The sequence below is a fragment of the Haliotis rufescens genome, unplaced genomic scaffold (assembly GCF_023055435.1).
Source record: "Haliotis rufescens isolate VD_foot unplaced genomic scaffold, xgHalRufe1.0.p SCAF_2, whole genome shotgun sequence".
In the NCBI taxonomy this organism is placed as follows: Eukaryota; Metazoa; Mollusca; class Gastropoda; order Lepetellida; family Haliotidae; genus Haliotis; species Haliotis rufescens.
The window spans coordinates 10,121,545-10,398,092 of NW_025963890.1; the positions used below are offsets into that span (position 1 = coordinate 10,121,545).

The 276,548-nt window shown below is 41.1% G+C and overlaps 11 protein-coding genes and 1 long non-coding RNA gene across 17 annotated transcripts; 10 read left to right on the top strand and 2 right to left on the bottom strand.

Moving 5' to 3' along the window:
• Positions 1 to 7,443: 7,443 nt before the first annotated feature.
• LOC124136233 lies at positions 7,444 to 13,554 on the top strand. Its single transcript, XM_046502103.2, has 2 exons — positions 7,444 to 7,597; positions 11,689 to 13,554. Exon 2 carries the CDS (start codon positions 11,694 to 11,696, stop codon positions 12,726 to 12,728), a length of 1,035 nt encoding a protein of 344 aa, XP_046358059.2. The 5' UTR covers positions 7,444 to 7,597; positions 11,689 to 11,693; the 3' UTR covers positions 12,729 to 13,554.
• A 7,762-nt stretch (positions 13,555 to 21,316) lies between these two features.
• Positions 21,317 to 38,589, top strand: LOC124136156. 3 transcript variants are annotated; one of them, XM_046501976.2, is made up of 2 exons: positions 21,317 to 21,566; positions 36,903 to 38,589. In XM_046501976.2, the coding sequence occupies exons 1-2, from the start codon at positions 21,556 to 21,558 to the stop codon at positions 38,062 to 38,064; spliced, it is 1,173 nt and encodes a 390-aa protein (XP_046357932.1). In that variant the 5' UTR covers positions 21,317 to 21,555; the 3' UTR covers positions 38,065 to 38,589. The 3 variants fall into 3 exon arrangements, with proteins under 3 accessions (XP_046357932.1, XP_046357934.1, XP_046357933.1); XM_046501978.2 differs by lacking the exon at positions 21,317 to 21,566 and adding an exon at positions 26,103 to 26,164; XM_046501977.2 differs by lacking the exon at positions 21,317 to 21,566 and adding an exon at positions 29,010 to 29,149.
• A 5,587-nt stretch (positions 38,590 to 44,176) lies between these two features.
• Positions 44,177 to 55,974, top strand: LOC124136154 (thioredoxin-like). Of its 2 annotated transcripts, XM_046501974.2 has the most exons (7): positions 44,177 to 44,267; positions 49,701 to 49,803; positions 50,852 to 50,890; positions 53,473 to 53,577; positions 54,048 to 54,107; positions 54,315 to 54,380; positions 55,645 to 55,974. In XM_046501974.2, the coding sequence occupies exons 3-7, from the start codon at positions 50,870 to 50,872 to the stop codon at positions 55,705 to 55,707; spliced, it is 315 nt and encodes a 104-aa protein (XP_046357930.1). In that variant the 5' UTR covers positions 44,177 to 44,267; positions 49,701 to 49,803; positions 50,852 to 50,869; the 3' UTR covers positions 55,708 to 55,974. The 2 variants fall into 2 exon arrangements, with proteins under 2 accessions (XP_046357930.1, XP_046357931.1); XM_046501975.2 differs by lacking the exon at positions 49,701 to 49,803 and having other exon boundaries at positions 44,193 to 44,267.
• Positions 55,975 to 58,907: 2,933 nt separating this feature from the next.
• On the bottom strand, positions 58,908 to 81,061 carry LOC124136248 (thioredoxin-like). Its single transcript, XM_046502119.2, has 5 exons — positions 80,807 to 81,061; positions 63,857 to 63,958; positions 62,503 to 62,565; positions 60,811 to 60,876; positions 58,908 to 59,605 (listed from the first exon to the last, which is right to left on the bottom strand). The coding sequence occupies exons 1-5, from the start codon at positions 80,825 to 80,827 to the stop codon at positions 59,543 to 59,545; spliced, it is 315 nt and encodes a 104-aa protein (XP_046358075.1). The 5' UTR covers positions 80,828 to 81,061; the 3' UTR covers positions 58,908 to 59,542.
• Positions 81,062 to 88,346: 7,285 nt separating this feature from the next.
• LOC124136247 lies at positions 88,347 to 95,848 on the top strand. The gene is made up of 4 exons (XM_046502118.2): positions 88,347 to 88,632; positions 90,631 to 90,825; positions 91,396 to 91,449; positions 95,240 to 95,848. The coding sequence occupies exons 1-4, from the start codon at positions 88,608 to 88,610 to the stop codon at positions 95,488 to 95,490; spliced, it is 525 nt and encodes a 174-aa protein (XP_046358074.1). The 5' UTR covers positions 88,347 to 88,607; the 3' UTR covers positions 95,491 to 95,848.
• A 7,552-nt stretch (positions 95,849 to 103,400) lies between these two features.
• LOC124136231 (mucolipin-3-like) lies at positions 103,401 to 129,479 on the bottom strand. Of its 2 annotated transcripts, none has more exons than XM_048399625.1 (14): positions 129,152 to 129,479; positions 122,026 to 122,306; positions 120,372 to 120,563; positions 119,133 to 119,286; positions 118,347 to 118,455; positions 116,557 to 116,653; positions 115,509 to 115,605; positions 113,234 to 113,346; positions 111,301 to 111,450; positions 109,345 to 109,458; positions 107,875 to 107,997; positions 107,034 to 107,240; positions 105,641 to 105,777; positions 103,401 to 104,366 (listed from the first exon to the last, which is right to left on the bottom strand). In XM_048399625.1, exons 1-14 carry the CDS (start codon positions 129,363 to 129,365, stop codon positions 104,312 to 104,314), a joined length of 2,043 nt encoding a protein of 680 aa, XP_048255582.1. In that variant the 5' UTR covers positions 129,366 to 129,479; the 3' UTR covers positions 103,401 to 104,311. The 2 variants fall into 2 exon arrangements, with proteins under 2 accessions (XP_048255582.1, XP_048255583.1); XM_048399626.1 differs by lacking the exon at positions 129,152 to 129,479 and adding an exon at positions 126,062 to 126,243.
• A 753-nt stretch (positions 129,480 to 130,232) lies between these two features.
• LOC124136153 (proteasome adapter and scaffold protein ECM29-like) lies at positions 130,233 to 192,560 on the top strand. 2 transcript variants are annotated; one of them, XM_046501972.2, is made up of 51 exons: positions 130,233 to 130,347; positions 132,006 to 132,136; positions 132,936 to 133,052; positions 134,937 to 135,055; positions 136,542 to 136,691; positions 138,483 to 138,761; positions 139,494 to 139,535; positions 139,923 to 140,001; positions 141,281 to 141,397; positions 141,784 to 141,869; positions 142,647 to 142,725; positions 144,328 to 144,360; positions 147,625 to 147,741; positions 148,420 to 148,542; positions 154,631 to 154,734; positions 155,520 to 155,652; positions 157,704 to 157,775; positions 158,534 to 158,726; positions 160,064 to 160,155; positions 160,550 to 160,684; positions 161,408 to 161,549; positions 162,233 to 162,420; positions 163,876 to 163,977; positions 164,491 to 164,604; positions 165,014 to 165,106; positions 171,723 to 171,837; positions 173,390 to 173,504; positions 173,795 to 173,863; positions 174,061 to 174,178; positions 174,739 to 174,909; positions 175,145 to 175,224; positions 175,844 to 175,949; positions 176,361 to 176,408; positions 176,752 to 176,873; positions 177,797 to 177,956; positions 178,548 to 178,607; positions 178,769 to 178,858; positions 179,368 to 179,434; positions 179,852 to 179,943; positions 180,426 to 180,492; positions 180,604 to 180,735; positions 181,217 to 181,285; positions 181,846 to 182,057; positions 182,695 to 182,738; positions 183,594 to 183,642; positions 183,960 to 184,103; positions 184,837 to 184,960; positions 185,758 to 185,863; positions 186,658 to 186,752; positions 187,395 to 187,466; positions 188,524 to 192,560. In XM_046501972.2, exons 1-51 carry the CDS (start codon positions 130,314 to 130,316, stop codon positions 188,664 to 188,666), a joined length of 5,544 nt encoding a protein of 1,847 aa, XP_046357928.2. In that variant the 5' UTR covers positions 130,233 to 130,313; the 3' UTR covers positions 188,667 to 192,560. The 2 variants fall into 2 exon arrangements, with proteins under 2 accessions (XP_046357928.2, XP_046357929.2); XM_046501973.2 differs by lacking the exon at positions 144,328 to 144,360 and having other exon boundaries at positions 130,241 to 130,347.
• A 3,832-nt stretch (positions 192,561 to 196,392) lies between these two features.
• On the top strand, positions 196,393 to 211,126 carry LOC124136152. The gene is made up of 3 exons (XR_006861305.2): positions 196,393 to 196,416; positions 210,440 to 210,579; positions 210,987 to 211,126. It is a non-coding gene; the product is annotated as an uncharacterized LOC124136152 (long non-coding RNA).
• On the top strand, positions 202,663 to 205,407 carry LOC124136151. The gene has a single exon (XM_046501971.2). It carries the CDS (start codon positions 202,882 to 202,884, stop codon positions 204,979 to 204,981), a length of 2,100 nt encoding a protein of 699 aa, XP_046357927.2. The 5' UTR covers positions 202,663 to 202,881; the 3' UTR covers positions 204,982 to 205,407.
• A 126-nt stretch (positions 211,127 to 211,252) lies between the features above and the next one.
• Positions 211,253 to 216,440, top strand: LOC125381870 (putative L-type amino acid transporter 1-like protein MLAS). Its single transcript, XM_048399203.1, has 5 exons — positions 211,253 to 211,268; positions 211,808 to 211,998; positions 213,125 to 213,227; positions 215,282 to 215,410; positions 216,106 to 216,440. Exons 1-5 carry the CDS (start codon positions 211,253 to 211,255, stop codon positions 216,438 to 216,440), a joined length of 774 nt encoding a protein of 257 aa, XP_048255160.1.
• A 3,010-nt stretch (positions 216,441 to 219,450) lies between these two features.
• On the top strand, positions 219,451 to 227,133 carry LOC124136246 (Y+L amino acid transporter 2-like). The gene is made up of 8 exons (XM_046502117.2): positions 219,451 to 219,562; positions 219,765 to 219,864; positions 220,513 to 220,557; positions 221,707 to 221,830; positions 222,179 to 222,282; positions 222,692 to 222,788; positions 225,406 to 225,555; positions 226,893 to 227,133. Exons 1-8 carry the CDS (start codon positions 219,457 to 219,459, stop codon positions 227,076 to 227,078), a joined length of 912 nt encoding a protein of 303 aa, XP_046358073.2. The 5' UTR covers positions 219,451 to 219,456; the 3' UTR covers positions 227,079 to 227,133.
• Positions 227,134 to 252,365: 25,232 nt separating this feature from the next.
• LOC124136150 lies at positions 252,366 to 269,512 on the top strand. Its single transcript, XM_046501969.2, has 4 exons — positions 252,366 to 253,984; positions 257,327 to 257,494; positions 263,890 to 264,033; positions 266,490 to 269,512. Exons 1-4 carry the CDS (start codon positions 252,676 to 252,678, stop codon positions 267,170 to 267,172), a joined length of 2,304 nt encoding a protein of 767 aa, XP_046357925.2. The 5' UTR covers positions 252,366 to 252,675; the 3' UTR covers positions 267,173 to 269,512.
• Positions 269,513 to 276,548: the final 7,036 nt, after the last annotated feature.

The following is a 276,548-nucleotide window of genomic DNA, read 5'->3' on the forward strand; positions in this document are numbered from 1 at the left end:
ATCTCGAGAATAGCGATGTGTCATGATGGTGAGTGGCAAGAGCCTAATTCGAGAATATCGATGTGTCATGATGGTGAGTGGCAAGAGCCTAATTCGAGAATAGCGATGTGTCATGATGGTGAGTGGCAAGAGCGTATCTCGAGAATATCGATGTGTCATGATGGTGTGTGTCAAGAGCATATCTCGAGAATATCGGTGTGTCATGATGGTGAGTGGCAAGAGCGTATCTCGAGAATATCGGTGTGTCATGATGGTGAGTGGCAAGAGCGTATCTCGAGAATATCGGTGTGTCATGATGGTGAGCGGCAATAGCGTATCTCGAGAATAGCGATGTGTCATGATGGTGAGTGGCAAGAGCGTATCTCGAGAATAGCGATGTGTCATGATGGTGAATGGCAAGAGCGTATCTCGAGAATAGCGATGTGTCATGATGGTGAGTGGCAAGAGCGTATCTCGAGAATATCGATGTGTCATGATGGTGAGTGGTAAGAGCGTATCTCGAGAATAGCGATGTGTCATGATGGTGAATGGCAAGAGCGTATCTCGGGAATATCGTTGTGTCATGATGGTGAGTGGCAAGAGCGTATCTCGAGAATATCGTTGTGTCATGATGGTGAGTGGCAAGAGCGTATCTCGAGAATAGCGATGTGTCATGATGGTGAATGGCAAGAGCGTATCTCGAGAATAGCGATGTGTCATGATGGTGAGTGGCAAGAGCGTATCTCGAGAATAGCGATGTGTCATGATGGTGAGTGGTAAGAGCGTATCTCGAGAACAGCGATGTGTCATGATGGTGAGTGGCAAGAGCGTATCTCGGGAATATCGTTGTGTCATGATGGTGAGTGGCAAGAGCGTATCTCGAGAATAGTGATGTGTCATGATGGTGAATGGCAAGAGCGTATCTCGAGAATATCGTTGTGTCATGATGGTGAGTGGCAAGAGCGTATCTCGAGAATAGCGATGTGTCATGATGGTGAGTGGCAAGAGCGTATCTCGGGAATAGCGATGTGTCATGATGGTGAGTGGTAAGAGCGTATCTCGAGAATAGCGATGTGTCATGATGGTGAATGGCAAGAGCGTATCTCGGGAATATCGTTGTGTCATGATGGTGAGTGGCAAGAGCGTATTTCGAAAATAGCGATGTGTCATGATGGTGAGTGGCAAGAGCGTATCTCGAGAATAGCGATGTGTCATAATGGTGAGTGGCAAGAGCGTATCTCGAGAATAGCGATGTGTCATGATGGTGAGTGGCAAGAGCGTATCTCGAGAATAGCGATGTGTCATGATGGTGAATGGCAAGAGCGTATCTCGGGAATATCGTTGTGTCATGATGGTGAGTGGCAAGAGCGTATCTCGAGAATAGCAATGTGTCATGATGGTGAGTGGCAAGAGCGTATCTCGGGAATATCGTTGTGTCATGATGGTGAATGGCAAGAGCGTATCTCGAGAATATCGTTGTGTCATGATGGTGAGTGGCAAGAGCGTATCTCGAGAATAGCGATGTGTCATGATGGTGAGTGGCAAGAGCGTATCTCGAGAATAGCGTTGTGTCATGATGGTGAGTGGTAAGATGATGACAAGACCGTAGGTCGAGAATATCATGACGTCATGACGAATGGGAAGACAGTAGGTCCAAGGCAAATTAGTGTCATAATGGATGGCTAGACCGTAGCCCGAGAATAACATCGTGAATGGTATGGGCGGTGGTACTAGCGATGTCCCCGTGCGACAGACGTGTTTGTGAAGAGTGAACGTATGGAAGTAAGAGGCGTGTTCAGTTTTCAAAAACAAACATTGTCTTTGACATCACCTTGACCCTGCTTTATATTCTGTTTCAAGAAGAAAACTGAAATGTCTGATATTCTCATTTTGTAAATGTTGTTGTACACCAGCCTAAATCCTTTTAGCAATAACAGGACGGTCTACAAATAATAAAGTCTGGATCAGGCAAACCAGTGATTGACAGCATGAACAACTCGACCCTAATACTAATGGCAAGTATGCTTGTACCAAGTCTGCCCACCAATCCCCTGACACATCTTTCCTGTGTACCAAAATAAATAACGGCAGTCTTTTCTCAGATTTCGATATGATAACAATAAAGTCAAGACTGCGAAAAATGAGGTGATCGTCCATCAAAGCATTATCTGGCCTTTGCCTCATCGCATTATCTGCCCTTTGCCTCATCGCATTATCTGGCCTTTGCCTCATCGCATTATCTGGCCTTTGCCTCATCGCATTATCTGGCCTTTTCCTCATCGCATTATCTGGCCTTTGCCTCATCGCATTATCTGGCCTTTGCCTCATCGCATTATCTGGCCTTTGCCTCATCGCATTATCTGCCCTTTGCCTCATCGCATTATCTGCCCTTTGCACACACCGTCATTCAAATAATTCCGTAAGACATAAACTACTGAATTCCATATTTGCTTGTCTGAAATGCCATTTACAACAGGAAACAATGATCCAAATACATATTTATTTGTTTGGACCCTGTCTTCTTGTGTACATAAACACTACCTTTAATGCCTAAGTATGTCCAATGTATTTCATTACGTTTTGAATAAGTGTGAATAATCCTGCTATTTGCACCACTTCAAACCACATGGAAACAGTTAAGGCATGTGTCCATTAATTTAAGATATGAATAAAACTGATCACATAAAATATATTTATTCTTTGATATAAAGAATACATGGACTAATTAATTTTATGGGCATCCATTCCCAACATTTGGCATAGAAAGACATAGATGCATATGCCAATATAGTTTTTCATAAGTGATGTCGCCTATGAACATTATTTCATGCAGTGTATTTTGTTCTGTTTTCTGCTGCAATACTGAATTTTTAAGGTCGTGTCCATGAGATGCTACCACATTTAAAGACTGCAAAAATGTGATCACGTGTAAAATATATGCTAAACATACTTCACTTTAAACGTGCTTATGATTTGAAAAAGTCCCCAAATTATCAAAGTCTTTGCATTGTTTGTTTACTTTGTAAAAGTTCTAAATCAGATTTTATTTTAAAAAATAGAACCGTGTAGAAGTATTCTTTAAGTGCTAAGCGCCAGCAGAGCTCATTTTTTGTATCTTAAAATAGTTTCAATTAAAAATCAAATAAAATAAAATTAACTGAAAGGTATAGTTTCTTTTGCCCCTCACTCTATAGTTCCTGACACTTGAAAGATTATTCCACAAAAACAAAATCCTAAATACATGAAGAACCTATGTAACATTTATAAGTTCTGATAACCTTGATGCTACAGTAAACCAGAGACCATAGTAAACCTAAGAAGACACCACTGTGCAACACGAGCTTCAGTGTGAGGCAGGACCGGAAGTAGAAACTCTCAGATGTGAAGCTGCTGAAAGCGTTCATCCATCCAACTTCCCCACAAGACCGACGTTGCTCAACCTCACCTGATATGTGACCTGTGCGCTTTGCACATGACGACGTTCCACCATCTGCCATCCACGTGTCATTCCGTCAAAGTTCTAGGCCTTGTTAAACAACTTCTATATTATAAATGTGTTGTGTGCGCCCAGGGTAAACACGAGCAGCCTGGATAAACAACTTTATTTAATTTACCCCTTGTTGATAGAACAATATATATGTCAAGTGCTTGGGAAATACAACCCGAACCCCTTATCACAATGCTGCAATTTGGTCCTGCTAATGATTCGGCTGTGAGGTGAGGTGAAATTGGGTTTAACGTCGCGTCCAAGATTATTGCACTTATATAGCGACGTGCATGCACGTGTATGTGTGTGTGTGGCTGCTTGTACTAGTCCGGACTGATGCCGATTTATAGTGCTAGCTCACTGAGATACCATGCCGCAGTTTAACATGAATACCCCACTCAGACACAGTATACTGACTCCGAGCCGACCAGTCCTTGTTTTAGCCCCTTAATGCCGAGCGCCAGACAGGGTAACAACAAGTACAATTTCTTTAACGTCTTTTTGTATGACGCGGCCCGGGATCGAACCCTGGACCTTCCGCTCTCCGGGCGGACGCTCTACCACAAGACCACGGAGGATTCGGCTGTGAAGTTGATTACTGTATAAATCATTACTGTTTGAAGCATACGTCGTGACCACGTGTTGTTAACGTGAGTGACCATGTGGTTGGTTTGTCACGCGTAGGGCCCAGGTTTAATTCCCCATTTAGTAAAACACTCCAGAGTGATCTCCGTCTGGGTCCTAGTCACTCTTGAGTGATCTAAGTCTTGGCTGAAGTCACTCTACAGTGACCTCTGCCTAGGCCCAAGTCACTCTACAGTGATCTCAGCCTGAGCCAAGTCACTCTACAGTGATCCCAGCTTGAGCCAAGTCACTCTACAGTGACATCTGTCTTGGCCCAAGACACTCTACAGTGATCTAAGCCTGAGCCAAGTCACTCTACAATGATCGCAGCCTGAGCCAAATCACTCTACAGTGATCCCAGCTTAAGCCAAGTCACTCTACAGTGACCCCAACCTGAGCCAAGTCACTCTACAGTGACCTGTCTAGGCCCAAGTCACTCTACAGTGATCTCAGCCTGAGCCATGTCACTCTACAGTGATCCCAGCTTGAGCCAAGTCACTCTTCAGTGACCTCTGCCTAGGCCCAATACACTCTACAGTGATCTCAGCCTGAGCCAAGTCACTCTACAATGATCTCAGCCTGAGCCAAGCCACTCTACAGTGATCCCAGCTTGAGCCAAGTCACTCTACAGTGACCCCAGCCTGAGCCAAGTCACTCTACAGTGACCTGTCTAGGCCCAAGTCACTCTACAGTGATCTCAGCCTGAGCCATGTCACTCTACAGTGATCTCAGCCTTATCCAAGTCACTCTACAGTGATCCAAGCTTTAGCCAAGTCACTCTACAGTGATCTCAGCCTGAGCCATATCACTCTACAGTGATCCCAGCTTGAGCCAAGTCACTCTACAGTGACCTCTGCCTAGGCCCAAGTCACTCTACAGTGACCTCTGCCTAGGCCCAAGTCACTCTACAGTGATCTCAGCCTGAGCCAAGTCACTTTACAGTGATGTCAGCCTGCGCCAAGTCACTCTACAGTGATCCCAGCTTGAGCCAAGTCACTCTACAGTGACCTCTGCCTAGGCCCAAGTCACTCTACAGTGATCCCAGCCTGAGCCAAGTCACTCTAGAGTGATCACAACCTGATCCAAGTCACTCTACAGTGATCCCAGCTTGAGCCAAGTCACTCTACAGTGATCACAGCCTGATCCAAGTCACTCTACAGTGATCTCAGCCTGATCCAAGGCACTCTACAGTGATCTCAGCCTGATCCAAGTCACTCTACAGTGATCCCAGCTTGAGCCAAATCACTCTACAGTGATCTCAGCCTGAGCCAAGCCACTCTACAGTGATCCCAGCTTGAGCCAAGTCACTCTACAGTGATCTCAGCCTGATCCAAGGCACTCTACAGTGATCTCAGCCTGATCCAAGTCACTCTACAGTGATCCCAGCTTGAGCCAAATCACTCTACAGTGATCCCAGCTTGAGCCAAGCCACTCTACAGTGATCTCAGTCTGAGCCAAATCACTCTACAGTGATCTCAGTCTGAGCCAAATCACTCTACAGTGATCTCAGCCTGAGTCTCTCTACAGTTGGAAGCAAACAAGTAGGAAAATAATTCTAAGAATAATCACCTCTAAGTTATATTCCAATAGTCTAGGCAGTTCACAACAAGGTTGTGAGACGAGGTGAAGATTACTGCACTTATAAAGCGACGTGCATGCACGTGTGTGTGCGTGTGGCTGCTTGCACTGGTCCGGACTAATGCCGATTTTATAGTGCTAGTCCACTGAGATACCATACACCAGTTTAACATGAAAACCCCAATCAGACACAGTATACACACTCCGAGCTGACCAGTCCTTGTTATGGCGCCATAATGCCGAGCGCCAGACAGGGTAACACTATGTACTATCTTTTAATGTTTTTTGATATGACGCGGCCGGGGAACTGGAGATACAGGAGTTAAGGGTCCTTCAGATATGCTTCCATTGTCAGCTGCCATTATGACAGAAATACTATCTGTCATACAGCAACTAAACATTTCTGAAAATAACACTTTTTAAACGTCGCCGGGATACGAACCTGTAACCTCCCTGTGTATAGTCCATCACTCTACCAACTGTGCTACTGAGACTGTTGCTAGATTTCCTGGTCACCACTAGGTTAGTACGGTTTATTTGTAAATTGTTATGTTAATATTGTACCAACTTCGTTGTAAATCCTGTGGTATATTCGTTATGCAAGTGCCCGTGAATTTGATTTGCGCATGTAATATCAATGTAGATCATAGATCTTATCCATATTTGACTTAATGCCCAATGATATGCATTTTGTATTAAACATGTTTACCTTCTACACATTGTTATTTTGCAGTGTAATTTATTGTTAAACAATAATTGTTACAGTGTTACGTTGTTTCTGTTGAGATTCAGTAGAAGTTCATTGCATTATATTTGGACAATAATTAGTTGTCAGGAATGTGGTACTATTTAATGTAAGCAATGGTGAGGAAGTTATATTTAGATGCTCGAATTATCTGTAAATTTCCGGAATAGCATGGATGGGTGTCAAGCCTTATAGAAACATTTGGAATAGTCTGTGATGTTCTAGTGACATTGGACCGGTGAAGCACTGTGTGAAATGTGCTAGAAGCTAGTTAGACTATAGAAATGGAGCGGGCGCGTGCCTGTCATCTCACATTTCATCTCACCTTTTATCTCACATTTCATCTCATCAAGACCAGCTTTCATGTGAAGATCACTTTTCACCCTGGTGTCCAGCCTAGGCCTGTCTCGGAAGCTTGACCATAGGTGAATATCATTATCACTGATCGTTTTGATATCACCACTATCATCATAATTTGTTGTTTGATATTGCCATTGACACTCTATTGCATACTGCCATTGTAATTACTATGCAGTGATTTGTATTGATTTGTAAACCTAGTTAATTGTGTGATACAATTGTTGATTGTGTACCATTTGTTGGTTGTTGGTTTTACGTACGATCAACATATTGTTTTAATTGGGGAATCAATAATGTTAAATATGTTTAGATTATGGGGATGTTGTTTTTAGGCCGGGAGACGACAGCTCAATTTATGTGTTTAGACCCAAAATGGGTTTAGATAGAAAACACCAAATGTCTGTTCCTTGTTGATCTAAACATGTCTTGTATGTGTTTGCATTCTAAACACATTTTGTTACACTTTAATGCAGCATGATCTCCAGTTACCGAGGTTTACAGTAAACTACGGTTATAACGAACTCAAAGGGTAATAACCGTAGTTCGTTATAAGCATATATACAGCATATATGCAACAAATGGCCGGTGCTAAAAAATAAGTTCGTTATATCGGTCGGTTCGTTATAAGCGTGTTCGTTATAAATGTAGTTTACTGTATATTCACTGCATAATCACCGGACGGATTTTCACAAGGTGCGGAACTTCACAGAGCAAAAGCAACCAGCTGGCGCTATTTACAATCTTGTATTATTATCATGAGTATTGACATAACTACACTTTTAATAGCAGCACATGGATAAACAAGACCGACACAGCGTTCATAGGTAAGCACTGTACGTTAAGTGGGTTTTTGTGTAAATAGTAAATATTTACATTTTTTCTTGTGTTGAACCCTTGTGTGAGAAGGTGCTACTATAGACACAAAATGAAGACAGTTGAAAGCGACACCTGAGAACCTGCCACATACTCAAGGTTTAGCCACGTTGTGTATTTATTGATTGATTATCGTTCAGCCAGCTCTCGTGATCTCTTGCTGCAGTTGATCCTGAGATGTATCCAACGAAGATTAACTCTGTCTATACACATATTTATCTATCTATTAATTATTCTGTATTTCAATTCTTCTATGCAATGATGTCTAATTGCATCTATGTATAAATGTATCTATCTATATCCATCCATCCATTCATCCTTTTTTCTATTTATCTATATATATTCTGTATATCCCTATTTTGAAACATTACATATTTCATAAAATTAGTGAAATAGTTAATTAATTATAAGACATCCCTGCCTGACTGCCATCGAATTATACCAGGACGGCGGAGTGTAGAAAATCCTGGTACAAATCCGAAAATTGCTAGAATCGTCGTGAAACAATGTCGGCTAACACTCACCAACAATGTTGTCAATATTTTAAAATGTTTCTTTGTTAAGTGGTTGTTTAACTCAGAAATATTAATTCCATCTATATGACAGCGGTATGCAAATATTCGAGTCTAGACCAGACAATCCGATGATTATACGCAACTGGGATACGATGACATGCATCAACCAAGTCAGCAAGCCTGACCATTCGATCCGTTAGTCGCATGTTACAACAATTTGGAAATGTGACTCGTTATTAAACCATATATGATTGTAGTGCCGTTTTTCCCATCTCCTACTTTGCATAAATTTACAGCACACTTTGTGGGGGAACATATGCCGCTGTTTGTGTCGATCAAACCATGCTGTATTCAAACATATCGATTTGGAGCACAAACACACATTCATGGATCAATTGTTCGAGTAAGCCCCGCCCAGCGCCTCAACGACTGCTGCCAGCCTGACACTGAGCAGGCGACGGGAGACGAAACGTCATTAAATCTCATGAAGCAATTCGATCTATGAATACAGTTTTAGTTTCATTGACATGAACACGTACATGTGTAAATACAACATGAGGCGAGGAAAATTGCGTTAAAGATGTGTCAATCACATATCGACATGCATACACGTGAATGTGTGGCTGCTTGTACAAGTCCGAAATTATGCCGGTTTTATAATCCACTGAGATGTTTAAGATGGATAACCAACTCTGACACATTATACGTTCGCTGAGAAGTGCCAGTCCTTGTTTTGTCCCCTTAATACTGAGCGCCGGGCAGGGTAACAACAAGTAACATCTTTTGGTATTTCGCGGCCAAATTACATGTTTACTCTGTGACTGTTTTCGTTTACAATCAACGTCTCGAGAACATTTACTGAACGAAAGCCTCCTAAAGATTCTCGATTAATCGGTGTTTTGCTTCTTCATACTATAATGATAACAACCTTCCTTATCCCAATGTTTAACCTTCCCTATCCCCATGTTTAACCCTATCCCCGTGTTTAACCTTCCTTATCCCCATGTTGCCATCTGGTTACCATCTGGTTCGATCCCGTCGTGGGCGTTTAACCACCTACACCTACTAGATTTTCTATGGGGGAAAGGTCTGGAGAAACAGCCGGCCATGGCAGTACATCTATGTTATGCTGTCTCAATAAATCTGTTACAACACGTGCAACATGCTGACTGGCAATATCCTACTGTAATGTGACGTTACGTCCCTGCATTTTCACAAATGGTAGAACATGATCTCGAGCGTACGCCATTCAAATTTGCCATGAGTTGTGATACCCATACCATGACACTGCCACCCTCAAAGTGAAGGAATTTGAATAAAGCAAACGCCGCACTTCTTCTTCTAAACGCCTGTTGACCCTTGCACGGACATCAAAGATGTCCAGGTGAAAGCTTTAAATAAGTATATAGTATATAGTATACTGCACCAACTGAATATGGTTGTCTTTTGACGTGACGTCACACTTGTATGACCGGCCCGTGGCATGTAATGAGTGTTGCTCTGCTGTAGATAACGTCTCCAAAGAGATGATATTGAGTTTCAATGAACTTTAAAATGTCCATCTTCCCGAGGCCACGGCTTTAACTGACTATAAAAGAAACCGGACTTCCATTGTCAGTTTCCGCCCTTGCCTCGGGAAGATGTAAAATGTATGGCAACTTCGTTTGGGCGATTTCCGTTTGCTTAGCCACGGTGCGTAGGCGTTGAATTTCAGAGCGTGAGCGTTATTTAAGGTTAAACAAAAGTGTTTTTATGAGCCCCCAATATTAAACGATCACTGTGTGCTGTTCACATTAGAAATCCACATGACACTATTGTTCATGCTCCTAACAAACACGCAAACATCGAATTTGTGCGTCAACGTTAACCTGCACGAGCAAAATATGAATCACGACCTTAAAGTCGAAGAGATTTCTTATGAATATGGAATGGGTTTTGTCTCTTTTATTTTCATGAATATGTATTGACAGATGCATTACTTAGTTTCGGAATATGTTTATTTCTATTGAACTTTATATGAAGCACAGGTACTTATTTTCGTTTGAGTACATTCTTCTTTAAAAACATCTCAAGAAAATATACTTATATATCTTATTATTGCTATCTTATTGATTTTACCCTGTCATTCTACAATGTTGTCTCCAATTCTAATCTCCTATTGTTCATAGTTTCCCATTCTACTCAGTTTATATTCTCCAATTCTAAAGACAGACATTTTAGAGTCAGAAATAAGTTATCTTATTCCAAAATATAAATCCGCAATAATAATAATTTCAGCTGAGACAATCTGGACTTGCCAAATCATTCTAGACTTGAGTTTCTTGACACTTTTTAAAATCTATTCTCAAGGATCCTGGAGACAGACTACCCATTCTACTATCTTATTGTTTATACTCTGCCATTCTACTATCTTAGTGTTTATACTCTGCCATTCTACTATCTTAGTGTTTATACTCTGCCATTCTACTATCTTAGTGTTTATACTCTGCCATTCTACTATCTTAGTGTTTATACTCTGCCATTCTACTATCTTAGTGTTTATACTCTGCCATTCTACTATCTTAGTGTTTATACTCTGCCATTCTACTATCTTAGTGTTTATACTCTGCCATTCTACTATCTTAGTGTTTATACTCTGCCATTCTACTATCTTATTGCTTGTACTCACCCGTTCTATTATCTTATTGTTTATACCATCTCATTCTACTATCTTGTTATCTACACGCTCTCATTCTATGTTATTGTTTATACTCTGCCTTTCTATCTTATTGGTTTTACTGTCCCATTCTACTATATTATTGTTTATACTCAACCATTCTAGTATCTAATTGTCTATACTCACCCATTCTACTATCCTATTGTTTATACTCTGCCGTTCTACTATCATACTGCAAGTACTATACCATTCTACAGTGAAAACACTTTCCTACAGTGAAAACACCGTGAAGATCCGGGTTAGTATTGGTCTTCTGCAACCCATGCTTGTCTTCAGAGGTGACTAACGGGATCGCTGACTTGGTTTATGCATGGCTTCGTATTGGAATTGCGTAGATCGATGCTCTTTCTGTCAATCACTGGATTATCTGACCCGGACTCCATTAACATCACACCGCCGTCAAATAGCTTGAATATTGCTGAGTACGCGCGTTAAACAACCAACCAGCCAACCAACCAAACAAACAAATCCTACTTTAGGTACTCCACAATTCTTATCGTATGTACGCTAATAGTATACCATGATATTGCAAATATTATATCATGATAATGCCTGCCCTCTACTAATATACATATGTTCTTTTCTAGCACATTGCAAAGGTTTTACCCTAATATTGTGTATACTCACACATCATACCACTAGTATACCACCAGATACTCTACATATCTGATGAAGCCCATTTCTGGTGTCCCCCGCCGTGATATTGCTGGAATATTGCTAAAAGCGGCGTAAAACCATACTCACTCACTCACTCACTTACTACATCTATGACACTCCGATAGTTGAGTTAATGATGTCTTTTGAATTGCAGATACGATGAGATTGACTCCGAAGCGATTCCTGACTGTGTTCTGCTGCGGCACGTTCCTCTACATCCTGCGATACATCGTCACTGTGTATCATATGACGTCATCGGGGACCAGTTCAAGAGGGCAGTCAGTGTCACCATTCTGCATTGAAGCCAACATCTGTAAAAACAAAAGACAAATAACAGATATTTACTACTACAAACGAACGAATTTTGATGAACTTGTTGAAAGGCCTGTCAGTCTAAACGCCACAGTGGACCATGCTGTTCCCGTTGTACCGAGAATAGTACATTTCTGTCTTTTCACCAATGGTAACGTTACGTTTCGTTTCCATTACATGATAGCAGTCCTTGCCGCGTCTCGTATCGCGAAGCCAGAGAAGATTTACTTCTGGCATGACAGCCTCCCGGTTGGTGAATACTGGGAAGAGACGAGACAGAAGGTGAAGAATCTGTACCTGGTCCACAGAGACAGGCCCACCAAGATCAGAGGAAATGACGTCAGAGTCATAGAACACGTCGCTGACATTGTGAGACTCGAAGCACTGCTGGAATATGGAGGGATGTATTTCGACACAGATTCTATAGTCGTCAACCCAATTGACCCTCTCTTAGTCCATGACGTCACAATGGGCCATGCGGTACCATGGGTTTTAGCCAATGGAATAATGTTTTCTAAACCATGGTCGGACTTCTTCCGAATATGGCACAAAGAGTATGCAGTATTTGATGATAGCGTCTGGGCGGAACACTCTGTTATGAAGCCGTATAAATTATCACAGCAATACCCAAACTTGATTCACATTGAACCAACATCTCTCTGTCGTCCGAATTATTTAGAACTTGACTACCTGTTTGGTCATTTGAGATGGGAGTGGGAGAAAAACAACTTCGTGGTGCATCTGTACATGAGGTTTGGTCCAAGGGGGAGGAAAGAACGAAACCGTGAGAATATAAAGACGTGGAACACAACGGTGGGGAGTATTATGAGGTACATATACTATGGGGATGCTGAGTTAATTACAGTCTCTGGAAAGACCTGATGCCTTTTTGCGGATTTCATTGATCTTTGATGGTCACAACGATCACTGTTTTGAGATGTTATGAGGTACCGTTGATATTAGTGAACATTGCCATCTGTGTTATCATGGAAAGGTTAATACTGTCTCGATTGGATGCAAGATGGCTGCGTATTCACTCACTCACACTCACACTCACACTCACACTCACACTCACACCCACACTCACTCATGTGTCAAGCTCATTTTAAGGTGTTCCTCATAGTGATATTGTTGGAATACTGGCACTAATACAACAGAAATATCTGAAAACCCTACCTCTTCAACTTGATCATTGTTAAGTAGCTATTGACCCCTGCTTTGCTAAAATATAAACTTGACGTTATTTTGTAAACTAACATGGGATTACGAAAATAAAGCACATTGGTCAGTTGAAGTAAGTAAGGGTCAAAAGGTGTTTGGACATGAATATAAATGGGTTACTACACATGTTTTATATTGACGTACTTACAACTTGAATAGGAAAACAGCCTCGGTGTGCAGGTAAAAGGCCGCTTCACTCGATTTGTATCCCCCCATTTATGAAATTCCAACTGTTTCCATACTTTGAGGCTCTCCCAAGTGTTTTAAGTCTTTGGGGTTGGCAATATAAATGTGCTTCTATATGGCTATATATGGTTATATACGGTTATATATGAAACAATTAATGTGTGTCAAAATATCTATGAGTAATTTATTTTTAACGTCACTATTGTTGATATATACGCCCAACAGTGGACTTGTTAATTGTTAATTCATCAAGTAAATGTTCCTATATTATTAGTTGCCTTGTTATATCAACCATTTTTATATACTGGATGTTTTATATATATATATATGTAACTTTGAGAAAGCTTCGAACATCTTCATCACAAATGAGATGCAGTTCACGACTGACCTATGGGGGCAGATTTAGGGGCAATTTAGTTTCAGTGGACGAAGAATATCACTTTTTATCAGTGTGTACGAGACATAACAACTTGAGTAAAACACCTAAAATCGTACCATTTTGTTCACCCAGATATGATTTCTTACTTGGATGAAATCAGTACATACAAATATCGTTCGTTACTTATCAATGTATATTTATCATGCTATGTCAATTAGAAAGTGTGGCATCTCCGGAAATACATTGTAATATATACTGAAGAAAAAAAAGTTATAATGAATTTTTGTTGATAGTTTTATGAAATTGTGTATTCCCAAAAAGGTCAAGACAGGTAACGTTTTGTGTTTAGTATATATCCTATGGGTCTGTGCCTTTTCCGCATTGAAAATATAGACCATGTTATGTTGGTAATAACTTTCAGAAGGCGGTAGTTTGTATATGAAGCGTGATTGGTTGGTTGGTTTGTTGTTTAACGCCGCGCTAAGCAGTATTCAAGCTACATGACGGCGGTCTGTAAGTAATCGAGTATGGACCAGACAATCCAGTGATTGATATAATGAGCATCGATCCACGCAATTAGGATACGATGACATGCATCAACCAAGTCAGCGAGCCTTGACCACCCGATCCCGTTAGTCGCCTTTTACGACAAGCATAGTCACCTTTTACGGTAAGCATGGGTTGCTGAAGATCTATTCTACCCCGGAATCTTCACGGGCTTTGAAGCGTGAAGGTATTTAATAATATCTGTTGTCCACAGTGAGAATGTTCCATGTCATGCATATTTGCTGAGGGGAATTGAGGAATTTCCCGCAACATAATTACAATCAAGATAGAATAAGAAGCATGGACATGGTTATATCTGCAGGCGTGTTTAATTACTGCAGGAACACGTCACGCACGTTTATCAGTATATGTTACATCAGCTGCCATACAGCCATTCCAGACAAGCGCCAGTAGACTTTTCTGCTTACAAATGTGTCAAGTCAATGTCGGGGCGTCCTTTATTTTGATATTGCTGGAATACTTCTACTGCAGACTGTGAAGGCCCTACCTCCTCCAGTAATGAGCATTAGGTGGCTACTAATGTTTGCGTTCATACATATGAACCTTTACACCTGTACGTATAATCATTTCAAACATCAAACTAGAAAGTGTTTTTACTCGTAAAAACATATGTCTCCCCCCACTCCCCTAACCCCCATTCATTCGTTTACTTCACGTTAAACCCCATCTGTTCATTCCCACAAAAATAATTCACAATATTTTGATTCTAGAATTGCTTTGAATTCAATAATATTGAAAAGATCAACTTCTTAAATTTCATTATAAGCAAAAGACACAGAAATATTGAAGGGGTGTTGAGTTTAGTTCTAGAACAAAGCCCATCTCAATACAGAGTCTGAGTTAAACTTGTCTCCATAAACAAGAAAAAATAAAATGTGAAAAACTTCTAAATAGCAAGAAGCTCCACTTCAGGACTTGGTTAATATGTTACAACTTCATGAAATAATATTGAACAGTTTTTGAGTTATGGTCCGGAAACCAAGCTTACCCCCATTCAGAGTCTATGTTCAAGTTATCTCCATGGAAAGGATAAAAAATAAAAATGTCAAAAATCTCTAAATAGCAAAAGGCACCACTTCAGTGCTGGGTTAATGTGTATACAAAGTTTCGCGAAAACATATTAAACGGTTTCCGAGTTATGGTCCGGAAACCAAGCTTACCCCCATTCAGAGTCTATGTTCAAGTTATCTCCATGGAAACGAGAAAAAATAAAAATGTCAAAAATCTCTAAATAGCAAAAGGCACCACTTCAGTGCTGGGTTAATGTGTATACAAAGTTTCGCGAAAACATATTAAACGGTTTCCGAGTTATGGTCCGGAAACCAAGCTTACCCCCATTCAGAGTCTATGTTCAAGTTATCTCCATGGAAACGAGAAAAAATAAAAATGTCAAAAATCTCTAAATAGCAAAAGGCACCACTTCAGTGCTGGGTTAATGTGTATACAAAGTTTCGCGAAAAAATATTAAACGGTTTCCGAGTTATGGTCCGGAAACCAAGCTTACCCCCATTCAGAGTCTATGTTCAAGTTATCTCCATGGAAACGAGAAAAAATAAAAATGTCAAAAATCTCTAAATAGCAAAAGGCACCACTTCAGTGCTGGGTTAATGTGTATACAAAGTTTCGCGAAAAAATATTAAACGGTTTCCGAGTTATGGTCCGGAAACCAAGCTTACCCCCATTCAGAGTCTATGTTCAAGTTATCTCCATGGAAACGAGAAAAAATAAAAATGTCAAAAATCTCTAAATAGCAAAAGGCACCACTTCAGTGCTGGGTTAATGTGTATACAAAGTTTCGCGAAAAAATATTAAACGGTTTCTGAGTTATGGTCCGGAAACGGTGGGAACGCCGACGCCGACGCCAACGCCGACGCCGACGGGAACCGTGCCAAAAACAATATGTCTCCCTCCATTCTGGGGGAGACATAATAAATGCGCCATGATACTGACTACCATGTTTGTTCCAACGTTTATGCGTCCATATACGTGCTGTTTGGCCGTCTACTATATCTACAGCAACGATGTGTGACGGTCAATGTCACTATATAAATATAAAATCTACCGCCACGATGTGTGACGGTCAAGGTTACTATATCTACAGTCTACCGCCACAATGTGTGACGGTCAAGGTCACTATATGTACAGTCTACAGCCACGATGTGTGACGGTCAGGGTCACTACATATATAGTCTACAGCCACGATGTGTGACGGTCAAGGTTACTATATCTACAGTGTACCGCCACGATGTGTGACGGTCAAGGTCACTATATATATATAAAGTCTACAGCCATGATGTGTGACGGTCAGGGTCACTATATATATAGTCTACCGCCACGATGTGTGACGGTCAAGGTCACTATATCTACAGTGTACCGCCATGATGTGTGACGGTCAAGGGCACTATATATATAGTCCACAGCCACGATGTGTGACGGTCAAGGTCACTATATCTACAGTCTACCGCCACGATGTGTGACGGTCAAGGGCACTATATATATAGTCTACCGCCACGATGTGTGACGGTCAAGGTCACTATATCTACAGTGTACCGCCACGATGTGTGACGGTCAAGGGCACTATATATATAGTCCACAGCCACGATGTGTGACGGTCAAGGTCACTATATCTACAGTCTACCGCCACGATGTGTGACGGTCAAGGGCACTATATATATGGTCTACAGCCACGATGTGTGACGGTCAAGGTCACTATATCTACAGTGTACCGCCACGATGTGTGACGGTCAAGGGCACTATATATATAGTCTACAGCCACGATGTGTGACGGTCAAGGTCACTATATCTACAGTGTACCGCCACGATGTGTGACGGTCAAGGGCACTATATATATAGTCCACAGCCATGATGTGTGACGGTCAAGGTCACTATATATATATAAAATCTACCGCCACGATGTGTGACGGTCAAGGTTACTATATCTACAGTCTACCGCCTCTATGTGTGACGGTCAAGGTCACTATATATATATAAAGTCTACAGCCACGATGTGTGACGGTCAGGGTTACTATATCTACAGTCTACCGCCACTATGTGTGACGGTCAAGGTCACTATATATATAGTCCACAGCCACGATGTGTGACGGTCAAGGTCACTATATGTATAGTCTACAGCCACGATGTGTGACGGTCAAGGTCACTATAAATAGTCTACCGCCACGATGTGTGACGTTCAAGGTCACTTTATATACAGTCTACCGCCAAGATGTGTGACGGTCAAGGGCACTATATATAGTCTACAGCCACGATGTGTGACGGTCAAGGTCACTATATATATAGTCCACAGCCACGATGTGTGACGGTCAAGGTCACTATATGTATAGTCTACAGCCACGATGTGTGACGGTCAAGGTCACTATATACAAAGTCTACTGCCACGATGTGTGACGGTCAATCAGCGTATATGTAAGATGTAATAACAGTGTGACAGAAGACGCGGTCCATGTTTTATTGAATTGTCCTGAGTATGATGACCTCCTGTTAAATTTTTTGCAAAATGTCTGTTATGTTATACAAATTATACAGTTAGAGCAGCTATGCGTTTTAATGTCCAGTGAAAATCTTCAAAACATCTAGCCAAAACCTGCTTTATATTTTACAACGACAGAGAAACATGTTTTATCACTGACAAATAGTGTAATAGTAACTCCATTTAGTTTGTATGTTACAATTTACTACAGTCTCCCATAATGCCATTAGGAATGGCCTAAGTATCTTAATCCAAAAGGATTTTAATGTTAGAATGGTGTGCAGCGGGGTAAGACTTAAAATAAAATATCTGTTTGTCTTCTGCGACCCGTTATCGGCGATAGAATAGACCTTCCGCAAACCCATGCTTGCTGTAAAAGGCGACTATGCTTGTCGTAAGAGGCGACTAACGGGATCGGGTGGCAGACTCGCTGACTTGGTTGATGCATGTCATCGTATCCCAATTGCGTAGATCGATGCTCATGATTTAAATCACTGGATTGTCTGGTCCAGACTCGATTATATACAGACCTCCGTAATATAGCTGGAATATTGCTCAGTGCGGCGTTAAACAACAATCAAACAAGCAAACAATCTCCATTATTATAAGTGTTAAATCTTAGCCATATTTACTGGTCTAGAAACCATCACGTGTCATTCGACAGAAATTGATACTATCATTAACTCGTTACTAAAAATAGCATCCTCGGTAACTGATGTTTTTCTCGGGTCCACGAAATATAAGTATCGAGGACATAAAAAGTCTCTATTTTTACAACATCATGCATATTGAAAAGATAATGAAAATGATCGTGACAACATGGAACGAAGTCTTACACAGAGTAAATAGTGAATAGGTGAGTTGAGTTGGGGTTAACACACACTTTGCCCAGAATTTCTATGACCTTAGGGCGTGTTAACTTGATATGGGGGAAAGCCAAGAGATGCAGGCATCAAACGTTCACCGCTTTGGAGAAACGCTTGCGCATGGGTATGGTGCTAAAAAAACAAGAAATATAATCAGGGCGGACCGGGATTCGAACCAACCATCACACGTGCCCGGCGCAACTATGCACAGTCAATCGCGACGCCTCTTTGGCACCAGTGTACAACCAAATGTTGCTGAAGAAATGCAGGTTGCTAAATGGGATATTTTACAAACGCTTCTTGTGCCTTGTGTGGAACTTCACATTAATTTGCATTTAAGACAACCTTCTGACTGGCCCCATGTTCAATCTCCTAACTGGCCCCATGTTCAACCTCCTGACTGGCCACATGTTCAACCTCCTGACTGGCCCCATGTTCATCCTCCTGACTGGCCCCATGTTCAACATCCTGACTGGCCCCATGTTCAATCTCCTGACTGGCCTGTTCAACCTCCTGACTGACCCCATGTTCAACCTCCTGACTGACCACATGTTCAACCTCCTGACTGGCCCCAAGTTCAACCTCCTGACTGGCCCCATGTTCATCTTCCTGACTGGCCCCATGTTCAACCTCCTGACTGGCCACATGTTTAACCTCCTGACTGGCCCCAAGTTCAACCTCCTGACTGGCCACATGTTCATCTTCCTGACTGGCCCCATGTTCAACCTCCTGACTGGCCACATGTTCAACCTCCTGACTGGCCCCATGTTCGACCTCCTGACTGGCCCCATGTTTGACCTCCTGACTGGCTCCATGTTCAACCTCCTGACTGGCCCCATGTTCAACCTCCTGACTGGCCCCATGTTCGACCTCCTGACTGGCCCCATGTTCGACCTCCTGACTGGCCACATGTTCAACCTCCTGACTGGCCCCATGTTCATCCTCCTGACTGACCCCATGTTCAACCTCCTGACTGGCCACATGTTCGACCTCCTGACTGGCCCCATGTTCGACCTCCTGACTGGCCCCATGTTCAACCTCCTGACTGGCCTGTTCAACCTCCTAACTGACCACAAGTTCAACCTCCTGACTGGCCCCATGTTCAACCTCCTGACTGGCCACATGTTCGACCTCCTGACTCGCCCCATGTTCGACCTCCTGACTGGCCCCATGTTCGACCTCCTGACTGGCCCCATGTTCATCCTCCTGACTGTCCCCATGTTCAACCTCCTGACTGGCCCTATGTTCAATCTCCTGACTGACCCCATGTTCAACCTCGTGACTGGCCCCATGTTCAACCTCCTGACTGACCCCATATTCAACCTCCTGACTGGCCCCATGTTCAACCTCCTGACTGGCCCCATGTTCAACCTCCTGACTGGCCCCATGTTCAACCTCCTGACTGGCCCCATGTTCAACCTCCTGACCTGCCACATGTTCATCTTCCTGACTGGCCCCATGTTCGACCTCCTGACTGGCCCCATGTTCGACCTCCTGACTGGCCCCATGTTCAACCTCCTGACTGGCCCCAAGTTCAACCTCCTGACTGGCCCAATGTTCAATCTCCTGACTGGCCCCATGTTCATCTTCCTGACTGGCCCCATGTTCGACCTCCTGACTGGCCCCATGTTCAACCTCCTGACTGGCCACATGTTCAACCTCCTGACTGGCCCCATGTTCGACCTCCTGACTGGCCCCATGTTCAACCTCCTGACTGGCCACATGTTCAACCTCCTGACTGGCCACATGTTCAACCTCCTGACTGGCCCCATGTTCAACCTTCTGACTGGCCCCATGTTCAACCTCCTGACTGGCCCCATGTTCAACCTCCTGACTGACCCCATGTTCAACCTCCTGACTGGCCCCATGTTCAACCTCCTGACTTGCCCCATGTTCAATCTCCTGACTGGCCTGTTCAACCTCCTGACTGACCCCATGTTCAACCTCCTGACTGGCTTGTTCAACCTCCTGACTGGCTTGTTCAACCTCCTGACTGGCCCCATGTTCAACCTCCTGACTGGCCCCATGTTCAACCTCCTGACTGGCCCCATGTTCAACCTTCTGACTGGCCCCATGTTCAACCTCCTGACTGGCCCCATGTTCAACCTCCTGACTGGCCCCATGTTCAATCTCCTGACTGGCCTGTTCAACCTCCTGACTGACCCCATGTTCAACCTCCTGACTGGCTTGTTCAACCTCCTGACTGGCCCCATGTTCAACCTCCTGACTGGCCCCATGTTCAACCTCCTAACTGGCCCCATGTTCAATCTCCTGACTGGCCACATGTTCAACCTCCTGACTGGCCCCATGTTCAACCTCCTGACTGGCCCCATGTTTAACCTCCTGACTGGCTTGTTCAACCTCCTGACTGGCCCCATGTTTAACCTCCTGACTGGCCTGTTCAACCTCCTGACTGGCCCTATGTTCAACCTCCTGACTGGCCCCATGTTCAACCTCCTGACTGGCCCCATGTTCAACCTCCTGACTGGCCCCATGTTTAACCTCCTGACTGGCCTGTTCAACCTCCTGACTGACCATGTTCCCTCTCCACGGAGGCAGAGTGAAGATCGACTATAGAACAAGGCAGTGGACAAGATGTGGAGCAGTGACGTTGTCAACTATGGAGTCAGTAAGGAGATTGACCACGGATCCGGAACACTTGACGGAACATTAAACCAGTGAGATCATGTACTATGCAGTTTCAGGCTTTATTCAATTCAGAGTTAGTCTTGCAAGGACTTGATAACAAATACACGCCCGTCAATCACAATCACAATGAACAGCCTGAATGGATTCCATCTTCTCACTCCGCCCAGTACTCCTGTGGCATGTGATAGATATACATTTCCAGGACACTAAATGTACTCCAACATAGTCGATATGTAAATGTTTATATGTGTTAAATACTATCGTGTTGGGTGACGACAGGGAACATTACCTAAACGCGAGACAAACGTATTCGTCTGAAGTCACTGTTGCAAGCAGCTGGAGAAGCGCAAGAACATGCGTCCAAAGTACGTACCGACTATTAATGTTTTGGGGGAGTTTTGTTGGGATGGAGGTAGGGCTTGGGTTTGGTGTGTGTGTGTGTTTTGTAGGGGTGGAGGTAGGGGTGAGGTTTGGTGTGTGTGTGTGTTTTGTTGGGCAGGAGGTAGGGGACAGGTTTGGTGTGTGTGTTTTTTTGTGGGGGTGGAGGTAGGGGTGGGGTTTGGGGTGTGTGTGTTTTGTGGGGGTGGAGGCAGGGGTGAGGTTTGGTGTGTGTTTTGTGCGGGTGAGGTTTGGTGTGTGTTTTGTGGGGGTGGAGGCAGGGGTGAGGTTTGGTGTGTGTTTTGTGGGGGTGAAGTTTGGTGTGTGTTTTGTGGGGGTAGAGGTAGGGGTGAGGTTTGGTGTGTGTGTTTTTTTGTGGGGGTTGAGGCAGGGGTGGAGTTTGGGGTGTGTGTGTTTTGTGGGGGTGGAGGCAGGGGTGAGGTTTGGTGTGTGTTTTGTGGGGGTGGAGGTAGGGGTGAGGTTTGGTGTGTGTTTTGTGGGGGTGGAGGTAGGGGTATGGTTTGGGTGTGTGTGTGTTTTGACGGGGTGGAGGTAGGGGTGGGGTTTGGGGTGTGTGTGTTTTGTGGGGGCGGAGGTAGGGGACAGGTTTGGTGTGTGTGTGTTTTGTGGGGGTGGAGGTAGGGGTTGGGTTTGGGGTGTGTGTGTTTTGTGGGGGTTAAGGTAGGGGTGAGGTTTGGTGTGTGTGTGTGTTTTGTGGGGGTTAAGGTAGGGGTGAGGTTTAGTGTGTGTCTGGTTTGTGGGGGCGGAGGTAGGGGTGAGGTTTAGTGTGTATTTTGTGGGGGTGGAGGTGGGAGTATGATTTGGGGTGTGTGTGTAGGTTGCTGAAGACCTATTCTATCCCGGACCTTCAAGGGTCACAGGTTCATTGTGCAGCATGTACGTGAGCACCATATAGGAAATAGTGTATTTTTGTGTCAAAATACTTTCATGAAACATGTTTGGCACCCTGTCTTGATTCTGTGTATTTGTCGCTCTCGTGGTGACATTAAGTGGTTGATAAAAATTCGGTTTTCGTGTGTGATGTTGACAATTTATGCGGTGAGTGAGAGAGTTAGAAACATAATCCCTAGAAACCGGGATTCGAACCCACAACCAAAGGTTTCTGGCGTCCCCAAGGGACGCAACTCTGCACAGCGATTCGCCGCGCCTTAGACGACTGGGCCACCCGTGCCCCCTGACATTTGTATGCACTGAATTTTCATGAAACGTTTTGGACTGTGGAGATATTATTTCAATTCAGATTTGTTATGACTCCCCTAAAGAGCGACAAAAGACAGCAAAGCTTAACTTACATGCATCGTTTGTAATAGCGACAATCTTTACATGAATTTTTCAAAACTCTTATCTAAAAGACCAGATCGGCTTTACTCCAAACCGGGAGATTTTACATTTAGCATAAGATGTAAAAACAACACAAGCCCCAAAATAATACACACTGGACATATTTATTGATTTCAGTAAAGCATTTAATATAATATAAAAAACCAAAGCCTTTATAGACGTATACTAAATTTTATTCACTCATTCCTAACAGACAGAAATATAACAGTAACGTCAAACACCATCCTATCGCACACCTATATATGACACCCCACAAAAAAGTACACTGTCGCCGTCACTTTTTTAACTTCATGATCGACAAATCCAGTAGAAAGTGAAATTCAACATTCGTCGTCAAACTGTGGATTCAAAATTAACATTGGCTTACGATTAAAAAAACCCATCTATGCCAAATTCAACACCCAAACTTCACTTCAACAATAAAAAAAATACATTTTTAAAAAGAAGCAAAATATCTATGGGTAACTTTTGACCAACACCTAAACATGGACACACCACATTCTAACCTATTCAATTTCTGTCAAAACGACATAAACCCAATGAGAGTCATCAACGGCACTAACTGGGTGCTGGCAAACAATACTTCGAAACATATATAAACACCTCATACAAGCCAAATTGGAAAACGCTGCTCCCGTTCTTGACAAACTATCAGTCATAAAGACCAATAAATTAAATTCTATTCAATACAATAACCTAAACATAGCCCTGGGTACAAAAAGGTATTATTACTTTCAGGTTCCACAAATAACAAAAAAAATATCAAATCATAATTAAAGCAACACTTAAAATGATTTAAAAAATCCAAACTAAAAAATCAACCACATCACTAAACTGCATCAAACAAAACTGACCACGCCACACACACGTAAGCACAGATGCATCCCAAAACAATACATCCGTCATAGGTATCCATGTACATGTATCCCGAAGTTTTACCTAAATCAATTACCACTGATTATCATCACGAAACTTACACCCATTCTAACACAGCAGAACTCTTGGCTTCAGTCTGTCCTACATAAGGCCAAAATTTCAAACCAATAGAAGTTTCTAATTATTTCTATACACTTGGTTCATGCATGTCATCGTATCCCACTTGCGTAGATCGATGCTTATGATGTCAATCACTGGATTGTCTGGTCCAGACACGATTAGTTACAGTCCGCCGTCCTATAGTTTGAATATTGCTGAGTGCGGCGTTAAAAACAAACAAACGAACATTATGCTCGATATAACAAATTGAAAAAAAAGCATTTAAAAAACCCTGGCCTTATCTCATTGATAACATTATCCATTTAAATTCTACACTAAACTCCTTCAATAAATCTGTCACAATTTTATGGACACCTAGAAACCCACGTACCAGGCAATGAAAAAGCGGTCCTGGCAACCAAATGTCTCCTTATGGACCCATTTTGACAAAATATCTTCAAGAATACACAGTGGCATCACTTATCTGAATTCAGTTAGAATTCATTGCAACACTACCTTAAACACATTCGTATACACTGTCTCCAATATAAATTACAAAATATTCTTTTTCAGTCTCTACCTATCCACTATAATAAAACATCTTCCACTCTTATTCAGCCATTTCAATCCTTCAGCAGTCTTGTCGGCAATATATAGAGATTACTACACGAGTGTCTATCAGATACCTTCATTTATCATATAACGGGTAGGTTTCTCGGCAGGATAAAGCCAACGGATAAAAACGATATCCGTTGGGGTCATATGCGGATAGAGATACAAATATCAAAGGTCAAGTAGGGACTACTTTCACTGTTTATAAACAAACATGGCGTCGCCCTCGTCATTCGGGGATCGAGTCAGAATTAACCATCGGGAATCTGGATAAACTACAGGGATAATTGCTATCATTATCAAAAGAACAGTCTAATATACTGAAAATCAGTGTCTAGCTGTGACGTAGATAAGGCATTTTATAAGTTTGGGCAACTTTGGAGATATAAATTTCGAAACAAATTTGCGAGGGCACGAGGCCTAGCCAAGCGGGATCAGTAGCCATATCTGTGCTTGTAGACCTCTGCGGCTTGAAACCTTCACCACAAATTAAAAAAGTTGGATTTGGCCGAAATATATGTGAATTGTTACCTTGTTGCGTTTTGTCGCTGTGTGTACATCTGACTACACTTCTTAACGTTATGACAGGACAGACCGACTGTCAACAAGGTCTGACCGTGGCCGTGACGTCTCAGAGACTAGGGTTAGAGTAGCTTCCCTTTGACAAAGGGCAGTTACTCTAGCGAACAGACCGATGGATTGCCGCAAAAGGCAATTAAAAACAATTGTTGTTTTGCGTTTATGTTGCTTCGCCACTGTATAAGAAATAGATTTCAGTTGGAACTATATTGGCTACTGTCACTGTCCGACTGACACGTCACTTACCCTCTGACGTAATAAATATTAATGCGCGCATTGCAGGAAAACTCGCAATGTTTCGGTTATGTTTGTGAGAGAGGGAAAGCGATTTTTAAGCACAGAATTAAAGAATGACATTATATGATAAAGAGGTTATCACGCTTGTGTGTTTGGGGATGGTAAATATCCTGTATTAGGAATAAACACTATGTATTTAGCTCGCCAAGGCTCGCTAAATACAATGTTTATTCCTAATGCAGGATATTTACCATCCCCAAACACACTCGCGTGATAACCTCTATTGATCTTACAACGAGTTGTTTCAAAACGTTTCTAAAGAGCGAAAGCGAGTTAGATACGCTTTGTAACAACGAGTTGTAAGATCAATGGTATCTGACAGGCACGAGTGCAGTAATCTGTTTCTTACACACCCTAAAATCACACCTTTTTAGCATCAAACCGATGCATTTTGTCTATTCTCATGATCGCAGTGGCGCATTAATATATAACACCATTGTCATAAGTGACGTCGTTCCATGTACTGCTTACTACTCATAAATAATGTGACCCTACACAAAAAGGTTTCCGCCATGTCTGTGGATTATCAAGGCGACGATGATAATGCAAACAAGACAAAAACAAAGAACACGCTGGATGCCGAATTAAAAGTTTACACCTCAAAGAAATTACCAAATATGTACAACAATGTTTACTTCCGTATGACATCACTACCGGTGACCGACTTTTGCAAAATGGCGTGTACACTGACAACAGTACGCGGGATTTCCAGAGGAGGATTTTCGTTGATTGAGGGATCGTATATACATTAATGTGTCACGTAAGTAATCAGAAACATTCTGACAATCTGCGTACTGTTATTTGTTTACCATTTTTTTCCAATGTAACAAAGAGAATTAGTCAGAAATGCAGATAACTACCGTCGTCGTTGTGCGTGATTTAGCGTCAGTCATGGCGTCACACTTGTACGGTTTCTATTGAATTTACCACATCATTGTAATGTTTATATTTGGAATTCCATTATTAGTGCAACGATACTCTTCCCATTAATATTCTCAAACGCGTGATCGAGTCAATGCATGCAACAATTAGACGAAAGTACCCCTAAACATGCAACGCAGTGTAAAATCTGAATATTTTGCTTTGTTTACATTTCAGCAAGTACAGTTTTCCGAACACAGTGTTAGTTTCCACACCTAATTTATTTCGCATGATTTCATCTAGATAATGATTTCATTGGTGACAAATTTGTCATTTGTTTCTGAAATGTATGAGGAATTCAGGGATGCATGTATAGCAGCTGAGTTTGAAATATACCTGATCGAATAGGCGTCTCATAACCGGCATTTTGTAAACACAATCCAATATGGCGGGACGTACACTTCGGCGTTCGTGAATGCGTATTTTCCAAAACATTCTAAACGATTCTAGGCTTATCAGCGACGTTTCAGTATTATCATTAGTGATTTGATACCCGTGATCACTAATATGCTATTTTTCTACTTTAATTATTTGAGTAAATATCCAATATTTAGATTTCTAAACACAAAGTAAATAACGCCCTGAATTGTGATTTGGCTAGATTTACAATGTACCTAATTTTCAGAAGTCACTTTCACTAATTTTACTTTGCCTAAAATGACAGCTAATGATGAACAGAAGAGTGAATTCAAAACTGCGAAGTGTATTAGTTTGCGTGATGTATTTTGAATTTTATTTGACTTCGAAGTGAGGGTTGAAGAGGAGGGACATTATTGTGTCGCTGTGGCATCCAGGGGATTTACACTCTAAAAAATGATAGGGTTGACATACCAGCAGCTAATGTAACTGATAATAATAACAAACAAACTTGCAGACCTGGACGAGTTTGTTTATTATTATTATTATTATTACTATTATCAATTATTACACGGTCCTGTGGTTCAACAAGGCGTAGGTGAACATTCGACTGAATCACGAGCAACTTATCAATGACTTACACTCAGGAAAGTAGTCCGTCATCATCTTACCTCAGGTCATCACCATGGAGTAGCCAATCACGGGCCTGGAATTCGATCTCACACATATGTTTGATACCAGTTATCTCAAATGGGTTTCTCACCCACAGGTGTGTAAGAAAAAAACATTCATTAAAAGCAGTAACCTGCTACCCAGAGTTTAGAAGCATCCCAAACAAAACAATCTTCCATAATCGACCTACAGGTAACACAATTTTTTTTGCAATTTGGATAGGGTTCGAAATTCTTCTTGTCTTCTACGACGTCCGCGCGCTAAATTACCGTTCATCCAAACTCACTAAATTATTCAACTTTCTTATCCAGCCACACCGCCAAGGCAAAGGTCGCTTCAACCCAAGCTCTCACCACCACAACACTCATTGCCATTATCATCGGCTTAACCCCTCCGGTCCAGGCCTTACCCTTTCCTGTCCAGGCCACAGGGCCACGGATAATACTATACTGACTGTACTGATTACATGAAAACATTTTTTTAATGTAATCAGTACAGTCAGTATAGTATGGCTATCCGTGGCCCTGTGGTCCAGGCCAAAGTTTCTTTTAACCATAGGACGTAGGTTTTAATCCCCTTTACTTTGTAGGCCCTTTCTAGTCTTAAATATCAGCTCAACCGATACATCTTATATCTCCATATGCTATACGTTAACAACCAATCATTGCAACTTATACCTGTGACACCCTCTATGTATTTAGATAGGGCCAGCTGTATTAGAGATACCGCATTAGACCTGACTGGTGCTGCTATAGTGTGTATATTCGCCTGTAGGATGTACTCACACACGCACGCACAAGTCGGTATATAAGTATATAAATAATACCCTGGAACTCGACATTGAAATCAATTTCACGTAAGCAATTAGTAGATATAGCTACTGTGTTAAAACGTTAGGTAGTCTATTGTAGATTAGATACCTCTTATTTTATTTTATTTTAATCTGGAACCGAGCGCTTTATTCAGAGTAAGGTAAAGTTGGCCATCCCTTCATACTGCAGAATGTTCGCTTTCTTGGTGAATTGCTACACACCAAAATCCTTTTTACTTTCTTAATATGATTCTATTTACATAATATTTGCACATGTATTTATGATATTTGATGATAGCTTGCTTTCGTGGAGAGTGTCAAGGCATCCAATTTTCTATGTCCGCGGTCAAGGCTCGCATTGTGCTTTACCATAACGTAGGTGCGAGCATGTTTTCGTGCATGCATATCTGAATGTGTGGTGTAAAATACGCACCATAATACAATTAATTTTGAGTTCTTTGCGCACAAATACGCAATATAACAATTCAGTAACCTAAAGTATGACAACACTGTGCTTAATTACCCAATGTAGCTTTTTCAGCTTGCGTACACGTTAACATGTATTTCTTCACACACATTTTCTTAACGACAATTTACAATACATCCGTGTCAGTGTAGCAGTAAGGAAAAGACTTTAAATTCACGACTGTCCATTTTCCTGCATTCTTCCTGTTACAAAGACAGCGGGCGGGTCTTTTGTTTTAGTCACATCGAACTCCCTGAAACATCTGGCTCGTTCATTCAGGAGCCCGTCAGTCACCACCTGCGTCAGATGAATCACACCCCACAATAGCAAAACAAATAGTAGCACATCACTTTCATGTTATTCCGACTACAAGTCCCGAACATGGGACAACAGCGTGGCGGTTTGAAAAGACAGTCGTAGTGTACGGTGTGGGTATGTCATCTTAAACTTGGGACTCACTTTCCCCCTCGCCCGTGTTGATGTCAAGTTATATATGAGCGTTGGCTCCGAAACAACAGGTAAATATCGTTATTGAAAAGTTGTGAAGCATTAATCTGTTATTTCCTACGCTCAATATCGAATCTGTATTTCACTTTTAAATCTCAATAATAATAATAATATTAATAATAATATAAATAAATAAATAAAAATAATAATTATCATCATCATCATAATAATAATAATAATAATGATAATAATAATAATCATTATCATCATCATCTTCCTTTAATCGCTTATATTTACCAGTTATAATGGGTGGGTTTGATTAACGTGGAGGTTCTTCATGGTAGAATTGTATTGTGCATTTTTGCACACATTTATGGTTTCCATTATGTTGTCGGGTATTCAAGGAAAATAGTCGTAGTTCCGTTTGGACTTTAATTGAATAATAACCTGCCACAAAGCTATCCGACCGCCCCTCATACACGAGAGACATGTAATCCGGAATAGTGTGTTGAGAGTAGGATATTCTTTATACACCCAACAGTCTTTTTGTCTGAGGGAATCCAGAAAAATGTGGTTTCCTGATTCCAAGTGGAGACATCAGCTGAGCTGACCAGTTGTTTGAATGACGTCACATCACATAGTTTGTGACGTCATAAACAATGGATGAATTCATCTTCAATTATTTGCAAAAATGAGTATATCATGAATATTTAACGAGCATGTGTGTCATACTGATTTTACGAAAGGAGTGTCAGAATTGTTGTATTTCCCGAGCGAGAGCGAGGATAATACGTGAATTCTAACATGAGTTTCGTAAAATCAGTATGGCACACATGTTATTATAATACTTTCTTTATAACACATTATTTCTTAATCCTTTTGGGCCCTCCTTTTAAGAAAAATGCCCTGATTACGACCACCGTCTTTAAAAAAAAAAAAAATAGTCGAATGACGTAAAGTCTAACGTCTTTTCTAGTGTGATGAAATTGCGAAATAGGTCAAACTGACTGTTTGATTCGGATTGTTTAAAAGGTGTGATTTTGTATATTGTATATAGCTCGTGTTGCATCGCATTACCAGTAAAATCGACAACACCATAAACTGTCTTGTATTGATACAGCTGTCACAGGTGTGCTTGTCAAACATAACTCTCCCGATATCGGAAGAAAAGTAAAATTTGACAGCACATTAGGGTGACATTCATATAACAATGCAGCAAAACGTGGGATTTGACACGAGTCGCCTTTACCTTGTCAAAATAACTGATTGAAGCCAGATTGCATGGGAGTTTATGTTGAATAAGTGTTCCCACAAAACCGTCGCACTGAAACGTGGACCCGGTGTCTATTTCAGTGTTATTTTTAATAAAAGGTTCGAACCTGTTACGGATTATCAATGACTCGGAAACTTTTGTCTTCTCTTCAAAACCTAGATTCCCCAAATAACGGTCCATTTTCAGTTTTGTTTGGTTGTTGTTTAACGCCGTACTCAGCAATATTCCAGCTATATGACGGCGGTCTGTAAATAATCGAGTCTGGACCAGACAGTGGGGATACGATGACATGCATCAACCAATTCAGCGAGCCTGACCACCCGATCCCATCAGTCGCCTCTTACGACACGCATAGTCGCCTTTTACGGCAAGCATGGGTTGCTGAAGACCTATTCTACCCCGGATCTTCACCATTTTCAGTATTATAGCCAATTTTCGTTTGCTTCAAACGCATGAGCACCGGCTTTCATCTACGTAGATGATACTTACATTTAGAGTGTGGCTTGTGTCATTCTCCAGGAACTTCGACACATTGAACTGAAGATTTACTTCATGCACTGCTTAGACAGTACCTCGATAAAGACATGTCAAGGTATAAAGTCAGTATAAATGGTAAATAATCCTGAGGTTATACCGTGTATATAACTGACCCGGAACTAGTGTCCATTGCTCGATAAAATATTGTTATCTGAGTCGATAATTTGATAATAGATGATACTTTCTTCTACGTAGGTTATTATATTATTCACGTAGATGAAAGTATCTTCTATGAAACCTGAGCAGTATTATCATCTAAAGCATGCTCTACGTAGATGTAAGTATCCTCTACGTAGATGTAAGTATCCTCTACGTAGATGTAAGTATCCTCTACGTAGATGAAAGCATCCTCTACGTAGATGTAAGTATCCTCTACGTAGATGAAAGCATCCTCTACGTAGATGAAAGCATCCTCTACGTAGATGTAAGTATCCTCTACGTTGATGAAAGCATCCTCTACGTAGATGAAAGCATCCTCTACGTAGATGTAAGTATCCTCTACGTAGATGTAAGTATCCTCTACGTAGATGTAAGTATTCTCTACGTCCATTGGGAGAGGGTTATTATGCCAAAATGTATATGTGACGGGATATTTAAAATTAAATTGTTGTTGAACCCCCTATACGACCTTTTAATGGAAATATCATAGTAATATGATCAGATATACTTCCGCTCCAGTCTTACCTACGTAGACCAGACCACACTAGATGCATGAGACCAATTATGGTGACGGGCCAATTGCAATCTATGGAAATATGAACATGCCGTCGAAGCATATGCCACAACAGAAGAGGATCCTATTGCATGTCTTTCAGAGTGGGATAGGTCAGAGCGTGATGTTGTTATTGATAGAAAGCACAAACTGCAACAGAGGAAACAGAATTGGAATAAACCCATTGTGTCCCAACCAGCTGTTATCCAAAGTCTGACTGCCCTAAGGAAAAGTTTTGTCGTGACATAACCATTACACGTAAGCATCATTACATTAATTGTTTGATCAAAGAACTTGGTGTAAGTGACATATCCAATAATGCCATATGCAAGGGTCAATATGTTGACCGAGGAACCATGGATCAGTACTTTCAACTTTTGACTTGACTCTAAAACCTGGAGACGTTGTCCATTCCTCTCTTGTACTAGATTCCAGCTCCATAAAATTCCGCACAAAGAGATATATTGCTGGGTTCAACAAACGTACCATCAAATGCCTGCCTAAAAGATTAACCGTAACACTTAATACAATCAATGAAGGGATTTCTTAATATTCACAGAAAGTATTTGCGACAGGTGCAATTAATGCTATGTGGATTTTCAAAAACTCAAAGGATATGCTTGACATTTTGCAATCTCAGAAAAGAACCAAGTTCATTTCTGTCAAATAATTGATTTTTCAACTTTGTATACCAACATCCCACATGACAAGCTTAAGGGAAAACGTCACTCTTTGATCCACGGTACCATAGATACAGTTACAAGACGTTAAAAGATGGTACTTGTTGTTACCCTGTCTGGCGCTCGGCATTGAGGGGCTAAAACAAGGATTGGTCGGCTCGGAGTCAGTATACTGTGTCTGAGCGGGGAATTCAAACTGCGGCACGGTACCTCAGTGGGTTAGCACTATAAATCGGCATTAATCCAGACTAGTACAAGCAGCCACACACACACGTGCATGCATGTCGCTATATGAGTGCAATACTCTTCCAAGGACTCGACGTTAAAGCCCATTTCACTTCAACTCACCTCAGAGGTTAAGGACAATTTATCAATAATGAAAGCAAATGTGAAGTTTGCTGGGAAAACGATATGTGAAGTGCTAGACTTCCTCATTGATAGCATCTATTTATAATTCGCCTTTTCGCGATAGTGTTTGATAGTGATTCATAGACACATGCTCGTGGTATAATCAGAAGCGTGAAGTCGACTCTGCTGTTGGCAGAGATTTCTAATGAATATGGGGGCACGGGTGGCCCAGTCGTCTAAGGCGCCGCGATTCGAAATGCAGAGTTGCGTCCCTTGGGCACGCCAGAAACCTATGATTGTTGGTTCGAATCCTGGTTCGCCCCGTTTATGTTTGTAGCATCATATTTATAATTCAGAGGTAAGACATTTAGGTAAGAAATGGGAACCCCCAGAGGCCCCTTCTTGCGGATATGTGTCTTTGTACATATGAATCGGAATTTCTGCTCGGTTTGGCAAAGTCAAAACAAGGTAATTTGGCCTTATGGTCTGATGTTGTTCAATGACCATAAATTGACAATTCCCTTCCACTGATTTACCAACCTAGAAATAAAGTAGACCTGTGGGACCGCCTCATGATCATCTGTGTCATATTTGGGCCTATCCTTGGGACTGTGTGACAAGAGGGATGACTTCAACCTTCCAATAGTCAACTTTCCCGTTGTGTCGGGCAGATTCCAGCATCTCCAGACTTTGGTGTTTACTTTTAATACTTTTGAACTATAATCGATCATGCTTTTTCTACCACGATTTCACAGAGCGTCTGTTGCTCAGAAGTTGTTTGATCAAGGTTGCCATATTCGAGTTTCAAGGGACTTTTTGGTGAACGTGAGGGAGACGTTTCCTGGTTTGGCGCATCGGTGACGGAAGTGGTGTCCGATGCGTTTCTCTGTTTTGGCTTGTGCTATATGTTCCCGTGTTTTTTTCGGGTTGGCTATTGACTTGCCTTTGCATGTGTTTGTGACGAGTGCCGCCGGTGGGGCAGGGTGCTCTCGCCTTTTCGCGATAGTGTTTGATAGTGATTCATAGACACATGCTCGTGGTATAATCAGAAGCGTGAAGTCGACTCCGCTGTTGGCAGAGATTTCTAATGAATATGGGGGCACGTGTGGCCCAGTCGTCTAAGGCGCCGCGATTCGAAATGCAGAGTTGCGTCCCTTGGGCACGCCAGAATCCTATGATTGTTGGTTCGAATCCTGGTTCGCCCCGATTATGTTTGTAGGTTTGTCAGCATCATCCCCGTGCTCGTGGGTTTCACCGAAGTGGTAAACGGTTGAGACCGGCATCACTTCGGGCTTTCCTCCCACATTAAGCTGACACGCCGCGATATAACTGGAATACTGTTAAAAGCGGCGTTAAACCCAACTTACTCACTCATATGAAAATGGTTTTATTTTATTTTTGGCGTAATGTATTCAAAGAAATAAAACATGACGCTTGTCGTGTTTTTGTATTTGATGATGTTCCGCGTTAAGCCTTAGCATGCCAGGAACCAAACTTGAGCTTCACACATTGCGTTAAGCGTTAACCACTAAGTTGTCCGACCGCCACCACTTATCGATTACTTATGTCTAATCCATGATTTCGTGACGACTGATCATTGACGTTTTCTTTCCTGTATACACAAACAAATAAATTATAATTTACCTTCCTCACAAGCAACGTTTTTACAGTATTAACAGATGTTAATCAATATGCTGCGGCAGACGTTTAATTATGTTCCTTATTGTACTGAATTTCAACACGCGTGTGTCGAGGACATGCCTATTTAAAAAAAAACACTTTTAAAATGTGCTACCGTATGCTATTTCACCATTTGACGTGGGCGACTCTAAGCCACTATTTGACGTGTGTTGACTCACTAGTTGTTAGACGAATGCCATTTCACTATTTGACGCATGCGACCCCTATCTGACGTGCTCTAACCCCTGATATGACGTGTGCGGACTCCCTGTTTGACATATACTATTTCACTATTTGACGTGTGCGGACTCCCTGTTTGACATATACTATTTCACTATTTGACGCGTGCGGACTCCCTGTTTGACATATACTATTTCACTATTTGACGTGTGCGGACTCCCTGTTTGACATATATTATTTCACTATTTGACGTGTGCGGACTCCCTGTTTGACATATACTATTTCACTATTTGACGTGTGCAGACTCCCTGTTTGACATATACTATTTCACTGTTTGACGTGTGCAGACTCCCTGTTTGACATATACTATTTCACTGTTTGACGTGTGTGGACTCCCTGTTTGACATATACTATTTCACTATTTGACGTGTGCGGACTCCCTGTTTGACATATATTATTTCACTATTTGACGTGTGCGGACTCCCTGTTTGACATATACTATTTCACTATTTGACGTGTGCAGACTCCCTGTTTGACATATACTATTTCACTGTTTGACGTGTGCGGACTCCCTGTTTGACATATACTATTTCACTATTTGACGTGTGCGGACTCCCTGTTTGACATATATTATTTCACTATTTGACGTGTGCAGACTCCCTGTTTGACATATATTATTTCACTATTTGACGTGTGCGGACTCCCTGTTTGACATATATTATTTCACTGTTTGACGTGTGCGGACTCCCTGTTTGACATATACTATTTCACTATTTGACGTGTGCAGACTCCCTGTTTGACATATACTATTTCACTATTTGACGTGTGCAGACTCCCTGTTTGACATATACTATTTCACTGTTTGACGTGTGCGGACTCCCTGTTTGACATATACTATTTCACTATTTGACGTGTGCAGACTCCCTGTTTGACATATACTATTTCACTGTTTGACGTGTGCGGACTCCCTGTTTGACATATACTATTTCACTATTTGACGTGTGCGGACTCCCTGTTTGACATATACTATTTCACTATTTGACGTGTGCGGACTCCCTGTTTGACATATACTATTTCACTGTTTGACGTGTGCGGACTCCCTGTTTGACATATACTATTTCACTATTTGACGTGTGCGGACTTCCTGTTTGACATATATTGTTTCACTGTTTGACGTGTGCGGACTCCCTGTTTGACATATACTATTTCACTATTTGACGTGTGCAGACTCCCTGTTTGACATATACTATTTCACTGTTTTACGTGTGCGGACTCCCTGTTTGACATATACTATTTCACTATTTGACGTGTGCGGACTCCCTGTTTGACATATATTATTTCACTATTTGACGTGTGCGGACTCCCTGTTTGACATATACTATTTCACTATTTGACGTGTGCGGACTCTCTGTTTGACATATACTATTTCAGTATTTGACGTGTGCAATCACTATAGGACGTGCTAACTTCCTGTGTCATGTCTGCTTACTCTGTATGTGTCAAATGACCCAACTCCCGATGAGATCTGTGCTAATTCCCTAATTAACGTGCGTTAATTCCTGACTTTAGCTAACCTGAGGATCGATTCCAACTGTCAATATGGCCGCTACAGTAGCCATATTGAAAACAACAACAATTTATTGTTTTTCCCCGTCACCTCTTTTCTAAATGTAATGTAAGTTGATATATAAGTAGTAAGTAGTTCTGCTCAACGTCAATGTTACGTTTATTACGATATATTTAAATTTGACCATGATTTGACCAGTGCACGTTTACCAGGCTCTTAAATCATATCATGATATATTTCATCACACTGTAATCTATTCAGAAACCGCTAGACCAGTGAATCTGACACTTCAAATGGATGTGTTAACGACAGTCGTACTTAAAAATCTACTTATTTATGGGATTTTCTCATCCAATTTAATGCAAAAAATGTGTTCCGTTTTTTCACGATATTTCATTTTGGACCTTTGTGGTGACGTTGCTCTTACATTCTTATAAAAAACCGTTTTGGCTCTGTACACAAAAAATCTTCTCTAAAATTAGCATGTACGTTTGTTCTATTGATGGCTTACTATTTTATATAGAATTATCTGTGGACAATAGTGTTTGTAACTGACTTAAGTATTCATTCAGAAAACATGTTATTGTGAATGCTGACAGCACGTTTTGTCATGCCGCGGTAACTGTTGACATTTTTTAATTGTTGACTACATATCCAGGTGAGCTACAGTGCCGTGACACTATATTTCTTTTTTATATATATAACAGCTCACTTTGCTAGTTTTTTTAATGTAAACTTGCAAGAATGTAATGTCCTGTATGAATTGAAACACTGTTAAATACATACATATATCTGCACCTTAGAAGATCCATTTCGTCATGATTGCCAAAATAATTGTTCCTTTCAGAATGTTAAGGCTCCTGAGGAATCACCCTTTCCTAGCTTTGGCGACCCTCCTGGGCGGGCTCTGCTGTTACCTCGTCCTGGTCGAAGACGTATTCCTTCTGGAACGCCCTCTCTATAAACTGAACACAACTTTCATTAGCGATATCCACAGTACACCAGTTTTTGAAAGTGGTTATATTGCAAAAACAGGTGGTCTTGTCAATAGATTGAAACAAAGCATTACAAATTATATCCTTCCAGAAACACCTACTGCTCCGGATTGTCTGGAAACCAATATATGCAAAGATCCAGCAAATAAAACAGATATATACTTTTACAAACGCACAGATTTCGATGAACTTGTGGAAAAGCCTTTTGATGTTAACGCCTCAATAAGCCATGCAGTGCCAGTCGTGCCAAGAATAGTCCACTTCTGTCTGTTTTCAAATGGTACTACCTTTTTTCGTTTCCATTACATGATAGCAATCCTTGCCGCGTCTCGTATCGCGAAGCCAGAGAAGATTTACTTCTGGCATGACAACCTCCCGGTTGGTGAATACTGGGAAGAGACGAGACAGAAGGTGAAGAATCTGTACCTGGTCCACAGAGACAGGCCCACCAAGATCAGAGGAAATGACGTCAGAGTCATAGAACACGTCGCTGACATTGTGAGACTCGAAGCACTGTTGGAATATGGAGGGATGTATTTCGACACAGATTCTATAGTCGTCAACCCAATTGACCCTCTCTTAGTCCATGACGTCACAATGGGCCATGCTGTACCACGTGTTTTGGCAAATGGAATAATGTTCTCTAAACCATGGTCAGACTTCCAAAAGGTATGGCACCACGAGTACAAGACATTCAAAGACAAAGAATGGGGCTCCCACTCTGTGATCAAACCGTATCAGCTGTCCCAAAAATACCCAAACTTGATTCACATTGAACCAGCATCACTCTGTAGGCCAAACTGGAGGGAACTAGCGTACCTCTTTGGTAGCAAGAAATGGAACTGGCAGCAAAATAACTTTGTGGTTCATCTGTACATGAGATTTGGTCCAAAGGGGAAACGAGAAAGGAACCGAGAAAATATAAAGATGTGGAACACAACGGCGGGGAGTATTATGAGGTACATATACTATGGGGATGCTGAGTTAATAAACGATGAGGACAAAAAGAGTTGAAACAAACAGATGTCCTGAATTGGTTTGATCCTGACTGATGCTGATGTTGATATAGATGGTGTCAATCTAATATTATCTGTCTGTCTGTCTGTCTGTCTACAGTAAACTACGGTTATAACGAACACGCTTATAACGAACTGACGGATATAACGAACTTACTTTTTTTGTCCCGACTATTTCCTGTAGTTATGTTGTATATTTTCTTATAACGAACTACGGTTATCACGAACTAAATTAGCAGTCCCTTTAAGTTCGTTATAACCGTAGTTTACTGTATATATAAACAGTTATTTGCATCATATGTCGCATATAGTACAATGCTGTATTTATTCCCGTCATTATTATCATACTCCATAAAAGGCATTCACCGCATTGCTAAATATTATGGAAACTCACAGAGACAGTGCTGTGTTAATCTGCACGTCCATAGATGTCACTGGGTATGGCGTGTTGTTGATGATCGCCATTGTTTAGTTGTCGGTCGTTTATTAGTATAATATAACGTATAAAAGAATAACAAACGAACTTTGTTTTGCGTCTCAATGAGATACAATATTGATTTTATTTTTGATTGTTTTGTATATATATTCAGATGGGTGAATGTGCTTTCAAATTGTGGTTAAATCGTTCGCTCGTCACGCCGAAGACCCGAATTCGATTTTCGACATAGGTACAAATTGTGAAGCCCATTTCTGGTGTCCCCCGCCGTGATATTGCTGGAATATTGCTAAAAGCGGCGTAAAGCCATACTCACTCACTCACTCACTCACTTAAATTGCAACATATGGCACAATGACAGTGGTGAGTAATATATCGAAAAGTTACAAGTTATGTTTAGATTTCTTGCATACCTATGATCGTGGGTTCGAATTCCAGATTCAGCAACATATCTGTACTCTTGGGTTTCACGTAAACGTGTAAGACCCGCAACACTTGGCTCTCCTCCCACAGAAACCTGACACGCCGCCATGTTACAGCAATGCTGTTTAAACTCAACTCATTCACTCACTCACAGGCTGTATCTACCCCACGAACTGAGTGGGTTTGATGTCTTTGTCACGTCAAAGGATTACTACTTTTGAAAAGAGGCAAACCACATGCGCCGTAGTGTTACACTGTCACTACACACGATGATGACCTCACCCTTTTGTCAATACTGGTTGGTAACATCCTTGATGTCTTCTCGTCACCGCAGCACCAATGATCTGATGACAACCCATTACAGCATTCGTCACCACTCGCCCCTTTCCGTTACCTGCAAGAAGACTTGTCCCGCCTATCGATGAATGTTATGTGCGAAAATACAACAAACCTATCAGAATGCGCGTATGATTTCAAGTTCTTCGTCAAAGAATCGCTCAGAAATAATTTTTGATTTTACATATGGCTTGCATCTAAAAATATACCCAAGACACAGTTAAATGTGTTCAATCATACTGTATAATTCCGCATGACCAGATGTGCTTTAAATTGCATCTGAAATATATATAATATATGGGGAAATATATGTGAACCGTACGCAACGAGTTGACAATAGTTTTAGGTATGCCCGTTTGCGCTAAGATGGAACCCGGGCGCAAAAATGGCCACGAGAGGGGCACGAGTCGCTATTCGGCTTGTCCCGGAATAACACGAGTTGGTCACGAATGCCATTACAGGTCAGCTCTCTCGACCTTTACGGCACTACTTTCAAAATGGCGATTTCCATTTCAAACTATAGCTTGACAATATTTTGACAAGGTTCTCGATTTAAAGTTTGAAAACTGAACAAAAGAAACTTCTGGAATGTCCTGTGGCTGAGGACAGTTTCCCGTTTCAAATGTTCATCCCATTTAAGCGATAGATAGACGATGTCTAGGATTCGGAATCAGTCGTACAACCCGTAACTGTCCGTCTGAATACCCCATGTTAACCTTTACGTGACCTGTAATGGTATGTCCTATGATCTTTGTGTGGCGGTAGCGAGCACTAAGCTCTGATTAGAATCAGAGAGCAAGTGTGTTAGGTTTAACGCCGTGATGCAGGTCTCAAACGTTTACCACTTTGTGAAACCTACGAGCACGGGTATGGTGCTGACAAACCTAGAAACATAATCGGGGCGAACCGGGATCCGAAGCCACAATCATAGGTTTCTGGCGTGTCCAAGGGACGCAACTCTGCATTTCGAATGGCGGCGCCTTAGACGACTGTGCCACCATCTTCCCGAGGCAAGAGAGTTAACTGACTATAAAAGTCCAGTTTCCACCCTTGCCGAACAAGGCTGGAGTTATGGACTAACGAGTCTATGCATAGTCCAATCAAAATCGCGCAACGAAATCGAAATCCGGTCAGTAAACTGTCGTGTAGATTTCGGTCAATTGCAGTATTTGCAAAGCATGTACACCGCCAACTCGTCAACAAATATTTTCCAAATCTTTTCAGGTTTTTAATCAAGGTAATTTAATGCAATTCGCGATGTAAGACCCGTTTTATCACACAATAGAACTTGATAATCGATCAGATCGTCTTGACGGGGCGCCGGCATTTTGTTTGATACAAATGCAAGTGATACGATAGGTGGAATCTGATTGGTCCATAGGAGAGGCTCACAAGGGACATGACTCGTAGTAACCACTACTACGATCAAGCCCAGGAATTACAGCCCAGTTCGGCAAGGGTGAAAACTGGACATTCAAAGTCAGTTAACTCCCTTGCTTCGGGAAGATGTGCGCATAGCAGCGACTTCGTCGACTGGCAACACGTGCCCCCCTAATTGTAACAAGATCGTCTCATCGTACGATTCCAACTATAATTTGACAAACATGATTTCATGTATTTATAAATCGATATCACTAAAGTGATGATACCAGACCCGTGAAGATCCGGGGTAGAATAGGTCTTCAGCACCATATATCATGATGCATCGTCACATAATCGCTTCACAATATTTCGCCACATGATTACATCGCAATACGTCGTCACATGATCGCATCACGATATGTCGTCACATGATCACATCACAAGAGACTCGTGAAGTAGTAGAATAGGTCTTCAGCAACCCATGCTTGTCGTAAAAGGCGACTATGCTTGTCGTAAGAGGCGACTAACGGGATCGGGTGGTCAGGCTCGCTGACTTGGTTAATGCACGTCATCGTATCCGTATTGCGTGGATCGATGCTCATGATATCAGTCACTGGATTGTCTAGTCCAGACTCGATTATTTACAGACCGCCATCATATAGCTGGAATATTACTCAATGCGGCGTTAAACAACAAACAAACAAAGTGACGATAGCAGGTGTTTGCGGACCGCCTCCGTGGTCTAGTGGTAGAGCGTCCGCACGGAGTTTCGATCCCCGGCCGCGTTATACCAAAATACGTTAAAAGATGGTACTTGTTGTTACCCTGTCTGGCGCTCGGCATTAAGGGGCTGAAACAAGGACTGGTCAGCTCTGTGTCTGACTGGGGTATCAAAACTGGGGTATTTTAAACTGCGGCATGGTATCTCAGTGGGCTAGCACTATAAATCGGCATCATTCAGGACTAGTACAAGCACACACACACACCCAGACACACACACACACACACACACACACACACACACACACACACACACACTCTCGTGCATGCACGTCGCTATATAAGTACCATAATCTTGGACGCGACGTTAAACCCCATTTCACCTCACCTCACCTCACCAGGTTTTCGCGATAAGGTAAGCGTATCCTGCCCCACCGGTTGCAACCGTCACAAAAATATGCAAAGGCAAGTAAATTAATCACCTGATAATCCATATGGGAACCTCGGGAACATATGGTGCAAGTCATGGTATGAAGTCGGTGTGCGGATACAATAACATGATTTATTACTTGCCCGTGAAGAGATCACCCGTTTAATAAACATACAGCTGTATTACACATTGTGTAATACCAAAACGCGTGCTTATGTACTCTCCGAACACGTTTCTAGAACAAATATTGAAAGCTCTCAACATCCCTTGGCTTATTAAACGACATTGCGTGTGGAGATGATAGATCACTGAGAGGAGCTTATGCACACTCGATGACCCCAGCAACCTTGTTGCTAGGCTGACGTCATATGGCATTGTTTCGCCAAAGGATCTTGCAACAAAATTCCACAAATTACGTCATCGGGTATTGTGACGTCATTGTAAACTTTGAGGTGCAAGGCCCCGTTCCACAAGGCGATCGTACTGTAGCACGACAGTCGTTGGTCTAAGTTAAAGTATGTGAGTTGCGATAACCTTAACGCTACTATAATTTTGTGGAACGGACGACTGAATTCTAAAGGTGGGCCGTTGTATGGTATTACATTCATACGTTTCAACTTTTGACGTGTTTGAAGTATTATTGTGTTAAACTCAATTAGATTATGCCCTTGATCGTGTAGGTGTCAGCCTATTCACACTCAACAGTATAATTCTAAAAACGTTATAAATGGCAAGTAATAAATAAAATACTAAACTCGCTCCCGTGTAAAACCAATTTGATGAAACTCGTGAATAGTTGTGGTATCTGACTCGCTTTCGCTCGTCAGATACCACAACTATTCACTCGTTTCATAAAATTGGTATTACACGGGAGCTCGTTTAGTATTCTATATTTATTAGTTGTAGGTGCTAGAATTCTTAACTATCAGGGATCTTAATTAAAACACCGCTTACTGTAATTAAACCTCCAGATGAATCTTAATTACACAAGAATTGAGATGGGGATTGATTAAACGATTCACGTGATTTAACTCACGAGATTCTATAACCATATACATAAACATGACAACGAAATGAAGACGACCTCTCAACAACTATGGAAGAAAAACAACTACAAACAAGTCTACCTGTGAAGATCCGACTTACAGTTAGCCTTCAGCAACCTTAGTTGACGGGATCGGGTGGTCAGGCTCGCTGACTTGGTTGATGCATGTCATCATATCCCAATTGCGTAGATCGATGCTCATGATGTCGATCACTGGATTGTCTGGTCCAGAATCGATTATTTACAGACCGCCGGCATATAGCTGGAATATTGATGAGTGCGGCGTTAAACAACAAACAAACCAAATTAATATGTCAACATATCCATTGACGCACTGAACAACGTGCGGGTGGGTTTCACCAAAGTAAACTGCAGAGCTAAAGAAAGTATACACCCATGTTTTATGGTTACAAAAAATTAAACAAACAAGAAATGGCTATGTATATGATATCATGGTTGTGTTTTGGACCTCAAGTCTGCTGTGTTTCGGCGACTGCTTTCAGCCAAGTAACCGTTTGATAACGTTTGTATTTCTTTTGGTCAAATCCAATGTTTAAGTTAATACTTTCTTTTGCCATGCAGTTTATTAAAGGGCAGTCGTACAGACAAAATCAATTTCTTTCTAATTTGAAACAAAAAGCTTTTTTAAAATTAGTTCATATCAATGTTGAAAATATACACTATTTTTTTTCACAATCAAAGTAGGAAGCTCACAATAAGTGTGTAAATGTTATGCCGTTATAAGGCCTTCGCTCTCCGATCTAATCAGGCCAAACTTATCCCCCTTAGATTATGACGTAATTGGTGCCATTTTAACTGGGTGCCTGTCTAGTCACAACGCAAAAGATATCAAGTACCAGTTTATGGTGAGACAACATGGCATCCGATACAGTGCCTGATTCCGAAGAGGTTTTCCTTGCACCATTAAGAAATCGTAAAACCACACGTTTTTGAACCAACACGAGGCAGTTTTGCGGTATGGAAACGATGAACATGAAGTGGAAACAAGAGAAGACCTGCAAAGGCTGTTTGGGTGAACTTGCCCTTTAAGGTTTGAAACCATCATTACTTCAGGCTGCCCTCTCACAATAAGCTGTAATACTGATCAAAGTGGAGTTTAACACCAGATCACAGCAAGTGATTCATACTACCTGAAGAGAACTATCTTCAGTTTCAATTTCATGGAGATTACAATCCGGGACTGACACAATGAGTGAGTGTAGTATTTAGGCCATTTTGGAAACACTCCAGTAACATTATAGCGAGGTACAGCAAGATTCGGCTTCACATATTGCACAAGTAGCTAGTTGCCTCTAACTAGGTCTATGCACTTGTAGTGTCTTGGTATTCGGTGTTATCTCGCTGATAACAGTATTGTCACGCGAATAGCAGTCATCGAGACGACCAGGATGACGGATTCGGACTGACGATCTGGTCTCACACGTCAAGGTAAAACCATTCATAATTACAAACATACGCAATTACAGTGAAAGCATTTACTAACGTTGTGCTATTTACTCATTGCGGCCAAGGATGAACGATTCATGGAAGCTGTAGTTTTTTAAAGAGATGATCAGTCGACTGGATCGTCCATTTGATTGCGCGGTGCGTGTAGTGCTGTGATGGGCTCCCACGTACTCTATCACCTCTCCAGCCCTGTTCCAGAAGCTGATATTATTTCCTAATGTACGATACTATAGTAGGTGCTAGGCTACATAAAAAACTTGTTTCGCATTATCAGCTTACCCACAATATCGGCTAGATTCTTCATTTTAACTTGTTTTTGTGCATGCTAAATTCGTTCCCGTGTCTCCATTTGTAGGTTTATTTTCCATTCCGAAGGTACACTGCGTGTAACCCGTTTTGTCTACGATGTTGTTTTGTGGTTGTTGTTTTTTGGGGGGGGGGTGGGGGTGGGGTGGGGATGGGGGGTGGGGGATGGGGTTGGGTGGGGAGCTTTCTTATTGTTTTCATACTTTTTTTTGGTGAAATTAGGATGGAATGGTTGAGATATCGAAATGAAAATTACAGCTTGACTTACCCACCTCAAACACACGAAACAATGTTCATGAAACCTCATCAGTACGAGGGCAGTGGTGACCTAGACGTGTAAGGTGCTGTAATTATGTGACAGGATCCGCTAATATCGTAGGTTCGAACCCAGACCTGGATTGGTTTATCATTATGTCGTATACCTAGGCACAGTAGATTGCATGGACATGTATCGATGTAAACTGAGGATATGAACTAGATTAGTGGGTGGTTCCCCTAAAACTTGAAACAGATTGCGATTTGTGATACGAAACTTGTTACCTCATTACCCTGGTGTCGGTGCTCACACTATCTACCACTGGGTCTAATCCGGACTCGGCATCTGGACATGAATGACGATGAAGTCAAATTCATGATTCGTTTTCACCTCACATGTGACAATCATATTTATATGCCAATACATTAATTGTACATGATTCCTTGACATTTGAGCGGCATTTTTTGCATTGATTATTCATTAAATCGATTTTTAGGCCACACCAACTAACGAAGTCTAGGGCTGTGACGAGCCCAAATTTACTACCCGGGTACCCACCACCCTATTACCCAACCCTACCCGGATACCCGTTGTAGATATTTAGAGATAGGTACAAACTATCCGATTTTGGAAAAGTTTGACCTTAGCCCTGGCAAAGTGTATTTAGATACATGTGTAAAACGATCTGGTCATGCATACACTGAAGTTTACTGCATGAAGTTTTATCTTTATTCAAACATATAACAGTCAGAAGGAATGGGTGCATTGTCAGAAAGAAATGGGAACATTAGCGACTTATAGTGTAACCATAGAGTTTTAGATAATTGTTGTCATTAAACAATATATCACGTGACTAACCACGGGTCCGGGTAGTCCTGTGGGTATCCGGGTCCTACTCAGGACCCACCCGACCCGAGTACCCTAATTACCCGTCCCAGCCTTATAACGAACTGTCCTGATCGGTTGATAATAGAATGGTTGAGGTTTGTGTTGTACTATTGCACTAAACGATGTTACTGATTTCGTACTGTTGTCTATAGTGTTGTGTGTGTTTGACTATAAATGATTAAATAAGCAGTCTGTGAATTTATTATTTTTGACGCATATATTTATAAAAATTGAATTCACTATGTCTTTGCGTTTTTGAGATATTAACGTAAAAATCCCTGGGCACACTTTCGTAAATCCGCTACTTACACAGAATACACACCATGTTTTTACTCCTCCTTAAACGCAGGGGCTGTCGGGTAGCCTAGTGGTTTAAGCGTTCGCTCGTCACGCCGAAGACCCGGGTTCGGTAACATACTGCAGTAACATGACGTACTCTAGTGAAGTAACCTACCGCAGTGACATGACGTACTGTGATGAAGTAACCTACTGCAGTAACATGACGTACTCTAGTGAAGTAACCTACTGCAGTAATATGACGTACTGTGATGAAGTAACCTACTGCAGTAATATGACGTACTGTGATGAAGTAACCTACTGCAGTAATATAACGTACTGTGATGAAGTAACATACTGCAGTAATATAACGTACTGTGATGAAGTAACATACTGCAGTAATATAACGTACTGTGATGAAGTAACATACTGCAGTAATATGACGTACTCTAGTGAAGTAACATACTGCAGTAATATAACGTACTGTGATGAAGTAACATACTGCAGTAACATGACGTACTCTAGTGAAGTAACATACTGCAGTAATATAACGTACTGTGATGAAGTAACATACTGCAGTAATATAACGTACTGTGATGAAGTAACCTACTGCAGTAATATAACGTACTGTGATGAAGTAACATACTGCAGTAATATAACGTACTGTGATGAAGTAACATACTGCAGTAATATGACGTACTCTAGTGAAGTAACATACTGCAGTAATATAACGTACTGTGATGAAGTAACATACTGCAGTAATATAACGTACTGTGATGAAGTAACCTACTGCAGTAATATAACGTACTGTGATGAAGTAACCTACTGCAGTAATATGACGTACTGTGATGAAGTAACATACTGCAGTAATATGACGTACTCTAGTGAAGTAACATACTGCAGTAATATAACGTACTGTGATGAAGTAACCTACTGCAGTAACATGCCGTACTCTAGTGAAGTAACCTACTGCAGTAATATGACGTACTGTGATGAAGTAACATACTGCAGTAATATGACGTACTGTGATGAAGTAACCTACTGCAGTAATATAACGTACTGTGATGAAGTAACATACTGCAGTAATATAACGTACTGTGATGAAGTAACATACTGCAGTAATATGACGTACTCTAGTGAAGTAACATACTGCAGTAATATAACGTACTGTGATGAAGTAACATACTGCAGTAATATAACGTACTGTGATGAAGTAACCTACTGCAGTAATATAACGTACTGTGATGAAGTAACCTACTGCAGTAACATGACGTACTGTGATGAAGTAACATACTGCAGTAATATAACGTACTGTGATGAAGTAACCTACTGCAGTAACATGACGTACTCTAGTGAAGTAACATACTGCAGTAATATAACGTACTGTGATGAAGTAACCTACTGCAGTAACATGACGTGCTCTAGTGAAGTAACATACTGCAGTAATATAACGTACTGTGATGAAGTAACCTACTGCAGTAACATGACGTACTCTAGTGAAGTAACATACTGCAGTAATATGACGTACTGTGATGAAGTAACATACTGCAGTAATATGACGTACTGTGATGAAGTAACCTACTGCAGTAATATAACGTACTGTGATGAAGTAACATACTGCAGTAATATAACGTACTGTGATGAAGTAACATACTGCAGTAATATGACGTACTCTAGTGAAGTAACATACTGCAGTAATATAACGTACTGTGATGAAGTAACATACTGCAGTAATATAACGTACTGTGATGAAGTAACCTACTGCAGTAATATAACGTACTGTGATGAAGTAACATACTGCAGTAATATAACGTACTGTGATGAAGTAACATACTGCAGTAATATGACGTACTGTGATGAAGTAACATACTGCAGTAATATGACGTACTGTGATGAAGTAACCTACTGCAGTAATATAACGTACTGTGATGAAGTAACATACTGCAGTAATATAACGTACTCTAGTGAAGTAACATACTGCAGTTATATGACGTACTCTAGTGAAGTAACATACTGCAGTAATATAACGTACTGTGATGAAGTAACCTACTGCAGTAACATGACGTACTCTAGTGAAGTAACATACTGCAGTAATATAACGTACTGTGATGAAGTAACATACTGCATTAATATAACGTACTGTGATGAAGTAACCTACTGCAGTAACATGACGTACTGTGATGAAGTAACATACTGCAGTAATATAACGTACTGTGATGAAGTAACCTACTGCAGTAACATGACGTACTCTAGTGAAGTAACATACTGCAGTAATATAACGTACTGTGATGAAGTAACCTACTGCAGTAACATGACGTGCTCTAGTGAAGTAACATACTGCAGTAATATAACGTACTGTGATGAAGTAACCTACTGCAGTAACATGACGTACTCTAGTGAAGTAACATACTGCAGTAATATAACGTACTGTGATGAAGTAACCTACTGCAGTAACATGACGTACTCTAGTGAAGTAACATACTGCAGTAATATAACGTACTGTGATGAAGTAACCTACTGCAGTAACATGACGTACTCTAGTGAAGTAACATACTGCAGTAATATAACGTACTGTGATGAAGTAACATACTGCAGTAATATAACGTACTGTGATGAAGTAACCTACTGCAGTAACATGACGTACTCTAGTGAAGTAACATACTGCAGTAATATAACGTACTGTGATGAAGTAACCTACCGCAGTGACATGACGTACTGTGATGAAGTAACCTACTGCAGTAACATGACGTACTCTAGTGAAGTAACATACTGCAGTAATATAACGTACTGTGATGAAGTAACCTACCGCAGTGACATGACGTACTGTGATGAAGTAACATACTGCAGTAACATGACGTACTCTAGTGAAGTAACCTACCGCAGTGACATGACGTACTGTGATGAAGTAACCTACTGCAGTAACATGACGTACTCTAGTGAAGTAACATACTGCAGTAATATAACGTACTGTGATGAAGTAACCTACCGCAGTGACATGACGTACTGTGATGAAGTAACATACTGCAGTAACATGACGTACTCTAGTGAAGTAACCTACCGCAGTGACATGACGTACTGTGATGAAGTAACCTACCGCAGTGACATGACGTGCTGTGATGAAGTAACCTACCGCAGTGACATGACGTACTGTGATGAAGTAACATACTGCAGTAACATGACGTACTCTAGTGAAGTAACCTACCGCAGTGACATGACGTACTGTGATGAAGTAACATACTGCGGTAACATGACGTACTCTAGTGAAGTATCATACTGCAGTAATATAACGTACTGTGATGAAGTAACCTACCGCAGTGACATGACGTACTGTGATGAAGTAACATACTGCAGTAACATGACGTACTCTGATGAAGTAACATACTGCAGTGACATGGATGGGTTAAATGTCAACAGTATTTGGGTCGTACATAGCCTTATTGTTACAGTAATGTGGGAAGAATGTGTTCACTACCCAACACATTCATGTTGGAACAAATACAGAAAATTAATACAATCTGATAAGAACATGGTTAGCCTAGTATTCAACCGTAGCTTTAGAGTAAATCCGGTTTAAGTAATTGTCACTAATTATTCTGTGCAATTTGGATGTGTATTTAATTCGGTTATTTATCCCGTTATGTAAGCGTTAATACTTCTTAATCCTCGCTACTTGGCAACGCACACAACAGTAACCAGTGTATTGAAGCACAGCTGCCCTATACCTCGAGCTGCATCTGAACAGTGCCAACTACAACTCGAGTGCTGTCTTCACCACTGTTACTGACCCCTAAGGTAAGCCAACATATTCACTGTAGGGCAAGACTAAATAACGTTGATATCTTAATATTTATACTTCTCTAGTTGTGATATTTTTTAACTTTCCATGATACCGATTTTCGTATTATGTCAAGTGTGTCTTTAAATATATCTGACATATGTAAGTATCCCTTTCACAAGTTGAGTAGTATATATATATACTTTTCACTATAAAAAAGCGGAGGTCTATATAATTAACATTTGAATATGCATTTACATAATCGTCAAACGGTTTTTTCCTGACCGCCTCCGTGGTCAAGTTGATAGAGCTTTGCCCGTGAGAGCGGAAGGTCGGGGTTCGATCCCCGGCCCCGTCATAACACATGACGTTAAAAGGTGTGACCCTGACTGGGGGTCGGCATTTAGGCATAATACAACGACTGGTCGGCTCGGAGTCAATAACTGTGTTGAGTGGGGTATCCATTGTTATCTTGGTCTTGATAGTTGTAATCTCCACACACTGACTGCATCATAAGACGATGTAGTGGATCGATGCTCATGATGTCAATCAGTGGACTGTCTGGTCCAGACTCGATTATTTACAGATCGCCGTCATATAGCTGGAATATTACCAACTGTGGCGTTAAACAACAAACAAAAAACAAACAAACTGAGGCCATATGAAATACTGCAATGAAAAATAACGCCGTCTATTACCCACTGATTATATCTCCATTTTATTATGGTAAATACCCTTGATAAATTTGCCATCATGCCTTGGTTTAATCCAATGCGAATGACGTTACCCGATACATATGATGTCCAATCAATTATGCTGTCCTGTTATGATCGAAACAAGCGGTTGGATCACCAGAACACGACTCGACTTTTCTCGACGTCACAAAACAACCGGCACTTCATTAAGCAATGGGACTTTCCTGCCGTGTCTTAGTGCTATGTTGGTATTGAAAAAATGAGAGGGTGACGTCACGTCCGGAACGATGCTACATAGCGAATGGGCACAGGGTATATAACATAGAAATTAAAATATAATATAGTCTCATCAGTTGCGTATTTGTTTCAGTTGTCTTAAACCCAAAAGATGAAAGTCATCAAGACGAAGGTAAGAGTAAATGTTTTTCTATCGGCCAGAATGAGTGCATTGTTTTACCTCCCAGGATAGACGTATGTTATACACGGTCGCAGCAAGATACTGTCTCCTTTTGGGCGATTATTACACATAGTGTCTTTGAACCTTAACTATTCGCTTATATTAGGCACATGAAGAAGTTGACTAGTGTTGTTGTGCAGGAATGATATACATGTACATCAGCCCACCAGTACATCAGTGTTTGTGTAGTTTGTAATATACAGTATATCAGTACATCGGTGATTGTGTTGTTTGTAATATACAGTATATCAGTGTCTGTGTAGATTGCAATATACAGTATATCAGTACATCAGTGTCTGTGTAGTTTGTAATATACAGTATATCAGTACATCAGTGTTTGTGTTGTGTGTAATATACAGTATATCAGTACATCAGTGTTTGTGTAGTTTGTAATATAAAGTATATCAGTACATCAGTGTTTGTGTAGTTTGTAATATACAGTACATCAGTACAACAGTGTTTGTGTAGTTTGTAATATTCAGTACATCAGTGTTTGTGTAGTGTGTAATATACAGTATATCAGTACATCAGTGTTTGTGTAGTGTGTAATATACAGTACATCAGTGTTTGTGTAGTGTGTAATATACAGTACAACAGTGTTTGTGTAGTGTGTAATATACAGTATATCAGTACATCAGTGTTTGTGTAGTTTGTAATATACAGTATATCAGTACATCAGTGTTTGTGTAGTGTGTAATATACAGTACATCAGTGTTTGTGTAGTGTGTAATATACAGTATATCAGTACATCAGTGTTTGTGTAGTGTGTAATATACAGTACATCAGTGTTTGTGTAGTGTGTAATATACAGTACAACAGTGTTTGTGTAGTGTGTAATATACAGTATATCAGTACATAAGTGTTTGTGTAGTGTGTAATATACAGTACATCAGTGTTTGTGTAGTGTGTAATATACAGTACAACAGTGTTTGTGTAGTGTGTAATATACAGTACATCAGTGTTTGTGTAGTTTGTAATATGTAGTACATCAGTGTTTGTGTATTGTGTAATATACAGTACATCAGTACATCAGTATTTGTGTAGTTTGTAATACTCAGTACATCAGTGTTTGTGTAGTGTGTAATATACGGTATATCAGTACATCAATGTTTGTGTAGTGTGTAGTATACAGTATATCAGTACATCAGTGTTTGTGTAGTGTGTGATATACGGTACATTAGTACATCAGTGTTTGTGTAGTGTGTAATATACAGAACATCAGTGTTTGTGTAGTGTGTAATATACAGTATATCAGTACATCAGTGTTTGTGTAGTTTTTAATATACAGTATATCAGTGTTTGTGTAGTTTGTAATATTCAGTACATCAGTGTTTGTGTAGTGTGTAATCTACAGTATATCAGTACATCATTGTTTGTGTTGTGTGTTATCTACAGTAGATCAGTACATCAGTGTTTGTGTCGTTGTAATATTCAGTACATCGGTGTTTGTGTAGTGTGTAATATACAGTATATAAGTACATTAGTGTTTGTGTAGTGTGTAATATACAGTACATCAGTACAACAGTGTTTGTGTAGTTTGTAATATTCAGTACATCAGTCTTGTGTAGTGTGTAATATACAGTACATCAGTGTTTGTGTAGTGTGTAATATACAGTATATCAGTACATCGGTGGTTGTGTAGTGTGTAATATACAGTATATCAGTACATCAGTGTTTGTGTAGTTTGTAATATTTCGTACATCAGTGTTTGTGTAGTTTGAAATATTCAGTACATCAGTTTTTGTGTAGTTTGTAATATACAGTATATCAGTACATCGGTGTTTGTGTAGTGTGTAATATACAGTACATCAGTACATCAGTGTTTGTGTAGTTTGTAATATACAGTACATCAGTGTTTGTTTAGGTTGTTAATATTCAGTACATCAGTGTTTGTGTAGTTTGTAATATACGGTATATCAGTACATCAGTGTTTGTGTAGTGTGTAATATACAGTACATCATTACATCAGGGTTTGTGTAGTGTGTAATATACAGTACACCAGTACATCAGTGTTTGTGTAGTTTGTAATCTACATTATATAAGTACATCAGTGTTTGTGTAGTTTGTAATATTCAGTACATCAGTTTTTGTGTAGTGTGTAATATACAGTATATCAGTACATCAGTGTTTGTGTAGTGTGTAATATACAGTAGATCAGTACATCAGTGTTTGTGTAGTTTGTAATATTCAGTACATCAGTGTTTGTGCTGTGTGTAATATACATTATAACAGGACATCAGTGTTTGTGTATTGTGTAATATACAGTATATCAGTATATCAGCGTTTGTGTAAGTGTAGTGTTGTGTCATGTCTTGCAGTGCAGTTAAGTGTAGACAAGTGTAGTGTAGTGTTGTGCATAGCATAGCATAGCATAGCATAGCATAGCATAGCATAGCACAGCATAGCATATTGTAGTGCAGTTAAATGCCTTTAAGCATGGTGTAGTGTAGTGTAGTGTAGTGTAGTGTAGTGTAGTGTAGTGTAGCGTAGCGTAGTGTAGCGTAGTGTAGTGTAGTTATATATTGTTGTGGCAGGCTGAGTTTGACAGTGTTCTGGCCGGAAGCCCCGGACAGCTAGTGGCGGTCGATTTCTTCGCCACCTGGTGTCCCCCGTGTACCGGAATTGCGCCGTTCTTTGAGGTAAGTGTGTCCTAGAGGTCTCAAATATCTTTCAAGGCAGGCGATAAGTTGTTGCTGCCAATACCACAGGTGTAATGTGAAAGCAAAGCTTCAACCACTGTAGCTCTGGGGTGTCAGCGAGGGAAAGTCGCCTCGGAGTCAGTATACTGAGAGGGGTGTTCATATTAAACTGCCAAATTGTATCTCAGTAGGCTAGAAATATAAACAGTATTAGTACGAACTAGTAAAAGCAGTTGTAATTGACAGCATGGATTAATTTTCGCTACTTCTGCTAATTACATTAAAACAAAGGACTTGTTGGTTATGAAGGCCAAAACCGAATGTTCGATAATGGCGGGTGATGTTGTTCAACCAACATACCCACACATAATACACAGGTGACAGTGTAACCTGTTGCCAGTGTTACTGGAAATTGTGGGTATGAATGTATGGGTACATCGACAAACATATAGGAGATGTTTTCATTGCAGGCCTTGTCCGTGAAATACCCGCTGGTCGTCTTCCTCAAGATCGACGTAGACGAAAATGAGGTACGAGTTAGCTCCATTCGTTGGACAATATTTACCTTGTACGAATCTCGTTTTATGTATTTGTGTCAAATTTCTGCCGATGCAAAATTGGAAAAATCTAAAACTAAACGATGTCTCTTTGATGATGACTTGTTTGGAAAAATAGTTTCTGTTTTTGTTGAGTTACCATGGATACATGCTTTAAACCTTCCTATTTTAATTCCCCAGGAGACAGCAGCCGCCTGTGAGGTTGAGGCGATGCCGACCTTCAAGTTCTACAAGGACGGGAAACAGGTACAGTGTACAGATGTAGGATAGAGAGACGTCAGCGTACAACTGTAGGGTAGGGAGGTATCAGTGTTCAGCTGTAGGGCAGGGAGACGTCAGTGTACAGCTGTAGGGTAGGGAGGTGTCAGTGTACAGCTGTAGGGTAGGGAGGTGTCAGCGTACAGCTAGGGAGGGAGGTGTCAGTTTACAACTGTAGGGTAGGGAGGTGTCAGTGTAAGCTGTAGGGTAGGGGTGTGTCAGTGTAAGCTGAAGGGTAGGGGTGTGTCAGTGTACAGCTAGGGAGGGAGTTGTCAGTGTAAGCTGTAGGGTAGGGAGGTGTCAGTGTAAGCTGTAGGGTAGGGAGACGTCAGTGTACAGCTGTAGGGTAGGGAGGTGTCAGTGTAAGCTGTAGGGTAGGGAGGTGTCAGTGTAAGCTGTAGGGTAGGGAGACGTCAGTGTACAGCTAGGGACGGAGGTGTCAGTTTACAACTGTAGGGTAGGGAGGTGTCAGTGTAAGGTGTAGGGTAGGGAGACGTCAGCGTACAGCTAGGGAGGGAGGTGTCAGTTTACAACTGTAGGGTAGGGAGGTGTCAGTGTAAGCTGTAGGGTAGGGAGACGTCAGTGTACAGCTGTAGGGTAGGGAGGTGTCAGTGTAAGCTGTAGGGTAGGGAGACGTCAGTGTACAACTGTAGGGTAGGGAGGTGTCAGTGTAAGCTGTAGGGTAGGGAGACGTCAGTGTACAGCTGTAGGGTTGGGAGGTGTCAGTGTTCAGTTGTGGGGTAGGGAGACGTCAGTATATAGCTGTAGAATAGGGAGGTGTCAGTGTACAGCTGGAGAATAGGGGGGTGTCAGTATATAGCTGTAGAGTAGGGAGGTGTCAGTGTACAGCTGTAGGGTAGGTAGACGTTAGTTTACAGCTGTAGGGTAGGGAGGTGTCAGTGTACAGCTGTAGGGTAGGGAGGTGTCAATGTACAGCTATAGGGTAGGTAGACGTTAGTTTACGGCTGTAGGGTAGGAAGGTGTCAGTGTACAGCTGTAGCGTAGGGAGGTGTCAGTGTACAGCTGTAGCGTAGGGAGGTGTCAGTGTACAGCTGTAGGATAGAGAGACGTCAGTGTACAGCTGTAGGGTAGGGGCGTTTGTACTTCTCATACCAAGTGGTAGATTTCACCATTTTGACACAAAATATGAGGAATTGCGTAAAACAAAGACATCTATTTTTAAAGTGTATCCCATGACTACAGAACTAGAACAAATGTCCTATTAATCATGTACTCTATGTATGTTGTTCAGGTGGATGAGCTAGTCGGTGCCAGTCAGGCAGACCTGGAAGCAAAAGTCGAGAAAAATCAGTGATGACGTGGTGTGCAAGAATGAATGTCCTGGCATGAGAAACGTGGCGATGACGCTACATGTGTTGATGTTCTTACATGATGACTGTATGCTTGCTGATGACGTCATGGCTTCTTGATTGTAAACCTGGCAGACCGTCAGTAGTTTAGATTGGATGAATTGATGATTGTAAATCTGGCTGACTGTACATGGCATGGTCTGATTATTGTAAAGCTTACTGGCTGTACATGGTATGATCTGATTATTGTAAATAAAAACGACAAAAACATTTTCATAAGAGTCCATTGTACGATTCCGACTATATCATCAGCATGTGTTTATGAATCTCTTTAAAATAGTGATGATACCAGGGGTTCGCGAAAAGGTGAGCGTATCATGTCCCACCGGTGGCACCCGTCACCAAACACATGCAAAGGCGTGTCCGAGTTTACCTGAAAATGACACACGGGAATTGCTCTGGACGTTCATTTGAGTTACTGATGCGTACATCATAATGTTTTTGTATGTATTTTGGGCCGAGGTCTTATACCGAATAAAAAGGTCTGTCTGTTCGTCAAAATTGGGAAATGTACGTCATCCAAATGTTTACCATAAAAGACCGCCTCCGTGGTCTAGTGGTAGAGCGGAAGGTCCGGGGTACGATCCCCGGATGCGTCATACCAGAAGACGTTAAAAGATGGTAGTTGTTGTTGTTACCCTGCCTGGCACTCGGCATTAAGGGGTTCAAACAAGGACTGGTCGTCTCGGAGTCAGTATACTGTGTCTGAGTAGGGTATTCATGTTGAACTGTGGCATGGTATCTCAGTGGGCTACCACTATAAGTCGGCATCATCCCGGACTAGTACAAGCAGCCACACACATCCACACAGATATAAGTGCAATAATCTTGGATGCGACGTTAAACCCCATTTCCCCACACCTCACCTCTGCCATAAAACGTTTAACAATTATCAAACAATCTTTGAGCAAGAAACGGAAGTAATACCCAGAGATGCGATAGCGGCAAAGTTTTCTGACAACCGTCACTCCAAGGCAATAACAACCAGATTGCTTTCCCCATACTTACAGTATATACAGTGTACGTACTGGGTAGGGTTAATATTGACCTCTTGAGCCATGGGGACACTGGCAAAACAGGGGATACACACTCGACACCTGGGGGGGGGGGGGGGGGGGGGTATATCAGGCCAATGGAACCAAACTGTCAACTTATAAGGAGCCCGCGCAGAGAGGTATCAGAAACCAGGGCCCCGTTCCACAAAGCGATTTTAGTGCTTAGTGATTTTAAGACTGCCGTAATGTTAAAGTATGGGGCTTACGATCGTCTTAGCGCTACGATCGCTTTGTCGTTATTTGAGGTGAGGTGAAAGGGGGTTTAACGTCGCGTCCAAGATTATTGCACTTATATAGCGACGTGCATGCACGTGTGTGTGTGTGTGGCTGCTTGTACTAGACCGGACTGATGCCGATTTATAGTGCTAGCTCACTGAGATCCCATGCCGCAGTTTAACATGAATACCCCACTCAGACACAGTATACTGACTCCGAGCCAACCAGTCCTTGTTTTAGTCCCTTAATGCCGGGCGCCAGACAGGGTAACAACAAGTACCATCTTTTAACGTCTTTTTGGTATGACGCGGTCGGGGATCGAACTCTGGACCTTTCGCTCTCCGGGCGGACGCTCTACCACTAGACCACGGAGGCGGTCCCTTATTAGAGATAACTATTGACGGAGATATCCAAATTGCCACAGGACAAGTATTAAAAACAAAGACATTAAAATATTACAATGCCCACCCACTAGACCAAAGCCCGCTTGAACAAAGCGATATTAGCGCTAAGATGATCGTAACTCCCATACTTAAACGTGGCTTACGATAATCTTAGCGCTGAGACGGCTTTGTGCAAGTGGGCCAAGGTGCATGGGGTTGAGGACAAAGAATCGACCGTGAGAAATCGGCGGACGAGGCTGACTAAATGGTGTGACAAGGAAAAGATCTTTGCCTCGTTCTATAAAGCGATCGTAACGTTACGACTATCGTAAGTATTGGGGTATTATACGATCGCTTTGTAGAACGGGCCCTGGACAGTTTGACCTAGGCCTGCTCCTGATCTCACCAGCTGTGTGCCCGCAGATGAACGTGTGTGGTTTATAGAACATCGCTAAGATCATCCAACTCCAAGTGTGATAGGTGTCTCAGTTTCTTCTTTGTACAGGGTGCCGTTGTACAAAACGACCTTAGCACTACGACTGTCTATGTTAAGGGAGTTACGATGGCCTTAGCGCTAAGATCGCTCTGTACAACGGCACCCAGAACTGCATTTTTTTACCGACAAGCGCCTTAAAGAAAAGGTAGATAGGACGAGTGAGTGAGTTGTGTTTTACGCCGCTTTGAACAGTATACCAGTTATATCACGACGTGTAAGCTTAATTTTGGAGGAAAGACCGAAGTGATGCATGCCTCAGCCGTGTCATGGCGCTGCCAAACCTAGAAACATAATCGGCACGACCCGGGATTCGAACCCACAATCATGGGTTCCCGTTGTGCCCAAGGGACGCAACTCTGCACAGCGAATTGCGGCGCCTTAGACGACTGGGCCACCCGTGTCCCATATAGGATGAAGAGGTAATGGGGATGCCATAAACTACTCGGCAAAATGAGTGGATGTTTCAGTCATTGATTGTACATTCACTGGCGCCGTTGAATCGAATAAGGTGGTACGACCCAATCGAATCAATACCACATCAGCGCCCTCTGTGGTGTTTGCATTTATGATAAACTAAAAATGATAAAGAAGTGTTTCTTTGGATATACTTTATTCTCAGAACATCTACAATGTTTAACACGGACGTCTATACTATAGATTCAGTAAACCTAAACACAGCAAGAAAACCATATATAATCTACGTCCACAAAAGGTTTCGGTGTAACCCTGACTCGGTAATAGGACAAGTGTTTGGTAGTCTTTTAGACATTTCTCAGTGAGAGGGATCAAGCTCCTTCCCAGCGCGTGACACCTTCGTTACACTCTCGGTAACATCGCTGCCACCAGCGTGGGCGCGGCCATTACAAGAATCTTGAATTTTGCCCTCTAACCCCAAATGTAGTAACGTTTATACTTTTGTTTGTGTCTTTGGGAATGCCATCATATTTCATTTTGAAAAACTTTACGACTGACCATGTTTTCAAGATGAATTTACTTTGTTTTTTGTATAATCAGATTGGTTCGACATTGCAGACTAACGGAAAATCAACCAACGTCTCCCTTACATTCTTACTATATCATATACATGACAGTTTTAATGAAATAGAAATTCAAATTGACAAGCAAAGAACAGTAATTTAGCAGCGGTAAGTGTATTCGGCGTCACGACAGTCGTCACTTGTTTGTAAACATAACGGTCATTCGGCTGCGAGTTCAACTCTAAGCATGGTTGGGCCCACCTATCACAGTGGGGAGTTTTGACTGGTGGCAGCGATAGTATAGAGAGCTCCGCGAACGGGCTATCGCTGTGAGGAGCCTGGAGAGGGATATGCATACTATACGCGCCGAAAGTAAATATAAACATGTGAACTACAATGTGCGTATACTACATATTACCTGTTCTCAACGTAATGCACATATGGACGTTTTTATCTCATTAACCGTATCGAACGTAATACAAGGATAGACGTAATTATATGCTTGGAACGTGGCAGTGCACGCTTTGCATAAATCTTCGTAGTGACGTGTTTATGTATGAAACGTTATAATTTAAGTATTGAGCGTTGATGTCAACATGGTTGTCCCAATGTCCGCCTTTAGATAAGACATTGTCACTGTTTACTCGGATAAACTAGCACAGTTCTCTGATGGTTTCTTCCAGTTGTTCTTTGTTGGCTCCTTGCAATGTTTTCACCTGGAGATAATAAAAAACACGGGTTTTTAAAAAAAATATATAAAAAATTATTGTTTTTTTTATTATTAATAACACGGGCTTGACTTTAGAATTTTAGTGTAATATCTCGAGTTTGTTTGTTGTTTAACTCCGCACTCAGCAATATTCCAGCTCTATGACGGCGGTCTGTCAATAATCGAATCAGGCAATCCAGTGATTGATATAATGAGCATCGAACCACGAAGATGGGATACAATGATATGCATCAACCAAGTTAGCGAACCTGACCACCCGATCCCGTTAGTCGCCTCTTACGACAAGCATGGGTTGTTGAAGATCTTGTCTAACCTGGTTCTTCACAGGTCGTAATATCTCGAGTGAGTGAGTTTGGTTTAATACCACTTGGAAAGCTATAGTAGTTATACCAAGGTGCCCCGTACAGAAATAAAAGCTTGAATGTGACTCAACTCATAGTAAAGGCAACGCAACGGAAATACAACCAGGAGCCAGTGTATATGACGATGCAGTTGTTACGTCATTGAACACAATCTAGTGTAATAATTTTAACAGTATTCAGTTACATCACGGAGTGTCAACTTAATGTGGGAGGAAATTCCGAGGCAATGTAGGATTAGGGGTCAGAGACTTCTGATTACGGTATGGCGCTGACAAACCAAGAGTCATAACCGGGGCGAATCAGGGATTCGAACCCAGAATCAAACGATAAGGAGCGCAACTCTGCATAACAAATCACGGCGCCTTGGACGACTGGGGCCCTTGCCACAATTCGCAATGATTGGAATTATTGGTAAGAATTCAACTAAAAGGTATCTCGACACAAGCGCCTTTGAAATATATATCTGTTCACAATTGTATCAAACACGCGTCCTTGCAATCCTAGATACCCTTTATATCCAAACATCTATGTGCACATATATTACAGCCCAAGGGTACACTGCAAGAGTCTTTGTCGTGAAATATCATTCAGTCTCTTATGGGGCGGTGGGCCAGCTTAGCGGTTAAAGCGTTCGCTCGTCCCGCCAAAGTCGCCAGTTCGATTCCCCTCGTGGGTACGTACAAAGTATGGAGCTGATTGTTGGTGTGATGTAGCTTGAACATTGCTAAAAGGACGGGAAACCATTTTAATTTGCTGTATGGATACGATCATCAACATGCAGTAGTTCTACATTACCAAGGGGATACCGTGAAAGCATATAGAACCTCACCATGTCGCCGCCCTTGTACAAGATGAAGGTGGGCATGCAGCTGATCTCACACTCCTCCGCCAGATCCTACAACACCAAGGTGACAGTCCGCATCAACCTACAGATGTGTGTGACAGTCCGCATCAACACACAGCTGTATATGACAGTGCGCATCAACAAAGAGCTGTGTGTGTGTGACAGTCCGCATCAACATACAGCTGTGTGTGACAGTCCGCATCAACATACAGCTGTGTGTGACAGTCCGCATCAACATACAGCTCTGTGTGTGTGTGTGACAGTCCGCATCAACACAGAGCTGTGTGTGTGTGTGTGACAGTCCGCATCAACACAGAGCTGTATGTGACAGTGCGCATCAACAAAGAACTGTGTGTGTGTGACAGTCCGCATCAACATACAGCTCTGAGTGACAGTCCGCATCAACATACAGCTGTGTGTGACAGTCCGCATCAACATACAGCTCTGTGTGACAGTCCGCATCAACATACAGCTGTGTGTGACAGTCCGCATCAACATAGAGATATGTGTGTGTGTGTGTGTGTGTGTGTGACAATCCGCACCAACATACAGCTGTGTGTGACAGTCCGCATCAACATAGAGCTGTATGTGACAGTCCGCATTAACACAGAGCTGTATGTGACAGTCCGCATCAACACAGAGCTGTGTGTGACAGTCCGCATCAACATATAGCTGTGTGTGTTTACGTGTATTTATTCGCGCGCGCGCGTGTGTGTTTTTTGGTCGACATAAACACATAGCAGCATATCGCGTAGAGACACAACCAATTTCGGTGAATTTTGTGGATACTCTGAATACAAAATACAAATTAACTTCATTATTTCGGCTAAGAAATAGCACAACAATTTCAGGTTTTGTGGAACATTTTTTTCTGAATACTTGAATTTTACCTTCGCCGACAATGACTTGCCTCTGCATGTGTTTGTGACGAGTGCCTCCAGGATACGCTCATCTTTTCGCGAGCTCTTGGTATCATCACTATTTAACAGTGATTCATAAACACATGCTTACGATATAGTCGCAATTGTACCATCGACATTGCTTTTAGGTGTATTATGAATATGGAAAGGGTTTTGTCGCTTTTAATATTATTATTCAAGCATTTTCCTAATTGAAAACATTACATATTATAAACAGAGATAACTCGTATCACCTAAGACACATGTCCGAGATCCGCTGGGACTTCAGATAACTTTCTTGTGAACTGAGCTCTATATCTTAACTTCTGAGACAATGAGAGTAATCTATGCATTTTATTCGTGAATGCTAGGCTTTAACAGGATGTGTTGTGGTCCATGTGAAATGATGGATATAACAAAGTTGGATATGGAGACACATCGACTTACAGGAAGCAAGTGTTTTAACTGTCAGTTTTGACTTTTGTGAAGACAAAATAACAGTGACGCTAAAGATAGAGAGATAATGTAAGTGTCGGTTTGGAATTAAACAGCGCTTGAAATGTGAACTCGATGACTATCTTTAACCATCCAATTATATCCTGTGAAGACAAAATAACAGTGACGCTAAAGATAGAGAGATAATGTAAGTGTCGGTTTGGAATTAAACAGCGCTTGAAATGTGAACTCGATGACTAACTTTAACCAGCCAATTATATCCTGCAGCGGTGTCAAGAAAAAGATTAAAAGTGAAATTCAGATAAAACTTTTTGAAACTTACCCCTGCTTCATCGACGTCGACCTTGGCGAAGATGACTTTATCCCCTAGTTCCTCCTCGAGACGCTGTGGAGGAGAACAGAAGAAGATCACAAAACCAAACATTGCCATCACTTTATTCGGGGGTAGGGGTAGGGGTGGTGTGTGTGTGTGTGTGTGTGTGTGTGTGTGTGTGTGTGTGTGTGTGTGTGTGTGTGTGTGTGTGTGTGTGTGTGTGTGTGTGTGTGTGTGTGTGTGTGTGTGAAATTAATATGTAGCATATTACAGGGAGTATGGTGGACATGGTGGAAAGCAAATCTAAGTACATGTACCACCTTCAAGTCCAGGCAGCGGACATTTTTACACAAAATCATCATTGGTTCCAGAAGACACGGAGTGTAAAGCACATTCTGATCTACTTGTCCTGCACTCCGACTTTTACTTATCTTCTTGTCCAAGCCCTTTCATGCTGCTTGAAATACCACCAGCCTATCTACCGGGAGAAGGACAGGTCTCGTCTGAACCACATCACATTCCCACGAATAATAACAACGCCTTTCTCAGATTGCCTGTAACTATCAGGTCTACACATTATACATTGTACAATCTAAGCGTGATGTGGCCATGTAATGTTGATTAAATCTCCATCAGTACCCACTGTATATCAGAGGGGTACACAAAGTACGTGATTTAGACTACCAGTTGTCGGACTTTCATTTTTGTGGAAGCCTCCGTGGCTGAGTGGGTTAGATCGCTGACTTTGTGTGCTGGCGATTAGGTGCCTCACTCTGGCAGTGTGGGTTCGAATCCCGGACGGGACTCAACTTAGAAAAGTATGAGAATCTGTACTTTACAAAGAAAGTGTTATATATATCAAAGGTTGGAAAATTCATGATGAAAGACCCAGACTCCTTCTTATTAAATCGAAGCAGCTAGCTCCCGCCTTCTTCATCACGTTTCTAGTTGCTAACGGGTAAGGCGTTAAACTTTGGGTTGACAACGAACAAAACCCTGATTTGTCATAACGCTTATTTTCTACCATCTCACCAAACATATTTATTGGTTCAAACACCGAAAGGGGGCAAGGGTGACCAATCGCTACAATTCGCTGTACAGAGTTGCGTCCCTTGACCATCTCAGAAACTCCTTTACCTTTGCTTTGAATCCAGCTTCGCCCGATTATGTTTCTAAGTTTGTCAGCACCATACCCGTGCTCGTGGGTTTCATCAAAGTGGTAAACGTCTTAGACCTACATCACTTCGAGCTCTTCTCCCACAATAAGCTGACACGCCGTGATATAACTGGAATACTGTTCCAAACGGCGTAAAACCCAGCTCACTCACTCGCTCACCCAAACAACGAATTTAGCTTGACGTACGTTGAAGAAAGGCAGGATCATTCGGCACGGTCCACACCAGGTGGCGCCAAACTCCACCACAACCAGTTTGTTAGTAGTCTTCACCAGCTGGTCAAACTCCTCCTGGAACAAAGCATTTAACATGTACTAGTACCTATTACATTTGTGGTAAGTAATCAAGACGTGAACGCCTTGTCGCGACTTTACTGTGCTTAACCTCAGGGGTACCAGACAGGGATGTCCTCTAAGTCCTTATATTTTTTTAATCTGTGCAGAGTTAATAAAGACAAAGTTTCGAAAAGATCAAAACATTAATGGCCTAATATTTGGAGAAAAAGAAAAAAAAGTAATATATTATGCAGATGATTCGGCTCCCATTCTGAGAGATAATAAATCGGTCAAGAAAACCCTGGAATTTTATTTAAATCAAAGTGCCTACAGCGGCTTAGCTTAAAACTGAATTTAGATAAATCAGTCGTAATGTCACTTAGAAAGACCTTTAGAAAATGTTAAAAGACGTTTTAAAATCTGGAAAGTAGAAATTTAACAATATATGGACGTTGTCTTTTAAGCAAATCTGAAGGAATTTCTATGTTAGTCCATCAAGCAAGTTGTGTTTCCTTTTCACCAAAAATAATCAAAATAATCAATAGAGAACTTTATTTGGAACAGCAAGTCAGAAAAAGTATCAAGAAATCGGTTAATCCAAAAACAAGAAGAAGGTGGCATTAACGCTCTAGATTTTGGTACCTTTAACGCAGCGTTAAAACTAGTTTGGCTCGCCAAGTATTTCTCTAAGAAGATCTGGACAGTTCCTATTGCACATTATTTTAAAAGCATTGGTTCGCTTGAATTCTTACTTAACTGTAAGTGTCCAAATTAAAATTAAAAATCCGATTATTCTATAAAGAAAATTTATCCTTGTGGAAGACCTTTCTTGCAAAAAGAGAAGATGACATCTATAATGAAATAATTTGGAATAACAAAAATATCTTAATCAATCGAAAAAGTATATTTGATGCGGAATGGAAGGACGCGAGCATTATTTATATAAGGCAATTACTTAAAACGAATGGGGATTTCTTTCAACGCGAAACAATTGCTAGGAAATATGGAACTGACATAACACCAAGAAAATATAGTAGGTATATCAATGCTATTAGGAAGACAATAGGGCAGAACATGTTTAGTTTCCAAAACGCGGGTCCTATAGAAATAGAACCACATCCTGAAGTTAAAGGAATCAGACCTGCTGACACGCAAAAGTAAATTTTGGTATAATACAATCTATAATGTGTTCCAAGTTGCTAATGAAGATGTTTTTAAATGGAAAAATTTAAAGGACATGAGAATTGGAAACAAGTATAAGCAACTGCAATTCAAAATTCTACACTCCATCATTCCTTGTAATCAGTATTTAAATAGAATTAACATTAAAGAAAGTAATGTTTGTGAACATTGTGGTAGTATAGATACTGTTAGACATTACATTGACATGCTTTACTGTTCAAATGTATTAAGTGGTCGAAGGTTAATGTACATAATCAGATTTTTTTTTTTTTTTTTTCTTTTATTGTTTTTAGAAAGACACACCTGTTACATAAATGGGCTTCCGCCCAGGGTAGCAGAAAGCCCATGATATAAAGCACAACTTATCAGTACATCTTACTTTGTTGTTGTTTTTTTACAGAAAATAACATACTTCTCACTCACACATTCACTCTTGTTTATGTATCATATTGCAGTTTAGGAAAGTACATGGTCTCAAACATTAAAATCTTAAGTACAAAACTAAAATTAAATTGAAAGCTGCTCCTCATTTTCGAAAAGTTGATGATACAGCATCCAAGCACCATAGAATTTCTGTTGATTACCTGTCTTGAAAGCAATATCTTTTTCAATGTTCATAATCAGATTTATGATAATTACAGAGATATTGTATTGTATGGTATAGAAGGAGGCACAGAGGAGTGTACTTTGATGAATTATTTACTACTGCTAGCAAGGTATATTGTGTACAGATGTAAAGTAACTGAAACCGACTGCCTTTTTAGAATATTTAAAAGAGAACTAGAAATACAATACAAAGTACTACAGTATAACAATGTTAATCTTGCAGAAAAAAATGAATGTGTACTGAATAATTAGATGAGTATCATTGCTTTAAGCAACTCAAACCCAAACTTAAACCCTGGTATGCCAGTCCACGTGGCAATGTACAGGGCCATGGAAAAATCGTGGACAATTAACATGAATAAATGATGTTAAAAAACCAAGAAAAAAGAAAATCAAAAAACAAAAAACAAAAAACTTTACTGTGCTTAATATTGAGAAATACAACGAAATGTGTGATTATTAAGGGGTGGCTCTTAAGAGCACTTTCACGCGGGCAAATGTATTGCAACTGTTACATTTGCGAACCCACCGAAACAATTGCACCAATGTTCCAATACTATATAATGAGTCCCATGTCGCATAACCTAGTGATACAAGTCAGTAACAATATCAGTCTATGTCACGTGATGCCTGCATTCAATAAGAACAGCAGGAGACATACGTTTCCGCAAGCTTACCAAGCTACATTTGGTAATTACGCAGTTTTGTAATACTATTGGGGTTCTGATTTTTCATGCGTAATTAATTGGATTATGGTGCTTTAGTTTGTGTGTTTTACGGCATTGCCTAAAAGTCGGGCCGGGCCGGGCCAAGACGGGCCAAAGTGTTATTGGCTAATTACGTCATTATCGGCGACCATAGTTACATATAATTGATGCAACATACACACATGACATTATTGAACAATCGCCAAACAAAAACGTGCACCATAATTAAGTACTTCGGAGTAAATCACTTGAAAACCAGAAAGTGGAGCTGTGTGTAAGCGTCTCTGATCTAGGTAACATGTGAAAGAGCAATCGTTAAACGGAATAAGATTTGAAACGTATCAAATACTTCTAGCTATCGCGATACAAATTTCCATCTGTCGGCATATCGTTTATATTTATAGGATAGTACTATATCTAAGTAATTACCACTTTAGAATGTCACTGTTCGTCGTATTTAAAGCAGACACTTTGGTTAAAGTAGACCTCTTCTCCCCATACTCTCAACAGTCACACAAATGTTCGGTCCGACTTGGCCCGAGCTGTCAAAATCAACACAAACCTCACATATGTATCATGAAATGGATTCATATCTATAGACTAGTATTATATTTACCTATATACCACTTTATAGTGTCTCAGATCGCCATACTTAAAGAAAACAAGGTGCTCAAAGTGAAGCCCTTTTCCCTCTACATTCTCAACATAGTCTCTATCAGATATGTTTTTCTTGTGTTGGGTCCGACTTGGTCCGGGCTGACAAAACAACCTTAAACACACAGATGTATCTTCAAATGTATTTACATATATAGACTAGTGCCATATCTACCTGTATACCACTTTATAATGTCACAGTACATCGTATTTAAAGAAAACCAGGTGCTCAAAATGAAGCCCTTTTCCCTCTACATTCTCAACATAGTCTCTATCAAAAGTGTTTTGCTTGTGTTGGGTCCGACTTGGCCCGGGCAGTCAAGATCAACTTTAAACACACAGATCTTTCTTCAACTGTGTTTACATCTATAGACTAGTGCTATATCTACCTATATACCACTTTATAATGTCACAGTACATCGTATTTAAAGAAAACCAGGTGCTCAAAATGAAGCCCTTTTCCCTCTACATTCTCAACATAGTCTCTATCAAAAGTGTTTTGCTTGTGTTGGGTCCGACTTGGCCCGGGCAGTCAAAATCAACTTTAAACACACAGATCTATCTTCAACTGTGTTTACATCTATAAACTAGTGCTATATCTACCTATATACCACTTTATAATGTCACAGTACATCGTATTTAAAGAAAACCAGGTGCTCAAAGTGAAGCCCTTTTCCCTCTACATTCTCAACATAGTCTCTATCAAAAGTGTTTGGCTTGTGTTGGGTCCGACTTGGCCCGGGCAGTCAAAATCAACTTTAAACACACAGATCTATCTTCAACTGTGTTTACATCTATAAACTAGTGCTATATCTACCTATATACCACTTTATAATGTCACAGTACATCGTATTTAAAGAAAACCAGGTGCTCAAAGTGAAGCCCTTTTCCCTCTACATTCTCAGCATAGTCTCTATCAAAAGTGTTTGGCTTGTGTTGGGTCCGACTTGGCCCGGGCAGTCAAAATCAACTTTAAACACACAGATCTATCTTCAACTGTGTTTACATCTATAAACTAGTGCTATATCTACCTATTTACCACTTTATAATGTCACGGTACATCCTATTTAAAGAAAACCAGGTGCTTAAAGTGATGCCCTTTTCCCTCTACATTCTCAACATAGTCTCTATCAGAAATGTTTTGCTTGTGTTGGGTCCGACTTGGCCCGGGCTGACAAAATCAACTCTAAACACATATATGTATCTTCAAGTGTATTTACATCATTAGACTAGTGCTATATCTACCTATATACCACTTTATAATGTCACAGTATATCGTATTTAAAGAAAACTGGTCCGTTCAAGTCAAGCACTTTTTATAAAGTGATATATAAGTAGATATAATACTAATCTACATTTGGTGATACATCTGTGTGTTTAAAGTTGATTTTGACAGCCCGGGCCAAGTCTGACCGAGCACAGACCAATCACATATTATAAAGCACGTTGAGAATGTAGATACCACTAAAGTGGTATATAGGTAGATATAATACTAGTCTTTAGATGTAACAAATGTTTAGTAACTTAAGAAGTGCTAGGACAGTTATTAACACGTGTCGTGTCAGCCCTATGACATTCAGGAATATCCACTTCCAGAAAACATCCTGTGTTGGTTTAACATGAATTAGTAAAGGTTAATTAGGGATGCCCAACACGTTAATTAATGAAAGAAGAGTAGTCAAAACACTGTCATTTCCTGCCCAGGACATCACACCCCTACACGCTAAGGTCGGTGAGAAACCTTCTCATCAAAGGAAACACACTGTCAAGACACTGACTTTTCTACGAGGACTCAGGGTATGTAGTCATAATTATCAGTCTATTACATTGTTGAAGATGCATTTTGACTCAAACTCAATTAAATGAGCAAAACTATACGTTTGTGGACATTTGAGATCTGCCTAGATAAGCACGTTTCGTTTTATTGTTCTGCAATCCATTTTTAGTATTACCCCCGGGCTGGCCCGACTTTTCTTGGCCCGACTTTTAGGCAATCCCGTGTTTTACGCATATATGCAGCTTATCTTGAACTGTGTTTGACCTTTAGGGATAACTGACCAGGGGAAGAGATGGGACAAGTGCATTAACCTGTATGCGGAAATATATACTAAAACGCAAAAGAAACGTCACCCCAAGTAACATTGCATGAAAAGTTGTCAATTAAATATCGGGGTAATTTTTTTCAAAGTTTCTAAAATTTAACATTACCTTGTCCGGAAAAATGAAATTTGATGATAAAAAAACAAAGCATACAATACAATAAAACCGATCGCCCAAACGCATCACGGCAACGGCCATGGTAACCCGATGCACATGAGCTCCGTGCAAATTGAAATGCACATGGGTTCCCCCATTTCTTGCCCTATAAAAATCCACCCAGATCGGATAACATAGATGATTAATTCGTTATTGAATTGCTACCGCATGCCAAGATTGACAAGAAATCAGCGACACCAAGACCTTGGACGATTGCAAGCTGGACAAACCGCCCGACAAGTAGCCAATGCTTTTCAAGTCCACGTAAGGACCATATACAGGCTCCAGCAACGGAACCAGACCACCAACACTACATATGACCGACCACGTAGCGGTAGACCAAGGGTCACCACCCGACGTCAGGATCGTCAGATTGTGCAACAGCATCTTCAAGTTACTGCTGCAGAAACTGCTCGACAGACTATGGGGACACCGGACACCGTGCCTCGACGATTGACGAGCAGACACCTCCACTGTCACAGGCCACACCGAGGACCCATTCTGACACCACGTCATCGCCGGGACCGTCTTCAGTGGGCAACACAGCACCAGCATTGGCGCCACCAGCAGTGGAGAAGAGTCCTCTTCTCAGACAAGAGCCGTTACTGTATCTCAACAGCAGATAACAAAGAGAGAAAGAGTCTGGCGACGCCGTGGGGAACGTTATTCAAATGCTTGTGTTGTTGAGAGAGACTCTTGGGGTGGTCCGAGCATCATGGTGTGGGGTGGAATTGGTCGTGCACAGAGGGTCGGCCCTGTGGTCTTCCAGAAAATCGGTCCAGGGAGAGGCAGTGGTGTCACAGCAGCCCGGTACATTGATCAAGTCTTGAGACCACACGCCATACCTCATTTGGCACGTCGCCGCAACCACAAGTTTCAGCATGATAGCGCCCGAGAGCAACAAGAGACTTCCTCCAGCAGAATAACATCAGAACCATGCAGTGGCCTGCCCTCAGTCCCCATTTAAATCCCACTGAGAACCTGTGGGATGAAATTCAAAGACGGCTGTATGACGTCCGTCCAAGGCCGACAACTGCAGCTGAACTGCATCAGACGTTCCTCAGAGTGTGGGTTCAAGTGCCTATGCCCTTCATCAACCACCTCATCCATTCCATGTATCGACGTTGCACAGCAGTCATCAATGCACAAGGCGGACACACGAGATACTGACTTGTGATGTCATTTTCTCAGAGACTAGTGTTGTGTTTCACTTTAAGAACATTTGACACTTTAATTTCAACCTTGATGATCAGTTTTGCCAAGTTTCATCTTTTTAATACGTCTCAAAGTATGTTTACAGTGTTTTGACAAATAAGGTTTCTCATATATCTATGCATGGTGACGTTTCTTTTGCGGTTCAGTATATTTAAAGATCTCTGCAATATTTCAGTTCTGTGTATGTTGAGCTCAAACCTTACCCGCTCGTTCAGCCGCATCACTAGAATCAACGATCGAAACCATCAGGGTGAGATCACACGCTGCTGCAGTCGGCCATACGTAAACATGAAATACGTATCTATTTTCTATGTCGTCTAAGGGGCGGCCGGGTAGCCTACTGGTTAAAGCGTTCTCTCGTCACGACCCGAGGTAGAATGTGTCCCAAGCACCCCAGCACCGGGTGGTTAGACTCAGTGAATTGTCTGACGGCGTGTTAAAAACGAGTAACACACACACACACACACACACACACACACACACACACACACACACACACACACACACACACACACACACACACACACACACACACACACACACACACACACACACACACACACACACACACACACACACACATTTTTTATAAACTTATAACGTGCACCTTCACGAGCACTGATCCATGTATTAAGTGAGTGAGTGAGAGAGTTGGGTTTAACGCCGCTTTTAACAGTATACCAGTTATATCACGGCATGTCAGCTTAATGTGGGAGGAAAGCCCGAAGTGATGCAGGTTTCAGACGTTTACCACTTCGGTGAAACCTACGAGCACGGGTATGGTGCTGACAAACCTAGAAACATAATCGGGACGAACCGTGATTCGAACCCACAATCATAGGTTTCTGGCGTGCCCAAGGGACGCAACTCTGCACAGCGAATCGCGGCGCCTTAGACGACTGGGCCACCCGTGCCCCCTCAACCCATGTATTAAGATAAAGGAGAACTTTCGACAACAGATTGACAGAAAAAAGGAACATATGCAGATGTTTCCACTGGTGTGTTCACGATGAATGCAACATGTTGCGTCTGTGTGAAGGTGTTTGCTCAGAAGACTCAGAAGGCTCGTATTGTGACAATGTATAAGGAGGCAGGCAGCTGGTCTCATGTGGGATGTCCCATTGTACTGACTTCTCTGTCAGTTGTCCGTCATCACGTTCCAGCGTTCAGCTGACAAGTGGGCCGAGAAACAGTCACACGTTTGAATGATTAAACATAAAGGACGTCACTGTTCGCAGGTCTACGAATGGAAAAAAAACCCCTTAATGCAGGAAGTTTATTTAAAAAAATATTTAGGCTCATAGTTTTAATTTAAAAAATATCTGTTGCTTTCCGCATGCAGCTGAACAAATGTCTAGTCTCCATACACCCCCCCCCCCCCACCCCCCACCCCCACCCCCCCCCCCCCCCCTCTCCAAATGAACGTCTACTTCAGCTATGAAATTACTTAGCTAAATTCAAACTGGGTGTGAATGACCCACCATGTAATATATGTGTGTGTATATGTCTGTGAGCGTGTGTGTGTGTGAAAGTGAGCCTGTAAGTGTGTTTGTGTGTGTGTGTGTGTGTGTGTGTGTCTCTGTGTGTGTGTGTCTGTGAGTGCTTGTTCGTATTTGTGAGAGCGTGTTTGTGTGTAAGTGTGAATGTGTGTATGAATGTGTGTATATATGTGTGTATGAATGTGTATGTATGATGTGTACATGTGAGAGAGAGAGAGAGAGAGAGAGAGAGAGAGAGAGAGAGAGAGAGAGAGAGAGACTTTTGTGGCCGGTCCCTAAGGTATCGATTTCTCCAACAGCAGTTTATTGATGTATATGAAAGGATGTGGTGTGTGCTAAGTAGTTTGTGATACATGTCAATAAGTACGACACGTGCCCGCTGACTCCACTGCCTTGTAAAGTCAATATTGGAATCACTGCCACAGCTTGCGTTGTCTATTGATTCTCTGAGGTTTGTTTCAGTCTATTTACAGTGTCTCAAGTGGTAAACCCGTAAAGTACTGTCGGAAAAGCTAGAAAACTGCTTTACCTGTTGAAAAAGGGTATAATTTTTCATAGACTGTTATTGATAACTACCGATCGCCCTACCTGTGGTTTGAAGTATTTCAGTCACAAGGAGTCCTATCGAGTTAACAGAAGACAAATTCGAACGAAAACAGGAAGTTCACATTTATTTTAAGTCAATGATGAAACAGACTATGGAAATATGCGCACGTGACTCCGTTATAATGATAATAATGTAGTCTTCATAAAAAATATAATCCACACACAAAAATCATTTTGAGAAAACTCTAGATGGGCATCGTCTAAAATGACAAAATGACGCTGCGGTTTTTGTTAACATTGGTGCATGTTTCATTACACTTGTATAGCCATAACCATGGTACACGATCGGGAGTCTGTACTGGGAAATGTATACAAGTTCTGTACACTTTAGAGAGATAGTGGGAAACCATTTATTAATTTAGATAGGGTGAATTACCGAACTGTCCAAGCAATAGGGTTTTCAATTCATGCCATCAAGTCTGCGGTATGATAAGAAAACAAAACAGGTATAGGGGTGGTTTCAAAACCAAAAATGAGACATAAAAAAGGATATTAGACAGCTTTGATACAGGGTGATTAGGCGTACAGTGTACAAGCTTTATGAGCAGAAGGTAACCCTGACTTGTGGTAGAATTTGTGAGGAATTAAAGATACAATTAATGTTCCCCGGACTGCACTAGCTATTGCTCGCCAAGAGATGGGATTTCGATACACTGCGCGTAGCAATGACCGAGCACTTTTCAGGGGAAAATATTCCATCCTGTCTATGAGATCACATTATCTCCGAACCATTCATAACTATCACAGTCAGGGCGTCCAGATAATTTACCTTGATGAATCATTCCACTGACTACATGCGGCTATCAGCAGATGGACAAAAAGCAACCATGGTACCATCAGATGAAGGTGATCGTGTCATTGCTGTGCACGCTGCAACCCATGGTATGGGGCTTATTGGTGGATGTGTAGTGCTAGTTTTCGAGGCGAAAAGGAAAACTGATTTCCATAAGGAAATTATAGGAGGTGGTGTGTTCATAGACTGGTTGGGACTTCAGCAATTGCCCATTTTAAACAACGCAAGTGTTATTGTCATGGATAACGCCAGTTAAAATAATTTCCGGGAATCAGATACCGTCGCCCAAACCGTGAGTAGTCTGAAGGCGAGCATACAGGAATATATGACATTGTCGACTTCAGACCATATGAATCGAAAGTTCAACTCATGGAGAAAATTCGGCTGAATGAGAAACCAGTAACGTACAAGACATATGTGCTGGCGGTACAACAGGGTTACGTTGTCTTACGTACGCCAGACATTGTGAGCGCAACCCTGTTGTGCCCATCTTGGCCAAGTGTAACGGGTTCGTTGCAAGACATAACACAACATTCAAAAGAATAGATTCATATACATCATCAGCGGAGATAAATGCTACCTCAAGAAATGATCTGTAGAACAACAAATACTTCTGGATTCCAAAACCGCAACCTTCCAATACTCCTGTTTCATAACTCTTACCTAGTCCTTCATGTTGCCAAGCAAACATAATGCAGTACATATCCTAAATTGCTACCCCATCAACCCATGTCAATTAAGTACAACAACAGCAATATTTAAGACCACCCCCAACTCGGTGACATTTGGACCTGGGAGAATGCACGGGACGGTGTGAGGTCATCACCTCGGGACAGGTGTTAGGTAATTACCTCAGGTTAAAGGCCATTTCATACATGCATGACAACACACGAATATATTCCAAGTTTATCATCATTTTACCTGTAAAAGTACATTCTAAGGGTTATCACAATGTCAGTTAGGACAGGTTAGATAAGTTCAATTCGCGTTATTTTGATATATGCTCTTTTTATAGTCCTATGACTCGTATTTATTACATGAAGCCAGAAAAGCATTTCCGACAGTACTCTTTTTTTAGGCCCCTATCAACCACCCCCTCCCCCACCCCGATCACTTCCGGCTTTCCTCACTCAAGCTGACACGCCGGAATATAACCGCATGATCTTCAAAGCCGCAAAAAACTAACTTATAAAATCATAGAATATAAAATCTTCAGCAACTAATGTATGCTGTAAAACTCGACTATGCCTGTCGTAAGAGGCGACTAACGGGATCGGGTGGTCAGACTCGCTGACTTGGTTGATGCATGTTATCGTTTCTCATTTGTGTGGGGGGCGGTCGGGTAGCCTAGTGGTTAAAGCGTTCGCTCGTCACGCCGAAGACCCGGGTTCGATTCCCGACATGGGTACAATGTGTGAAGCCCCTTTTTTCTGGTGTCCCCCGCCGTGATATTGCTGTAATATTGCTAAAAGCGGCGTAAAACCTCACTCACTCACTCATTTGTGATGAACGATGCTCATGATGTTAGTCACTGGATTGTCTGGTCCAGACTTGATTATGTATAGACCGCCGTCAAAAAGATGGAATATTGCTGAGTGTGGCGTTTAACAACAAACAAACAAAACATTTATACACTCACTCACTCACCCTAACCCATTCATTCACTCACTCACCCAAACCAACTCAATTGCTCACTTCGACAATGCCAACGCCGTCAAGATGCGGGTAGAATTGTTCATGCTTGTCGTAAGAGGTGAGTAACGGGATCAGATGGTCAGACTCGCTGACTTGCTTTGACGCACGTTATCGTATCCCAATTGTGTGGATCGATGCTCATGATGTCAGTCACTGGATTGTCTTATCGAATATTTCGTGAGCAAATCCATTACCTTTGACAGAGAGACAGTATGTTTGTTACCCTTATTTATTAATTATCATTTCAAATCTTCCATTTCAAGAGGCCGTAACAGTTGTTGGCTGTGATAGGAAATGACCGTTAAGCATCATATACCCTTACTTGGAAACTGACGAGCACAAATTATGTTACCAATCAACATTGATTGTTCCTAAAAACAGAACAGGAAGATACGTGTATGGTCAAAAGACATGACTTACCAACATCATTACAAGTTACACCATGAGAATCAAGTTGGCCCAAAATCCTTCAGTTGTGAGGATGAAGGGTTTGTTTTGGGAGGGATATGCAAGGATGGGGGCTGTTGTAAGGGCTTGCTTTAGCTTTTCGAGTGCATGTTGGCAATTGATGGACCATTCGAAAGACGCATCTTTTTCAGAAGGTGGTATAGAGGCGAGGTGATGGCAGAAAGGTTTGCTACAAATTTGTGATAATACGATACCAAATCTACGATATGACACATGTCATGAACATTTTTAAAGGATTGGATCTGTGTGACTGAACCCATTTTTGAAGTATATCGACATGGATGCCATCTTTGATGAAGATAGGTGATTTGTTTTGTCGTAAATTTTCATTTGCTTGGTTTTAGAGTGAGTCCTGCTTCTTTGATCTTTTGGAATACTGCCTTGAGGTGACGCAAATGTTCCCAAAACATTTTAGAAAATATTATGCCATCTACATACATATATTAATATTTAACGCCAATTCATTTCTTAATTGCCTCTGAAATGATTTGCAGAAATGCCATAGGCGCATGTTTGAGGCAAAAGGGAGGCGATTTCATCCAAAAACACCATCGGGTGTAATTTAGGCCGACTTGTGCATTGCATCTGGATGGAGCGGTATTTGCCAAAAGCCACTAGCGCAATCAAGCACACTAAAAATATTGGCGAATGTGGTAGAGGGAAAAATATAGGTTTGGTAACTGCGTTGAGGCGTCGTTTATCTATGGCAAAGCGGTAAGAGCTATCACGTGTTTTAAACATGGAAAATGCCATTTAGAAGAACTTGGCTGAATGATATTGGCTTCACACATTTCTTGCACCTATCTGGAACATTCTTTTCTAAAGGGTGCGTTTTGCCTATAAAAAGGGAGTCTAATGGGTCTTGTGTCATCTGTTTCTATTTCGTGATGATGTAATTAAGTGTGTCCTAATTCTGAACAATCTGAGATAAAAACTCATCTTTGTGATTGGAGAAATGCATTTACTGTGTACTTGGACTTTCAATATTTTTAAAATGCTTTTGGAGACAAAAGCTCCACGACGTTCAGGGGTGCTGTTATGGTGCATGGCTAGTTGTGGCGTCGGCCAAGGCCAACGACACCAACGACGTCGATGATGAAGTATTGCCTGCTTCCCGTCCATCCATTGTGCCTATGACGGATCATCAGCCTGGTGACTGTCTTTCGGCAACAGCCAAAACGCCTTGCAACGTGGTCATGTTTTGCTTCTTGATGTATCATACCAATGGCTTGTTCTTTCAGTACCATTAACCTCAGCATGTTATTTGTCACTGACCAACGGTTTGGGTGTGAATGAACAGTACATCATTCCTTTTATATCCACATCTTTGTAGACTGACATGCTGCAAGTGCAGCTAAAGTTTCACTTCAAACTCATGTTCCACTGATCTTGGTAATGTAGCACATATATTACTTAGCAAACTGTTTTAGTTGTGTTTGGGCCATTGATTCTCAACCATTTTGTAACACTATTCGGGGTTTGGACCCAACGTGTCCACCTTTCAGTTTGGTAACGTTTCTTTTTTTCGTCAGTTGACATCAAAGGTTATGCTACTTATGTCCATCATCCACATCATCTTAGTAATTGAAAAGTACATTCCTCAAGTAGATGTGAATACAAAGGTGTCAAGTTGACTCGGTTTTACTACACATGGTAATGGTCTTTCATTTATTATTTTATAAAATGCTTTATACCACTGCTATTTTCATTGTTCTGTTTCAACCGCCTCCGTGGTCTAGTGGTAGAGCGTCCGCCCGGAGAGCGGAAGGTCCGGGGTTTGATACCTGTCCGCGTCATACCAAAAGACGTTAAAAGATGGTACTTGTTGTTACCCTGTCTGGCGCTCGGCATTAAGGGGCTAAAACAAGGACTGGTCGGCTCGGTGTCAGTATACTGTGTCTGAGTAGGGTATTCATGTTAAACTGCGGCATGGTATCTCAGTGAGCTAGCACTATAAATCGGCATCAGTCCGGTCTAGTACAAGCAGCCACACACACACACACGTGCATGCACGTCGCTATATAAGTGCAATAATCTTGGGCGCGACGTTAAACCCAATTTCACCTCACCTCAAATAACGACATAACTGACCAGCGTAGCGCTTCGATGTGCTGTAAGCACCCTGGGCCCAGTTCCACAAAGCGATCGTAGCGCTAAGACGATCCCCCCCCCCCCCCCCCTAAATATGAAATGGCCCGCCCCTTATATTTGCTTATTCCGTTCAGAATTCCAATCTGAATGATATGATCCCTTTCAATCATATTAGCTGTAGTCGTTGTAAAATAGCTCGCGGTAGATGAAGCTGTATTAATACACCGTGGCTGTATATTCTACTCAACAGAAGTTAAAGAGCACCCCATTCTTTCATATTACTATAGTTAATCTGCCAAGGCATGACAGATTCACTATAGTAGTGTTAAAAATCCGGTGTTCATTCATTTCTGAGTTGTATACACAAATACAAATATTCTATAATAAAACCCCTTTCCATCCTCTTCGCGAGGCAAGAGCGTTTACTAGCCTGTTTATCAAAGTCCTATTTCGACCCCTGCCACATTAAGTCCACTTTCCTGTGCTAAATATGATTGGACTATCGCACATATCGATAGTCCAATCAGAGAACGTTTCACATAATCAACATCCTCGACCGGTACACTTTCGTATGATTTACTGCTGCCTGTCTTTGTTGACACGAATATGTTCTTTTCATCCTTTAAACCACCAACGATTGACTATGTTTTTTGTGTCAGGGACGAACTCGCGAATGCCTTCGGTATGTGATCGACTAGGTCGTCGACTATGGTAGTCGCCATCTTTGAGAAGTTATACGAGATAAGATAAGCGATCTGATTGGATATCGCGTTTCATTACAAGGGGCACAACTTGTGATCAACGCGCGGCCAAGAAGAGTGGCCTTGGTGTGGTAAGGGTAGAAACTAGGCTTTTGTGGACACGCTTGACTCGGGAAAATGCCTCCCCATTAGCTTATGAACTCTCCACTAAATGTCCATGTACGATTCTACTATATGACGAGCGTGTGTTGATGAATGACTATCAAACAGTGATTATACCAGGTGTTCTCGAAGAGGTGAACTTATCCTGCCCCACCCGTAGCACTCGTCATCCGTCACTCTTGTCAGAAGACCCGAAATATAGGAATTTAAATACCAGATATAGTATGGATTGTTATAATTGAAATAAATGCGTTGAAGACTATTGCAGTAACTCAGCGACGTGCATGTGCGTGTGTATGAGTGCGTTTGTGCGTGCGTGCTTGCCTGTGCTTGTACCAGTCCGGACTAATGCGGATTTGATAGTGCTAGCCCACGGGTATACCATGTCGCAGTTAAACATGACAACGCCACACCGTCACAGAAACTTGTTTTAGACGCCAGGCAGGGTAACAACAAGTACGATAATTGTAACGTCTTATGGTATGACGCGATTGGGGATTGAACCCGAACCTTCCGCTCACCGGGCAGACGCTCTGTCCCCTAGACCACAGACTCAGTCTAAAATTTGATAAAAAAATATACTTCAAATTTAAAATAACTTGAATGAATGTTTTACTTTACTAATCATACCCGTGGGATTCTTGGTAATATCATAGGACCCCAGCATCCTATGCATGTCATCGAATCCCTATTGCGTAGATCAATGCTCATGAAATCAATTATTGGATTCTTTGGTCCAGACTCCCGTCATATGACTGGAATATTGCCTAGGGCGGCGTCAAACAAGAAAACAACCTACAAAAACAGTAGCTTTGTTTTGGTTGCCTGCTAAATATTGACGGAGTGATTACCCGTTATCATCACTATTTGATAACGATTCATGAAACGCAAGCTATTGATTGGGTCGGAATCGTACAATGGATTTTGGTAGAGATTTCTTATTGTGATGGAAACGGTTAATTTACTGTGTTTCATCTTGTGATTTTGGTACCGGAAAATATGGCAACAATTTATGTTTAATCAAAACTTATAACATGGTATATATTTTCTTAAAAGAGAGAACTGCACAATGAATTGAGTTTTAGTTTTATAATTTCCAGCTGAGACAGTAACGCACTGAATGAACTATGCACGAAGGTATCATCGATCTCCTTGTAAATACCAGCTGATATGTTTTCAAACCACAAATAATTATGCTGACAAGTTCACTTCGGCAGCTTTTTTAAACGGTTTTGTAATTCTTGGATGACATGGAAATGAAACAGACATTAATAAATAATTTGCTAAGAGACTACTGTATCTGCAAGGTTTAAGCGCTACTACCACGCAGGGTCCGTGTTTGTGGAGTCTTCCAATATCTTCCCAGTATCTACGCTGCACCTGGAAGTCTGATTTCTGTTATTACCATGGCAACAAGAACGGCATAATTGGACGCGTCCTCTACATACATAGACTTATCGAGTAGTACAGTTAGCAGTGCCATTAGATCTCGCCAGGTAAACAGCCATGTGCGGATCGTTAACAATACCAGCATCGCGAACTTCTTTGTGGTGTTGCTGCGCTTAATGGAATTGATAACCATCATAGTATTAGTATTAAGTCTAATGGTTATTTCCACGTAAATCAAAGTAAGTGCAAAATAAATCGATATTCGGAGGTTTTTTTCAAAAAAGCATTTGTTTGTTATCTTGGAGACCCATTGTTATATTCTAAATTAGGAGCTTAAAAAATCCAAATCCACCCCTGATATATTTACGAGAATTTGTAATGAATATACTTCAATGACTTCAACGACGGGGATTATAGGTATAGATATGGCTTAGTATTCAACACGTTTACAATCTATGGTGATACTTGATACGTCCAGGTGCCCCGCCTGACAGGGCTATATACCATTATGCACATATTCTTGTATCAAAGTTAATGTTTTCACTGTTTGCAAGTGGTCAGAAAAGTGTAATAGTACAAATGTATATGTATGTTATAATCATGTTGAATTATAGAAAATATCTTTTTTGAAAATTATACATGCAAGATTGTTTATTCCGACGAAATATTTATGTCGATCTCATATTCATCTGTCCTTTTTGTATATCGGCATCTGACTATACCCGCCATAAGGGCCTCCGTCTTCTACTGACGTCATACGTGCGATACACTCACATATATGTATAGCAGTTTAATAAAGAGATAAAAAATAGTGGTAAACTGCAAAAAGCATTTCCTACCTTTTGCTCAATCTCCTTCATGTTGATTGTCGTCTGCTTTCTGGCGTCTCCTGTCAATGTCGTCTGCTTGTGTGGTCTCCAGACAATGTCGTCTGCCGTGTCTTACTCGACCCAAGGTACGAACCTCGGGTGATATGGACAGGGTACTGAGTTATTCATGTTGAAACGTTCATTTTTCAATGATTGATATAGACTACCAGCACGTTTTGCATCAAGATGCGTGGACGTCTGCTATGATCTATTCATGAACATCCGAAAATTAGACATATAAAGCTATAAATCCATTTTTCATGATATTAAAATCAAATAATAATGCATGAGAACTGACAAAGGGAGGTAACTGCATTCTGAGACAGAATTGGAAGGTTCCATCTTATAATCGATGTTAATCGTCAAGGAAGTCTAATTATATCAAAGACAGATGGGTTGGTTGGGCAGAGCTATTCATGTTTCTTGGGTAGGCTGATCGAGGGTTCGACTGGCATTCTGAAAGAAGTATATCAGCTGAATGGACGTATCTATTCTAAATTAAATCTAGAACACTAATTGACACGTCACAAATGAGGGTTCGATGCATCTTTGACATGTATAAAATACGGAATGTGCATTTGACTATTTGCTGCTTGACGGGTAAAGTTATTATATTTGCAGATATTTGGGGATATATGAAAAATGATTTTTCAATCAGATCTTTTGAATACATTGCCAAGAATGCCCTTTTCCACTTGAAGTGTTTTTCGTATGATTTTCGTGTCATTTCACAACATGGCGACCTGAGAACATGTCACAATATGTCGTCACATGATGGCATCACAATATGTCGTCACATGATAACACCACGTGTATCGTCACATGATCGCATTACAATACGTCGTCACATGATCGTATTCCACTATGTCGCAACATGGTCATGCCAATCGGAGCAATAATGCAACAAAGTAGTCCGTTAGTGGGTGTGACTTTATCTCATTCGGTTTATGGAAACCTAAACGCAAAAGAACTCTTCAAATTTAAGGTCATGAAGCCATACTTCTGCTCACAATCACGTTCGGTTAAAATAGTGTGACGGGAAAGTTCCTTCTCCCCCTTACGTTCGGGCTTTCATAGAAAATGTTGAATCCTGCGATCAAATCAAGCAGACTGACGATATTTGACAGTAGTATCAATACGGATTTGTCTGAGCCATAACATGACATCGTTGAAAAAAACATATCCAGTTTTCTTGTTGTTTTACGCCGCAGTCACGATAGCCTGTAAAACCAGTGGTCAATATGATGAACCGCCCCGTGCCGACGCGGTTAGATGACAGGCAATCAACCTAGTCACCGAGCCTGAAGATTCTATCCAATTGTGTCGCCTTATATGACCATTAATAGAGTGAAGGGGGCCTATTTTAATCCGTTACCCCATGTACATATCTCGAGTTAACAAATTGAGTTTACAAGACTGCATTTGAGAATCAACGTTCTCGAAACATACTGATATTATGGATTTATTTCAAACACAACAAGATCCGTCAAACAAATTACAGTAAACTACGGTTATAAAGAACTCAAAGGGACCACAAATTGTAGTTCGTTATAACCGTAGTTCGTTATAGGCATATATACAGCATATATACAGCAAATGCCCGCCCCCCCAACCCCCCCTCAAAAAAACCAAAAAAAACAAAAACAACAACAACAAAAAAACAAAAAAAAACAGTTCGTTATATCCACCAGTTCGTTATAAGCGTGTTCGTTATAAACGTAGTTTACTGTACTTATGTGTACAGCTTTATCACATTTACTCACATTTAATTGCACATGCAAGCATGTATTTCTGATTAACATTGTAATAGTTAATGGACTATGAACGCCCTATGCAGAATGAGAAATCACAATTAACGAGCAACACAATTCATTAAAACATAGGCCAGTTAAGGCAGCTCCTATTCATCGATGTCCGAATCTGACCTGTTTGAACTTCCGGTCGGGGATGGGGAGAGAGAGTAGGACAGGGAAGGGGAGGAGGCTGAGGGTAGAGATGGGAGATTGACAGATCCGTCACTGAGGGAACTCCAATCAGAATCATTAGCCGTCTTCCCGGACGAGGTGCTGCACGAATAACAGGACCGGATGACACAGGACGATCCCGGATGGATTGTCGATGGAGATGCTGATGCAGCGCTGACGACGAGTGACACTGAGGACGATGCGGAGGACGTGGCTCCCCTTCTTGAACCGGAAGTGGTAGAGGAGGCAGGGCGAGGAGAATCGGATCCAGATCGTGGAGGGTCATGGTCGGTTCTTGTGTTCAACATAATTGATGGCAACTCTGGTTCGGGTGTCTTCATAACTCTGATCTTGTCCAGTTCACGTTTAATCAGACCAGCCTTGCTCTTCAGCTTTTTGAACTGGTGTTCAAGGTTCTGAAACTTGAACATCAGTTTCTGCTGGTGTATCACCAGCTGTCTTGTCGACCTTGCAGGAAGATGAATGTCGGCGGTGTCTCTAGGAAGACGCGCGGGTTTCTTCCTAGTATCTCCATGGTGACGGACGTTGGAGCCTTGTGACCGGTTTGAAAGTAAAGCATCTTCCGTCACATCACTCATTTCATCAACATCGTGCACTGTTGGAAGACAAAAGTCCCGGAAAACTTTCTTTTTCCGAAAAAAGTTGCCAGGCTTTCGCATTGGAGGCCTCGTTGGACTATCCAAAGGCTGATATATCCTGAAACGTTTGCCTAAATGTGGAAACGCCATAATAAACTATGGGCTGTGTCCTCTGAACTTCTGTTTTCTGTCTTCAATTAAAGCATGTACACAGAAGATAAGAACATGTCACACCTTGAACTGGCCAATACATGAGAAACTCGGCATACCTATCTCGCACTCAGTGTACCCCGCGTAGCATGTGAAACGTACTGTGGCCAGGTTGGGAGGTTAAAGGTTCACACTTCCCCTGGTTCACAGACCATTATTAATGTAATCGCTTCTTACAGTCAGGAGCAAAAATAGCTGCTATAATAATAAAAATGTATTTAGGTAAATTTGTATGTAGAATAAAGAAGTTGTTATACATAATGCTGTTTGTCATAAGTACGAATAATACGTCATAGAAATATTGAGTATTTAGTTTGTACAGGTGGTGACAATAGCGAATGATATTTGTTTTCAGTTATTATTCAAATAAATGGGACTTAATGTTGTCCAACCCTGTGTGTACATGACCCGTACAAGTAATCCAAACAGTACTTTTGGATTATGCCATACGTGCAGTTCAGAGATTATCGGATTAGCTGCGGGACTGGCCAAACATTAATTGGAAGATTAACACATCAAGGGACTTTATCATCTGAAGTGTAATTCTCTTAGTAAGCCTAATATGTAAGTAGGTTTATGGTGAACAACGCGCTTCTCTCCCATCACAACCGGACTAACCTGAGAGTTGCCGTGTTACTTCGCTGATCGAGGTTAATCCCATTCATAACGGGGCGGTCGGGTAGCCTAGTGGATAAAGCGTTCGCTCGTCACGCCGAAGACCCGGGTTCGAATCCCGACATGGGTACAATGTGTGAAGCCCATTTCTGGTGTCCCCCGCCGTGATATTGCTGTAATATTGCTAAAAGCGGCGTAAAACCTCACTCACTCACTCACTCATTCACTCATTCATAACGTTATGGTTTCAAACTTACAGCCGATCACAACTGTTCCAAAGCGACATGGCTATTAACACCTTTACGCATGTAGCTCTAGCATGAAAAATATCAAGTTGTACCTGTAGCATTTTAAATGTTAACATTTGTAGCTCTGGTGTGATACATGTTAACAGTTGTAGCTCCTGTGTGATACGTGTTAACAGTTGTAGCTCTGGTGTGATACGTGTTAACAGTTGTAGCTCTTGTGTTACACTTGTTAACAGTTGTAGTTCTGGTATGATTAATATTAACAGCTGTAGCTCTGGTATGATTACTGTTAACAGTTGTAGCTCTGGTGTGATAAATGTTAACAGTGTGGATTGACCAGGGTTGACCAGTGTTAATACAGGAAACTTCGGGCAGAATCCGATATTCAATGCAACCTCAGATATAATGGCAAGGACACAACAGCAAGTGTTGTAACACACATGGTGCTATAACTATGAGAAGTTAGAAGTTTTTTTATTGCTTGCCAAAGCTGCCATTGCACCTTTTCTATTTAATGCATTTAAAATGACAAGAAACTTAAAAATAACGCGTAGAACATCAAACGCATGCAAAATCATCATCAAGTTGCATTATCAATTCTACAGTATTCATATGAACAATCGAAAGTTAAATTTCCCTGACGCATCTCAGAATAAACATACACCATCAATACCTAGTTAATTATATTTCACTAAAATTGAATCAATAAATGAAACTAATTCTCTTTTACCGATGACGTCACTTGGAGACTGCTAACTAGAGAGCCCCACCCCAGGGGTTCAGTGGGTATGGGCGACTTGGATCACCCAAGGTTAACTTAGGTTATACCGTTGTCAACATGGGTTCGCCTAGGTTTTCAAATCGAACGGAAGCACTGTTACTAGACACGGTGATGACCATAACCCATATTTCGATTGATAGGTGACTTTTTTCATCCCACGTGCTTGTCTGCAGCTCAGACCCGTGAACATCCGGGTTAGAAATGGTCTTCAGCAACCGATGCTTGCCTAACGGGATCGGGAGGCCAGGCTCACTGACTAGGTTGGTGTATGTCATCGTATCCCTATTGCGTAGATCGATGCTTATGATGTCAATCCCCGGATTAACTGGTCAAGATTCGATGTTTTACAGACCGCCGTCATATAGCTGAGTGCGGCGTTATACAACAATCAGTCAGTCAGCATCTCATGATGACGTCACCAACTGTCATGATTGATCGGTAACGTACGTAAACAACAATTTGCCTTCTCATCACGTCCCATCTTGTCGGCATTTCAACACACCATCATTGTAAATGTCAACAGAACAATTTCTTTGAGATATTTGCAAGTATTTCTCTTTATCTCTCCTTAAACATAATTATAGAGGCACATGATTGGGATGCTGAGCTGCCCGCACACAGATTTATAACAAAATCGATAACATCTCTTTTATACCAGTCATCTTTCATTTAAAAAAAGACCCGTTGGAATCGGTCCCTATAGCAACCTATGGTTATACAAGGTGACCAAATGGATCAGTTGTCAGGCTCGGTAACATGGTTGACTGCGTCATCGGACCCTGACGGCGCATTTCATATGCATTAAGTAGACAGGTACAATGGCATCTTTGTCAAGTAATGAAAAACATCTCATGTTTGTGTGTTATAGCACTTGCTGTTGTGTTTCTCCGTGTCCTTGCCATTATATCTGCGGTTGCATTGTACAAATGTATGCGTTTTATTACGAATATTGCCCTACGTTATCCTTGATTAACACTGGTCAACTCTGTTCAATCCACGCTGGTCAACACTGGTCAAATCCAGTCAAGCTCGGTCATAAACATACACGCAACTCTTTACAAACGATGCAGTCCTCGAAAACAAATGCTTGTTTTCAAAAGACGTTATCCTTTCAACTGACAAAGACAGCAAACCAACCTAGTTTGTAAATATTAGTTAGAGACAGCCTGCTCTAACCACAGCAAGAGATGTGACCTGTCCCTTACGTCAGCAAATCGTTTTCACCGAACCCAGAGACGGAGATACGACACTTCACAGGTCATCCTGACATACAAGTATCTGAACGAGGAGGGTATACAGTACAATACTTACCGAGCGTATTTTTCAGACTGAACAAAATGAACGTCTTTTTACATTTTGAAATAAAATGTGCGTATTATACATGTTGACGTCATGGCGTAATATACGTACAGATCGCAATGCACGCACGGGCGTATTTCACTTATTAAACGTATAGAACGTGATAGACGTATTGTATGTTTTGAACGCCGTAGTGCACGCTTTGACTGTAAAGAGCTGAAGGTGACCCTGCTCTTATTTGAAACCCGCTTCTTTCAAGACTTCAACTTTAGACACGGATCTTACAAGAGGAAATATGGTTGTCTTCGCGAAATCGCGTGCAATCAACTGTCTTCATTAACTGATGAACGTGTACAGGCACCTATTCAATCCTTAATTATAAGTGACGAAAATATAACGCACTCTCCTTAATCCGTAATTTTAATATCCCCTACATGTGGACTAAGTGGTAATCCTTGCTCTGTATCAAACCAGCAGGATGTTTCGTGAAGACAAGAAGCCACACGAATTGGATTTGTTTATGGTACAATAAAACACTACAGGGTGGTTTATTCTCCTGCAGTGTTTTACTGTACGATAAACAAACGAACACGAGTCGTTTATTTCTTATATGAGATATCAACATTATGTACAGCCTCTTTAAGGATGTTGATAAAATATAGATAAAAGGATGTTGATAAAAGCTTTCAAAGATATTTACCCGTATTTAAATAAATGATGACTCCCTCAATAGAATCCAACCTCGTAAATGTCGGACAAATCTATTTTGCGAAAAGGTGGGATGAGTTTGGTACTTCCCGTATATTCTCAGAATCCTCACGTCGATTATCTGTACCTTTTACTCCCAATACCGATTGTCATATCTCTCCCGCTTTTGGATGCGATCGTTCGGCCACTGCGTTTATCTGCGTAGTCCAGCTACATCGATGGGGAAGAACTTACTGGACACTTCCCTCTAAAAAATAACGTCGTCCAATAAATGACGTCATCTCCAGAAATGACGTCACGATAGAACGATAGAAAATGTTTTATCGTGAAACAAACGACGCATTCTTCATTGTCCTATTGATTTGTATGTATGTATGTATGTATGTATGTATGTATGTATGTATGAAACCGGGAAATCGAACCCGGGCCTTCTGCGCGACGAGAACCACTAGGCTACCCTACCGCCTTCCATTCCAAAGAGACAATAGTTCACCGATGATGAAACTCACACACTCAAAGCAGTTTGAAGCATTTATTAGTTCAACACTACATTACCAGTATAACATACCAGGGATCCTTTAAGTAGATTGATGGAACCAAATGTACAACAATGTTAATCTCTAACAAATTAAAGAACGTTTTTATCAGACATACAGACAGCAAGGCTTTACTTGGGACATTCCTGTCAAATATTGAATTCAGTGTACAAAACAACGAAAATGTGTTCATGCTTTGTTTAAAGAAATTAGCATTAAATCGGTCTTTTAACTACTAAGTTTATTTAATTGGGTTGTGAGTATGTCTGATCCAGGTAGCGTCACGTCCTGGGTGTCGTCTTCAGTGACATGCGTACGGGACAATGCGACACGTAACACCAGTAGGGTTTGCTTTGCCCGATACTAATTGGACGACTAAACCCGCAGAATAGGCAAACCTTGCAGTGTGCTCTTCAAACAACGATGCATGCTCCCTACAGGATTTCTCTGTCAACAAGCAGCAATTACAGTGGTAGAAAACAAACACTGAAATCTACATCAGATGTACCCAAGAAAGGGATGGTATCATTCACCTGGCGATCAAACACGGGGCTTTCTCTTACCTACAATACAGACACTATTCCGATGATGCTGGGATGGCTAGATGTTGATGTCTCGTCTACCTGACAACCCTAAGGTTAACAAGACGGACAGACACTTCCAGTGGACTAGGGTCACCCTGCATCCGTACACTGTCACCGTGGGATACAGAGTTGTCTGCCCCTGTCTAGAGCCGGCGTGCGACCCCGCCTTCAGCAGGCTGTATGTAAACCTTGAGTTTCGAGAAGCCCAGTGACGCGAACAAGCCATCATGAATGCACTCCTGTTAGCTGTCGGTATGTTATAACTTTTATTTCAAATGTTAAACAGTTAGTGAGGATTAGACTCAACGTCCAACATTTGCCAGAACGCAGGTATCTGTTTTTAGGTATCATGTTTCCCTTAAACACGCCGTTTCTATAACTCTGCTGGGAGATTTTTCTTTAACGGTTTCTAAGGGTAAAACTCTTTCTTGATAGAATGCAAGGGTATGAACAAAAATATCCATTGTACACTATTATACACTAGAAAGTGTTGCTGTATAGATATAAAAGGTGTGAATTTACATGCTTCACTTGCTAGCTCCAGACTAATGATCATAATTAAAATACAATTAATGTAAATATTTTTAATGTTTTGAAATTAAATTCATCATATTTGTTAGATATTAACGACTTATTATATAATCAATATTAATATTAATCAAACCGAAAACAGTGGCATAGCCCTTACAATTGTCACACTTTTTAAAGAATTAATATGATACTTCTCATCTGAGATTACAATACTCTTTCAGATCTTTAAAGGTCACAAATAATAACGTTCTCTTTTAAAAAAAAAAAATATTCCCATCGATTCCGGGTTCGTGTCGAATTGGTTACAAATCTCTTAGGTTCCTTGTCTCAATATATTTAATTGTTCTAATTTGAACGGCTGGTATGTGAGACGTATATTGTGACACATCTCCAGGTGAGTGAGACTTACCTGTTAACATTCCGGGCAGGTAGCGCGTTAAGGTAGATTCAGGTGAAAAAAAAATAGACTCTCGTTGTGCTTTGATCTCGCAAGCACATCTCGCTCTGGGAGTGACCGGTGTGTGCGTGAGTCAACACGCGCTACCATTTAATTACCTCAGTTTGAAGGGGGATTCACGACATCATGAGGACGTTTAGTTGGGCCGTGCGTGGCCCCGAACAGATACCTCTAGCAACTTCTACAGTACACGCTGAGCGTGGGCGCTCCTCAAAACGAGGCACGTAATGTCACGTACAAAAATTCTACGTACTTCCTCATCCGGGGACTACTGTAGGGTTTTGCTAAAAATATTTTTTTCTGTTGCATGGATGATATTTCTAACACGACATTTTTGTGATAAAACAATCATGTAAGGACGCAGGGGTGCTTCCGTTTTCACAGATTAGGGAGTATGGCGTGTCAAGTCAATTGCGGGTGTATACATTTTACTGATGTGGGGTGGTGGGGTAGCCTAGTAGTTAATGCGTTCGCTCGTCACGACGAAGACCCGGGTTCGAGGGTTTCCACGTACGGAGATACGAAGGGGTTTTAACGCAAGGAAATACGAAGGGGTTTCTACGCATGAAGATACGAAGGGGTTCCTACGTATGGCGATGCTAAGGGGTTGCATCCTTTGATTAGGCGAGGATCCGATGATCGCAAGTTCAAATCACAGGTGGGGCGGTCGGGTAGCCTAGTGGTTAAAGCGTTCGCTCGTCACGCCGAAGACCCGGGTTCGATTCCCGACATGGGTACAATGTGTGAAGCCCATTTGTGGTGTCCCCCGCCGTGATATTGCTGGAATATTGCTAAAAGCGGCGTAAAACCATACTCACTCACTCACTCGAATCACAGGTTCGCACTAATCTCATTCTTGTCCTACAGCACGATATCCATTGTCATTAGTTTTCTAAATGTGGTAAGCGTCTAGGTCCAGCTGTACTTTCATGCTACCCTCCACATCTAACTGCAGCTGACATGCCGTTATATAACTGAAATAGGAGTGAGTGAGTTTGGTTGAATGCCGCTTTTAACAGTATTCCAATTACATCACGGCGTGTCAGCTTAAAGTAGGAGGAAAGCCCGAAGTGATGCAGGTCTCAGACGTTTACCAATTTGGTGAAACCCACTAGCACGGGTAGATGCATAATCGTGGCGAACCGGGATTCGAACCCATAATCATAGGTTTCTGGCGTGGCAAGGGACGCAACTCTGCAAAGGCAATTAGATACAATTATATCAATGGTTTCTAAGGTAACGCGGGTTTTTTTCCATTGTAGCCGTGTGGTGCCTGGTGTCTGTGGAGAGTCAGCGGATTCGACCCCGGTCTCTGTGTGTGGGCAACCAGATCTACCCCAGCAGTGGCTCCTGCAGCAAGACCTACTACCGCTGCGACGGCAACATGACCATCAGCGGCTACTGCCCCGAGGACATGTACATGGGTCCCAACAACACGTGCGAACCCAGGAGTGAATGTAACTAAACCACTCGGAATTTGATAGCTTTAATAATAATTCCAATAGGTTTTCCCAATTCTTAAATTATTCAGATCCTCTGGGCCAAAAAGGGCCCTTATCCCGCTTCGTTCTACTCATTTCAATATCACCTATACAAATTGTTATATTTTCGAAGAAATAACTATAATATTTAGTTGGCTTCAGACTCCCATGTCTGTCACAGTCAACTGTCAAGGATGTAAAACGCAAGATAAGATTCCTGGGTTCTATTTATGGTATGGTATTTTGGCACCTTCCTTTTTCTTTTTTTCTTTCTTTATTTTTTTTCTTCTTTTTTTCTTCTTTTTTACATCTTTTTGAGCACATTCTGACATAGCTTTTTACAAGCGTATGCGACATCATTATAATATAATGTAATCAATGTCTAGCCCCAACCCCCGTAAGCCATAACTGTGCCATAAAAAATCCATATTCTGGTATTTAAAAAACGAGTATAATAGAATTCTTTAATACTGAACATTCCTTTAAGAAATCACTTCCGCTGCCTTGACCGTCACTTTGTGTTGATGAAACGTCCCTACCTTTCAGGCGGATCTCCCACTGTTTCTAGGAGAGGGCGACGGAAGAGACAGTCGGGGTCAGGTATGCCTTGAATGGGGTTGTTTGTTTGTTTGTTTGTTGAATAACGCAGCACTCAGCAATATCCCAGCTTTATGACGGCGGTCTGTAAATAATCGAGTCTGGACCAAACAATCCAGTGATTGACATCATGAGCATCGATCCACAGACTTTTCTAATCATTGTTTCTCTTGGGGGGGGGGGGGGGGGGGGGGGGGGGGGGGGCGTCGTCTAAGGCGCCGCGAATCGCTGTGCAGAGTTGCGTCCCTTTGGCAACAATTGTGGGTTCGAATCCCGGTTCGCCCTGATTATGTTTCTAGGTTTGTCAGCACCATACCCGTGCTCGTGGGTTTCACCGAAGTGGTAAACGTCTGAGACCTGCATCACTTCGGGCTTTCCTCCCACATTAAGCTGACACGCAGTCAGCAATATTCCAGCTGTATGGCGGCGACCTGTAAATAATCGAGTCTGGACCAGACAATCTAGTGATTGATATTATGAGTAATGATCCACGCCGTTGGGGTACGATGACACACAATAAACCAAGTCACCGAGCCTGACCACCCGATCCATTTGGGCCCTCTTACGAACAGCATGGGGGCCAATTCCCACTCGCTAATCACCACCGGGGAAATATAGTTATGTCTTAGGCTCAATGAAAATAGTCCTCTAACGGAACCCTCAAGTCTCTTAATTTCAAATACCTAGAGGTGGGAATGGGTTAAGTATAGGCTGGTAGAGTTGAGAATGGGATGAGTGTAGGCTGGTAGAACTGAGAATGGGATGAGTATAGGCTGGTAGAGTTGAGAATGAGATGAGTATAGGCTGATAGAGCTGAGAATGGGATGAGTATAGGCTGATAGAGCTGAGAATGGGATGAGTATAGGCTGGTAGAGTTGAGAATGGGATGAGTATAGGCTGGTAGAGCTGTGAATGAGATGTGTATAGGCTGGTAGAGCTGTGAATGGGTTGAGTATAGGCTGCTAGAGCTGTGAATGAGATGTGTATAGGCTGGTAGAGCTGTGAATGAGATGTGTATAGGCTGGTAGAGTTGAGAATGGGATGAGTATAGGCTGGTAGAGCTGTGAATGGGTTGAGTATAGGCTGCTAGAGCTGTGAATGAGATGTGTATAGGCTGGTAGAGCTGTGAATGAGATGTGTATAGGCTGGTAGAGTTGAGAATGGGATGAGTATAGGCTGGTAGAGCTGTGAATGGGTTGAGTATAGGCTGCTAGAGCTGTGAATGAGATGTGTATAGGCTGGTAGAGCTGAGAATGGGATGTGTATAGGCTGGTAGAGTTGAGAATGGGATGAGTATAGGCTGCTAGAGCTGAGAATGGGTTGAGTATAGGCTGCTAGAGCTGTGAATGAGATGTGTATAGGCTGGTAGAGCTGTGAATGAGATGTGTATAGGCTGGTAGAACTGAGAATGGGATGAGTATAGGCTGGTAGAGTTAAGAATGGGATGAGTATAGGCTGCTAGAGCTGAGAATGGGTTGAGTATAGGCTGCTAGAGCTGTGAATGGGTTGAGTATAGGCTGCTAGAGCTGAGAATGGGTTGAGTATAGGCTGCTAGAGCTGAGAATGGGTTGAGTATAGGCTGCTAGAGCTGTGAATGAGATGTGTATAGGCTGGTAGAGCTGTGAATGAGATGTGTATAGGCTGGTAGAACTGAGAATGGGATGTGTATAGGCTGGTAGAGTTAAGAATGGGATGAGTATAGGCTGGTAGAGTTAAGAATGGGATGAGTATAGGCTGCTAGAGCTGAGAATGGGTTGAGTATAGGCTGCTAGAGCTGTGAATGGGTTGAGTATAGGCTGCTAGAGCTGAGAATGGGTTGAGTATAGGCTGCTAGAGCTGAGAATGGGTTGAGTATAGGCTGCTAGAGCTGTGAATGAGATGTGTATAGGCTGGTAGAGCTGTGAATGAGATGTGTATAGGCTGGTAGAGTTGAGAATGGGATGAGTATAGGCTGGTAGAGCTGAGAATGGGATGTGTATAGGCTGGTAGAACTGAGAATGGGATGAGTATAGGCTGGTAGAACTGAGAAGGGGATGAGTATAGGCTGGTAGAACTGAGAGGTGGATGAGTATAGGCTGGTAGAGCTGAGAGGTGGATGAGTATAGGCTGGTAGAACTGAGAATGGGATGAGTATAGGCTGGTAGAACTGAGAATGGGTTGAGTATAGGCTGGTAGAACTGAGAATGGGTTGAGTATAGGCTGCTAGAGCTGAGAATGGGTTGAATATAGGCTGGTAGAGTTGAAAATGGGATGAGTATAGGCTGGTAGAGCTGTGAATGAGATGAGTATAAGCTGGTGGAGCTGAGAATGGGTTGAGTATAGGCTGGTAGAGTTGAGAATGGGATGAGTATAGTCTGGTAGAGTTGAGAATGGGATGAGTATAGGCTGGTAGAGTTGAGAATGGGATGAGTGTAGGCTGGTAGAACTGAGAATGGGATGAGTATAGGCTGGTAGAGTTGAGAATGGGATGAGTATAGGCTGGTAGAACTGAGAATGGGATGAGTATAGGCAGATAGAGCTGAGAATGGGATGAGTGTAGGCTGGTAGAGTTGAGAATGGGATGAGTATAGGCTGGTAGAACTGAGAATGGGATGAGTATAGGCTGATAGAGTTAAGAATGGGATGAGTATAGGCTGGTAGAGCTGAGAATGGGATGAGTATAGGCTGGTAGAGCTGTGAATGAGATGTGTATAGGCTGGTAGAGCTGAGAATGGGATGAGTATAGGCTGTCAGAGTTGAGAATTGGATGAGTATAGGCTGGTAGAGTTAAGAATGGGATGAGTATAGGCTGGTAGAGTTAAGAATGGGATGAGTATAGGCTGGTAGAGTTGAGAATGGGATGAGTATAGTCTGGTAGAGTTGAGAATGGGATGAGTATAGGCTGGTAGAGCTGTGAATGAGATGTGTATAGGCTGGTAGAGCTGAGAATGGGATGAGTATAGGCTGTCAGAGTTGAGAATTGGATGAGTATAGGCTGGTAGAGTTAAGAATGGGATGAGTATAGGCTGTCAGAGTTGAGAATTGGATGAGTATAGGCTGGTAGAGTTAAGAATGGGATGAGTATAGGCTGGTAGAGTTGAGAATTGGATGAGTGTAGGCTGGTAGAACTGAGAATGAGATGAGTATAGGCTGGTAGAGCTGAGAATGGGATGAGTATAGGCTGGTAGAGCTGAGAATGGGATGAGTATAGGCTGGTAGAGTTGAGAATGGGATGAGTATAGGCTGTCAGAGTTGAGAATGGGATGAGTATAGGCTGGTAGAGTTGAGAATGGGATGAGTATAGGCTGTCAGAGTTGAGAATGGGATGAGTATAGGCTGTCAGAGTTGAGAATGGGATGAGTATAGGCTGGTAGAGTTGAGAATGGGATGAGTATAGGCTGGTAGAGTTGAGAATGGGATGAGTATTGGCTGGTAGAGCTGAGAATGGGATGAGTATAGGCTGGTAGAGCTGAGAATGGGATGAGTATAGGCTGGTAGAGCTGAGAATGGGATGAGTATAGGCTGTCAGAGTTGAGAATGGGATGAGTATTGGCTGGTAGAGCTGTGAATGAGATGTGTATAGGCTGTCAGAGTTGAGAATTGGATGAGTATAGGCTGGTAGAGTTAAGAATGGGATGAGTATAGGCTGATAGAGCTGATAATGGGTTGAGTATAGGCTGGTAGAACTGAGAATGGGACGAGTATAGGCTGATAGAGCTGATAATGGGTTGAGTATAGGCTGATAGAGTTGAGAATGGGTTGAGTATAGGCTGATAGTGTTGATAGAGCTGATAATGGGCTGACCTGTTCACAGGATCCTCCGGCAGGTGCAATCAGAAGTTCGACTGCCCCTCCAACCTCGTGTTCTACATCTACCCCGACTGGGACGACTGTACCAGGTTCTACACGTGTAGAGAGGGCGTGGTCGAGACTGTCAGCTGCAGCAATTTCAACTTCCAGTACTACAATCCCAACCTCTTCAGCTGTGAGGTCGACCTCAGCCTCGGCCCCTTCACGCCCCAGAACAATGTCTGCATTAACAGAGCTGTCCAGTTCGGGAAGTAGAAGCAACGTTGAAGACGGCGGGTATATCTTCATTGCCAAGTTTCTATAGAAATCGATCTAAAGGATATTCTAATTCCAAAAGAACTATACCTTCAAGAAAAATGATAATCACCAGTTTTGGTTCTGTATATATTGCCATGGAGTCTATCTTATAAAGTCTTCTTGGTGTAACAGCAAACCCTACCATCAACGATAATGGCTCAAGGTGCTGTACGTGTTTATTGTGTTTTTGTTTCGTTCACAAAGACAGTACTTAATTTCTTTAGTGGCATTACAAACTGTCGGCAATGTTTCCTATTTATCTGCAGCTGAGGGAATTGTTTTACTAAACATTTTGCAATAAACCATTTCGATTCTATATATGTCCTTTGTTAAGGAAAGTGGTAGACTTTACGCTCTGTTACTAACTTTTAGTGTGTTTGACACTGTATATAGTGTCTGTTATTAGGGTACTGCAGGCTGAATTGAATACTAAAACGCGTGTTCGAAGACAGGTAAATTGCGGGTTGAATGAACTGATTGAACTTTGGCTTGAGTCCAGCTCATCTTCAGGACCCATTGATAATCCTTGTACAACTGAACATGGCGGAGTCGGAGACAAGTAGCTTCTGTACTTGGTCCATATATGGACATTTTAAGTTAAAATCACTACCCAGGTGTGTGTCAATTCGGACTTCTCTATACCGGATCTACTTATCTCACACTATCACGGTAACTTTCAATAATGGTAACTTTCAGACTAGCGCCTAATATTTTAATTTCTCAATGTAAGTGGGATGTGCTGAATGGACTGTAGTGCTGTTTATAAGTTTTGTTTTTGTGTGTTTGTTGTTAAACGCCGCACTCAGCAATATTCCAGCTATATGACGGTGGTCTGTAAAATAATCGAGTCTGGACCAGACAATCCAGTGATTGACATCATGAGCATCGATCCACGCAATTGGGATGGATGACATGTATCAAGTAAGTCAGCGAGCCAGATATGGCGAAACAGCTGCCAAGGGACTGTGTGGATGTTCTGTTGTCCAATTCAGCCTGTGACCACACGGGCAACGCGAGAGTGTGTTTTGACCTGCTGTAAAGTGATGTGATGTTCATGGGTCTGTACACCTTTCAAATTGCCGTCGATAACGATTAGAGAGGTTCTGTGATGTGCAGTGATGCCTCCCCACGCCATTACACTCCCACCACCAAATGCAAAACGTTAAAAACACACGTCGTAAGGTTCCATCAGACGTTGATAGACACGGTGACGGCCATTAAAACTTTGGGAGCAAAGATATGGCACCGGAAGACTGAGGATTAGGGGAGTTTACATTTCATGTCACATAAGATATCCAAACCACATGAAACCAAAGGTCAGTCCTGGAGAAGTTGTGATTCGGGCGAACGATAGCGGATCAAGGCACTTTCAGGGTGAAGGTGATTTATAAAACTTTGACCACTGAACAAACAAGTTGAAAGAGTACTTAGTTTATCATAACAATCTAATTTGTCTTATTTACAAAGCTTGTGAAAGGCTATTCCGAACTAATCTGAATGCAATCTCATTAAAATCAGATCTTAGTTTTCGCTACCGCTAAACAAAGATCTGAGGACATTCCATTATGGGTCATGTCAGAACGACCTTTCACGAATTTTGACCGACCAATGAAATGACTGACAAGAAATCGACATTAGCCAATCAGACGGCAGCTTTCTCGAGCTTTACGACACTAGTTTCAAACTGGCCACTACGCTTCAAAACATATTTTGACGTATTCTCGATTAAAAAAAACAAACTGATAAGAACATTCTGGAATGGCTTATAGATGGCCTAGATTGTATTGATATAATAATAAAACCCGTAACTGTCGTTTGGAATACCCCGTGTTAAATATTTCGTGGTTGCATGATTAGAAAACACATTCCGACTGTCACTTTCATGATCTGGTAAGCGACGCTCTGGTTGGTTGGATGAAAGGTCGTTCTGACATGACCCTTAATGGAATGTCCTCAGATCTTTGTTTAGCGACAGCGAGTACTAAGATCTGATTTTAATGAGATTGATCTGAATGCGTTTGTTCAAATTACTCGTGCAATTTGCTGCAGATGTAAAACTGATCTGGACAGTCATTCCATACAACAACAAAAAAACCAGCCTGTAGTGAAAAACCTTTATTACATATTTACACGGTATGGTATACAAGCAGACAACTTGGGTCATATACACATACACATCATCTTATGTACAGCTATGGCAATACGGAATGATAAAGAATACTGAAAGACATGACTTGAAAATACGAATATGAGTGGAAGCACGCTTGGAAGTCTGACAAGATCAACATACAACTGACCATCAATACAGTTATTTATGAATACATAGGACATCCATATATAGCAGTATCAGTACGTCAATGTTTAGAAGTATTAAAACATCAATATTTAGAAGTACTATAACATCCATATATGGAAGTACCAGAGCCTCCAAATATATAAGTACCAATACATCCATAAACAGAAGTACCAGAACATCCATATATAGAAGTATCAGAACTGTCATATATAGAAGTACTAGACCATCCATTTATAGAAGTACCAGACCATCCATTTATAGAAGTACCAGAACATCCATATATAGAAGTACCAGAACATCCATATATAGAAGTACCAGACCATCCATTTATAGAAGTACCAGAACATCCATATATATAAGTACCAGACCATCCATTTATAGAAGTACCAGAACATCCATATATAGAAGTACCAGAACATTCATATAATAGATGTACCAGAACATCCATATATAGAAGTACCAGGACATCCATATATAGAAGTACCAGAACTGTCATATATAGAAGTACCAGACCATCCATATAAAGAAGTACCAGACCATCCATATATAGAAGTACCAAAACTGCGATATACAGAGGTACTAGACCATCCATATATAGAAGTATCTGAACTGCCATATATAGAAGTTCCAGAACATCCATATATAGAAGTACCAGAACATCCATATATAGAAGTACCAGAACATCCATATTTCGAAGTACCAAACCAACCAGACCATCCATATAGAGAAGTACCAGACCATCCATATATAGAAGTACCAGACCATCCATGTATAGAAGAACCAGACCAATCATAACATCCATATATAGAAGTACCAGAACTGCCATATATAGAAGTACCAGAACTGCCATATATAGAAGTATCAGACCTCCTGGTACAAAACAGAAGATATTCCTCATATGAAATAATGAAACAAAATAAAGGAGTGGAAAACTGAAGAAGCTCTACTTTAGGCTATTGTGTTACATGATTCAAAGTCAAGCAGTCAGTTGAAAACCTCTCCCATAGTGAACAACTACAAATCGAACAGCAGAGACTGACAGGAGACACAAAGTTGAAGACCCCATACTGGACACACACAGAATCAGACACACACATCTGAAGGTTCTTTTCCCAAACTTGTTTGTTAGTTTATTGTTTAACGCCACATGCAGCAATATTCCAGGTATTTGACGGTGGTCTGTAAATAATCGAGTCTGGACCAGACAATCCAGTGATTAATATCATGAGCATTGATCTACACAATGGGATACGATGACATGCATCAACCAAGTCAGTGAGCCTGACCACCTGATCCCTGTGACAAGCATGGTCGCCTTTTACGGCAAGCATAGGTTGATGAACGCCTATTCTAACCGGATCTTCACAGGTCCAAGCACATGTAGACAGATGGCTATATTGTTGGAGGTGAAATAGTCATCATTATGCATCATTTATGTATGGTACATAAGAGAAAGTAATGTGTTTGGTCCTCAACCCATTATATAATATCACATAAGCTACAATGAACTTCACCGATTATATAGCATAACTTTTGACCAGTCATGTGAGTCAGATTATGTGCCCTATATCAATAAAATAACATGAGACTAGATTCCTTTGTGCATTTGTATCAGTTAGTATTTGTCATTGAGTATCACGAAAGTTAAATTGTTAAAACGAGGTGGAACAGGTTGTCTTTGAGAAGGACCCACAAAGTTTTTAGGCACAGGATCACTTGATATGTTGAATTAGGGGATAAACAAAACTTCATCTTGACCCCTTAGGTTTAAACTGGAGGTTTCAAATGTTAACTTCCATGCATTGAATACTCAATAACACCCTCAAATCTGCAAACATAATGTTTATCGACAATGTAAAATACAAAAGTAATTTTCTGTAGAACTCTTCTGTCTTTGCGAACTCAGAATGTGGAGAAAACAACTGCATTGAAAGCGTTCAATATTGATCAAACTTAATGTGATATTATTGAGGCATCCATTTTGCCAAACAGATTAGCATGTTATTAGAAAAAAAAGATAGAAAAGTATTCATATGCAGTCCAGAAGATTTACGGGAAATTCATTTTACAATATGGTCAGCCAATATGAGAAAACAGACCAACATGGTAAAGGGCCACACTGATGCCATGATGTTTCATTTCAGTGTAATATACCAGCATTCTGTAGTATTGCTCATGACATGTTTCATTTCAATGTACCAGGTAATATACTAGCATATTGGTAGCTGATGATGTTTCATTTTAATTTAATATACTAGTGTATTGGTAGTATAGCTGATGACATATTTGATTCAATGTAATATATTAGCATAGTGGTAGCTATTGTAAGCATGTCAATGTAATATACTAGTATATTGATAGCTGATGACATATCATTTCAATGTAATATACAGTCAAGTCTTGTTAATCCGACATCGTTGGTTGCACATGATTGTGTCGGATTAATGAGTATGTCGGATTAATGAAATGAAGTGATTTGTGATCGAAAATCGGACGTCTTCACGATAGATAATAACCGTGTGTACCTTGTAATAAAATCATTAAAAACGAAATATTAATATTGTTATGTTGTTTATTCATTCATTCCTTAATTTATAATTAATGAATGTGCAAAAATAATAATAATTTTCCCATTTATACATAACAATAGAGACATTACTCACTGAATTAATCACATCAACGACACACGTTTCCTTGTGTAAATGCAAGTGCTACTGTCTTGACAACTTGCTTCATCTACTTAAAATAGTCTTTCAGTGTTGAATGTGCGCTGTTGTATTTGGTGGCAAAAAGTGACATTTCACATTAGTCGTGTCGACAGGTTTGAATAGCTTTTCCTGTTAATTGTTAAGTTAATCTCTGCAGCCAGTGCGTGTCAAAACACGGGGTTGTGTACTCGCGGTCAGATGACCACGGAGTACACTGATCACTGTGTCGGATTAACGAGACTGATTAATGAGTGATTTCGGCAATTCGTTGCAAATTAGGTGTGTCGGAGTCGGAGTGCGAGAATGTCGGATTAACGGGACTAAATAGCACTGATTCAATCGGTTCCCATCATTTGTGTCGGATAAAGCCGAGTGTCGGATTAACGAGTGTCGGATTAACGAGACTTGACTGTAGTAGCATACTGGTAGTATAGCGGTTGACATGATTCATTTTAATGTAATATACTAGTGTCTTAGTAGTATAGCTGATGACATATTTGATTTCGATGTAATATACTAGCATATTGGTAGCTGATGTCATCATGTTTCATGTCAATGTAATATACTAGTATAATGATAGCTGATGACGTTTCATGTCAATGTAATATACTAGCATACTGGTAGTATAGCTGACATCGTTTCATTTCAATGTTATATCCTAGCATATTGGTAGCTGATGACATGTTTCATTTTAATTTAATATACTAGCATATTGGTAGTATAGCTGATGACAAATTTCATTTCAATCAAATACCAATAGCATATTGGTAGTTTACCTTACAGTTTTATGTCAAACCTGTTAAAACATAACTTATTAATCAACACAAATCATTGCCCTGACAAAACCATTGCAAACCTTAACAGTCAAGGGATTATTCACTTGCCTGATTTTGAAACATAAACATGGACAACGATAACAGATTGATACATCGATAAGTAAGTAACAGCACAGATAGGTCACAAGATATTGCAAGGAGATAACCCATGAAACACAGCACCTGCTAAAAGAAATGTCCTTTGTATCATTCCAAAATATTTTCATATCCAACCTTTCTTCAACAAAAGAACATTGGGGGAAGTTCCAACTTCTAAATATTGGCCTTCTGAGGTGATGAAGTAACAGAAGCAGTTGGACAGGATCTACTTGGTTCTACAAGAACAATAGGATAATGATAGTGATAACAGTTAATTCACTGTTAAATAACAATATAGAAAACAATTACTTAGTCCTTTGTTATTTGGGGGAGGTTATCAAAACAACGACTGACATACATGTGGCAAGTTTAAAATTCATTATGTCAGACACAAAAACACGGAAACACATTTCGCTGTTTCCAGGAGATATACCTGCACCAAGACCATAATTGTCTGCATACCTGGCACTATGTATATCCTCACAACACACACACCTGGCACTATGTATCTCCTCATAACACACACACCTGGCACTATGTATCTCCTCACAACACACACACCTGGCACTATGTATCTCCTCATAACACACACACCTGGCACTATGTATCTCCTCACAACACACACACCTGGCACTATGTATCTCCTCACAACACACACACCTGGCAGTATGCATCTATCACAAGACATCCCCCAAGGGTAGAACGGTATAATATATCAGGATTATGTAACAGACTTCAGACAGTGTGCTACCAATATACAATGTTTTATATGATTATTGATGAAAAGCAGTTTTGATTTGTCCTAACTGACTTTGTGAACAATATCCTTCAATCTTATTAAAATCAGATCTTAGTTCTTGCTATTGCTAAACAAAGATCTGAGGAATCTCATTACAGGTAATATCAGAACAACCTTTTGTCTGACCAGTCAGAGTGTCACTTACCAGATTGGGAAAAAGGGTAGTTTGAATGTATTTCTAAACATGCAACCACGAAAAGGTTAACATGACATATTCTAAACAACAGTTATGGGCTGCACAATCGATTCTGTCAAAATCATTATCTATCTCATGCCTCAACTGGGATACATATTTGAAATGGAAGAGACTTTCCTTGGTTGGGGAAGTACTGCCACACAATCTCAGCCATCTATTAGATACATTGTATTCCAGAAGTTTCTGTTGTTCAGTTGTCAAGTTTGAATCTATATTTTTCAAAGTGTTGTCTGGAATGGAATTCAGCAGTTGGACACTAGTGCCATAAAACTTGAGAAATCTGCCTCATGATTGGCTATTGTCATCATCTTGTTAGTTGATTCATTGGCTGGTCAAAGTATGTGAAAGGTCATTTTGAAGTGACCTGTAATGGGATGACCTCAGATCTTAGTGTAGTGGTAGCGAGCACTAAGATCTGATTTGAATGAGATTGCAATATCCTTATGAAAGACTTACAAATCATATTTGGAAATGTCCTCATTATGAAGACATCCTACTTGACAATATCATTGCCATGTCCTAGGTATGTTGACAGTCTACCTGACAATACCATTGTCATGTCCTAGGTATGTTGACAGTCTACCTGACAATATTATTGCCATGTCCTAGGTATGTTGACTGTCTACCTGACAATATCATTGCCATGTCCTAGGTTTGGTGACAGTCTACCTGACAATATCATTGCCATGTCCTAGGCAAGTTGACAGTCTACCTGACAATATCATTGCCATGTCCTAGGTATGGTGACAGTCTACCTGACAATACCATTGCCATGTCCTAGGTATGGTGACAGTCTACCTGACAATATCATTGCTATGTCCTAGGTATGGTGACAGTCTACCTGACAATATCATTGCCATGTCCAAGGTATGGTGACAGTCTACCTGACAATATAATTACCATGTCCTAGGTATGTTGACAGTCTACCTGACAATATCATTGCCATGTCCTAGGCATGTTGACAGTCTACCTGACAATATCATTGCCATGTCCTAGGTATGGTGACAGTCTACCTGACAATACCATTGCCATGTCCTAGGTATGGTGACAGTCTACCTGACAATATCATTGCCATGTCCTAGGTATGTTGACAGTCTACCTGACAATATTATTGCCATGTCCTAGGTATGGTGACAGTCTACCTGACAATATCATTGCCATGTCCTAGGTATGGTGACAGTCTACCTGACAATATCATTGCCATGTCCTAGGCATGTTGACAGTCTACCTGACAAAACCATTGCCATGTCCTAGGTATGGTGACAGTCTACCTGACAATATCATTACTATGTCCTAGCTCTGTGGATACTACTGAAATGACACAGTCACAAGAAAAAGGTCTTATTGCAAAGAATATATTCATCATGGTTCATGTCATAAATATATGTACATCATTTTCCAAACAAAATTAGTTATATTAAGTGTATAATGTATACAAACATGTTTCCAGTTATAATATCAACTGACTATCACAAAAGTTCAGACACTGTGAACATGAGTTGCTCTGTGTTGCTGGTGACCCCGTCACAGGGTGACATGACCATCTGTGACATCGTCGCCATCCGTGACAGGTAACATCATCTCCATCTGTGGCTGCCATCTCCCATTCTGATCTGTGTTGCTGGTGACCCCGGCACAGGGTGACATGACCATCTGTGACATCGTCGCCATCCATGACGGGTGACATCATCTCCATCTGTGGCTGCCATCTCCCACTCTGATCTGTGATGACAGTCTTGCTCTGTGTGGTAGTGTCTTTGTGGTAGTGTCGGTGTGTGCAGATCCTTAGCACAAACTGTAGAGGCAAGGTGAGTCCCTGAGTCCACACTGTGAGATTGTAGCGCTCTCCCTGCTCCAGAGGTGGACTCAGATAGATTGACTGAGAAGATGGGTCCTCTCTGAAGGAGTATCGGGATCTTCTCTGTACAGGGACAAAAAGATGAATATAACAGACCAAAAACATGTGTATTGACATGTCATATAAAGTATTTGATTCTTTGTATAGCATCAGACTCCTTCAAGATGCATGACATCATCAGGTCAGTGAGCACTCAGATTGAATTCTTAAATCTTGGGGAATTTACAATATGCCATATCAGATAAGCTAGCGTGCAGACTATGAATTCCAAAGAACTGTAGGGAGTGTAACATGGTGTATGTCAGGAAATTGCTCTTGTAGGTAGAGCTGTGTATTGGCAAAGAAATTGTATTGCAATATTGTGATACAGTATCTGTATTGGGATACGTAGTGCGATATATAACGAAAGCTAATATATTTGACAGTGATTGACACTGATTGTACATGCAGATCTTATTTTCTACATACTAAGTAAATATTTTGATGACAAAATCAGCATGGTCAGTCACCCCCATTTTGTAGCCATGGATACAGTGGAAATAACAACTTGAAAGAAAAATCACTTTTGGATATCCGCTATATTGTCAATCAGTTTTGAAAGGAAAAATCATATGTGGAGGAACATGATGAATTTCTTGGTAGATTTCAGGTTAAAACAAACAAATAATAATGAAACTTGTTATATATTTTTTATTTTTTGAAAAGTGTATTGCAGTATACTGATATACCATGCAGCCCTACTTGTAGACACTTATGAGAACATGGCACATAATACCTCAAATATTGTACAAGCATATATAATCATATATCAACCAAGAAGCTACACATCAAAATCAAAGGAGTTGAAGAGAGGTATGTACACCATACATGATGCACTCAACAGACCGTATTCTGGAACATTTTGTGTGTACACCAGCCTACAATGACTAGTAAACGTCTGAGGCCTGCATCACTTCGGGATTTCCTCCCACATTAAGCTGACACGCCGCGATAAAACTGGAATACTGTTAAAAGCGGCGTTAAACCCAACTCACTCACTCACTCACTACAGTGAGTAACTGACAGAAGTGTGCCACTGATTAAAACTGTTGCCTGTGATACTGTGATAGATGATGATTACATATTAATTGAAAGATGTATCCTTACAAACATTATATAAACCTCAGTTACACATTATTGAAGAAATCAATTTTTAGAATGAACATGATTAAAATATTGTTGGAACATTTTGGAATAAATATGACCATAAATTCAGTTTTCAAAATATTCAGTCTGAAACCAATCTGCTCCTAAACAATAAAGCTGACAACATGAAATAGTTCAACGTTAGCACCGACCTATTGCAACAGGGCATGCACGAGAAGAGACAGCAGGGCTTGTTGTCCTGGAGATACACGGAGGAATTTGGGGGCTCAGTACACTCATCTATAAACTTCATCAGGTCAGTCTTGGGGAAGCCGTGCTCGTAGCAATGCTAGGGGAGGAAGAAAACAAATACAAATATACAAATGAAGGAATCTTTGACCTTCAAAACACTGAGAGATTTGGAGAGTTGCAGCTTGTCCTGTCTAATTTGGATTAATCCCACCAGTATTTGTTAAATCTATCATCAAAATTACAGTGTGATAGCAGTTTTAACCAAAATCTTGTGAGTATGTTTTGACCCCAATATGTTATTGACATACATGTCTGGCTGTCAAGTGTAAGATGTGTCTATATAGCATACATATACAACACCAAGCAACTGACTGTGAGAAACCTGTGATCGTGGGTTTGATTCCCGCTTCTCCCCGATAATGGTTCTAAGTTTGTCAGCACCATACCCGTATCCGTGGGTTTCACTAAAGTGGTAAATGTCCGAGACCTGCATCACTCGGGGCTTTCCTCCCACATCAAGCTGACACGCCATGTCATAACTGGAATACTGTTCACAGCAGCGTTAAACCCAACTTACTCACTCACTGAACAAAATTATACCACTACATGAATATCTGTCCAGCTATTCTTTCAAAAGGAATCTAAGGTCAGTCTTACTCATACTCTCTGTCTGGTAGTTTGCCAACTAACTTATTGTATCTTACCCACTGACTATCCTCAAACCCAAATCTGGTCCAAATTTGTTGGGAGGTCCCCCAATAAACCCCAAAACATGCCCGACAATGATAGACACAGGGACATTGAACAAGCTCTGCTAGGTTTGACATGATGGGCTAAATACTGGAGATTTAATCATGAGGATTTTTACTGCAGAGTAATAAGGCCATTGTTGTTGAAGGGAAACAATTATTGTTTTTTCAAATAAAACTTGTAAAACTATTTGAGTTTTCCGATGATACTTGGCTACATTAGATAATAATTAGCCAAATGAACTATCACATTCCATGCCGACACACAACTGAGTTCATGTTGCATATTCACAGCTAGATCTATCTTTTCTTGACATCTGTGATGTAGAATGGCAGCACCAGCACCCTTAGTTCAGGTTAATTCGGAGGCAGGGGAGTAGCCTGGTAGTTAAAGCGTTTGCTTCTCAAGCCGAAAGACCCAGGTTTGATTCCCCACATGGGTACCATGTGTAAAGCCCATGTCTGGTGTCCCCAGCTGTTATATTGCTGAAATATTGCTAAAAGCGGTGTTAAACCATACTCACTCACTCAGGCTAGTTCCTTACAATTTCGTTATCTGTAATTATTTCCTGACCTCCGGTATTGGTCTACAGAGCATCCTCACCTTGATGGTCTCGTATGTGTCCATGATGACTGCGATGAAGAGACTGAGGACGATGTAGATGAAGAGGCTGATGAAGACGTAGAGGTAGGTGCGACTGAAGTACCAGATGAGGTCACTATCTGTCTCTGTTGCAGAGAATGTCACGAACATGTCGTCACCATTCACAAGGGAGAACAGACACTCAGAGGCAGTGCTGAGATGGCGGAACTGCAAACACACAAACAGAAAGTACCTCAACACATGTTGTAAGGGCCATCGTTTAAAAGAGTTAACTCATTTTAACTAAATAACATGATTTCAGGGCATCATATTTAAAATACCTGTTAATCATCAAGTGTTTTTACTCAGAAAGGCCTTTAAAATTCAAGTCACAACAAACTGCTAACCAATAATCACCATCCCTTCTATATATACACACTGCTCTGCCCTGATGCCCCACCCCACCTATACATACACACTGCCCTGCTCAAATCCCCCGACCCACCCTATCCCCACCCCAACCCACCTATATATACACACTGCTCTGCCCTGATGCCCCACCCCACCTATACATACACACTGCCCTGCTCCAATCCCCCGACCCACCCTATCCCCACCCCAACCCACCTATATATACACACTGCTCTGCCCTGATGCCCCACCCCACCTATACATACACACTGCCATGCTCAAATCCCCTGACCCACCCTATCTCCACCCCACCCCACCTATATATACACACTGCTCTGCCCTGATGCCCCACCCCACCTATATATACACACTGCCCTGCTCCAAGTCTGCAAGGTTGAAGCGGTTGTTAAACTCCAAAGTACGACTGGTGTCAGCAGGAGAGGTGGCTTACCTTCATGTGGTATGGTCCTAGCACCAGCCACCCACAGAACGTGAAGCCAAAATAGATGGCAAGGGTGCACACCAGGAATCTCAACACATTGGGGAAAGCCTTCTTAAGTGTAATTATAAGTATCTGGAAAAAAGGTTGAAACAAGTTCAGACAACAGGAAGCCAATTCTTTTTATAGTTCCTGAAAATATCTTAAATATCAGTCCAGCTCAGACCAAGTTTGATCAGTTTCATACATATGCTATATCATCAAGATCCCCGGAGCCTCTCCACATCAGAGACAATCAATGGTGGTTTCACTACGATAACAGCCTATGTAGGGTTCATCCTTGCTTTGCCAGGGAATTATACCTCCTTTCTATTATGATAAATACCCAGGACCCATCTGTTACCATAGCTCGGGGGGGGGGGGGGGGGGGGGGGGGGGGAGGTCCTCCCTGCTGTGTGTCTTAAAATAACTGGGAGTGAACAGTAGTATGGCTGGGGACACCAGAAATGGGCTGAAATCTTTGCATTATATAATATTAGGTCACATCATGAAGAAACATTCTGCTTGGACCATACAGTATCACTGCTTGGACCATACAGTAACATTGCTTGGACAATACAGTAACACTGCTTGGACCATACAGTAACACTGCTTCGACAATACAGTAACACTGCTTGGACCATACAGTAACATTGCTTGGACCATACAGTAACACTGCTTGGACCATACAGTAACATTGCTTGGACCATACAGTAACATTGCTTGGACAATACAGTAACACTGCTTCGACAATACAGTAACACTGCTTGGACCATACAGTAACATTGCTTGGACCATACAGTAACATTGCTTGGACCATACAGTAACATTGCTTGGACCATACAGTAACATAGCTTGGACCATACAGTAACATTGCTTGGACAATACAGTAACACTGCTTCGACAATACAGTAACACTGCTTGGACCATACAGTAACATTGCTTGGACCATACAGTAACACTGCTTGGACCATACAGTAACATTGCTTGGACCATACAGTAACATTGCTTGGACCATACAGTAACACTGCTTGGACCATACAGTAACACTGCTTGGACCATACAGTAACACTGCTTGGACCATACAGTAACATTGCTTGGACCATACAGTAACACTGCTTGGACCATACAGTAACACTGCTTGGACCATACAGTAACACTGCTTGGACCATACAGTAACATTGCTTGGACCATACAGTAACACTGCTTGGACCATACAGTAACATTGCTTGGACAATACAGTAACACTGCTTGGACCATACAGTAACACTGCTTGGACCATACAGTAATACTGCTTGGACCATACAGTAACACTGCTTGGACCATACAGTAACATTGTTTTACACCAATCATGGAGTTATCCCAGGCACAGTGGACATCCAGTTCAGGCAGGGACAGACAGCAGGTGCAGCACCAGGTGTCAGTGTACAACTGTGGACTCACATTGTATTTCTCGAAGAAGCCAAGGTAGCGTAGAACACCCATCCAGGCCATGAGACAGCCGACGCCCAGCGTCACGCTGCCAATGTCATAGTTCTTAGAGGAACTGGAAAACTTCTGTAAGTAGAGAATGTGAATAGACACCCAGTGATCAATAGAGCGAGCAATGCTGCTCCAGCAGTCAGTGTATGATGTGGCTTGTCAGCTAGTCCTGTCTTATTGTGTGTCACTGTACCCCTAGTGCTATCCATTTACGAGTCCCAGTGATCAATAGAGTGAGCAAAATTGCTCCAGCAGTCAGTGTATGATGTGGCTTGTCAGCTAGCCCTGTCTTATTGTGTGTCACTGTACCCCTAGTGCTATCCATTTACGAGTCCCAGTGATCAATAGAGTGAGCAACATTGCTCCAGCAGTCAGTGTATGATGTGGCTTGTCAACTGGATCCGTCTTATTGGGTGTCATTGTACCCCTAGTGCTATCCATGTACAAGTCCCAGTGATCAATAGAGTGAGCAACATTGCTCCAGCAGGCAGTGTATGATGTGACTTGTCAACTGGATCCGTCTTATTGGGTGTCACTGTACCCCTAGTGCTATCCATGTACAAGTCCCAGTGATCAATAGAGCGAGCAACATTGCTCCAGCAGTCAGTGTATGATGTGGCTTGTCAGCTAGCCCTTTCTTATTGGGTGTCACTGTACCCCTAGTGCTATCCATTTACGAGTCCCAGTGATCAATAGAGTGAGCAACATTGCTCCAGCAGTCAGTGTATGATGTGGCTTGTCAACTGGATCCGTCTTATTGGGTGTCATTGTACCCCTAGTGCTATCCATGTACAAGTCCCAGTGATCAATAGAGTGAGCAACATTGCTCCAGCAGGCAGTGTATGATGTGACTTGTCAACTGGATCCGTCTTATTGGGTGTCACTGTACCCCTAGTGCTATCCATGTACAAGTCCCAGTGATCAATAGAGCGAGCAACATTGCTCCAGCAGTCAGTGTAGGATGTGGCTTGTCAGCTAGCCCTGTCTTATTGGGTGTCACTGTACCCCTAGTGCTATCCATTTACGAGTCCCAGTGATCAATAGAGTGAGCAACATTGCTCCAGCAGTCAGTGTATGATGTGGCTTGTCAACTGGATCCGTCTTATTGGGTGTCACTGTACCCCTAGTGCTATCCATGTACAAGTCCCAGTGATCATTAGAGTGAGCAACATTGCTCCAGCAGTCAGTGTAGGATGTGGCTTGTCAGCTAGCCCTGTCTTATTGGGTGTCACTGTACCCCTAGTGCTATCCATTTACGAGTCCCAGTGATCAATAGAGTGAGCATCATTGCTCCAGCAGTCAGTGTATGATTTGGCTTGTCAGCTAGCCCTGTCTTATTGTGTGTCACTGTAGCCTAGTGCTATCCATTTATGAGTCCCAGTGATCAATAGAGTGAGCAACATTGCTCCAGCAGTCAGTGTATGATGTGGCTTGTCAACTGGATCCGTCTTATTGGGTGTCATTGTACCCCTAGTGCTATCCATTTACAAGTCCCAGTGATATAAAATATTTTCTCATAGCCTCACTGCATCTTCAGTTTATTTCAGGTCAACAATTTCATGGCCATGTCTCAATAGCCAGATTTATTCAGATTTTCACATACGTAACAATACCCTGGGTATGTCCTGGTGTCAACCTCAGAATGTCAGCTGATTCTAACAACGTCAACATTTACTCTAGGCACACATATTTTTGGGATAGGTTAAACTGACAAACCTTTGAACATGTTGGAACAATAGTGTATTTCTGAGTGCATTTTATATAGCTGAAAGGATATGTTTTATAATAATTTGTTCACTTACCGATTTTTTCATGGACAAGAGGAAGGAGAAATTGTAATACAAAAGTACAAAATGTGTTGCAATGTCACGGAGCTTGCTTGTTACATGTAGTAAGGGAGGTAACTCTGCCACACACCTGATCTTCCAGCTGTATCTTGAAGGAGGAACCGACGACAGTCAGGGAATCGTTGACAACAATCAGGATGTACCACATATTTAAGAAATCAGTCTGTTCTGTCAGGGAGAGCTTTTTCCCAAACCGGTTCATGAAAAATTTGACTGTTTGCTGGAATGGTAGCATTAAGATTGATAAACAAGAGAAAAAGTTACACAATAAAATGACACACAATAATAATGTCATAAGAGACTCGACCTACAAACTACATTTGGACATACACATAAATGACTAAGTAAACATTGGAATGATCCAGAAAAGTGGAGTTTTTTTACACGACTGCCATGGGAACCGTCCTTGAAAATATGACCTAGTCATGACCAACTTTTTTTCAGTGGGATCATTTGTCAGAAACCATGCAGGTTACATTGATCTAAAAGCTTTGTTATAGAAGCAGGAAGGAAGGAAGGGAGGAAGGAAGGAAGGAAGGAAGGAGGGGGAGGAAGGAAGGAAGGAAGGATGGAAGGAAGGGAAGGAAGGAAGGAAGGAAGGAAGGAAGGGAGGGAAGAAGGAAGGAAGGAAGGATGGAAGGAAGATGGCAGGAAGGTAGGAAGGAAGGAAGGAAGGAAGGAAGGGAGGGAAGAAGGAAGGAAGGAAGGAAGGAAGGAAGGAAGGAAGGAAGGGAGGGAAGAAGGAAGGAAGGAAGGAAGGAAGGAAGGAAGGAAGGAAGGAAGGAAGGGAGGTAGGAAGGAAGAAAGGAAGGAAGGATGGAAGGAAGATGGCAGGAAGGTAGGAAGGAAGGAAGGAAGGTAGGAAGGAAGGAAGGAAGGAAGGAAGGAACGAAGGAAGGGAGGGAGGAAGGAAGGATGGATGGAAGGAAGGTAGGAAGGTAGGAAGGAAGGTAGGAAGGAAGGAAGGAAGGAAGGAAGGAAGGGAGGTAGGAAGGAAGGAAGGATGGAAGGAAGATCGCAGGAAGGTAGGAAGGAAGGAAGGAAGGCAGGAAGGAAGGCAGGAAGGGAGAGGAAGGAAGGATGGAAGATAGGAAGGAAGGAACAAAGGAAGGGAGAGGAAGGAAGGAAGGATGGAAGGTAGGAAGGATGGAAGGAAGATTGAAGGAAGGTAGGAAGGAAGGAAAGACGGTAGGAAGGAACGAAGGAAGGGAGAGGAAGGAAGGAAGGTAGGAAGGAACGAAGGAAGGAACGAAGGAAGTGAGGAAGGAAGGAAGGAAGGATGGAAGGAAGGTAGGAAGGAAGGAACGGTCTATTACAACTAGGGCTAGGATGAGTCCAAATTTACTACCCGGGTACCCGTGAAGATCCGCGATAGGTCTTCAGCATCCCATACTTGCCATAACAGGCTACTATGCTGTAAGAGGCGACTTAACGGGATCGGGTGGTCAGGCTCGCTGACTAGGTTCATGCATGTCATTGATCCCAATTGCGTGGATTGATGCTCATGATGTCAATCACTGGATTCTCTGGTCCAGACACAATTATTTACAGACCCCCGTCATATAGCTGGAACATTGCTGAGTGTGGCGTTAAACAACAAACAAAAAACAAAACCGGTTACCTGACCATCTATAACCGGAACCTACTCGGATACCTGCTGTATGTCTCAAAGAGTTGACCACAATATGTCCAATTGGGAAATGCATTTAGAGACACATATAAAACAATCTAGTCATGTATGCACTGAAGTTGTCTGAAGCATTATCTTGATTCAAACATATAAACGTCAGAAGGCATGTATGCACAGTCAGAAAGAAATGTGAACATTAGTGACTTGTAGTGTAACCATTGAGGTGTAGAGAATTTTGGTTCCCAAACAATATATCACATGCCTAAACACGGGTCCAGTAGTTCTGTGTGTACATGGGTCCTACTCAGTGCCCACCTAATCTTACTACCAGAGTACATTTAAGGGTACTTGTGTCCCCTCCTGTACCACTCACCCGCTTCAGCACCTGGGCTCTGTATATTGAGCGCAAACACAGGAAGAGTGACAGAATACAGAGGATGATAATTAACGCATCATAGATGATCAGCCCTCTCCGGTACGATGACTCTGAAACACACAACACTCTTGTAAGCGTGGTGACAGTAACGAAAACAGAATAATGTATGTTCGACTCTTTGTTGTCAGGGGCCCATTCCAAACAGCAATCCTTATGAATGTAACTCCCATGCTTTAACACAGACTTACGACAATTGTTGCGCGAAGATTGCTTTGTGGAACGGTGCCCAGGATTCTTACAATCATGGTAAGAGTCACAAACACCCCAGGATCGCCATTACTGCAAGGATATGATTCTGACATGTTTTTATGATGATGAAGTTGAATGAATTCCTTTCTGCTTAAAACTGTAAACAACTTACCATATTTGACGTAATAATCGCCCAGGGCGCTCTCAAATTTAGAAATAGGGGGCTCTTCTTAGCACATGATTAGAATATTATTTTGGTAAAATAAAAACAGCTTTGAAAGATAAATTTCATAGTTTATGCTGACAGCCTGAAATGTTTATGTACGACAGATATATTTTTCCAGAATTTAATTGCCCATAATTAAGGATGCATATAACACATGAATGTGTAGTATATGCAAATAAATAAGTCTTGTGCACATTGATCAATCGAAAGGGGTGCTAATTTGGATTGTTCGCTAGCCAATATATTAGCAAATATCGCCATGGGCACTTATTAGTGCGGGGCGCTTATTATGTCGAATACGGTAACCCGTTTTCTCCCACTAGTAAATCTGATGAGGCTATCAGTGCCTGAGAACCAATTTATTAATATTTCTTCGAACCTAAGAAAAGACATGTAATGAAAATGTAGGTAATTCCTCTGAACCTTAATTTCAAAAGTCAGAACTTCAAGGTTCCAGCAGAATCCATATTAACAATTACTAATCATAAGTACGTGGCTTGTCCAGAACTATGGAACTATGACCGGTACAGCTGGAGTGACAATATCAATTCTAACCATGTCATAACATAACAAACATCGGATTCTATTTATCATATAATTCAAGCTGATTTTGTCTGACTTGACTTGTCAAACTAAGTGCTCGAAATGAAACCTGTATCACCTAACTACTTCCATCCGTGTTCCCACACCAGATAGAACGTAGTTCTAACCTGAGAGACTAATCGAAATAGGGCTGGGACGAGTCCTAACTTACTACCCTATTACCCTACCCTACCCAGGTACCCACTGTAAGTCACAAAATGTCTGATTGGGCATTTTTTTTACCGTAGCACTTGCAAAACGTATTAACATACATGTATTAAACAATCTGGTCATGCATACACTGAAGTTGCCTCAAGTTATATCTTTATTCAAAGATTTGAAAAGTCAGAAGGAATGGGTGCATAGTCAGAAAAAAATGCGAACATTTGTGACTTGTAGTGTAACCATAGAGTTCTAGATACTTTTTGTCATTAAACAATATATCATGTGACTAACCACGAGTCTGGGTAGTCCTGTGGGTACCCGGGTCCTACTCAGTACCCACCCGACCCGGGTACCCGAGTTACCCATCACAGCCTTAAATGGAAACTAGATTAGGAAAATTATAAGAATGATTTGGCACAACCAAACTTAAGACAAACATAAGCCTCATTTGCTTGAATGGCAGGAAATGCATTACAAAACGTGACACATCATAATGTACTGCAGTTGTCAGGGCGTAGGAATACTTGTATAGAAATTAGAACAGCTGCCATTTGCAAACAGATGATCAGCCACTTTTAAACATTCAGCGTTTCATAAATTTTCTATAGCAGACAAGGAACTTGGCAGAAAATGTTTTGGAACATACAAACAGGCCAGATGCCAGCCAATCTTTGTTTTACCAAAGGCATAAAGCCATGATGTGGCAGTGCTGCTACTGGAATCTTGACCTTGAGTCAAAAGTGGCCTTGAACTTGGACCAGTGGCGATACATGACATCACCATTGTCGAGGAGGACGATATCAGTTTATCGTCACTAGGCAGAGATAGTCAACTTTATGAGTAATATATATCCCTATCTCAATGACAATCATATAAATATGCATATCATGGAAACTGTAACCATGGCAACTATGACGCTGAAATGTCTCATGCTTATCCCAACATGTCATTGAATGACATGTACCACCTTCTTAATCTCCTTCAAACAATGAAGTATTTGGCAACAATTCTTATGAGTTGTAGTTGATCGTGACATGAAAATATATTCACCTTCTGACAAGATCTGGCCATGACACTGCAACTCAGTGACATCAGCATTGAGGGTCACTAAGACCTGACCGTCTCGCTCGTTGTTGTCATACATAATCTGCAGCAATCAAAAACAAACACAACTTGACTGAGCCCTTGCAGCTGAGACAAGATAATCAATGATACTGTATTTAGAATTACAATAATCCATCACATGTTTATCCCCATACATGATGTTGAGAGAGTTGTGTTTAACATGTTTAACGAGGCCAATAACAGTATTCCAGTTATATGACAGCGTGTCAGGAGGAAAACCCAAAGTGATGCAGGTCTTAGGCACCTACTACTTTGGTGAAACCCCTGAAGATGGGTATGATACTGACAAACCTACAAACATAATCGGGGCGAACCAGGATTTGACCAACAATCATAGGATTCTGGCGTGCCCAAGGGAAGATCACACTTTGCATCTTGAAAGACAAGTACCGTATTTTCTTGAGTATAGTGCGCACCCCCCTCTAGCGGGTTCAGTATTTTGGAAAAAAAATATTCAAATACCAAGCGCAGAAAAAAAATTACACCGTAGAATCTACCCCTTCAGCGAAGTCCGGCGAACGAACGGGTGAATTTGAGATAAAAAAAATCACCAGACATGTTGATTTACCGTTTAAATAGTATTTATTGTTCTGCTAGGCATTGTTTTATATCCAGGGATTAAGATTACCTTGTGTATTTTCTCGTAAACTAAGCCGGAAACAGCAATCAGCTGTACACACGTTTTCTTGGAATCGACCGGTGATTCGGTCAAGACACACTCAATGATATAACTTTCAAGGATTTTCAATGCAAGGATCGGCAAAAATTGTATCTGAAACTATTTTTTTAATCAGGAATAATAGTATCATTAGTTAAGCTTACACTAATCATGAGACTATCATGACTATGGGGACCATTACTGACCTGGATATTTTAGAAGCGTTTTTTTTAAGATGGCGGTTGCTAGATTCTTGAGTAATGATACATATGTTTATTGTGAGGCTGGCTAGAGAGTACTGAGTGAAGGCTGTACCTGGACATCCGAGCTGAAGCAGGCCGGTCCAGCGTGAGCTGTGAACAGGTCCAGGTGGTACGACCGAATTGTCATGTGCAGCTCAATTGATATGAGTCTGTAACACACACCAGGACATCATGTACAGATTACTTACTCAGTTGATAGGAGACGGCAATAGACACAAATCTGAACAAGTCTGTGAGTCTGACTATCTGATTCCGTTAGTCGCCTCATATGACAAGCATAGTCGCCTTGTGTTGATCATTATATATATATATACAGGTTATCTTAAGCAACAGTTATATTGTTCGGTATATTGGGGATATAGACCGTAACATCACATGGTACACTGTGGGTATATACCATAACATCACATGGTACACTGAGGATATAGACCATAACATCACATGGTACACTGTGGATATAGACCATAACATCACATGGTACACTGTGGATATAGACCATAACATCACATGGTACACTGTGGGTATAGACCATAACATCACATGGTACACTGTGGATATAGACAGTAACATCACATGGTACACTGTGGATATAGACCATAACATCACATGGTACACTGTGGATATAGACCGTAACATCACATGGTACACTGTGGATATAGACCATAACATCACATGGTACACTGTGGATATAGACCGTAACATCACATGGTACACTGTGGATATAGACCATAACATCACATGGTACACTGTGGATATAGACCATAACATCACATGGTACACTGTGGATATAGACCATAACATCACATGGTACACTGTGGATATAGACCATAACATCACATGGTACCCTGTGGATATAGACCACAAAATCACATGGTCCACTGTGGATATAGACCATAACATCACATGGTACACTGTGGATATAGACCATAACATCACATGGTACACTGTGGATATAGACCATAACATCACATGGTAAACTGTGGATATAGACCATAACATCACATGGTACACTGTGGATATAGACCATAACATCACATGGTACACTGTGGATATAGACCATAACATCACATGGTACACTGTGGATATAGACCATAATATCACATGGTACATAGTGGATATAGACCATAACATCACATGGTACACTGTGGATATAGACCATAACATCACATGGTCCACTGTGGATATAGACCATAACATCACATGGTACACTGTGGATATAGACCATAACATCACATGGTACACTGTGGATATAGACCATAACATCACATGGTACACTGTGGATATAGACCACAACATCACATGGTCCACTGTGGATATAGACCATAACATCACATGGTACACTGTGGATATAGACCATAACATCACATGGTACACTGTGGATATAGACCATAACATCACATGGTACACTGTGGATATAGACCATAACATCACATGGTACACTGTGGATATAGACCATAACATCACATGGTACACTGTGTTTTGTTTGTTTGTTTGTTTGTTTGTTGTTTAATGCCTCATTCAGCCATATTCCAGCCATATGACAGCGGTCTGTATATATATTCGAGTCTGGACCAGACAATCCAATGATTGATTCATGAGCATCGATCTACACAATTGGGATATGATGGCATCAACGAAGTCAGCAAGACTGACCATCCGATCCTGTTAGTCGCCTCTTACGTCAAGCATAGTTGCCAAGCATGGGTTGCTGAAAACCTATTCTAAACCAGATCTTCATGGGTCTGGTTCACTGTGGATATGGACCACAACATCATCACATGAGACACTGATATATAGTCTGCATCAAGGTGTAATACAGAGGCATGAGGAGATGCACAGTACCTGTCAAACTGTAATGAAGCATTCCTTGCCTTCAGCAGTTCTTCAATATCACAGCTATAAGATGCTGTCTCGTCCTTAATTTGCTCTGGACACACCAGCTCCAAACAAGCTGCAACAACCATGAGAAATTGCTACTAAAAACTCTGTAGAAAAACACCTCACTAATTTGAGACTCATAAACCTCCAGTGACGTCATCCTAGTGTTCTCCAATCAGTCCAAATCTCATAGACATGATTATATTAAATATCCTGGGGATTTTATATTCACATCCGGGGATGTTGTAACATTGGAATGTCACTCCCTTGAGATTTATGTTGCATTTGAACACAATGCAGACAAGGAAATGTGTGGAATGATGTAAAATCAAATGGTACAGTTTTCTTATACGTCAGTGGATTGAACTTGCATCCTTCGTCTCTGTAGCCTAGTGAGTGAACCTTTTGGCTATAGAAACGCTGATAAATCATAATGCCTTCAAGAATATCTTTTTCAAGTACATGTATGCCACGAAGTGATATTTTAATCCAGTTTCCCGAAGTTCATGAAAAGTATGTATGAAACAACAAATTGTAAATAAATGTTGTTTCAGATGGTTTTTGAGGTTCTGTAGTTAGCTAAAACACTTCCCCTGGGTTTTTATAAGATTTAAAACCCTCAGATTCAGGTTTTAAATCTCATAAAAAGACTTGGGCGTGTTATATTTCACATTTAAAACCCTCATCCTAGGCATACAAAACTCATAAATACCCTCGGACATATTTTATCCTTCACATCAATATACTCACAGTATAACACGTTAGGATCAATGATGAATGTGTTGTTATCAAAGATCTTGCCCTCTGTGTATGTATTACGGCAGAACTTCATTGGTGCGATGGTACCATTATCATCTTTTCGTAATTGAAATGAACCAATGGCTATGTCAGGAAGTTTATAATACTGAAAAATAACGAAAGACCATTAACATGTGTAAAAAGTTATTCATAACTGTTAGAGAAAGTCAAACTGTATATTTGTTTGTTGTGTAACACCGTACTCAGCAATATTCCAGCTATATGACAGCGGTCTGTAAATAATCCAGTCTGGACCAGACATTCCTGTGATTGACATCATGAGCATCGATCCATCAATTGGGATACGATGACATGCATCAACCAAGTCAGCAGGCCTGACCACCCGATCCCGTTAGTCCCCTTTTAAGACAAGCATAGGCGTAGATTTTGCATCAAATATAAGGTCCCCATAGTTAAACAGAAGGTAAAAATTAAGTAAAAGTATAAACAGACATTTTGCACATCTAAGCCTAAAAAATCCATTAACCAATTAGGTTGATCCAGAAGCACAAGTATCATGATTGACATTAACCAAGAATCATAATTTGTCCAATGTTGGGTTATTGGGAAGGACTCTTAATGGACTGTAAACCTCCAAGTTTATTCCTACCTGGTGAAGGCAACAACATGTAGGGTTGAAAAGGAACATTGATATTTTCATAATTCTTAAAGAAAAAGAGAAAAATTGATTGAACTGCAAGCCCAAAAGGGAATCCCTGCATGACTGAATCATTAACATGAATGTAATTGTTATCATCACTGTCATGGCAACATGCAGATACAACTTCCCTGTTCATGTCTTTACTCAAGTCACAAAGCTTTGTTTCAAAAACATGAACCACAAACATTAGTGCACGGCTTCACAAACACTGTATAGTTTATTTGTTGTTGGAACAGTGCCCATGGTGCCACCCTGGGACACTCCAGTACTACTGAAAGTAAAATATACCACTCAATGTTTGATAGGAATATTATGAGCGGCCAGGTGGGGACAAAATATGACTGACTACTTGGAGGTGTTGTCATGCAAACAGTATTGCCAAGGATCCGACAATTATTGTTTCTGTTAAATTCAATACTGATTCCAATAACTTGGGTTTTGTAAAATATTTACAAAAATCTTTATCCTTATGAAAGGCTCAGTGGTATAGAAAGATCCAGGCAAATGCTGCAGAAGGTATTTCTCATTACCTGTTCCATGGCATTGTTGATGTGCTCCAGTAGATTCTTGCGCATGTATAAGGCATACTGGCCAGTTGCCGGGGGATAAGGCAGGGTCTCAAAACTGGGGTTCCAGTCTTTCATCAAAATGTGTTTCAAGGCAATTTGATTCCGCTCAAAATATTGCACAATACTTGACCTTTGCTGGCCAAATATCACCAGCTGGAAGAGAGAGTTTTCTCGTCAACATCACAGGAGACTTAGCAAGCTTTGTGGATTGTGTTGTTGAACTACTGGATGGGGTGGAGCACTACAGAGGGCAAGTGCAGGGGTGCACACCCACCCTTTTTTCAGACATCTCAAGTGCCAACCTATGTCAGTCTCTCCATGTGTCATTGTACACTTTGACACTTGGGTATTGTCAACCCACCCTCCCCAAATCCAATGCACACCTTTTCAAAATCATGGATACCCCTATATTAGAGCAGTGTCTGTTAGAAGTTTACTTCGACTCAGTCAGGCAGGCTGGTGACTCACAGATGTAACGAGCCCGCCTTGAAAGTTGCAGCCCCGCATTTTTTACTGAATGCTAGAGTAAGCTATAGACAACTACATGTACATAATCATAGCAATAATATGGCTTTATTCATTGGCATTCGCAACTTCCAACCATAGTCGTTTTGATCAGAAATCATATATGTTTGTCAGAATATTTAGCACACTAGTACTGAGAATTTGGAACCTCGACATTAATTGACTGTTTAGAATGTTCACCTGACATAACTTCCTGTGGTTGTGTCCTCAGATCAACAGTGTAAAAGATCAGATTATCGTGATTATAATGCGATTGTACTGAAGCTGTGGTGGATGTGTTCGTCGAACAAAGAAAGTGACTCTGCATTGTTGGAAGGGAAAGGCACTCTATCATACTATTGCAACATTACTGGAACAGCCAACAAGCGCCCAATAGTTCCCCAAGTAGAGAGGGTAAACAGTCAAGAAATTCATGAAAACATTCACTGTCCATGGAAAATAATACTAGCCTAAAAATATGTAGTAGATCATAAAATATAACTGTGGTCTGAGACCCTATTACCATACATTTATGTATCTTGTAAATACCTGTAATGTTTTGTACCAAAACATGACCCTGATATTTCTATAATGGCACAGAGTATTGCAGTGCACCCAAGGACTGTCAGATTGTTACATCCATACAAATAGACAGTCAATTTGTTGTTGTGTTGTTTGTTGTTTGAAGCTGCAATCAGCCATATTCCAGCTATATGACAGCGGGCTGTAAATAATCAAGTCTGTACCAGACATTCCAGTGAATGACATAAGGAACATCGATCTACGCATTTGAGATATGATTACACGCAACCAACCATGACATCAACCCTGACCCTGCTGATCCATTTAGTTGCCTCTTGGGACAATCATAGGCTGCTGGGACCTATATTGTTACCCAGAATGCCTACGGGTAGCCTTGTGGTTAAAGCGTTCGCTCGTCACGCCGAAGACCTGGGTTCGATTCCCGACATGGGCACAATGTGTGAAGCCCATTTCTGGTGTCCCCACTGTGATATTGCTGGAATATTGCTAAAATCGGCTTAAAACTATACTCACTCACTACGGGTTACGAATAATTCAAGTTGGATGGAAGACAAGGTGATGTACATACCTGAACTGTGACCAGAATGATCTTGAGTATTTGCAGAGATAGTTTCCAGGGCCACTGCCGTTTAGCTCGGAACTTGCTGCAGGGATCCATGAAGAACACCTTCAGCTTCCTCCTGAGTCGGTCCTCCATGCCGGGGGTGTACAGGGACGGAATCCGGTTGACAGGTGCTGCTTTAGGCAGCTCAGCCTTGTCGTCATCGCCGATGTTGTCGTCATCATCATGCTGATGGTTGATGCTGCCATGTACTGATGCACTCTCTATGTTAGCCATGCTCTCCAGCTCTGTCACAACACAACACAGAAAGTGAGTGGTTAGGTAAGTGCGTGCTTCGGTGCTGTGCGAGTGATTGATAAAATCAATAAATGCTGATTGAAGGAAGATCATTTAAATCTATACTACTCAAAAGAAGACCTGATTAAGAACACCTGATTCTTTCATGACAGATTACCTATACTAATATGAAAGAATTGGGTGTTCTTTAACTTATTTTGAATAGTTTATACTCTTCTTAACAGTAGGGGATACTTTCCAAACTTGTAAGAGACATTAGTTTCTAGTAATAGTTGTATGATAATAATGAATGAACTAGGAACACATTACAACCGGTAGTGAAGTATGACAGTAGATGTTAATATGTCCAACGATCTTGAAGGGCGATAGGGGTAAGATGGGAAAGTTCAAAGTTGATGTTTTTGGATCAGTAGTATGTAATACCTCCACAATTTTTCAAAAATTCATTCACTCAAAGAGGCATGGTGAGTACGAGTCTCTCAATGGCGATTTTGGGGAGTCTGTCCCACTTTTCTTGCAGCGCCTGGCAAAGTTCAGTTCTCCCTATCATGTCCAAGATGTGTTCAATGGGGGTAAAGGTCAGGGTTCATGGCTGGCCAAGCCATTCTATGGATGTCGTGCTGCTGGAGATGAGCATTGATGATTCGTGCATTCTTAGCGCGGGCGTTGTCGTTCTGAAAGACAAAACGTTGGCCCTCACGCTTTGCAACTAGGACAACAAAGGGTGTCAGCATGTTGTCCCAGTAGTACTGTCCAGTGACCCTTCCTTGCAAAATATGAAGTGGGGGTGCTCAGTCATAGTGCTGCCACCCTACATCTTAAACAATCCACCGCAAAATCCATCATGAGGTTTCAGGCTAACACTGGCTTTACTCATCTGAAAACATGACACGTGACCAGCGATGATTACCCAAGTTTCAACGTTGTGCATGGCATAACACATGGCCATCGAGACGGAGAGCTGCAGGTAGACAATTTCTAACTGTCTGATTTGTAACTAGTACTCCAGTAGCCTGATGAAAGTTTGCAGCAATTTTATTCGCTTGATTTCGTAGTGCCTGGTTACGGATCAATCGATCCTGTTCTCTTGTTGTTAACCTGGGACGCCCTAAATTGAACAGTACCTGATCCATAGCCTGCTATTCACAGACTGTGAAACACCGAACATTTGGCCACTACATGCTGAATGTGCAATGTTTTGCAGACACAATATTGCTAGTTTATACACAATGAATGAAATCATGTAAATCATAACAATATGATCAGCAGAATCAATAAGATTGAAAAATATAATGGTCAACGTGTCAACCTTCCTTGAAAGTGAAACCAGGAATGAAACCCTACATACATATCAGGCACTACTGCGTGAGGCATATCCAAATAATAGGATGTGATTTGGTGTTAAGCTTTACGACATACAACGTTCTTGCATAGGATGTTTGTCATCAACACTTATCCTTGTTTAAATACTCGGCATGAACATTAATATTTCATGATCCCCTACTGTTTGTTAAGAGTATATAAGGATAAAATGTATGTAATCTGGCATCAAACAAGAAACTATTAACCAGGGAACAGGAACTACTCCTTTCAATTTCATCCTGTTCAGGAAGTACAACACTTAATGATCTATTCTCATGATTCATTTGTTTGCATGAGGTTATATGAATATAAGGATGTATTACAACATGTTCAAAGCTGAATGTTTAATGTCAGCCACTTTCACTTGTTATTGTGTCTGTTTCTTCTTACTCAATCATGTCCATACCAGCAGCAGTAGCATAGATTGACATTTGGTCCCAGAAGTCTGGCTTAGTTAACAAGAAAATATACATGGTATTCTTTATTCAACTTCCACATATAACACAAAGCCTAGCAGAACTGGAAATACAATTTAAATGGTGAATCATCATGTACCGATATTTTATCTCAAATGTAACATTTTTATTAACCAATTTAAGCTTGATATCATCTGAAGGTCTCAGCCACACAGCAAGACACGGTGGCTTACGTCAAACAAAAAGCCACAAAAGGAAGTTGACCTTGGCAGGATGTTGAGTCACTTCAAGGACATCCCCACTGGACAACCTCCAAGTATCACCATTTTTCTTATCCCAAGGGCAAATCTATAAATGACTTTATAGACACAGAGGCCTGCTCAATGGAGTATGCCAAATTTTATGAAACTATTCATTTGGTTCAATAATTAGGAAAAGGGCCATTACTAGCAAATTTCGACATTAAGTTGTTTTTTAGAATTATACAAGTTCATCCATCCAATTTTGAGCTACTAGGCATAACTTGGCATAAGGTGAGTTCTATTTTGATAAATGCATACCATTTGGCTGCTCCAAATCTAGCGCCATATTTGAAACATTTACTACCTTCTTGCAATGGTGCATACAATCCCAAGGTGCCCAATTATTCACTACCTGGATGACTTCATAACGGGGGGCACAGCGGGCACCAGCCATTGCTAAGACAACCTCAAGGGATGCGTAAATACACTGGAACAGTTTGGGGAAGCTATTGCTCACGACAAGACTGTCTACAAGGCCCCACTACACAACAGACTTTCTTAGGGTTGGAGATTGACACCAATGCAAAGCAGATCAGAATCCCAAGTCCAAGATCAAGGAGGTAACAGGGGAAATCCAAGACATCCTGTCGACAGGTAACACAAAGGTCCCTTATAGTGCCCTAAAGTACCTCATAGGCAAGCGTGCAGGCCAATGGCAAGGGCCTTCACTCGTAGACTAGTGGAACTTCTAAGCTGCTCCCACTAACATTTGCCATCCAACTTATGGGGCAACTAGCACACAAAACAGTCCTCTTCTACTGCAACAACCAAGCCCTGGTCGCAATAATCAACAAATAGTCTACCAAGGCCCCAGTAGTGATGAACCTACTCCTAGCACCTGCACACCCTTGGGCCATTTAATCCACTCCCATGTTGTGTTGTTATTATGGGCCTGTGCCTCAATTTGGCATATCACGGGATAATAAATGAAATTTTGAACTAAGTCCATATATACAATGAGCACTTCTTATAATAAGATAGTGAGTGAGTGAGTGAGTATGGTTTTATGCCGCTTTAAGCAATATTCCAGAAATATCATGCAGGGACACTACAAATAGGCTTCACACATTGTACCCATGTGGGGAATCGAACCCGGGTCTTAGGTGCGACGAGTGAACGCTTTAACCACAAGGCTTCCCCACTGCCCCTAATCAGACAGTGTAACAACAGGATTACACTGTGTAATTCAGCACAGATTTGTTGACATGGTATTTCCGGTGTTACGTGCTCACAGTAATGTCTTTAGTTGTGTTGGGGAAAAACATCAAAACTAATTGTGGTGTGTCTAATGGATAAAATTGTGTGCACTATACTTAAGAAAATATTGTGTCTGTCAAAAAAGTGACCCTTGGTGTTATTCTTTTATAATTTTATTCATACATGAACGTCCACCAGTAACTGTCAAAAATGAGGTGGGCGTGACCAAAACAATAACATCTGATTGGCAAAAAATATATTCTGGATCCTTGCTCTCGAGCGTGATACAATCTGTGGTAAGTTAGCCTGGTTAGAAACCTCACATATTTATCATAACAAAATAAAGATTAATAATACGCTGGGTGATTGAGGATGCTGAGAAAACCAGTGGATTGTTAGTATGCCTGGTAAACTCTGGAAAGCAGGGGAGTACAAGTCCTGTGTATGGGGAGATACAGGTACTGTTACCTGTCTTTATGGCATTAGGTGATGAAACGATGCCGTCAGATACACGAGTCTCAAGTAGCGCTGTCCACTGACTGTCACAAGGCATGCAGAATGAGGTCAGGCTGAATCCCTATTAGCATGACTACAAAGTGGGACGAAGTTTTAACTGAAGGCACATGTCAGGAAGATGTATAGACTGTGACCCAGCTGTGACCCAGCTCTGTGATCATGTGACTGTCATGCAACACACAATCTGACCTACACTCTCGGTGTGGACTCTGATAGATAGTAACCCAACACTTTATCAGAGTAGTAATAATCTGACACTGCTGGACTGCTGGGTGTTATAATGACTACTAATTAGCATGATAGTGCCTATTAATTCAGGATATCATGAAAATCTGACTAGTTGAATAAAAAAAATTATGATTTGCATTTAACATGGACACTGAGGTCTTTAATAACACCACGGACTTAAATAGGTCCCTGATAACACACACTAAAATCCTAATCCTATACTCTTAGTCTTACAAGAAGCAATAAATCGCTGGGAACCTAAATTCTTAACTGGGATCCCCTTATGATAAGTATAATGACATCAGAAGTGTTTTGTTTATCTATTTGCTTGTTGATTAACTCAGCAATATTCCAGCTATATGACGGTGGTCTGTAAATAATCGGGTCTGGACCAGACAATCCAGTGATTGATATCATGAGCTTCGATAACATGCATCAACCAAGTCAGCGAGCGTGACCACCCGATCCCGTTAGTCGCCTCTTACGACAAGCAGAGTCGCCTTTTGCAACAAGCATGGGTTGCTGAAGACCTATTCCACCCCAAATGTTTAACCTCATATCACTAAATATACATAACTTACAACATGGTGCTTATAATAATGGCAGCAAACTAGGTTTCATGACCAGTTGATTGATGATTGTGATTTATGAAGAAGAGTCTGGACCACACAAGCCAGTGATTGATATCATGTGCATCGATCAACGTAATTGGGATACACTGACATACATCAACCAAGTCAGTGAGCCTGACCAACCGATCCCGTTAGTCGCCTCTTATGACAAGCATGGCCTGGGTTGCTGCAGAACGATTCTAACCCAGATCTTCACAGGTTTGGGGCGGGAGTTCATGTACAACATGAACAATGTGACAGGAAGATGGCATTTCTATGACATGCGAGCAAAGGAAATAGAAACAAGAAGAGTTTCCATTTGTAACTTATAATCATAAAGATATTTCAATGAGGTCAAAGCAAATATTTGTTTTATTTGTGGTTCCCTGTCAACACCATGGTGTGCTCCAAGCCTGCACGTCCTCTTGTGGCAAATATCAAAATCCTTGGTTGTTCAATTTTTGTAATAATGACCCAAAAGTCTGCACTAACTTGCAAATGATGTCCACTATTTCATTTGCTAGTATTTAGAGCAAGAAAACTCACACAAAGCAACTATCCAGAATTTAATACTTTACGGCATACTTAATCATCTACATACTCAATCATTGTTAATCACAAATGCTTTACCAAAATTAAAGAAGAAAAAGGGAAATAGGGTAAAACAGACGATAAAATAAGAAGGCGCAATCGTCCCATAACCAAAAATATCTGCCACTAGAGGGATTCCCCTTACTGGGGTTAAAAACATGTAACCAGTGTTTGACACCCTGTGCAATTTCAAGGATAGGGATGGCACCCAGTCTGTCTTGGGGTTTATTGGGTGGTCTTCCTACTTGCCCAGCATCTATTGTTATAAGTACAAATTCATGATAAAGGAATTCTCCATTATTTGTTTGTTCGTTTGTTTGTTGTTTAACGCCGCACTCAGCAATATTCCAACTATATGACGGCGGTCTGTAAATAATCGAGTCTGGACCAGACAATCCAGTGGTTAATATCATGAGCATCAATCCACACAGTTGGGATCGATGACATCCATCAACCAAGTCAGTGAGCATGACCACCCGATCCCGTTAGTCGCCTTTTACGACAAGCAAGCTGAAGACCAATTCTACCCCGGAATCCTCTCGGGTAGAATTCTCCATTAGAGGACAGGTTAAGGATCTACACCACTTTCAGCAATATCCCAGCAATATCAAATGGGCTTCACACACTGCACATGTACATGTGGGGGAACTGAATCAGGGCTTTCTGTGAGACAAGCCACCATGCAAACCAAACAAATGGTAAATGAACAAAATGAATGAAACTTTCTGTAACATTTTGAAACCTATCATAAAAATGCAAGAAATTCATCGTCTCATATGAAATTTCATCATGTACATTTGGCATTACAGAATAGGGGTCTGACATGCTTTGGCGATCCAACACCCCTTCTCGATCTTAGTGAGCTCACACGCCTTGGCAATCCAATACCCCTTTCAATCTCAGGGAGCTGACACACCTTGGCAATCCAAGAACCCTTTTCGATTTTAGGGAGCTGACACGCCTTGGCGATCCAAGAACCCTTTTCCAACCTTAGGGCTAGCTTGGTTAGGGCTAGGATTAGCCATAAATGTTCACCTTTTGACAGTGTTTCCAATAATCCAATGAGGGTAAGCACATGAGCAGTCTGTTTTTGACGTCTTTCGTCGCTCCATTGGTTACTTATTTTGATGGCCAATGATTGTTTTCTTAATTGTGCATGCATATTAATGACATGCTAATGACCCGTTAAACGAACACTAATAACATGTGACAACTCTTGGTCCAGTAGGAGAGCATCGTAATGCACTAGCCAAGCCGGTAAGCCTGTGAAGCTCGTTTGAATCCTGCACGCTAACTGGATCGGAAAAAGTATGCCCCGTAAAGTGCACTACTCCCGAAAATCAGCATCGATCAATCCTAATTGATGTGTCAGAAAATTCGAACAAGAACAATAAATATTTCACATATGACATATTTAATAGGTTAGTAAGTGTGCGCTATTACGATCCATTAAAAATTAACTAACTATATCATGTATATAGCGTACATGTCAATACGCTGATACGCATGGGATGAGGATAACCTGAAACTCTCTAATCCCGCCTACAAGGGGGAACACAACACAGAAAAGAGCGCGACAAGTATCGTACTTGTTCCCAAGTACTGTACTCACCATTTCGCTGACCCAGATTCAGCGATGCTGATTTGACTCTTGGTCTTGACCTGTCGTGGTGGTGGTGGTGGGCATGGCGGTGATGATGATCCGAGGAAGAATCCTTTTCCCTTCCGCCTTCTTGAGTGGAACCTGTGTGGCTGTGACTATGTGGTCGTCTGCCATATGGGCTCGGAGATCTGTTCCTCATCTGCTGCATATTTGATGGATTCATCTTTTAGATGTTATTGCGAAAACTGGCTCTGCTGCTGTTAGCTTACTACATACTTGCTCACAAGGAGCTGTCAAGTCGAAATCAAAACAAACTCACGCGCTTCCTGCCTAACGGTTTACGACTGTCGTAAAGACAAAGTTTACATTTCCTTTTAAATTTTCTTCACTTTGATTACCTTTGTCCTTGGAGGTGGATTCTTATCGTGAAACTTACAATGTGATTTGTTTATACCATTAAACAAATCACATACTCTAAAATGGCGAACAACACATGGATTTGCGACTTGCCATCATTTGACTTTGAAAAAGTACTAAATTCATATAGCAATTTCTTACGGAAAGGTACATCCCCGCAAATGGCTAATTTGCACAAGAAACCAGTCACACATTTTTCAAACATAAATCTGTGAAGTGAAAATATCTCGTACGTTTAAATATATCATCTAGTCCGAAATCCCATCAAAATTATTAAGATTCACTGCAAACCCTATAAAATAAACTGTTCGGAAATAAATCACACTGATGCCATTGTATTGTTTTCTGGAGAAAGTATTAATGCCTTAAGCAGGTATATGAAGTTTCCTGTTGTCATTATGTAATGTAATTACTGAATAGATAGCTTCTTCAACGAAATAGATAAATTTTGAAAAAAAGACCAGTTCTTTGGATATCTACATAGCCTTTAGTCTGTATTAAATAATTAGTACTGCACAATATATCAAATATAAGGTTAGGGCTTTAGAAGCATTTAGTTAAGTGTTAATTCGAGATAAAAACAATTACATAACAAATCATACAACTAATGTCAGTGTATGTACATGATTGTGTGATGTTTATAGTTTTTCAACTAATATCCATTTCTAACTTTAGAATCAACCTATGCAACACGCTGCAGTGACAAGCGATTTTCGTAAGAAGTGGATGAAGTGTTGATAGAAAATACAAAAGAATGGCAGGGCAACCAGCCAGCCAAGATGAACACGGTGTGACTTCTATTTTTTACTCAGTTGACAATTTTCTTCTCACACCTCCGTTTTGTTATGTTGTCCTTGAAACAATAGCTACTACGCAAATGCGATCATGAGATGTCTGCAACGCAGGCAAGTCATTTTGTCCAAGACAAGATAGAGTTAGACGTAGAGTTCATGTCTTCAGGATAATAAAGATGATATCGAGGCCTTTATTGACAAACTGATCAGAATGCTTAACACTTGGATGTTATCATGTGTATAGAAGCAAGGATATTCTTGTCAACACATCTATGATCTTATTATCCTCAACCCCTCTCCTCACACAATCAGGCTCACAACAACAAAATCCGTGGGATAAATATTATTTCTTGTTCGGAGAAGGAGCCAGATATTTTATGATTATTACACGGATAACCTTTCTCTTACAGATGGATCTTAGTGCTTCTGTCATGACTAGTAATAAACATGATAAATATAAGAGTTGCCCTCTTAGCCCACAACAATGAGGAAATTGTTTAAGGTCTCATGTTCCACTAAGTAATCTTAGTGCTAATACAAGCATAACTCTCATACTTTAACACAGACTTGTTACAGTTCTACATTTATGGTTGTTTAACAATCATGATGAAATGGAGAATGTCTTCCTGTTACTTCTTACATTAATCTCATACATATTTCCATTTTTTTTTCAAAGTTGATCGTGGGTGATTCTACCAAATGTGGCAATATTAACACGTGCTTTCATCAGAAATTGGGTTGCTAAATATATTTGTTTTGGCATAATTGTTGTGACCTAATATTATGTTACTTAATGTTTACATAAATATGTTTTGCAGCAAAGTTTGCACGATATTAATTAAAAACAACATGAGCATGATAAGAGGTCCACATAAATGTCATCACAAAAACATATCTAATTAATACCATAAATATTAATTAGTTAGAATTAATCTCAGAATTATTTCTACTGTAAGTTGCAGTCAGGTTATTTAAACTTTAATGATATAGTGCTTGATTATATACTCAATACGAAAGGGCCCACCAATGTGAATAAATGACAAATTATATGATGTACAGATTTTGAAAGTGTTTTGTTTCAGATAAAGCCAAATTAACTGTGCACTAATAACATCCAATATGAGATGCAGAATATACATGAACTTGAACATATAGGTGCATTTTCATGCTTTTTATACAAAATACCTTCGGGCAACTACAAAAGGTTTGCAATGACAGTAAGATGAATATGAACTTACCCCTTTGAAAAAGTACCACAGATTTGTATTATATACCATTTTAGACACAAAAATCATGCTGAAGTCATTACCAAAACTGCAAATCATGAAGAAAAAGCCCAAAATAACTGTGCCATTGCTACGTTGGTTGGTTGGGTAGCCTAGTTGTTGAAGCATCCACTCGTCACACGGAAGACCCGGGTTTGATTCCCCACATTGGTACAATGTGTGAAGCTTATTTCTGGTGTCCCTCGCCATGATATTGCTGGAATATTGCTAAAAGTGGCGTAAAACCATACTCACTCTTTCACTCACTCTTTGCTACTGTAATACAAGGAATTTCAAAACCTGCGTGTGTTTTCAAAATGTAATTTGCAGCTCTCTCAATATTTTTGTCAGCATATGTTATTTATCTGTTATGTGGTTCTGCTGCAGCTCTGATTGAGCGTGTATTTCTGAGGATCGGATCAGCTGAGTCAGATGAGCAGTTGGAGACTGCTCTTGGGAAATTCCTTGCCCCTGTCCTCATAAAACTTAACAGTACAGAAGAGGGCATCAGGAAAAAGGTATGATATGCTGTTTTGCATTTAGTTTGAAGAACAAGGTCAGTAGATGGGACCTATACACTTTATGTCTGACTGACAGTGAAGACTGTACCACGATTTGTAGCTCCAGAACATGCTGAACCAAAGGTTCAAGTAGAATTGTAAATGCAGTCTGTATGTTGTATATGGAATATCATTTCATCAATTATCAAATTTCCCCACAGTTTTGTTGTATTGAAAAGTTTATAAATTTTGTTTTAAATAGTTTTTTTAACCATTATATCAAGGTTTATTATGACTTTTGTAATCATGATCCAACAAATCATAAGATTTGAGGTGAGCTACAGAGCTTTGTGCTTATTTATCAGTTGAATGTAATCAGAATTTAATGTTAAAGAACTATGCATATTTGTTCTTGCTGAGAAACTCTCTGTACCTTGACACCTCACCTTAGTGTTGTGTTGTCTCATCAACATGTTTAACTTATAATGAGACAGGGGCGGTCGGGTAGCCTAGTGGTTAAAGCGTTTGCTCGTCACGCCGAAGACCCGGGTTCGATTCCCGACATGGGTACAATGTGTACATTTCTGGTGTCCCCTGCTGTGATATTGCTCGAATATTGCTAAAAGCAGCGTAAAACCAAACTCACTCACTCACTATAATGAGACAGATCCTTTTCTGAATTCAATTACTCTCTAAGTTTTTATCTTGAATTTATTGAGTATTTTTAGAATAAGGAAGAGTCGTGTGGGAAATGGTACAGGCAGAATCTGTGATGGAGAAGGCACTGTTTATAGTGTTTTTGCTGTTTGGTTCTCAGGTGATGGAATTGCTGGTTCACATCAACAAGAGACTGAAGAGTCGTCCCAAAGTACAGCTACCAGTTGAGCCACTACTCACACAGTACCAGGATCCCAAGGCCACACCATTCCTCACGGTCAGTTCAACTTCCAGGCTAGAGAGGCAGACACTTGATGTACAAGGACTGTTGTCTTACTTCCATGTCACTGTTGTGATCTGATTGGTTCACATGATCTTAATAAAATACGACGTATCCCTGCTTGGGGGGGGAGAGTGGGAGAATAATCCCTTATATCCTGTCATGAGGAAAACAGGCTGTATGTGGATTTCTGAAAGGGAGAATAAATCCCTTATATGGCCTACAATACAAAAAGCTGCACATTGTTTTCAAGTCAGTGAAAGTCAGGTGACACAGCACAAGTTAACCTCAGCTCAATTGAGAACAGCTGTTTTCTATCAATATGCCATTTATTTTCATTCTTTTACAATGGAAGATTAAAACATGTATATGGAGGTGTTTAAGGCGAGTTTTCCATAACTAGAATTAGGAGGCTTTCAAGGGGGGTCGGGTGGGGGTGGGTGGTTGTCTTATACACAGGGTTGAAGCGTGTTTTTTTAAGTGTTTTTTTCCCCAACACAGGGTTGAAGTGGGTTTTTTAAAGTGTTTTTTCCCATACACTAACACATTACTGTGAGCACGTAGCACCGAAAATACCATGTCAGCAAATCCGTGCTGAAGTACGCAAATTAATCATGTAATTGCACTGTCTGGTTGTAAAAAGAGTTCATAATATTTCTGGACTTATGTTTGTAATCCATTTTATTAATTTTATTCAACATTTCATTCAATAGTGTTTCACTTCATTTCGGCGGAATCGTATGTGAGGGTGATCAGAAGATCTCACAACTCACAGTTATGTACAGCAACTATGGCCAAATTACCACTATTGACGCCTTGAAACGAACTTTAGTGGATAGAGAATGGATATATATATCATAAATGACATACATTGAATCGCTGAAAGTCATATTTGTTGTAGTTTGACTATTATATGTCAACATAAAGTTTTCGCAATCACGGCTGCGGGAGCATCAACGGTGATGCCGTCAATAGCGATCAGCTGAACCGAAGTGCTACGCGTATGGTTATTAATTTATTTCACATGTATAAAGTAAAGCTGCAACTAACATGATATTAAAATAAATTATTCCTGATAAAATAATAGTTTCAGATACAATTCTTCCGCTCATTGTATCAAAACTCTTTAAAGTTATATTATTGGGTAATTGTTGACTGAATCACTGGAAGATTCCAAGAAACCTGTGTACAGCTGATTGCTACTTCAGGCTTAGTTTACGAGACCAGACACACAGTAATCTTAATCTCTGCATATAAAACAATGCCGTTCAGAACAGGAAATACAATTTAATTGGTAAATCATCATGTCTAGTGATGTTTTATCTCAATTTTTGTATTGGCCAAAGTTTAATTGTTATAATCTGTTTGTTTCCCTCAATTCGCTGAAGGGATAGGATGTAATTTTTTTCTGCGGAAGACAAACAAGTTTTATTGCAAATGTAGGGATTGTGTGTGCACTGGTGATGTGCTTCATTCTGATTTGCTCTAAAGACGGGGTATATAAATTAGCATCGATTTCCCGCATATTTTACGAGGCAAAAAAATATGTAAATTTTTAATACTACCAGTTTACTCATATTGGTATGGTGTCTTGGTGATCAATCAGTGAACTTTGCCCATGGTAGTTTGGAATTAAGAATAAAAGCATTTGAAAGTGAAGGAGCAGCAGTTCAGTAAGAATTTTATTAAACCTTACAGGGATATTTTAAATGTGAGTTTGATTGAATTTGTCTATTGTAGAATTACTTGTGTTTTCATTGAAAATATGTATGTGTTAGAAAGACATTTCCAAGTCTCACCATTCATGCCATAAGCAAATTTACCATCAAAATGAAAAAGAATATATTTGCGGAAATGATGAGATATTTGAAACCTTCGCAGAACTTCACAATCCTGTATATCAAGATGGGATACCCTCGACTCAGTCCAGAGAAACAGGCTGAATTTGTTCCCCAGCTTGTCAACTGTCTAGAGGGTCGGCCACAGCAGCATCAAGACAGGTAATCATATCAGGATTGAAGTTGGCATGATGTTCTTTGTCTCCCACCTGTCAAGATCTGGGGTAGAATAGGTCTTCAGCAGCCTCTGCTTGCCTTAAAAGATGACTATCCTTGTCGCAAGAGGTGACTGACGGGATCGGGTGGTCAGGTTCGCTGACTTGGTTGATGCATGTCATCGTATCCCAATTGCATAGATTGATGCTCACGATGTCATTCAATGATTGTCTGGTCCAGATTCGAGTATTTAGAGACCGCCATCATATAGCTGGAATATTGCTGAGTGCAGCATTAAACAACAAACAAAGAAACAAATGTTTGTCTGCCATAGTAGAGATGTTTTCAGTGATGCCTAGAGTGTTGACTGTAACTCTGTTGGACTTTACTACGTTTAAGGTAATGTTGTCCAACTGTATTGTGACGCTGGATGTGAGTGTTGGGAATTGGTTAAGATTGTTTTGAAAATGCCCATGATGGATAATATGCATACTAAGGTATTCATTGGTGCACTGTCACAAAACAGTACATGATATGCTTCATTCATTGTTCATATGCATTATTTCACAATTTCTTTATGTCAGCGCATTAGGTGGTCTGCAGTCTGACACTAATAAACATCATATATACTTCTCCCCTTTCAATAGGGATCTATTTTTCTTTCCCCGATATACAAAATTGATTCTCAGATGTCAAATGTATTTTTACATAAATCCAGAGCTCCAGATAAGCTGCATATCTGCGTAAAATATGCATCAGAAATACAGAATTACGCAGTAAAATAAAATCCAAGCGTATCAAATACGCAACGAACATTACATATACGCTACAAAAATAAAACTTGTGCGTAACCTCCAAATTTTGTGAAGTAACCCTGCGTATTCGAATGGCAAATCAGCAACTTATTTTGAAATTATAAATGGGCATTCTGTCAACCTTGCCAAACTCCACGATGACAGTTACATCATGATCATTTGCCATCACACTTTCTTGTGGAAGTATCGTGGGTTTTTTGAGTCCTATAAAGCTCTCGAACCCACACGACCCCAGTTTGCAGGGACTAGATGAATAGTGTTTTTAAATATTTAACTAAATACCCATATGTGTAAAAACTAGTGGGTAACAGAAATTTGAATACCCAGATAGAATTACTGATACCCAATAATTTTAAAATGCAGGGGTAAAATACCCCAAACACCAAAAGCTTATCTGGAGCTCTGTAAATCTGACATATCTGGTCATGCTTACTATCCCTATAACAATTTCAGTGATTGATTCAGGCTGATCATGTATCTAGGTTGTCTTATAACATTAAACAAGTATTTGTAAGAAAAATCAGCCATTGCTTTCCTCTGTTATGCTTGAATTAGAAGAATACATGCACACAAATGTGCTCCCATGTAAATCATGGACAAAGCATTGTGGTTTGTGACATCAGTGTATTGTGTCTGACTGGCATCTGTTGTACTATCTGGGTTATTTTGTCTTGCAGCCTGCTCCAGCTACTGATCCCAGCACTGTTACATCTCAAACTACAGCAGAACATGGCCCAGCGCCGTGCCACCTTCAGCTTCTGTGAGCGCCCGGCCGTGCTCAAGCTGCTCCTTGACTTCATGATGGATGTACTGCTGCTGCCTTACAAGTAGGAGCTGTACCGAATAGTTACTCATGGCACTAGCTGTTCTACATAGCATCTGTTTTATGGAGATTCTAACTCATTTGACTAAATTATTGTTTGGGAAAATCGCCTTGGTGATCCCTGGACAGAGGAGGTTCTGAGTATCCCATGAGCTGAAGAGGATCAGGTGGTTACAATGTGTGATCCAGCTGGTTGTGTGTCAACACTCCTCTATCAAGTGGATCTTTGCTCATGCTGTCAACCACTTGCCCAGACATAATTATTAGGGCATCGTGGATGTGATATACAGTGGTCGCTCGCTACAACGCTACCAATGGGGTCCAAATAATTGGTGGGCGTTATAGACGATGAGCCGTTTAACCGAGGCCGAGGCGGGGGAGCGCGCTCGGCAAATCTCAAATCATCAATATGTGTTTATCTCACGTCACGTCAAAATAGTATATATTTTTATGGACCTAGATCTACCTGTAATATCATTCATTTATTAAATCTGTCACATTTCACAATGTCTGAAATACGTATTCCATTCTAATTTATCATTTTTTATCAATAAATTAAAAAATTATTCACTATTTCCCGCGATGTTATTGAAAATAAAATTCTCGGACACACATTTCGACAACGGGTCCGCATCGAACATGTCAAAGAGCAAAATAAAGACTATTTTAAGCAAATCTTTAAATATATTATACAAAGTGATAAATAAAATCAACAAAAATATATCTAAAAGTAATCAAACTTACATCTAAGTTATTATTTCCATCGTTTCGTGCGATCGCGTATAATGTAAGTCAAATGACATCTCGGCTTTCGTCGCCTTGAATTCTCGGCTCGGACACAACGTTTAATGCAAAAATATATGCATGAAAAATCTTTGTCACAGCTCGTAACCTAGCACGATACATTCGCGAAGTTCCATATTTTTAATATATATCGTGATTTCCTGCTTAAAACGTTCAGAATAACAAGATTTAACAAAAAATCTTTCGCTAACTTCTGAAATTTATCAAACACGAGCTTGGTATCACAGCTATAATTTGATTGGCTGCCTGAGGTCACGTGCTCAAAATTGACCAATCACGAAACTTGTAGCAGATTTCGGCAAGAAAGCGTCATTAGAAACACATTTTAATCCAATGAAATCGCTTGTTATAACTACGGAAAAAACCCAGGCGATGTTACGAAAGCGCGATTACGAAATGAATGACCGCCGTGTTGTGACAGCAACTACATGTGTGTGACAGTTTAGCCTTAAATTGGATTGCCCACTAATTAAGAATATAAACTTCGCTTGTGGTTCTCTTTTATTGCATGCATGCGCTTCTAAGATCAAAGGATGTATAGTGTGAAAAGTTAACTAGTTGAACAATCGTATTTCCGGGACTTGCCGCGGATGTTTTCAAACAGATTATTAGAACTCCATTCAGCGATAAACGGTTGATTATGCAATGAGAAGCGTTATGTGCAAATGAACAACGAACAACAATACAATTATGTCTGTGTAAAACTCTCAGTAATAAAAGTGTACATAAATTTGGGGAGCCATGTGTTACCGCGCGTAGTAACCGAGGTAGCGCTTTATCGAAGAGCGCAATAGCGAGCGATCACTGTAGCTGGAATATTGCTGGCAACGTTCACTCACTGGATGGTTGAAGATCATATTGTCATTGTCCGTGAATGTTTGGATTTATTTGTCAGGTTTCATAACTTGTTTAAAATAATGTTTAGTGTTGCCTTGATCTTGAAACTGACTATGTTCGTTATTGGAGATAACATCTGTTACCATTTCTTCAGTTCTCACCTTGCTGCCATAGAGAAGTCAGCTGCTCAGGCTCATGGTGGGTCAGGTCGCCCTGCTACAGCACCTGCTGGCCGCTCCGGGGGTACCTCTGTGGCTCCTCCCCCAGGGCTGTGTGAGCACGCCTTCAAGCGTGTGACGGGAGAAGACCCTCTGGCACCTGAAGCCCTGGAACAAGCAAAACTTGGTGTCCTCAAGTTTCTTGGGGCGGACGTCGTACCTGATGCTGACATTGTTGTGCATTACGTTGTGGCTTCCTCGGACACCAGGCATAGGTACAGTTTATCTCAACACTGTTCTGAATTCTGAATATTGTCATGGAAAAATGTATAGATATTCATGTGGAGAGAACGTGTTTGTTTTTATTCTGTTTTAAGTTCTTTAAGGTAAGAGGTGGGGGTAGCCTAGTGGTTAAAGCGTTTGCTCTTCACGCCTAAGACCCGGGTTTGATTCCCCACAGGGGTACAGTGTGTAAAGCCTATTTCTGGTGTCCCCAGCTGTGATATTGCTGGAATATTTTCTTAAAGCGGCATAAAACAGTACTCACTCACTCAATCACTAGGACAAATTTGTCTTAATGTTTGCATGGTTTAAAGAAGCTTCTACAGTCATGTAACTAGTCGAGTTTCTTGTTCACAATGTGCAACTTGGCAGATGGATATATAGATGAATGCTGAGAATCACTAGTACTTGGGCGGTCACAGATGAAGACCATCACTCTTCTGTTAAAAGACTGTCACGACAGATTGCATGTATTGTCTTTCACTCTGTTGACCACTGGTTTGCCTGGTCCAGACTCATTACAGACTTGCGTAGCTTAGTGTGACGACAGCTCCATCGGAAACGCTCAGCATCATATTCATGAAGCATAGCTCTGAGCTCATTATGCAGAATTACGTACAGTTCACACACTTACTTGCTAATTCATTAATTAACGATTGTGCTTCATCAGTATTTGTATACCAACAGTGAGGTGATCTTTTATTGTGCTGTCATCTTTGTTACAGTGTTGCTACATCAGCTGACATGGAGCTGAAGAGGATCACAGGGTAATAAATTTACTCCATAACAAAAACACTCCTTGTGGAGCCAGGTTAGAATAGGTGCCCAGCAACACATGCTGTTCGTAAGAAGCAAGCAGATTGATCGGGTGGTCAGACTCTATGACTTGGTTTTGGGTGTCCTCATACGGCAGGATTGTTGCTCACAATATCGATCACTGGATTGTCTGGTCCAGACTCAATTACTAACAAGTCACTGTCATATAGCTCAAATATTACCTTGTATGGCTTTAAAAAACAAAATGTACTGTCTGATATATACATCATCTTTACAATTGCATAGGTTGTGTGTCACACTTCATTTGGAAGAAAAGGATTGCATTCATATTTCTATTGAAGTACATTAGATTGATTTATGTATTGGTGTTTTTCCAGGAGCATCAACTGGAACTCACCAGCAGTTATCAACAAGCTGTTCTCCATCTTCCAGGGGACAGTTGTAATGAAGGGCCAGGTTTGTGGACTCATTTAGATGATTGTCACGGGTACCCGTGAAGATCCAGGGTAGATTAGGTCTTCAGCAACCCATGCTTGCCGTAAAAGGCAACTATGCTTGTCATCGATCCCAATTGCGTTGATTGATGCTCATGATATCAGTCACTGGATCTTCTGGTCCAGACTCGATTATTTACAGACTGCTGTCAGATAGCTGGAATATTGCTGAGTGCTTCGTAAAACAACAAACCGAACTGATTGTCATGGGAGAAAATATCTAACTATTTTGGGATTTAAGCATGTAAATGAAATATACTACTCAAAAGAAGTTAGAGAACACCCAATTTTTTCATATTACTATGTGAATATATGAACGAATCGACTGTTCTTTAACTTCTTTTGAGTAGTATATATTACCAGTAGGATATCCGGAACATTGGTTACAGTAGTTTTCATTGAGACGTATCACATCTGTTTCACGCTGACTGTCTGTAGAATTCCATTGCATTCATACCCTAACAAACTTAAGCAGAGCTCTAGATAAGCTTTTGGTTATTTGGGTATTTTTCCCAGGGGTTTGATTTTGATTGGGTATCCACATTTTTTAGAGGGTATTCAATGTTTTTTACCCACCTGTTTCTTGACATTTGAGTATTTTAACTTAAAACCTGTTTATGTGACAATCCCTGTAAATCATTTAATACAATGAGAATGGTTGTACACCCATCTGCGTCTGCTTGCAGCTCCCTGTCCAGGAAGGCATTTTTGTTTGCAAAACCTAGCATTGTAAAAAAAAAGGCGCTTTTTTTAAATCACCCATCAGTGATTGTTCAAGATGCAAACATACATTGACTAGACACAATTGGCGTCTATCAGTTCGTTTATCACGGAAGTTTTTCCGAATGAAACTGTCGGTAAGTGAATTTGACGATCGGCTGATACACAATCATTTAATTGACAGTTGAAATATACGCAATCGTTTTATCTAATAGTTATGATATACATATTAATTTGATTTCAATAGGGTATTTATAGTTTTTGTTGCGTATTTGATACGCTAGGATTTGATTTGTCTGCGTATTTCAGTGTATTTAAGTTTACTTAAATACGCAGCTTATCTCGAGCTCTGCTTTAGTGTAATATGTGTCATTACGTTGAGTTACAGATAGGCCTCCATTGAGAAATTATGTTTCAAATCAAAATTAATTATCATTGCTCTTTGTTTATCTCTAATTAGTTGACATTTTGTTGCTTTTCTAACCATTGAATGTGAGTGTCATACAAACTTGTTCAACTAGGCACCAGTGAAACCAGACCAGAGACGCACTCCCGCGTGTACGAGAATACGGCTGAAGATTTTCCCCATCTTCCTGAAGTCCCGAGAGGCAGCCAACACTTTCCCTTCCTGTATTCAGGTATCACCTTACTGTATCTCTTAGAACGTCTCTATCATAAGCATAGTCAATTTGTTTAAAGTCAGTAATGTCAGCAAATGGTGTGGCCATGATGTATAAAAGAATAGGGAACCATGACTTTCACTTGCCATGTATTTGTTGTGGGGGCAGAGGTGACTCAGTGGTTTGAGAAGCTACACATTTCTGTCTTGAGTTGTGTCCCTTTCTTCAGCCAGGATCTGTTAATAGTGGGTTCAAATCTTGTAATCGCACTGATAATTATTTGTAGTGGAACATACCATCCACATGCATGTGTTTTACCAGAGAATTGTGATTTCAACTTGTAAGTGTTACCAGTAAGTACGGTTCCAGTTTGTGATGTGACAGAAATATTTCCAATCTCCTAGGTGGTGTTTGACTGCCTGTTCGGCACTAACCCTAACCAGAAACTGCGGAACATGGCAGTACAACTAGTTCACCACATCTCCTACACGTACGTATGTTGAGTGTTTCCATGGAAACATATCATCTTACTATCAGTTATTTTGCTTATGAAAGCATTGAAAGGACACGTGTGATTTTTCTGGACAAGCAATGCTAGATAAAGAACTTGAGCTGTGCAAGATTTATACTATTTCATGTTTAAAGTTGCAAAAGTCTTTCATCCCTTGATAAGAGAGAGGCGGTCGGATAGCCTAGTGGATAAAGCGTCCGCTCATCACGTTGAGGGGGCACGGGTGGACCAGTTGTCAAAGGCGCCGCGATTCGCTGTGCAGAGTTGCGTCCCTTGGGCACGCCAGAAACCTATGATTGTGGGTTCGAATCCCGTTAAACCCAACTCACTCTCACTCATCATGTTGAATACCTGGGTTCGAATCCCGACATGGGTACAATGTGTAAAGCCCATTTCTGGTGTCCCCCTGCCGTGATATTGCTAGAATATTGCTAAAAGTGGCGTAAAACCATACTCACTCACTTGGTGAGAGAGTTATGGATATATTCCTTGTAATATTAGAAGTATTGTCGTGTAATAAATGAGTTAAAGAAATTTAGTATGGATACACACCTGCGTCCGATGATGAAACTGTAATGTATGAAAGAACCAGTTAGATGAGGATGAGAGAATAATTTTTTTTTCTCAGTTATATTCATGTGTTGATATTTTAATATTTTAAAAAACATCATTGGGGCTGTGCAACTGAATCTGGCCGTGGTGTACACATATAAACGTATGCTGTATTGATGTGGTCTGTCGTTAATCCCCCCCCAGCTGTGACTCGGCCAAGTTCCACATGTTTGATGCAGTGCTGTTGTCAGGAATGGTGAAGCTGATTGGTGAGGCGAAGGAGGTATGTAACTGGGGAGCAAGTCCTCATTGACACTACTGTGCTCATTGTAGGAGGTTGCTTTTGTTCCGTACTGTGGTCACTGCTGTACAGGGTTTCAACAGGCTTTGATGTTAGATTTATCTTGGAAAGAGTTTTGAAAATATTTGGTAAAGCTTTGAAAAAAGGCTTTGAAATCTTGAATTTCCATAAAATGCAGCTTGAATACTAAATTTCACAAGATTTAATTACTCTCGGACTTCCTTTCTTTCTTTCATCAGTGACTTCCAGGGTAAAGGAATATAACTGATGCTCATCATTAGTGTCACAGGGATTCCAGCTGTTGAAATGGTAGTCACTGTTCAGTCTTTGGACATACCTCACTATTATCTCAAGGCTAGCCTCAGTTGAAAAGAAATACCTAATCTTGTTATAAGCAATTAAGAATAACAGCTTTGAAAATGTAAAAAGGGGATGTGATGTTAGTGTGAATTGTTTTGTAGAACCAGGCTGAACACAGTTTATTGACGCTGGGGTCACTAGTTAGGTTCATTACGATGTTTAAACTTTTAAACAGCTGGAATTGACCCACTGTATATAGTTGGATATGGTGATTATTGTTCTTCCTGCTAATTAGTTGACGTTTTCATGGTAACATTCATGATGTAGTTGAACCGACTTCTGTCATCAGTCACCACAGGACAGTCATTGCTTGCTACTATCTTTCATATCTTTACGACTTCGAAAGGAATTATATGTTACAAACACAGTGTGTTTTACAACTATCACACTCTTTTCTGTAGATCTCTCAGCACTAATGCTATCAGTTATTTTGCATTAAATGTGAATGTGTGAATAGACAGTGTAGTGACATAGTCAGTCTGCCATTTCTTTCTCCTTATCTATCTGAATCAGTGTTGAAACGTATATACAGTGAAATCCCATTACTCCAGACACTACTGTTCCTTGTGAATTAGACCCGTGAAGATTCCGGGGTAGAATAGGTCTTCAGCAACCCTTGCTTGCCGTAAAATGTGACTGCTTGTCGTAAAAGGCGACTAACGGGATCGGGTGGTCAGGCTCGCTGACTTGGTTGATGCATGTCATCGATCTCAATTGCGTGGATCGATGCTCATGATATCAATCACTGGATTGTCTGGTCCAGACTCGATTATTTACAGACCGCCGTCATATAGCTGGAATATTGCTGAGTGCGGCGTTAAACAACAAACCAACCAACCAACCTTGTGAATTAGTTAGTGCATTGACAAGTTTCTGAATTATTGGTATATATACTGAACATAAACCGTTATGGATCATGAATAATTGGCGGGATATTTTTTGGTAGTGATGACTGAGCTCACAATTTGATAAAAACTTCATGAAAATATTCATGATCCCTGAACAATTTTGTTCAGTACGGTAAGTATTGTCCCTTTAGCTATACATTGACATTGCTATATGTAAAGGAAACAGTTTCTGTATCAATGGGGTCTGGATTAATGAGGCTTCACTGTATATGTACATATATATATTTGTGTTTTGTTTATGTTACGTCTATATTTGAATTACGTACCAAGTGGCACAAATGCTAAAACAAGTTTGCCGACTACGACTTACTTTCAGATGAAACGCTGTCGTCGTAAGTTTGTTTATCAGGCAAGTAGCTCCTGATGAATGACGGTTTTGCCTAGCAGTTGTAGCCATCCAATGCCAACCTGACCCGAACGATGCTACTTTATCTATGTGGCCTCCCTAGTATACATTGGAGTACTTAAAATGCTGTAATTGTAACAGAATTGATCCATCAGAATTGGTTAAGATGGAGACTTACGAGCAGAACATAAGTGTGTGTTTGTGTGTGTGTTCGAGCATGTTCTCTGGGAATTACAACATAGTGTTCATGCTAAAACTACATGATGACAAAACGCTTTCTACTGATCAGAGGAATATGTGTCATGATATCAAGAAAAGGATGGAAGATGTTTTATCTTGTTTGAAATTATACATAGGGGTTCTTGCCATGAACTTGAAGTTTGAAGGGCGCCCCAGATTTAATTACTAGAGCAGCAAACTTCAGGCATCCCTGGGCAACATTATTTTGCAACATTGTCTTACCTGGAGATTTGGGAGCAGATCATATCCCAAGCACCTGAAGCTTGCCTATTGGGCAACAAAGATGGCAGGGCCAATAGTTGGACCCGTGTTAGAATAGGTCCCCAGCAACCTATGCTGGTCGTAAAAGGCAACCAAATGAATCAGGTGGTCAGCCTCAGTGACTTGGTTGATTGCTTGTCATCATACCCCAACGATATGCATCGTTGTACACATCATCAGTGACTGGAGTCTGGTCCAAACTTGATTATTTAAAGCTGCTGTCAAAGCTGAAATATTGCTGGGTGTGATCTTAAACAACAAACTGAATCATTAGTTGGCTACCAGAGAAGACTAACTCCCAGCTGTCATGGTTGATGAAGCATGTCATGACATCTACGCATTGTGGATTGATGCTCAGGCTATCAACCATTGGTAGGCTTGTCAGACTACTGGGATGAAGTTGTATTACGACCTGTCACTTTCATAATTGGAAAACGTCTCTTCGAATCTTAGTATTAGGACCTAGATGGTACTGAAAGTAACATGCTTTGAAATACTTTCCATGGGCCACCAAATAACATTGAAATTAATTTGCTGTGATTGCGAGATACACCTGTACCTTGAATGTACAGATGGATGTACAGAGTACCTGAGATGTGTGTGTGCCCCCAGAGTGGTTTAGCTAGATGATCCAGTAGCCCAGTCCTCACCATGTAGGCCCCATTGGCTGGCTGCCAGACTGCTGGTACCACCGCCCACCCAATCCATGCCGTGTGTGATCGGTGTTGGCATGATGCAGAGACCCTATGAAGCTTCTTCATTTAATCATCCATGTTATCGACTATACACTGTCATATCCCAATATAGGGACCTACCAATGTAGATAGGCTAGACAAATGTATCATTAGCACATTGTAGTATGCATTGTTTGCATTGTGAAGCAGCCATGATATGGCTGAAATATTATCAATGGATTCAGGAACAGCAGCTCTTCTTTTGTAAAAAATCTTTTCAGATATTCACTTTGTACCCTCAGCAAATGTTCAAGCCCCAGATCTGAAAGTGATCTCAAATTTTAGCTTACATACTCTCCATACTCTAATATAGATAAGTGGTTTTCATAATGTTCCATGATGCTTTGTGAAATACTAGCTCAGGATGATAATCAGGCCTACCAAAGAAAACCAGCAGAGAGCTGCTAAACTATGGAATATACACACTTTGTCTAAAGTGTACATCGTATTGATTAAAACCTGACAATTTTCAATGGAACTAAACACAGTAAGCATGGTAAGTCACGCAGACCGCAACAAACTAAGTGTGCACGCATTTGGTTTGTTGCGGTCTTCATTGAAAATTTGGCAGGTCTTAATCATTATGGTGCACACTTTATGGGGATTTTGTCTTGTTTGTAATTTATGTATGGCTATTTCTATTCAAAGTGTGTACATATTCCATGGTTTGGTTGATATCTGCTGGTTTTCTTTGGTAGGCCTGATAAAGAACCTATTCAAACAGACCGCCTCTATGGTCGAATGATAGAGCATTTGCCTAGAGAGTGGAAGGGAGGGGGTTTAATCCCTGGCCTCATCATACCAAAAGACGTTAAAAGGTGGTACTTGTTGCTACCCTGCCTTGTGCTTGGCATTGAATGGCTAAGACAAGGACTGGTTGCCTCGGAGTCAGTATAGTGTGTCTAAGATCGGTATTAATGTTAAACTGTGGCATGGTATCGCAGTAGGCTACCACTATAAAATCGGCATTAGTCTGGACTAGTACAAGCACACACCACACACACACAACCCCATTTCAAGTCACACCAACACCTATTTGGTCAATATTCCTATATTTGACCTGACTTCTGTCATATCTATGGGTGCTTATGTTAATATTTTATGTAGTTCTATACAAATGTTAAATCTGTCTGTTCAAAGTGAACCAGTCTACGATTGTCCAATATAAGAGAGCTTCATTCCATCACGAATCTTTCCAAAGTCATTTTCTCAGAACCATTTGTTTTTTTCTTTTTTCAGCTATAAAAATGTAGATGAAGGACTTGAATAGAAATGTTTTAGTTAGGAGTTATTTAAATCAAAAGTAGTACTGTGGATTTGGCAGGACACCAACTAGGTCAACTGTGGTAAATGTGTTATCATTTTGCCATTAAGTGGCTGCTTTTGACTTGACTTAGTAATAACCTGAATGTCTTTTTTGGCAGCTTTTTTGGCAGTCTCTAATTTTCTAGTGGAATTAGTTTAGAGGAACCCTAATCACATTAAGCGAAAACTGCTGAAAATGGCACTATTTATATGCATGTGTTAAAACTGCATTATTTGTTTAATTTTGCTTTCAATTTATTGATGACAAAAGAAGTATGTATTCCTTTATGTTACTAACACAAGTTAGTAACTCTCTGACCTGTGGTCACTGTTTGTCTGTGTTATAAGACACAGCTAAGTAACACTGTAATGCAATTGCCTCTGCATAGATAGTACTAACTTTGTATCAGTTTCAGCTTTGATGGGATCATTAATGCCTTTCCACCATCTACCTAATTTGTGTTAGATGAAACTTCTGGAATATTTCCCCTCTTTAACGTGTAGTATCCTGTGTATAGGCAGTTTAATGCAGAAAATAAACCATCTAATCAGCTTCTGTGAAACTTTTTACTTTGCATTGTCATTGTGTAGCTTTATGATCTGCTTGTTGTGTAAAACCAGTGTATATAACATCCTGAACTGGGATATATATCTGTTAAATCATGGAAGCTAAACCTTGCAATGAAAGCTTGTCATGTCTCTAATTCATGTAGTATCTTTCCTTTAGGATTCCAAACTGAGAGGACTAGCCTACATCGCTGTAGGAAAAATTGCCCGGAGGTCGCCCCAGAGAGTGGCCAAGGATATCACACTGGTTCAAAAGTTCTTTGAAGCAGTTTGCCAGGTGAGCTAATACAGATCAGGATTTTATTGCTGAACTTACGCTTAGCACTGAATTTTGAACAGGTAACCAATAATCTTCTGTACATCTTCCGTCCATCTTAAACTTGTACATTTTCACTAAGAAAACACAGTGATGCTGTAAGTTTGCATTGGGGATCTGAGCAATGGTTTCTCCTTGCTTATATAATTCAGATCCAATTTTAAACATGGCCATGATGGCAGCCATATTTAAAATGTCATTTTGGCCAATTATTCAGCCTTTTCTGCATGTATCATAAAGTTTGATATGCAGTATGTATATGGTATGTGGAATAACATATAATACAGTGATCCTTTGCATCAGCATATACAAAATAAAACATTGAATTTTTATGTGTTATAAACATGATAAAAGATTTCTTGACTCTTTGTTAGTGTGGGGCGGTCGGGTAGCCTAGTGGTTAAAGCGTTTGCTTGTCACGCCGAAGACCCGGGTTTGATTCCCCACATGGGTACAATGTGTGAAGCCCATTTCTGGTGTCCCCAGCCGTGATATTGCTGGAATATTGCTAAAAGTGGCATAAAACCATATTCACTCACTCACTTTGTTAGTGTACATTGGACATTATCTTTTGGACATAGGGATTATGTGTTATTCAGTTTGTATAAATGTGTTATAATGATTCTCGTGTGTATATAGGAGGACAATGAAACGAGACTTGCAGTCCAAGAGGGATTATCAATGATGTCCGAGGCCTTCAAACATCTGGATGACAACAACAAGAAACTCATGGAGGCTCTGATTATGCAGAACATGGACAAAGTAGGTATTCTAGTAATTATTGTTCCCATGGTTACAGGAACCTTTGTCTAGCACTCTAGCATCAGTGGTAATTGTGTTATGCAGAACATGGACAAAGTAGGTATTCTAGTAATTATTGTTCCCATTGTTACAGGAACCTTTGTCTAGCACTCTAGCATCAGTGGTAATTGTGTTATGCAGAACATGGACAAAGTAGGTATTCTAGTAATTATTGTTCCCATGGTTACAGGAACCTTTGTCTAGCACTCTATCACCACTGGTAATTGTGTTATGCAGAACATGGACAAAGTAGGTGATCTGTTCATTGTTGTTACCATGGATATAGGAACCATTGTCTATCACTCTAGCACCACTGGTGCAGAGCATGGACCAAGTAGGTGTTCTAGCAATTATTGTTCCCATGGTTACAGGAACCTTTGTCTAGCACTCTATCACCACTGGTAATTGTGTTATGCAGAACATGGACAAAGTAGGTGATCTGTTCATTGTTGTTACCATGGATATAGGAACCATTGTCTATCACTCTAGCACCACTGGTGCAGAGCATGGACCAAGTAGGTGTTCTAGCAATTCTTGTTTGAGGAACTGTTGCTACCTCCATGCAGGTGTTTTGTAAACCTTGTTAGAAGAACAATTGCCTTGCACCATAATAGGTTGTGTTATCAGGAATAGGGACCAAGTTGGTGTTCTGTAAATCTAGTCCCCTGGGGGGAATTTCAGGTTAGAATTGGTCCTCAGCAACCTTTGCTGTTTGAAAAGGAATGGGTTGTCAGACTCAGTGACTTGGTTGATGGCGTGTCATTGTAGACGACTGCGTGGATCGATGCTCACAATATCAATCACTAGAATATCAGCTCAAGACTCTGTTGTACACATGCTGCTGTCATATAGATGGAATATTGCTGAGCATGCTCAGTGAGGTGTCACACACACACACACACACACACACACACACACACACACACACACACACACACACACACACACACACACACACACACACACACACACACACACACAGTTAATCTAGCCTAAATTGTAAGTATGGTGGTAATATGATATTTTTAACTCCACAACTTCTCTGCAGTGTGTGACATACAGTCAATCAAGTCTTGTTAATCCGAGGGGCGGTCGGGTAGCCTAGTGGTTAAAGCGTTCGCTCGTCACGCCGAAGACCCGGGTTCGATTCCCGACATGGGTACAATGTGTGAAGCCCATTCCTGGTGTCCCCCGCCGTGATATTGCTGGAATATTGCTAAAAGCGGCGTAAAACCATACTCACTCACTCACTCACTTGTTAATCCGACATTCGTTAATCCAACAATCAGCTTTATCCGACACTTATGATGGGAACCGATCAAATCAGTGCTGTTTAGATCTGTTAATCTGACAGTCTCGCACTCCGACTCTGACACACCTAATTTGCAAGAAACTACCGAAATCACTCATTAATCAGTCTGGTTAATCCGACACAGTGATCAGCATACTCCGTGGTCATCTGTCCGCGAGTACACAGCCCTGTGTTTTGATGCAAGACGAGTCGGCGAGTAGCTGCATGTTTCAATGGCTGCAGACATAAACTTGCTTAACAATTAACAATTACTGCTTTAAATACACAAAACAGGATTAATCACATGCTTAGATTACCTCAATCTCATAAAATCGGATACAAGTTCTTGCTACCGCTGACATCCCACTACAGGTCACATCAGAACGACCTTTCTCAAACTTTGACCAGCCAATGAAATTACTAACAGGAAGTCAACATTAGCCACTATGTAAGCAGCTTTCTTAAGCATTGCGGCGCTAGTTGCAAATTTGCGACTTCCATTCCAGACTATGCTTTAAAAAGTCATACATTAGAAACATGTGATTAGAAAACATATTCCGCTAACAATGTAACATAACAGTCTGAATATTGCCTTTTTCCTCTTTATGAATCGTATTCTATCGTGTAGTTGTCCGATTTTCAATCACGAACGTTGATACAACCTAATTTTGTTTATCCGACATACTCGTTAATCCGACATAATCATATGCATCCAACAATGTCAGATTAACAGGACTTGACTGTATTTACTTCACCTAAGGTTAGTTAGTCCACTGTCTCATGTTAATAATCTTGCTGGTTTTCAGTTGATTTTAATGATGGAGACGAGGGTAACAAAGGTACCTAAGATTTTTCATGGCATGGCTACACAAGATTTATTTTCTCAATTTATTAATAATCATTATTGCAGTTTTTACCATGATCATGATGATGCAACTAGTTTGTATCATCAGTTTTTCCATTTTTATTGTCATCCATTTGGTCCCAGGAACCCAAATCCTCTGTGTGCATGACCCCTCCTGAATCTGAACTACACTGAGTCCAAATACTTTCATTGTACATAAATTCCGCCTCCCTAATGTAATAGATAGAGGGGGGCACAGGTGGCCCAGTCGTCTAAGGCGCCGCAATTCGCTGTGCTGAGTTGCGTCCCTTGGGCACGCCAGAAACCTATGATTGTGGGTTCGAATCCCGGTTCGCCCTGATTATGTTTCTAGGTTTGTCAGTACCATACCTGTGCTCATGGGTTTCACCGAAGTGGTAAACGTCTGAGACCTGCATCACTTTGGGCTTTCTTCGGGTGATATAACTGGAATACTGTTAAAAGTGGCATTAAACCAAACTCACTCACTCACTCACTAATAGATAGAGCATCTACCCGCATAATGGAAGGTCGATGGTTAGATCTCTGGATGGGTCATACCAAAAGACATTGCCCTGCCTGGCGCTCAGCATTAAGAGGATAAAGCAAGGACTAGCCCTTCTCAGAGTCAGTTTAATGTATCTGAGTGGGTTATCCTGAAGATGTTAAAAGATGGTACTTGTTGTTACCCTGCCTGGCGCTCAGCATTAAGGGGATAAAACAAGGACTAGCGCTTCTCAGAGTCAGTTTAATGTATCTGAGTGGGTTATCCTGAATTTGGTAAAAGATGGCACTTGTTACCCTGCCTGGCACTCTGCATTTAGGGGGATAAAGCAAGGACTAGCCCTTTACAGAGTCAGTATAATGTATCTGAGTAGGGTATCCTGAATATGTTAAAAGATGGTACTTATTGTTACCCTGCCTGACGCTCTGCATTAAGGGGATAAAGCAAGGACTAGCCTTTAACAGAATCAGTTTAACATATCTGAGTGGGTTATCCTGAAGATGTTAAAAGATGGTACTTGTTGTTAACCTGCCTGACACTCGGCATTAAGGGGATAAAGCAAGGACTAGCCCTTCTCAGTCAGTTTAATGTATCTGAGTGGGTTATCGTGAATATGTTAAAAGATGGTACTTGTTGTTACCCTGCCTGACGCTCGGCATTAAGGGGATAAAGCAAGGACTAGCCCTTCACAGAATCAGTATAATGTATCTGAGCGGGGTCTCCTGAATATGTTAAAAGATGGTACTTGTTGTTACCCTGCCTGACGCTCGGCATTAAGGGGATAAAGCAAGGACTAGCCCTTAACAGAATCAGTATAATGTATCTGAGTGGGGTATTCATGTTAAACTATGGTATTGTATCTCAGTGGGCTAACACTATAAAATCGGCATTGGTCCACACTAGTACATGCAGCTACACAATATCTTAAATGCGACATTAAACCTCATTTTGCCTTACTTAAACTCATTGTTCATGTTGTATTTAATCTTCATGAATGACTCAGGAGATGAACTCTCTCTGATCTGGATTCAAGGACAGAAATGTTCCCGTTTGTTGGTCCAGTAAAATCTGGATATCTGGAAACGCACAAATCAGAACTAGAAATTACTACCTGGTTTGAATTATTATTTGTAGAATAAACCACCATTACTTGATTTCATGTAGAATACTCACCAGACATAGATATTCAAATAACCGATAGAGATATAACATATGCTAGCATATCAGTGAGAGGTGTTATAATATCTTTGTGTCACTTAAACGTTCTAGCACTTGTAGCCAGCATGGGTTGTATAATCCCAAGGGAGTGGAAAGCATGCAAATCAACTGATTGGCGACCAAATATATAACTGCATTTTAGCAGAGATGTCTGGTTAAGTGTGGTATATGAATGTATGATATAATATCTTAGTGGTGATGTGATGATTGCTTTCGAATTTCCAGATAAGAAAAATGCATGCTTGCCAAATTTCAAAAGGATGTCAGTTTGAAAATGTTGAATGAAGTCACAATATCATGCATTTAACATGTTTAAGCTGATGTGTGTAGCTTACCACAAGACCTAGCCAGGCTTATATCTAGGTACCATGGTGTAAGATGTGTTCACTGATTTTGAACATTTAAAAATTGTTCAGAGGTGACATTTATTCACTTGGCCTAGTTTATCAAATATCCTGTTTGTCAATAGACATTACCTTTTTCATTTTAAACTTTGAATGAATGAATTAAGCTATAAATATATTTTGACTTGTTAATTTCCATGTCTTGCTTAGAACCTTCCCCTGGCCCATATCTAACCTCGCCCTGGCGGCCTCAGCCAGATATTGGAATCGCAGGAAGATTCCTAGCCACATGTTGAAATTGGCAAGCAATAATCTATCAATACATACGGTATTCCTTTCTTGCAACAATGTGTAGAACAATAAAATGGAGATTGCAACGTTATCTACAAGTCTGGAACCTGAGTTGCGTTTGGTCTAGTAGTAATTGTAGTAAGCTCAGCTAATAAAAATCCATGATATAACCCCAAAAATGTACTAAAATTATGCCAAGTTCGGACTAGTAGACTCTGTTGTTTTTTTTACAAAGACTGGGAATGGCGTCTCTCAAGACCTTAAGTCCAAATGTTGTGGACATACATGGGGAATCTTGCTTTAGCATGTTTAATACAGATGTAGATATAATCTATCAGTTGAAGACCCTGAGGGTAATGTAGCAGCATGGTTGACGTGTGCAGGTAGAACATGGCATTGTCAGAGTTTAGGAAAGAAGGATGGAGAGGAAGACTTGGAACTGCCTCAGAAGCTTAACTATCAGACACTTCTTTTGGGGGGTTGACAATCTCATGCATAACTGAGTAGAAATGTTCTATACAGCTAATAAAGGTGATATTGATTAATGTCAAATAACAAGCAATAACACATGTGTAGTTGTGTGTTCCCTCGGCCAAGTAGACCAAGCTTGGTATCCTATCAGATACATACAGGACAGCTGTTTCTTGTCTGTCCTTGGCGGCACAGGTGACCCTGTCATCTGAAGTCTGCAATCCACTTAACATGCTGAACAGATTTGCATTCTTTAGTATTGCTTGGATCCGATTGTGGGTTTTAGTCCCAAATAATTTGATTCCAGTTATGATCCTTGGTTTGTCAGCACCATCTAGACCATACCTATCCTCGGCGATTGCTACAAATTGGTGAATGTTTACAGTCACTTTAGGGTTACCTCCACTATTAAGCTGACACAATGTGATTTAACTGTGAGAGAGATGTAAACCCAATTCACTCGCTCATGTGACTACCTTGTGTTAGTTCCATCAGAATCATATGGTAATTATTTTATTTCTTGACATAAAAAGTGTTTTGGGGATATCTGGACTTGTTTTGTACATACAAAGAGCTATGTCCTTTCAGTGGTGGTGGCATTTCTAGCCGCTTGACATATTGTGCTATAAGATATTTCACATTATTTTTTAGGGTGAAGGTACAAAGAGGATTTTCTTAATTAAGGTTAGGAAGCTGTTCGGTTATGTGACGGACACATACAGACCAAGGTCTACTTAAATGTTTTTAAATCCGGTGTGTCACTCATTCTTATTTATGATAAAAGCATGTTTCAAATTGACACTGTTATCCATGCTTGACAGCTGACATTGTATGAAAGAGACATGTTCAATGTTTGTCCAGTTGTGTTTGTTGGTATACTTGGTGGGGAAAAGTACAAGTTGTCTCTCCCTCATCACTTTTGTTTTCAATAAAAATATTAACAAAGTTAGCCTACCACCCTACTCACTTTTGAGTGGAATGTGCCTGAGAAACTGTTTTTCTGCAACCTAAGTAAATGATGACATCATATGGGGTTGATGTATAACAGGAATGTGTAATGGTTTCAGAATGAATCGCAGGCAAGATTGATGGCTGTACAGTATGCTATCGCTGTCTTCCCTCAAGACCACATCCCTTCCAGATACATTCTACTCCTGGCCTCGGGAGATATGTGAGTACTTAGATTCATTAATTACTCTACTGTGCTATGACCGTTCATTACCTGCATCCCCTGTCTTCCCTATGCTAGGAAATGACTAAGTGGGTCGGGTGGTCAGGCTCAGTGACATGGTTGATGCTGCATCATGGTACCATGAAGGTGTGCATCATTGTTCACATTATCAGTGACTGATGTCTGGACCAAATTTGATTATTTAAGGCTGCTGTTATATAGCTGGAATATTGCCTAGTGTGGACACTGGATTGTCCAGACTCAATTATTTCCCGGCTGCCAGCATATAGCTGCCCAGGTGGCGTGTCTGTGTTTGAACTCACATAGTTTATTTAGTATTCACCTGATGAAGGGGCCTGATAAAGATGTTGTTATCCATGAAAATTTCATGTCTTCACGTTCATCCAACTTCTAAATGTCTATCATAGACTCGATAAGATCTCTTGTATCCCTTGTTATAAGTGTAATAATTGGGTTTAAACTTGTCTAAGATGTGGATTGATTGGTCACAATGACTTCTGAGTATGAATACAACATAATAAGTACCTACTTGATTTTAGTTTGTCATGCCCTGGGTGCGGCTTGCATCGTTGTCTGAGGCAGGATCTGGTGGTTAGAATCAAAGATTTGCCCTGATTATGATCTTTGGTCTGTCATCACCATATCAATAGCTTTCTACCCCAAAAAGGAGTTCATCAATGCAATTATTGAAAGAGGTAACTGGATAATGATCATGTCTATGTAATAGTAATGTATAAATATGAAGTGTCATGTCCACTCAACAGTAAGGAAGATATTCGTGGTGAGGCTGTGAAAGCCTTACACGGAGGCAGTAGTCGGAGTGAGCTGGACGCTGAGAAGAGACGTAACCTGACACTGCCAGACTTCACTCAGATGATTCAGTACATCAGAGCACAAGTAAGTCTGTTGATTGAATGAGCTGATTCCAATATTTTTTGAGTTTATGAAGGTATAAACGTAATAAAGTGTGCAAACTGTAAATGTGACAGCTGATATAAATAAATAAAATAACAATAATCATGATAATAACTTCACAGACAACCGTATTTTCTTGAGTATAGTGCGCACCCATGTATAATGCGCACCCCCCTCTAGCGGGTTCAATATTTTGAAAAAAAGAAAATTGACTATTATGCGCAGAAAAAAATTACACCGTACCCTTTCAGCGAAGTCCGGCAAACGAACGGGTGATGAGAAACTTCGTCAGTACAAATTCGAAATTGGAGATAAAAAATCACCAGACATGTTTATTTACCGATTAAATAGTATTTATTGTTCTGCTAGGCATTGTTTTATATCCAGGGATTAAGATTACCTTGTGTATTGTCTCGTAAACAAAGCTGGAAACAGCAATCAGCTGTACACACGTTTTCTTGGAATTGACCGGTGATTCGGTCAAGACACACCCAATGATATAACTTTATAGGATTTTTAATGCAAGAATCGGCAAAAATTGTATCTGAAACTATTTTTTTTTATCAGGAATAATATATTCCATTATTTTCTTAATTATATGCAGCCTTTACTAAACATATTTAAAATAATAATAACCCTAAGCGAAGCAGCTGATTGCTATTCCCGGGTATTATTTTTTACATGGAACCAATCTGACCAGTCACCGTCAAGGCTCACGCGCACATGATCGCGTGATCGCGTGATCGCGAGAATTTCATGTTGACATAGAATCATCAAACAAAAACAAATATGACTTTTAACGAGTCAAAGTATGTCAAGTATGATGTATCCATTCTCTGTCAACTAAAGTTTGTTTCAAGGCGTCAATAGCGGTATTCTGACCGTGGTTGCTGTTAATAACGGTGAGTTGTGCGATCTTCCGATCGCTTCACACACGATTTCGCCGAAATTTAATAAAAACAATATTAAAAGGAATTTTGAATAAAATTAATGAAATAAGTTACAAAAATAAGTCAAGTTATACAAATAACACTTTTTATAGCCAGACAGTGTAATTACATAATTATTTTGCGTACTTCAGTATGGATTTGTTGACATGGTATTTCCGGTGTTACGTGCTCACGGTAATGTCTTTCAATGGGGGAAAAAAACATCCAAACTCATAATTCGTGTATAATGCGCACCCCCTTCCTGTTTTTTTGAAAGAAAGTGTGCACTATACTCAAGAAAATACGGTATTTATAATCATTAACATGAAAAGAATTTTAAAACTTCCAAAGTCATGGACATCATTCAGTACACAAGCCCCGCCCATTCTGTTATTAGACAATCAGGAGTCAGTAGTCTGTTAGTGGAAATGGCCTAATTGTTTATTTAGGGTTCTCAAAACATAAACACAAAGAACTTGCTTGGTCCACCAATCAAATGCAATGGAGTCACTTGCCAATTATTTATATTGTCGTGTAATTATATTTGCCAGTACCTAACATGAAGAAAAGACATCAGCAAATACTACTACTAGTACAGATAGAAATCTGCTACTGAAAATTTGAACAGTATATTCAATGTTTATGCAACTATTGTTGCGAACCTGTACCTCAAGCAGTTCTGTTAAAACGTAAATATCATATGAAACTATGGAGAGGGAGCAAGTTGAACATAAGGGAATGCGAAACTTGCTATGCAATAGTTATGTATCCAGCATTAGAAATTGGCACTAGTCCTGTGGTCCTTGCCAAACTGACCAATACAGTAAACTACGTTTATAATGAACTGACGGATATATCGAACTATTTTTTGGTCCTGTCCAGGTGCTGTATATGCCGTACATATGCTTATAAAAAACTACGGTTATAACAAATTAAAATTAGTGGTCCCTCTGAGTTTGATATAACCGTAGTTTACTGTGGTTAAGGTATCACAAGGACTAGTAGAAATTTGCCATTTATTCCAAAACTTAACATATGAACCAGTGTCACTGAACTGTTTAAGGAAATACTGTAACTAACATGTAACTGACTGTTTCCTGGCAGGCTGACCAGCGGAAGGATCGGACGGTGGTGGGCAGCACATCTCTCCCGTTCAACACAGCAGCATACACACAGGTGAGTCCAAGCATCGCATTCTGGAGACACTCTCTGTAGCCTCAGGAGAACCTGCTTCTCCTCCATTATAAATTCCACACAGTGAATCCTCATTGTGCTACGTTATTCTTAAGCTGGTCAATGGATCAGTGTGCATTCTATTTTCTTTCTCAGCTCCCTGGGGAGTATACAACCCAAGCTGCCTGTTAGGCACTAGAAGATTTACAGTCACATTACCATCTCAGCATACCAGGTACCCATTCATTGCTGGGTGAACAGAAGTGTATTTTGTCCCTTGCCTTAGGAGACACTGTATGTGTCAGGACCCAACCCCCAGAAACGCTCAGGAGTCAAGTTGCTAAACACGGTGACATGTGCCACCTATTGGCATAGACGGGGGCACGGGTGGCCCAGTCGTCTAAGGTGCCGCGATTCGCTGTGCAGAGTTGCGTCCCTTGGGCACGCCAGAAATCTATGATTGTGGGTTCGAATCCCAGTTCGCGCCTGATTATGTTTCTAGGTTTGTCAGCACCATACCCGTGCTCGTGGGTTTCACCGAAGTGGTAAACATCTGCGACCTGCATCACTTCGGGCTTTTCTCCCACATTAAGCTGACACGCCGCAATATAACAGGAATACTGTTAAAAGCGGCGTTAAACCCAACTCGCTCACTATTGGCATAGACACTTGGGCACACTAAAGCTTGCAGCATACTCTCTTGTCAAGCAGACTGCTTTAACTGAATGAGTGCTGAGTTTGCAAGTGTCTTCTCCCTCCAGGTGGTGGTGTATCTACGGACATGCCTGGCCTACAGTGCCGGGATCTCCCCCGAGCTGGACACTGACTCCCAACAGGACCAAGCACCTGCTATTGCCAAGTATGTGAGACAGCTGCTGGCCGCCAGCGGGGACGGGACGTCAGGTGTCGAGATGTATGTAGACATGCTCAGACAGCTGCTCAGGGCTGTGACAGGTGGGTACGGAGGGCTGAAACAACTTGTTTTTAAAGCTGTGATGTTGTGTTTGTATATATACTATGGAATATGTATCAAGAGCCCTGAACTTTTGTCATCAGCAGAGCTCCAGATAACTTTTTTAGCAATTGAGTTTTTACACGAAGGGTTCTATTTTAATTGGGTTATTACATTTTTCATTGGGTAACCAATATATTTTGACTCTATTGCGTTTTTCCCAAAATGAGCTAACATTTTGAGATTTAAAAAAAATAAAATAATGTTTTGTGATGTATATAAGGGTTCTAACTAAAGGCTTGACTCAGAAAGTAAATTAGCGTGTAATTGTGTTTCGGAAATTAGCTCTGTTGTACGCATGCTGAAAAAGCTTCATTGGGTATTTACGCATGCTGTTTTTATACATTTGAGTTTTTCATTAATGCATGCGTTTCTGTACGCAAGTTAATTGAAAGTAATTGTGTTTTGAATATTTTTTGGGGGTATTTTACAAAAATATGCAGCTTATCTGTAGCTCTGCATCAGACTGAAGGCCATTTGTCTCCAGTATTGACAACTGACAATACAGGTCTATTTTGTTATCAGTCTGTGATTGTGGACTGTCATAAGTCAGCATGAGTCATCTTCCCGATGCAAGGGCGTTAACTGACAAGAAATGTCCAGTTTCCACCCTTGCCGAACTTGGCTGGTATTCCGGAGTTACATTTTGACTAGACTAACAAGCCTATGCATAGTCCAATCAAATTGTTTAATGAACTAGACATCTGGTTTGTAAACAGCATGGATTTCAACGTGCAGATTTAGGTCGACTGCAGGATTTGCAAAGCATGTGTAGCGCCAGCTGGGTGTCGACAAATATTTTGCAAATCTTTTCATGTTTCTAATCAAGGTGCTCAAGTTGATAAGATCTTGATTAGCAATCAGATCATCTTGATCGGCGTCTCCGTTTTGTTTGAAGCAAATTAAAGTGATTTGAGAGATGGAATCTGATTGGTCAATAGGAGGGACATAGAAGGGACATAACTCGTAATAGTCACTGGTGGTGCTACGATCGAGTCTGGTAATTCCAGCTTAGTTCGGCAAGGGTGGAGACTGGACTATTAGTCAGTTAACTCTCTTGCCTCGGGAAGATAGACACAATGAGTTATGATCAACTCATCTATAGCTCAATTTGGACTACTGGTTCATTTAACACAACTAGACTATTTAAAGCAAAATTTAAGTGTCTTCATTAAACATCATTGGTAGTTCAAGCTTCACTATAAGTAGAGCTACTTAACAATAATAGCTCAAGTCATGAGTTGAGACCAGACTATGAAGTATGTATGTGTTGTTCCAGATCCACAGGTGATGTACTGTCTGTTGGAGATTGTAGCTGTGGCTCCGGAGAAACTGGCTCCTCAGTTCAAGCGTCACATGGACTGGCTTAAGGTGGGTACACTGTAGGGTGTTGCATGTGTAAGATGACACTTGGACTTCTTCTTAAGATGGGCGGTCGGGTAGCCTAGTGGTTAAAGCGTTCGCTCGTCACGCCGAAGACCCGGGTTCGATTCCCGACATGGGTACAATGTGTGAAGCCCATTTGTGGTGTCCCCCGCCGTGATATTGCTGGAATATTGCTAAAAGTGGCGTAAAACCATACTCACTCACTCACTCTTCTTAAGATGAGCATTCAGTGTAAAACAGGACAGTATTGAAGAGGATGAAGATGGCATCAATATATTTTTTCAGTACATCAGTTTTATATTTATTTGCCATGTTGAAATGAAATATGGTTGTTTCATGAATCGTAAGGTCTCTTCAGAGTTGTTGGTCTCTTGTGCAGAATCTGATATCATCCAGTAAAGATGACATCCGAGCACCTGCTGCCCAGCTGTTCTCCATCGTCATCCTACACTCAACAGACAAGGCCCAGGTCGCTGAAGCAGCACAGGAGTTTGCAGACAGTCTCAAAAGCAAGGTATGAACGCTGTAGATTAACATGTGATTTGTGAAAGGAAACAGCACAGGAGTTTGCAGACAGCCTCAAAAGCAAGGTATGAGCACTGTACATTACCATGTGATTGGTGAAAGGAGTTTGCACATCAACTCGGACACAAGGTGGCATCTGGGGTGATGCTTCGATAAAGTGGTTAAATGTGACAACCTCGGCCACAAGGTACATTCACTATGGTTTACCACATTTGGTGCTGCAGTTGAATGGTGTGATAACTTGTAACAAAAGATAGCATCTGAGGCTCACTACACAGAGTGTTAACTCATCACACTTGTTAAACTTGTGTTTCTTATATCAGAATCATCTTTGGTGTCTTGAATTTTAATGTCTGTTTTTGATATCAATGCTAAAAGTAGCAATCGTGTCTTTTACATATTGAAATCCAATATGAGAATAGTATTCCTGCATTACTAGTTAATGTTTTAGATTAGAATAATACCAAACACATTAAATTCTTTTCTCAGACACTGTGGAGATAGGAGACTTAGGATAGGTCCCAAGCAATCTATGCTGGTTGTAAGAGTCTCAGTGACTTGGTTGATCGTTGCTCACAATATCAATCACTGCATTGTCTGGTCTTGACACGATTGTTTACAGGTTGCCGTCATATTGTTGAGTGAGAAAATCTTTTATCTGTTGACTCCAAGGGTAGAGATAAATAGACAGTTGTTGTTATTTCTGTTTTAGAAGGTGGAATTGAAGCAAGGTTCACTACTTGCCTTGGGCTATCTGATTGGTCAGTTGGGGAGACGTGGAAGGTCATGTGACATGCAGACAGATCAGGCCAGCCACAACCAGGAACTGATTCAAAAGACAGTACAACTGATAGGTAGGTGGATGTACTGTACAACTGATAGGTAGGTGGATGTATTGTACAACTGATAGGTAGGTGGATGCACTGTACAACTGACAGGTAGGTGGATGTATTGTACAACTGATAGGTTGGTGGATGTACTGTACAACTGATAGGTAGGTGGATGTACTGTACAACTGATAGGTAGGTGGATGTACTGTACAACTGATAGGTAGGTGGATGTACTGTACAACTCATAGGTAGGTTGATGAACTGTAAACTGATAGGTAGGTGGATGCACTGTACAACTGACAGGTAGGTGGATGTATTGTACAACTGATAGGTTGGTGGATGTACTGTACAACTGATAGGTAGGTTGATGAACTGTAAACTGATAGGTAGGTTGATGTACTGTACAACTGATAGGTAGGTGGATGTACTGTACAACTGATAGGTTGGTGGATGTACTGTACAACTCATAGGTAGGTTGATGAACTGTAAACTGATAGGTAGGTTGATGTACTGTACAACTGATAGGTAGGTGGATGTACTGTACAACTGATAGGTAGGTGGATGTACTGAAACACTGATATGTATGTGGATGTACTGTAAACTGATAGGTAGGAGGATGTACAGTACAACTGATAGGTAGGTGGATGTACTATTCAATGAGGGACATCAATCACAAACAAATTTATTGTTGTCTGTATGTGTTTTAGCTGGTTACCTACGAGACAGGGACAGTAATCTGTTGACCCCAGCATGCATTGCCCTGGGTGAGATCGGTCGTAATGCACCCCTACCAGTGCCCCCTGGTGGGGAGGAGGATAAGAAGGAGGACATAACCAAGTGGAACATCATGACCTGGCTTGTCAACATGCTGAAGACCAGCAAGGAATCCAACAAGGTCAGCAAACTGAAGTACTGTTCATGTAGGCTGTGATATAACTGAAGTATTGTTCATGTAGGCTGTGATATAACTGAAGTATTGTTCATGTAGGCTGTGATATAACTGAAGTATTGTTCATGTAGGCTGTGATATAACTGAAGTACTGTTCATGTAGGCTGTGATATAACTGAAGTATTGTTCATGTAGGCTGTAATATAACTTAAGTTATGTTCATGTAGGCTGTGATATAACTGAAGTTATGTTCATGTAGGCTGTGATATAACTGAAGTACTGTTCATGTAGGCTGTGATATAACTGAAGTAATGTTCATGTAGGCTGTGATATAACTGAAGTACTGTTCATGTAGGCTTTAATATAACTGAAATATTGTTCATGGTTCTAGTAGGCTGTGATATATAACTGAAGTACTGTTCATGGTTCTAGTAGGCTGTGATATATAACTGAAGTACTGTTCATGGTTCTAGTAGGCTGTGATATATAACTGAAGTACTGTTCATGGTTCTAGTAGGCTGTGATACATAACTGAAGTACTGTTCATGGTTCTAGTAGGCTGTGATATATAACTGAAGCACTGTTCATGGTTCTAGTAGGCTGTGGTACATAACTGCTGTACTGTTCATGGTTCTAGTAGGCTGTGGTATATAACTGATGTACTGTTCATGGTTCTAGTAGGCTGTGGTATATAACTGATGTACTGTTCATGGTTCTAGTAGGCTGTGATACATAACTGAAGTACTGTTCATGTAGGCTTTAATATAACTGAAATATTGTTCATGGTTCTAGTAGGCTGTGATATATAACTGAAGTACTGTTCATGGTTCTAGTAGGCTGTGGTACATAACTGAAGTACTGTTCATGGTTCTAGTAGGCTGTGATATATAACTGATGTACTGTTCATGGTTCTAGTAGGCTGTGATACATAACTGAAGTACTGTTCATGGTTCTAGTAGGCTGTGATATATAACTGAAGTACTGTTCATGGTTCTAGTAGGCTGTGGTACATAACTGAAGTACTGTTCATGTAGGCTTTAATATAACTGAAATATTGTTCATGGTTCTAGTAGGCTGTGATATATAACTGAAGTACTGTTCATGGTTCTAGTAGGCTGTGGTACATAACTGAAGTACTGTTCATGGTTCTAGTAGGCTGTGGTATATAACTGATGTACTGTTCATGGTTCTAGTAGGCTGTGATACATAACTGAAGTACTGTTCATGGTTCTAGTAGGCTGTGATATATAACTGAAGTACTGTTCATGGTTCTAGTAGGCTGTGGTATATAACTGAAGTACTGTTCATGGTTCTAGTAGGCTGTGATAGGTGGAACTGCCTGCATAAGACTATTGATGATAGGTCAGCCTTGCAGTTAAAGGGTTCTCTCACTTCATGCCCAATGCTCCACATTGGTATGGTTGTGTGATTGCAATATTTGCTATCAATGCTTTGTTGCAGTCTAAGGAGCGAGCTGCCATGTGCCTTGGATACATCTGTGCAGGAGATGTGGAGTTTCCTCATCGCAGGAAGGCCATCACAGAACTCTTCAATGCCGTGCAGGTCAGTGCACTTCATGTCTATGCCTCTGTGGGGATTCCTGGTTAGAATTGGTCCCCAGCAACCTGTGCTGGTTGTAGCAGACAACTAAATGGATCTGGTTGTCTGGGCCTGTGACTTGGTTGATGATGTGGCATTGTATTCTGATAGCATGCAGCATTGCTCACAATTTCAATCACTGGATTGTAGGGACCAGACTTGATTGTTTACAGCCCACCGTCTCATAGCTGGCATTTTACTGAGTGCAGCGTTTAACAACAAACAGACACTTCATGTCTCACAAGTACTCACTTTTCTTTGATCTGTGCACACTATGCCAGTAACTGTCATGGCTACTGACGTACATTGAGTGAACATTTTACACATTATTAAAGGCAAATCTCAATCCTTAGATAGGAGATACTTAAGATGAATAATCAAGCCTTTTGACCAACTTGAGGGCTACCATTTTATTCACCCTGGTTGGATCATGGACAATTCTTGTATACATTGAGAAGTATTGAGTTGGTATTTCAGGTGAAGCAAGTGGATCTACACTTCACTATCGGTGATGCCCTTGTCAGTGTGGCACAGGGGGGACGATCATCCTTGGTGAGGGATTTTTGGACACAGACAGAAGAAGAATTTCAGGTGAGCTCACAGCTGCTGTAACTGAATATTTTAGACACTGATTTTACAAGACAGGATGTTAGTATTTATATTTGTTTCTTTCATCACCGAATTGTTCAAGTGGGATAGACAGCCCTCTAAGTAGCGACAATTGGGGTTGTCAAATGCAACTTAAATCTATGGTTGGTGACCTAAATTTGTCTACCTAAAAGTAAACATAACTGGCGATAATATCTGTTTAAGATATCTTTTGGCTACTAAAAACTCAGGTTTAGCTCCCCAAAAATGCATGTCGGGAGCCATTTGGCTCCCTGACAAAAAAAACAAACGAATTTAGTGGTCTTTACTAAGATACGGTTGTGACGACATCTACAACATAGAATGATTGTTCTATATATGGGGTATTGGAGTGCTTTGTTTATGTTCCCAGGCAAGTCTTGGAGCTATGCAGGATGAGGTGGAATGGTTCTTGACAGAGATTCTGAAGTCATATGTTACACATTCAAACCATCATCTACGACAGGTCAGTACATCAGCCACCTTAGCCTCTGGTCCCAAGCCCGAGTCTAGTGAAATTCTGTTAGGTCTAGTAAGGACAGTAAATAATAGTCTAATAATATCTAAATTAACATTAAAGATGCTTATAGCAAAGTTCAGGCTAGTAGACTCAACGTTTTTGACACAGATTGCTACATGCAACCTTCACTTTCTCATTATCTGCTACCCAAGAGAACTTGAAGAATACCCTTTCATATGACTATGCTTAATCATGCTATGGCAAATTAACTATATCGATGTGAAAGAATGGGGTGTTCTTTTACTTTTTTAAGTAGTATTTAATACAAATGGTCCTGCCTGAAACAGCACTGTGGCGGTCGGGTAGTCTAGTGGTTAAAGCGTTCGCTCGTCACGCCGAAGACCCGGGTTCAATTCCCGACATGTGTACAATGTGTGAAGCCCATTTCTGGTTTCCCCCGCCGTGATATTGCTGGAATATTGCTAAAAGCAGCGTAAAACCATACTCATTCACTCACTCACTCACTGAAACAGCACAACTCTGTGAACTAAATGTGAGAGCCACTAAGAAGATGAAAGTTACATGTTTTAGTCTGTTTTCAGTCGTACAAATGGGTATCTCTCATACCCTCACGTCTAGTCGCACGTTTAGAGGAAGCCAGAAGCTGGAATGTAAACATTAAACTTGTTTCCGTCCGGTTGCGCACGCACCTCCCTATGACATGTCACAAATCTCTCAGCGCGCCTCTGCGCTGGTCGCTCGAGAAAGTCTTTCGCGGTAGACTGCTAGTTTGTATTCTACTAGTACTTATCGCTTATCTACAGTTGTTCTAATAAAGTCATAATATGTCTTACCTGTAGACTCCTGGAATGTAATCCTTGGTAATCCATTGTTTGTGTTCAACGCGTGTTTCGCTGTTTGACAGTGATTCTACACGTGGCAATATGTCGGGCATTTGTGCCTCGTGTCAACGAAAACTGTCTAAAGTAGACCCTCACAAGTATTGTCCTTCCTGCATCATTAAGGACGGGTTTTCAACGTATTCGTGGAATAAACGTTGTAAAAAATGTGAGAACTTGTCTTCAATAAACTTTAACTTGTATCTTCGTGCGTTGGCGAAGCGGGCCGCTGACCAGCGCTACAAGCGGAGATGGTCATCGGTTGGATCCTTATACTCTGCACCCTCCCCATCAGGCCCTGGGGGTGGCGAGTCGACCACACCTCAGAAATCAGTTGAAAAAGACCCGCCTCAGTCAACTTCAGTTTTCGACAAGACACGTGACCATTCCCCTGCTGATGATACCACCCGCACGACTGGTCTTCGTCATTCGGTTGATCGAGAGCGTCACTCAGCCTCCCCCTTTACGACGGGACCGGGTGGTGACGAGGACCATGAGGGGACTACAGTCCCCAGTCGGTCCGCATCTCGTTCTACCAACGACGATAGGGACGTCGTGCGGGACGACAGTGGACACAGAAGTCGTTCCCGTTCAAGTCGGGACGACAGGATTAGTGCCTCGTCGAGAGACAGTACACGACACGAGGGCGTTCATCGTCATCGTGGTCGTCGAATGTACGATTCGGACGATAACTACGATGGGGATGGTAGTACTTCTACAGTTAGAGATCGTAGCCCTCGTCCACACGGGGACGTGCGACGTTCTCGCAGGGAGAGTTTGGGGGTTCAGCGTCGTAGTGAAGATAGTGACAGAACGACGACCTCGTCTCACTTTCATATCGACCCGGCTTTGATAGCCCAGATCACGGCGGCGGTCCTCGCCTCAACGGCGTCGACCAAAAAGGATACACCGCACCGAGATACACCGCAGTCTCTTCAGTTTTCTCCTCCCGATGTCTTCAGAGCCATGGCTCACGATATGGACCAGAACTTTGGCTCTGCTCTGCCTGGGCAGAGCTTCTGCAAGCCGCCTGGTCGATCTCGTTACCCGATCTATGGCATGCCGTTTTCGTCACCCATGACTAGGGATTTGGACTGGGGGCTACTCTTCAAGAGACCAGCACCCATTTGGAATCCATGGGCACTGCTGTTCGTCACCAGCTGCAAACGCTTGCTATGCTGTCGACAGCGATCAAGGCCCTCTCAGTGTACTTTGAGGTGAAAGAACCCCAGGACGAGGACGACAGGACGGTGCCATCGGTCCTCACCTGTATGCAACGGTGGATCTAGGACGTCCTCGCCCAGTCCCGATATGTATCGGGCCAGATTACTACGGCGCGTCGCCATGGTTACATCGACTGCACTGACCTACCTGATCGTCATGGCAGGTCTCTCTTACGGGCCCCGTGGACATCGCAACAGTTGTTCGACGGTCGTACCAATGACGTTCTGGACAAGTACTCCAGGGAAGCCGAGCGTGACATCATCATTTCGGCTTCACCCAACCTGTCCAGACGGCCACCGGTTTCGAACGCCCCACGACGACGTTACCGAAACGAGAATGTGCAACGGGCCTTCCGGAGGGACGTGCCTCGACAGCCGTCCCGCAAGGGAGGTTCCGACAGGAAAGGTCGCCAGGTCTCCTTTTCCAAGTTTCCCAGAGGGGGAAAGTACCAGCGGGGGAGGAAGTGAGGTCCATTCCCCCGCCGTCGCCGTGGTTGGAGTCTCCCCCGGTGACACTACCTTTAGACGAGCTACCGGTAGGGGGGCGACTTCATCCCTATGCCCACAAGTGGGTTTTCCTCAACGCAACATACCTCCAACCACCCGACACATTCACCTTGATATCCCTCAGCTCTCTGCGTCGGATGATATTACCGAACGACTTCCTCGTCTCGTTAGACCTTCAGGACGCGTATCTACATGTACCAATAGCTTCCGAGTTCCAGAAGTACCTCCGATTTGAATGCCAATGTATTCATTACCAGTGGGCGGCCCTCCCGATTGGAATTTCTACGGCCCCGTGCCTTTTCACACGGATCATGAAGACGGTCGTAGAATGGCTCCATCGGCAGGCGATCAGGGTCGCCTTCTACCTAGACGACGGGCTCCAAGCTCACCAGTTTACAGTAGCCCTTCAAGGTGAGTTGGCGACCACCCTGAGTCTACTACGGTACCTCGGGTGGATCGTCAACTTTCAAAAATCGGACTTGGTACCACCTCGGGTTCTACAGTACATTAGGATACGCTTCCAGACGGGAGTCAATCTGGTCCAGGTACCTCAAGACCGTTGGGACAAGATTGTCAGCAGCGTTCCGTGACGTCTACATGCCTCGTCGTCGGTGCACACGTGGCAGGAAGTCCTCGGTCTGTTGACATTGGCCCAAGACTTGACCCGTCGAGGTCGTCTTCAACTTCGTCCGCTGCAGAGATTGCTGTACCCCCACCTGGAGTTTCCCAATCTCCTGGTTCCACTTCCGGCGCAGCTACGTTGTCATCTGGAGTGGTGGCTCCAGCCGTCGAACGTTTGCGAGGGCGTCTTTATGAGCGAGCCTCCGTTCATACTACACCTATTCGTAGACGCGTCATTGGAAGGCTGGGGAGCGCACTTCGGGGACGACCAAGCGGCCGGGCGGTGGTCGCCAGTAGAAAAGGTCCTCCACATCAACTACCTCGAGATGGAAGCAGTGATTCGGGCGGTCGAGTTTTGGAAACTTTGACTCCGTCGGAAACGGCTGATGATACAGTCGGACAACTCCACAGTCGTCCACTGCGTCAACAAACAGGGGACAACTCAGTCGGCGGCCCTTCTGGACCGGACATTCAGGTTCTTCGCCCTCGTTGACGACTTGGACATGGGCGTACGCGCCCGTCACATCCCGGGGGCCAAGAATGTGATTGCCGACGCCCTGTCGAGACCATCGAGGCCGTCTCCCACGGAGTGGATGATCCATCCGACAGTCTTTCATCTGCTGACAGATCGACTCTGGTTGCCCCAAGTAGATCTCTTTGCTGCCCCGTACAACAACCGCCTCCCTCGATTCGTGTCGCCGGTTCCAGACCCATGGGCATGGGACCACGACGCTCTAGCGATATCGTGGGGGGTCTAGACGCTTACGCGTTTCCACCAACGGTGCTGTTACCATCGCAACTGGTGAAAGTTCGTCAAACAGCCAACCTACGTCTGCTTTTGGTCGCGCCTTATTGGCCGGCCAGAACATGGTTCCCGGAACTTCTTCAGATCATCGTTCAACCACTGTTCCCGTTGCCAGATCGAGACAACCTCCTTCTTCATCCTCACACCGACGACTTGCATCCGGGTATAAAGAACTTCCAGCTTCACGCCTGGGTTTGCTTAAGACCTCGTTAATGAAGAAAGGCTATTCGGCTAAAGCGGCAGCGCTTGTCTCGTCGGCACATCGAGTTACGACTCGTAAGCTGTAAGATGACAAGTGGACCACTTTCTCCATTTTCGCCAGGTCTCATGGCTTCAACCCGGCGGTAGCGACCCCACCACAGGTGGCGGAGTTCCTAGTCTCTCTCCGGTCATCTCGGCGTCTGAAAGGGTCGACGATCTCGACATATCTGGCAGCTTTGGCTTCAGTAGTGCCGTCTCCTACGGGCGACAAGCTCACTAACGTACCGGAGTTGCAGAAGATTCTACGTGCCTTCATGGTTGAAGATCAGTCACGTAAATTCCGACCGCCGGCCTGGGACCTCGATGTCGTTCTGCGCAACCTGTCTAGTCAGGCTTACGAGCCTCTCGATAAGGTCTCAGAAAACGGTTTTTCCTTCTCTCGCTGGCTACGGCTGCGAGAATTACGGAAATACATGCCATTGACGTCGGTCGGATTACGTTCGATCAGCGTAACCATGGCAACGTCCATCTTGGTCTCCGATGGGATTTTTTAGCGAAAAATTAACTTCCTGGCCAAGATCCGAGAATGTTCAACATTCCTTCCTTGTCTGCCATTATGGGCCCTCGTGATCACGCTGATCTCACCTTGTGCGCTTCGTATTTACCTGCAGCGTTCTGAACAGCGACGACAACATTTTCGACGGCTGTTCATACCGCTCTCAACCAATGCAAAGAAAGAGATTACACGTAATACTCTCTCATTTTGGTTGAGAGCGGTAATTCTCAGAGCTTACGAGGCGCAAGGACTCGCACCTCCCACCTCCTCTCATCCGCACGAAGTTCGAGCCTTCGCTTCAACATTAGCACTCCACAGTAATTGTTCGCTACAAGTTATTATGGAGGGCTGCTTTTGGAGATCTCCTTCAGTGTTTGCTTCGCATTATCTTAGAGATATCTCCACAGAAGATGTTGAAGGACTCAAACAGTTTGGTCCACTCGTGGTGGCACAACAGATCTCTCAGAAAAGACAGTGAATTTGTGTTTTATTCACTTTGGAGTTTTTGCTCGACACTTCGTGACATACTACAGGTTACAATAAAAACTGTTGGTGAATGTACGCATTCTTATGGTTTTTTGTTGCGTGCAGTACTTCTGCTTTTTATTATGGTTATTCGGTGTATGCATCGTCTTCCCATACATTATAGTACTGCTCGTATTTTTTAGTTACTTTGTATACTGCGAGTTGCTCTGTAACTAAATTATGCGCCGATCTCACTTCGATCCGGGTTCAACTGACGTGTGCAGTTGTATTGTCGCATCGATAATTAGTTGTGTGTCGAAGAGCATTACCCATGCTATTTTAGTTACCTTGTCTACGGCGAGTTCTGTAACTAAATTATACGCCGACCACATTTCGATCGCAATTCAACTGACGTGTGCAGTTGTCCTGTCGCTTCGATAATTAGTTGTGAGTCGAAGAGCATTAAACATGCTGTTTTAGTTACCTTGTATACTGCGAGTTGCTCTGTAACTAAACTATTCGTTGACCACACTTCGATCGCAGTTCAACTGACGCGTGCAGTTGGCCTGTCGCATCGATAATTAGTTGTGTGTCGAAGAGCATTAACCATGCTGTGCGTTCGTGATAAACAACTTGTCTCGTCCGTGCATCTGGTCGAATGTTCTATTGTCACTACAGGGGTGAGGAACTTGGTACATTCGACGTGAAAGTGGTCACTGCCTGATTACTTTCCCGACCCTCCTTCCAGTGTTCCGTCGAATTCTACCCATTTGTACGACTGAAAACAGACTAAAACATGGGTTTTTCAGATTAAAAACGATGTTTTATTGGTCTGTTTTCAGTCGTACGTTCCCACCCAGCCATCCCCACAGGGAAGTAATCCAGTCCAGTCCTGCTTGATGGCTTATTCTTCGAGATTTTTGACATGTCATAGGGAGGTGCGTGCGCAACCGGACGGAAACAAGTTTAATGTTTACATTCCAGCTTCTGGCTTCCTCTAAACGTGCGACTAGACGTGAGGGTATGAGAGATACCCATTTGTACGACTGAAAACAGACCAATAAAACATCGTTTTTAATCTGAAAAACCCATATTTCCTTTTACATATTACTCCCCTTGAGGCAGAATTGGTCAGCTGATGCTTGTTGTTAAAATGGACTACAGTAAGGATTATGTGGTTATTTATGTGTGACCTGTTCATGTGTTTTTGTGTTGTTGCTCATGGTATCAACCACTGGTTGGTCTGGTTCTGGCTTGATTTATTGATGTTAAGCATAGACAATAGGACAAGAGACTTTTTGTTGTCTTTTGTTGATGTGATTAAGACTGTGTTTGCTGTGTGCAGGCTTCCTGCATCTGGCTGCTGTCAGTGTTGAAGAAGTGTGGCAAACACAGCTCCATCCAGACTCACATCCAGAACATCCAGAGGGCCTTCATGCAGCTGCTGTCAGAGAGTGATGGTGAGATATACAATATACCTGCTGGAAAATCATTTGATTTTGAGTAATGCCATGTTTCAATATAATAATTAAAGATTTCTGAAGTGATTCAAGGAGGCTGCAGTAAATCACTCCTGTTATTTTCTCAGAGTTTGCCTGTCTGTGCAAATGTCCCTGTAATAGAGAAGTGTCTTTTGACACCAAACAAATCAACACAGGTTGATAAAAGTATAAAACTCCAAGGCTTGACGAGATATTTTAATCTTTCATCCATGAGTGTTGATGTGTTTGATATCAAAAGACTTGAGGGTGAGATTCTATTTATTATCCAACTTTTTCAGTTTGTAAAACAGAAACAATCTGTGCCTAGAGCATGTTGAGTATAATAAGTAGAGCTAACCAGCTTCATTGGCAAAAAGATTAGTGAGTCCTCTGATTGTGACGTCATGGTTACCGATGATGTCACAATGGCAAGGCATTGTGATGCAATTCATTGTAGCAGTATCCCCCGTGAGATATTGCTTGATTTCACCCAAACAATCCCCTGTTTGAAAGTAGTTCTGGATGATAAATAGGAATAAGAGGCTGTGAGAATTCCCGTCTGTTTTATATCTATATGTCAAACCCTGCATTTCACTAGTCTCCCTCAACCTTGGAGGTGTGCTGGGGTAGCCAAGTGGCAAAGGCATAGGCCCTGGATTGATTTCTGTCATGTTTACAATGTCAGAAGCCAATCTAACCCATTGTTATCCCTCTATTAAGAATCTTGCAATTCCATTGGTTAATCCATATCACGTGATGAAACAATACATTTCAATGTAGACCCCGAAATCATGTGCCTGACACTGACCTCCATTATTGACTCGTCACATGATCAATATTGACCTGTCACGTGATCAATATTGACTCGTCCGCTAGAAAACAAGATGGTGTCTGATACGAACGTTTCACGGTTGACAGATAGGATTCTGTAATGAAACAGAGGACAGTTCAAGACTTCATAAACTTTAAAGTGAGTTTGTTTCAGTATAACAAGACGAATGATTACTTTTGACAAGGTCAATATCCGAAAACAAAGACCCTCAGACCCGACCTCTTCGGTAGCCTGACCACTTCAGGGGTCGGGTCCTTGGTTCCTTGTTTTCACACATTGACCTCGTCAAGAGTAATCATTTGTATACTGTCATATGACAAATGCTACAAGTGGCAACACCCAACCCCTCAGCTTTTGACACACCTCTTGTATATATTTCCTGGCACTGTACCAATAGGTCAAACGGCTGGTGCTTAATGATGGTATGAAATATGTTAATGTCAGAGCAATTGCAGTCTTCTGTTAATCCTTCTGATACTGTGATATTATGAAGTTAGTTATGGTAGGCTACAGTGAATGTCCACCCTCAGTTGCATGTGATGAGAGGTAGCTGATGGGTTAGAGTGTTACCTCATCACACTCAAGTCCCAGGTTTGATCCCCGAACTGATACATGAAGTCTATTCTTGGTGTCCTCTGCCATGATATAGCTGGAATATCATTAAAAGATGTACAATTCAAATAACTGCCTGTGTTGTAGAGATGACTCAGGACATCGCCTCCAAGGGTCTGGGCGTGGTGTATGAGAACTGCACGGCCCAACAGAAGGACATGTTGGTGTCTGAGCTGGTCAACACACTCATGACTGGCAAGAGGTACATATACTGCTTACATAGAGGACTTGAGTGTCCTGGTAGTGAAGTATTTAATCAATAACAATGATGTCTAGTCAATAGACCTCAAATTTATGAATTTATAGACAAAATCAATCTTGTTTTGACTACTTGGATACATGACAAAGTTTTGATAAATTGTTTGTCACAATTTCAATATAAATGTCAATATCAGTGTCTTGGTATTGTAATAACTATGTCATATATGTACCACTGAATCACATGAAATGGCATGAAAGTATTGTTAAAGTGATCACTATTTGTTCTCCTAGGCCTAAGCAGGAAGTGAGTGGAGAAACACAAATGTTTGAAGAAGGAAGTCTCGGCAAAACTCCTGAGGGGTGAGGAATGTTGTTTTTTCTATCATTGTTTTATTTTCTCAGGACAAAAGTAAAATATTTACAAATAGATCACCTTATTGACCATGTAGGTGAGCTGATCATATTGTCCACTCTAATTGAACAAATTATATATGCAATAACTGATGTATATTATGATGTATAGCACCATTCAGTCCTCCTATCTTTCCTTTAACCAGGGGAAGCATGTCTACATATAAGGAACTGTGTGCAATAGCCAATGATCTCAACCAGCCTGACCTCATCTACAAATTCATGCATCTTGCCAATCACAATGCCATGTGGAACTCCAGGAAGGTCAGTTATTTCTCACAGGGTTGTCGATTGAACAGCATCAGTGTTGGACCAGGATCATTTACTGCAGCCTCCTTTGGTTGTTTTGGAAATCGAGGCAGTGGAGTAGCCTAGTGGTTAATATGTTGTTTCGTCATGCCGAAAGCCTGGGTTCGATTCTCAACATGGGTACAATGTGTGAAGCCCATTTCTGGTATCCCCCGCCGTGATATTGCTGGAATATTGCTAAAAGCGGCGTAAAACCAAACTCACTTACTGTTTTGCAAATGTAGGATTGTAGGATGTTTCTAAACAGTCACAGCATTGCTCAATAGCAAATGAATTTACATCTACAAACCTCGGTCCCCATTACTGTCTTGATTTCTTTGTGAACACGAAACATTGAAGTGACATTTTCTTCACATAATATTTGCCATGGATCAGACGTGCCCTTCTGTTACTGTAGCTTCAAAACTTCATGAAATATATGCTCTTTTACCCTTCTTTTAATGCAATAATACAAAATATGTTTCTGTTTGAATGAAAGTATGAGAAACTAACGGCATCCCTTATATCACTACCAGGGAGCAGCATTTGGCTTCACCACTATCGCAGCTCAGGCTGGGGAGCAGCTGGCTCCGTACTTGTCCCAGATTGTGCCCCGTCTCTACCGATACCAGTTCGACCCTAATCCCAAAATACAGCAAGCCATGACCAGCATCTGGAATGCCCTGATACAGGACAACAAGAAAACTGTAAGTCTCATGGTGTCGGGTGTGTGATAAAATAGTTTGCTAGGATGTACCAAACCATTAAGAAAGTGAGTGACAATAAAAAATGCGTGTGTGCCATGTTTGTGTGAACCTTCTCTGTTTGTTGATGTGCTGTAAAAGCTCCTGACAGGGTGTGCCATGTTTGTGTGAACCCTCTCTGTTTGTTGATGTGCTGTAAAAGCTCCTGACAGGGTGTGCCATGTTTGTCTGTCCTCAGGTGGACACGTACCTCCAGGAAATCTTGCGAGATCTGTTGAAGAACCTGACCAGCAACCAGTGGAGGATCAGAGAGTCCAGGTCAGCAGACGTGCATCTCATGTTTCATCTGGGTCATGCTCAAATATTATGCCTGTCCGAAATTAAGCATGAAAGTAATGGGGTCCACGTCATAATTCTTATGTTAAGAATTAAAGATTTAGGGGTCCCTAGATTCAAGCTCCTTATAAGACCTCAATGACCCAATTAATTGTGCACTGTTAAGCTTACTTTCGTGTTGAGAAGATCGTACAGTTTTTAGGCGACTTAAGACACTGCCATATTTAACATTTGAAGGGCCAAGCTGCATGTTCTGTTTAATTCATAAATACTTTTATTCTCAAAGCATTTATAATGTTTTGTTCTCTCCCCAAATCAACTCTTTGGCTTTGATCATTGAACAAGTGTAGGCCATATAGTTTGTAATGATATTTCAACTCTCTATGACATTACAAACTGTGCCAAAATCTTTTGATTGTACGAGCTCAAACTTGTCTCTTAGCGTCATTTTAAGTACATTTCAGTGTTATCATATGTTATCATAAGCTGAGCTTACTAAATTTACTAGACTCAGGCTTTAGACTAGTGGCCTAGTTGCAGACTTGTGACTGAAGTAATCACACATAGTGTTTAGTGATGTAGTTGCTTGTGTTGTATTCAGCTGCCTGGCTGTGACCGACTTGCTGCGAGGTCGACCAGTAGATGACATCATTGAGCAGCTGCCACCTCTGTGGGAAGACTGTCTACGAGTCAGGGATGACATTAAGGTAAGGCCTTTTTTGTAAATTGCTTGCTTAGCACATCTTTCTTCAAAACCATTGGTTGGTGGTAAAATATAAATTGCAAAATCAAATTATTTTTTTTAAGAAATCTCTTTATAGTTGTCAATGAGAGGAAAACAAATGTTAGAAATTTGCTGTTTGCAAATATGTGATAAGTGATAAGAAAAATGCCAAGTATGTCAACCCTGGGGAAAAAAAATAATCTCTGTTTATGTTTTAAATATATTATATGAATCCGTCTTGCTTACCAGGAACTCTCAGAGCAGTTTGGAATAACTAACTCCAAGGAACCTTTATAATTCAGTTTGTTGCATTTGTTGCAGTTGCATGTACAACATTTGCTATATCCTGCTATGTTATATCCCGAGTTTGAGAGGATCCCATGATGTGTTGTAGGAGTCAGTGAGAAATGCTGCTGATATGGCCTGTAAAGCACTTAGTCGGGTAAGTGGAAGATTCTTGAAATTAATGAAGTCATTTGCATCCTGATGTATCTTTCATTATAGTTGTAGTGGTGGGGTAGCCATGCTGAAACCCTAGGTTCGATTCCTCACAGGGATACAATGTGTGAAGGCTCTTTCTGTCACCCTCACATACTCTGTAATATTGCTGGATCATTGTTAAAAGTTGTATAAAGCTTTTAGTGAGTATATATTGTTCTTTCTTGATGTGAGTGAAGGTCTCAGGTTCAGGCAACATGAGTTCACATAGTGTATGTCACATATTTGGTTATTTTTGTGATGTGAGCGAAGGTCTTTAGTTCGGCAGTATATGACGTGTTTTGCAGGTGTGTGTGAAGACATGTGACCCGAGCCAGGGCAAGGTGGGGGAGAGAGCCACAACTCTCATGCTGCCTTGTATTCTCAACTGCAGCCTTCAGAGCACAGTCCCCGAGGTCAGAGCTATAGGGTGAGTTCTCATTTAACATTGTATCAACAATACGAGTGCAATTTGCAATAATGAGAAAATTGTTTGAACTAAACATCTGTTGAAGAACAGATATGTTTTACCTTACCTGACGCTACACAGTGCTTTAGCTTCCCTACCTTATACAAACAGACAGTACTGGAACGAAGAGACAGTTTAAACAGACAGTCCGTGCCTCGGCATCCACGAGTTATCCCCCTTGGCCCCTACTCTTCATATTCTTCTCTGTCCGATGGACAGACGTGTACGGATCAAGAGTTCTACATACCTTGTGATATTGTCGTCAACACTGGTTTCAGGTGGTGTTACACCTATATATCCTTTCCGGCTGGATAATATCCGCTCGTTTGCGGTTTACAGCTTGTAATTTGAATTTTTCTCTCGACTGCGTAACTCTGCCTGTTTAGCACCTTGGTCGCCATTTTAATTTCCTGCGTCTCGTGTTTACGAGGTAGCGCATTAATGTACCGTTTTGGTATAGTTTTTGTAAACTATTGGTGAATCTCTCATTTCTTCTGTGATTTATGACTTTCTAGTGACATAATTCCTATTATTTAGGAGTCTTATGTTTTAGAATTGCTCCTGTTGAAGGACAGATATATTGTTGTAATAGTGTAAGCCATCGAGTGAGTCAATTACTGGGTATGAGTATAGATTCATCAGTGCCATGTTTATCCACACTCAGGGCCCAAGTGACACAAGTTGCTGTGCAGAGTTGCTTCCCTTGGGAATGCCAGATACATGTGCTTGTGGGTTTCACCAAAGTGGTAAATGTCTGAGACCAGCATCACGTCAGGGTTTCCTCCCACATTAAGCTGACACACTGTCTGGAAAACTGTTCAAAGCGGTGTTAAACCAAACTCACTCACTCATAATGACTTAAATTCTGTGTTGTTTCATTGTAGACTGTCCACCCTGCTGCAGATCAGTAAGAACGCTGGTGCCTTGATGAAGCCTCACATCCCTGTCCTGGTGGCTGCTCTCCTGGAGGCAGTCAGTGGGCTGGAGCCACAGGTCATGAACTACCTCAGCTTCCACGTCAGCACCCAGGCTACACAGGAAAAGGTCAGGAACACTGATGGTGTATGGTGAACGAGGGGCGATATTATGTGACTCGTGTGACCTGTTTGAAACATGTTGAAGCTTAACCAAAATAGTTTTCATTTCTGGGGGGGTAGCCTAGTGGTTAAAGCATGCGCTCGCCATGCCGAAGACCCGGGTTCGATTCCTGACATGGATACAATGTGTGAAGCCGTGATGTTTCTGGAATATTGCTAAAAGCGGCATAAAACCATACTCACTCACTCATTCATTTCTGGGGAACAATTACATCAATAAGACACACCTGCATGTCACCAGTTTATTTATGTTTAATTTTAAATAAAAGTGAAATTCAGACATTTTGGCTAGAACCTTTTGTCATGCTTAAAAAAGAGAAGAAGGAATGCTGGTCCATTTACTCCCAATTTTCCAATCATCTTCGTCTGCTATGCAAATAGTTTTTAGTTTCAGTCACTGTTTCCATGTTTACCATTTTACCCTGTCTTACTGAATACAGTTCATGTGTGTGTTTCTCTTAGTGCAACACATGCTTATGCCTACATGTGTGTGTCTGATAGTGTCACAATCTATGATGATACATTGTTCTGCCTCCAGCTTGACAGTGCCCGTATCGCTGCCTCCAAGATGTCCCCAATGATGGAAACAATCAACAGGGTAAGAAGGGGACCTCTGACAAAATGTTAAAGTCAAACTGATTTGCTCAAAAACTGAAAAAAAACCTTCCTGTATGTGAGAAACTATGTTGTCATTTTGTGTAGACAGTTGCCATTCAGAGCACCATAGATCATCCATAACTAAGTGTTGATATGTTCCAGTGTGTGCAGTATGTGGATGAGTCAGTATTACCAGAGCTGGTGCCACGTCTAGTGGACCTCATCAAGAGTGGTATCGGCGTCGGAACAAAGGTAAGGTGTTGGTGACAGTGTGTAGATAGAAACTAGTTTTTAACACATTATTAGTTGTAGGATCAGAGGAGGATGCAACTTAATCTGGAACCTTTTTTTGCCTGAATAGTTATAACAAGAAAAATACATTTACAAAGCCTTACAATGGGGTAGCCTAGTGGTTAAAGCATTTGCTCGTCACGCCGAAGACCCTAGTTCCTTATCCCACATGGGTACAATGTGTGAAGCCCATTTCTGGTGTACCCCACCGTGATGTTGCTGGAATATTGCTAAAAGCGGCGTAAAACCATACTCACTCACTCACTCACTCCAACTATCCTTAAGGATACCTTTTCATTATTTAGAACTAGCTTATTTGACAGACAATCATTGAAGTGAGCTTATATATGTTGATTTATTGCATAGCACATTATGTTAGTTCAGTTACATGCAGTATTCTGGAGTCTTGTGTATGGAGGTCATCCCTCTAGAGGTGAGGCTAGTCACCCAGTGATTGTGTTGTGTTCCAGGCTGGGTGCTCCAGCTTTGTGGTGTCCCTCGTCCATCAGTGTCCCCAGGATCTCACCCCCCATGCAGGTAAGCCTCATTGTGTAGCCCAGGGTTTACATGATGCGTAATTCTTACATGCTTGACAATACTTTCTTGAAATACTCGCAAAAGTTTTTGAGGCATAATTGATGCAATCAATTCGCTAGGGAAATCTAAATTTTAAAAAAAAATACTTCCTCAGAACTTCTTTTGATTGATAGCATTTCAGGGGTACAATATAATGTGTTCACTTTCTCCGTCAACATTATTAGGCATATCTCTTGATGGGTCGCCCAAAATAGCTCAAGTTTTGTCTGATATTTACTTCCTTATGTTTTTATATGAACCACATTTAGGTCATCAGTCTTTTATAAACATAAGCTCCTCCTCATCACATTAACTGTCTTGTATAAGCTTGTCATTAGTTCTAGAAGTACCTTGCTCTAATTCCCTCTGTATCTCAAGGCAAGCTGATGAGTGCCTTCCTCCATGGTCTCAGTGACAGAAACTCCTCTGTGAGGAAGTCCTATGCCTCTGCATTAGGATACCTGGTCAAAGTAAGTTGGTGCTGGCTGGAGCAACTCTATACCACTGAAACATGTGCAGCTGTTGGAATTTTTTTTGTTACAATTCAAATGAAGAGATGTCATTTGTTTTTGTTTTTGATAATGATCAAAGTTAGCAAAGATGTTATTTTTAATTTCTTAGAGGAATTTATACCTATTCATAAAGTTGAATTGTTTGTTTGTTTGTTGTTTAACGCTGCACTCAGCAATATTCCAGCTATATGACAGCGGTCTGTGAATAATTGAGTCTGGACCAGACAATCCAGTGATTGACATCATGAGCATCGATTGATTTGATGACATGCTTCCACCAATTCAGCGAGCCTGACCACCCGACCTCGTACGTCGCCTCTTACGACAAGCATTGTTGCCTTTTACAGCAAGTGTGGGTTGCTATGGACCTGTTCTATCCCGGATCTTCATGGGTCCTGAAATCTATTAAGTTTGGTAACCATATGTATGTTGTTTTTCAGATTGCCAAAGATAGTAGTGTGGAGAAGCTGATCAACCGACTCAGGTCGTGGTATCTGGAGAAGGAAGGTAGGAGAATAAACGTTGGTGATGGGTATCATCAGTAGACTAATTACAGTATCAGGTGCATCAGATAGGTCCAAAGTGACACCATCCTTAAGTTCCACTTTCTGATTTCAGATGAGTCTTTTCGGCTTGCGTGTGGCTTGACCCTGCAGGCGATGAGTCAGCACAGTTCTGATGCCCTGAAGCGCCATGCCACTCTAGCAATGCCGCTAGCATTCTTTGCCATGCATGAGAAGGTGAAGACAGGTGAGTTGCATGCTTAGGAAGTTAACCACTAATGGCTGCTGACTGCTGATTTTCTTTTGGGTTATGGAAAAGGGCAAGAGGTGCCTTATGAGATCCAATGAAATGTTAGGTCTGTGCATGACACCGTATTAGCATGCAAAATATTTACTCTAACTCTTATCTCTTTCATGAATTTCCATAAGGTCTTTGGTTTGAAATGAGGAAAATACACTCTGGATATGTAGCTCAGTCGGTATGATATGGGTGTTAAGTTCATGGGTTCAAGACCCAATGGACTGTGAGAGAAACTGGTCCTTGGTGTACAGCTGAGTTGTTTCTGAGATTGCCGGTTTCCTGGAAAATTGTGGTACTGAATTTTTAAGGGTCTATTCATTGTCCTCTAAACCAGTGATTGTTACTTGTCATATGTTTAACATCCCCATGCATTCCTCTCTTCTCACTCTGTAATGTAAGTCATAAAGAGAATCACTCACTGTTTCAGACGAAGGTGGCACGGCAGCCAGCAGCTCCCAATCAGTGTGGGAGGAGGTGTGGCAGGAGATAACACCAGGTCAGTAAGCAAAACCATTCTCTAAATGCACTGTTGCCTAGATTCGAGCAAGCAGTTTAATATCCTTGGACCATAAGATTGATGGACTTATTCATATAGTAGTTCTAGTAATCTTGAAAGCAAAATGATCACTTCCTGCAGTGGGCATGTGTGAGATACATATATGCTTAAAGGGGAAGTGTACAGACAAAAAACATATTCCATCAAATATAAAACAAAATAAAATTGTGGTGTTAGCTAATATGTTGCAAGTCCTGATGCTACTTATTCAAGCTCTTATAAAACTTTTTGAAACAGTCAATCACTTTTGTCACATCACAAGTAGGAAGCTCTAAATATGTATGATAATATTATGCCATTGTGTCCTTCCTAACTAAACAGTGGAGAGTTACCACCTTAGATTATGACGTAATGGTGCTAATTTATCTTGGCCATTGTCTATCCTCAACACAAAAGATGTCCAGTAACAGTTTATGATAAGACAAACATGGCCTCCTACTCAGCTTCTTGTTCCGAAGACATTTCTGTAAACCTTCATCAGTCCAGTGCTTGTATGTCAGGAACGGAGGGAGGCCTGCGACTATACATCTCCGAAGTGGTGGAACTCCTGCAGATGTCCCTGGAATCCCAGCTGTGGAGCACCAAGGCCCAGGCAGCAGCTGCCATGAGCACCGTGGCAACCAAACTAGGGTCGTCGCTGGGACCTCCACATCTCGGCAACCTTCTCACAGCGCTGCTTAACGGTCTCCAGGGCAGGACATGGGATGGCAAGGTGGGGTCATCAGACAACACACTTTGTAACTTTCATCAATGAATAAAAGTTAATTAGAAGAGTATGTGGTGGCTGGATATGGGAGAATGTAAGATAATGTCATAATGAAAACAATAAAAGAATTGGTTCTCATGCAATGTCTTTTGAAAATGTAGTGTGGGCGGGCGGTGTGTTTTGGTTTTTTTGCGGGGGGAGGGGGAAGTTGATCAAGCTAGTATGTAAACATATTTTGTTTACAATAATTTCGTCAAAATGATGTTGTTCTTAAGTATTATAGCATCTCACTGCTGGGGTCGTGTGTTCGAGAGGCAGAATATTGAAAGATTTAAAAAAAAATAATTGAAAATGGAAATAAAAATGAAACTTGCGGTGGACTTTATGATGATGCGGGCACTGCCTGAGAACCAAGACTATTATTTTTTTTAGCCTTGGATATTTCAGTTTCATATTTCTATTAGGAATCAATAAAACAACTGCCTGTCAGTTCTCTTAATGTGTCTGGCTAGTTGTTTTGTGAATGAATGGTTTGCTTGTTATATTTGGAAGACCCAGGTTGTGTGGAGCCCATTCTTGGCGTCTCCCTGCAGAATTGCTTATATAACAGTATCCTCACTGTATCAGTCTATTGTTTCTCCAGGAGGCCCTGCTCCAAGCTTTGTCCACAGTGTGCACGTCTTGCAAGTAAGTATGACAGTCTTCTTCTCTACAGGAACAAGACTTAGCAGTACCTACATGTATATAGTATATGAGAATGTTCTGAGATCAGTACGGATAGTCAGTCAAGATCACTGTGGTCAAACATCCGATTATGAACTTGGCCTGTCAGCACTATGTCATCCATATCGATTTCACTAGATGAGAGTTGTCTATGAGCTGTGGCACTTTGGGATGTCGTCCTATGTTATACTGATATGTGAGGATATAACTGAACTACTGCTCAATACACTCACTGCAGGATCTGTATGGCGTTTTACCCTGCATTATTTGAGGGGCAGTGAGGTAGCTGTTTTCCAGCATGGGTGCATTGAGCCCATTTCTGGTGTCCCCCTGCTGTCATATTGCTGAGACATCTCTAAAATGCTAGACACTCATTACCTCCTTGCTGATTCCAGGTTAGCATAGGTCCCCATCTACGATGGTAAGAGGCGACCAAATGGATTCGGTGGTCAGGCTCCGTAAGAGTGTCCTCATACCCCAGTTGTGTGAATCGTTGCTCACAATATTGATCACTGGAATCTCTGATCCAAACTTGATTAATTGCAGGCTGCCATCATATCGCTGGAATATTGCTGAGTGCATTGTTTTGCAAACAAACCACACTCACTCACTGTTTGCTATAACTCTTCTGGGCGGTGGGGTAGCCTAATGGTTAAAGCGTTCACTCGTCACGCCGAAGACCCGGGTTCGATTCCCAACATGGGTACAATGAGTGAAACCCATTTTGGATGCCCCCCACCATTATATTGCTGGAATATTGCTAAAAGCGGCGTAGAACCCAACTCACGTATTCACTCACTATGACTCTTCTTGGTTCAGGGACACTATCAAAGAAAAGGATATAGGAGGACAACCCAAGGTTAAAGAAGTAAGTGGTATTGTATGGCAAGCTGAAATCTATCAAAGGTATTGTGAGGTGGAGTATGTGTCCAGCACCATGTTTGTCGTAAGACCCAAATAACGTGAATGTTCGGTGGTTACGGTATGTGGCTGAATAGTTCCTCAAGCTATGAACCATTAGTTATTTGTTGCTGGTCTTTGCAGGTTTCCATGATGTAATTGTAATACTGTTTATTAAAACATTTTCTTGCTCACTTACTCTTTATGATAAACACAGCAATATCTAAAACATTCTGACATGGTTTGCTGAAGAAGCTATTGCCAACTACCTTTGTATGTTGTTAGATTGTTGAGGCAGTTCTACGTGAGTCCCGGAAGGAGAGACCAGCCTACAAGATTGAAGCGTTGAAGTGTCTCGGTGCCATCATCGAGGCATATGATTTGGACCTGTTCCGTGACGTGTGGGATATACTGCTACCAATGATCAAGGTCGGAAATGCATCCTTGTTTCCGCCAATACTAGTGAAAAAGGACTTGTCACTTTTGCAATTATGTAAATGTCAACTCTTCAGCAGATCAATTTTACAGACAAGTGAAAATATAACTTAATTCCTAACCATGTATTTAGAAATGCCTCCAGAACTTTATTACCTATCATTAGTGAGAATTTGAGGACAAAATGAGCTTCAAGTACCCAAATGTCCAGGCTTTTCATTCGAAAGAACTACTAGTGATGTGATGACCAACATGGCTACAGAGTGTGGAGTGGATGTCCTTATGCGGGTGGCTACCCAGGAACACCAGCTGCTGTCTTTGGCCTGATGACAGAGATCAGGGCTCATATATATAAAAGGGACAAAACTTTTTCCATAATCATAAGAAATCTCTGCTAAAAGCAGAGTCCATTGTATGATTAAAACTGTATCATAAGCTTGTGTTTTTTAGGTATTTGAGGAAAAGGGAGCTTATCCTGCCCCACTGGTGATAATAGGTTACCGGTATAAACAATTGATTCAGCCATATTACACTGTTTAGGATGAAACACTCTCAAATGAATAAGTATCTGTAACAAGAAGTGTTGTATGTTTACTGGTATAAGGAAAATAAACAAAACACTGATTATCATTCTGGTCCTTATCAATATGATGTAGAAAGCATTGAATATCAAAATATATCCAATGGCATTCATTCCAATATTGCAATGTTAGTATGAATGTTGCAGGAGAAGGACTCCGCGGACAAGGATGAGGACAAGGATGATGTACCATCTGCTGTGAAGCACAACTTGAAGGAGTGTGCCTACACTGCCCTGGGGGAGACATGGCCCACCACACCCAGCACACATGGTGGGCTGTCTTGACATAAATAGAACATTATGCATGTTTTACTTATATTAATTGATTTTTGTATACTTTCCTTTTCTGATTTATGTAATTTCGCAATTGTGGAATAATTATTTAATTTTCTCTGTGATTCTGTGAACAAATTTCTGTAACAAAATTCTTTTAATGGCAGTAACTGTATAAGGAGACATTTACAAAATCATATTTTTAAAATTAAATCAAAATAATCTGTAAACCACATAATAAAACAAAGGTCTTTTCAATATCATATACATCATACTACTTTATGGTCATAGTCCAAAAGGGGCGGTCGGGTAGCCTAGTGGTTAAAGCATTCGCTTGTCACGCCGAAGACCCGGGTTCGATTCCCGACATGGGTACATTGTGTGAAGTCCATTTCTGGTGTCCATCGCCGTGATATTGCTGGAATATTGCTAAAAACAGCGTAAAACCATACTCACTCACTCATAGTCCAAAATATCTCTTGCTGGAAATAGCTGTAAAATTTCTGATTCGGTGTTAAACCACTTGCTCCCTCCCTCTCTCCCTCACTCACTCAGGGACATATTGTACTCAGGTACTGTTTGAATACTTATGGAGGGTGTCTCTTTACTTTGTAATTTTGTATTCGTCAAAGGACAAGCTTTTACATTTTTAATGCCAAAATATTATAGATATCAATGGTAGATGAATGGATTTGTCATATTAATGTATCCACTCCAGTTCCCAAGTTTTTCTATATGTGACAGGAATCTGCATTTGACAAATGGATGTTTATATGAGTGTTGTGTCCCTTGCAGGTGAGTTTCAGGGCCGTGTGTGCGAGTCACTGTGTGAGGGGGTGCCAGTCAATGCATGGAAGGGCCAGGTCACCATACTGAAGACAATGCACAAGTTTGTTGACAGGTGAGTGATAAACCTTCAGTTGAGAGATGTATGGTCCTCCAAACTAATAATAATGATAGTAAGTGTATGGATATTGCTCATAGCTCCTGACACTTGTGTATGCTCAAAGCATGATGTGAATATGTACCATCATAAGGCAGGGTCTTCATGAAGGCCTTCATTACTAGGTATAGATAGCAATACTTTAGCAAAGTGGTTCAAAGAATTCTTACTTGTATAGACAGCCAATGCAAGGATTTTAATGCCAGTTTGATATGGGGTCACTGGTTTTGGGGTGGTGGGGTAGCCTACTGGTTAGAGTGTTTGCTCATCACGCAGTAGAGCTGGGTTTGATTCCAGACATAGCACAATGTGTGAAGCCCATTTCTGGTGTCCCCTGCTGTGATATTGCTGGAATATTGCTAAAAGCGATGTAAAAACCATACTCACTCACTCACTCACTCACTCACTCACTCACTCACTCACTCACTCACTTCCTGGTTTCAATGACGACACTGATGCCTGACATCCCATACAACTTACATGTACCACTACAACAGTCTAATCTAGACTATTCTTGACACAAAAGTGTGTCGCAGTTCCATTTCCTGCTACGATGGATCACTTCAGCAATGAGTGAGCTCAGTACAGGGCTCCTGTCATATATTATATGTTGTATATAAAAAGATATATAGTATGTTGTGATACACCTAATATATGTATGTAATGAACACATGTCTAAAAGCCATTAAGCTCAGTGTGTGCGGTAATATGGCTACATCAGATTACAAGCCGGAGCTGGTGTGTACTTGCAGGTTATCGTGTCTGAAGAAGGAGAATGTAGCCAAGGAGTCCAGTCAGATGATCCCCATCATAGACAAGCTGCTGGCCACTGTGATACCCCTCCTAGGTACTGCACATCATCCTGTAACACATGCAGTGCTTCTCCATCCTCCACAGATTCATAGCATATTAATATAATATTCTGCTCCCATCTGATAGGGGGCGGTCGGGTAGCCTAGTGGTTAAAACCTTTGTTCGTCACGCCGAAGACCCGGGTTCGCTTCCCGACATGGGTACAATGTGTGAAGCCCATTTCTGGTGTCCTCCACCGTGATAGTGCTGGAATATGCTAAAAGCGGCATAAAATCAAACTCACTCAATCACCCATATGATACTTCTCAGTGTGAAGATCTAATGAACTTGCCAAAGAAATCTCGTCAGGCTAACCCTGAGTGAACTTAGAACTCCCAAACATTTGATTTCTCAACCACCTTGATTTGGAAATTTTTTATCTTTACAAAGGAAAACACAACTATTCCCAAAGCACACCCTTTTGGGAGTAGTCTAATTCCAACAAGAATTGTACACATATTTTATTTTGGTTAGGATGGAATTCTATATATCACTTATATATGCAAAGGACAATACTAAATTACAATGGTACTGAAATAAATTCATTAACCCAGAAATTACTGAAATCAGCTGATTTAACTGGGAATGTGTGGATGAATATTGGTAGAAGAATTCAGTGTTGGTTGTGTATTTGCAGGTAACATGAAGTATGCTGTGATCCGAACTGAATCTCTTGCTGTGATAGAAAGTATTGTGTCAAAGCTGCATGGTAAGCATGTTTGATGATTATTTACAGTTAGCATTCTTTCTTGGGAGTTGAAGAATCTTTAAGTCACTACTCTTGTTGAAGAATAAACAGGGACCTTAAAATATTTCTCCTTGTCCCTTAGATATTTTAGTTATTGAACATTTTAGTTGAGCTAGTTGAACTAGTGCCAGTTTCTTAACCACCCTCTCCAGGGCTAGCATTTTGGTAAACCTACATTAACCCCTGGATCCATTTACTTTGTTCTTGCGATTGCAAATTACCTGCTCTCAATTTTCATTAACATTTTATCGTCCAAATGTCAACGAAAGGGTAAGGGAGGTAACTCTTTTTGCGCAGAAACCAAAGCCACCGCAAGTTGTCATGGACATGAAGACATCTTTTCAGTCAAAAAGATTTTTCAGGGCTTTCTTTTGCATGTCAGTTAGGTTTTATTTGTTGAATTTCTCACAAACACAATCATAATCAATGGGACTGGCCAACCCAACATTAAGGCTGGTTCGTAACATTAGACTTAGTAGTGTAGCCAATCAAATTGGCAAATGGAAATCAAGGGCAGGTAATTTGAGATTGCGAGAACCATGTGAATGGATCCAGGGGTGAATGTAGGTTTACCGAAATGATAGCCTTGGAGATATAGAGGATGGTTGCTCAGCATGCTTTGTATGTACTTACATAAAGTTTCTGGTGGACTTACCTTGCAAATACAACACAATTTAAATTTGATCACAGATTATTTCGCAAGGTGTGAAAAATGATGGCGAGATTACTTAATATACTGCTCAAAAGAAGTTAAGGACCTATTGATTCTTTCATATTCAGGGCAGTCTGATAGCCTAGTGGTTAAAGCGTTTGCTCGTCACGCTGAAGACCCGGGTTCAAATCCCGACATGGGTATAATGTGTCAAGCCCATTTCTGGTGTCCCCCATCGTGATATTGCTAGAATATTGCTTAAAGTGGCGTAAAAACCATACTCACTCACTCTGTCATAATACTATAATTAATGTGTTAAGTATGATTTGAAATTGGGATATAATATGTCTGCTTCTTCTTGCCTAGATGCCGGACAGTTACCTCTGCTGTCTCGCACCAGTGTCGGCAACAAACTCGTAGAGGAGTTATCTCCCATGTGCGAGGATGGAGTTTATGAACTGCGAGAAAAAGCTGCTGATTTAAAGAAGCTCCTTACAGCATCAGCGTGATACTAGAGTTATCTGCCCTTGATAGACATGACCTTTGGACATTCCCTACAAAGACTGTGTGAGAGGTTTGGCTGCATGGATGCAGAGATTGAGAAGTCCACAATGAATATCTTTACACCCAGTGATTTTTATCAACAAAGGTTAATGGGCTTCCACTACTATAAGTAGAAGCACAATTGAAACGGATTCTCAATCAGTTCAGTCTTGTCCTGGTTGATGTTTGAGGTCTGTGTCATGGAAGTCTATTTGTCATGTAGTGTATTGGCCTGCATTGTTATCCCAGCAGTTCCAGTCTGTGTTGATATTTATTAATTTGCCTTACAAATGAATTAAGTTCATCATTTCATGGGAGCATTTCAGGAATTAAACACAAAAATAGTCCTCCTCTATGACATGATGTACAGGAACACTGACTTAGAGACAAACTTTTGATTACAGTCAACTTGAGATATTTCGGATAGTCATCGGCCTAAAAATCAATTTATATATCCATAGTTGATGTTGACCAGCCCTCCACGTAGCGACCAATTTGGTTGCATTTGCAACCTTAATTACATTTTGGAACCCGTGTTAATTGCCTGGTTGCCAGTTGACTCCCATTAATAAACGTTTTTGGGACTAAAATATTTCCCATATTGAAAGAAACTGGAGTAGAACATCACTTGTCTGTATGAACATCATGACTTCCCTGTTAAGGGTGTTGTGTAACACCTTACAGCGATACTGAAGTTTTGTGGTGTTATCGTCTATAATGCTACAAGTTTAGTTATTTCTGGTCATGTGCACATTTCTGTTTACTTTAACAATGGTGGGATGTTCAAATCATAGAAGAATATTTCAACTTGTTTTTAAGAGCTATCTCTAAGCCGAACTGTCCATCACAGAATGATGACATGAATAGCATAACTATGGCTTTTATTGCCAGCAGTCCTAAAAGATGTTTATTAGATGCAGATGTTGGTGGGCATTGGGATGGAGACGACTGAGATTACTTCATCTGCTATGAATGTGTCTGATAGTAATAACTGAATCAGAAATCCCAGTGATTGCATCAAACAAATATTGGAATAAAGCAAAAACGCAGCAGCACTGTTGTTTCAGGTAACTGGCTAAGTGAATTCCAGTGATGGTCTTTCAACAAGGGTAATTGTTCAATAACTTATCTTTATTGCAGCAAGTTTTTTTCAGACACATTGGAACAATTGGAATGTTTTCTTATCTTATTAATTAATTTCTTAAATAATAAATTCTTTATGAGCCGTAATCAATGTGGCTCCTTATATTTTAATGTGGCTCCTTTAAGTTTGAAATGGCACATAGAAATATATTGCCAGGAGTCAAATGGCTCCCAGGAAAAAATCTGACCTTGGTGTTCTGTTGACATTATCTCTCTTCCGAGATACTAATCAAAAGAAGTTAAAGAACACCTGATTCTTTCATATTACTACAGTTAATCTCTCATGGCATGATACATTAACTATAGTCATATGAAAGAATTGGTGTTCTTTCTTTTTAACTTCTTTTGTGTAGGATACCTATAGTTGGTATTATTTAATACTGAGAACTGTTCCTTAATACTGACAATGATATATCCAAGTTGACTGTAAGCAAAAATGGTTTAATCTAAAGATGCCCTTGTGGTTCTTTTCTTGTACCATTTCTAAGGATGTGTTATCATACTACATGTTACCTGGGATACCTGAGGTAGCCTTGTACATGTCATGGTTCATGTCTTTGAGGAGGGGATTCTAATCACATTTTACTTTCTAGAAATAGTCATTCCTGTTGTTGAAATGTGTATGTTATGTGTTGGTTTGTCTGGAATAGTATTTTGATTGGTATTGCACCTGGCAAGAAAGAATTACTGAGTATGTGGTACAGCTAACGGGGTAGAGGTACAGTGTGGGATAGTGATATGTCCAGTTTCGGGTCAAAAGAACATGAAATTTGTGGTAGTGCATGGATTTAGCATTCTTTTACATCTCATACTATTACTACTGGCAGAGTGTTTTGAAAGCAGTAACAGTTGCGTATACATGTAAATGGTCTTAAATAAATGCTCTGAAACCATGGTAATAGATATCACCCCAAAACAATTACGATCCTTGCCAGAAATATTTCTAGCTATTTGCGACAAATGACTCAAAAGATTAAACTTGTAGAAAAACATATATACCTCATTATTTTTATATTTGGTGATGACAATAAAGCGGCATATATTTATTGATATTCCCAACTGTTTCATGCAACAAAGATATTCTTGCCACTTCCTCAAATTATTGACTACAATGCTGAAATGAACAGATTAATCGCCTAACATTTTAAACAGCGCTACTATTTTCATGCAGGCGACTGACTATATGCCCGAAATATTGCAAATGTCATGTTAAATATTTTCTCACTTGTTCTTCAAGTCATTGTTGAGGAAGCACTCCATGTACAGCCAGCTGTCATTGGCTGAAGGAAAATCAGCAGCTGTAGCAGACAGACATGAGCTGTAGTTGTCTAGATTTAACCATTGCAATCAACCTACTCATTCTGGTATCTCTTTTGAATCTTATTGGTGGAAGGTGTTGAAGGTAGCCAAGTGGTTGAATTGTTGGCTCACGACTGGGTTCAGTTCCCTACATGGCTACGATTTGCCCATTTCTCACCATATTCGCTCTCTCATTATTTTAGTGGTGAGGGTTTGGTACTGTTAATTTATGAATTCCCTACATTTCGTGTCAAATATTGATCTGGAATACATTTCTCCCTTTGTTATGAATAGCAGGTTAAGAGGATATTGCTGAAGGTGATGAACCTTAGATTGAACCCACCATCCACAGCAAACCTTGAAAGAAAGAGAAATATTTGTCTTCATCTTGGGACTGCCTACTGTTTCCGCTGCTAGAAGCTGAATGTTCGTTCTGTACTGCAACATACTTTGTGATTAGACCATCCTGTCTTGATTAATGAAGTTTCACTGTTCTGAAAATATGTTTTACCCATGTCAACATATCAGATCTTGTTTGAATTCATTAGTATTGTTTTTTTTAGCTTTCATATGAATTTCATTAATATTTGAAGTGTTTGGTAACTTAATGATGAAATACTCTGTATGTTTGTTGACCATTTGTTGTATCTTTCCTCAATTTTACTTAAAACTTAATGCTGTCATTTTCTGTAATTTCTAAGCATGACTCCAAGACTGATGATCAGAATGAACGTTAGATTATGCACTATTCAAATGAGAAGGGTCTTTTCAGTACTGAATTTCTACAGTATGTTGAATGTTGGATTTGTGGATCTTTTGCCTATAAAGTGCTGGAGCTATCTGATCTGTGTTGCAAGTGGAACGCATTGAAAGGAAATAACTCGACAGCTAGCTCAGTCTAGGGCTGCATTTATCATGTTTATGTTACCTGTTTGTCCTTTGTTTTGAGGTGTATGATAACCTTCATGACTTGTATGATAACATGTGACATCCTGTTTATAGTATTTAAATGCTTGTATCTCAAGGGCCAACTGTCTTGCTCTCCAGTCACCACATACCTGAGGGTGTCCACTATTTGGCCCACAATGAAATTATTATTCAATTTTCATTTCATTCAAAATATATCTGATTGGTAGGGCACATTTCTAATTTATTTTTGGATGTATCGTTCGAGAAAGTCATTTACAGGTTTTGAAACTCTCGTTCATGATTTCAGTCTTACCTTTATGTTTGTGGCCATAATTGTAAGTATAAAACTACCTGTCCACATGTCCGGTTTATCCAGGTGGACGAAAGGACCCGAAATGTGACATGTGAAATATGACAGGTGTCCGACCCAGTGAACGGTGTATGTGTCCTGTTAGTACAGGAATGGATGTGTGGAGATTTTCCCACAATAAACAGGATATCCTATCTCAGCACGTGTTGTGTTATATATGCAGAATTGTGTACATGGAATGCAAGTTTTGTGGGCAAGAGTGGTCCAGTTGTATTTGCACTGCCGCAGTTCTCTGTGCAGAGTTGCGTCCCTTGGCTTGCCAAAATCCATTCGAGTATGTAGTATGGTGCTGACAAGCCTAGGATCATGATCATGGGGTGTGTGGACTTAAACAAATGATCAACAGGCTCTGGCAGTGGCTAACAGTCGCAACACAAAGAATTGCTGCACCTTATACGACCTGTGTTCTCTGGTGACCTGAGAAAATAGCTAGGAATACTGTTAATCCTCCACCTTCTTACAGATTCTGTACAATGTTCCTCATTCAGTCTTGCTTGACAATGGTATAAGGTTCTATACCGAAACATCGCCTTTACAGTATTAAAGAAGTTGTTATCCATGAATTGTTTAGTTTGTCGTCCGCCAACTTCTATGTAATGCCAATCAAACAATTAAAATTAGTATTGTTTAAAATGCATACTGTAATCATTTGACCGCTCATATGTACATGAGGGCGGTCGGGTAGCCTAGTGCTTAAAGCATTCGCTTGTCACGCCGAAAGACCCGGTTCGATTCCCGACATGGGAACAATGTGTGAAGTCCATTTCTGGTGTCCACCGCCGTGATATTGCTGGAATATTGCTAAAAGCAGCGTAAAACCATGCTCGCTCGCTCGCTCCCTCACTCACTCACTCACTTATATGTACATGTTCTTACTTGTTTCTGGTGCATATTACCATACCCATCAAGCTGAAAGGTTGTAGCATCAGTCCCCCGCCTTTAGCAATAGCAGCTTCTGTTGCTGCAATGATGCCACGTAGATACAGATGCAGAATTTGGACGCCCCGTCCATAAATTTTCCGAATCTATTTATGATATAATAAATTTTATCAGCAAATTTCAGCAAAGTTACAGTCATATTACTCGTATGTAGTGGTTGTGGCATAGCGTTCGTCTCGAAGACCCGTGTTTCATTCCCCAGATGGGTAGTGCGTGAAGCCCATTTCTGGTGTCCCCCGCCCTGATATTGCTGGAGTATTTCTAAAAGCGATGTAAAACTATACTCACTTGTATGTAGACATTGTGCAAAGGATATCTGCCTCCATGTAAGATTCTAAGATGTATGGAATATTACCTATCTATGATAGTACCATGTATGTACACACTATGAAATAAGCAAGTGTAATTGTGAAGAGGGAAGCAACAAGACCTAGAGGAGGAGTGAATTAAGCTCTTTGGTGAATCGTGAACTCGGGTATGGTGCAGAAGTACTAAAGATGGTAATCAACAAGGATCCTGGATTCGGTCCAAACAATCAGCATATCCTGGTAAGGATACGGGACGCAATTCCAGGCAACGGCTTAGCCCATCTGTGTCTCTCACTGTGGCCCTTTTTCAATTTAAATAGAGTTGTTTCCATCAAAATCCTAAAATATTATATAGACTAAGGGTTAGTCTACTGCCAAATGTCTACTAGGGAGTCTCCATTGAATTTGTCCTACTCCTGTTTTGTCGTTACTTATTGTCAAAGTGGCTGTGTACGCCCATGCAGTCTGTACATGTATGTATATTATATGCTCCAAAGTAAATCCTCAACTAGACGGGAGGTCGGGTAGCCTAGTAGTTAAAGCGTTCGCTCATCATGCCGAAGACCCGTGTTTCATTCCCCAGATAGGTACAGTGCGTGAAGCCCATTTCTGGTGTCCCCCGCCATGATATTGCTGGAGTATTGCTAAAAGTCGTAAAATAGTAGAACTATACTCACTTGTGTGTAGACATTGTGCACGGGTTCGATTCCCGACATGGGTACAGTGTGTGGTTTCTGGTGTCCCCCGTCGTGATATTGCTGGAATATTGCTAAAGGCGGCGTAAAACCATACTCACTCACTACTCCTCAATTAGTATGCAACTACTGATACGAAGGGCTGGAAAATTCGGAGTCAAACTTTGATGGACTGCGTTGATGGCGTAGAATAGGTCTTCAGCAACCCATGCTTGCCGTAAAAGGCGACTATTCTTGTCTTAAGAGGTGACTAACGGGATCAGGTGGACAGGCTGCTGACGGAGTTGATGCATGCCGTATCCCAATTGTGTGTTTCGATGTTTTTGATGTCAATCACTGTATTGTCTGGCCCAGACTTGATTATGTTTCAGACCGCCGTGGATATTGCTGAGTGCGGCGTTAAACACCAAACAAACAAACAAACCACTTCTGCTAACGATGATGGAGAGCCTGGATCCCACTGGTGTATAGAGCTTCCTCCTGGTGGTGTAAAAACCATCATGTGTGTATTGCTTGCCAGACTGGGTCTGCATCAAAACGACGTAAATTTACACGCGAGACTAGGATCCTGGAGCGTTTCTGCATGATCAGGCGTCATGCAGAATGCTTGGAATCCAGCTTGCTGAAACCTTTGCCCTGCCCAGTTCCATCTTCCCGAGGCAAGGGAGTTAACTGACTATAAAAGTCCAGTTTCCACCCTTGTCGAACTAGGCCAAAATGTAACTCCATAATACCAGCCTAGTTCGGCAAGGGTGGAAACTGGACTTTTATAGTCAGTTAACTCCCTTGCCTCGGGAAGATGGCCCAGGTCATTCCGCAGAATGTTCTCAACTCTCACTGTATTGTGTATGCGACGTGTGCTGGGTCGCCTATCATCCATAATCATAGGCAGTCTTACAGACCCTGATACAAATATATCAACTACAGCCCATGCAAGTCTATAAAGTTTGGCAAGTCTAGATTACTGCAGTATCTGAAAATGAAGAGAATCACTGGGCTCCCTTTTTATTATATGTTTATTAAGATAACTGAACAACTGTTTTTTCTGTACGATATGTTCATTTCAGAGACTAGATGTTAGTCTACCATAATCATATCATGTATTTCATCAACCTTTGCCTTGCAGTTGAATGTTTTCATGACAGTGTGTATTTGGTTTCAATGGAGCCTGTTAGAATGGACATTTTATACTTAATACATGGAAACAAGTGTATACTACACACCCTTTGTTGTCAGGCTCAGAGCGTTTCAACCACCCCTTGTATGTCTTTTTGTTTGTTTGTTTGTTTGTTTGTTGTTTAACGCCGCACTAGGCAATATTGCAGCTATATGACGGCGGTCTGTAAATAGTCGAGTCTGGACCAGACAATCCAGTGATTGACATCATGAACATCGATCCACGCAATTGGGATCGATGACATGTATCAACCAAGTCAGCGATCCTCTTAAGACAACCATAGTCGCCTTTTACGGTAAGCATGGGTTGCTGAAGACCTACATAAATATGCACCGGGCAATAATTATGATTAACTTCATATCACCATATAAAATAGCATTTCTTAAAGATCGTACCCTGTATATATTTCCCGACGAAACATATGTTTTTGTTTGCGACGTGACATACTGAAATACAGAAGCCTGTAAAAACATATGTTGTATATCTTTCTATAGATATATGGCAGATCGGGATATATAAAAATAAATTCGTACTTAACGTTTTTTTCCATATGTATATTTCATTTTGTTTTTGGAATCGTCCATGCTTCAGATATCTGTAATGTAATTATATTTATACATAGTACATTACAAGATACGCTACACCGATGTGCACCTGATCAATTATGTCATCAACAGCAATATTCATAACATCCCGATGGTACAAGTATGCTCATAAATGCATGTCGGGATTGATGTTTGGCTATTTTTAAATATTTAGATTGAAACTACACACATGTTTTAGATAACGAACATTGGTCTGCGTATGAAATGAACAAAGAGTGGCCTGCTTGGTCTCATTTAGCAAATGCCCCAGCAGCTCTTCAGTCGCTGGAAGGTGGGTAGTTTGTTTATACATAATATTCTTGATGTTTTCTTGGTTGCTATTGTAGGTTTTGTTTGTCGTTTGACGTCGCACTCAGCAACATTGCAGCTATATGACTGTGGTCTGTAAATAATCGAGTCTGGAGCAGACAATCCAGTGATTGATATCATGAGCATCGACCTACGCAATTGGGACACGATGATCTGCATCAACCAAGTCAGTGAGCCTGACCACCCGTTAGTCGCCTGTTACGACATGCATAGGTTACTGAAGACCAATTCTAACCCAGATCACCACGGTTCGTTATAGGTTTCTGTTTAGGTGTGAAGTGATTTTTTTGTAAGACTTGTCATCGAGGTTGATATAGCTGATATTGTGCGTATATGATCTTAACAATGTCGCCAAAGTGTTTCAAAGAAGTCTAATTCAAAACGTATCGGCCACACTGAAATTATGCATGAACATGTTTACATCGTTAAAACAATAACACTGTTACATATAGACCTGCATGGGTCTGTTTACAGTTATTTATGCTTATATTGGAATTATGCAAACTGCGGAAAATGAATGAAATACATTCTGCAATATTTCCAGGCGGTTATTATCTTTGAATTCTTCACGATACTGTGTGAGCAGCAATAATTGACTTATTCTTTTACTGTCACTGAAGATATATACACTAGGTAGATAATATCCATGGGCAGCCAGTATCTATCACCCCTTTTCAAGAAAAAACCTCATATAAATGGAATACTGCTGAGTGCGGCTTTAAACAACAAATCACAATCTGGTGTCTTCAGGGTTCAATTTTAATTTTCAGAGCCTGTGACGAACCTTTAATTTGTGCAAAGCCGTGTAATTCTGAATTTAGTAAATGCCATCGGAATTTGACATGTTATTGATTAAATCGAACCACAGGTACATTAACGCAAGTCCGTGAACTAGCCCACCTACACATCGTGTGTTAAAGGCCTAAAAGATAAACAGGTGATGTAATCCCCGCCCTTAATGAGAAACGGGACATCAAAAGCAATAAAAACTAAAACTTGTCGCAGAGATCCATTGTATGGACGTTTGTAACACAACTCCCGCCACATTGCTCCAGGGTATAGCGGTCAGCTCGCAGACACCCGTGATCAGTGTCGTGTATTATATAGGAGAGATGGCAACAAATGTGGCGGTATAGGGGCCCCTGGGGGGTAGAGCGTCACGCTGCCTCGGGGCGGGATTGTTGGGGTGACTAAAGAGAAGGCTCCAGATACTGTTAGAATCTCAATGTGGTTGGTTGGTTTGTTGTTTAACGCCGCACTCAGCAATGTTCCAGCTGTGTGACGGCGGTCTGTAAATAATCGAGTGTGGACCAGACAATCCAGTGAGTGATATCATGAGCATCGATCCATGCAATTGGGATCGATGACATGCATCAACCAAGTCAGCAAGCCTGATATCAATGCGGACGAACATAATGGTACTTATACGGAAAATATCTATGCTAGCATATCCGGTTAACCTATTATTGCTGTCATACGCAAACGTATTGTTATTATTATTAGTAGTAGTAGTATTAGTAGTAGTATTAGTATTATTATTATTAGTAGTAGTAGTAGTAGTAGTAGTAGTGTATAGGTCAGGTCACGAGGACCCTGTGTCTAATCGTTGAAATGGTTAATTAAACCACGCATCCAACATACTTAAACCACGTCCAACATTTATGGCACCTAAAATGCTTAAAAAACATTCCTTGTATAGTTGCTAGTAAAATGTTTAATTACAGCTCAAATGTAAAAATAAGTTTTTCTTTAAGTGTTTTACATATGTTCATAATGTAAACGGGCCGTATTCTATGTGCCAACATCCCAAAGTACCTACACTCTTATCAGAGACCATATACCGATACCGTATATGGTCTCTGCTCTTATCAAGCAATTTAAGGTTTATTGTCGTACGTAGAATAGCTGGTAGTTTGGTACAGTCCATTCCCGTGTACAGAAAGGGGTGTTGAATCATATCCCAACGTACCTACACACATTGCAGTAGGTATATTGTCATGTAGACACAACGATGTTGAACCATGCACTGCCCTGTTTTCGTCTTACGTATGTTGGAGATTGAACGAGCGCTTCTAACACTCCGTGCCTATAATTATGTGGGTTAAATAATAAAACCCAAGTCATCTCACACCCATGAAACCGTCGGTAGTGACAGTATTGTTACTACAACAAACCCGCTGTATATGACTGCCTGTCAACACCTCACCAGCTCTCCGCGTCCAAACAAGTACACCACGGGGAGACAAGGCTGAGTGCTGCTGACACCAGCATCCTCATCTAATTAACACTGAGCGTTACCTGGTCTTGTTCTCGCTTCGCACCTACAAAAACAACAAACTGGATGTCACAACTCAACAACATATGTTTTACGACATGTTCATAAATGCGCGTGCAATCTATCTATCTATCTATCTATCTATCTATCTATCTATCTATCTATCTATCTATCTATCTATCTATCTATCTATCTATCTATCTATCTATCTATCTATCTATCTATCTATCTATCTATCTATCTGTAAGACATGAAACCTAATTATAGACACAAATACAGGTTAACCAGAATGAATGAGTATACAGTGACGATAACACTGAATTAGGAAATACAAAATTGAAAAGCAACTTATGAATGCAATCGTCTTTATATTAGCGGCCTTTTTTAACAGTAACAAGATTTAAAGACTAATAAGACGTTACTATGGCAATAAACCAATAGAAACTTGAGAGGAAACTTCTAGACAACAGTTGAGCTTGTTTGGTGCAAGTTTCCAGCTTGTCAGACTACACTGTTTGTCATTCATTGTCTTCAGTTTTATTCCGAAAAATTTTCTTCGAAAAATGAAACAGAATGAAATTAAAACAAGGCTTTCTCTAACTGTTTAGTAAGTCCTGTTTAAGATAGTACGTCGTGTTCACAAACATTCTTAACAACAAATAACTACGCAGTTTTGTGTAAAGTTGGTAAGTGCTTCCAAACAAACACTTTTTTTTATCTGAAAGGAAGGGCAGAACAACCTATATTTCCTGCACAACACATTATGATTTACGGCATCAAGCAATGTCCAGCCAATAGTTAATTTATTTCCTGATCAGTGTACCTGATGTTCATTTTCATGTCTATTGCTTATATTTGGTGATAAGAAATTCCTGTGCAACAATCTATTTTTGTTGTAGATAAGATTTGTTGTTTAACAGATATGTGGAGAAAACCCATAACTTCGACAAAACTATAAAATACTAATTTAATTGAGTTTATATTTCGACGAGAATATAGTTTTAATGTCCTGTTTCGTAACGTATTTCAAAGTATGTCGATAAAAATGCTTAGCATCTATTATCATCTCTCCCTTCATCGTCTTTTCCGTGTTTGTTTAGCATCTTAGTTCTATCCCGACTGAGTCGATTACTTCCTCAATAAACAAAAGCATTGTACAATCACGTGGTAATTACCTATAAGATTACTTTGATGTTCAGGCTATACCACCGCGCGGTATTTGTTTGTACAAGGATATGTGGTGTCAATTGCAATTTTCTCATTACAAGGTCAAGTTCTGACTTTTTGAATGCTTACACCATTAACCAATTTCCGCTGTAGGAATTTGTATTTTCTGTAAAACAACAATCACATTGGCTGAAGAAACAGCGTGTTGGGGGAAGGGGAAAAGAAAGTTAAAATTATGTCTTTATTTATGATTTTAGCATAAATAAAAATAGGGTTATTATAATAATATGTTTTGTATTTATATCCAAAAGTAAAAGGGTCTCTCAACAGTCAATATGCCAATATAAAGACCAATACTATAAAAATCTACGGGAGCTAAACCCCATTTCACCTCACCTACAAAATCAGTGACGTAAACAAAGAGGTTACATCAAAGGGCAACATTAATCGATTAAATACATATATTTATGTATATATGTTATCAATTAACATTTTGTAAATAATTAATGGTGGTATAATACCTATAACGTAAGCAATTCCTTTCTTGAAAAGACGATCCATAATATGATGAAACCTAGAAATGTTACATCTAGATGCACTTAGGACAATATGTGGTGCCGTGAGGGGCACAAGTCATACAAAAATATATAACGAAACCTTCTATCCTCTTTGGCTTAAAGACGACACTTTCACAAGTTATGCATTTTTTATAAAATGAAAAGCGGGACAGCACCAAGTTATTTATGTGATATGGTACCTGTAAAAACCTTGGATCGCCCACATTATGAAACTAACGAATATTATAAGCCTAACTGCCGAACTGAATTATTTAAAAAAAACATTTTTACCTTCCACAGTCTCCGCCCGGAATGTACTAGATTCTACTTTGACAGAAGCCGCTTCATTATCTTAGTTTAAAAAACTGTATAACAGTAGTAAATCAGAAGTGCCTGACATATTTAAAAATATTGGTTCACGCGTTAATCAGATAATCCAATGTAAGTTAAGACTGGGATGTAGTGATGTAAACGGTCACAAATTTGAAAGATTTATTAGCGATAATCCTGAATGTTCATGTGGTTTTTTCAATGAAAGCGCTTTACATTACCTACATACTTGCCCAAATTATACTGAGATTAGATCTGAAAGCTATTGTAATGTTAATGGATATGACCTTCGAGCCGTCCTGTTTGGTAACGTCAGCCTAGACAAAGAAATACTGCTGAATATCGTTGACTCTGTATATCATTTCTTCTCTATGAGCAAAAGATTTGTCTAAACATGCACTCTTATATATATCTCGCTAACAACTGTTTACCTTTGATTTTCCACATGTAACTGAAGTCTATACTACTGTATAATTAAACTACTGCTGCTTGTTTGAATTGTGTTGGGGAGAGATATTTATATAGGCTCTGCCTGTTTATCAATCCCCTTTCACTGTACCAAGTGGAAATAAGTATTGTTTTAAAAAAAATGAACCTATACCTAATTCCTTTTTTTTTAAATTAAAAAATATCATATCTGTATTCTTCATTAAAATAGAATGTAGTTAAACGTATGCGTTTATAGTTTCTAACACGTGTGTAACAACGCACAGCCCTAAGGTGCTATGACTGCGAAAGGTGTTGGTACAAGAGTATTGGTGTAAACGAATGAGATGGACAATATAGTATATTTATCGTTATTTCATTCTTTATCAAACCCTTAATAATCTTTCGTTTGAAATATATATGCGATTCCAACACTGTAAAATAATAGATTCTAACCATTATAAAGTGATAAAAATAGTGTACAAATGTTCAATATTTTATTTTATGGATCATGTTGTTAGATAAATCCGATTATGTTGTAGAGGTGACTTGTTGAAAGAAAAACAAACATGCAAATGTATTATATTAATTTTTTTAAATAAGCATAAGCTAAAACTGTGATGCTATGTAAGCGTCTTGCCACCTGTCTCCGCCAAAGGTATAGTGCACTTCACGTGTACATCTATCTGCTAACACTGTCAAATATCTGTAAACACTGTCAAATATCCGCAAACACTATCAAATATCTGTAAACACTGTCAAATATCCGCAAACACTGTCACATATATGTAAACACTGTCAAACCTTTTTTTGCAAAAGAGAACGTTGCTCTTGAACTAAGGATAACGTAGAATTTCGATGAAAATCGAATAAACTCACTGTATTGGAAAAGGGAAGTCTATGTATATATCTGTGTGCTGAAATTCACATCGACTTAAAAAAAGAGAGTTTTACTTTAAATACTATCTTTGAAAAAAAGACTAAACATAATTAGTGTCAATAAATGCAGTCTGTATGAAATTGTCTAATTATCAATATTAACTTAAATTGTGGAATGCCTACTAAATTGGCAGAATTACACAACAGTGCGATAATCCAGCTGCATGTCAAACGAAAGAACTATCTAAATGAGACGCTGTAGTGAGCGTATTACTTTGCGAGTCTGGTGTCACCTGGGTGCATTGGACCGTGGCAACCCCCTAGCTGTACGAATTGCTGTGAGTGACATAAGCCGACCTCCACATTTCGTGCGGGGGTGGTCAGGTTAAATAGTGTGAGTATATGTTCAAGATAAACGATCCTCGTGAAATATATTCCTTTGTACTACATTACAAGTATATATGTTGTAAAACATTTCGCAATAATCAGTACAGCGATCGGCCACGTAAACTGGTCTGACCTTATCACAACCTTCCTCCCCTCTACATGGACTGTTCCATCTTAAACCCCCAGACGACATAAACTCCTCGTGTCCAAGTCAGTTCAACATGGACACGTAATAAGGACGTAACACACGGAAATTGGAGATGTTTTCTTGAAATATTGTGCACAAGTCTTCACTTAATATATATGCGAAGACAAGAGTTTGTTTACATCAGCGAAGATCGTGTATGGGAAAAAAATATCTTCACCTAGGTCACGTGACAAAAGCGAGGGCTATTCGAACAAGGCGATGTGTGATAGCATGGACGATAGTCCCGAAGCCTGCGCGAGACGGAGGCTGGAATTCCGCTCAATGCCTTTCAAAAGTAAGTCATTTTATGTTGATGTGAAATCCAAACCTGTGCGACAACGTGTCGAGGGATATATTCGTCAGTTGGGAGGCTCCGTAGAAACGTTTCTGTCAAACGACGTACATGTTTGTGTATCGGATTCTCGCCCTCTGACAAAGAGACCGAGTCGATTGCGGGGGGAAACCACCCTCGATCGTGGCGATATAGCGAAACGTAAACAAGACATTCCCCTGAGTCGAGGAAGAGCTTTGTTGTTGAAAGCTAGGAAAAACACAAGTGAAAGTTTGGCATCCGAGGTGAACAATGCAAGTAATATTCAAGACAAGGCGGCGGAGATGGGGATCACCACTGAGCATGTTCACGGTTTCATTAAACGCTGCAAGGAGCTTGGGGCATCGAATAAACAGGTAACCAAAAAGGAACCCCCGAATGAATTTCTTCCCATAAAATGGGAAGATAAGTGTTTTATTAAAGTGGAGGATGATTCGTGCCAGTATAAACCGATTCATAAGAAACTAGAAAATATGCCCTTGCTGTATGCCGACAACGGGGGCGGGTCGCCTTTTGACTGTCCAGTGGTTCTCGTCCGCCCCACGACAGGGAGTACAGTGAAAAAGGGGCCAAAACCGAGTCGTTTTTCTCACAACAAGGGGGGCTATTGCGAGATGTGTCAGTGCTGGTACAAGGACTCTCTTCGGACACACAGCAGGAGTGCTGGGCATCAGAAGTTTGTCAGGAATAAAGAAAATTTCGCAGTGTTGGACAAAATTGTGCGAAAATTACCGAATTTGTACAAGTTTTTATTCAAGCACATTCCTATTCGTAATGTTGACAAACCCCCTTGTTACAAGTCTGATGTCACTCCGGCAACGTCCCCAGACATTCAAATGACACATCCCACTAAAGATGTTTACGACTTCGACGTCCCCGGCGACAATGTCGCCAATGTAGAGGATGTCAAAAATATCGCTCCACCCACGGAGGGGTTGCCGATGTTGCCGGCGTCGTCTGTCACTACAAACATCACCAACAGTACTACTACACTTCCCTGTATCGATGCCATTCTATCTGGTGAAATCCCCATCCCAGCAGTACCAGACAAGGTGGATAACTCCGTCACGCCTGTATTGACGCTGAACGATTGTGATATGTTCTCATGTATCCTCGGTGACAATGTCGCTGAAGCCAATATGTTTTCTGAAGTATCTGAAACGGATTCTCAAACGAACGTGTTGAAAAATCTAATAGACAATTTATCTTTGCAAAACGAAAACGTCGTATCTCAGATTACACACGAATCGCCAATGGTTGTCAACACGCCCCGCGAGCAGACGTCACAGTCAGTAGGCCCATGTCCAAATTCAGCTCGCGCAGTTGATACGGTCGAACCCCGGCCACTCACGTCTCTTACATCATGCACGGGTTCAGCACGTGAGTTAGATGATACGATTGTGTCGCCACACGTTCAGTCAATGACGTCATGCACGAGTACCGAAAGTTCTTCCGATGACTCGAGTGAAAATTCAACATCACAAACCATGACGTCATGTACAAGTACATCACGTGCATCTGACTCCACCATTGAAACTACGCCTGCTCTGAAAATAAACGAGACTCCGATGTCTGTAGGTTCCCCCGTCCAGTTGCCAAAGGTGACGGCATCAATCCCCACCCCCGGACAACTAAAGCTGAAGCTGCTTCTCAGTGTGGATGCTAATCCATCCAGTCAACAAAACACGAATACATCAAATGTCAGATGTGAGAAAGACAAAAATAAGGTCACATACTACAGCCATAAGACTAGTGATACCAAGTTAAAGTTGTGTAAGGTAGTTGTTACGCCCGTTGCCCAGAAATCCAATTTAAAGATGTTCTGGAAAGTTCGCAAGACAGGCGACTGCCGTTTGTTGTTTAGCTCTGAAAAGAGAAAGCGTTCCGTGTCTGACGAGAACGCCTTGGGGGTCGGAAATGAGGTGATGAGCCCCCGTAGGGCCCATGATGTCACCCCTAAGCCGAAACGCCAGAGACTCGTCTTCTGAAACCTGATCTCAGTGATGGTGGTTCAGTGGTGCCACGTACCTATAAGCTGTAATGTGATAAACAGTATTATGTCGTTGTGCATCAGTGATGACTTGTTAAGCTGACAACGACCGATAGATCTGACTTTTATGTTCATTTAGTGATCTCAGATATCCAGTCATAATGTAGATTTTATTTCTATTTATTACTGTGTTTTACAGACAGATATCCAAAGCTACACTGTGTTAACTAGTGTCAAAGACGTGTTAATCTGTCCAAGTATTCTGATGTTTTAGTCATCTAGTCATGTTGAAGAATATTCAACGTCTCATGACATAATTTATTTTACAAGTGGTATTGCAATGTTCTGGGGTATGGTGATTGTAACATACGTCCTGTGTATTTTACAACAACCCATGCAGAAATTATTAAAAGAAAGGAAATCACTGCTGTGTTCTTTTTAATGATATATTACGTATGTTCTATCGCAGTCAGTGACTCAACAGGACACATCACATGCGGCGGACCTACTCAAGAGAAATTATAGAACTATAGTCATATGGAACAGTCGGGTGTTCTTTAAGTTCCTTTGAGTGGTATATAAGGCGTCGCAACTCTCTGCAGAGTTGATTCCCTTAGCCAATCCAGTATCCGCTCTTCGTGGGTTGAATCCCAAAAATCTAGTCTACCAGACCCTAGAGAATACATTAAAAAAGAGTAGGTCTCTACAATAATTTGGCAAGTCTAGATTGTATGAGCTCTAGCTCCTGAAATTAAAGATTGTTTTGAGGTCCATTTGGATTTTTTTAGTTTTGTAAATATATATTAAAAAATAAATTTCTTTATTTCTGGGACTAAATGTCAGTCTACCCCAAATCGTCCCGATTATGAGAGGCCTGCCAGAGCTGTACCTTCGCGGGTTTTACCAAGTGGTGAAGGCTGATGTTGGGTCCGAATCACATATTCGCCAAGAGTATAAACATACCACTTGGTCTGTCGGCACCACCCCCGTGCTCCTGGGTTTCTTATATGTGGTAACAGTGAACACAAGCTGCATCATATAACTTTCCTCCAACATATATATGGCATTCCGTCATCTCGCAGGAATACTGTTTAAAGCAGCCTCAAACTAAACCCGTAAAAGGCGACTATGCATGTCGTACGAGGCGACTAACGGGATTGGTTGGCCAGGCCCACTGACTTGGTTGATGCAGATCATCGGGTCCATATTCGATTATTTACAGACCGCCGTCATATAGCTGGAATATTGCTGAGTGCGGTGTTAAACAACAAACAAATAAAACAAAATCAAACTAAACTCTCACAAGTACTCGAAAAATGAAATAGTATTTTCTGAAAACTAACGTTAGAAAATAGATTTATTTAAAATGTAGGATATAATTAATTTTGTCACTTTGATTTAAAAATAATAATTTCTAACAGTTTGTTTCGCAGTTGCACTTACAATAGAATATATGAACAGCTTATGCCGGATGTGTAAACAGTTAATCCGGATTAGGGAGCGTCAACTGCGTGATTACTTGGTTCAATGCTAAGGAAGTTCAGTATCCAACTCAGGAATTAAGACTTACACAAATTCTACTTGATGATGAAATTAACGGCGTTGCGGTACCACTTTTTAAAAAGAAATTCGATGCCCCGCTCCAACACCGTATTAACGTAGTGGTCAGGTATTGACAGATCCGGATTAACCAGAGTCCAGTTTTCACAGATTCCATTGTATGTGGATTAACAGAATTAGTATTAATGAAAAGTGAAACAGGTGTTTCAGAACAATAAGAATAATTTGGTATGTGCAGCATGTATATGACAGATTCTGTATTTTTAATGTCTATATATCAGTATTGCTGAACTGGTCAAAAAATTATACTTCACGCCAGCATGGTCAAACGTGACAGCGAACGTGGAATGAATGGCAGCTGTATTGTCATGGTTATTTAGATACGAAGAGGGAATGTAGAACATACACGATAAAATAAAAAAAGTAATTGTTATCCGAAAGCGAATCTGAGAAATATGGCCAAATTGCCTTATTGTTTGTGTGAATTGTGAAATAGGGACATCTTGATTGCACATGTTGGTAGCAGATATGGGACGTACAGTAAAACAGTCTCATTGTGCACGTGGCCATTGAGTCTTGGTTACAGTTCATGTGAATAGCGAATATGGTTTTTAGTGAAGTAGTTTTATTGTTCATATGAATAGGGAATGCTTTTCCGTGAAGTAGTGTTATTGTTCATGTGAATAGCGAATATGGTTTTTAGTGAAGTAGTTTTATTGTTCATATAAATAGGGAATATTTTTCCGTGAAGTAGTGTTAGTGTTCATGTGAATAGCGAATATGGTTTTTAGTGAAGTAGTTTTATTGTTCATATGAATAGGGAATGCTTTTCCGTGAAGTAGTGTTATTGTTCATGTAAATAGCGAATATGGTATTAAGTGAAGTAGTATTGTTCATGCGAATAGCGAATCTATATTCTCTGACAATAATCCCGCAAGACCCTGGTATTCTCGTTACATCATCTTCTGACGTTTGACATTCATAGGAAGATATACCCGTGGTATTACCACTACAGTTCTTTACGGACAAGCCATTGAAGAATCCAGGTCAGAACGCACCCACAGTACGCTATGCTTGTCGTAAGAGGCGACGAAAATGAATCGGGTGGTCAGGGTCGGTGTTCATGATATCAGCCACTGGTTTTTCAGGTTGTGATAATACAACATGTTAGATTTATTAATTGCATGAGTGAGAGTTAACGCCACTTTGAACAGTATTCTAGTTATATTATGGCGTCTCAGCTTAATGTGGGAGGAAGGCCCAAGTGATGCAGGTAGCAGACCTTTACCACTTCGGTGAAACCCACGTGCATGGGTATGGCGCTGACACACCTGGAAACATAATCGGGGGGAACCGGGATTCGAACCAACAGTCACAGGCAGGCCCAAGGGACGCAACTCTGCACATAGAATCTCGGCACCTTAGAGAAGACATACGTATACGTAAGACGTAATTATCGAACATGCAAATAAAACAAAACTAATCTTTGGTTTTCATTAATGCACCAAAAACTTGTATTTCAGCCAACTTAACCCTTGCGCAGAGTTCCTGCAAAGTTTCTCATCCATGTCTGTGCTTCTATAAGGGATCTTAACGACGTGGCATTCCTTTGTATTTGTTTGTTTGTTTGTTTGTTGTTTAACCACGCACTCAGCAATATTCCACCTTTTTGACGACAGTCTGTAAATAATAGAGTCTGGACCAGACAATTCAATGATTGACACCATGCGCATCAATCCACTCAATTGGGATACGATGACATGCATCAACCAAGTCACGCGAGCCTGACCACCGAACCCGTTAGTCGCCTCTTACGACAAGCATGGGTTGCTGAAGACCTATTCTACCCTCTTGTGAGACATGTGGTAGACCTACAGAGACTCTCGCATCCAAAGAATTGTTCACTGTGATGACCTTAATGATATACGGGATCAACTTTGTTGTGAACTGATCAACATTGGACCTATAGGCTTTAGTGTACACCTCCACGGCCTGTCTGGTATTGAGCTTGTGCTATTAATACTGTCCTGTAGGCCTCACCACGAACTGAACGAAGACGAGTCTGAACAATTAATCTCTGTGGGTGTCAGTTATGTACATCTGATGTGTGGAGGAGGACTCTCTATGCACTGATACAGAGCATTGCCACAACATACTCCTATGAACATTCGGTAAAGGCATTTATTTATCATCTGTGACAGTAAGATCCCATTATGTACTACATAATCTCATCTCCTGAGCATGTTTTTGTAATCTCCCAACTCTAAGGATGAATAAAGAATATATGCAGGTCTCAAACGTTTACCACTTTGGTGAAGCAAGCACGGGTATGGTGCTGACAAACCTAGAAACATTCGGGCGAACCGGAATCGAACCGAGTGTCACAGGTTTCTGGCAGACCCTAAGGACGCAAATGTGCACAGCGAATTGCGACACCATAGACAATTGGGTCTCCTGTGCCCCCTGTAAGAGAACACATACATATACGTAAGACGTAGCTATCGAACAAGCAAATAAAACAAGACATAAATAAGACAGGAGATATAAATAAGACGACATATTGTGGCACGTACACTTTAGACATAGAAGTTTTCCGGAAAAGGAAAAAATAAATTTCCATAATTATAAGAAATCTCTGCTGTAGAAGACAGCATATAAATACGACAGAACATGCACATAAGATGTAGAACATACACATAATACTAGAACATATAAATAAGACATTGAACATAATTATACATACGCCCTATGTCATATATCAAAACATAGCAAAGTAAATAAGACATAGAACATAATTATACATACGCCCCCATGTCATATGTCAAAACATAGCACAGTAAATAAGACATAGAACATAATTATACATACGCCCCCATGTCATATATCAAAACATAGCACAGTAAATAAGACATAGAACATAATTATACATACGCCCTATGTCATATATCAAAACATAGCACAGTAAATAAGACATTGAACATAATTATACATACGCCCTATGTCATATATCAAAACATAGCAAAGTAAATAAGACATAGAACATAATTATACATACGCCCCCATGTCATATATCAAAACATAGCACAGTAAATAAGACATAGAACATAATTATACATACGCCCCCATGTCATATATCAAAACATAGCACAGTAAATAAGACATAGAACATAATTATACATACGCCCCCATGTCATATATTAAAACATAGCACAGTAAATAAGACATAGAACATAATTATACATACGCCCCCATGTCATATATCAAAACATAGCACAGAAAATAAGACAGAACATAATATATACATAAGCCTTATATCATATTTAAGAAATAAACGAGTGGGAGTTGTTTATGTACAATAATACACTACAGGGAGTCTATACCACGAGGGGCGCAGCGGGTTTGGTATTTGTATTTGTGAAATAGTATTTACCATCTAGTTTCATAGACAAAACAATACAAATATCACAAATAACTGATTTAATTTTTGCATTAAATCGGTTCATATTTTTCACATTTATTGATTGGTCTATTACTATAATAAACACACAATGGCTTATGTCCCTTGAAATATGACGTCACTGGTGCCAATTGATAAAGGAATGACATCACAAGACATTATTAGACTCGTTTCACGTGGTGTAGGTACAGGAGTGTGTTTCTAGCTTGCGCAGCCTACTGTTTTGTTCAGTGCTGTGATGTTCAAAATACAAGGCTTAGCACAATTACTCTGAAATTATTTTCCTTTTCAAAAATCGCCAAAGAGAAGACAACAATGCACGGATAACGCACTGATTCACGATGATAGTTGGCAGGGTCCGTCATATGTATTGTGCTTATTCGTCCATTTCTTTTGCGCATATTCACTCTTGCTTAGTTGCTGTTGTGTTCCGCTATAGATACCCGCTGGTTCTGAAACTCTTTGGAAGCAGTTGGTGTACATCCTTTTATGGAAACGGGCTAAATTGGCTGCACTCTCACCAAGATCCTGACTGGGCGGTGATTTGTAAACAATCACTGTAAAGTTGAAGTAACTCAGGTAAGTTTGCTGTATAGTCAGGATAGCTTTAGTGCTGCTGATGTTTTATTAAAAGTAAAGGCGACAGAAATGTTCGAGTTAACGCAAACATAAAAGGGAATCGATAGAGAAATGACATTTCCCATTTATCATCGTGATTGTTTCGATGTTGTCTTTATTCAATTAATCAGACGAGCGTGAACACTTTCATCGTGAAAAATTAGACAGGGTGCTGCAGGAAATCAATAAAAGGATGACGCATCGGTCAGGAGTTCATTGGGTTTTTTTCAATTACGACACACATGGGTTCATGGTCTGATATAATTTTTAACGAATCAAATTGATGTATAACGACATGTGACAAAGAAAGGTGAGACTCGATCACCTTAAAAAGATACTTTTATCACGGAGTAGTGCGGGCTTTTCAGTTGACTGAAGCACATCGCCACCACTCCGTTTTCCCTTTCTGTGACAAGCCTACCTGGTCTTGCTTCGAAGTATTTTGATCGATGGACTGAAGCTTAGTTAAATAATGTGAGTATAACCTGGTGTTGTGGTTTTATTTGTGTGTACGGGCCCATAAATGAATTTTGATGAGGGCAGTTCGGAATAACGGCCGATAGACCAATTACTCCCTGACTTAGATGACCCATTCCTGACCAGGCGAGTTGTAGAGTCATGGCTTACATTGACCATGACACAGAAAGGCAGTACGTTTTGGATAACTGTGGGTAGGGTCTCTTTATGCCCCAAACTCAGTTACGACAGTGGAAAGAACTGCTCGGGTCTCGTGCGGGTTGGACGTTGAATAGAATAGAATAAGACAACAAGAGAGCGTAGTACGGGAACTCTCCGAGACGGAGGTGGTTGATGGCGGAATGAAGAGTCTCCCGCTATTTTCTACCTTGGCGAGATAAAGTCAAATAGAGACGCATCGCTCGAACTGGACAGAGGGAGAGATGTTCTTGGTCATTCGATTCAGTGAAGATCCGGATTAGAATAGGTCTTCAGCAACCCATGCTTGTCGTAAGAGGCCACTAACGCGATCTTGTCTTAATCATCATTATGTCTAAACTTGAATCGTTATTGTCTGGGACCCATGCAGATCCGGGTTAGAATAGGTCTTCAGCAACCGATGCTTGCCATAAAAGGTGACTATGTATGCCATAAAGAGGTGACTAACGGGATCGGGTGGCGATTAACTCCGTTATTGCTACTACTTCCGGTGCGAACGTCTCCACTGTTTCAGAACTCCAATTCCTCATTCGCTCCTTCAAGCTAGCGGACCAGTCTTCGCGATTTCGGCCCATAGCGCGGGAGCTCAATGTGATCCTGTTACACTTGACTCCCAATGTTTACGAGCCACTGGCGGATGAGAACTACGAAACAATCACGCTGAAGACCCATTCCTACTGGCCATGGCTACAGCAGCTCGCCTTGGTGAGATACATGCTTTGGATGTCGACAGGATTCCTAGGCCTTCGTTGGGATTTTATAGCAAAGAATCAACTTCCCGTCCACCCTGATCGGCTATTAAGGATTTCCCCGTACTCGTTTGTATGTTTGTTTGTTTAACGCCACACTCAGCAGTATTTCAGCTATATGACGGCGGTCTGTAAATAATCGAGTCTGGAACAGACAATCCAGTGATTGATATCTTGAGTGTCGAGCCACGCAATTGGGATCGATTGTCAAACATTGTCACCTTTTACAGCAAGCATGGGTTGCTGAAGACCTATTCTAAGCCAGATCTTCACGGGTTCCCGCTCTCGTCGATCTTGGGATCGGATGACCAAGAACATCTCTCCCTCTTTCCAGTTCGAGCGATGCGTCTCTATTTGACTGTATCTCGCCAAGGTAGAAAATCGCGGTAGAGACTCTTCATTCCGCCATCAACCACCCCCGTCTCGGAGAGATCTGTACTACGCACTCTTGTTGTCTTATTCTATCATCCTTCGAGGTCTACTTTTGCTGAGCTGCCTCCACCTGCAACGTCCAACCCGCACGAAACCCGAGCAGCTGCTCCACCGTCATAACTGAGTTTTGGGCTAAAAGGGACCCTACCCTAAGTAGATGGCCTGTGTGGAGCCCTTTAGCTAACGTGTCTATCGCTGGTGGGGTAAGTACTCAGCGGTCGGTTGTCTCACCATAAACTGGTACTTGATATCTTTTGCGTTGTGACTAAACAGGGACCCAGTTAAATTGACACCAATTACTCATAATCTAAGGGGGATAACTCCGGCTGTTTAGATCGGAAAACGAAGGCCCCATAATGGCATGACATTTTCACACTATTTTGAGTTTCCTACTCTTAATGTGAGGAAAATGAGTGTATATTTTCAAATATTGATATTAACTATTTCTAAAATTGCATTTTGTTTCAAATAACAAAGAAAGGGATTTTAGTGTGTACACACATCCTTTAAGGTCGTATCTTATGGAAATTATATCGAGTAATCCATACTTATAGACATTTTCTTAAAATTTCGTCCGGGATCATGCATAAGGGTAATATCGTTCTAAGTGATGTATGAAATTTATGGAGCTTGAGTTAATGTGGTTACAGCTGCATATAACCATGGCAACCAATGGAGATCACCCAGATATCAGTTTGAAGAAACAACTTGGTCTCATCAGCACAACTAGTTACATCGTTGGCAGTATCATAGGTAAGATCTGTTATTTTAAACCAAGGACAGTTATTAAGTGAGTGAGTTTGGTTTAACGCCGACCCGCAAATTATGTCAGTTATATGACGGCTTGTCATTTTGATGTGGGATGAAAGCCTGAAGTGATGCAGGTTTTAGACGTTTACCACTTTGGTGAAACCCACAAGCACGGGTATGGTGCTGACCAACCTTGAAACATAATCTAGAAGTCTGAAATTCGATCCCGCTAGCATAGGGTTCTGGCAGGAATATGGACGCAGAGAATTGCGGTGCCTCAGACGAGTCAATCATCCATGCCCCCGTAGACACGTAGAAGGTTATCTGGGCACTGGTCAAAGAAGGTCTGTTTTTCAGTATTTCAACCATAATAATGTGGAGGCAGGATCACCAGCGTGGTGCGAGCGGACGTACACTTAGGATAAGATATGCATTAAGACATTGTATATCAATAAAACGAAACTCATGCTAAAATTGTACTCGACCAGTTAGACTGTAATTAGGACACACATGAAATGGTAGTCTCTCGTACAGACCCAGAGCTTATATTAAATAAACAACAACCCCAGTCCATTCCACCCTCATCCTCTGCTTCATCAACCCTGGTGAATCCCATTCTCAGCTGTTTCAGCCTACAGAATCCAATGCTCCGCCGTAACAGCCTACATTATCCCATGCTCAGGTCTAACAGCCTACACAATCCTGATCTCAGGTCTATCAGCCGACACAAATCCAATCTCAGGTCTATCAGCCTACATAATCCCATGCTCAGCTGTACCAGCCTACATAATCCCATGCTCAGGTCTAACAGCCTAAAACAATCCCAATTTCAGGTCTATCAGCCGACACAATCCCAATCTCAGGTCTATCAGCCTACATAATCCCATGCTCAGCTGTACCAGCCTACATAATCCCATGCTCAGGTCTAACAGCCTACACAATCCCAATCTTAGGTCTATCAGCCGACACAATCCCAATCTCAGGTCTAACAGCCTACATAATCCCATGCTCAGGTCTAACAGCCTACACAATCCCAATCTCAGCTCTATCAGCCTACATAATCCCATTATCAACTCTATCAGCGTTTGGAATCCAATTCTCAGTTCTAACAGCCTACAGAATCCCATTCTCAGTTCTGTCAGCTTATAAAACCCATTTTCAACCATAACAGCCTATAGAATCCCATTCTCAGTTCTATCAGCCTTTAGCATCCCATTCTCAGCTCTATCAGCCTACAGAATCCCATTCTCAGTTCTGTCAGCTTATAAAACCCATTTTCAACTATAACAGCCTATAGAATCCCATTCACAGTTCTATCAGCCTTTAGAATCCCATTCTCAGTTCTGTCAGCTTATAAAACCCATTTTCAACTATAACAGCCTTTGGAATCCCATTCTCAGCTCTATCAGCATACAGAATTCCATTCTCAGTTCTGTCAGCTTATAAAACCCATTTTCAACTATAACAGCCTTTAGAATCCCATTCACAGTTCTATCAGCCTACAGAATCCCATTCTCAGTTCTGTCAGCTTATAAAACCCATTTTCAACTATAACAGCCTTTAGAATCCCATTCTCAGCTCTATCAGCCTGCAGAATCCCATTCTCAGTTCTGTCAGCTTATAAAACCCATTTTCAACTATAACAGCCTTTAGAATCCCATTCTCAGCTCTATCAGCCTGCAGAATCCCATTCTCAGTTCTGTCAGCTTATAAAACCCATTTTCAACTATAACAGCCTTTAGAATCCCATTCCCAGCTCTATCAGCCTACAGAATCCCATTCTCAGCTCTATCAGCCTACAGAATCCCATTCCCAGCTCTATCAGCCTACAGAACCCCCTTCTCAGTTCTAACAGCCTATAGAATCACATTCTCATTTCTATCAGCCAATACTCTTCCATTCTAAGTTATATGTGTTTTTAAATTAAGAGATTTGAAAGCCTCCTTATAGACTTATTTGTATACATAACGTCATTTCAGGGACTATATGTTAGTGTGGTGGAATGATACAAAGCTGATGTTACATTCAGGTACAAACTCTGCATTGTTTGTGTTTAGGTGTGGGTATTTTCATTAGCCCGACAGCCGTACTTGAAGGGGTAGGATCCTCAGTGGGCTTGTCGCTCATTGTGTGGGCGCTGTGTGGAGCTTTAACCTACTGCGCTGCGATGTGCTATGCTGAATATGGTACGTCGTACAATGTCTTTTTACTTAATATTGATACAGTGTATATTTTAATGCCTGTACATTTTATGGTTTAGATATGTTGTGTGATCTTGTATACATGCTACTTTGATATTGCTTTAAAAGTCTTCCTCAACCTCTAACATGCGGCTTACTTTTAATGATTTTATAACGTACCTTTTTAAGACTTTAATAAACAATCTGTCCGTTTTCCGATTCCCCATTGTTCTCGGTGCCTTAGGTTTGGTACCTCCCAATCTGTTGACTGTGTTATCTGGAGAGTACCCGGGTTTGCTACCAGGAATACAACCCTTCTGACAATCTGGGTAATGCAGAAGGCTGCAGTGTTGGGGAGTCTTCACATTGAAAAAAATTGGGTGGGTTTGACTAAGCAGTGCTTCCTTGGAGAAGTCCCATTCGCTTTCTGGGCTGCGTGTAGAGGGGGCAAGGGCCCTAAGCTGATGATGAGCCTAACCAGTCTGACTGTGCCAGGATCACCCGAACCCTCTTTGTTGCATTTTTTTTTTATCTGTACATAATAATGATAATAATAATAATAAAAAAATAAAATACAAAATACAAAAACAATATTAAAAAGTACTTTACTGGCAGTTATATTTTGTGTGTTGATCACATTGATATAATAAAATGACTATTGTGTATTTATATCATTAAATGAGAATGTTGACACATTCCAGGTACCCGTGTTAAGAAATCCGGGGGCACCTACACCTACATCCGAGAGGCTTTCGGAGACCTGGCTGGGTTTGTGTTCCTGTGGACGCAGCTGGTCATTGTCCGGCCCCTGTCCATCGGACTGGCGTCGCTGACGGCCGCAGAGTACATCGTGAGACCTGCCTTCCTGTCCTGCCCCGACATGGCCCCGACATCAGCTAAAGCCATGCTTGGATTTGTCATATTGGGTAAATCTGTCACATTGTCAGATAAAATATGTAGTCAACTTCTTTGCCTGTTCAAATGCTCAGTTGTTGCGAAGAGAGGTATATATACTCAAGAACAAAACTTCCTGTGACACAGGCTAAATATTTAAAGAAATCAGGTTATTTCATCATAGGTTTGTGTGATAAAAGCTTGGATCTCGTTATTCGCTGACTGGCAAGCAGCTGTGTCGACTTATACTCAACAACAAAAGTTCCTGTGACACCAATATGTTAGTGTATTTTTCAAACAAGTAAAGTTTGGTTTTCAATATTGTAGTACATGTATGGGATCAAGGCACAAAAACGCAACTGCTACAGAAAAGCGTGCATTCCATGCAAAAGTTAACTTTTATGCAAGCCCATGCATTTCATTACCCAAGAATGGGTATAAAAACATGTGCGTTAACGGGATTCCATATGCATTGTTTAGCATCGTGCTGACAACAACCACTCAGAAAAACAACAAAATTACGCAATTATTCAACATTGCGAAATGCTACGCCTGTCCGAAAATGAGCGTCTGCGAGCCATTGGTATGCTTGAAGCAGGATCGAGTCAAGGTGATGTTGTGCACTACACAATTTAACGTCCAGGGAATTACCATTTGGTGTTTATGGCAACGTTGGCAACAGACGAATGCAGTCAGAGACCATCCTCGGAGTGGCAGGCCACGCGTAACCAATAATCGACAAGACAACTGGATTCGAACAACACACCTACGAAATCGATTCCAGCTACCAACAGTGACTGCAAGAAGCATCCCTGGCCTTCGACGAATATTTTCACAAACCTTACGTCGTCGCCTCAGATGTGCAGGGATTGCCACCAGAAGACCCGCCAGACGTCCCATTTTGACAGGAAACCATCGTCAAGCACGTCTACAGTGGTGCAGACAGCGTCTACGCTGGACGACCATGCAGTGGGGACAAGTTCTATTCACTGACGAGTCTCGTTTTCACCTCAGCCACAGCGATGGACGGATTCGAGTGTACCGACGTCGAGGTGAACGTTATGTCAATCATTGTGTCATGGAAGGAGTCGGTTCGGGGGCGGCAGCGGGATGGGGTGGAATTACAGCAAGACAGAGGACCCGTTTGATAGTGGTATAGGGGAAATATCAATGGACAGCGCTACCGCGACGAGATCATCGACCATGTTGTTCTACCGTTTTTGCGTCGTCATAGCCCAGGCATTACCTTTCAACATGACAACGCCCGGCCTCACATTGCTCGACTTGTAAAGGATTCTCTTCAACAAAACAACGTGAATGTCATCCCCTGGCCGGCTCGCTCCCCTGATCTCTCACCAATCGAGCACATGTGGGATGAGATGGATCGGCGCCTTCGATGTCAACCACGTGTTCCACAGACACTCCAGGAACTTCGAAACAAGCTCCAGCAGATATGGACAGATATTCCACAGGACTTTGTGCGACGCCTGGTCCATTCCATGAGACGAAGATGGGTTGCTTGCATCGCAAACAGAGGTGGACACACACGCTATTGATTTGTAAATTGACATTTTGGAATGTTCATGTTTTTTTTTTTATGAATTCACGCATTTTCTGAAGTCAATATGGCAAATTAAACCATTTGAACACTTACAGGAGTCCTTTATCTGTTGCAAACCGAAATTGTTTCAGTTTTGGTAAAAAAACATATCTTTGCATTAAATGTTATTCAATGTCACAGGAACTTTTGATGTTCAGTATATTTAGTACACAAAGCTTTGTTAGAAAATGCTCTTAATACACCAGAACATAGGACTTGGCTTCGTTGACTGGGAGTATTGTGAGGCTGTCACAGAAAGTAATCAATTAGAGTTATTTAATGAATACAATCAATGGACAATAGTTGTACATACTCAAATGTGGCGAAACCACCTGATGTCGCTAAGTGAAAAGAGATTTTATAAAAAAATTAAATATTCACTTTCTATAAAAATATATTAAACATTATTTGATGTGTCACCAAATATAACTCGGTCCAGAGTTGGTTCTCATAATCTCATTTAGAAAGGGTACGTGAGCAAATTCAAAGTTAGCTTAGGAAAACTGTAATTGCCCTTTAGTGTTTTAATGAATTTAAAGATGATACATGTCATGGTGTGTCCATATTATAATACTTTGAGGTGAGGTGAGGTGAAATGGGGTTTAACGTCGCGTCCAAGATTATTGCACTTATATAGCGACGTGCATGTACGTGAGTGTGTGTGTGTGTGTGTGTGTGTGTGTGGCTGCTTGTACCAGTCCGGACTGATGCCGATTTATAGTGCTAGCACACTGAGAAAACATGCCGCAGTTTAACATGAATACCCCACTCAGACACAGTAGACCAGTCCTTGTTTTAGCCCCTTAATGCCGAGCGCCAGACAGGGTAACAACAAGTACCATCTTTTAACGTCTTTTGGTATGACGCGGCTGGGGATGGAAACCCCGGACCTTCCGCTCTCCGGGCGGACGCTCTACCATTAGACCACGGAGGCGGTCTTATAATACTGTGAGAGGACGCTATCTTTGTGAATATGTGTGTTGTATAAAGTGTGCTACAATTACTTAATTTGTAACAAAATGCGCGTCCTCAAATTGTTTATAATCCGTCCAAAACCATATATCTCATGAGTTAGATATATTCATAATTTCACATGTCTTTGACTTTGTAAAATAGTTGTTATTCTTTAATTAACAATCTGTCTTTGCTTCTAACATGCACTTAAAGTATGTTTGTTATTATTTTGCATAGTGGCCTGTGGTCTAAATCATTTAGTTACTTTATTCCATTTAGTAAATGGAATAAAGTAACTAAGTTATGTTGATGTGCACGACACCGTCAGCGACGGCGTGATCCGTTGCGAGATCTGCATATACAAGTGAATACATACGTTGTCTGGGGCACCTTCTGCTGCTTGGTTGATGCATGTCATCGTATCTCAATTGCTCTGATCGATGCTCATGATATCAGTCACTGGATTGTCTTGCCGAGACTCGATTATGTACAGACGGACGTCATATAGTTGGAATATTGTTGAGTGCGGCGTTAAACAATAAACAAACAAACAAACAAAATACCTTCGGCTGCTGTTGTTTCAGGGTTCGTCATGGCGGTCAACATGTACAGTGTGCGACTGGGTGCCTGGCTTCAGACAGCATCTACTGTGTGTAAAGTGTTTGCGCTGGTTACTATCATCGTTGCTGGGATTTTACATTTGTGTCAAGGTCAGCAATTTGTGTCAAGGTCACCAGCCTTGACTCCCGTATCTCAAAATATTGTAAACGGGTTTCAGGCACACGACTTTGAAAAGTGTGGAGAAGGAACTTGCCTTAATGCAATATCATCCTTTTTTATTCTTTATGATGCAAATTATTATTTTTACAAAATAGCGCATGACCTTAGTATGTCTGAGGCTTATTTATGCAGGTCATACCGAGAACTTCAGAGACCCCTTCAGGACCACCAACCTGACTGCAGGAGGCGTGGCCATGTCGGTCTATGCTGGCCTGTATGCATATGGCGGCTGGTAAGGCATAGATAAATCTCCCAACCCAACCCCCTCCTCAGTCCCGCGAATATAAAATGCTCCTCGAAAGGATGAATATGTCTTATAAGACTGAATGATTTTGGAAAATAATATGTTGTTTTAATATTTGTTACATTTAGTTGTGAGTGAATTATTGCTGTATTATGACAGAAACGCTGTTATAAGTGTAGTTTAACGTAAGGGTGTAATATTATTCAAGGATTCATCACGTATCTTTCATTGCCTTCTTGTATACGAATAAACATCTACACGGGATTTTTTTTTATCGAAATTGGGTATTTTTTCAACGACAGCTACAAAACCAGATTGCAACAATGTAATTTTTGTGGCAGGCAGTTTTTTCAACTTTCTGAAGCATATTTATTTTTTTCTATAATTTTCGGGGACAATTTATTTTGGGTCGATAACAAAACTGTTAGGAAGCGTCAATAGATAATTGATTTCGTTTCTCTGTTTAGATATTAGTATGCTGCATTGTAAACAAAACAAAAGTTTTCGTCAGGGAATTAAAACAAATTTTTGGAATAAGCGCCTAGCTTTTCCCCGTGTATGCATGAACTGCAACAGTGAATCTTTAAAATAAAAATGTTGTTTGCTGTCACACCGTCTTACATATTGTCACCCCAGGGATAATGTCAATATGGCCGTCGAAGAAGTCATGAGACCCCACAGGTAAACCAATTAAATCATAAAAACTGTTCTATATAAATATCAACATTACGTTGATCACCTTAACAATTGCTTGATACAGCCTTCAATAATATTGAAATATATATCACACTTAAAACAAAAATGTATATTCTGATTTTCAAAATAAAAATGCAATATATACTCACACGCAAAAGAAACGCAAGTCGAGTATGCAGTATACATGTTATTTATTTTCAACAGTAAAGACAAGAAATACTAATAGGGCAAGATTGACAAAAATTTGACTGAAGACAGTTAATGGATTAAAAGGCAGATGACATAATCATATTTTTCAAATGTTAAGGGCTTACACAGTTTCGGGGCAATACCCAAGATGTCAGTCAATACCTGGTGTGACCACCATTAGCATTTATCACTGCCACACATCTCCTGTACATTGAGTGGTTCAGGCGATTTGTGAAGGCCCTAGGGATCCTCCTGCACACATCCAGAGCAGCTGTGCGTAGTTCATCGGCAGTTGTAGGGACTGGGCGCATATTGTGCAGACGCCTTCGAACCTCATCCCACAAGTGTTCGATGGGGTTCAGATTAGGGCTGAGGGCTGGCTACGGTAGAACACGGATGTTGTGTTGTTGCAGAAAGGCCATGGTAGCTCTGGCAACATGGGGACGAGGTTGTCCTGCTGGAAAATGTGTTGTTGATGTTGTGCAAAAAATGGAACAACGTGGGGTCTGATCACTTGGTCGATATACCGCTGAGCAGTGACGCCGTGTCCCCTACCTTGACCAACATTCAGAAAGCACATGGGTCCAAGTCTCGCATTAAGTCCAATCCCTGCCCATATCATGACGCTAGGTCCACCCCATGGATCCCTTTCCACAACGTTTCTGTCAGCGAAACGATCACCTCGACACAAAAGCGACTTTCATCAGAGAAGATGACACGCCTCCACTCACAATGACGCCAATTTCGATTGCTAAAACTCGTATCAATTTATGGTTCCGTGTTTGTTACCTATTTGTATAAAACCACTTGCGTTTCTTTTGCGCGTGAGTATATATTCTATTTTTAAATTTAACTAAACTGCCGGGAAAAATACGTATACGTATGTTGAATAATATATGCTGTAATTCATTGCTTGATTTTCGTAATATTTCTCAAATTTCATAGAACCATCCCCATCGCAATCCTTGGTGGCCTTGTCATACCGACCTTGACCTACATTCTTGGCAATATCGCCTACCACGCTGTACTCACTAATGGTGAAATTCAGTCTGGGATTGCGGTCGCTGTTGTGAGTAAAAAAACACACGAGATTATACCACCACCAACAACAACAAAACAGACTATAAAATCAATGTCAGTAGGTCCTTCATTATGATTATGTTGGTACAGATTGTTGTGTTTTTATTCTTTGTAGCCAGTGACGATCAGGGTTAGAGTTGGTCTTCAGCAACCCATGCTTGTCGTAAGCGGCGATTAACGGGATCGGGTGGTCCGACTCGCTGACTTGGTTGATGCATGTCATTGTATCCCAGTTGCGTAGATCGATGCTCATGATGTCAATCAGTGTATTGTCTGTTCAAGAGTCGATTATTTACAGACCGTCATATACTGTCATGTTGCATTTTATTCTTTGTAGGTGTTTGGGGAAAAAACCCTGGGATTATTTAAGTGGATCATTTTGCCATGCGTGGCAATATCGGCAGGTGGAATAGCTAACGCTGTTGTATTCACGGCGTCCAGGTAAGATTAATAACTGACCCCTTAAGATCCGGGTTAGAATTGGTTTTCAGCAACCATGCTTGGAATAAGGCGAATATGCTTGTCGTAAGAGGCGATTAACGGGATGGGTCAGGCTCGCTGACTTGGTTGACGCATGTTATCGTATCCCAATTGCGTGGATTGATGCTCATGATGTCAATCACTGGATTGTCTAGTCCAGACTCGATTATTTACAGATGACTGTCATATAGCAGGAATATTGCTGAGTGCGGCGTTAAGCAACAAACAAACGAAACATAACTCCCTGGCTTATACGTATGATAGGAATGAGACAAACGACATTTGATAAACTAACGCATCGCACATTGTTTCACGTTATATCATTTAATGAAGAGTGCAGTCTTGTTATTGATTATGTATGTATGTTTAGAATCAACTTTGTGGGAGGCCGCGATGGACTGTTTCCACGGTTCCTGAGCATGATCAGTGTACGGAGAAGAACTCCACAGCCGTCCATCATAGCACTGGTAGGTAGGGTGTACCATTTCTGGAACTCGTTTGTATCAGTCCTGTGTCAGTTCTGAGGATTCTGTGATTTAATACCATCCAGTTAATTTCAAATATATGAACTTTCTGCACCATACTTCCAATGTAAACTGCCGGACAAAAGAAACTATACACTGAATTTGACCAAAACATTACAAACGTTATCAAAACGTTGCTATAAACTGAAAACACTCCCTGAAAGACTTGATATATTAAAATCCAAAACACAAGTAATTAGACCCTTAACAAACATATCCCCATATAAATAACATTTCTTGATTCATGTTCAGCCATCATTTGATATGGGTGAATACTATCTTTGGCCCGGCATTTTAGCTCGAACAACAATGACTGGTATTGATTCCATTGTGTATTATTTATCACGACGAAATGATCTACAAAACGTATGCATGAGATTTATGCTTTATTTTTCAATGTGACCTTGACCTTTGAAAGTCAGTCTAACGGTTATCGATAACTGAGACGTAATTTCATTCAAAGTAGTAGTTTTACATACCGCGTATGAATACAGTGTTGGAGTGAAACACGCATTCGTCACCACTCGCCCCTTTCCGTAGCCTCCCGGAATAACACGAGTTGGTCACGAATGGTGAAACACGGTGACATACTGGGACACCCCTCAGGATATTTGGGACGTTAGGCAATGATTTATGAAGAAAGCAGACATTGCATCGATGTGTGGCTTTTGAGAGTAGCTCATGCTAGGTGACCTCATTGGCATATATATCTCGTCGTGCCAACTTGTTCATCGAATGTGTTTATCTTATCAATAATACTAACCATTATACGATAATCTATAGATAACATTAGATAAGGAAGAAAATTGATGGATGCCAACTTCTTTATTATGAGGAACACAACGTTTCGGAGTATATGCTTACTCCTTCATCAGGTGAATGAATGCCATGAGGCAGAGAGCGTATATATGTACATGTAAGGACAACAAAATTGATAAAATAACAAAAGGTGGAAAATAACTAAGGTTAGAAACTAACAAGGGAATCCAATGCATGTATATTTAAAGTTCGGCACTGACTACGGTTGATTACGCACAAGCTATCAGTCGGCCCCGTTGGTGGCTAACAACAATGTTAATCTAGTCATATTATATTGAAATTATGTTAGAAAAAGAAAGAGAGATTATTCAACGCGTGTATTTTCTATCGTCTGTGTCATTTATAAGAAATGAAAACTCATTATGCGACATTTGGCAAACGTTATACACATGGTTATTTCTAGTATATGATATCTACCATACGGAAACACACGAGCGTAATAATGTCGTTACCATTATAAAGTCTCCTTCTTTAATCGGACTGCCTTCGTGGTCTAGTGGTAGAGCGTCTGCCCGGAGAGCGAAAGGTCTGGGGTTCGATCCCCGTCCGAGTCATACCAAAAGGACCCGTGAAGATCCGGGGAGGAATAGGTCTTCAGCAACCCATGCTTGCCGTAAAAGGCGACTATGCTTGTAACGAGATCGGGTGGTCAGGCTCGCTGATCGATGCTAATGATGTCAATCACTGGATTGTCTGGTCCAGACTCGATTATTTACAGACCGCCGTCATGTAGCTGGAATATTGCAGCGTTAAACAACAAACAAGCAAACAAACAAACAAATCATACCAAAAGACGTTAAAAGATGGTACTTATTACCGTGCCTGGCGCTCGGCATTAAGGGGCCAAAAGAGGGACTGGTCGGCTCGGAGTCAGTGTATTGTGTCTGAGTGGGCTATTCATGTTAAAACTGTGGCATGGTATCTCAGTGGGCGAGCACTATAGCACTAAATGGACATTAGGTAGTCCTAGTACAAGCAGCCACACACACGTGCATGCACGTCGCTATATAAGTGCAATAATCTTGAACCCGACGTTTAAATACCCATTTTTCCTCACCTAAAATAATCGAAGTTTAAGACATACATGTTTTGCTATTCACTAAGTAAACGTTGGTTTACGAGGACCTGGACCAACTTGCACAAAGCGACCTTAGCGCTAAGATGATCGTAATTCCCATACTTTAACATAGGCTTACAATAGTCTTAGTGCTAAGATTGCTTTGTGCAAGTGGGCCCTGGTATCTTATCGTTAGTTAACTAGCCATTGCAACTATTAGACGCCATGGGACTACCATGGGTGATACCACAGGGTAGAACATACCGTTTTCGCGAACACCGGGTGTCAGCAATGATTTTAAGTGATCCATATATATAATTTCCACAGCTATTTTGCCCTTCCTGACATTGACGTTTTATGTCTCACTGACCTGCCTGTTTAACACAAAGAACATGGCTTCTGTTAAACGATGTGCAGGAAGTAGCCTCCCGCGCTTCTCTTAACCACTCCTGGTACTGTGACATATTTGTATGGAGTACAACTGTTCAAAGTTCTTATTATTCCGCTGACACCCGTGTCAGTGACTGAAAAAAAAGCTTTGTAAAAAAGGTTTTGTTGAGCTGGGAATAATTTTTAGTGTTGTTATTGACACAGCATCAATTCTTTCTTTCATAACTATAATTTACCAGTCATCTGCATCTCCATGTACCTATATTATTCTCTTTAAACTACTGTATATTACAGTTCGTACTGGCGACTATCTTCGTATGCCTGGGTGATGTCAAGTCTGTGCTAGGGGCATATGCGTTCTTCAAGGCAGGAGGAGAATGTCTCGCCGTCTCGGGAATATTCTTCATACGACGGAAACACCCAGCTAACGACACTACCTACAAGGTACCATGACACTGAATTAGCATGATGAGATACATCTTTCGACCTTGACACACTAATAAAATGTTGTTCAAATATGCACGTATTTGTCAGACGAACACCTGGTGACAAGGGTTTGTTAAATCCAAAATTGCCAGTTTAATTTAATTATAAAAGCAACTTAAAAAAGAAACTTAATTTTTAGTTGGCACGGAGCGTTTGTTAAACGTGGCATGACTTTTCATCAAGTGTAACAAAGCGACATTTGTGTGTTAAAATTAACTCTCATAGAATTACATGATGCAATATGAAACATGTTAGTGCATTCAAATATAGACGATAAATATTTTTTTTTGCTTCATTACTCACAATAAACATATTTCCAATAGAATAACATTTTATACGCCGCCGTCTTCAGTGCGTCAGTTATATATGGCCTGTAAACGTTCCAAACTGGACGAGGCATACCGGTGAAATGACCCCGACTATCGCGGCACGGGAACACGTAAAGCAGGTCTAAATCCCAGTTTATGTGCCCCTTACGACCAGCAAAACAATGCCGGGCCCTAACCCGCGTGTCAACATCAACATACAGTAAACTACGGTTAAAACGAACACGCTTATAACCAACTAACGGATATAACGAACTAACTTTTGAGTCCCGACTATTTGCTGTAGTTATGGTGTATATATATTCTTATAACGAACTACGGTTATAACGAACTAAAAATAGTAGTCCCTTTGAGTTCGTTATAACCGTAGTTTACTGTACTCGATTACCCAGTGAATTATATCTCCATTTTATTAGGGTACATACCCTGGAAACGTTCGCTTCCATAGCCTCGTTTTGAACACGATTCGGGTGCCACGACGCAAAAAGACTACCGATAGGTATCCTGTCTTTGAACATAAATAGATTAGCGGTTTTTCGGCCCAAATTTGCAACATTTCACGCATGCTAAGGGGCGTGTGGTTGTAAATGCATTTCTTACCTCAGTCTTCATTGAGCCAATTTATTTTTACACAGAAACCCAGATTACTTTTTTACAAACCGTTGAAGAATGAGTGATGGTAAAATAGACAAAATTAAATTTAACTTATTTGTTTTTCATTTACATTAAATGCAACAATGAAACGGCCGTTGGTTAGTTTTTGTTGATTTGCCTGTTGCGCGACTCAACCTGAATTGAACCCTGGGAAATCAACGGAAGTCTTCCCAGAGGGAGTTAAAGTACAAGCAAAATATTAATTCGCAACCCCCCATGTACTCAAATCTATAAACGCCCTTTCATGTGGTGTTGACGGGTACTTTTATTAAGGTGAAAATGAAACTCTTCTCAGCTATCTTTAACCTCCTTCAGGTCCACTGGCTGTTCCCTTGCATCTACGTCATGGCCTTTCTGGTGCTGTCCCTCACGGCCGTCGTGAACGACTCTGGCAAGTTCCTTACCCCCTTCATCATAATGATGCTTGCTGTCCCTCTCTACTACATGTCGAGAAGTGGCTGGTGGAGGAGGGGCCATCTCACCACTGTCATTAGTAGGTAACCCTTTCCTCTTCATGCGGGGACATCTCACCTACAGTCAGTAGTAAGTAACCCTTTCCTCTTCATGCGGGGACATCTCATCACTGTCAGTAGTAAGTAACCATTTCCTCTTCATGCGGGGACATCTCACCACAGTCAGTAGTAAGTAACCCCTTCCTCTTCATGCGGGGACATCTCACCTACAGTCAGTAGAAGGTAACCTTTTCCTCTTCATGCGGGGACATCTCACCACTGTCAGTAGTAAGTAACCCTTTTCTCTTCATGCGGGGACATCCCACCACTGTCAGTAGTAAGTAACCCTTTTCTCCTTAAGCGGGGACATCTCACCACTGTCAGTAGTAAGTCACCCTTTACTCTTCATGCGGGGACATCTCACCACAGTCAGTAGTAAGTAACCCTTTCCTCTTCGTGCGGGGACATCTCACCACTGTCAGTAGGAAGTAACCCTTTCCTCTTCGTGCGGGGACATCTCACCACTGTCAGTAGTAACTAACCCTTTCCTCTTCATGAGGGGACATCTCACCACAGTCAGTAGTAAGTAACCCTTTCCTCTTCATGCGGGGACATCTCACCACAGTCAGTAGTAAGTAACCCTTTCCTCTTCATGCGGGGACATCTCACCACTGTCAGTAGGAAGTAACCCTTTCCTCTTCATGAGGGGACATCTCACCACAGTCAGTAGTAAGTAACCCTTTCCTCTTCATGCGGGGACATCTCACCACTGTCAGTAGTAAGTAACCCTTTCCTCTTCATGCGGGGACATCTCACCACTGTCAGTAGTAAGTAACCCTTTCCTCTTCATGCGGGGACATCTCATCACTGTCAGTAGTAAGTAACCCTTTCCTCTTCATGCAGGGACATCTCACCACTGTCAGTAGTAAGTAACCCTTTCATCTTCATGCGGGGACATCTCACCACTGTCAGTAGTAAATAACCCTTTCCTCTTCATGAAGGGTCATCTCACCGTTGGCAGTAGTAAGTAACCTTTCCTCTTCATGCGAGGACATCTCAGCACTGTCAGTAGTAAGTAACCCTTTCCTCTTCATGCGGGGACATCTCGATCACCACTGTCAGTAGTAAGTAACCCTTTCCCCTTCGTGCGGGGACATCTCACCACTGTCAGTAGTAAGTAACCCTTTCCTCTTCATGCGGGGCCATCTCACCACTGTCAGTAGTAAGTAACCCTTTCCTCTTCATGCGGGGACATCTCACCACTGTCAGTAGTAAGTAACCTTTCCTCTTCATGCGGGGACATCTCACCACTGTCAGTAGTAAGTAACCCTTTCCTCTTCATGCGGGGCCATCTCACCACTGTCAGTAGTAAGTAACCCTTTCCTCTTCATGCGGGGCATCTCACCACTGTCAGTAGTAAGTCACCCTTTCCTCTTCATGTGGGGACATCTCACCACTGTCAGTAGTAAGTAACCCTTTCCTCTTCATGCGGGGACATCTCACCACTGTCAGTAGTAAGTAACCCTTTCCTCTTCGTGCGGGGCCATCTCACCACTGTCAGTAGTAAGTAACCCTTTCCTCTTCATGTGGGGACATCTCATAACTGTCAGTAGTAAGCAACCCTTTCCTCTTCATGCAGGGACATCTCACCACAGTCAGTAGTAAGTAACCCTTTCCTCTTCATGCGGGGACATCTCAGCACTGTCAGTAGTAAGTAACCCTTTCCTCTTCATGCAGGGACATCTCACCACTGTCAGTAGTAAGTAACCCTTTCCTCTTCATGCGGGGACATCCCACCACTGTCAGTAGTAAGTAACCCTTTCCTCTTCATGCGGGGACATCTCAGCACTGTCAGTAGTAAGTAACCCTTTCCTCTTCATGCAGGGACATCTCACCACTGTCAGTAGTAAGTAACCCTTTCCTCTTCATGCGGGGACATCTGACCACTGTCAGTAGTAAGTAACCCTTTCCTCTTCATGCAAGGACATCTCAGCACTGTCAGTAGTAAGTAACCCTTTCCTCTTCATGCGAGCACATCTGACCACTGTCAGTAGTAAGTAACCCTTTTCTCTTCATGCGAGGACATCTCAGCACTGTCAGTAGTAAGTAACCCTTTCCTCTTCATGCGGGGACATCTGACCACTGTCAGTAGTAAGTAACCCTTTCCTCTTCATGCGAGGACATCTCACCACTGTCAGTAGTAAGTAACCCTTTCCTCTTCATGCGAGGACATCTCACCACAGTCAGTAGTAAGTAACCCTTTCCTCTTCATGCGGGGACATCTCACCACAGTCAGTAGTAAGTAACCCTTTCCTCTTCATGCAGGGACATCTCACCACTGTCAGTAGTAAGTAACCCTTTCCTCTTCATGCGGGGACATCTCAGCACTGTCAGTAGTAAGTAACCCTTTCCTCTTCATGCAGGGACATCTCACCACAGTCAGTAGTAAGAAACCCTTTCCTCTTCGTGTGGGGCCATCTCACCACTGTCAGTAGTAAGTAACCCTTTCCTCTTCATGTGGGGACATCTCATCACTGTCAGTAGTAAGTAACCCTTTCCTCTTCATGCGGGGACATCTCATCACTGTCAGTAGTAAGTAACCCTTTCCTCTTCATGCGGGGACATCTCATCACTGTCAGTAGTAAGTAACCCTTTCCTCTTCATGCGGGGAAATCTCACCACTGTCAGTAGTAAGTAACCCTTTCCTCTTCATGCGGGGACATCTCACCACTGTCAGTAGTAAGTAACCCTTTCCCCTTCATGCGAGGACATCTCACCACAGTCAGTAGTAAGTAACCCTTTCCTCTTCATGCGGGGACATCTGACCACTGTCAGTAGTAAGTAACCCTTTCCTCTTCATGCGAGGACATCTCACCACAGTCAGTAGTAAGTAACCCTTTCCTCTTCATGCGGGGACATCTGACCACTGTCAGTAGTAAGTAACCCTTTCCTCTTCATGTGGGGACATCTCACCACTGTCAGTAGTAAGTAACCCTTTCCTCTTCATGCGGGGACATCTCACCACAGTCAGTAGTAAGTAACCCTTTCCTCTTCATGCGGGGACATCTGACCACTGTCAGTAGTAAGTAACCCTTTCCTCTTCATGCGAGGACATCTCAGCACTGTCAGTAGTAAGTAACCCTTTCCTCTTCATGCGAGGACATCTGACCACTGTCAGTAGTAAGTAACCCTTTCCTCTTCATGCGAGGACATCTCAGCACTGTCAGTAGTAAGTAACCCTTTCCTCTTCATGCGGGGACATCTGACCACTGTCAGTAGTAAGTAACCCTTTCCTCTTCATGCGAGGACATCTCACCACTGTCAGTAGTAAGTAACCATTTCCTCTTCATGCGAGGACATCTCACCACAGTCAGTAGTAAGTAACCCTTTCCTCTTCATGCGAGGACATCTCACCACAGTCAGTAGTAAGTAACCCTTTCCTCTTCATGCAGGGACATCTCACCACTGTCAGTAGTAAGTAACCCTTTCCTCTTCATGCGGGGACATCTCAGCACTGTCAGTAGTAAGTAACCCTTTCCTCTTCATGCGGGGACATCTCACCACAGTCAGTAGTAAGTAACCCTTTCCCCTTCGTGCGGGGACATCTCATCACTGTCAGTAGTAAGTAACCCTTTCCTCTTCATGCGGGGACATCTCATCACTGTCAGTAGTAAGTAACCCTTTCCTCTTCATGCGAGGACATCTGACCACTGTCAGTAGTAAGTAACCCTTTCCTCTTCATGCGAGGACATCTCAGCACTGTCAGTAGTAAGTAACCCTTTCCTCTTCATGCGGGGACATCTGACCACTGTCAGTAGTAAGTAACCCTTTCCTCTTCATGCGGGGACATCTCACCACTGTCAGTAGTAAGTAACCCTTTCCCCTTCATGCGAGGACATCTCACCACAGTCAGTAGTAAGTAACCCTTTCCTCTTCATGCGGGGACATCCCACCACTGTCAGTAGTAAGTAACCCTTTCCTCTTCATGCGAGGACGTCTCACCACTGTCAGTAGTAAGTAACCCTTTCCTCTTCATGCGGGGACATCTGACCACTGTCAGTAGTAAGTAACCCTTTCCTCTTCATGTGGGGACATCTCACCACTGTCAGTAGTAAGTAACCCTTTCCTCTTCATGCGAGGACATCTCACCACAGTCAGTAGTAAGTAACCCTTTCCTCTTCATGCGGGGACATCTGACCACTGTCAGTAGTAAGTAACCCTTTCCTCTTCATGCGAGGACATCTCAGCACTGTCAGTAGTAAGTAACCCTTTCCTCTTCATGCGAGGACATCTGACCACTGTCAGTAGTAAGTAACCCTTTCCTCTTCATGCGAGGACATCTCACCACTGTCAGTAGTAAGTAACCCTTTCCTCTTCATGCGAGGACATCTCACCACAGTCAGTTGTAAGTAACCCTTTCCTCTTCATGCGGGGACATCTCACCACAGTCAGTAGTAAGTAACCCTTTCCTCTTCATGCGGGGACATCTCATCACTGTCAGTAGTAAGTAACCCTTTCCTCTTCATGCAGGGACATCTCACCACTGTCAGTAGTAAGTAACCCTTTCCTCTTCATGCGGGGACATCTCAGCACTGTCAGTAGTAAGTAACCCTTTCCTCTTCATGCAGGGACATCTCACCACAGTCAGTAGTAAGTAACCCTTTCCTCTTCGTGCGGGGACATCTCACCACTGTCAGTAGTAAGTAACCCTTTCCTCTTCATGCGGGGACATCTCACCACTGTCAGTAGTAAGTAACCCTTTCCCCTTCATGAGGGGACATCTCACCACAGTCAGTAGTAAGTAACCCTTTCCTCTTCATGCGGGGACATCCCACCACTGTCAGTAGTAAGTAACCCTTTCCTCTTGATGCGAGGACATCTCACCACTGTCAGTAGTAAGTAACCCTTTCCTCTTCATGCGGGGACATCTCACCACTGTCAGTAGGAAGTAACCCTTTCCTCTTCGTGCGGGGACATCTCACCACTGTCAGTAGTAAGTAACCCTTTCCTCTTCATGCGGGGACATCTCACCACAGTCAGTAGTAAGTAACCCTTTCCTCTTCATGCGGGGACATCTCATCACTGTCAGTAGTAAGTAACCCTTTCCTCTTCATGCAGGGACATCTCACCACTGTCAGTAGTAAGTAACCCTTTCCTCTTCATGCGGGGACATCTCAGCACTGTCAGTAGTAAGTAACCCTTTCCTCTTCATGCAGGGACATCTCACCACAGTCAGTAGTAAGTAACCCTTTCCTCTTCGTGCGGGGACATCTCACCACTGTCAGTAGTAAGTAACCCTTTCCTCTTCATGCGGGGACATCTCACCACTGTCAGTAGTAAGTAACCCTTTCCCCTTCATGAGGGGACATCTCACCACAGTCAGTAGTAAGTAACCCTTTCCTCTTCATGCGGGGACATCCCACCACTGTCAGTAGTAAGTAACCCTTTCCTCTTGATGCGAGGACATCTGACCACTGTCAGTAGTAAGTAACCCTTTCCTCTTCATGCGGGGACATCTCACCACTGTCAGTAGGAAGTAACCCTTTCCTCTTCGTGCGGGGACATCTCACCACTGTCAGTAGTAAGTAACCCTTTCCTCTTCATGCGGGGACATCTCACCACAGTCAGTAGTAAGTAACCCTTTCCTCTTCATGCGGGGACATCCCACCACTGTCAGTAGTAAGTAACCCTTTCCTCTTCGTGCGGGGACATCTCGCCACTGTCAGTAGTAAGTAACCCTTTCCTCTTCATGCGGGGACATCTCAGCACTGTCAGTAGTAAGTAACCCTTTCCTCTTCATGCAGGGACATCTCACCACAGTCAGTAGTAAGTAACCCTCTCCTCTTCATGCGGGGACATCTCAGCACTGTCAGTAGTAAGTAACCCTTTCCTCTTCATGCAGGGACATCTCACCACTGTCAGTAGTAAGTAACCCTTTCCTCTTCATGCGGGGACATCCCACCACTGTCAGTAGTAAGTAACCCTTTCCTCTTCGTGCGGGGACATCTCACCACTGTCAGTAGTAAGTAACCCTTTCCTCTTCATGCGGGGACATCTCACCACTGTCAGTAGTATGTAACCCTTTCCTCTTCGTGCGGGGACATCTCACCACTGTCAGTAGTAAGTGACCCTTTCCTCTTCGTGCGGGGACATCTCAGCACTGTCAGTAGTAAGTAACCCTTTCCTCTTCATGCGGGGACATCTCACCACTGTCAGTAGTAGGTAACCCTTTCCTCTTCATGCGGGGACATCTCACCACTGTCGGTAGTAAGTAACCCTTTCCTCTTCATGCGGGGACATCTCATCACAGTCAGTAGTAAGTAACCCTTTCCTCTTCATGCGAGGACATCTCACCACTGTCAGTAGTAAGTAACCCTTTCCTCTTCATGCGGGGAAATCTCACCACTGTCAGTAGTAAGTAACCTTTCCTCTTCTTGTTGGAACAGTCACGCCGAAGACCCGGGTTCGATTCCCGACATGGGTACAATGTGTGAAGCACATATCTGGTGTCCCCCGCCGTGATATTGCTGGAATATTGCTAAAAGCGGCGTAAAACCAAACTCACTCATTCACTCTTGTTGGAACATCTCACCACAGCTAATAAGATACACTTGTCTCATTTTGCCAAATTAACATTAATTTCGAAAATTATTATTTAGAACTCCAGACATAAAATTAACTTAAACTCAAAGTCAAGAGGCTATGTAGAATTTCTCGCCTGTGATGTAAACTCCGAACTTGCGGTGTCAAACCACTGATGTGTCACTCGAACAACGAGGTCGGCCTGGCTGAAGGAGAATCGCGAAGCTTTTGCTGTTTTACGGAAAGTATTCATGAATCTGAGGATATTTTATGTCCGTTTCAGTACTTTGACACACACCGCGGATCTTCAGTTAGAAAACTGTACATGTGTTTGAGTCTTCCTAAGGCACTGGTCATTTGGAGGGAGTGTGTGTGTGTGTGCGTGCGTGCGTGCGTGCGTGCGTGCGTGTGTGAAAATGTCACATATATTTGGGATTTGGGAGCGGGGGAGGCTGGGTAGGTGTCATGAAAAAATGTCACATAAAATTTAGGGGGTCAGCAAAATATGCCAGTCCTAAGGCCAATCTTACCCATTTTATAAATGATAAGTCGCTTACATTACCAGGCATTAAGATACTCGTCATCGTTTTCCCGCGTTCCCCCTAAGGTTTAAACTTAATATACATTGCTTTGAAATGCCGAACGTCTTACCGATGTGGGAATACAGTAATATGATATGCAGCTGAGCACCTGGCAAATGCCGTCGAACGAACCTAACCGAGCAAGGGCGATAACTGCCGGTAACATATAGTATTCATTGTGAACCGGCTCCTCTCGTATGATTGTCCCTGTGTGCGAGTCTTCATGTGGTGGCCGAGAGGGGACATCGCTGTCTCGCCCTCAATTACGGCCGCGAGAAAGCGATTACACGATAACACGAGATCGTCAGTTGGCCAGGGGTGAAAAACAAGATTTTCGTTCCCATATTTTCCTGTATACCTTAAACCTTTTCTATTGCTTAAAGGAGGTATCTGTACACAATTTTCATTTGGTAGTAAGCTTGCAAGTGTGTGCGTGAATTTTCAGGGGGTCAATATTGCATAAATTGAAGGAAAAATGCATAATTTGACAAAATTGGCTGTAACATTTTTATTAGGTCATCAAACTATCCAAGTATGTCTTTGATTACAGGTAATGTGTCCGGTTATCTAAATTTGGCAAACATTTTGTTTCATTTAACTGTTATTATAATTCTCAGGGGAAACATTGGTAAATATCATGTTATTTACTTCATTATCAAATCTTGTGAGTAGGTAAAACACTAATTCCATTGAATTGTGACAATAAAACCACTCCTTTATGCAATAAAAAAGGTTTAAGGTATACAGGAAAATGTGGGAACGAAAATCTAAACTAAGCCTCTTTTCCGCTGGTGGCCAACTGACTAAGACGGGAAAGGGACATATCGCTTTCTCCTCTCGTGGTATCACTTTATCGTCTCGTGCTATCGCTTTCTCGTCTTGTGTTGTCGCTTTCTCGTCGCGCGGCCGTAATAGGGGCGAGAAAGCGATGTCCCCTCTCGGCCACCATATATATGTACCCCTCGCGCCGAGTACACAGGCTCGCACACACGGTACATCACGCCATGTGTGTACCAATATTTTCTATATATTGTATGCAACCTTACCTTGATGGAACTGCCTGTTTCAGAGTGGGTTACACTTATCTGTCATCGCCTTCTGCTGTGTGAACACGCCACACAGCTTGTACTGTGAGGAGGATGTCTTCATTGACAGCTGATACTAAGTGAACTATACTCAGAAAGTACGAATAGAAGCAGTCAGCTGAGTTCACTTAGAGGTCTGGTCAATCAAACTTGATTTATTTAATCAAAGTCATGATTGAATAAACTTCACTCGATTTAAAATGACATATTTTCAATCAACATGAAAAGTGGAACTTGATTTAAACAAATTGGGGAGCAAGTTCGTCTAATGTAGTTTGCCTTCAAAATTCAGTATGTTCTTATAAGTACTGTAGAAGAGAGAGAGAGAGAGAGAGAGAGAGAGAGAGAGAGAGAGAGAGAGAGAGAGAGAGAGCATTGCCATCAACGCGTATGTTATAAGCAGTATTTTAAGGCTGTTAGACAATAACCTTGGTGACTCGTACAGTTAGGATGTTCTTTTATACCATTTCTACATTAATCATAATTGAATGCAAATGCCTGAATCTCATTTTTGGATGTAATATACTATTCTTTTTTAAATATAATCTTGCTTGTTGTATTGCTAATCCCGATTATATTAAATACAATTATGTTAACAATAACATGTATTTTATTCATTTTTCTACCACTTCGCTATTTAACATCAACCTAGTGCTTGTAACACACTGGCTGCCTATTGTCTGAGATCACCAGACCTAACAGACATCCCCGTGCAGTCCAGCTGCTATGTCTTTTCACCCCAAGGTCGACTTCGTCAGAAATAACCACCCAGAGAGGGCAGGTGATGGCTGAGCGCCGTCTAGCGGCACAATTAGGTCTTGGATAATAATGCCAGGATAGTCCAATATGAGAGAGTGAGTGAGTGAGTGAGTGAGTTGGGTTTAACGCCGCTTTTAACAGTATTCCAGTTATATCGCGGCGTGTCAGCTTAATGTGGGAGGAAAGCCCGAAGTGATGCAGGTCACAGACGTTTACCACTTCGGTGAAACCCACGAGCACGGGTATAGTGCCGACACCTAGAAACATAATCGGGGCGAACCGGTTTCGAACCCACAATCATAGGTTTCTGGCGTGCCCAAGGGACGCAACTCTGCACAACGAATCGTGGCGCCTTAGGCCCCCCCCTCAATATGAGAGAAAGAACACTTAAATACACTGAACAGGACAGGATTTTGTCTAGAAAACAGCGTATTATATCATGTTGATGGAAATATTGCGATTGTTATATATCTGCAGGTGATATAAACGTGTTTTCACGCTTTCTTCTTCACGCCATTTATTCATCATCTGTGCCAATAAGATACGTCATCCCATTTTGACCGTCTCCGTGGCCTGATGGTAGAGCGTCCGCCCGGAGAGGGGAAGGTCCGGGGCTCGATCCCCGGCCGCGGCATACCAAAAGACGTTAAAAGGTGGTACTTGTTGTTACCCTTGTTGTTATATAAGTGCAACAGTGCAGTATAAGTGCAATAATCTTGGACGCGACGTTAAACCCAATTTCACCTCACCTCATCCCGTTATGTACTACATAATATCCTGAACATGTTTTTGTAATCTCTCTCTCCGTGTTTTCACGCTTTTTTCGAAAGAGGACCCGACGTATGCTGAGGTCGATCCCCATTTGTTTACAGGTAGTGTGCCATTTGCACGCAGGGCACGTGCGCAATATACACAGCTACAGTTATAAGGGACACTCTCAACACTGCAAACATTTACACCGGGTCTCGTCTTCTCTTCTGCGTTTACCAGCAAACGTACAGTAAATGACATATTTGCACTATTACACACATCACTATTTTATCTAATTTAAGGTGTTCCGTTTAATCAAACATAACAAGAAGCCAAGGCTTTTACTTATGACTTTGTTTGTTTGTTTGTTGAGCGCCGCACTGGGCAATATTCCAGCTATATGACGGTGGTCTGTAAAAATAATCGAGTCTGGACCAGACAATCCAGTGATTGACATCATAAGCATCGATCTACGAAATTGTTTGTATGTTTGTTGTTTAACGCCGCACTCAGCAATAGTCCAGCTATATAACGGCGGTCTGTAAATAATCGAGTCTGGACCAGACAATCTTGTGATTGACATAATGAGCATCGATCCACGCACTTGGGATTGATGACATGCATCAATCAAGTCAGCCAGTCTGACCACCCAATCCCGTTAGTCGCCTCTTACGACAAGCACAGTCGCAATTTACGGCCAGCATGGGTTGCTGAAGACCTATTCTACCCCGGATCTTCACGGGTCGATATTTAATGAAAGAGTACATCTACGAAATTGGATACGATGACTTGCATCAAACCAAGTCAGCGAGCCTGACCACCCGATTCCTTTAGTCGCCTTTTACGGAAAGCACGGGTTGCTGAAGACACACACACACACACACACACGCACACACGCTGCTATATAAGTACAATAATCTTGAACACGACGTTAAACCCAATTTCTCCTCACTAGCTGACTGTACAGTGGGGCACTATTGTGGATAGTCTAATACAGGTCAAATTGCAAATGACACTAAGTATCACTAAATCGTAAAGGACCGGGTAGTGACTGTCTAACACATAACCATGTCAACTTACTACTTGCTGCATATTGAAATACATGTTTGAATGTATATCAGTGGGACAAGTGCCACATTGATTGATGGGTATGCACAAGTCGTGCATTACGTGGGTGTGATGTTGACGTTGATTGACGTTGTTTATGTCGGTGTTTATCTGAAATAGATGGATGCATGCAGAGCCCGAAGGTAAGGTTTCCACTGAATCCACATAACCCAGTTACTAATAATAAATTTCTTCTTTAACAGTGGAATATTGATCACTCTGTCATTGATAAACCTTCAAGGGACGCAGCTATATAAAATATCGGTTGAAGCGCTCGTAAAATGTGGAAGTTATTCTCACGAACAAAACCAATTGTAAACAAAATGGTGATATAAATCAACATTAATTTTGCAATCTATGGCCCGGGGTGTTTTGTAGCATAGAATACAAAAGCGTTCATTCTGCCACATGGAAACAAGTTATTGCGTTTAGATGAAGATGAATTTATACGTGCAACCCATAAAAACCAATCTGAGCGGTGTCCTCCCTACTGACCCGCTTACATTATAGCCTATGGTTTTTAGGGTGATTAGAGTAGGATTAAGATTGGATTATGCATGTTGTTTATCCCTTGTCCATCAATCCCGAAAACCCCACATCGCCTATTCTATTTGAATGAACCCCCCAACAACAGATGATAGATAACATCTTTATTTGGTAGGCAAGTCAGAACATGGTAGGATGCCAACAATTTCAAAACATCATGGAAACTAAATAGAGTTGGATAAGCAGAGTTCATTCCTTCGAGATGGTTGTTTGTTCTTGGACCTACATTGTCATAGTGGCTCCAAATACCTACAGTGAATCTGGCATCATCCCCTACCCATGTCGACAAAACAGTCACTGAAACGTTCAGTTGCAGGTCTATCAATATCAGAAGCTTCTTTAGCTCCAGTAGGTGAGGTGAGATGAAATTGGGTTTAACGTCGCGTCCAAGATTATTGCACTTATATAGCGACGTGCATGCACGTGTATGTGTGTGTGTGGCTGCTTGTACTAGTCCGGACTGATGCCGATTTATAGTGCTAGCTCACTGAGATACCATGCCGCAGTTTAACATGAATACCCCACTCAGACACAGTATACTGACTACGAGCCGACCAGTCCTTGTTTTAGCCCCTTAATGTCGAGCGCCAGACAGGGTAACAACAAGTACCATCTTTTAACGTCTTTTGGTATGACGCGGCCCGGGATCGAACCCCGGACCTTCCGCTCTCCGGGCGGATGCTCTACCACGGAGGCGGCCTTTAGCTTCAGTAGTTTCAAGCCACACGGAGGCAGCGGAGGCAGAGAAGCAGCATGCCTCACACACTGCTTCACGTCTGCACTCTGCTTGTATGTGCTTGTACAGTCTCACAAGTCCTAAATCTTGCACCTTCCTCCAGAGTGTTATAGTCAAAACGCCTCATGTCAGAACGGCCACAAAACTGAAGTCAAGACGTCCACAAAAAAGTCAAAATTTCCCACAAACCTATAATCAAAATGGCCACAAATAAACGTCATAACAGCCATAACAAAACATTCAGTAGGGCCATGATAATGATAATAATGTTGACATTATTGCATTTTACAGTGATATATATCTACAAAGTCATTATTATATTAAATCCATGAGACGTGTTCTCAATCACGTATAGCTTGTGGCAATCACATGCTTTAAGTCACTGATATTGTTGGTGGTTTGTAATTTCTAAAAGCATTATCAAATGAAATATAAATACAATATTATAGAAGTTAGCTCTATGTTGGCCCAATCTGTTGTGAAAACATAAATAAAATTAAACTTTGATTCTGATGAGGATACCTTTCACTGTTTTTATTACGCCTCAAAAATTGAGTTTGTAGTCTTTGTTTTTCTCTGTGGCCATTTTGACTTTTTAGCTGTGGCCGTTATGACTTTTTACATGGCCGTTTTGACTATGGGCTGTGGGCGTTTTGACTTTTTACATGGCCGTTTTGACTATGGGCTGTGGGCGTTTTGACTTTTCACATGGCCGTTTTGACTATGGGCTGTGGGCGCCTTGACTTTTTATATGGCCGTTTTGCCTCTTGGCTGTGGGCGTTTTGACTTTTTACATGGCCGTTTGACATGGGCTGTGGGCGTTTTGACTTTTTTTCTGTGGGCGTTTTGACTTTACCCTTTGAGGACGTTCTGACACGAGGCCGTTTTGATCTGCTCCCCCTCCAGATTGCCTGGCAGAAGTGGAAGCAGCATCCACGGATGTTGGTAATCGGAATCACGATCCGCAAGTCTTCGATCACCGCACTCTCAACGTCTATCTACATAGTTCTGGGTCTAAGTCAGCTCCAATTATATCTGCAATCAGTGTCTTAAGACGTTCAAACAATTGAATGTAGGCGTCTTTTCTGCGGTCTGGCACAAGGCAAAAAGCAAATGGTGTCATATTCTGTCCTACCATGGCATGAATAAGATACAGCTGGCCCCAAAAAACAGGACAAGCATAAACTATATCGTCCCTAGCAACCCATGCTGGTCGTAAGAGGCGACCAAGGGAGGTCAAGATCGGTGACTTACTTGACTGGGTATCATCAGACCGCCTCCGTGGTCTAGTGGTAGCGCGTCCTTCCAGAGAGCGGAAGGTCCGGCGTTCGACCCGCGTCATACCAAAAGACGTTCAAAGATGGTACTTGTTGTTACCCTGTCTGGCGCTCGGCATTAAGGGGCTAATAGAGGAACTGTTCGGCTCGGAGTCAGTATACTGTGTCTGAGTTAGTACTGCACCATGACCGTGGAATATATTTATTTTATGAAAAAAAATCAAGCTAGAAACGCATACAAAAGCATGTCTAGCCAGCTCTAGCTAGCTATTTTTAGAGTCAAGAAGGATATTGTGTAATATAAGATTTCAGAGACTAAATGTTAATCAACGACTGAGTGGGTCTATTCATGTAAAAACTGCGGTTTTGGTATCTGAGTGGGCCAGCACGATAAATCGGTATCAGTCCGGACTAGTACAAGCAGACACACACGCACGCACGCACGCACGCACGCACGCACACACACACACACACACACACACGTGCATGCACGTCGCTATATACATGGAAGCGACGTTAAACCCAATTTCAACTCCCCTCACCATACTTGACGGCGTGGATCGTACGTCACAATATCGATCACTGGATTATCTGGTCCAGACTCGAGTATGAAAAGGCCGGTGTAAAACATTTACTTTCCTGACTGGTGGCTGTGTCTAAATATTTTAAGAATCAGGCTATTTCATCATAGGTTTGTGGGATAAAAGCTTGGATCTGGTTATTCGCTGACTTGTTCACTGGCTGACTGACAAGTAGCTGTGTCGAACTATTTATGTTTTCCCGAATCGAATCGCTCTGATCAGACATACATGTCTTAAAACCACTCACTTAAACCAACCAACCACAACTTACTCACTCACTCACTCAAACCAACCACCAAGCCACTCATTCAAACACTAACTCACTCACACCAACCAACTCATTCACACACTCACTCACCTACATCTGGCCCCGAAGTTATAACATCCGGGTTGTTTTCTTACCATTCTCGACGGAAGAGTTCCAAATTGCCGCTTGTGTCATAAACAAAGTTTTTCTCAGCTGAGTACAGACTCAAGATGTTTTATAACCTCTGCTTGAGTACAAATCTCAACTGAGTACGAACTTGAACATGAGCATGTATTTGAACATGAAACTGAGTTGAGCACGAATTTTTTTATAACCTCGGGGCCTGTTCTCAGTACAGCTGTAATGGCGTTACGGTTGACTGTCTGTAAGTCATGCAGTCCCCGAGTCATGCAGGCAATTTTCAATTTAAGTACGTAGTTGGAGCAATAAAATATATTAGATATTCTTATACAAAAGGTTTTTGTCTACGACGGCAGCTCGCCATCCGTCTCCACTGGTCCCCGATGACGCCACCACCACAGTCGGCAGCGCATAAACATGTCTGCGTTATGCCCCGCCATTAACATAGAACTCCACACAGCGAACATCTTGGAGTGTCAGCTGTGAAATATGATATCAAAACAACAACAGAAAAAACAATATGGCTGACAACCCTCTAAGCCAAGGTGTTGTTTGACGTATGTTCCGAGGTGTTTACAAACGATCAACTTGTTTTATGAAACCCTGACATCAAAGGAATTTGGAATAGAGATATGAGAACGGAAATCATTCTGAAATAAAATATATGATTAAATATGTTTTGTTGGAATTTATTCCTTGGAGCAGTTTCCGTTAAGGAAAAAGGAAACTAAGTTTTATTTTCTATGTGTCGTGCTTTGCACTGGTCTGACACAGGTAAAATTGCAATGATATAAAGACACCGTATTGCATAAAAGAGTACGATAAATATTTCAAAAGATATAAAAAAGGCACTGAAACATTTAATAAAGAACTGTGTCTATCAAAACTCATAAAAATCAAATACCAAAATCAAAAGAAATCGGAAAATCAGAGTGTACATTGGAACGCCGAACCTAAAATAGTTTTGTTTTTTATGTTTGTTTGTTGTCTAACGCCACACTCAGCTTTATTCCAGCTTTATGACGACGGTCTGTAAGTAATCGAGTCTGGACGAATCCGGCGATTGATATCATGAGCATCGTTCCAAGCAACTGAGATCCGGTGACATGCATCAATTAAGTCAGCGAGCCTGACCACCTGACCCTGTTAGTCGCCTCTTACGAGCATGGGTTGCTGAAGACCGATTCAAACCCGAATCTTAATACCAGAGTTTTTGCTGAGTCTGATTCTAGAAACGATATTGAGTTAAAAAGTCAGCTGAGTTCTTTCATTCAAACTCAGTTTGAGATTTAAGTAAAAACTTAAGTTTGTTTCGAGAAATCGGTGCCTGCTGTCACCAGTGCCTTCGGTATTAGGGTCTATTTTGGTGCAGATATTGTAATGTGTCGTTTCCATTGTTATAACTTGGGGTCGGGAACAGGACGATGAATATGACCTGACGTTGTTAGTTATGTTACAGTGATTAATGACTGGATGCAGGAGACTAACAATACTTACTGTTTTCTTGAAGTTGATATATAATTCCTCATTGACGGCCCTTATATTAATGTGCAACGCTCTAGACCACCAATATGTACACCTATGTGGAAAGACAGTGAACGAACAATGTAAACTGTAAACGTTTTTACAGAAATACATATATTTGCTCCTGAAGTCTGTGGTACATGTTATCAAGTGGAATTTGATTTTAGAAAATGATACCCCCTATACTTGGGTTTGCTCACATGACCCTAGACACAACAAGCAAACAAACATTTTCCAAAGGTCACAGACACCTGCTATTTTACTGACTTGTCACGGCGAAACAATTTGCTAAAATGACTCAAGTTGTTTTCTAGATATACCTCTATGACATCAGTTTAACCATCATGCTTTGTTTTTGGTTTTGTTTGTTTGTTGTTTAACGACGCACTCAGCAATATTCCAGCTATATGACGGCTAACCATAATACAAGTTCTTCTGTGGCACAATACTTCAATCAGTCAACCCTCGTTCTTACATGGTTTGTTTGTCGTGTTCTATCTGTAAACAACATTGAGAAACATAAGAATTATTTTCATAGTGTATACACGTTCCTTTGAAGCTGAGATATGTTCATATTCCATATACCTGTTAACCCTTATTAGTAAGAGAGTTCGGTTAAAACGCTGCCTTAACGATATTTCAGTTATATCATAGCATAGGAAGCTGGACGTCAGTAAGCATTGTGCACCGGAGTGTTTACTTCAAAACTTCTATTAAATGAGGGGGCACGGATGGCCCAGTCGTCTAAGACGCCGCGATTCGCTGTGCAGAGTTGCGTCCCTTGGGCACTCCAGAAACATATAATTGTGGGTTCGAATCCCGGTTCACACAGATTATGTTTCTAGGTTTGTCAGCACCATACCCGTGCTCGTGGGTATCACCGAAGTGGTAAACGTCTGAGACCTGCATCACTTCGGGCTTTCCTCCCACATTAAGCTGACCCGCCGTGATATAACTGGTACTGTTAAAAGCGGCGTTAAACCAAACTCCCTCATTCACTATTAAATGAATAATGAATAAATATTATTGTAGTAAATATAAGTGTGTTGAACATTACGTAAATATGTATTAGTTCTTGTCATACTCATAGCAATCATATATTAGCTATCATGAAGATATAATTTATTATATGCACACGAGCCAGTATTAGTGAATGAGGGAGTTGGGTTGTATCGTAGCCTGTTGGCTTAGTTTGTGTGGAAAGCCCGAAGTGATGCAGGTCTCACACCTCTTTCAATTCTGGTGAAACCCACGAGCACGGCTATAGTGCTGACAAACCTAGAAACATGATCAGGTCGACCGGGATTCGAACCCTCAATCACAGGTTTCTGGCGTGCCCAAGGGGCACAACTCTGCACAGTGAATCGCAGCGCCTTAGACAACCGGTGTCCCCCGAGCTAGACTCTTTCAGGTATACCTCAACAGGTCTTACGCATGCCGTGTAAAGTACAATAAAGCTTTGCTAGAATTTCGTTTCAAGGAAACAAATATCGAGACATGCGGCTATAGCAATATATTTGCTGGCGTACATTTCAGGGAAACACGTGGTCTAGAGGTAGAGCGTCCGCCCGGAGAGCGGAAGGTCCGGAGTTCGATCCCCGGCCGCGTCATACCAAAAGACGTTAAAAGATGGTACTTGTTGTTACCCTGTCTGACGCTCGGCATTAAGGGGCTAAAGCAAGGACTGGTCGGCTCGGAGTCAGTGTCTGAGTGGGGTATTCATGTTAAACTGCGGCATGGTATCTCAGTGTGCTAGCACTATAAATCGGCATCAGTCCGGACTAGTACAAGCAGCCACACACACACACGTGCATGCATGTCGCTATATAAGTGCAATAATCTTGGACGCGACGTTAAACCCAATTTCCCCTCACCTCACCTTCAGGGAAACAAATTGCATTAAAATGAACGATAAAACATCAATGCTCTGATTGCATCACACTAGCATTTGGTAATGTGTAGACCGAACTACTTTAAATACTTTAAGACAACACAACGATGTTCATAAAACCGCACGTTTCAGCTGAAAACAATGAACCCAAGGGAACAAGAGTGCACGTGTTGCAGTACAGATGAGCTACATATACAATAAGGGTCAGAATGGCGTACCCAAAGCAAAGAACAGAAAAGTCAGAGATACACATTTTGAATATTCACTGTCAAGCTTGAAAACAAACGTCATTTTCAAACATGGAAATCATGATATAGGAACAAAGGCCTCCGGTATTCTCCGACAGCATATCAATCAAATCCTGCATCCAACCATCACCTTTCAAGGTCGAAAGTAGGTCGCTCAACGAGGAGGATGACTGATCGGTGTTCTTTTCAACAAATGTCGACGGTAACCTGGACCTTCCGAGATATTAACACCTTATCGAGGTGACACATATAATCTAGGAATATTTATTGCAGCCTGTCGCTTTTTTGTCATAATACCCTGATCTGTAACAGTGATGGTGTCAACAAAGGATAGGAAGAGGATCATAAATTACATAGGATGCCCATTATTACATTTGATATTATAGTTCACTTTGTTTGTACGGATCTTGTTAGAACTTAAAGGTAGCTTACACATACACAGGTGCTCTTCTTGTTTGATAGGAGCAGTAGGCTCGGATCTGTAGTTTTACCCATGCCATTCAATACCCAGTTTGTTTTATGTTTGACTTGCGGAATGCAACTAGTGTCTTCGGCATGACGAGAGAATGCTTTAACTAATAGGCTACCCTATTGCCCCGATATATATATAGTTTGTTTTATGTTTGACTTTTATATACTTTAAAATTTATATATATACTATTAGTTAAAGCATTCTCTCGTCATGCCGAAGACACTAGTTGCATTCCGCAAGCACGCACCCACCCACCCACACCCACGCACGCACGCACGCACGCACGCACAAACATCCTCCTTCCGCCTTGATATTACTAAACAAATTGCAAAAACAGGGTAACATCACACTCACTCACTTACTATGAAGCAAAAAATTCTAGCAGTTACTGATTAAGCTAGTTACAGAGAGGATACGATGTCTCAAGTACACACAGGGCATTCACTTCATTGTCATGACTTGGACTGGCACTGGGCTCCAGACCACCGAGGATTACTTCCCTTTGAAACTCGTGTAGCTGTACAGTAGTTCACTAGGGGTACACTAGGAGTACAATAAGCTGAATATAATAGGACACTAGGAGTACAATAATATCGGTACACTAGAAGTACAATGATAGGAGTACAATAGGAGGATTAAAATAGGAGTGCAGTATGAGTACAATATAGGAGTACACTAATATGAGTACAATACGAGTACAATAATAGTAGTGCAATGTGGTACAATGGTAGGAATACATGTACAATAATAAGAATACAACAGGAATGTAATGATAGGAGTACAATATAAGGACAATAATCCGAGTACAATAGCAGTACAATATGCGTACGATAAAAGGAGTTTAACAGGCGTACCGTTATAGGTAAAGTAGAAGTACACTACTCATGGCCAATATGGAATCAAACCCACGTTCATGCGCCAAAGGGATGCAACTCTGCCCAGTGAATTACGGTGCCTAAGGCAACTGGGCCACTCGCGTACACCCACCCCCTCAACAACTGCACACACCCCTCATCCCCCCACCCCCACTCCCATCCCACCTCAGCTTTCAAGACTCTGCTGGGCTATAACCATTTATGCCACATTCGATACACAAGATAAAAGGCCAAGCCTCCGCCCCACAAAGCGATCTTAGTGCTACAATTGTCGTAAGTCTTTCTTAAAGAATGAAAGTTAAGATCGATCTAGCGCTAAGGTCACCTTGTGGAAAGGGAGCCAGGTTTTAGTGCTATGTTTATTTTTAAAAACAATTTCAAAAGAATTTACGTTTCATAAATGTGGTTACCTACGTTATAAACCGGTTCGATTATTATAGGTTTCATCAGAAACGTTCATTTATCATAAAACTGGGGCCCTGCACGACTTCAAAGATAAATAGATATTTAAAAAATCATCAGACTGATCGTCAAAACATAAATATATCTTACACATGAGTGGAAATATGATTAATGGTCGGAACGCCCAAACATCAACACAATTAGCCAACATTACATCGCCGGTAGATAAATGCATACTTGCTGTAAACCGCATAAATCAGTTCATCACACACGCCATGCTACATCAGTACATTGAAGGCAAAGCTAGACACACAGTTTGACATCGACAACAAAGCTTTATACTTTTGAAAGGGGGGGGGGGGGGGTGTTATTATTTAATTCAGTGTTTTTACATCTGCAAGCGCGACTATATACCAAGTACCGCTACACATTTGTCCCCTAGTTACGACAGAAGCTCCATCATCGTTAAGGGCAATTTAATGGGACACAGGTGTTAATGTCGCGCTCTCGTTGGAAGCTCTTTGTAAGTCGAAAACGGCGTTCTTATGCGTTCCATCTTCTGTATAATTTATGGTTTAAGATCATTTATTACAAACGACTGTTCTGAATAATATTTATGGAAATATACTACTGTCAAATTGTGTATATTAAACAACAATTAATTCTGATGACACGCCTAATCCCCTTACATGAAGTTGATAAATGAGACAAAGCGTCAACTATTTAGGAGCTAACTGTGTTTAATGATGTATGACGATTAGTCGTGCACAAAAATGAGCCATCAAGTTGTAAATGACCCTCGATCAAATATGGCGGCGGTCATTTTATCAGAAACGAACTAGGGATGTAACGAAGTATTCGTATTCGTTAAAACCAGCCTTCATCACTGCTTGATATTTCTGGCATAATTAAAGCTATCGATACTCTATCCTGTTTTTTGTATCTTGAGGTTCCACTCTACCCCATTACATTGAAAAACCACCATTCCAGAGCCGGTTATAATTAGATCCTAATTTCAGTTACGTAAATCGAATATCCAGTTAAAGTGAGTGAGTGAGTATGGTTTTACGCCGCTTTTAGCAATATTCCAGCAATATCACGGCGGGGGAAACCAGAAATGGGCTTCAGACATTCTACCCATGTCGGGAATCGAACCCGGGTCTTCGGCGTGACGAGCGAACGCTTAAACCACTAGGCTACCCGACCGCCCCTCCAGTTAAAACAAAGAATTAAGCTAATGCAAGTTTTGGGGTCTGCTATCGAAATATATTTTATATCTGTCAGTATTTAAAAGAAAATAGACTTGGTGCATTGAACACTTAAAAAGTACTTTCTGTAACGTCACTGAAAAAACAATTCCTCGGAATTCTGCATATCGTTCTCCGCAGTTTACCTGTCTTCAATGGCTGTTTGGAACAAACAATCTTTCAGAAACATAAAAAAAAAAACAACTGCAAAAGTAGATGTCAAAGTCTCTTCACTAACATCAAATATCCAGTTAAAACAAAGAATTAAGCTAATCCAAGTTTTGGTGTCTGCTATTAACATATATTTGATATCTGTCAGACTGAGTATTTAAAAGAAAATAAACTTGGTGCATTGAACTCTTAAAAAGTATTTTCTGTAACGTCACTGCAAAAACAATTCCTCGGAATTCGGCATATCGTTCTCCGCAGTTTACCTGTCTTCAATGGCTGTTTGGTACAAACAATCTTTCAGAAACAAAAAAAACCACACACGCAAAAGTAGATGTCAAAGTCACGCTCACTAACACAACGATTTATCAAGGTCAAGGGTTACTGGTGTCTAGGGCGGCCAGTGTGTGGTTATGCCTGAAGCCGTTTGACCGTTGATGATGTTAGCTGTAACCCTGTCAGTTTAGAAAGAGAACGCATTTTTACCTGTCATGTCGTGGTTTTAACGCCGTGTTAACCCAAGGGAGGCATTTACTTTGCATACCGTCCCAGGAGACAACACGTACCGTACCTAGCCGTGTTTCTATGTTTAATGTTTTGTTGTTGCGTCGTTGGGTTGATTATGTGAAACGTTATGTTTTAACTACAATTCATTTACAAAGGTGAACTAGGTATGGGAGAGTATACACGATTCATTTAGTAGAGGGAGATACTAAGGGTTATATCACGGCGCGTCAGCTTGAGTGAGTGAGTTTGATGTTATGCCGCTTTTAGCAATATTCCAGCATTATCACGGCTGGGGGCACCAGAAATTGGCTTCACACATTGTACCCATGTCAGTAATCGAACCCGGATCTTCGGCGTAACGAGCATACGCTTAAACCACTAGGCTACCCGACCGCGCGTCAGCTTGATGTGGTAGGAACGCCCGAGGTGCTACAGTTCTCAGACGTTTACCACTTTGAAAAAACCCATAGAAAATATAATCGTGGCGACACGGGATTCGAACCCACAATCGTAGGACTCTGGCGTGCCCCGAGGGACGCAAATCTGCCACCGTAGGAATAGTGATTCATAAACACACAAACAGGATATAGTCTGAATCGGTAAATTGAAATTACTTAAGATTATGATTTTTTTGTCGCTTTTATTTACGTACAAATCTAATCGCTCAAACGTCACTTTGTCTTTTTGCTCGATTGTTTACGATGTACACGAATCTATATCAGTTAATGAATTACCTATATGAAACAATTACAAGGTCTAGACGGCCTAGGCTGGGATGGACACCCGACCGTGCGGAATCGTCTCGAGTAGTACCGTTTAAACACATTTATCATCAGTGCGTGTCAGTCAACACACCTTCCCCCTTACAACCCCACTCTTGTTGAGAGAAACAATGAAGCAAACACCATGCTGACCTCGCTCAAGACGGACACAGGCTGCCAGTGTTTAAACCGTCGCAGTTCGGAATGCAGAGTTGCATCCCTTTCCGGTTCCTGGATCCTCTAGTCGTAGGTTCGAATCGTAATATGCTCTGATTGTTTGTCAGCAGCCTACCCATGTTCCTCGGTTTAGCCAACCTGGAAAATGTTTACAATGTACCTCATTTGGACTTTCCTTCCAATTGATCTGACCCGCCGTGTTGTAAGTAACAAGTCATAAACCATTTCCATAATCATAATAAATTTCTACTATACGTCCATTGTACTATTCCGACTATATCATACGCATATGTTTATGAATCACTATCAAATAGTGATGATACCAGGTGTTTGCAAAAAGAATAGTGCAAGTATCTGTATATAGAGTAGTACATTTCTGACACTCGTTTGATCTCAATCGATCCAGAAGTATTTAAGGAACGACAAGGCCCGTGTGTTATAACTGCCTACTGTTTAACGTAACACTCACGGTGTCACGTATGGTGTTATTGGTTGGTAATATAGTGCTCTCTATATTATTAATATATGCAGGATTCCGTATCCTCAGTCATTGTAAACTTTCAAACTTTCATTTAAATGGAAGTTACACAACTGACGCCAATGGATGCTACACAAAATAAGTTAAAGAACGCCCGATTCTTTCATAATAGTATAGTTAATCTGTCATGTGATGTCATGTTATTGTCATGTGTGAAACTAATACAGTGTATCTGTGTAATTATAGTCTCATGAACAACTAGTTCGGATTACATCCTAACATGGGAGCTACAAGACAACGTGTTGTTCCCAACAACTTCAATCAAACTTGCAGGACTGCAAATTTCCTTTATGATAATTACGAAAGAACGAGGAATGATAAGGGCCCTTCTTGGTTCACAGAAAATGTCAGATTTTAAAGTAATCTTTGACATATTGGTATGATATTATCTGGCATGTCCAAATAGCTGACAACGAGCCGTTTTTCTTTCTTACACTCGCAAGTGTTAGGCTTATGGCGTGTTCGGGAAGTATAAGTATGGCTGAATGGATGGACAGGGTGATTTCCCGACTTGAAGACAAAATGCAGCCTAACAACCGGGCAAAAGAATGTATCCACCCATGTCTGATGGTGACTAAAAACAAGCAAATGAAACGAACAGTGGTTATTCGATGGTGATGTATTTGATACAGGCATCATAGTTGTGTTTGGACCTTAAGTTTGCAGTATTTCGGCGACTGTTTTCAGCCCAGAAACGTTTGTGATAGTATAGTCGTATCCAGTTTTCAAGTGTATACAGTCTTTTGCCCTGTAGGTTTTGAGCAAGTTATGACTAAGAAAATCTGGTCCAGACTCGATTTTTTCCAGTGCGGCGTAAAACAACCAACCGACCAACCTAAGAAACTCAGCTAGCGTCAGAGGCCTGCTCATGTTAAAAATATATTAGGGTGTATGTTAATACAAAAAGTTTGAAGGATGAAGGATTTATATATATTAAATATCTGTCACAGCCATCTGGCTATGACTAAGGGTTGTCACACCAAGCAAGATCATAATTATTTGATAGCGGGGATCATATGTTGTCATAAATGTCACGAGAAAGAAATTCCATATTTTCATGAGACCAGTCCATGACGGTATCATTTAACAATGAATAGTGAGAGTGATATATAGATAGCAGGATGAGTGATAGGTGGGTGGATACAAGGATGGATGGGTGATTTATTGATCTGAGAGAGAGAGAGAGAGAGAGAGAGAGAGAGAGAGAGAGAGAGAGAGAGAGAGAGAGAGAGAGAGAGAGAGAGAGATGGATACAACATTTAATTTATCCGCTCGGTACGATAACCCTTGGTTGAAATATAAAATAATAGTGCAATCTTGCTTTCGGTTAACTGAGAGCAACTCAATGTGAATGAAGCATACAGAGTGAGCGTTGACTATTAATTCCAAATAATTTAACATACACAACAAATTCGCGGGGCGCGGTGTGTCCAAGTCGAAAAGGCGCAACAATTCATTATGCAGAGTTGCGCCCCTTTGAGTCTCCCCAAATCGTAGTTTCGAATCTCGGTTCGCCCCGATTATGTTTCCAGGTTTGTCAGCACCATACCCGTGCTCGTGGGTTTCACCAAAGTGGTAAACGTCTGAGATATGCATTGGGGCTTTGCTCCCACATTAAGCTGACACGCCGTGATATAGCTGGAATACAGTTCAAAGCAGCGTAAAACCCAACTCACTCACTCACTCACGCACGCACGCACGCACGCACGCACTCACTCACTCACTCCAACAATTTCCTGCACTAGACATCATTTAACAATAATCATGTTTACACGTACAACAATAATAGGCCAATTTTGTTGTTCTGCACGTAATACTTTTAAAGATTTTAAGGATCAAAATTAAGTTGGCTCGTAACAATTTCTAAATAATTATTTTCATAAATACCATCACGATACTGATGGCATAATGACTAATAAAGTTTTTTAAATCAGCATATCAGGTCTCACAATTTTTGGAGATGAGTATACAGCCACTCTGTTGTATGGCAAGGACCCTGCCTGTCACTGTCGACAAGAGAGAGTGTTTATGAGCGCTTTGAGACGCAGGCATCTACCGTGAAGGCAGAATGACACTATGACAGATTGGAAGTCGCCATCTTGAAAACGGGATAGGGCCACCCTGTGAACTACATTCAAGTGTGCTGAGTCGGAGACATACTCTCACCTTATCAGGTCGTGCGTGGTGTCCCCCTTCCCACCTGAGGATCGGTTGTATATCAGATCGTGGGATGTGAACCTCAGATTATGTTTGAAGCCCGCAGTGGTACACTGGAGTTTTGAATGCTGATATGTTGTGACAGAAGTATCGTGACAAACTCTTCATCCAATGGCTCCGGTTCTGAGGAATGTACTCTGTGTGTTTGACACCATGAAGTTGTGTTTGCTTCAAACATGCCGGTGGTAGCCTCACCAACGTAGCCTCATCTCCAACCATGGTTGACTATGCATACATATGTTCATATGCATGACGACGAAGATGATGTACCTGGAAATTTAGTTCTCTTTAAGAACAGAAAAATGTTGCTGCTGAAATTGCTACTTTGGGTCACGGCATTTTCGTGTGTGTTGGGAACTTCATCTTCAGTTGGGGATGTTCCTTCTGGTCTGCCCTCTGGAAGTGAGGTCATTCCACTAGAGGCCATAGGACACCCGCCTTCGTTGTCACCTTCCACTACTGCATCTGATGAAACATGTTGCCAAGCTCTACCCGGTATATGCGATGCTGACGGTGATTGCACTTTTGGATATACCACCTGTGCTAAGCTGTGCTTGTGTGTATCAGGACTGCCGTCATACATGTGTGAATACATGCTGAAACAAATACGTGATGAACTCACATCCTCCACCCAGCCTACAGTCAACTCATCCTCATCAGCAGAAACCAGTCCCACCTCCACATCTACCTCCATAACAACCGATGGACATGTTGATACAGTTACCATATTTCCATCCTCATCAGTAGATTCAGCACCAGGTTCTCCATCCCCATCTCCTTCAGATATCCTGGGATTCACCTTCGAATCGCCCATCGTATTACTCCAGTCTCATGATTCAAACCTTGTATCTGCTACCCCAAGTCTTGATGTATCGCCATCCTCTGTATCTTCAACTCCAGGTACTCCGCCTCATTTAATCGCATCAAATGATATGGTCATTGAAAAGGAACTTATAACACCGACCTATAAATTGCAGACTGCATCCACAACGTATATGACCACCCTGGAATCCCCCACAACGATGGAACCCCCTGCATCATCTCTTGGTCATGGAGACATAGATAATAGAATAGGGCAATTGCATCAAATTGAACCCATCATCAAATCGAATCATTCCCAAACAACAGATTCCAACATCATTGAGGGAGCAGGTCAAGAAATGCCCACTGAGGACTTATACTCGGATTTTGTTCCCCCAACAATGGACTCTGCCTCACCCTGTGAAAACTGTACGGGCACCTGTCTGTTTGATTGGAACAGGGTGCCAATGTTTGAATGCGAGGATGGGGAAGACCACAAGTGCAATGCCTTCTATTGTGGGGATCACGGGGAGTGTGTAGAAGATGCCAATGAGGTTAAATGTGAATGCTTTGCAAACTACACAGGAATATTCTGTGAGCATCGCTGTGATCGTGACTGTGGAGAAAAAGGAGTGTGTACCTTCCTGAATGAAACCATGCACTGTGTGTGTAACTGGAATTATACTGGAGGACAGTGCGATGAATTAAAAACAACTCCGGCTCCATTTGTGAAAGGTAACGTAGTGCTGCAGAGCGCTATATATAAACATGGTCGTACCACCATGAGAATATGCTTCTGTATCAAACTTGACTTATTTGATATAATCTTATGAGGTCCTTTTTGAAGTGGAAGGTCAAGGTTCATAGTAAAGTACTGCAAAGCGCTATAAACATGGTCGTACCACCATGAGAATATGCCTCTGTATCAATCTTGACTTATTTGATATAATATTATGAGGTCCTTGTTGAAGTGGTAGGTCAAGGTTCATAGTAAAGAACTGCTGCAAAGCGCTATAAACATGGTTCCATCACCGTGAGTATATATCTTTGCATCAATCTTGACTTGCTTGACATAATATATTATGTGTCCCCTTATGGAGTTTAAGGTCAAGGTTAACAGCACAGAGTTACATATTGTGAGTGAATCATTTTCTTATAAGAATATACTGTCAATACTGTTTTTCATTTATACTTAACGTATTGAAACACTTAAAATGTTTGCATGAATATATATTTTAAGTAAAATATTCAGATTTAAAATGCAATAGATGGTTATTGCAATAGGTATAGGTAATCGAGACAAACAATCCCTCTGACAAACAGGAAACTTGCATCAGGACTGACCTGTATAACGTAATGCTTCAATCATGTATACAACCACTAGACTATAACCTGCAAGCTAAATCATCAGTCATGTGACGACCTCAATAGCAGGGGTAACAACTAGGAAAGGTTAAAAGGACGTCGCCTGAAGGAACAGGTAGATACACGCTCACAGAAAGGTTCTTGCCCATTCCTCCATGAAGCTTACATATGCTGTACTAATACATTTATATGCATCACACACGGGATCCCCAGCATCAACAGTTGTTAAACTTACAAGAGATATACTGTCTTGACGGGACATGTTTACGGCATAATTAATTACTCGAAGCCGAAGGAGTGTTTTTTGCCCAGCTGTCGCTCCTAGGCAGATCTCCGTGGAGATACTGACGTAATAGTGATCCACCATTTTTTCTCCATCTCGGTTTGGTTTGTTTATTTAGAATGATATATTTAATATTATTTTAAAGGAAGTAATGTTATCGCACGAGATGATGCAGCACAAAAGTATTTCTGACAAAATACATCCACAAAGATGTCATGTTTTTTATTTTACATTTAATATTATAATCGGATAAACATGTACGCGAGGTCATACAGGGATGAGTTTAAATCATACCAGATGACGCGGTAGGCTGTCTCTTGATGTTCAGAATGCTTAATCGGGACACATGGGTATAAATGTGTTGAATAATAAGACATTTATTGTTTAATAACAGTAACTGTGTTGATTTATATTCAAAACTTTCATTGTACGTAGGTTGCCATAAGTTAGGTCGCCTTTCAAAAGTTGACTGGGGTTTGGCAATAAAATACTGACAATTTTGAAAACAAAAGCCTTTGTTATTATGCAGTTGAAAGCTTTACATCTCGCACAAAAAAACGTCGACGGATATATATGTACATGTAACAAATATCAAGTATAGTTATGTTTGTATCATCCACAATATATTGTTCCTTTGTTCCGTTTGTCCAATGAACACAGCTATAGGCATGTTAAGTATTAATCGAAAAAGAATATTCCAAAAAGTTTGCAAAAAAGATTTGATAATTAAAGTGTAAATAGTACATGGTAAGCTGGGGTAGGAAAGGTGATGTTTTGGTTGAAATCTTTCCGATGTACATGAAGGAGTATAACTTAGAGTGAACAAATTATATTATATATTATTATATTATAACAAATGCATATTCTAACCACATTTGGATTGATTTTACTTTTACACTAAAGATTATGTATGGATTAGATCAAGCGAATGACTATTTGCCCTTTGTATATAAGTTTGAAAACAATGTGTGTACATTGTCTGGGGTTTGCATATGGTACGTTACCTCTTTACTTATGTATGGCAAAACGCCATACGTGTAGGACGTTATCTTAGACTGATATTTTCTAAACATTATGTATACATGAAAATGCCATAGATGGGCATTATTTTTTTTCACGAAAGGAAACACTTGGGGCCATATGAATCCTTAGAAATGGAGCCATATTTTTAAGTTTTCTTATAAACATCTTATACTCACAATGACACACATAGAGGACATATGCTGTCATACGATCATATATGTACGAGATTATACTGAGCGATTAATTACGCGCGTCATTCTGTGACTTCATTAGCATATATAAAACTACCAAAATAGTTTATAGGAGTAAGTATGGTTTTACGCCGCATTCAGCAATATTCCAGCAATATCACGGGGGGGGGGGGGGGGGGGGGGAGAATGAATGCACGTTTCTTGGGAGAGGAAGGACCTACTCGAAACTGGACGGATACCTTCGGGAAATACACTTGTACACGTCATAGGTTTGCGCCTCAGTTTCGGAGTGAATATTGTTTCACCTCGCACTATATCAGCTATATGACGACGGGCTGTAAATAATCAAGCCTGGACCAGACAATCCAGTGATTGACATCATAGTTATGGCCCATGCCATCAGCTGACGGTGACACTAAATCAGACATGACCACCCAATCCAAATGAGCTGCCTCAATCCAGTGACTGACACCATGACCATCTATCTAGGCAACTGGGATTCGCTGACATGCAATAACCAAACCACTGAGCCTGACCACCCGGTCCATTTAGTCACCTCTTAAAAGAAGCAACGGCTGCTGGGGACTTACGTATAATATTATGGTATATTATTAAAGTCAAATTTGGTCTCGTCACGAAATGGCTGCAATATTGCCGATGTGACGTTAAATATTAACTCACTCACTCACTATAATATTATGGAAATCCCCACGGGGTTATAATCGAAACATGACCGATATGTAAGACACATTCGAGAACGGTTACACTGTAAAAAGATACAGTTTTCTGGCTGATTAGTTAAGCGACTATTTGAGATGATAAACGAGTTCTAAATAGGATCTAGGTTCGATACAATTGGCTTTCTTAGTAAGCTTAATCAATCTATAAAAAAACACTTTGTCTGATTACGCAAGCGTAAGGTGGTAACGATGACCCCCATTACACAGAAAAAAAAGTCCCAGTTTCCCACATGCATTAATTACAATATTGAAACACGGACCAGAAATAGGAAACAGGCCCTGAAGTATAGCCCTTTAAATAGAGGTGTGTTATACACTACTCAAAAGAAGTTAAAGAACACCTTTCAAATTACTATAGTTAATCTGTCTAGGTTTGACAGAACCTGTGTCCTTTAACCTTTTTGTAGTGGTATAATTCCATTGTTCAATTTATATCCTATCAAGGTGATATAAATATTATTGTTTTTTTCTCCAGTTAACACAATAGCTGTGAAGTCCGAGCCTTGGACAGTGATCGGGGTCTGCATTGGTCTGTTTGTCCTACTGTTCCTGCTGCTGGTCATCCTACCCTACTGGACATGGCGGAGACGCTGGCTACCCATGAGGAAGCTGGTCCACTATTTCCAGCAGTACGAGGATGATGGTGAGTTACCAAGGTTAAAATAGTCATCGCTGTGGACCCGTGAAGATCCGGGGTAGAATAAGTCCTCAGCAACCCATGCTTGTCGTAGATGGCGACTATGCTTGTCGTAAGAGGCGACTAACGGAGTCGGGTGTTCAGGCTCGTTGACTTGGTTGATGCATGTCATCGATTCCAATTGCGTGGAACGATGCTCATGATATCAATCACTGGATTGTCTGGTCCAGACTCTATTATTTACAGACCGCCGTCATAAAGTTGGAATATTGCTGAGTGCGGCGTTAGACAACTAACCAACCAACCAACCATAGCGCGGTGCCCTGCTTGGCTAGGCTCATAACTATACAGTGCGGGGTCAGGCACCAAGCACACACTTACTTTTTGTACATAATGTGTGAGTGGCGGGTGCTGCCGGTAGAGCAGGACATTGCTTACCCTTTCCGCGAACACCTGGTGTCATCAATTGCTTTTTAGTGATCCATTCATAATTTCTCCACTATTTTGCCTTTTTAAGCCGAATTGAATCGGTTTTTGCCTTTTAGGCTCAATGGAATCGGTCTCGGCGAATAATCGAGACTGGCTGTTCTCTGGGGTTGACGTTTTATATTTTACCACAAGGCTTCCGTTTCGTACTAATTCTTCACGTTTATTTCCACACATCCCAGCTCAAATAAACTCTTCTTGTTATAGAACTGTCCTATGGTATAGAAATAGAACTGTAACGTATATAGATCACGTGTTACTTTAGGTCGTCCAACCTTTGGATATCACTCGATGGCGTCCTTTTCAACTCCATTAAGTCTATACACAGGTACATCGCATAATTCAAACTGATGCGCCCCGTTCCACTTAGCAACCTTAGCACCACGACCTCCTTCGGGCAATGTTAAAGAATAGGAGTAAACATCACCTTTGCGTTGAGGTAGCTTTGTGGAATGGGGTCCTGTATTTGTATAGTCCCCAAAACGTCCCTGGCAACCCCGTGTGGTATCGTTACGGACGGATCAGTATAGGTATAAAGGTTTCTCTGTATAGAGTAGGAAAATACACATGAGTAGAGATTTAGTGCGTGAGTGAATGAGTGAGATGGGTTTAACGTCAATGTGAACAATATTTCAGTTACATCACGGTATGTCAGCTGTCATACTGATTCAGTGAACCACGCCACCAGTCTGAAACTATCATACACAGTAAATATAAAAAATAATAACAATCTGCCGGACAAATGAAATCATCATACCTCCATGTCATAATGATGAGATATGATTGGTCCACGTGATCTTGATAAAACTCTATGTAGCCCGCCTTGGAGGGAAATTAATTTCTCAGCGGGAGAATAAATCCCTTATATCCCGCTTCCAAGCAAAAATCCGCACGCTTTTTCCGAGTCAATGAAAGTCACGTGACATAGCACAATGTACCTCAGCTCAGTCGAACAGCTGTTTTCTATCAATTTTGAATTTGTTTAATTTTTGTTTATAATGTCACATTAAAACATATCGGTAAGATAAAATCGTTGTATCAGGGTCGCTTCTTTTTCAAATTTAATTTTCAAGTGTATATTTTCTATTGCCCCGCAGTTTATTTACCTTTACGTGTAACGCGTTGTAGCTGAACATTTCTTATTGATGAATTACTCTTGTGATTACTCAAAGTGAAAAATATCGCCCTAATTGACCGGAAATGTGACCTATGCAATCTCGATGACGTCGGAGATGAAGTTCACTACCTATTAGTATGTCTTCACTACCTATTTGTATGTCAAGCATTTGAAAAAGATAGGAAGTGTTTTGTTCATAAATATGTTTTATGTTAAACCAAATGTATGCAAAATTAATTATCTCTTAAATAGCTCAAAATTAGGAACACTAAGAAAATTATCTAAATTTTGCAATAAAATTATGGCTACATTTAGAAAATGAATTGTATGACAGGAAAACACTGTTTTACTCTATATTCTATAATATTTTGTGAGTATATATGTGTTACCACCAAGTGCTGACCTGTACATGTGCATAAATTGTACATAATGCATCTTATAATTGCATTGTACAGTTTGTACCTCCTATACCACAGACTGTGGCCTGGGCGTCATAATATAGCTCAGTTCAGTTACGGGTGGGGTGTCATCGTAACCGACGATTTAGAGACGAAGCTTACAATATCAACCACTAGGCCCAAGCTGGATTATTTACAGACTGTCGTCGCGTAGTTGGATTATTTACAGGTCGCCGTGGGGTAGTTGGATTAGTTGGATTATTTACAGGTCGTCGTGGTGTAGTTGGATTTTTTACAGGTCGTCGTGGTGTAGTTGGATTATTTACAGGTCGTCGTGGTGTAGTTGGATTATATACAGGTCGCCGTGGTGTAGTTGGATTATTTACAGGTCGCCGTGGTGTAGCTGGATTATTTACAGGTCGTCGTGGTGTAGTTGGATTATTTACAGGTCGTCGTGGTGTAGTTGGATTATTTACAGGTCGCAGTGGTGTAGTTGGATTATTTACAGGTCGCCGTGGTGTAGCTTGATAATTTACAGGTCGTCGTGGTGTAGTTGGATTATTTACAAGTCGCCGTGGTGTAGCTGGATTATTTACAGGTCGCCGTGGTGTAGCTGGATTATTTACAGGTCGTCGTGGTGTAGTTGGATTATTTACAGGTCGCCGTGGTGTAGTTGGATTATTTACAGGTCGCCGTGGTGTAGCTTGATAATTTACAAGTCGTCGTGGTGTAGTTGGATTATTTACAGGTCGCCGTGGTGTAGCTTGATAATTTACAGGTCGCCGTGGTGTAGTTGGATTATTTACAGGTCGCCGTGGTGTAGCTGGATTATTTACAGGTCGTCCTGGTGTAGTTGGATTATTTACAAGTCGTCGTGGTGTAGTTGGATTATTTACAGCTCGCAGTTGTGTAGTTGGATTATTTACAGGTCGCCGTGGTGTAGTTGGATTATTTACAGGTCGCCGTGGTGTAGTTGGATTATTCACAGGTCGCCGTGGTGTAGCTTGATAATTTACAGGTCGTCGTGGTGTAGTTGGATTATTTACAGGTCGTCGTGGTGTAGCTTGATAATTTACAGGTCGCCGTGGTGTAGTTGGATTATTTACAGGTCGCCGTGGTGTAGCTTGATAATTTACAAGTCGTCGTGGTGTAGTTGGATTATTTACAGGTCGCCGTGGTGTAGTTGGATTATTTACAGGTCGCCGTGGTGTAGCGGGATTATTTACAGGTCGTCCTGGTGTAGTTGGATTATTTACAGGTCGCCGTGGTGTAGCTGGATTATTTACAGGTCGCCGTGGTGTAGCTGGATTATTTACAGGTCGTCGTGGTGTAGTTGGATTATTTACAGGTCGCCGTGGTGTAGTTGGATTATTTACAGGTCGCCGTGGTGTAGCTTGATAATTTACAAGTCGTCGTGGTGTAGTTGGATTATTTACAGGTCGCGTGGTGTAGCTTGATAATTTACAGGTCGCCGTGGTGTAGTTGGATTATTTACAAGTCGTCGTGGTGTAGTTGGATTATTTACAGGTCGCCGTGGTGTAGTTGGATTATTTACAGGTCGCCGTGGTGTAGTTGAATTATTTACAGGTCGCCGTGGTGTAGTTGGATTATTTACAGGTCGCCGTGGTGTAGCTTGAAATTTACAGGTCGTCCTGGTGTAGTTTGATTATTTACAGGTCGCGTGGTGTAGCTTGATAATTTACAGGTCGCCGTGGTGTAGTTGGATTATTTACAGGTCGCCGTGGTGTAGCTTGATAATTTACAAGTCGTCGTGGTGTAGTTGGATTATTTACAGGTCGCCGTGGTGTAGTTGGATTATTTACAGGTCGCCGTGGTGTAGCGGGATTATTTACAGGTCGCCGTGGTGTAGCTGGATTATTTACAGGTCGCAGTGGTGTAGTTGGATTATTTACAGGTCGCCGTGGTGTAGCTGGATTATTTACAGGTCGCCGTGGTGTAGCGGGATTATTTACAGGTCGTCGTGGTGTAGTTGGATTATTTACAGGTCGTCGTGGTGTAGTTGGATAATTTACAGGTCGCCGTGGTGTAGCGGGATTATTTACAGGTCGTCGTGGTGTAGCTGGATTATTTACAGGTCGCAGTGGTGTAGTTGGATTAAAAACATGCTCATTAATTTATGTTTATTCATTGAAATATGGATTATTGTTTTGACAAATCCAGGTCGCTTGCCTGTTTCGTCTCTCAACCAGTGCTTAACATGCTTTGTAGATGAAAAACCAATGCCAATTAATGACTGAATGACTTCCTGCTTGAGCGTCTGTGATCCATCATCAGGTGTCAGGCGATATGTGAATGCCCGTTGGAACCTTGAATGGGAGACTTGACAATGCGATACTCATATGTATCACAAGATCGGATACACTGTTTTTTAACCAAAATTTAATGTTTAACTTAAGCAGTATTGTTCAGAGAAAGAAACACCTGAAGAGTTTTGGAGCCAAAATGAATAATGACACACATAAAACACAATAATAGATCTAGATCTCATTTTCTTAAATCCTTAAATATTTCATTACCCTTTTTATGACTACAAAGTCCAATAAAGATAGAAGCAATACACACAATGAGACTTCGCTAGTCCGAGCCCCGAGTGTTCGGAAACCAGTATCCATGACGCTTCTGTTTGGCATGACTGCATGTGTATATAATCCGGGGTAGAATAGGTCTTTAGCAACCCATGCTTGTCGTAAAAGGTGGCTATGCTTGTCGTAAAAGGTGACTATGCTTGCCGCAAATGGCGACTATGCTTGCCGTAAAAGGTGACTATGCTTGTCGTAAAAGGCGACTATGCTTCCCGTAATAGGCGACTATGCTTGTCGTTAAAGGTGACTATGCTTGTCGTGAAAGGTGACTATGCTTGTCGTAAAAGGTGACTATGCTTGTCGTAAAATGCTTGTCGTAAAAGGTGACTATGCTTGTCGTAAAAGGTGACTATGCTTGTCGTAAAAGGCGACTAACGGGTTCGGGTGGTCAGGCTCACTGACTTGGTTGATGCATGTCATCGATCCCAATTGCGTGGATCGATGCGCATGGTATCAATCACTGGATTGTCTGGTCAAGACTCGATTATTGACAGACCGCCGTCATATAGCTGGAATATTGCGGAGTGCGGCGTTAAACAACAAACAAACAACTAATAAATGTGTATATAAAACGTCAACGCTAGAGAATAACCAGTCTCGATTATCAGCCGAAACAGATGCCATTGGGTGTAAAAGGCAATATAGAAAATCATATAAATGGATCACTGAAAATCAGTGATGACACCAGGTGTTCGACAAGAAGGTAAACATGTCTCAGTCGGCAGCACCAGCTACTCACACAATTTGCATAAAAAATAAGTGTCTGTTGTTTGAGGTATCACAGCAACACTACTGCATTACGACGGCGGCCTGTAAACAATCGAATCTTGACCAGACAATCCAGTGACATGATAGCGCATTTACTGACTTTGTTGACAGTAAAAAAAAATATGTTAATTTTGAATCTTCTAGTACAAATGCAGAGATTCTGTTGGTTAAAGATAAAAGTGTATTATACGTTTCGTTAACCCGGATATTTGTTAATCCGGGCGAATTCAGTGGAGACGATACCGATCGGATTAGGTAAGGTGAAATGGGGTTTAACGTCTCGTCCAAGATTATTGCACTTATATAGCGACCTGTATCCACGTGTGTGTGTGTGTGTGTGTGTGTGTGTGTGTGTGTGTGTGTGTGTGTGTGTGTGTGTGTGTGTGTGTGTTTGCGTGAGTGTGGCTGCTTGTACTAATCCGGACAATATCGATTTTAAGTACTAGCCCACTGAGATACCATGCCGCAGTGTACACATGAATACCCCACTCAGACACAGTATACTGACTCCGAGCCGACCAGTCCTTGTTTTAGCTCCTTAATGCCGAGCGCCGGGCAGGGTAACAACAAGTACCATCTTTTAACTGCTTTTGGTACGACGCGGCCGGGGATCGAATCCCGGTCGGATAAACGGGGTTTAATTATACCAGACACGATTCAATTACCAGACCCCCCGCCCCCTCCAGTAGTACTCGTCGAAGTCACTATACAGGTGATTCGGGAATACATAGAGCTATTTTTCCAATTCAGGCAGAATAATCGTAATTTTAATTAATACAGGTTTATAAACACACGACAGTGATATCTTACCAGTCTTCGTTCTGTTCTATCTCTCATGCTCGGCAATGCAGGTGGCAACTACATACCATATTCTGATTCATCACAACCTGCCAGCCTATTCGTTTGGGGGGCAGTTTTCTAATCATAACTTTAATATTGGCGTGACGCAACTTGGTGGTGCCACCTACGACACTGTGGCTCTGCCAATAGCGTTCATTCCCTATTACCGATTCACTGCTTCATTCACAGATGGAAAGGAGTTCGATGCATTTGTGTCGTACAAGTCTACGAAGGAGGATGAGGACTTCGTGGTTCACAAGCTGTACCCCAAGCTGGAGAAGGAGCTGGACTTCAAGCTGTGCATGCACTTCCGGGATTTTCTGCCTGGAGAAAGTGAGTGGTCTTTAAGATAATACTGGTATAAAGTTAGATGATTCACATGGAGATAGGCTTAAATTTTCAATGAGCGTGTTACACTCGGAAAATGGTTAAGTAACACTCATTCTGTAAAGTCTTTGGTGAGAATTTAGAAGATGGAAGAACATGAGATCACATTATGTTGATCCTCAAAAAATAACAAAACAATACATGGCGTCTAGATTGAGATAAGATAACGTCCTGTGTATGAATATACTATATAGATATACAGACGTAATTCCGGAATGAAACGAAATATACGTGAACACTTTTGTAATAGATAATAACTTCTATATTCTTGAGAAACGACGTTTCGGGGCTACTTCTTGCCACTTCTTCAGATGAGTGAGTGAGTTTGGTTTTACGCCGCTTTTAGCAATATTCCAGCAATATCACGGCGGGGAACACCAGAAATGGGCTTCACACATTGTACCAATGTCGGGAATCGAACGCGGGTTTCTGCGTGATGAGCGAACGCTCTAACCACTAGGCTACCCGACCGCCCCCTTCATCAGATGAACATGATGAACATGATGAAGGGGCAAGACTGCCATTCGTTTGATGAAGGGCGCGATGAAGGGGCAACAAGTAGTCATGAAATTCGTTTACAAAGAATACAGAAGCTGATATCCATAAAAACGGGTCATGTATATTTCGTTTTCCGGAATTAAGTCATTACATGTATATAGTATATTCATATACATATCTCAATCTAGACGTTATGCATTGTTTTGTTTCTTATTGATGATCAACACAATGTGGTCTCAATATAAGCGACTGGTGGAACAAGTTTGAAAAGTGTCGTTTCGTAGCATAGATTTTAAGACGAAGGCATTACTAAAATTAAGTTAACCATTACACACTGGGTACTCATTTCATATGAATGACATAAATGACAAGGCAGTACGACACGCCTACGTGTATTACTATGAACCATTAATCTTCCACTTTATTGCCGAGCAGGCAATATATCTTATAAAGAAACCCTTTTTAATAATAAAGCAGTAATAATGAGGTTTATTGCAAATACGAATATATACACCTCAAACCATACACACTATATTCAATTTATTAAGGAGAAATATTTATGACACGCAACGTGTAAATACGTACGGCGCCAAGACATCGGCCTGGGCCAATTAAACATCCGAGTTAATAACTTTCTACTTGGAGACCCCCAAAAATGGAATTTAATAGATGCTGAAACACGACGTGGGCACGTTTATGAAAACTTATGACACTGGGAAGGCAAACACGGGCACCAGGTACCACTGATGAGTCAGAAGGGAATGTGAAGTGTTCACTGAGTACAACACATAATGCATCCTGTCGGTGACACTCTTCAAAACTTGGTCCATTTAGCACCCCCCCCCCCCCCCCCCCCACCCCCCCCACCCCACCCCCCCCACACACACACAGCCCGACACACGCACGCAAGCACACACACACACCGACGCACGCACGTACTCACGCACACACCGACACACACACGCACGCACGCACGCACGCACACACACACACGCACACAACCCATGCACGACAAAACAGTAACTTTTGTAAATGATATGCATAATACAGTAAGTATTTCGACAATAACGGTAAATGTACCTTTCTCACTGCCTTTTAAAAAATCTTTTTACATTTATTAATTTGATTGATGATTTTTGTGTCATATTATTAACTGAGTATACAGAGATTGCTTTGATGTAAGTGGGAGTTGAAAGAGTTGTTGTTAAAATGGATGATGTATCACTCATTCCTGCGATAGTTTGAAAAAAGTAATCTGAGTAATCTTAAAAATAAATTGGTACAATGAGGACTGGGTAAGAAATGAACTTGCAACCCCCAGCTGCCCCCCGCCATGTCTAAGATACCCATCAGCAATTGTGTATTATGCGAAAGAAAAATTAAACGATTTATATCAAATTATATTTAAAAATTGAAACCATGTAGAAGTTATCTTTGAGTGCCGACTAAGCGCCAGTACCGTTCATTTTTTTAATATAATATCGTGGGTACAATGTGTGAAGCCCATTTAAGGTGTCCCCCGCCGTGATATCGCTCGAATATTGCTAAAAGCGGCGTTAAACCATACTCACTCACAAATATAATATCGCTAACTTAAGATACAATATTGTCTTTTGAAAATCGAACATATGATAAAATCAACTGAGAGGTATAATTTCTTTTGCTTCTCAGTTGAAATTTATACATATGAAATTAGATTTTATTGAATAATAAGTTAAGAAAATATTTTACAATAATATGCCACCATAGACTTTATTACAATCGAGGGTACAAAAATATACAGCCAAACTGATTTATACATTAAACAAAAAAACCTGGACCTTTCAAATTGTTTAAATTACCTGTTCCCTGCCCGCAAGTTGTCTTCTTCAGATACTTCACCATCTTTTTAAATAATGTTTCAGCCATTGCCAACAACATAATGAAGGCTGTTGAAAGCAGTAGACGTACTATCATTATCCTGTCCCCAGCGTATGTTGAGAGCGAATGGTGTATGCTGGAGTACCAGAAAGCTCAACATGAGATGCTGAAGATGAAGCATAGGATTCTTCCAATCGTGTTTGGGGACATGTCTAAGATGAAGCACATGGATAAGAATCTGAAGCAGATTCTCAACACTGTTACGTACATTAATTGGCCCGGGGAAGAAAACTCCAAGAAGTTAGACCGCTTTTGGAAGTTAATGGTGTGTGGCTTGCCTAAGAAAAGGCAAGATTCAGATCAAAGCGAGACTTCCGGCGGAAGTAGTTCTAGTGACCTCCCTCTGACCTCTGTGACCGGAAGTCATTTTCCAGACACTCTTTCCGATGACGTTTTTCCCGAGAAGATCGATTCAGGCAAGACTTGTAGTGATGAGTTTAATGTGGATATTATTGACACGAACGATACAAATAACAAGCACCGCGGTAATGACACTGTGATTAATCTTTCAAATGACATTACGAAGGATAGTTTCACCACAAACGGAATCAACAAACCCTCAAGTGACGATCATGTGATTGAAATAAGAAAACTGCCTGGACATAAACTGAAAATATTCCGTAAATTCAAACTGGACTTGAACATTGGAAGGAAGGCGGTCTCCTAGCGTTTGCTTCAATATTCACAGTTCTACTCAGGGGAATGTTTCCATTCAAGGACAAAATGTGAAAAGTGTGACGCGAAACCTGTATTGATGCCATGATTTTGTGTGACACGAAGCCTTTATTGATGCAATGCTTTTGTGTGACACGAAGCCTGTATTGATGCCATGATTTTGTGTGACGGGAAGCCTGTATTGATGCAATGATTTTGTGTGACACGAAGCCTGTATTCATGCCATGATTTTGTGTGACGCGAAGCCTGTATTCATGCCATGATTTTGTGTGACGCGAAGCCTGTATTGATGCCATGATTTTGTGTGACACAAAGCCTGTATTGATGCAATGCTTTTGTGTGACGCGAAGCCTGTATTGATGCAATGATTTTGTGTGACGCGAAGCCTGTATTGATGCAATGATTTTGTGTGACTGTGTGACGCGAAGCCTGTATTGATGCAATGATTTTGTGTGACTCGAAACCTGTATTGATGCCATGGTTTTGTGTGACGCGAAGCCTGTATTGATGCGATAATTTTGTGTGACGCGAAGCCTGTATTGATGCAATGATTTTGTGTGACTGTGTGACGCGGAGCCTGTATTAATGCAATGATTTTGTGTGACGCGAAACCTGTATTGATGCAGTGATTGGCGGGACGCGAAGCCTGTATTGATGCAATGATTTTGTGGACTGTGTGACGAGAAGCCTGTATTATTGCAATGATTTTGGTGTGACGCGAAACCTGTATTGACGCCATGATTTTGTGTGACGCGAAGCCTGTATTGATGCAATTATTTTGTGTGACGCGAAGCCTGTATTGATGCAATGATTTTGTGTGACTGTGTGACGCGAAGCCTGTATTAATGCAATGATTTTGTGTGACGCGAAACCTGTATTGATGCAGTGATTTCGTTTGACGCGAAACCTGTATTGACGCAATGATTTTGTGTGACGCGAAACCTGTTTTGACGCAATGATTTTACGTGACGCGAAGCCTGTATTGATGCAGTGATTTTGTGCTTTGCCAGAGACGCATATCAGGGAACACTTTTGTAAACGTGGATTATTTCCTACTGTTACATATGCATATACTCCATGACCATGTGGCAGGTTGTGTCGTCATATAGCTGGAATATTGTTGATTTCAGCGTAAAACAACAAACAATTAAATAATGGGATGTGGTGATACTACAGCCGTTCGAAGTAGGAGGTAGCGATATGTATTGAGGTGGCTCTTTATGAAGACCATATCCATTGAGGTTTCACACACGCAGTTAAGTGCGAATAAGACATCAAGTTTCCACAACTCGACCCAATTTTTTTATAAATTTAAAGATCACTATGAAGACTGTGGAACTTGAGAATTGAGAAGAAACAACAGTTGACAAAATAATTGATCATCACAGACACGTGATGCACATTCTAGTACAAGCCTTTTCTTTAATATGCATCAATTCTTTCAAAATGTTCCATCGTTCATGAGTTAAAGTTTTGTATGGTAACGCCGGCAACTGTATCGCAATGGGGAATGGAAGACACCTAACAAGCAAAGCAAAACAAAGGGCTTTAACCTAGGGATTAAACCATTTGACTGCAGTGTGGCGAAGGTGACGAAACATGCTACCAAACCACAATTTCGAACGGCCATTATGTATTGTTTAGTGTAGCGTACAGACAAGGGCGGGAGTGGAGTTGTAAATACGTCACATGTAAATAGTTCTTGTGTATTAAGTGAGTTGAGTCGTATCGACAGCTACGTATTGTTTTTATTTTTACATAATTTACAGAATGTACAGTACTGTTCAAAACAAAGTCTCCTCGATAGCGAGACAGGCGTGCTCTGAGGTAGGATTGTTTGTAAACTAAAAGACAAAATAAGCTTCCAAACGATCTCAGCCTTCAAATCCAACGTCCCCCCGGTTGCATTCGAGGAGAGGTTTGTTTCGACTGGTACTGTAGTATTGATCTCAGGGTGAAAACACGCTGTTGAGAATGCCAATATTAACCATATGAACAGATAATATATCTTGGTAAACTTTGTATATATTATCAAATAAATGTCATAATTTGTTGTATTTAAAAAAGATGTAGAGTTTACTTTTTATTATATAATCTACCTCTGTATATCCGTCAGTGAAAGAAGTGGTTATCCGCCCCACTGTTTATTTCACGTTAAGGTGATGTTAGCTGCGGTATTCATTTCCAATCACCGTATTCTTGAATAAGATCAACCAAATAAATAAAAGCGACAAACCCCTTTCAATAATAAAAAGGACCCGTGAAAATTCCGGGGTAGAATAGGTCTTAAGCAACCCATACTTGCCGTAAAAGGCGACTATGCTTGTCGTAAAAGGCGACTAACGGGATCGGGTGGTCAGGCTCGCTGACTTGGTTGATACATGTCATCGATCCCAATCGCGTGGATCGATGCTCATGATGTCAATCACTGGATTGTTTGATCCAGACTCGATTATTTTACAGACCGCCGTCATAAAGCTGGAATATTGCTGAGCGCGGCGTTAAACAACAAACAAACAAACTAACAATAATATAAAGAAATCTTTGCTTAAAGCTAACATATGCTTTGTGACTGTCTCGATCTAGTCTCTCGTTATCATTAATGTGCTAATTTGGAATGTTAACGACATAGGATTGCAATAATAGTTTGTAAGCTCAAACTGTACTGGCTTCATCCATTTTGCAAAGGTAAAAATCCCTGTGACCAGGTCAGTGACGTTTCGTCATCATGTCGATATCTGAGACAAAAATATTGCCGTAGTAAGCAGCAGTCAAACGTACGGTTGAGACTGAAGGGAATAAGGCGTTTATTTTAGGAATACGGGGTTGGTTAATGGTAGATGACCCACATTATCTCAGTGAGCAAAACCTTTTTTAGTATGAAACACTTAATGCATAGATAAGGATAAGGTTTATAGAGGTTTTCAGGATGCGTTTTCTTAATATTTGAGCATGAGCAAATCTTTTCCCCAAGCGTACTTTCATAGGAGAAGTAGATAAAAACAGTTCACACATCTAAACAAATTCATGTTGGGTCCCGGATTTGCCCATAATAAGATTTTCATTTGAGGTTAGAAAAATCGTCATTTTCAATCATCTTTGGTGTATTTATGAAATATTTTCATCACCCCGGAAGTCCAAACCTTGCATGTGTAAGGAAGAAAACAAACTTGATGTCAGCCATTTGTACATAATTTGTCGCATTTTTTTAAAATATGACATTTGCAGTGGGCCTAAAACGGCCCTTATTCTACCTCGTCCTTCCAAAGTAAACTCTATACCATTAGCATATGTCAGTGTAGCAGTGTGGGATTGGTATCGAATTAATGACACTCGCCAACGGTAGGTTTTACTCATTAATAAACTACAAGCAACATTTATATTTAGATTTTAAAAGAAATTGATGTTTCCTGTATTAGGAATAATTTTTTTCTCCAAAATATATATACTTTTATTATATTCCCATGTATTCTAATTGTTTACTTATTAATCGTAATAAACATCGTATACAACTTAGATAGCCAATATGTATGTGTTTTTATTCTGATACCTTAGTAGGTAATTGTACTTCACACTCGTCATTTGATGGTTTATGTTTGAAATGTATTTGTTTATAGTACTTTTATTGTGTACATATTTTGATTATGAATAAATAAAACTAAAACACACACGCACTTATTGTCATTACAGCATTGACTAATTAAATGCGATACAGTCCTTTCCATCATCATGAGGTATCTGTCCGAAAGCAGAGTCCGTTGTACAATTCCGACTGTATCATCAGCACGTGTTTATGAATCACTATCAAATATGTAACAGATCAGGCTGTTTCACAGGTCGAAGTTGAAGAAACCTACGTACATGCTTCAAGTTATCCGAGGTTCGACACAACCGAAAACAAATAGAGCAGGAATACGCAGGGACCATGCTTTTACTTCGACTCATCAAAGTTCGACACAATAGTGTTTGGCTGTACCTGAAGCGTTTTAGTTAAAATTCTTGGCCACGTTTCCTTGGGTTTGTTATGGCAATCCGAGAAGCGAATTCTGACGTGTATGCATTAGGAATCTGACCAGAGAGGAGAGGAGTGTGGGGCCCTAGAGGACGCCCACTTCTTGCCTAAATGTCCTATCGCCTTGTTGCATACATTGCACATGGATGTGATCCTTGACGAAGTCCACCATTTCAGATATTGCTTTCTCAGAAAACTTCAGATGATAAATACTTTCATTTTTGACAAATTGTCCTGAAGTTAATAAAAGAAAGAGATGTAATTCTATCTATGGTCACCACGTTTAGTGACAAACGCTCAATGGATCAAGGAATGGGGTTTTCTTTTAAGATTGTGTACAAAGTTAAATATTAATCGTTTTGACAGAATTGAACTTGGTTCTTTTCTGAGATTGCAATTATTCAGGCAAATTTTTGATTTATGAGAATGCTCGTGGTATTAATTCCATTTGTCTCAAATGTTGTCTGTGAATAAAAAGAAAATAATTTGAATAACTGACAAAGGTTGTTAATGTCAACAATAAAGAACACCTGTGATTATATGACCAACAGTTGCAGTATTCTGCGTCTTGGTAGCCGTTTACATCATGAGCTGCAATACGTTCCTTTAATTGGACAAATTGGATGAGATTTGTGTTTAAATAGAAAATTGTTGGTGGTTCCTGAAATTTGAAATAGTGTGGGGACATTTGGGGAAACATATTTTTGTCTTTGCATGTTATTTAAGTGTAAAGAATCAATTCGCTTTTTGCAAATTTCAAATTTATGAACATGCGGTATTTCTCTGATTAAGTGGAGCGTGTTTCTGGTTTGACCAAACGTTTCAAAGCAATACCAAGAACTACACTCACTAGTCCATACCATGGGTTCTTGCTGTTTGTAGACCCATCCATCAACTAAAGTTGCTGCAGCCGTTTGGTTTCTTTCAACGACACAGGGTATAGTCTTGTTTACACCAGACATTTGAGACAATCGGTTTACTGTACATTGTCGACAGGTTTTATATTCTAAATGTATCATTATTCATAAGTAACTTGTTGAAGTCTGGATAGTTGCCGATGTGACTTTAAATCTTAACTCACTGATTCACTGATTCACTGACTGACTCACTCACTCCCGTATTCGAAGCACGATAACACGCAATCAACCATGTCACCGATCAAATCCAATCTTACGACCAGCAATATTCCTGGTGACTTATCTTAACCCAGGTCCCATCCATCTCTTCTTGTCTTAAACCGAATTTAATAAACAATTAATGGAAAAAGTATTTGTCTGTTTCTTTTTACTTGATAGGAAGTATGCCATTTACATACAGTAGACTCGAAGAACAAACACTTCAACCCTAGTTTGAATTTGTAGTCAATATTGGTAACATGAAGACAAAGTTTGAGAATAATTGCAACACCTATAGCCATTGTTTCTCCCGTCACAATGTTATTGGTGAAATTGAATTAGTTTCAAAAATATATATATAAATCGTCAAATATTTTAAAAAATCAATGTACAAAATGCATGCAATTTCATATTAATCACAAATGTGTTGCAAAGTCGGGGTTCTGTGTTAAGGTAGATCTACAATCTTCAGCCCGCCTTCGGCCATGGTGTTGACGCGGTCCTACTCCCACACACAGCGCATGTTCACTGCAGCACGAAATGTCACCGTCTCAGTTTTATCGCCACGGAATGAACATTGATAAACAACATGACGGAGGCAATACGTCATAGGAAAGAGATAGTTAGGAAAAAATCGTTGTTGTCCATGTTGCAGGTAACTGATGCATATAGAAGTGTGGTTTGTAAACAGGTGGACTGGGGTAACTTTGCACAAAGCTAATTCAGTGTTAACCCTTGTTGTTTCCAAATGGCAGTGACGATTATTAGCTGTGAATTACGATACGTCACATCTATGTTTATTGCTTGGATTGAAGGGTTAATTTATATTTCAGGAAAGGAAACACTTGGAGCCAGGAACCACTTGGTGCCATATGAACCCTTATTAATATTTTACTCACAATGACACACATAGCGGACACTGCAATTATGTATGTACATGTGTTTTTACTGTGCAATAAATTACACGAGTGTCATTTCATGATTTACAAAACATCCTGAATTACGTCAGCACATTTATTCATCGAAATATTTTTTAAGAAACTTTGGCATCTGTTGAACATGACGCACTGGGGTGGTGGCACAATATGAGAACAAATAAACGAGAATGGGCCAGTATAGCTTAAACCGGATATAACTTAAACCGGATAAGAAAGCCCTTCTTGAAATGTGGCAGATGTCTTTGGGACATGTTGTTTGTGAACGTTGTTTAACTCTATAGCAATATATTCGGCAGACCCGTGTAGAACCGGGTTAGAACTGGTCTTCAGCAATCCATTGTTTTCGTAAGAGGCGACTAACGGGATCGGGTGGTCAGGCTTGCTTGGTTCATGCATGTTATCGTATCCAAATAGCGTAGATCGATGTTCATGATGCCAGTCACTGGATTGTCCGGTTGAGACTCGATTATTTACAGACCGCCGTCATATAGCTGGGATATTGCTGTGTGTGGCGTTAAACAACAAACAAAAAACCAAGACATCACGGCGGCCTGTAAATATCCAATCTGGACCAGACAAACTAGTGATTGAAATCATTAGCAACGGTCCACCTCGTCGGCTGACGGGTCATTAATGTGATGTTACATTCTGTGATGGAGAATAGTCGCTCGTTCACAGTGTTTTCTTATGGTATTCATCCGTGACCTAATTCTTTTCCTGCGTCATCAGTGTGTGATATGGACGTGTCACTTTCCTATATAACACAAAGCACTGCAATCCGTACAGTAAACTACGGTTATAACGAACTCAAAGGGATCACTAATATTAGTTCGTTACAACCGTAGTTCGTTATATGCATATGTACAGCATATATACAGCAAATGGCCGGGACCAAAACATAAGTTCGTTACATCCGTCGGTTCGTTACAAGCGTGTTCGTTATAAACGTACAGCTAATCACAGTGTGCAGGCAATAATGACAAATAATCTTCAGCAAATCACATGCCTCTAAATCTATTATATGAAAGAGCATTAAAACATGATCTTCACACTATTCAGTGAAACCATGTTACGCTGTATTACTAATACTGCAACCTCGTAAAGGTTAAAAAAAATAATGGTAGACATGTGGAGGACATTACCCAGATTGACGCATCAGTGACACAAATGATGTCCGATTTCACTATTTCGTCTTGTATGATATGTTCCCGTGTTTTTTTTCAGGTGAACACTTGCCTTGCCTTTGCAAGTTTTTGTGACGGGTACCACCGGTGGGGCAGGATGCGCTCACCCTTTCGCGAACACCTGGTCTCATCATTATTTGATAGTGATTCATAAATATCAGCTGCAAAACCCTTTCCATATTCATAAGAAATCTCGGCTAAAAGCAGAGTCGATTGTACGATTCCGAGCATGTGTTTATGAATCACTCTCAACAGTGATGATACAAGGTGTTCGTGAAAAGGTGAGCATATCCTGCCCCATCGGTGGAAACATGCTTATAATAGTTTCTGTCGTAAAATGGACTCTCTTTTGCTCATAGAAATGGTTATTGTCAATTGTATTTATTTGGCAAAGTAGACACAATGGATAACAACTTCTTTATTTACTGTAAAGGCGACGTTTCGGTATAGATCCTTACACCGTTTTCAAGCCCGTCACAGTTAATAAAAAAGTTGTTATCCATAAATTGTGTCTACTTTGTCATCCGTCATCTTCTAAGTAATACCAATCTCATTAAAATCAGATCTTATTTCTCGTTACCGCTAAACTAAGACATGAGGACATCCCATTACGGGTCACGTAAGAACGACCTTTCGCGAATTTTAACCGACCAATGAAATGACTGACAAGAAATCTACATTAGCTAATCAGAAGGCAGCTTTCTCGAGCTTTACGACACTAGTTTCAAAATGGCGACTACACTTCGAAAGATATTTTGACGTATTCTCAATTTAATTTTTTTTAAACTGATAAGAAGAACACTCTGGAATGGCTTATAGATGGCCTAGATTGTATGGATATAATCATAAAACCTGTAACTATCGTTCGGAATACCCCGTGTTAAATATTTCGTGGTTACATGATTAGAAAACAGATTCCGACTGTCACTTTCATGATCTGGTAAGCGACGCTCTGATTGGTGGGATGATAGGTCGTTCTGACGTGACCCCTAAAGGGACGTCCTCGGATCTTTGTTTAGCGGTAGCGAGTACAAAGATCTGATTTTAATGAGATTGAAATAATACCTATCAATATATTTATTTCATGTTAAAGGTACATTACACAATGATTCGTTAATCCGGAAATCCATTTTCAAGACGCTTTTATCGTCTGGATTAATGAGGGTTCACTACATACTTCTTTGCACCCTAACTATTCTTCGAGCAAGCAAGTAGGTATATATCGTGATAATCATATTTCCACTACTTGTATCGAAAAAATTCACGCTCATTGCTACATGAGCTTATGAAGGATTAATGTTTCAGGCCGCTTTCAGCAATATTCCAGCAATGTGACGGCTGGGGACACCAGACATGGCTTCACACATTGTACCTTCTGTGACGCGCGAATCCTTGGGCCAATGAGATACCCCACACACCTATGAGGCTTTTGAGTGTGAATGGTGTTAACATTGAACAGCGTTCAGGAGGAAGACCCTATAGACGATATAACCTTGATTTGGGTATGGTGCTGATAAGGTCCTTTATGAGCGTTAATCGGGGATTCGTATACGCATAACTCTGTACTACTTGGGTCACTAGATCCTGGGGTTAATCAGAATTGAAACAAAAACGAGCTGTCACCTGACACGTATGTAACCTTCATGTAAGATATCAACTCAAATTATTTTCACTCGCGCATTAATCGGCTCCAGCTATGTCACGGATGAACTTTGACCCAAGATGTGCCTTTTTAACGAGGCTTAGTGACGTCAGTTGCACTGCCTGGGGCACTGAGGGCCTGACAACGGATCACCGAGGCATACGCTTCTTATTAACCAACTTAAAGATGCTTGTCGCATTAATTTGCATCACATTTATACACTGTACATGTATCGTGCGTTTGGTTTGGAAGACAAATGTAATAAAAGTATGGAATCCTGAAAGGCACACTGTCGACAACGCGACACTGTCCATTTTAGAATTCCATACATAACACTACATGTTCTATATTGTTGTAATGTATCAATGGTTCACTTTATTTAAAACTCGAACCCAGGTCTTCGGCGTGACGGCGCCGCGATTCGCTGTGCAGAGTTGCGTCCCTTGGGCACGCCAGAAACCTATGATTGTAGGTTCG

Bases quoted from the DNA above. Each gene is read 5' to 3' on its own strand.
- LOC124136246 (XM_046502117.2), top strand. From the start codon at position 219,457: ATGTACAGTGTGCGACTGGGTGCCTGGCTTCAGACAGCATCTACTGTG. The intron at 219,563-219,764 runs GTCAGCAATTTG...TTATTTATGCAG, and splicing joins GATTTTACATTTGTGTCAAG to GTCATACCGAGAACTTCAGA. The intron at 225,556-226,892 runs GTACCATGACAC...AACCTCCTTCAG, and splicing joins CTAACGACACTACCTACAAG to GTCCACTGGCTGTTCCCTTG.
- LOC124136153 (XM_046501972.2), top strand. From the start codon at position 130,314: ATGGCAGGGCAACCAGCCAGCCAAGATGAACACG. The intron at 185,864-186,657 runs GTGAGTGATAAA...GTGTACTTGCAG, and splicing joins ATGCACAAGTTTGTTGACAG to GTTATCGTGTCTGAAGAAGG. The intron at 186,753-187,394 runs GTACTGCACATC...GTGTATTTGCAG, and splicing joins CACTGTGATACCCCTCCTAG to GTAACATGAAGTATGCTGTG.
- LOC124136233 (XM_046502103.2), top strand. From the start codon at position 11,694: ATGAGATTGACTCCGAAGCGATTCCTGACTGTGTTCTGCTGCGGCACG.
- LOC124136248 (XM_046502119.2), bottom strand. From the start codon at position 80,827: ATGAAGGAGATTGAGCAAAAG. The intron at 62,566-63,856 runs GTACGTCAAGCT...TCTCCTCCACAG, and splicing joins TGATCCTGCCTTTCTTCAAC to CGTCTCGAGGAGGAACTAGG. The intron at 59,606-60,810 runs GTGAGGTTCTAT...TATTATCTCCAG, and splicing joins TGTACAAGGGCGGCGACATG to GTGAAAACATTGCAAGGAGC.
- LOC124136154 (XM_046501974.2), top strand. From the start codon at position 50,870: ATGAAAGTCATCAAGACGAAG. The intron at 54,108-54,314 runs GTACGAGTTAGC...TTAATTCCCCAG, and splicing joins TCGACGTAGACGAAAATGAG to GAGACAGCAGCCGCCTGTGA. The intron at 54,381-55,644 runs GTACAGTGTACA...TATGTTGTTCAG, and splicing joins TCTACAAGGACGGGAAACAG to GTGGATGAGCTAGTCGGTGC.
- LOC125381870 (XM_048399203.1), top strand. The intron at 213,228-215,281 runs GTAAGATCTGTT...GTTTGTGTTTAG, and splicing joins CATCGTTGGCAGTATCATAG to GTGTGGGTATTTTCATTAGC. The intron at 215,411-216,105 runs GTACGTCGTACA...GACACATTCCAG, and splicing joins GATGTGCTATGCTGAATATG to GTACCCGTGTTAAGAAATCC.
- LOC124136150 (XM_046501969.2), top strand. From the start codon at position 252,676: ATGCATACATATGTTCATATGCATGACGACGAAGATGATGTACCTGGA. The intron at 253,985-257,326 runs GTAACGTAGTGC...TTTTTTCTCCAG, and splicing joins TCCGGCTCCATTTGTGAAAG to TTAACACAATAGCTGTGAAG. The intron at 257,495-263,889 runs GTGAGTTACCAA...CTTCATTCACAG, and splicing joins CCAGCAGTACGAGGATGATG to ATGGAAAGGAGTTCGATGCA.
- LOC124136231 (XM_048399625.1), bottom strand. From the start codon at position 129,365: ATGAATCCATCAAATATGCAGCAGATGAGGAACAGATCTCCGAGCCCA. The intron at 119,287-120,371 runs GTAATGAGAAAT...GTTATTTTTCAG, and splicing joins TCAACAATGCCATGGAACAG to TATTATAAACTTCCTGACAT. The intron at 116,654-118,346 runs GTACTGTGCATC...TGTGTGTTACAG, and splicing joins GCTTCATTACAGTTTGACAG to ACTCATATCAATTGAGCTGC.
- LOC124136151 (XM_046501971.2), top strand. From the start codon at position 202,882: ATGTGTGATAGCATGGACGATAGTCCCGAAGCCTGCGCGAGACGGAGG.
- LOC124136247 (XM_046502118.2), top strand. From the start codon at position 88,608: ATGAATGCACTCCTGTTAGCTGTCG. The intron at 88,633-90,630 runs GTATGTTATAAC...TTTCCATTGTAG, and splicing joins TGCACTCCTGTTAGCTGTCG to CCGTGTGGTGCCTGGTGTCT. The intron at 90,826-91,395 runs GTAACTAAACCA...CCTACCTTTCAG, and splicing joins GTGCGAACCCAGGAGTGAAT to GCGGATCTCCCACTGTTTCT.